Source organism: Xiphophorus maculatus, chromosome 9, assembly GCF_002775205.1.
Source record: "Xiphophorus maculatus strain JP 163 A chromosome 9, X_maculatus-5.0-male, whole genome shotgun sequence".
Classification (NCBI taxonomy): domain Eukaryota; kingdom Metazoa; phylum Chordata; class Actinopteri; order Cyprinodontiformes; family Poeciliidae; genus Xiphophorus; species Xiphophorus maculatus.
Genome location: NC_036451.1, coordinates 14772256 through 14989732, shown reverse-complemented (window position 1 = coordinate 14989732; position 217477 = coordinate 14772256). Strand labels below are relative to the sequence as shown.

At 38.7% G+C, this 217477-nt stretch overlaps 12 protein-coding genes across 21 annotated transcripts; 6 read left to right on the top strand and 6 right to left on the bottom strand.

Annotated features, from left to right (window-relative positions):
- Positions 1-4533: 4533 nt before the first annotated feature.
- On the bottom strand, positions 4534-12469 carry LOC102218443 (retinal homeobox protein Rx1). The gene is made up of 4 exons (XM_005800524.2): positions 12232-12469; positions 10582-10903; positions 7047-7300; positions 4534-5390 (listed from the first exon to the last, which is right to left on the bottom strand). Exons 2-4 carry the CDS (start codon positions 10880-10882, stop codon positions 4911-4913), a joined length of 1035 nt encoding a protein of 344 aa, XP_005800581.1. The 5' UTR covers positions 10883-10903; positions 12232-12469; the 3' UTR covers positions 4534-4910.
- A 9979-nt stretch (positions 12470-22448) lies between these two features.
- matk (megakaryocyte-associated tyrosine kinase) lies at positions 22449-36838 on the bottom strand. Its single transcript, XM_023339073.1, has 12 exons — positions 36466-36838; positions 34034-34147; positions 33798-33913; positions 31456-31675; positions 29629-29722; positions 29442-29507; positions 27739-27838; positions 26521-26605; positions 25872-25945; positions 25566-25761; positions 25059-25145; positions 22449-24497 (listed from the first exon to the last, which is right to left on the bottom strand). The coding sequence occupies exons 2-12, from the start codon at positions 34145-34147 to the stop codon at positions 24270-24272; spliced, it is 1380 nt and encodes a 459-aa protein (XP_023194841.1). The 5' UTR covers positions 36466-36838; the 3' UTR covers positions 22449-24269.
- Positions 36839-36993: 155 nt separating this feature from the next.
- Positions 36994-59488, bottom strand: LOC102218183 (zinc finger RNA-binding protein-like). Of its 3 annotated transcripts, none has more exons than XM_014469331.2 (19): positions 59379-59488; positions 55216-55462; positions 54877-54997; positions 54412-54645; positions 53536-53861; positions 53177-53365; positions 52784-53024; positions 52374-52546; positions 50791-50910; positions 49150-49295; positions 48669-48804; positions 47438-47640; positions 46494-46662; positions 44906-45080; positions 41363-41451; positions 40792-40887; positions 40515-40626; positions 40285-40382; positions 36994-38511 (listed from the first exon to the last, which is right to left on the bottom strand). In XM_014469331.2, exons 1-19 carry the CDS (start codon positions 59429-59431, stop codon positions 38347-38349), a joined length of 3093 nt encoding a protein of 1030 aa, XP_014324817.1. In that variant the 5' UTR covers positions 59432-59488; the 3' UTR covers positions 36994-38346. The 3 variants fall into 3 exon arrangements, with proteins under 3 accessions (XP_014324817.1, XP_023195491.1, XP_023195492.1); XM_023339723.1 differs by having other exon boundaries at positions 54877-54994; XM_023339724.1 differs by having other exon boundaries at positions 55231-55462.
- A 957-nt stretch (positions 59489-60445) lies between these two features.
- On the top strand, positions 60446-74050 carry LOC102217762 (caytaxin). 4 transcript variants are annotated; one of them, XM_023340154.1, is made up of 13 exons: positions 60446-61073; positions 62995-63094; positions 66129-66187; positions 66278-66526; positions 67451-67624; positions 67721-67823; positions 67911-68042; positions 68404-68490; positions 69529-69627; positions 69818-69853; positions 70062-70130; positions 70255-70313; positions 71629-74050. In XM_023340154.1, the coding sequence occupies exons 2-12, from the start codon at positions 63018-63020 to the stop codon at positions 70280-70282; spliced, it is 1113 nt and encodes a 370-aa protein (XP_023195922.1). In that variant the 5' UTR covers positions 60446-61073; positions 62995-63017; the 3' UTR covers positions 70283-70313; positions 71629-74050. The 4 variants fall into 4 exon arrangements, with proteins under 4 accessions (XP_023195922.1, XP_005800578.1, XP_014324823.1 ...); XM_005800521.2 differs by having other exon boundaries at positions 60447-61073; positions 71452-74050; XM_014469337.2 differs by having other exon boundaries at positions 60447-61073; positions 70255-74050.
- Positions 74051-75462: 1412 nt separating this feature from the next.
- Positions 75463-78892, top strand: LOC102217512 (nicotinamide riboside kinase 2). 2 transcript variants are annotated; one of them, XM_005800520.3, is made up of 8 exons: positions 75463-75686; positions 76500-76590; positions 77052-77100; positions 77341-77515; positions 78017-78088; positions 78172-78278; positions 78397-78482; positions 78595-78892. In XM_005800520.3, the coding sequence occupies exons 1-7, from the start codon at positions 75661-75663 to the stop codon at positions 78480-78482; spliced, it is 606 nt and encodes a 201-aa protein (XP_005800577.1). In that variant the 5' UTR covers positions 75463-75660; the 3' UTR covers positions 78595-78892. The 2 variants fall into 2 exon arrangements, with proteins under 2 accessions (XP_005800577.1, XP_023194832.1); XM_023339064.1 differs by lacking the exons at positions 75463-75686; positions 77052-77100.
- Positions 78893-84411: 5519 nt separating this feature from the next.
- Positions 84412-89424, top strand: LOC102227597 (protein-lysine 6-oxidase-like). The gene is made up of 7 exons (XM_014469322.2): positions 84412-85312; positions 85673-85781; positions 86965-87102; positions 87879-88035; positions 88204-88299; positions 88410-88525; positions 88613-89424. Exons 1-7 carry the CDS (start codon positions 84433-84435, stop codon positions 88617-88619), a joined length of 1503 nt encoding a protein of 500 aa, XP_014324808.2. The 5' UTR covers positions 84412-84432; the 3' UTR covers positions 88620-89424.
- Positions 89425-93671: 4247 nt separating this feature from the next.
- mydgf (myeloid derived growth factor) lies at positions 93672-103302 on the top strand. Its single transcript, XM_005800519.3, has 6 exons — positions 93672-93889; positions 95138-95188; positions 95282-95343; positions 96904-96985; positions 99042-99114; positions 101022-103302. Exons 1-6 carry the CDS (start codon positions 93755-93757, stop codon positions 101099-101101), a joined length of 483 nt encoding a protein of 160 aa, XP_005800576.1. The 5' UTR covers positions 93672-93754; the 3' UTR covers positions 101102-103302.
- LOC111609747 lies at positions 103093-118273 on the bottom strand. Its single transcript, XM_023339907.1, has 3 exons — positions 116851-118273; positions 108645-109686; positions 103093-103176 (listed from the first exon to the last, which is right to left on the bottom strand). Exons 1-2 carry the CDS (start codon positions 117886-117888, stop codon positions 108802-108804), a joined length of 1923 nt encoding a protein of 640 aa, XP_023195675.1. The 5' UTR covers positions 117889-118273; the 3' UTR covers positions 103093-103176; positions 108645-108801.
- An 11785-nt stretch (positions 118274-130058) lies between these two features.
- Positions 130059-156438, bottom strand: LOC102217010 (tumor necrosis factor alpha-induced protein 8-like protein 1). Its single transcript, XM_005800518.3, has 3 exons — positions 155987-156438; positions 133923-134202; positions 130059-132151 (listed from the first exon to the last, which is right to left on the bottom strand). Exons 2-3 carry the CDS (start codon positions 134192-134194, stop codon positions 131863-131865), a joined length of 561 nt encoding a protein of 186 aa, XP_005800575.1. The 5' UTR covers positions 134195-134202; positions 155987-156438; the 3' UTR covers positions 130059-131862.
- A 753-nt stretch (positions 156439-157191) lies between these two features.
- On the top strand, positions 157192-162892 carry cope (coatomer protein complex subunit epsilon). The gene is made up of 10 exons (XM_005800515.2): positions 157192-157317; positions 157492-157554; positions 157684-157784; positions 158328-158480; positions 158829-158882; positions 159101-159182; positions 159331-159486; positions 161266-161334; positions 162160-162234; positions 162572-162892. The coding sequence occupies exons 1-10, from the start codon at positions 157216-157218 to the stop codon at positions 162623-162625; spliced, it is 909 nt and encodes a 302-aa protein (XP_005800572.1). The 5' UTR covers positions 157192-157215; the 3' UTR covers positions 162626-162892.
- A 1972-nt stretch (positions 162893-164864) lies between these two features.
- On the top strand, positions 164865-196411 carry cers1 (ceramide synthase 1). The gene is made up of 7 exons (XM_005800514.2): positions 164865-166118; positions 185926-186085; positions 189334-189514; positions 189599-189760; positions 189935-190082; positions 190178-190332; positions 191755-196411. The coding sequence occupies exons 1-7, from the start codon at positions 165882-165884 to the stop codon at positions 191795-191797; spliced, it is 1086 nt and encodes a 361-aa protein (XP_005800571.1). The 5' UTR covers positions 164865-165881; the 3' UTR covers positions 191798-196411.
- Positions 196156-206050, bottom strand: ncln (nicalin). Of its 4 annotated transcripts, none has more exons than XM_023339231.1 (15): positions 205779-206050; positions 203638-203828; positions 202923-203067; positions 202729-202823; positions 202081-202161; positions 201822-201925; positions 201613-201701; positions 201258-201397; positions 200746-200972; positions 199555-199642; positions 199428-199466; positions 199142-199305; positions 198347-198400; positions 197945-198023; positions 196156-197549 (listed from the first exon to the last, which is right to left on the bottom strand). In XM_023339231.1, exons 1-15 carry the CDS (start codon positions 205951-205953, stop codon positions 197487-197489), a joined length of 1734 nt encoding a protein of 577 aa, XP_023194999.1. In that variant the 5' UTR covers positions 205954-206050; the 3' UTR covers positions 196156-197486. The 4 variants fall into 4 exon arrangements, with proteins under 4 accessions (XP_023194999.1, XP_023195000.1, XP_005800570.1 ...); XM_023339232.1 differs by having other exon boundaries at positions 199142-199302; XM_005800513.3 differs by having other exon boundaries at positions 200794-200972.
- Positions 206051-217477: the final 11427 nt, after the last annotated feature.

The window sequence follows — 217477 nt, the reverse complement described above, 5'->3', positions numbered from 1 at the left end:
GCCCTGGTTATTGTCCCAAAGCAGTCCTGGCTGGGTAATGCCAGGCAGACCAATATTTAGTAAGTTTCCGCCTGGACCCGGGTTGACTCAGCCCGGCCTGGGTACTAATCCCGTAGCTCTCAGAAGACCCCACTCTGAACTCATCCTGCAGCACAGGAAAATGCTCTAATTGGGGGATTTTCTACATCATTAACCCTGATGAGCACCCTCCCCTCTTCTCTCTTCCTCTTTTCTGTGTGTGTTTTTCTTACCGTCCCACACTTAATCTCCATCTTAAGGTTTTCTCTTTTTCCTTTCTCCCACTCTGAATCCCTTCCATTTTTTGGTTTACTTTTATTGTCTCCCATGAAAAATACAGATTTTTTTCCTCTCTGTTCTCTCTCATATGTAAATTTGAAGTAATATATATGTAATAACTTGTGAAATAAAAGAGGGGTGATACAGTGCCTTGGTAAGAGATTCTCCCACCTGAGCAGAGGATTTCTGCAGCTCCTCCAAACATTCAATCAACCTCTTCGCTGCTTAATTGATTGATGCACACTTTAGCACAGTTTAGGTGGATGGCCATGTCTTGGTAGGTTTGCAGCTGAGCCATATTTTTTCCGTTTTGAACAATGCTCTGTGAGACATTCAGAGATTGAGATACAGTATTATTCTGCAGACTAACTCTGTTTTAAATCTCTCCACTACTTGATCCCTGACAAAGCTGCTCTGTTGACTCTGCTTCCTGATTAGCTTCTGGAGGCATTTGGTCACACTGAATTTTAATTATGAACATTTGGTCATCGATGCAAGTATATATTTCCTTTTTTTTTACTTATAAAACTACTAAAACCATTTATTTTGAATACGCAATTGTTTGTTCATTGGTGAAAATTAACACAAACTAGTATTTGTGTCATAGGGTTAAGACCGCTCTAAAATATGCAGAAGTTTCTGCAGAAAGGTTTAAAGGGTGTGAATACTTTTGTAAGAAACTTTGAGTCTTTTTAGTTTTACCTTCACTATCCAGTAAATTATATCCAAATGATTCCTGCAGCTAGCAGATTTCTTGTTTTGATGTTTTCATTTAATTTCTTTTCTCCAATAATAAACTGATTAAACTGTTGTGGATCACTCTGAACCAAATATGACTTTGCAATCAAAACAGCATCTCTCTTTGTTTCTAACTTTAATATAATTAAATGTTAGAAAATGAGACGTCAGCTTCATAATAAATAGTGACCAGGCTGATGTCTTTGTTAGGAACTAGAAGACTATAATATGTCGGCCATGTGGAACTAAGAGCTGGAGCTTTTCAGAACTGTTTTTAATACTTTCAGGAAAATTACAACATTAAGCCACATGAAAAACGCAGCTTCTTCAAAACGCCAGGCTCTGCATGACCTCTTTGGCAGTCAGAGGTCGACAGCACACAAACATTGCAGTAGGCTCCATCTAATCACTTTACAACATGTCAAAAATCATGCAGATATTTCACCCGCTGGTTCATCCATATGTTGCTCAAAGTTAGGGTCTATTCAGAAACTCCATCTGTTTTGGAAAGTGACTCACACTTTGCAGAACGCCAATGAGCGCAGCGCCACCGGTCCCCTCTGTGAACATGTGCAGCAGCGGCTTGGCCTGCTGGCAGACCTGCCTGCCTGGGGGCAATTAAAGAGCCCGGGCCCTGTGGTCAGTGGCCCCCCCTGGGGTGCCCTGATTGATTGGAGTCTCATCTTCCTAACAGGCTGGCCCCCTGCCACAAAACCACGGAACAGCACTGAGCTAAGGGAGGGGCGAGGGAATAAAAGGGCCTTTACATGACAGAAAGAGACGAGAAACACGAGCGTTTAGCTGAAAAGAAAGAATGTATGTCAGATGATAACGATTATACTGTAGTAATCTTGGATTGCTCTTAAGTCCCAGCAAGGTGTGTGGGAAGGAGTAGTGAGAGGTCAGCATGAAAGCTCTTCAGTGAGAAAGTGCAGATAAGCATTTCTATCAAACTATATTTTTATTGTTCTTACAAGAATGTGAACAATGATGATCCAGACATAATTAACAAGGATTAAAACAATATAACTATGACTACGACAATACCATTCACAACTTCACATAGAACCCCTTCTCCCCCCACAAAAACAAAACTAAAAACAACTCTAGTGCAATTTTTTAGCACTATCTACACTTTGGCTTGTTCTTGGTCCAAAAATCACGTTTTTGTTGCATCCTAAGGAAACATTTTGATGTGCAAAGGTAGTCCTCAGTTTCCGTAAAAACGTCACTAACCAAATTACACCAAAAACAAAATTACATGAGAACTAACAGCGAGCAGCGGATTCAAAACTATTTTCCCTGTTTGAGCAGTATGAGAAGTAAATTGAACCAAAAATACCTCAGGATTTGAGTTTTTTGCTGTTTGCATTTATATTAAAATAAAACATTACAAGACAGAATGCAATGACAGAACAATAAAGGGGGATTTGAGATTGCACTGCAAAAATAATGGTTTTGATCTCCCTCTTTTTCCATTATCAAGTTGAAACATTGTTCTACCTGTACATGTTCAAGTTTTGGGATGCAGAAACATCTCCTAATCAAAGCTGATTTTTCCTATTTCATATTGATTTGTACAACTGACCTTCTCTACCTTGAAGATAATTAGAGCTCAGTGCTGCAACAGATGGTAAAAGACTGATTCTGTGTCCCTAATGACTGCAGCTACAATCTATGTTCCTTGTCGTTTGATCATCAGGGGGAAAAAAGAAACTTCCATAACAAAATGGGCCTATTTAGTCCAGCCTGAGACCGTTTCTCCCCCTTCAGTTTCAGACAAAGAGGATACACTTGGATCAATTGTGCCAAACAAAGACCAAACTATGCGGGGTGACGCATCACACAGGACTCTTTCTGCTGCGCTGCACGTACACTCAGCCAACCAGCACTGAGTTGCCAACAGGTTTTCTCCTCTAACTGCCACTCAAGCAAGAAAAGCAACCAAAACAAGAGTAATTTTGCTGGTTTTGTATCTGGTTCAACCCTCTATTTCATATTTAAAGCAGAATGTCAGAAAATAATCAGGATAAGTTTTGGTACAATATTAACTCTGTGTCAAAAAGGTAACAAGACTTCTTTCTTCAGGACCAAATTAGTCTTATCTCCAGTTTTCAGCCTCACATTGAAGAAAATCTCCAGGTTTACAGAGCTATGAATGTCCTCTGTTGACCTCTTTCTCCAATGACTTTGAAGTATCTGAGCTATGATCTCTAACCTGAAACACCAACCAAATGCTAAGCCTTACAAAATTATTCACCCCAGATTTGCCAGCGGAATCACAAATTTCAGTGTATTTTACTGGGGTTTTATGTGAAAGAAAACACAAAGCAGAGTGTAATTATGAAGCGGAAGGAAAATGATACGACTTTTTAAAATTTGTACAATGAAACGAGAGAAGTGTCGCGTAAATTTTTTCTACTAATATACTTTGGGACTCATGGTGGTGTAATGAGCAGAGCAAACATGTATAAGAAGATGTTCTGTTCAGACCAAAACTGAAATCTTTGGCCTAGATGCAAAATATCATGTGAGCTAAAAGCTAACATTGCACATTACCCAGAACACACCGTCGCATGGTGAAACGTGATGGATGATGAGAGTTGAGGAAAATGGATGGAGCTAAATACAGTCGAATCCATAAAGAAAACTTGTTAGGGCTGCAAAAGACCAAGAGGGCGGAGGTTCATCTTCCAACATGACAACTCTAAACATTTGGACCAGAGATACAATGGAATGGTTCAGATAAAACACTATTCAACACTATTCTAGTGTTAAAATGGCCCAGTCAAAGCCCACACCTAAATCCCATTCAAAATATGTAGCAAGACTTGACAGCCTTTCTGACTGAGCTTGAGCTTTTATGTAAAAAAAGAAAGGGCAAAAATTTCAGTCTGCAGATGTGCAAAACCAGTAAAGATTGACTTCAAAACACTTGGAGCTGCACTAGTTCTGACATAAAGAGGGTGAATTAATTATAAACTGTGCTGAAATAAGCTTTTTACAAAAATCTGTTATTTACAGAGCAATTCAGGAATGAGACAAATTCCCTAAAAACATCAGATATTTGAATACTTAATTTTTTTAGAGAACTGAAATCTCATTTTTAAATCTAGGTGAATGTATGTAATTTGTAAAGTGAGATGTCTGACTAATTTTGTGCATATTATGTTAAGGTTATAATTATTCCATGTTTTGTTTGCATATTTTTTTACTTTATCATTTGGACCCCAGAAAGATTAAGACAATTAGTTGCCAGGAAGATTTGTTTTGGTGGAAACTAATAGGGAACGCAAATGCTTCTCCTTTTGTGTGTGTGTGTGTGTGTGTGTCAAAAATCTTTAAAACCCCTTGGCATTGTTTTCCACTTCACCATTATTCACTGCTTTGTATTGTCTCATCACATAAAATCCCAACATAAAATGCTGAAATTTATGGCTACGACGTGACAAAATCTAAAAAAGTTCAAGAGGTGTAGATACTTTTGTAAGACACCCAAGTATGTTCATAAAATGTGAGAATTAATTTGTCTGTGAGTTTTTAAAAAGCATGTTTAATTAAAAACAGTGAATTACAGTAGTTTCTTGGGTGCAAGTTATGATGACCATAGTTGGTTTTTCTGAATTTGTTGCACCCAAGGCACCAAACATCAACAGGTAGAAGAGATAACCAATAGTGTGATTGGTTATCTCACACATGGTTTCACTTTTAAGTCTTGGAGATGAGAAAAAAGTTAAAAAGAAAAGAAAGTACCAAAAATGTTCTTCAGTTTTCACAGCTCAGTCTCACTTCCATTTTGTGGCCGAGCAGGCATGACAGGAGTTTTCATTGTCTGTTTTGTGCCAGGATTGTCCCTCACATGGACTGTCAGTTAGTCACATGGGCTGCCAGGTCTTGTCCATGGACTGGATGTGTTCCTTGGCTTTCATTCTCAGAGCGGCAATGCTCGAGCTGCGCTGGTCCACGTCTTCCAGGGGGAATTTATCGGAGTACGGGGCTGGACACTGGTAAGGTGGGGGAGCCATGCTCTGCATCCCCTGCCCCGACGGAGGATGGGGGTGAACGTGCGGGTGAGGAGCATGGGGGGCGCTGTTGAGGAATCCATGGCTGGGATAACTGGGCTGGAGGGCCTGAGCTGGACCCATGAAGCCTGGGATACACTGGACGGGTGTGGCGCTGGACAGGGGAGACGTCAGCCAGGGATCCAACGGGAGGGAGTTGGTTATTTGACCCATGCTGGTGTGAACCGGAGGCGGGCGATTGAAGGACAGCATGGGGGAGTCATGAAGCTTCATGGTGCTGGCATCCATTTTTTCCTGCCGACGCCATTTAGCTCTGCGGTTCTGAAACCAGACCTAGAAAAGACACAGTTGTTTACATTCAAAACAGTACTACAGTTAATTATTGTTAAAATTACTCCGGTTCATTGGGAAGACATAATTTGCTTGCCGGAACCATTTCCTTACACTTCAAGACCTCAGTTCCACTTTTCACATTTTGCATATCTTACATATCTTGTCAATTAATATAAATCAGTGCATATTTCATTAGAGGTCTTTTAATCCATATGTGGATTATGTGAACTCCTCCAGTAAAAAGTGGTACAGTTTTATAACTTAATTAAGACTCACTTCAACCTTCTTCTCTGCCGTTTAGCTTTATTTAATAGCTCAGTTTCCATTCAACTTATCCATGGACTTTTCAAGTAGAAACAGATCTTCAATTCCCAACTTATTTTAGTAACTGGGTTTTCTATAGAGCATTTGCTGATGTGTAGGTACATTAAGACATGAGTTAAGATGGGAGTTCATCTAATGCACTATACGTATGTTTATTCCTTCATGTAATCATATTTGTATTCATTAAAATAAAAATATGAATAGATTGCCTTACACTATGCAAATACATAAACCTTTTACATAGTTTATATACACAGCTTTTTAATCAAATGATATTGTTTGGCTGGATTACTGACAGCTGCAATGCACAACAAAAAACCTATCTTTTTCTTTTTGATTTATTTTTATGCAATTCACAAGTCTTGAATCATGAATTTGCATTTGCAATTTATATCTCTGACTGACTATTGTAAATAATTATTCTGCTTCCCTGTGGTGTTGGAATGAGATTATTCCTGTTTGGATTGCTCCATTTAATCTTACACCTCTTTGTTTTTCTTTTAAATGTCTTAAATCAGTTAACATTAACGCTGGCATTATCAGTCAATGAAGTCAGCACAGTATCTCTCTGGATACTTGGAACTTCTTTGGGCTCCTTCTAATCTTTTTACACCAAGCTGTTCAAGTAGATACTGGAAAGCAATAGGCGAAAGGCCAAGAGCTTTGGCTTGAAGCTGGAACAAGCCACGTAAGTCAGGTTATTTAAGGTGATGGGGCAAGTGAGGAAATGTTTACAGTAACAGCAACAACGCTGTTTGGCTTTGTGCTGTAAATTTCAGCAGAAGGGGAAGAAAACTTTTACAAAAAGAGGTTGTAGATCTGTAAATAAGCATTGATAGTGGTTGTTTGCGCATTGATCGCACCCCGGATAAGCACCTAAATTAGCACCCCAAAATCAGCTTCTTTTGAAACACTAATTTAGAGTTTAATGTGCAACCAAACTGACTCCAGGGATTATGATCGTTGACAAAAGCACAAAATAAAACAGGAGAACCACTTTTGTGGAAAAACCTGATCAAGGCTCAAAACTGCAGCTTCCAGGAAAAGAGTAGTCACAAACAGAGTCCTCTGATCGACTCCATTTATGAGATTAGAGAGGCTAAAATGTAAACAATACATCCTGATAGATAAACAGTCTCCTGACAGGAGCTCCTTTCACATCCTATGTTACAATATTAACTTTAAAAGTTAAGATTCTCAGAGAAAAGAAGAAAAAAGCTTTTGACGCAAGAGTCCAGTGAGGACATCTCGAAGGCTTCTTGGTGGACAGTATGTGAAAGCTCAGATCTGTGTGTCTGTGCCCACTCTAGTGACACTTGCAGCCCGCCTCACCTGGACTCGTACTTCAGGGAGGTTCACCTTCATGGCCAACTCCTCCCTGCTATAGACGTCTGGGTAGTGGGACTTCTCGAAGGCGCGCTCCAGCTCGTGCAGCTGGTAGGTGGTGAAGGTGGTGCGGTTGCGTCTGTGCTTCTTCTTGGGTTGATCATCCTTGCATGACTCAGGTGACTTTCCTTCATCGCTCTCCACATTTTTCCTGAGCTCACCCAGCTCTTCGTCACTCTTGTTTGTGTACAAACCAGCATCTACCCAGGTGAGAAGAAAGAAGAATTGAGACATTTTCTTGGCTTTGTACATTAAATGATTTTTGTGGACATCAGACAAAGAGAGAAAGAGAAACAAGCCTTGTTCTCAAATAGAAGTTGTAACATCCACTTTCCAGCACAGCAGACATTTGCCTGACAAGTTCAACAATACTAGGTCAGTGAAGGTAGATCAGTGAAGCAAGTAATGGCTTGAACATCAATGGACTTTAAAAGCATTTCTAATCGGATTTTTAAAAGTTGATCCCTGCTTTACATTCACTAGAGGTAAAATTAAGTCAAAAGTTTTAGAGATGCTTTACCTGCATTCCTGGTCCATCTCACCTGAACCAAATGATTGGTTAATGACTAGGCCTTTGCAGAACTTGTTGACATGGCAACAAAATAATTGAGCCTTTTGATTCAGGTACATGGAGCAGGGATGCATCCAAAAGATGCAGGACTGGAGTTACAGACCCGTTCTTTACCCCTTTGTTTCATTCATACATAATTATTTATTATGCCGCTGTGGATTAAAAATAAACTGGGCATTATATTGACAGGTGACATCAGGCACTACAAGGCTTTCACTGTAATCCTTCCTCCAAGGTGGGATCATTCTTAACCTTCCTCTCTGCTCTTCTTCCTCGCCTTCACAGGTGTACATCACCTTCAACAATAAACAACATGGGAAACAGTGAAGTCCACAGTGGGGGGCTGCTGGGTGAATTAGATTAACAAGTAAGTAATTCAATTAAAGAAAATACAGAGACCCTGATCCCCCAATCAGATCAGTTGGTCTTGTGAAGCAGCGACCAATGAGGAGCTGATGTTTGCCAGGACTGGACCCGGTTCAAGGGCTGTACAGCACTCAGCTCAGGTTGGATAAGATGCCAATCACTGAAAGAAGGTTAATTTGACTTGCTTGCATAAGAAGTTTAGGTTTAGTGTCACAGCAGAGAATAGTAGCATTTTGGTAGCATCTGCTCCAGGAGGTAAATGATTTGCTCAAGGAAGGAGACATTTAAAAGTAGCAAGCTACACAAGAAGCTGTCACTCATTAAAATATTTACTTTTCAGTCTAAAGTTCATATTGGCAATATAATATAATCATCCATCTTCCAATACACTTGTCCCTAGCGGGATCGCAAGGGGTGCTGATGCTTATCTGCAGAGGTCGATGGGCGAGAGGCGGGGTCAACCTGGACAGGTCACCAGTTCATTGCAGGGCAACACAGAGACAAACAGGACAAACGACCATGCACACACACCCACAAGGACAATTAAGAGAAACGAGTCGTGTTTTTGGACTGCAGAATAAAGCCGGAGTACCAGGAGAGAACCCAGACATGCACAAGGAGAACATGCAAACTCCATGTAGCAAAAAAGACCCCAGGCTAGGATTCAAACCCAAAACCTTCTTGCTGCAGGGCAACAGTGCTACCAGCTGCGCCACTGTGGAGTCATAATATAATAAATATAATGTAATATAAAATAAGCGATGGGTAGCCATTGGACATGTCTTATCTGCTTTACATTATAGTACAAATCATTTAACTTGATAACTGTCTTTACCAGCTCCTGAATAATTTTTTTAGATTCTTAAATACTTACAAATTTACTGAAATGATCCAGTAAAACAAAAAAAGTGGATAAAAGGTAACTGTTTACCTCCAGAAATAAATCCGTAAAACGGAAAGGAGTGGCAGTTTCATGTGATAATTTTGAGCTTATGTTTATTTTCTCACATTTTCAGGGACCAAGTGGTGTTATAAAAATGTTGACTGGAGTTGTTTCATGTAGAATACAAGTTGCTACAATTAGGAAGTAAGCTTTGTAGCAAGATGCCATATTATGGTCTTAGCTTTAATAAAACAACAGACTGTTTCCGAGTCCTACTGCCGCGTTATTTTATGTTAATGGGACGTATTGATGAGGATAAAAGACAGGTCGGCATGGTCTCTGCTCTGACAAGCAGGAGCAGCAGCAGAAGCAAAGCAGGCTTGGAGGGGTTAATTTATCCACCTCTCATTAAGGAGCCATGACAAAGGCTAGGCACTGACAAAGGCAGAGGTCAGGTCTGGTTCAGTGACCAGCTCTTGGCCTGTCAGCCCATCACAGCTACTGGTCTGAAGCCTCCCCACTGGTTCTCAGCCAGGACAACATCTCCACACTGAGAGCAGGGGCCGAAGTGACACCAAACAGGAAAAAAAAAAAAAATCAAGCAGAGCTTATTCAGGAGGATCTGGACCAACTTCACAGAAAACACAGACATAAAGGGAGTGATGTCACTCCTGCTGATGCATGTCAGTTAGACAAAAATAAAGCAATTAATAATCTCTCTTATCAAGAGCGCTCTGTCTCATCGTCATGCAGATTTTTTTTTTTTTTGCATGCTTGTTTCTGCCACCAACCACCTGCCTGATCCTGCATGTGAAAAAAGCTTCAGATTAAAACGAGGAAAATTTGATTCTGCGGCCGAACGATGACAATAACACCCGAATGAACTACTGTACAATCTAATCTGCGGAGAAGAGAAGATTAGGGGGGAATTCCACAAGGAGATGGAGATGGGATTGGTCTTGGGGACATAAACCCGCTCTACACCATCTTGTGTTGTGATTTATCTGCTCGGTCCAGTCAAAGCAACAGGATCTACAGAACAACAGCATGTAGCTCTCTGATTTGGAATCAGCATGAGCTAAAATAGAAATTTTAATTGGATGCCTGACGGGATTAGTCTTTTGTCAGGTTTCTTCAATGAATAAACATTATTGTGCTGTTTGCATTAGCTTCAATATGAGTCCATTTCATTTTTCACAGTAATGTCCTCACATTTTGTTAAATCAGTGAAATATTTGAAATGGTAACACTACCCAGTTTATTCATTCCAACCATGAAACACTAAGCTTGTATTATAATGTAAAACTCAACAGTCAAATAGTTTGAAAGATTGCTCAGTTTGGAAAGATCTTCCTATTGCTCCAGTGTTGAAAATCTTTTTTGTTAATTGATTGAATTTTGACTGAATTTTGTTAACTGCTGAAAATCAATTATACTGTTTTTTTTTTCAACAAAATCTTCCCTTAAAATCTAAAAAAATCCTCTCAGATTAATCTTCACACCAAGCCAACTTGAGAATCGATATAAAAAAACACCTAAAGAGTGTTTGCAATAAATAAATAAATAAAAATGTGATGATATTTATAAACAAGCCTTGGGCCCAAAGCAATTGATTCACACTGGTTTAAATCTAAAGAAAGTGTTCATCTGTTTTCACTCACCCTGGTACTGCTGCTGCTGTTGTGAGCTGCTGTTTCTCAGGTGTCCGCTGTAGGACGGGTGGGACAAGGACTCCTGCTGCTTCACGTGATCTCCCAGGCCATCTATGCCCATCTTCTGGGGCCCCATGGGCCCGGCAGGACTTAGCAAGGGGTCCTGGTCTTTATTGAAGCCCAGGATGACATCGATGCTGTGGACGCGGCCCCCGACTGCGGCGCCCCCGCCTTTCCCCATTTCGTGGAAGTTGCTGGGCGAGAGGCAGCTGTCGTCCACCATGCTCATGGTGTCCAGTGATAAATGCATCTGAACGTCAGGGGGAGTCACCTGGACGGAGGGGAGAGGTGAGGGTGAGGAACCAGAGGAGGTCAGAGGCGACCCAACATGTTCATAAGGGTCTCTGGATGGATTTTGCTCAGATTGGGCCTGCATTCACAATAGACTCCAGACCGGGGTCCAGTTGACTAAATACAAGTTGGGCAATACATGGATTCCATGTGAGAATCCATGTATTCTCACATGGATTTTTTCAGTCAAAACCCATGTGTGTTCAACCTTTTACTCAAAACTATTCACATTTAGGGCCAGTTTTCTACTAATATGGGTCCCATATGCAAATGTTTGCCAAGAAATCTCCAGATCACACTTAATGGCTCTTTTTCAGCTACAATATATAAACCTGAATCTTGCCTTCAGAGGTTTATATTACTACTGAAACTGATTGAATATAACATTGTTATATTCAATGTTATTGAATATAACATTTTATATTTTCAATCTTTTTCTGAATCAACTTGGAGTCATGTACAAAGGCTAAAAAGTAACACAATGACCGGTTAAGTTATAAATAACTAGAAACAAAATAGTTTGTTAGGCATACATTAAAATCAGTGTGTCACTTATAAATACAGTATTTAGTAATTTCATTCTGTATTTCTATCTGTTGGTCTTGCATAGTTAGTGGGCCGGCATGTTGCAGCTCTGGTGAAGAGGATCACCAGTCACTTTTAGAACAAGCCAGAGTTACAGTTATTATTGTTTTTTTATTGATGCATTGCTGTAAATGAAGCATTACATTAGTTTATCAATTCTGGTAACTTCACATAATTCAAAAATAAAATGAGACCAAATTTTTATTTATGGGTCTTGTTTAAGATATTTTAAGTAATATAACTGCTAAGGTATTGGCACACTTACATACATCCAATTATGTTTTAATTCTGTTTTAATTAAGTCATTTTTCAAAGACATTTTTCAAATAAAGTTACTACTAAATTCCTTTATTTTGAAACTTTAATTAATTGACAGTCATGCAGTTGTGATCATGAGTATTAGTTGATAAAAACCTTCTCCCATCTAATCAAAGATCCAGCTTTTATATGTTTTCAAAAAGCAAAACAAACATGTTCATTTCATATCACATGAAGTCTTTAAATGGTATAAATGACTCATTTTGTTTGTTTTTATATTCTTCTCTGCATAACTACCATAGACGGGTAAAACTTAAGACGCAAAAATGCCAAAGAGTCAGAAATGTCAGTAGTGAAAGCAAGAAAGCCTAAATGTTTTTTAAAATTAGTTGGTCAGTAAATTTAACCCAGATGTGTTTAGTATGTTTTAAACTTATAAGCTGTAAAGATACATCTAATAGTTACCTGTTGGGAGGAAAAACGATGAATTGCTGGAGCTGCTGATGCCGGGCTCCACCTGCTCCTCTGAGTCTCCAACTTTTTGCTTTTCCCAGATCAGTTTTTTCGCTCCTCCTGCGGTTTCTCTCAGTCCAGCCTGGTCTCTGCTGTGCATTCCTCGATGTATTTCCCCCAGTGAGCCATAAATGGTCCAGACAGGAACTCTACTGAAAAGGGCCACCCTATAGAGCCGCTCAGTTTAGCAGCATCCACTCTGGCTCGGAGAGCAGAGTGGCAGAGGAGTGAGACCGGGAGGGAGAGGTGGACAGAGCTGAGGAGGCGTAGGAGGTGAAGCCAAAGGATTAGGACAGCTTGTTTATTGCAATCCTTCCTCTTTAAGAGTGATTGGCAGCCATTTTCTGCTCAACTAACTGCTTTAAATGTCCTTTAGAGTCAAATGAAAGACTTTTGCTGATGTAATTTTGGTTGTTTCAGAAGAAAATAATTATTAAGTTTTCACTAAGCACAGTCACCCTTTTTGCGCCGAGATGAAGAAAGGAAAAGCCACAGATCCAAAGACATAAATGTGTATTATTAATGAAAGTTTAAAATCTTAACAAGGATAGTAAAAGGATAATGTTTATAACTGCATGTAATTCCTCTTGTTTCACGTTATATCTGATAAAAAGGTAAACAAAGGCGCAACAAAAATTGTGCTGATTGTTCAATTTAGCAAGATGTTAAAGTAAAATTTAAATTAAATTAAATTAATTAGGAAGTTTATGAACATGCTGTCTACAATTAATGAGAACCCTGAAAAAGATGGGTAAAAATTCAGCATTAAAACCATCAAGCTGAAAATCTTTGGGGAAAAAAAGAAGTTAATTTTATCATAAGATGTTTAGTAAAAATATTCCACAACAAGAAACATTTTTCTAGACAAACTAATTGTTGCCCCTTGAACAACGTCTATAAAAACATTGTTATTGAAGCATTTTTAAAAGTATGTTATGCTTTGTGAGTTTCATGAAGAATGTTTAATTAGTAGTTAATGACTTCTTGTTTCTCTGGCTTATAAATTTAGAAGGAATCCATGATCTGCTCCTCAAAATGGAAAGGACAAGAAAACATGCCATTAAGTAAGTCATGTACAGTATGTGTGTTGACCTTTGCTCCTACATTTGCCCATATTTACAGTCAGGGTAATGATAAAAAGAGATAAAAACAACTTGAACTCTGACAAATTATGTTGGACAAAGACGTAAGTTTATCCTGTCACCATTTAGCAGGACTGAAGGGGGAAAATCTCCAGAGTTCACTGTTGGACAACTGCAAGTATTATTTTATTTTATTTATTATTTGTGCTACTGCAAATTCAATTCCAAACCCTTTCATGCATCATGAATTATGATCCTTTGTGTCAGGATTTTTTCCACAGAGTTTTTGAATTTCTTAAGGCATAAAAAAGGTCGGGAAAATAATTTGTAAAAAAAAGAAAAAAAAAGAAATTCTAGATTTATTTCTAGGTAATCAGTTGTAATTTTCTCCAAAGGCAAAATTGTTATTTGGAAAATACATCAGTAGTGTTGTTCTTTAGGGGTTACTTGATGGCACAATTTTTTTTTTTTTACCTGCAAGCGTCCTCTACAGTAGAAGGATGGACTGTTTGGGTTGGTTGGCATGTTTTCTTGTCTGTCTGCCGTGTTGGATTTAGCAAAAGATTTCTTGCAATTGCAATGAATGGCCAGTAGTAGATAGTGTATTGTATAATGCACTAGTGTCCACTTCAGTGGTCTGTTTGCATTTATAATATAATATAAAAATCTACAAGAAACACAAGAAAATGGCTTTTAGATAGCTGTCCACTGTAGTGACCGCTACTCATGAAAGGGTCAAAGCTTCTTAAACATTTTTAAAAAGTGCAAATGATTTTTTTTGTCAAAGTGGATGAACATATAGGTGTTGTAATAATTTAATTTGTTAAATGAAGCAAGTGACAACCAATGTGTGCTTTAATTTATTTAGTTTTTGAAATATTATTACATGAGACAGTTTCACAGCCTCTAAAACTGATGAAACTTTTAAGAGATGACCCCTGCATCACTCTTTACAATGTTATCTGTCTGTCCAGCCACAGAGTTTCACTGCTTATGTTAAGCAATGAAACAGTCATGTTTTTGCACTGTGGGGGGAAGCCGGAGTACCCAGGGAGAGAACCAGTACATGCATGGGAAGAACATGCAAACTCTTTTCCTAAGAGGGAACCCAAACCCTAATGCTCTAATCCAGTGTTCCACTGTGCAGCCCTGAAGCTTTATTGTTAATTATTTTTATTGTGAAGGTTTAATTCATTCCAACCAGGTGGTTCTGACAGAGGAGAGTATTTTGTTTTGTACTTGTAGGGTGTCTGATTTGTAGCGTTCTTCGTGGACTCTCTCTTCCACTGTAGATCGCAGTGTGGATGTGAGGATCAGCTGTCATCTGAATAACGCTGACAACAAACTTTAGTAAAGATATTTACTAAAAAATAATTACGCCCTTCCATATGTGGGTCAATGGAGATCCTGCAGGTGTAGTGCCTGGGGAATAAATTGATTGCACAAGCAGGTTGTTATTGAGTCAATGGAAAGGTGTTGACTTCCAGATGGCATGAGGTTAAACAGCTTATGGGCTGGAAGAGAGTGATCTCTCATGAGAGCGAGCGATTCCTCGTTGCATCTCTCCTTTGAAATAGCCTCCAAGTTGTTATGTAGATCCGGATGACTCTAGATATACTTTAAAGTTGACCTCACTTGTCAGCAGCATAGGAGACCCACAGGAATGGAGAAACACAGGTTGATGTAAAAATAGATACACAGAACATGACATAGTTACCATGAAAAAGGGAAGTTATCCAAAATAAATACGTTGTATGTCTGATTTTGCCTCCAGATCAGTTTGTCTCCTCATAAATTCATACTCTCATTTTTCACTCATTCATTTCCAGTTATCTTCCAGCCTATCTTCATCTCCGTACCAGAAAATCAGCAGCCAAAGCTGAGGAGCAACTTCCGGTCCTAGAAGTGAACTGGAGAAAAATCATCCTTCACTTCTGTGTTCATTAACATGCAAACATGTCCAGACACTCACGCAGCACATTTCTGCACATAAGCAGAGGCAATACATGCAAACACAAGGTGCATGCAGAAGCTAAAGGAGTTTTCTGTAAAGTTTTCGGTCCACTGTTCAACTTAACTATGACACTACGAATCAACCAGACCTGGCATTTTAATTTGGTTTTTGTTTAAGAAAAATACCAGCTGTAAAATGTTAAACAAAATGCCCTGAAGTCCAGCATCCAACAATTTGTGCACACCTGCAAAACTATGAAGAGAAGCACCAAGAAATTTTTTATTTGTGTCTATATCTATGTATTTCTTACACATATCCACAGTTTACGTCATGCATGCAGATCAGCTGATCTGTACATATAATTGCTGTCATAACTCTGAATAGGTGGGAACGTTTCCAGTGAATTAGAACAAAAATAGCTCCCAGTTGAGCGTTACCATACTGTCACTCTGGATCCACACCTCTGACCTTTTCAAATGTTTGTCAGGCTGATGAGAAATCATTTTGGATAGACATCATACGTATAAAAAAAATTCACACACTGCACAAAGTTTGGTGAATTGCTTACTGTGAAGCTACTGTGAGGAATAAAAACACCCGTGGAGCTGGAAAGAAGGGAGAGTCTCAGACCTCCTTAGTCCTCTCTGCAGGATGCTTTAGCAGGTCAACTCTAAATTGCCCCCCCGGCACGGATAACATACCTAAAATCTCTCACCCAAACAGTGCTGGAGCTTTGTGGTTAATTTTAGCCTGCAGATTTTGATAAAGAGGAGGAGACCTGTGTGTTTTTGAGAAGCTCACGCAAAGAAAAACTAAAACAGGTACAAGGAAACTACTGCAAACAAGCTCCAAAATCAAACGTTTGATCATTGTTGAAGCCATTGAATTATTGAAATACATCATATTCATACACTAATGCTGTCAATTTATAACTTAAGGTTAATTTAAAATGTGTTTTTTATATATATTGTGAGGGGAAGTTGTTGCAGCAAAAGAGCAAGGATTGAAACGGTGACATTACACTGCTTATTATATGCCTGAAAATTCTCTTTGAAATTTGCCAAGTGAATATAAGAATAAACGTATATGAAGATGTTTCCCATTTAAATTTCTCATTTACTGAAAAATTCCTCTCATTTTTCAACAAGCCTGTGGAGCACCATGATGCTCACCGCTCATATTTTTCTTGAAAACATTTTTGTCCTTCCAAGGTTTCCCAGTTATCTTAATTGAGCATAAATTGGTTAAGAAGGAGCAGTGTAGTTGTCAAGCTGCTTAGTTTTATCAGATGACAAAGTTAAGTCCTGCTGATCCTATTAGAGGTAAAAGCAGCTAACGTGTAAATGCGCAGTGTCAGCTTAGTGGGGAGGGAGCAGAGTAAGTTCATGTGACCGTGAGATGTCTGTCATTGTCTTACACACACACGCACACACACACACCCCCCCACACACACAGCTCTGTATTGATTGGCTCTTAGATTCAGTTTTCCACAAACCGTTTAGGATGCTTTACATGGTGACATTATGCTTGGAAGTCAGCCTCGTTTAAACTCGTTCCTGCATATCTATCAAATAAACTGTTATTAGTATCAACATGTTCATATCTAAACATTAAGAAACAACTTTTCCTATATTTTTCCATATCTTCTTCAGTTGCATCGTCTGTTGTGTCTGAAATGCTGCCAGCTGGAACCTCTCAGAAGGCTTTGCTCTGTTTTGCCTCATTTCTGATCAAACTACTTCACAATTTGATTTTCATTCCTGAGATTCTCCTTCCCCAAAGGGAAAGCACGAGAACAGAATGAGAATGACTCAAAAATGTCCATGTTGCAAGCAAATATACATATATATAAAGTTCAGTTTATCAAGAAATACTTGTTTTTATTCAGAATAACCTCTTGATTGCTTTTAGTTAGAGTTTTCAACCCCATCACAGTAATAAATATATATATATATACATATTTTTTAAATATGGTTAAGTCCTAAATTATTCGTGCCTCTGGCATTTTTAGATTGAAAATGATTGTTATTTGCGATGGTTGAGGGTGTAGATTTAAGGTCCCGAGACAATTAGTCTTTGCTAATGATTCCATGTTTCCATTTGTATTTTGATCATTTCAGGTGATGAACTCAGAGGTTTTGCAGTTGGAAGGTCTCCTTATCATCACTCTAATCCTCAGTTTCCTCAAGTGGGGACTCTGGCTGAGCCACTCAAAAAACTGATCTTACTTCCAGTCAGGAGAAAATGGTAAAAGTAAAGTATTACTTTAAAGAAATCTTCTTTTCTTCCGGAAAATGTTCTCAGTATTATTCTTCCGTTATCTCACTTTAAACTTCAGTTCAGTTAAAATAATCTGCTAACTTTAGATTTTCTAGAGAAATTAAACTGCAGTTTTGTCCGTCTGTGGAGAGAGAGGGAGTGAGTCAAAGTATTATTTTAAGACTTGAGGTCATTTATTTGAAAATGTTTTCAGAGCATTTATGTATAAAACCCCTCAGGAATTAATTTCACTTGGATTTCACTACTGCCTGATATGTGCAACTCTCCTTCTACTCATGTCTGATTTACTTTATGGAAATCATGTTTGTCTCACACAGTTTGGAGCAATTTTATATGTACTTTAGAATGTAAAAAATGAAAAGATTATGACCACAGAAAACTGGTTTTTTTAGTTCGCTTAGTTCCTGTTGGCTTCATTCTCGGGTCACATTTATTATTTAAATATGATTACTAAATTAGGACACCTGTCACATGTTTTCTTCTTCTTCTCTTGTGTCTTCTTTTCTGGTCGAGAACCAGCTCACTGAAACGCTGAGATGTTCAAAAATGGTTGGCTTCTTCAAATCATAATTAAAACTATAAAATTATTGATAAATTTCATGTAAGACTAAAGGTCGATTAGTTTATTTGAGGCGATAGATTAGCAATTTACTGCTTCTTTAGTCAAAGCCAAAAGTTTAATGTCGTCCTTTGGGTGTTTTCAAGTCTTTTTAATGTGTTTCTTCTGGCTTTTTAAAACACTTTGAATTTCATTGAAATGTATTTGCATTCTCAGAAAAAACTAAGTCATGAAAAATCTTTCCATAAAAATTTTGTTTGCGATTTAAACTTGCTTCTCTCAATGTAGAACTACTCAATTATCTGTAACCACGGAGCTTTTAAACTGTCCTGGAATCGAAGCACATCCACTACAGCCTCCATTATTTTGATAATTAAGACAATCAGCACCTTTGTCAAACAAGCGCCTCCACTGTCAGATAGGACCCAAGAAACAGACAGCAGCTCTTAAGCTAATTTTGATAATTGAATTACACCTACCTATCAGCAGGTAAACCTTCACACTAAACTGCGGGAGCATATGTAGTCTCATTTGTTGTGTAAACTGATATTATCGCTGTCACGCAGAAAAGGGCCGGCTCCCTTTTATATCACTAAAAGTTCATTTCTTTCAGAACAAATCTGCCATTTTTGACTCGGATAATTTTACTTCTTGTTTGGCAAACAATAAAACGGTAACCTTTGATTTCTTTTACTTTTCGACTTTTTTAAGTACTCTTTATTCTTCCATTACTTCAAGGCTTCTAAAATGGTGTCTGTTCTTTACTTGCATAGCATTTTCTGATTGCTCTAAAACCCCTGATAGCATTCATTAAAGTTGTCCTGCTTTAACCAACTGAATGAGAATCAATGAGAGCAAATGGACAAAATACAGCACCATGTTTAAAGACTGCAATAACATCTAGTGCTTTTTGCGTTTCCATCTTGAAAATATTTAAAACACACATCAAAACTTTGTACCAGAGAACTAAAAAAACAGCCTATTTTTGTTATTTCAAGTGGAGATATTCTGCTATGGATCTGTTTTGGCAAAGAAACTTCGACATCCTTCCAAAGTCATAGCGTAAAGTTATAAGTCTGACTTTGAACTCTGCTGGATTTTACCTACTTACATGCTGTAGGTTTGCATTATGTGCTACACAAAGCTCTTTGCTCATGTGGTTACATCATAGTCACATCACTATGATAGTGATGTAAGTCTATGCAGACTTTGAACCCAGTACCTTTTGTGGGGAAGCAACGGTGATACCACCACTGGCCTACGGTGATGCTAACAAAGCTAAAACAGGAAATGTGAAATCTGATCTAATGTCAGACAGGAAGGAAAAAAGGTCTTATCTTTTTAAATATGTAAATTTCTATTTTGTATAGCAGGAAACTGCCAATAAATTCACATTTATACATTTAGCTTAAAAAAAACTGTGATTTTTTTCCCCCCTACAACCAATAAACCCATAAAAGTAAAAAGATAAACTATTAAAGTGAAAAGTGTATGTAAACTTCTGACAACTGCTGTGTATGTTTAGATTTTTTTTAAATGCAGAAATTATTTCAATCACTGAGAATTAACAGTCATCACGTTTATTTTTATTTTTCTGAATATCTACAAATGCGAATAAAACAAACAGAAATGTAAATTGCTTTTAAGATACTCCCAGTGGGGCTTTAGGTTTGCAAGCCCATTAAGAAATGGATGGGTATTATAACCAATATTTTCTAATCCATGTAACACTCAAGTACACAAAAACATCTGGTTATGCACTGTTGGGATTTTTGCTTTTAACGGGCTAAATCCTTCTGTAAAGAGAAACATCACCATCCCGAGGAGTTGATACCTGGAAGATGCCGCCTTCTAGGAAGAGCATCTTGGTTCTGATGCTTAAATTGGCTCAGACAACTAGTTTCTGACCCGATCTGAACCCACCAAAATCTACTTAAACCATACCAAGATAAACCCTTTAGGTTAGGCCAAACCATTCATTTACACACTGCTGCACACGCAGCCAGGTGCAGCAACAGTAGAGCTCGACTTGGACTTTATACACAGAGTAACGTGAGATAATTTGAGACATTTTTGCTTCAGAAACAGAGTTTGCATGTTTGCTGTTTTGACTCTGCATCACTAATTGAATTGAACTCAGTTTAGATTTCAACTTGCATATTTTGTTTTAGACCAGCTTGGAGCCACAACACACAGACAGAAGTTAAGAAAAACTAAAATCCTGCATGTTTTGCAGACAAAGCCAGAAATCACACAGTGACAGCTTGTTTATCAGGGTCTTCCATCCACTCTCTAGGATCAGGTGAAAGCAACAGGTGATCAGTCATTGTCTGCTCAGACCTGCTGCTGCTGCTTCAGCAGATTAACTGTTTTCTAAGTCTTTGTAGAAAGCGCAACTTAAGGACTTAGAGCCTCCGAGAAAAGCATCTCAGCACACTCCTCGACATATGGGTGAAGGCTTTGTGTCCCATTATCCATCTACACCAGGACACAGCCCGGAGCGAAGAAACGTCCGGCGATATTTCGACCCCAGAAGCTTGCACCATCGGGTTTTTTTTTCCATCTTTATTATTATTTATTTGATTTCTTATAAATCCCTGAGCAGAAAATTGCTGCTCATCCCATTAGAGGCTTTAGAAAAAACACACAGCAGATTGAACAAATCGTGAAGGACCCCCGCTCTCACCATATGATAACAAGAGCTAGAGGATCAAGCTGCAATTTGTGCTCCGTCCTCTGGGATACTGATAAACACCAGGCTTACGCAGACTTATGTCAAATGACATCTTTAATTTGGTCTTGTGACATGACAACAATCACACAAAGAAGGCTTTATTCTGTGGTGAGATTTAAAGTGGAAATATTTTAGCATTACTGGGAAAATTAACATCTTGCTCTATGTTTTTCTTAAATAATGAAAAAAAAGCATACAAGACATATGTGGCCTGCAATACACGAAACGTGCGGATCATTAAAAATGTTCCCCCTAAGATTAGTGAAGCAGAAAAATATTGAGTATCTACAAAAGCCAAAGACGTCCCTGGAGGACAGTGGATAACACAAATCTCTGTTCTAATCTCAATATTTAAAGAGGGGACAGAAAGCAGGAATAAATGTTCATTTCCTTTTGATTTAGTCTCATGATAGAAATTACATTTGAACGAATTGAATCAAAGTGCCCCATGTATCTGATGGCTCTGGTGGATGAAAATCAGTCATTTAATTTAAAATAAATACACATAAATTCATAGGAGGAACCAGGAATAACTGTGCTTGTGAAGAAAAATTATGCTCTATTCCAGGAAAAGTTTACACACAGTCTGATAAATTTCTGTGGAAAATCAACATCTCAAAATAATCTTTGCTGACTACGTTCCCTCTAATAATCATTTCATGCTCATATTGTTAAAACTAAACCTTTGTTTTCCTTCCATGTAACGAACTAAACTCGTCTCATGATGTTGGTCTACTGTCTGTGATTGTACGTCAGCTTAACCCATAGAAAGCCAGCCAAGCTTAAATGGTGGCTTTTTCAAAAACTACAGCCGGTTCTCTTGTGCTTGTCCTGTAAATATGTGTTCTAGATTGAGCGTGTTGTTTCATTGGTCTCATATCTTACCTGAAACCTAAGTGTTTTTCCGTCCTTATCATGAAGCTTACAGTGAAAAATGACTGTATTGGCTGCAGCAGCTTGGTCCTGCATCAACTGTAAAGACAAGGACTTTCCAATCAACATTATCAAGAGCCTGTTGTAGTTCCCTTGATCATATTTTGGGGTTATTGGAGACTTCTTTTAGCATCTTGCAGTCTGCTTTCCGTGTGAATTTGGACAGTCACTCCTGTCCTAAATGTCCTCCACTTGTACACAATGTTCAGCACAGTGAAACCGTTAAAGATCTCTGTAAGACTCTTTTCAGACTCAAAAGCTGCTGCAATCTAATTTCTGAAGATCTTTCTGTCTCATCATAGCATTCCCTCTCAATTCGACAGTAAGGAGTACGACAAACTAAATGTTAAAAGGTTTGAAGAAGGTTAAACATCCCTCAAAATGCTGAGTAGTTATGCACTGATCATGTGGATCTAATGTGACACATCCCAGAACATCACAGGTGTGTAAATTAGAAAGGTAACAACCACAATGCTAAATACAATACTGATTAAATGCTGTACTGTTCAAACGTAAGCAATGCATTGATTTTATTCAGTTTTAGATGGGTAGCTGCTTTATATTGGCAAAAATGCTGATTCCTAAAAGACCAGAATTAGCATCAAAGCCAAAAACATCTGGATTTGAGAACCTCAGTTGTTCAGTTTTTACATTTCATTTGGGTTCCCTTACCAGTGAATAAGGCGACAACAGACAAGAGAGGTGAACAAGGATCTGGCAAGGAGGAAATGAAACTGACTGGCTTTTAAAGTACTGGGAATTTGGACTGGTTAGCAGAAAACACTGAAGCTGGGAGAGAATAGAGGAGCTGAAGGGAAACACTGAAATGAACACAGAGGTGATCTAAATGACACAAAACAACACACACACACAAAGAATCCAAATATAAAACCAAAAAATAAAAACACATGTGTATCATGAAGGTTTCCTTATGAACGCTGATCCTTTCTGCTTTCATTTTGTTTTTTATTTATTTAGCATTTTATTCCCTCCAGTGCTGCAATCATTTAAGTTCAGGCACAAATAAGATTCAGATTTATCAACATTTGAACCTAACATATTACATTCTTTAATTTATGGCAATAAAATCATAACAGTGTAAATAAATCGAGACAGCAGCAGGATTTGGTTGCATTTATACACAAACTATTTACATGTGGTCACTAAACAGTAGCAAAAGCAAAATGCTTCAGATAAAACAGGAGCACTGACACTGAGGCGTTGTGTGATCATTTTTGTCGTTGCAGTTTTTGTGGATCTACGTTGTTTTGTCAAGAGGAATCTGAGCTGCACCAAGACGTTCGAGAAGAGGTTTGAACAGCCTTAGACTGACTGCTGTTCTCCTTGAAGATATGGTGTGTAGCTGTGGCTCTAAAAGACCGCCTCATTAGGAAATACTGGGTTTCAAACCTGGAGATGACCTTTTATTTTAAATTACAAATGCACAGAGTAATTCATACACATCATTCCAGCTACCGGATCTCTGTCATTTGCCTGATCTTCTCAGACAGAGTGAGATATGGCAGTGAATTAAAACCCTGCAGCGTTTTATTCAGCAACTGAACAAGGAATAAGTTCAGCTTGGACTGAAAATAAGGCACTAGAGATTATTAGTGAGTTATAAGGAGTAAGGTTGCTTGGTGTAGTAATTATTTTGAAGTGTTTGGACCATTTGCTTTGTGTTGTCTTGTGTTACATTTTTGTGTTGCTGGAAATTAATAAAATGTTATAATAAAATATTTGCACCTTTGACAAAAATGTGGCTGTTAAATAAGAAGATTTGTGCTCATTGATGAAGGTAATGAAAATATTTTATGAATTGTCTTTTGGTTTGTTTGGTTTTAGTGAGATATTAATACTAAATTATCAGACATGTATGCAATTACTACACTGGCTTGTCACTAATTCATTATCTGTTCAATCATACTTGATTACATCCACTTCTCCATTGACTGCAGGTGGAAATTAGCATTTTTTGCTATAATTTGGTCCCATGCATCTCTCACATTAAAAGGCAAATAAAATGTATTTTTTTATCAGTGTAAATAAATAAACAATATAAAGCAGCATAAAACTTTTTTTTTTGTTAATTTTATGACCTACACTTTGGTCAAAAGCTGCTGTTTAAAATCTGCTTCATAAATAAAGAACAATCTATTTTCATTTACTAAGCGAGAAGTTTTTAACTTCTTTTAGTGAGAATCTATACCGAAGCTTTTGAGACGACTCCGTTTAGACCAAACGGTGTCGACCTCAAACACAGGTGACACCAATAAATATTTCCTGTATACGACCATGAATTCATCAAAACCGTGTAGGTTCGCTCCTCCTCATCATCGCTTTGACATTTTACCAATCCATAAATTAAATTAGTTTAAGGGTCTTTATCCCAAGTGTCTTCACCAAACGAGAGCTGGTTCTGTACAGCTGCTGGGTACAGACTTAAACTCAGCTCCTCAGTCCAGTCTTGGCAGATTCTTGACACCCGGCTGCAGAGCTTGGGCTCATTTTGCTCAGTTCCTGTTCAAGTTTTTCTCTCAGTTTGGGGAAGCCAGGTCTTTTCCGTGGCTCCTGCTCCCAGCAGAGCTTCATTATGGCGTAAACACCAGGATGACAGTCCTCTGGAGCCTCCATGCGATAACCTGCTTCCACGTTTTCCTTCACTTCTTTCAGAGACTAAAACACAGAAAACAAAGAGGATCGATTGAATCAACAACAATTTAACTTATGCAGAATAAAGCGGAGACAATTCTTGCTGCCGTAAGTGAGACAGAGTTCATGAATGCTAGTGGCAACTTTCTTGAATTGTTTATTAAGCTTAAAACAACGACTGTAATTTATGATTATGTCATTAAGAAAGAAAAAAAAATGGACTAAAAATACTTCAGGCAGCTGAAGAGCAGTTTTCCTCAGCTGGAGACAATACGATTTTGTAATTCCACCACATTCTTCACTTAAAATATTCAGAAAGACATCATGATGCTTGTTCTGCTGTCTGAACTATTTTAGATTTTTACTAAATTTATCTAAACCGACAGCTATTTGCTGAAATCGTTAAATGACTTTTTTACATAAACAGTTGTTGATTAAATGTTGATTACAAATTAGTAATCAACATTTATTGGCATGAAAACAAATGAGTGACAACAGCTAATGTGCTCTGCGGTACTGTGCTGAAGGACTTCCCTGTGAAATCACAAACATTCACAAACATCGCTACAGAGAGTTGCTACGTACCATCTTAGGGTAGGGCTGGCGGCCGTAAGAGAAGATCTCCCACAGGAGAACGCCGTAACTCCAAACATCTGACTTCGTGGAGAACTTCTGCAGAAACAACAGATAAAAATTGAGGACAGGTTTGACAGGAAATTAAATGATGATTTCAGTTAATCAAAATATAAATGAAGAAAAAAACTAAGGAGTAAATTTCACACAAAATGTTGTTCCTCTTAATTATGACTTATGACCCAGTAAAAGTGCGTGGAGGTATTTATGGTCTGCCCCTCTCTGCTGGAATTCCCCGTTTTCTAGTTGTGATATTTTAAGACTAAAACATGTGAGAGTAAGGTCTGCAGTTATTGATTAATGACAATATATTGATCAGAGAACAACACACAGAGAATGTTTCAAATTACTGTCTTCTCTTTATGCACTGACTGAGTAAACAGGCCTTCAGGCATCAGATAAATCGAGCTGAACAGTAAAACGAGGAGATTGTTCTTTTTGATAACAGAGTTCATATACCTCTTTCTTCAGAGCTTCAGGAGCCGTCCATTTGACAGGCAGCTTGGCTTTGTCCGTCTCTTTGGAGTCCACCTTAGCCAGGCCGAAGTCGCTGACCTTCGCCACGCTGTCGTCAGAGATCAGGACGTTTCGCGCTGCCAGATCTCTGTGTACAAGTTTCTTTGACTCCAGGTACTCCATCCCTTCACACACATCACTGACCACAGATCGTGCAAAGAAAAACACAACGTGGAGGAAATAACCATCTGCTTAAAAAGTCTCCTCTCAACAGAAATGACAAAACGAGATCAGTTTGACGAGACTCACAGGGAAAAGCGCAGCAGCTGAGGGGAGCCAACGACTGATCGTCCTCTGCTCCTGAGAAAATTCACAAGGTTTCCCTGCGACATGCAAACACATCATAAACCTCAAGTTTAAAGGTAAACACAAACCTTTAAGAATAACATGTCAATAATTAAAGAGAAAATAAGACTAACAGACGGGTTTGAACTGGACAGCGCCCTCAACTGGCAGGAAAAAAAAATGCAATTATTTTGATAAATGCCTTTATCATAAAAGGGAAAACTATTTTAGCAAATACAAAATGCACAAAAATAGTAAAAAAAATTATATTAATCAAGAAGAAGTTTATTGATAAATAATTATTTATTTCTTTTTTTTTTTTTTACAAGTAGTTTACTTACATAATAAAAATAAATCAGCAGAACATGTCGCTTCTGTACTGTTATAACCACCTTTTATATGTGGTAATGCAGTCATGATGAGATTAAATTTAATATTTACCAGAATAATATTTTATTTCATGATTTATTATAATTAATACTCATTCATACCACTGGCACAATTAGGTTTAAATCTCACACAAAGGCGCCAGTCGCTCAAAAAAAAAGGAATAATCTTAATCCACCGGGGGAATGAATAATTTTTGGGGTTTAACTGTGTTCGTTAAGCTTACCTTGGTCATGAGCTCAGTGACGATCTGGAGCCCCTTGTGAAGGATGACTCCCAGCAGCCGCACCAGGTTCTTATGCTGCAGCTTCCTGCAACAAGGAAACCACACAGAGAGAAGTGAAACCAACTTCAATCCTGAACCAAACTGCATGGATGCACAATTAAAGTCAGACATTATATACATCTATCATCTGTATTTATCTCATGTTAATACAAACTTTTCTAAGGATAATGCAGCTAGTGACTTCTGTGATTTTTTTTTTAAAACAAGAAGTGGCTGCGAAACCTTGACTCTATTTTAGATTTTCTCTCATCCACTCAGGTTAAAAAAAATAAACCCCAGTAATTTTTGGCAAACAGTTTTTCAGGGACGTCCAGCTGGAACAGCTGTGTGTTTCAAGGTTTCGTCCATCTGAATCAAATCTTCCTCAGCAGAAAGGAAATCGGTAATAAACCAAATTCAACCAGAGCTCAAGCTAATCATAAACTGACATATTCTGGGACACCAGTGTCCCTGTGTGCAGTGAAGGAAGCTTAACATCACCACCAAGTGAGACCAAGACACAGATCCATGGTCAACACCTTCAAATCTGCAGCTCACCACCAAACTCCTTTTGGTTTGTAAGAGCCAAACTTGGACTATCAAGTAGGAACACTGTAACATCCATGCAGCACCGGTGGTGGCACCATCATGCTGAGGTGTTGCTGCCATTTGTACTGGTGCATTCCACAATGTGAATAGGATAATAGAGGAGAGTTAGGTATAAATTCTTCAATTCAAATTAACAACTTGGACACAAATGAGCCGAAATGTGCTTCAAAACTGGACGTGAATGGATAAAATAGGTTGATTTTGTATATATTTATATGTTTGGCAAATGTTTGTTGAAGGTTACTAAAAGCATGTGGTTTAGGAGCAAATTCCTCATGGACATTTAAGCAAATATTTGTCTATAATATATTAGACTAGATTATAACAGATTAGAGAAAATCTTCTACCACAAATTGAAAATTGCACCCAAAGTTTTGGTGTTTGTTTTCTACCAGTGGGAGAATAATTCAGCTAAATCATTAAAAGCCAGGAAATACCACAACATTTTTGACCATGATGAGTGTATGTAAAATTCTCCAGAACTTTGTGTGCTTTTTGCAGTAAACAAGTGATAGATAACAACTGATGGCGTTCCAAGGTAAGTCAAACAGTAAACGCTTGAGGACTTACGTCATTACAGCCGTTTCCTGCATGAAGGCCTGAGCTGTGACATCACATTTTATGGTCTTCACAGCCACCATCTGGCCCATGTACTCCCCCCGATAAACAGCTGAGGGTTGGAAATTACACAGAGATAATATCTATTAAGACATTTTGTTTTAATCTGACTTCCTCTGGTCTCTAAATGTTCTCGATTAAATATATGTATATATATAAGTATATGAAAATATATATATACACATATTTTTTTTAATTAAAAAGTTAAAACTGTGGCATTGAAAAACATATTTTAAACTGTATTGGATGAAAAGCAAATGGTTTAAAAGATAAAGTGTAAATGCTTTTGTGAACACCATGTTGAGTTAAAACCAGACATTTAACTACAGACTATGTTTAAGTTTGGATCATCAAAAATATTTATATTTGCTAAATTGCCAGATTATTCACTTGCATTTGTTTAAGCTGATTTTTCATTATTTCCTTGAGTATAATGGAAATGGGGAAGCTGGGATGATGATATCATGGCTGCCGATTATTTCACAACATTTGATGGAATTTACAACTATATATGCATTTAAGGAAACACCTCAAACACACTGACTCCTTGGGTGACGTCATGGAAAAATCAGCCAACATTTCAACGGGACAATTTTCTGTGGTTTAGGAGCAAATTGCTCATGGATATTTCAGCAAATTTTTGTCTATAATAAACTTTCCCTCTTGGTGGATTAGAGAAAATCTACCACAGTTCATGGTAGCGCAAGTTCGTCTCTGGATACAGTTCCAGATTCCAGGAGAGAAGAACTCGTATGTCAAAAAGGCTGATTACAATTTCCACAAAATGCACACAGAGACAAAGACATGCCCTGTGGTCTGAGTAAACTAACATGATAAGTGTTTGGACACTTATCATTTTGTGATAAGTGTCCAAATGACCCAATGACTGACAGTCATTCTCCCAATGACCGTCGGTACATTGGGAGAAAAGAAGAAGCTTGCTTGTACGGAGGTGGTACCATCATGTTGTGGGAATGTTTTGATAATGGAGCAAAGTTTTCTGAGAAGCTTGAAGAAAGATGCACAACTTTTTGGAGTCTAAAGTCAGCTTTAAAGTCAATTCTACCAATTACATATGAGATATGTGAGTAGAGTTGAAAATGTCAACATTTGGAGATTAAAAGTAATTTTTTTTTGTCCTAACTGAAATATTCTGGGACACCAGTGTCCCTGTGTGCAGTGAAGGAAGCTTAACATCACCACCAAGTAAGACCAAGACACAGATCCATGGTCAACACCTTCAAATCTGCAGCTCACCACCAAACTCCTTTTGGTTTGTAGGAGCCAAACTTGGACTATCAAGTAGGAACATCCATGCAGCACCGGTGGTGGCACCATCATTAGAAAAGTAAAAGTTAAAATGTTTTACACAGTGTATATATAAATATCTGATTTTGGCTGTATGTATTTTAAAGTAAGGCAATGTCTAAATTCTTTTTGGAGGTGTGATAGAAAACTTTTAAGACACAAATCTATAAATAACATATTTACCAAGGACTTTACTATAATGCGTGAGGCTTGTTTCATGTCAGGCAGTTTCAGTAATACTTCTTAACCAGAGATACCATAAAAAGATTACATATTTCCCGTTGTCATTTCCTAAGTCCTCCTCGCACCCTGCAGGTTTTGTCATCCTGTAAAGAAACAAAACTCACCACCAAATTCTCCTTCTCCAATGTTTTCTCCCAGAATGAGCTTCGTAATGTCCAACAGCCACCCAGCTAGAAAAAACAAACATTATAACAACTGCAAAGCATAAACATTTGCGACATCTTGATTTGAAGTGCACAATGTTGTGTTTTTGTACAAAAATATGAAGGCACAACTTGACTCTGAGCTTACTTTTAGACAGCTCCTGCTCAGCTGACTTGGCTCCTTGTTTCTTCCTGGGCGTCACCAGAGTCGTGACGAGGGAGCCTTTGTTTTTTGAGTAAAACTGCATTAAAGGAAACCAAATTAGTCACCGATGGTGAATATGTGTAGTCTATTTCCATGGAGCTGGTTGGGGTGAATTCACATGCGTTACCACAGTTCACCTGAATATTACTAAAAAAAAAAAAAAAAATTGTCTGGCAATAGGTGTGACTCTCTGGGTTAGTTCAGTAGCCGTATCTTCCCCCCCTCTGTTTCCTCAGCAGGGGTGAGTTACAGAGTGACTCAGCCCACTGATAAGGACGTTGCAGTGTGACTCTCCACACAGCCACAGACATGATAAACCATAAAAGGGTAAAACGGAATGAGGATTTATGCTATGACCCAATATTTGGTAAGTTAGTCCATTCCAACTGTCATGAATTCATCCTCCTCATATCAATATGTTATTCAGTTAAATGGACGATAATTTACGACAATGTCTTTAGTGTAGACATTTTAATGCAGAAAACAGAGGTTTAGTGAAACATCTTATGGTTAAACTGGGATAAAATATTTCTTTCCCAAAGATACTAATTGAATCCACCGAAGTATCAGCTTGTCTGTAATACATCTTTCAGTGTCATTTTTCATTTTTATTTTTTATTTAAAAAGAAAGACTTCGATTTGTAAACCACAGACCTGTTTTCGAAAAAGGTTCCTGAAAGAAGCAGTTTGGTTTTGTTTTTCTGTTTTGCACTGTCAAAAGGTCATGACCGGACTTCATCAAAGATCAGAAATTACACACGGTGAGGATGTGACACCTTATAAAAATAACATTCTTAATGCATGGTGACAAAGTGAGTATTTGTGTTTACAGCTAGTGAAAAACCTAAAATCAATTCTTCAAAAAGTTCAAAAATACACAAAACACAAAAATGTTATATTCTAGCTTTCACCAACCATGGGGTGACTGCTGGCTTCACAACCTCTAACACAAAGGTCATTGTTAAAGAAACTGGCTGTCAACAAGGTCCTGTATGCAAGCATGTTAGTGGAAAGTTGAGTGGAAGGAAAAGGTTTGGCAGATTAGAGTATGCAAGCGACAGGTTTAACCAAAACCTGAAGTGGACTGTGAAGCAAATGCATTCAGGAGAAGATGACTCACGAGCATGGATTGATCAACCACAAGTAAACCAGGCTGCAACTTTACATGTTCTTATGTAATTTCATTTTTGTCGACTTTTAGCTCTTCAGAGGACACTTTATTTCTTTCATCACATCTCAAATGAGATCCTGCAGCAAAATTTTTGAACCACTTTCTTACACCAAAGACCAACCACACTCCACTAACGCTTTAATTCAAGCTAAATGAGTTCCAACCAAATATCGACCAGAAAAACACTTTTCATTAGAATATTTATGTACAGAAAAATCCTTCTAACTGATCTTTTGTATTAAAAATTTTTTCTGAGAATTCAAACTAACAAAAATCTGCAATACGGCCACTGAGTGTGATGAATGGATATGCTTCACTTTTTTACTGAAATAAATGAAACTATGGCATTGAATTACTGTAAACTAGTGAAAACATGACTTGGATCACTTTAAATTGAATCTAAGAATTCATCTTAATAAATCATCATACTTGAATCATCTTAAAGTTAAATAATTACATTTCTGAAGAATCGTTTAAAGATAGATGCAGCATTTAACCTAAACTTCATGTCTCACTCGAATTCCTCTAATATTTGGTTTTAATACCGAGCCTAATCCAATCTCTGAAGGTGACTGATCAGTGCGGAGTGTTTCACTTACTTCGATCATATCGATGAGGTTGTAGAAGTACTGCTGGTTGTCGATGGTCAGCTTGTTGTCTTGGTAAATCACTCGGTAATGGAAAACCTCTTTCGAGAAGCTGACACACAGGACGTAGTCGCCCGGGTGGCGTATGCTCTCACGCACCAGGAAGAGGCCATCCTGAGGCGGCTGCAGCTTTCCCACCGCAGTCGGTCCGGAGATCTTCCCGTGAAACCAGCTGAGGACAAGCAAGAGGGCTGAAACTAATGACTGTAATCGATTATTCTAGCGATCAATTTCCTGATTAATTGGGTGAAAAAAAATTGGCACATTTTGCAGCACTTTTTTACCCATTATTTGAACTACACTAGTAATGCAAATAAGCAAAAAATTCAATTATTTGTTTGAATAAGAAAGCAAGATTTTGTCAAAAATGCAATAACAATGAACATTTGATAATTTGTGGCAAAGATGAATCTGCAGCTAAAAAAACACTTTCAGCTAATCTGTTGATTATTTCTTTCATCTTATATGCAAAATGTGTATTTTTTGTTCACTTTTGAACAAAAACAAGATGCACAGCACAAAGTGAGATGAGAGGGAATCAGAAACAGCCTGGCTGTGCAGCCCTAATACACCAGAACAGCAAAAATAGACCTTTCACTTCCTCTGCATGGTCTGTGCATTGTGCATACGACATGCCAAATCTTAAAAAGCAGCACCTCAAAACCTCTTGCGTAAATACAGTGATAAGGAGGTTGATGTAATATTCACCTTATTCTTTGATATTAACATCAAACCAGTGCCTTCGTCTCTCAAGGACTTGCAGATAAAAGTGAAGAAAGACCGATTCTGTACACCAACATATCTATCTGCCTTCTCACCTTGGCTGCTACAGACATCCTTGATTTTCAGTACTTTAAAATTACTGAGAGCACATTAGTCATGTAGTTGGTTATTTTTTCATGACAATTTTCTGTCGTAATTTGTGGATGTACAAGACTGGCCTGGAACGCCATGAATTAATTATTACTGATCTAAAAGGGACTTTGTTGTTTCTGAAAGCATTTTAGATGGCAACGTTTCTTCTTCAGTGGTGTAATGTAGCACAAGCAGAGAGGCGATGTTTGAATCAGCCCTGGATTTTAGTTTACAAACAAAAAGAGCACACCTGCCAGATTTTTGGTGGTCTCCCTAAATTTAGATTCTTCAGCCACAATCATCTCCACTCCTTTTCTGTTGGTAACTTATAGAAAATAATCCACGGAAAAATCCATCTTTAGCATCCACTGGTTGAAGCCAGAGGCTAAGCTTTTTCTCGATAAAGGTCGAGCCACAACCAGAGAAACTAACATGGACTTTCATAAATGACTAAACTTCAAAAGGTCACATTCTTAAAAAAGAAACTTGGCTAAATTACTAACCAGGTAATTCAAAAACACAGCCACCAAAACAAACCGCTTCGCTGCAGCTTTCACACAATACAAACGCAATACAAACACACTCCGACACACAGCAGCACCACCTGCAATGAGACTGGATGACCATGAGAAAAATATTTGGTATTGGAACAACTGATTTTGTTTTACCACACTTGACATATTTAATCCGGTTCCCAATCCATCAGGTTTGTGTAGCTTTCCCAGTGTTAGACTTTAAATAATAAACCAATCTGACTCAATTGCAACAACACTTTATAGTTGATTTCCCTTCCCCTCTACAAGTCGGTGAGGGTGATATTCTGTGGCTGTGAAAAAGAGATGATTCTTTGAAAAACACATTGCAGTTTTATGCACTTTTATAAAGAAAGTAACAGCTTTATTTTGAAGCTGTTGTTTGTAAGTGTAAATGAAACTCTGAGGACAAACTGAGAGTTGTGTTTGTGACTCTGCTCAAGTAACTCCAACAAGAAAAAGAAAGAGAACGCATTGAGGGAATATTACCAATTTTGTAATTTTGTTTTAAATTGTGTCTATTTGTGTATTCACTTTACTGAAACAAAGATCAACGTCCCAGTTAAAAACTAGACTAAAAGAAAAAGCTGAGTTGGTCTGTGGTCTACCTTTCTGCAGGTACGACACTGATGACTCACTTGTAAAGAACATCATTTTAAAAATAAATTGAGCTCTTATTTTAAACATTTATGTCCCACAAAAACAGGAAGTTTGAGAACTTAATCTTGTAGTTGGTGTTTGCTTGCATCTCGAGGATCAGCCCACACAATGTGGTCACCAGATAAGCTTCAAAGACAAGATGACAGAACCTGCTGCAGTTGCAGAGCACAAGGGTCTGACTTGAGACTTGACTGAATGATCAGTAAAATGATTTCGTGAGAATCGGAGGAGGATGATAAGACTTACGGCATGAGGCTGAGGCCGGGGTCGACTCGCAGCGCCTCTCTCTCACGCACATTGCTGGAGTTTATGAGCCCCTCCTCTGCTGTGGTGTTGTGTCTGGCAGCGTAAAAACCTTTCCTCTGAACGACAAGCAAAGTTTTCTCATTAAGTAAAGAATGTGTTAGTCGTTTCAATCCAACATCTTATTGGTTTTACAGATTCTGTGAACTTTTAAACAAAGATTTTTGGTGAGGTAGTACCGTGCTTGTATCAACTATAGTGAGAATGTCTCCTTTGTGGTAGAGCAGCTCTCCAGGTTTAGCTTTCCTGCTGTCACACTTGGCTACACACTGAGTACCAGGAGCCCAGTTCATCTGCCGGGGGAGAGAAGAGATAATAATAGCAACATCAGCCGCATCTTCACTCAGGCTTCTTCCATACAGCCTACTGAGCAGAGCATAACAATTATTAAAACCCCAAATGATGATGCCAATGCTTTCAGAGCTTTTGGTAGGTTAATATGAAACAATGAAGTTACTTTGATAACTGTGGATGTCTGTAAAGCTGCCTGTCAAACAAACTACTTCCTTGTTTGACATCATGGAATTTTTTTTAAAAATCAGCTGATATACCACAATTGTGTTACCCCACATGTCTGGCATCCAAGTCCAGATGCCTGGAAGTGGCACGTTCATCTGTTCAAACAGTTCAGATCAGTTTATTCATGTGTCAAAGGGCATAAAAGAAACATAAAACTAAGAGACATGCAATTGAAGTAAAGGAGAGGGACAACACAGTGTGCCAAAACAGCATCAAATATAACTCCATACAGGACAGGAAGAGTGCCAGCAGTGCACATCATCATCATCTTGTTCAACTCCTAAGATCTTGTTGCTTGTATATATTACTCTGCTAAGTACATTTTTTGACCTAATGTTGAGAAACCAACAGAGAAGGAAAAGATCAGCACAGATAAAAATTGACTTATCAAATCTGAAACTTTGAAAGTTTTCTTAGACAAAACAGTCACTGCTGGTCCTTTATTTGCAAGTTCTCTGACAGAAATAGTTCAAGATGTTTGTAATTTTCTGTCTGGCCTTGAATTATTGTCGTTTTCTTGTTGTGTTTTTTTTTTTTACAGCAGGAGGGACTGGTACACTTCACAGGTTCCATCTTGAGGAAAATTAGTCTCCAACTACATGCAGCCATTTTCTTGCATTTATGTCACTTCAGTATCAAAAATAAAAGTGGACCCAAGCTTATTTTATAGTTTAGTTGAAGTAAATGAATAGAAACTTTTTGTAAAAGACTGTCAATGTAAAACATGTTGAGTAACGCTCACATCCTTTCAATCTATCCGACCGTCTTCTGTGATAAACAGAACCTCACAATTCTCATAAAAACAGTTTGATATACTGTGAATTTAGCTGAATAAACTGAATTGGAGCCATGCTTGTATTATGATTCCACTAAGAATAAATCACATGCAGTTAATACATTGAAAAATGAGTTTGCTGAGTTGGGAAAAACATTCAGAGTGAATTTTAAAGCTTATGTTTTTAGGAAACAAGTTGACAAAACTGCAAATCTGTTCTATTTTACGCAATGAAACTGTGAAAAAACATATTTTTAAAAGTGGTTATAGAGTCATTACACTATTATTTAAACACTATATATATATCTTTGTGTGTATAGTTTTGTTGACTGCCCCTCAGACTCAAAACCAGAGCATGAATTGTTACATCGCCACCAATATAAAACCTTGTGACTTTGGCAGTCAATAAAAAGCTGAGGTCTGATATTTAAACTATTTTTACTCGTAAACAGAAACCTTCTGGTATATTGAGACCTTTTGACCACATCCTTTTATGGTTTGTAGCAAAGACAACTGACTATACCTTGAATATTTCCCTTCTGTTAAATGATATCGTTTTAAAAGCAGAGTGCATAGAGAGTTATTTGTTTCTATACTTACTGAAGTTTTGGATCCAGCAAAAATTACCCCCATGACTCATCCAGGTTACAAAATACTCCAGAAGAATCAAGAGCAACATTTCATTTTCCTGAGTTAAAGTCATTGTTTATGATTTAGTGATAAAAAAAGAGACACTGGAAGAATGGAGATTTCGTTGGATAGCTTCAAGGTGAAAAGAACCCGTTCATATTTGTTGAAAAACATCTTCATGATCTCCATGATTTGCTGGAAAATAACCTGTGCACTAAAATGGAAGCAGTGGAGCTTTTTGGAAAGTGTGCGACCTTCTGCATCTGGTTTAAACAGAACACAGCTTTTACTAAAGGATCTGTTGTGTTTTGTCGAGGAGCAAGTTGACATTATTCTCCCTCACAGCAGAAAATCCTGACGGACAATGTCCCGCCATACTTAAACTCAACATACAATCCCACCCTTTAAATGGCTCAGAGCAGAGAAGAAGGGTTTGGAGTGGCCTACTCAAAGTATGGACTTACAATCCAATTTAGATGAGATAGTGTGGTAAATTCATGCATAAATAATAATTATAATAAAATAATAATAATAATAAACAATAAATCTTTCAGAAGACACTGTTTACACATCATTTGAGTTGCTTTGCCCCATTAGGACTTGACGGTTTGTAACGTCCCTGCAAACACATTAACTTTCCCAAGTCTTAAATGGGAACTAATGAGATGATTAAAGAACTGAACCCACCTTGGATGAGGATTTTGATGACTTTGTTCAGAAATCCTGCGGAAAACAGGAGCGACAAACTCTAAAGGTAATCCCGTAATGATGCAGCTGGAGGTGTCGGACAGAGACTGAGCATGGAGACGCTGACGGCTCGCTCCGTCCGCTCGGTATAAATATTTCAGTACCTGCAGCTCTCTGAAAACACCGACAGCCGCTTTCAGGACAGCCGGAGATCAGAGAAAACAAACAAAAACACGCCAGACTTTAAATCCTCAGCAGAAAGAGCCCGATTTCCCTCCTAAATCCAGGTCCAGTCAGCTCGCACGGCGCTGACATCGCAGCTGGATCCATCTGTGTTGCAGCCCGTCATCCTGGACGTCTACTAGTGCGGGCCACTTCCTCAACACTGGGAAAAACGTGCCGCTAATTCAGAAAAGGCGGCGCAAGAAGTGACGCACTCTGCAACTTCTACGCCTGCTTTTCGCACAACTGTTTTCCTCCTTTATTTAATCTTCCCTGTCCAGAAATAATAAAAACAGGAGACGGAAAGTCTGAAGAGTGTTTTATTACCTCCTCTTAATTTTACGCATCACTACAAATACATTCAAATAATAGGACAGCGACGTTCACACTTCCCGTTTAAACAATACAAAAACAGACTGCGACGTCCTTTGTAAATAAAATAAGCAGGACTCATATATGAGGCTCTTTGTAAATAAACACCAAACTAAAACATATCAAGTAACTCTCTCGTATCGGTTTTTATGTTGTGCAACCGTCCCTTCCTGTACCATTTACCGAGACAACACTAACCACGTAGAACAACTTATAAATGTTCCCCCTACTCAGTCTTTTGCAATACACATGACGCAGGCACAAGGAAGAAAGTCAAGGGACTGTAACCTTTTGATCCGTACAGCAGATTTTCAGTCATATTTGTCTGACTAAAGATCCTCCCCTCCCCTAAACCTTCTTTGGAAGAAAAACAGGATTTCTAGGCATAATATCTAAAAAGATAGAACTATGGCTGCATACATTGTCATCTCTTAAGTGCTTTGTTTCCTCTGAATAAAACTGTGCAAGGAAAGACCTCCATCTGCAGAGACAAACATATTTTCAAGTGAACCCCTAAAGACAAAACCTCAGAGGTTAGTTCCTGTCTATGTAGGTTTCATAACTTAAATTAGTTTTGACTTGTTTTGTAGGTTTCATAAAGGGGGTTGAGCTCAACCCTAAAGTCTCATAATGTGTAAATAAAACCAGAGGAGCTTTAACTGGTGCAAAAGTAACCTGAATATTTATACACCCTTTTTTCGCTATTTTATATCTGTAGGCACCGGAAAACATCACAGTATTTTATGTGGCTCTTACTCCTCCAACGTTGAAAAGCTTCCTATATTTCATAACGAAGTATTTTTAAGCAGCAAAGTTAATTCAGTGAGATCGGGAGTGAGAGTGAGCTGGCCTGAAGAACAGCAGAGGTAAGCACTACAAATAAAACTTGAGGTGAAGGTGTCTTAGTGTACTTGAGACTTTAAGGAGACAGGAAATAAAAGTGGTGATTGCTTAAGATAAAAACAGAGGGTTCGGTTTAATAGTGTGACTCAAAACCGAATTGGAATGATGCATCTTTAACATAATTATTATTATTAGTTTTAAATAAACTGAAATAACTGCAGCTTCAAAATAAACTGCATTAAATCTGGTCTTCAACCATCAGCCCAAAACCTTCTCCAAATACATAATTCCTCTTGATTTAACGGTAGACATGTAACATGTAGAGTCATAGGTTATATTTATACGTGTACATCTGTGGGTTAAAGTTTTTTCTGAGATTAAAAAAAAAAAGTGACATTCTACCAGTCTCTAAACTAGCAAACACCTCTGTTGTGGGGGCAGAGGTCAAGCTTCTTCCTTTTTGTCTTTTTTGCCCTCTCCCTCTCCTTCCCCCGTGTCGCTGACATCCCGTCGGCGTTTGCGGTTGCGTGCGTTGGCCTTAGACGCTGGAAGCGACTCCATGCCCAAAACCTTGTGGATCTGACGGAAAGCAAGAAGCCGCAAAGCATGCTGGGACCAAAAAAAAAAAAAAAAACACGAAAGGTCAGAATGTGGAGATTTATGGGTTGCATCTAACACTTTGTAGCATTCAGTTCAATTACAGTGACTTTCAAAAGCATTCACACCCTGTGGGGCTTATTTTAAACCTAATGGGTTTAAAATAACCTGCATTAGAACCAAAAACTTCAATAGATTTTTGAGACTTTACAGGACATAAAAGATAAACAAAATAGTGCATCTATGTAGAGTGGAAAGAAAAAGATGAGTGGTATTCAACATGTATGCACAAATAAAACCCTGAAATGTGTGATGTGTATTTATGTTTAGCCCCCTCCATTTGATACCTCTAAATAAAATCCAACCAACCATCTTTAGAAGTCCACAAATTAGTACAACATTACATAAAGGAGTCCATCTGTGAAGACGAAGGAACACAGCACACAGTTTAAAGTAGCTTAAGAATATCCTTAGCTGTAAATATCTCACAGTGTTGTTCTGAAAATGAAACTAACATTCGTAAACATGGCCATCAACGTGTAGAACGGGCTTACAGCGGCACAATCTAAACATTGAAAGTTTTTAGATTGTTCTTCATTTAATGAATGTGTGTTTGCAGACATTGTGCTTTATATAAAACTGATTGGCTCACATCACGAGTTGTTTAATATTTCTATGAATATAAACAATACTTAAGTATTTTAAAATCATTGGGGAACAGAATGGAGCTACTGGTTAGGGGATGTATAAGCCTACCATGCATCAGTTCATACCTGCTGATTTGTAGGGCTATTTATTTATTAATGTACAGTACTTGGGATTATTAAAATACATTTTCCTAAGTGGATAGGGCACCAAAACTGGCTCCAACCCCAGGGCCCAAATCCTTTAAACCCGACCCTGCCGCCCACTTAAACTGACAGGCAAGGCAGGAGGGTAATAATCAAAGAAGCAGCCAAGAGCTCCATGGAAACTCTAGAGGAGCTGCAGAGATAAACCATTCAGGCTGGAGAATCTGTCGACAGAACAACTATTAGTGATGTACTCTACAAATCTTTATTATAGAAGAGTGGCAAGAAGCCTTTCCTGTCTGGTTTGCAGTTCGCCATGAGCCACGTAGGAGACAGGGAACCGGTGAAAAAAGGAGTTCTAGTCACATGAGACCGAATTCAACATTTTTCCTTGCATGTAAAAACCTGTGCAATGGAAAACTAACACTGAACATCTCACATCTAACTGAACATAGCACCCTCATGGTAACACGTGGTAGTAACACCGTCATGAGGTGGCTTTTCTACAGCGAGATGGAAAAAAAAACTGTCAAGTTTGCAAATGACTTTAGACCAGGGCACCGGACTTTCAGTAGATCAATAACAAAATAATGTTATCTATATTGTTGGCTTAGAATTAATCTCAATCCTAAACCCACTAAAGAAATCTGTATTAAAAACTGTTTTGTCAAAAAGGTAGAGACAAAAAAAATTATCAACCTGCAGATGTGAAAAGTTGTTAGACAAATATCCAAAAACATTTGTGTTGCGAAGAATTAACTCAAAGAAAGGCTGAATACAAAATACACACCACACTTTTCAAATTTTGTTTGTAAAATACAAAACTATACATTATTCCATTTCACAATTATTAATTACTTAATTTGTGTCATTCTATCATATAAAATCCCATTGAGCTGCACTGAAATTTGGAGTTTTTAAAATGACAAACAGCATGAAAAATTGACATGACATCAATGCTTTCGCAGGGCGCTGTAAAGCTGCAGGTAAGTACCTGTGTGCTGGCTGTTATGTCCTCCCGGGCTTGAAGCTTCATGCTCTCCAACACATCTGTTGGCTCCTTCTCACAGGGATCCATCAGGCCAGGGCCGTCTGTATGACGAGAGAGAACGGTAACGAACAGAACCACTTTGCAGCCAAGTTCAGTTGTATTTGCTGCGTCACTGTGGAGCAAAAACAGTTCCCATAATAAAGTTATTTATTATGGTTGTGCTAATTTGTGACCTGGAAGCAGGATGCCTGTGGAGATGCACTCCAGGACCCGCCGCATGGCCTCCCCGGGGCTGAGCGGGCCTGAAGCGCTGCTGATCACCTTCTCCACCAGCAGCTCCATTGCCTGACAGGAGAAAGGTGAGCAAACTCTAGCTTATGTTTGCACAGTCTTTCTAAAACCACCAAATCTGAACCTTTTCATGTTTGGTTGAAACCTCCACAGCTATTATTTCTGCAATGATGATATTCATTTCAATTTATAACTACCAGAGAACTGAACAGCACTTACCCAGCTGGGCAGCTTCCCCCAGGTAGGAACACGCTGACATAAATCTCTCAGCACCCGAATGACGATCACACAGGACTGCAATCCATTTGCACGAGCCTTTAGAGAAGAAAAAGAGACAGCCTCGTCAAAAGGGAGCATTTATTTCTGAGAATATGGACTTCTGTTGCGTCAACACTACAATGTAAGCACACAGAATATTACATAAATTTTATTTACTTTGAACAAATTGAATAAAAAAAACAAAACAAGAATGCATATGCAAATGTACATACCTGTAGACGTACACAAGAATATAAAACAATGTTTTCAACATAATAATCAGCCATTTGGGTACATAGCCTCGACAATAAAACATACTGCATTCGATCTTACATAGAAAACAATTTTATCCTATATTTAAACCATATAATATTATAACATATATTCTACTGTTTATATATATCCTTCTTCCTCCATGTAACTATTGCACTGTAAAACTTATCTGAATCATGGAAACATTTCTTACAGTACATCTAAGAATAAAAGAGCGTATTTGTAACATCAACAAAAGGATTTCCCCCCTAGATTTTACCTGAAACCATTTGGCATGTCGGAGGGAAGCCAGGTTATCCAAACATTTCTTCATGTTTAAAACATCAGGAGGATCCTTCTCTGACATATCTGTTGAAAATAAAAAGCAGTTTTACTCGACATCTTGCAAAATTCACATCATGACAGCAGCGTATAGCTCAAGTTGTTACTACGTTTGGTCGAGAATAGGAATATCTCTTGTAGTTCATGCAAGTATGACATTAATAATAAAAAAAAACATTAGATTCAGCAGTCAGGTAATCTGTTTAGTCAGTATTCAAGAGGATACAAAACAGGAATCAATAAAAGGAGAAACAAAACCAGTCTGGAAGACAGTTTCTAAATAAGACAAGTAGTAAGAAAAAAATACAAATGAGTATTCAAGAATGAAAACCGAAACAAGACATTCCACATTTAGAGAAAAGAGGCCATGTTTGAGTCCAATCTCCACCTTTTACACAAGTACAGTTAGGGTTGCTCTCTCAAAAATAGACACAATTTATGAAACAAAATACATTTCCTTCAAAAGTTTCTGTTGATGTCCACCAGCTTGAAAACCAAAGCAAACGGTGTTATTAATTGTATTATTTGTGACATTCAATGATGATAAATAAAACTGTCTGCACTGACAAAAAAAGGAAAGAAATTAGACATAAAGGACATTTTCTATTTTCCAACATGAGCACTGATCAGCCACAACTTTTAAAACAAATACAGTTACTAGGAGCAACCAGGATTATTTAAAAGTAAAGACAAGGTTCTGTTAAAAAAGCTCTGGTCTTGACATTCACGTAGCACTCAACCACCTTTCTCTCTATCACATCATAGTGTGCAACTGTATCAATAAAACTAGAAAGACCAAAAGGGTACAGGTCCTGCTCTGTATTTCCCCCACCCAAAGGAATCAAAGGATCAGCTGCTTTCCTGGTGCAGGACTCCAGGAAAGCCCCAGAGTTCCCTTTCAGTCAATTCACTCGGTACAATACATAGAGTATGTGATATCACACACTGTGTGACATCCCAACCTCTAGGTATTGTACCTCGTTCCTTTCCTTCAGGGAACAGTAGTTATATGATTACATTACGTTTTGTTTTAAAGGCTGGAAGGAACATAAAACAATAACAGGAGTTTGCTTTATGGCCGATCAGTGCATTTCCTTCTGCTTTCTCTTTTAGCCTGATATCAAGATATTATATTTTTGTAGTTTTTACCCAGAAAAATAAAAATTGAGTCATTATTCTCCCAAATTTAAACTCGCATCTACTTGCTCCTCAAATAGAACAATGATAATTTATGTAAAATGTCTCCACGCTGTTGAAACCAAGTTTATTCTCATTTATGTAATTTTTCATTCTGAGCATGGTAGACTTCTTGTTTTTGTTTCTCTTCCCAACAAGCCCGCAAACTATAGAAGAACAAAAATCTACTTTGAAACAACAAATGTGAACACGATGGTATCTCTCTAGAGAACAAAACTCAAACATGTAGAGTCCGCCTTGCACCCTTCTGCAAACGTATTTTAACAAATCAAAACAACCGGATAAAAATAAGACTGATGAAAAATATAACAGGTGTAATGATAAAATTAGCAAGCACTACAGAAATAACCTAAAACCTGTTAGAGAAAAACATGGTTCAACAGTGTAGACTGTCAATGCAGCTGGTCATCTAAATGTGAAGCTTTTATTTGTAAAAGCAAATGTGGTTAGTGATGTCTTCACTAGTCAGCCATGGGGTTTCCACATTTCCACATTAAAGAGAACTATAGACATTAGTTGTCTTACATGGGAAAACAAAAAAGAAATTCAGTTTTGAAGTCTACACTATAATACCACTTAGAATCAAAAATCCACATTCATTATAATTTTCAAAGGTTTAATTTAGGAGCGGTTCTGATGCTCTGATGTCAGTGAACATGAAGATTTTATTATTCTTTAAAAAAAATGTCCTAAAAATGGGTCAACTTGATTTATCAACATTTCTTCTCAGTGGTATGTGCATGAGTGTCGTCTTCACATGACTCTGGCCTGCTAGGGACTGCTGATACAGAATGAAAGCACTGATCAACAAAGCCAAACAAAATACAAGACCGACTGAAAACATCTGCACCATGTTTTCAAAAATTATTAAAAAAATAAATAATAACAATAATAAAACACAATATACTGAAATAATTACAGTAACTAAAGCAGGAAAAGCAGTGATTGCATCACAATGATTCTGGTCTTTTTCTCTTCACTGTTAATGGGACCAATCATAATGTTATGGTTTATTTAAATTCCTCTAATAAAAGGTGGGATCAAATTCCAGAGAAAGCAGAACTTCCTCAGACTGCAAGAGCAGAGTGTCTCTCTGCCCACATATTCCTTTTTTTTCAGCTCTTTATTGGTTTCTAACATATTATTTTTGTTCGTTTACAAGGCAGAGTTTTCCATTTTGAAAGTCATAGAGTGGAAACTAAAAGAGAGCCACTTACAACTGGTGTTAAGCTGATACTTTTTTTCCAATTATAGCTGGATTTCTAAGAGGCTAGTGGCAGGTATGTCAAGCAGCAGACTGCAGGCCAGTGCACCCAGTCAGTTGTGCAGCTGACTGGGTGCACAACTGACCCAGTCAGCTGCACTGGGTCAGCTGGCTGGGCTGACTGGGTTATTTTTTAAATAAATGTCTAGGATATTTATTCAATTTCAATTTGTTGTTGTTGAATACAACAACAAATTGTTGTAGAGAAATATTTGCTGTTCTTTCTGTTTCAAATTGTTAAGCGTCAATTGTATGGCATGCTTTAGGTTGTAGAGCAGTATTTTGAAATATATACACTTTGCTAACAAGCAGTAGTGGTAGGAAAGCAGACTCAACCAACATGAACACAACAAGTCTTTTCAGTGTTTGTTTTGGTGTCCTCCCATCTGCCTCTTCAAAAAGATGTAAGCCTAAAGGGAAACTGTCAGAACAACAGAGTCATTTTCAATTATTAAAATCAGATCATTGTGGTGCAGGTAAAAAACACTCCAGTACCGCAACATACTGTAGATAATGCCTCAAGATGATGCAGGAATGACAGACTTACCATTTACTTCAATGTAAATCTTCTACATATGAATGGTGGTGTTTATAAACAGAAAGTCTACTGGAAAGATGTTCATCCCTGGGCATTATCAGAACAATGACTGTCGTCTAAGATAAGGTTCTGGAAATTCTGCATGAGCATGCGTTCATAAAATAAAGACACACCCTGTTGGCACAGAAAGGTCGGAGAGCCCGGCTTTTGATTCCCATTAGAAAATAAATGGTCGACTAGTGTAGCTGCAAAAAAATGGGCAGATAAAAAAGTGGGACAAATAAAAAGGTGATTAAATTGTTAAAGGTTAAAAGAAATCTTAAATTTCGGCTTTGTAAAAATCCCAACATTACTTAATTCTGTGGATTACATTTAAATCCCTAGACGGAGGAGTAAAAGGGAAAATATGGGTATATTAGGTGTATTACAGATGTGTACTACACATTTGGTTACTTGGTACTGAAAGCTTTGGCTTCTCTAACCTTTCTCGGCCGCTTTTCCTTCTGCCTGCTTGTCCTTCTCAGCAGCAGTGTCCTCCCTCATCAGCGGCGAGGTGAGAGAAATGGTCACCTGCATTTTGGGCTCCTGGCTTGAACATATCACGATGTTCGCCTCGTCGGGATGAGCCTGCACCTCATACTGATCTTCAGAAAATGTCTGCCGGTTAAAAGGACACTTGGATTACTCACTACAGAGGAGGAAGGGTGTACGGATAAAAGTAGCCTTGTTTGGTTAAGTTATGAGGCAATACTGCTCTGTTTGTAGCCTCTGTTAAAGGCCATTGGGATTGAGTCTCCTCATTAAGAAATATAAGGGTCACTATGAGTGATTTCTCTGATGGGTCATGAAAAATGTATTTAAAGACGTAAAATTTAGAAAATAAACTGGGAGGATAATACAATAAGTCTCATCTCACTCTGTAGGATTCAGGTGTCATAACCAGGCAGTAAATCTAAAGATCAGTGGAAAGCTCCTTGAATAAAACATTCATACTGCCACAGCAGGAGGGAAAATAGTAAGCATCACATGATAATGTTGTATAAAGTTGTCTCGTTGCCGCACACAAAAAAGCACATTTGGGTTAAATATAACAAAACAGATGTGGAAGTATTTCTCCCAAAGCTTGAGTCCCCAGATGATGTCACATGAAGAGAGTCTAGACTAAAAGCAATGAACTGAAAACAGACCGAGTGTCACTTTAAGGTTTTGCGGTACAACGCTATTCTAGCGGATACCAATTAAAGTGTAGAAACAGAATAAAAGCCAGGAGCCAACTAAGACTTTCCTTGAATGTTTTTATGTTTTGTTATTACAATTCACCAACAAAAGCCAATCTTCTTCTAGAGTCTCTAACAGATTTGCACATCAACAGATTAAAATTCATGTCTATTTTTCTTTGCAAAACACCAGATTGGAAGGAGGTCCTCTGTGACCAATTTTCAAGCTTTGACACAACTTCTCAATTGGATTTTGGTCTGAACTTAGACGAGGCCATTATAAAATTAATGTGCTTTGCTCTAAATTATGCCATTGCAGCTATAAATATAATATGGAAAACATGAAATAAGGAAAAACGAAGCACTGTAAATGCTACTGTCCACTGTATTGAGGCAAAGTTTTGACTGACTGAACTTTTAGGTAATATTTCAAAGGCGTGTACCATTTTTGAGGATAAACTGTTCTTATTTATGTCTGAGCCAACTTGAAAAATTGACTTTAATACTTTTCCTAAGGTAATATATACAGCGATGATATTTGTGAAGTCAAATTTTAAAGATGCCGTTCCTCTCCCATGGCACAAACATCAGGAGAGGAAGCCTCTGGTTCTCATTTTACCTGTTTCACAACTACCTCTCTTCCAGCCAAGTAAATGACAAGACATAATGTTGCTTCCTCTTTAAGTAATGAACTAATGACACAACTTTAAAACTGCCTTTGAATAATATCCTTATTGTTCCTTTTTTAATCTCTCAAGATCATATCTAAGAGGAAGTACCTCACCCAAAAAGCCCAGAAAATACATATTTGGAATATAAAACCCATCTTTCAAATGATTAACTGAGCGCTTACCAATAGTTCCTTTGGCAGCTGCTTGGCGATGCTCTTCAGTAATGACACGGTGGGTTTCTTAGCTGTTAGTAGTATGAGCTCCACATTCCTGTCCCCGCGAAGCAGCAAGCCTTTGGCTAGGATCCCCACTCTCATCACACCTTTTAACAGCCGGGCCGGGTTCTCAGCGCTGACAAGAACAACGGCACATAAAGGTTCAAGGCTCAACTTGAAATATATTTCCAAATGTCCACAGACTCAAAATAGGGCACTAAAATTAAAGAAGCAAATTAAATATTGTCAGCTTGTTGGACTTTTAAATATGACGTGCTGACTTTATCTATGAATGGGGACGTGAACTCTCCAGTTACAGCAATCATGACTTGGGCTACCTTCTTTAACCACAGGTGTTGCTGAAACTGTGGTGCCCAATACACCACAGGAAGTGTATCTAGATACTGTGACCTCTCCCCTCTCAGTTCACTGCTACTAACGATACACAATAAGCAATAGCCAGACACACAGAGCGATGTTACCTCTGCTCTATTAAAAGTAGACCAACATCTTGTAACGTCTTGATGTAAAACATGTTGTCTCTAAAAGCAAATAGGATTTATAGCAATTTATCAAATCTTTTCTTGCTTTTGAAAAATAGAAAGCTTGTATGGGTTTTCTGTATTTTTCTCTGAAATGATAGTGATACATTGTCACAAACGATATGACTCTATTTGTCAAAAAGGTTAAAATCTAAAATCAAAGTTTCACTCATTCGAACAATTTTAGGATTTATCAATTATTTTTCATATTTTCTAGGTTTAATTTTAACATTTTGATATCCAATGCAGCACATTCCAGGGTTGTGCTGCATTCCATGACAGTATATCTAAGTATGAGAACGTCTATGTTAGAAAACCTACTATCACTTTAGACATTGTCATTTTACTCAAAACACTGCGATAACTTGCCTTGTAACCTCTCCCTCAGCAACAGTAGAGGGGATTGCTGGTTCCTCCTTGTCGAGCAGAGAATCTGACACCAGTTTCAGAGCTCTTTCAGAATGAGAGACGATCCTCTGAACAGCTTGAAGCTCCTCTTCCACCGGGTAAATAGTCGAATGCTTGGCCATGATGTGACGATCATCAGCAGAGTCAGGGCGCCGGACACAATTCTTAAAGCAGAGACACACTCATGGTGAATGCTAATATTCCTTAAATCGCCCATTAACAAACAACTCCTTGCTGTCCCAAAGTGCTGTACATACAGTAAAATCAAATAGCATTAGAGTGAAATAAACATGGCACATAAGTATTATTAAAATGTGCATAAATATATATTTTTTAGGAGCAGCACCAAACTAAATATTCTCTTATTTTAATTTAGTGGTAGTAAATTAAACGGTGAATCTCAGTGGTCTGACTGGAGCATGATGGTGCTACATGCCAGAAAGCTACATTAAGATATATTATGCTCCTGCTTTCTCTTTCAAGTCAACGGGCAAGTTGATGCATTTTGCATGTTTTATTATGCCAGAGCTATTTTACATACACTTCCAACAGTGGGTAAAAGTTTGAGTTTAGCAGACTAAAGAACAGCATTAACTCCATTGAAAATATGTTTTAATCATGGTAATATTCTCAGTTTTGTTTTCATTTAAGCTTAGGATTTATTTCCATTTATGATATTTTTTTTTTGGTTTTTAGGACAAAGTGGAGAAGCAATTTTTTTATTTACAGAACGAGGCAGATTTGAATTTCATCCACAAGAGAATGAAAAGTAATATCCTGCTTATATAAGACTAAATTAAAAAAAAAAAAAGATGAAACACACAAACAGGGCCCAACATAGAACCCTGAGGGATGCCATATTGAATTGCTGCAGAATAATACTGTCCAAGGCTGACATAGAAAGCCCACAGGATAAGAGAAGTACAATTTAAGAGCAGTGTCTGCACACAGTTCAAGATATGGTGGAGGCACTGATGGTGGACAGGTCTAAAACTGATAAGGCAGCATTATCCTCAGGGTCAGCAGGTCGAAGTAAATCATTAAAATCTTTAATCTCTTGCTTCAATGATGACAGTGCTATGAAGAGTGATAAAATTAATTATTAAAGTCTAATCTCATTAAACGTAAGATAAGTGTTCAATTTTTCTTTACCAATCCACCATACACACCAAATGAAGAACAAGATGCTCACCAGTAGAGGGGGCACTGGCATGCCAGGGCGACTCATTAGAGGCGGAGGAGGTGGAGGAGGCATCCTGCGCCTCTGCTCCCCCCAGTACATCTGCTCCTCCTCCATCCTTCTCCAGTACATGTCCTCCTCATACCGTCTGTATGAAAGAGGGACAATTTACTCATGTAAAAAAAGTCAACTTTAAAAAATATTCTTTGTTGTAAAATATTTTGTTCTGAACTACTCTCTAGAAAACGAGTAAAAAATGTTTTGATAAACAAGGAAAACCATGTGAGTGAGAGGCATCACACGCAGTCTGTTCATGTGAGTCTTACTGTCAAGTGGTCAACTTCACCCACTTCCCTTTTACTGCCGTTACCAACGTGGATACAAGTTACTCATCCTGACTTTTTTAGTCACTTCTGTAGCAACAATAACATCTTTCAAAACTGACGTCAAAATGGGAAGAAGTTTAGGCCTGTGACAAAGAGTCAAGCCTGACCTCATCTCCATGTGCCAGCGCTGCTCATCCTCTCTCTGTCTCTTCAGCACAGCCTTCTGCTTCTGCTTCTTCAGCTTGCTCTCTTGAAGCTTTCTGGCCCGATTGCTCGGCTTGATCTCCACAGGCAGCTCTGGGTTCACTTTTTTCTGCAGAAAAACAGAAGTTGGCAAAGCAAATGAAGACAGATACAGGTTTTTCTATTGCCAAATCTCATATTTAAATTTACAGAGCACAATTGTTATATTAGGTTGATAATGTTTATGTTACATTACCCCCAAAACTTCTTCCTCATTTCTTCTTTAATCTGACTTGAGAATTAAGTTGCTTTCTTTCATTTGAAGAGTGCAGAAGGTTGGAGCAACAGCTTCTTATTCCCTCTGCTTTATTTATGTGATGGTGGAGACGTTTCAGGATGATTATCATTATTTTTCACATTAAGATCTCGGCCACATTTACATTTTACGATTCTAGACTCATTTCTTTCCCTTCAGTTTATTATGACATTTGAGTACAAAAACCTAACATAGTTACATATTTTTAAATGTTCATCTCAATAAATCTTGAAACTGTACTGAGGCTGGCTTTCACTTAGGCAACCAGTTGTTTAAACTACAATTTTGCAATAAGTAACCTCTATTATACAAAAATCCACCACAATAATAATTTCTAGAATGCTAAACCTAGATCAAGAATCTTGGGTCCAGTTTACAAAATAGAAGTGAAATGTACTACAGGCCAAAAAAGCTCTAAAATGTGCCTTTGAAAACTGTGTAAAACGTCTGTAAATTTGACATTTTCTTCTCCAGGTTATTAATATACTTACACAGTCTTCTTCATGTTTTTAACAACACAAGCAGAGTGTCACAGATGAAACGACACTGATAATTAAGTAGAGCTCAGAGCTAAAGATTAACGTCAGTTACATCAAACCGTATAAACAATAAAGTCTTTATTAATTTAACTCTGGTACCTGTCGCTATTAGAAACTTTTCCTAACTTTAGCTAAAGCTTAGTTAGGAAATAAATTGGCAAAACATGAACACACAGTCAAGACCAACTGCCAATAACTGAACAACAAAATTGCGCCTCACTTGTAAGTTGTACCTTTTTTAATAATGAAGCAGAGTGAATGTGAAACAGGAAGCTTTTAAAAGAGATGTTCAGTTATCAGCAAACCTAATACTGTCAATCTGAAAAAACGATTCTAATTAAACATCTCGCAAAAAAATAAGCTGCAGAAACCACCTTGAACCAAGAACCACAGTTAAAACTAAGATTTACAATCTTAGTTTGAACTAAGATGCTTTCTGAAAGTAAAGTGGGCAACTTAAGAGGAAGTAGAAACACAAGCAGCTCAGGAGTTTTAAATTATGACTTGATCACACAAAACACTAAACCAAATCATGCAGACATCCAGGCATTTTGTGGGAGCCACCAATCATCTACAACTCTTTGAGGAAACTTGGGTAACATAAGTTAAAAGTATTTCTTAAATGTATTTCTTTCAACTCAGTTAAACTATCTGTACACTGTTTTTCACCAAAAAAAATTTATATTTTCAGTTATAGCATTGTAGTACAGATGTATGTGAAAGGGTAAATCAAGCAGGAAGCAGCTTAACCGCATTACAAGGTGTCTTACTTTGTATTGCAGCCTGTGCCTTCGTCCCTTTAGGTGCATGTCTTTAGCATTGGGGTCATTGAAGCTGCACTCACAGAGTTTACAGTGAAATCGAATCACCTTTCCATCCTCGTTGCGTACCTGAAAGCACAAGACTCCAGTGAACAACATAAATAAATCATATTTTAATTATTTAGTTTAAAGCATATTTCAAAAACTATTTGGCCTTAGGAGGTGTTAATGGTTTAAAAGAACAGCAGCACATAGTAAACTACCCCAAATTTTAGTTTGGAAACAAAGCACTTTGTAGAACAACAACAGCCTGAAGTATTTATCATAGTTGAGATCTCATCAGTCCCTTACATCATTCTGAAAGAATGTTGGTCCTTTTTCTTTTTTTTTTGAACAAGACATTGTTCATGTGCAGCTCTGTCACAGCATTGCAACACATTCCTTCCCAGTTTTTTCACCCAATATGCATGGCCATGAAGTGAAGGTCAAAACAGGTAAAGACATTCATAATAAAATGTTGTAAATTATGTGTGAAGCTTCATATGTTGTGACATTTTTAGCAACCATCAGAGGTTTGTTTTTTCCACTTGTAATGAAGTCGATACCCACAAGATCCTAAAAATACATATATGACTGATTCTGCAAACATTCTGCAGTAATTAAAGTAATCCTACATATAAGAATTACTTTGAATAAATATCTGCTTTCTTCACTAACACAGAAACTCAAGCAAAACCCTCTAAACTCCTCTCCATTTTTTCAAATATAATTTCAAAATGTAATAACAAGCCTCGTCTATTGTTTATATTTCTCTATAATATAAATTTTTGTAGTGCAGATTTACTTGAAAAATTGATGCAAGACTGCTTCAATATAAAATTTTTGTTACAATGTACATCAGTTTTGCAAAGATGTATATAAAGCCTTAAAATAATTTTAGATTCTATTGCAATAACTTAACGATACCAAAAAATAAAGCAACTCAATCTTATGTTGGGGAACGATTGTTTTTGATGAAGCTTAGATCATATGAATATTAACATTCCAATCAATTTCTGTACAGCAAATGTTACTTACCCATTTTTTACTTTAGACTTTTCTAGTTTTCTGGGGTACAAATATGACATAACATACAGGCCCCTTTCTTTTAGCTACTCTTCAAAATGGAGGAGCATGTACATATAAGGAAGACATGCACTAATCTTAATAAACTGGGGAATTACAGCTCAGATACACAGACAGAACAATAACTAAATAGTTTTAAATGACTGGAACTGGGACAAACAAGAATGGAGTGGTATTCTATACAGCCACCAAACACATACTGATGGCATAGGAAGTAAAAAATCATCTCAACAGTTTACTGTTAGTACCAATTGTTCAAACTATTTTAAATTTTCTGAAGACATATTTACAAGGGATTCCAATAATGTGGGGAGCAGCTTAATTTAGTATGTAAGCTCAATTAGATCAAACATTTTACTTTATTATTATTTCACAATGAGACATCAGCAATGGTTGTCAAAACCACCAGGAGTCAAACATAGCAAAGTGCTCTTATGGGGATGTGATCATTAATATTTTCCTCTTACCTCCTCCACATAGTCATGTCCCACAGGCTGGATGTCTCCCTGGCCTCCAGCCTGGTCAGATCGCTCATCTTCAGTCTGTGGCTCCATCTTCTGGACTGACAGCTGAACTGGCTCCTCCTTAGTCACCACAGTCATCACAGGTGCTGCTGCAGGAGAGCTGGCCGGCTTGTTGGCTGTGAAGAAAAGCCAATATTTTAAAGAGCTCAATGAAAGACACTGTATGACTACATATTATATTAATAATAACAAAGTGGGTGAGCTCATTATTCACAAAATCTTGTGTGTCTGCAACACTACAGCAAACAATTTTAAAAACCTGTGAAAATGATGTAGAGAAAAGCAGAATATGCAACAGTGTGTAATGATGAGATAAACAGGTTTATATTATCATTGATTTAAATCAAACTTACAAGTCAGCGTTATTTTGGTGGGAGCTGGTTTCTTGATTGGTGGGGCTGTTTTGGCCGTGGTGGTCACAGCCAACTGTTTGGGTGTTACAACCGGGGTTGAAACAGTCGAAACCAAGGCAGACACAGAGGTTGATGCTGCAGGTTTCCCACTTGTGGAGTTTGTTGTAACTGGGGCAGAATTCACCAACACTGGTTCAGTGGAGGGAATAGGTTTGCCAAGCTTGGTGTGAAGTTTTACCACCTTTGCATGAATGACAAAGAAACAGAGGAATATTTGAAAATGTCAATTTGAAAGACCTAAACTGACACAAACCACAAGAGGACACATGGCAGCTTCCAGCACCCTCAGCACTCTGAGGGTGCTGGAGAAGACTACAGATAAACATAACTAACCTTCTGGTGTTTGGCTCCCCGGATATGGGCGGCATAAGCATCAACCCCAGTACACGATACATCACACAGTTCACAACGTAACTGGGTCTGGACTCCTCTGGGTCCATTGGTGGTCCCAGTCTGCCCCCCTGCCTTCAGGGCTGCTTCCTTTTTTTTATGTTTCTGACCCTCGTTGTGTTCCCGGTACGTCTAAAAGTGGAAACAAAAAAAGAGAGGAAAAAAGCATCACTCCAATCAGATAAAAAGCTGTCATATTTGTATTCTAGCTTTGATAAGCAGCAATCTGCAGCACAATAAACAGTTAAAATCTCAAACATTTCACTACAAAACTAATTTTTACATATTTCATCTCTGCTTACCTGAGGGCCTGCACAGCTGATCTTGCAAATGTCACAGTAATGAAGCTGAGACTGCTTAGGGGGCCCTTTGGGCCGTTGCAGCTTGTTCTGGAGGAAGGCCGGCTTTTTGTAGGAGTTGACGGTCGGAGTCGTCACCATGTTGCTCCCTGAGGTACTCCAAGAGGAACTTGTCAACTGTTTTGGTGGCTGCTGAATGGAGGGCTGGGGTTGTTGCGGCTGCTGCGGTGGAGGCTGGGGTTGGGACAGAGTTTGTTGAGCTGGCTGGTAATAGGAGGGGGTGGATGCAGAGGTGTAGCCAATAGAATCGTAACTGGAGTAGCTGATGCCTAAGGGGGAGAGGATAAAGAAGACACTGAGGACTTATGAAGAAATGAAAGCAAACAGAATGTGGGTCATCATAAACAATTAGCTGTTACAAAAAGGAAAACAAGACAAGATGTCCTTTAATTTCAGCAACAGACAGCTTTAAGGTATCTACAACAAACATGTAGTAGGAAAATTAGCTTCCTCTTTTAACTTCTGATGAGTTTGTATTTGGGTGGGCTTTGAAGAATATCAACAATACGGAAATTTTTCTTATTATATCTTCAACTATTCTGCAGTCAGTGCAGATTCAGCATCAGTTTTCACTGCAGCTGTATTAAATTACAGATGAATTCACTCTTCCTTTTGAACTGACTGTATTTCAAGAATAGATGTAGCTCTTTTTATCTTTTTTTGAGTGGATTATAAAATCACTGAACAGATTGCAACATTGTAATAGTTTGCTCATTTCAATGCATTATTAAATAAATATCGGTTTTTGGTAAATAAAAAGAAATCTGAATCTTCAGTGTAAAAATTGACAAAAAGAAAGTTTCATCTGTTTTCTCTCACCTGAGTAGGAGGTAGCGGAAACGGTGGAGCTGAATGAGGAGCCCGGTGTGTATGATGAAATGGGTGTTGGAGGCTGTTGGACGCTAGTGGACACTGGGTAGATGTTGTAGGTGGTTGACACAGCACTGGAGGGGACCAGAGGTTTGAGGGCAGTCACCTGTCTCTGGGGCAGAGGAGGCTGGCTGTACGCAGTGGAGGGAGCTGGGCTGTAGGCGCTCTTCACTCCTACAGAGACTGAAACAAAGCAACAAGATGAAGAAAGAGCCAGTGTGAAAGAAGGGTTGGGTCATGCAGGAAGCCCAATTTCAAAGAGTTGCTGATCTGTGAGTTATTAAGAGAAATAATTGTCTAAGTCAATAAAAATCAGATTATTTCATTCTTATAAAATAATCTGACAAAATGAAAAACGTCTGATCAACATTAAAATATATAAAACATAATATGAGAAAAACAAATGTTTCTTACCAGTCTGGTAATAGTTATCTGTGGGCGTCCTCTGAGCTGATGCTACACTCGTTTGGTAATACTGTTTGTTGTCATAAGTCGTAACTGCAGCAGGACGCACGTAGCTGTAGTTTTCCTGCTGCTGTTAAAATAATTTAAGGAACACTATAAAACGCATAGAATTTGTGTCCATTTTTAATGAAACACAAAACATTCAGGATGAAAGTTACAGCATATCGTGTTAAAAAGCTTTAAATTACATTATGTGCAACAAAAGAAGTAGAGCTAGCTAAAGAAAATTGTAACATGTAATTCAAAAGAGAGGAGCAAAAATGATAATAGAAGCGAAGGGAAACTGACCATGTCTGAGTATACCTGGTACGTCTGTGGGGTAGTGGTGGGCTGTGGAGGATCGGGCTGCCTGTAGGTGTAGTCTGGAGGTGCCTGGTGGCTCTGGTAGGCGGGGTAGGGGGAAGAGGCCACAGGCCTGGCTGCCTGGACAGGAGCTGGGGAGTAGGAGGCAGTCACTGCATGGGCCACTGCTGGAGCCTGCTGGACACTGTAGCTAGCTGTAGAGGGATGGGAGTAAGCCGTGGGAGGCTGGGTACTAAATAAAGGAAGAAAAAAGCAAAGAACTGGGTCAACTTTAACAGCAGCACAATAGTTAGTAATTGGCTAATAGTTAAGCTTTTTTCACAAAATAAGATCATATGACATGCTGCTTCTAAATATTGTGTACCCTAGATCAAGTATGGGTACATGATCTCTGATCCTGGTTCAAAATGGGTCACAAATACAACTAAAAATTTCAATCAACCACTTCAAAAGTTATTCCTACATTTGAAGGGATCATTTTATGAACCTCCAATCATCTCCATTAGTTTTTTGACAGCTTGACTACACATTAAAAATTAACAGACTCCAACTTTGTAGATAGTTCTAAGGCCATTGTCTTTAATTTTCATCATAAGTTTGCAGTAAGACACAATAAGAAATACTCCTTTGACATAATACATTGCTATTTGGTTTTTTTTTTTAAAAATCAGAACCCTTTTTTATTTTTGCTGGATGACAAAATCAAAAATCTCAATGTCCAGTTATGCGTTTAGTGTCCAGGTGAATCCAACTGTCTACCTTGATCATTTACCTGTTTCACAATGAGATACCATCAAATCTCCTTGTTTTCTTCAGTCAGTCAAAAGACCAACAGCACATTAAACATATTAAAGTTCATCAATAATGTTCTTATCTAATCCAAACTGATAACTTATCTATAAATCTCATTTTTGCTTTCTTTCATTTCAATATTAATAACTGTTTTGTGTCCAGCTTCCATGCAGGCCCTAACCCTCTTTCCCAAAACAGTTTTGTAATTTTTTCACAAAGACAAGCCTCAAGCCATAAATCATCTTGCAGCTACCTTGATGGAGCCAGTTTTCCTGTAAATCCTTCAGGCTGCGGCAGCGCAGTAAATCTTGACTTTAAAGTCAGACTTTATCAGTGCATCCAGACACATGCAGGAATTTGTTTTGGACCAGGGTGCTTTCATTTTATAAACATAACATGTGTAGTATTGATTTTATATAAAGACTGTAACTTGGTCCAGTAGTGTAACTTTTTCTGTGGACATGTAAATGTTTATTTCAACTACATGACTTCCTACATTTTCTGAAGTATATTTTTGCACAAGAATATAACCTTACATAGAATATCCTTGTTACTATAAATTTGAACTTTATGAAAATATCCAGTTAATAAAGCTTCCCATGTACCTTTGAGGAATGTGATAGTAAAGTAAACAAATATCTGTCTAAAAGTGGAATAATAAATTTAGAAAAGACATCTGCGAGGTTGAATATGTGGCCATGTCAACAGGGATGGGCAATATCACATTATATTATATTACACATATTGTATCATAAATGGTTCTCTCTCTAAAATAGAACTAGGCAATATGGACACACAAAAAGAAAAAAAGCACAATATTTTTACTGCTTTAAGCAGTTTTGAGTTTCAATAAAACTGGTAAAACTAATTTTAATAAAAATGAATAAGTAAAGCTATTTATTTGTGTAAACCTCATAAACTAAACACACAATTACCTAAAGTGGTAATTGTTATGGATAACAACAAAGTAAAAAAATAACAATTACTCAACTAACAATATACTGATGAACTAAACCCGTTTGCAATAGGGTAAATATGTTTAGTACAAACATAAAGTAATAACATTCAAGTTTTCATAACAAGTTTCAAGCTCGTCTGGGAAAAACTCTTAAAGAAGGGTGACTACTACAAGACATGCCTGATAGGCCACATGTATTGTCTGATTAAATTTTACAGAGCACCTTTACGGCTGCACTTGACATTCTCTGTTCCTTCATAAAATATTTTAATTTCACTGCCCTACTGTAAATTATAAACACAATTACCTAAATCAAAACATAAATCATTGAAATAGTTGTTGTTATTCTTCCACTGTTGGTTCACATATAAAAAACGAATTAAAAGTTTGAAAATATGATTGAACATTGTTATTATTGTGTAGTGTTTAGCAGGTGTAGTGCAGTATTGTGAAGCCTTTTCTGTCATTTTATTCTTAGAGCAATATTTATGCTTAGTTTGTATGCATTGATGAATTTGCATCCAAAACAACTGTGATTAATTCTTACATTTTTATTCTCATATTTGCAATTAAGTATCAGCATAAATATTGATAAAAATTATAGGTTTATTTTTGCTTTACCATAATATGAATCTAAGCAAAACTGTATCACAATAGCCACTGCCATATAAAGACTTGCGATATTGCAACTGCAGACGGCTGCCTGAATGCAATATGTGGTAGATTTTTATACTTCAATTGCTCTGCATTTACACTTGGCATCCAAATAGTTTACTAAGGTATATTTTAACAATAAAGATACTAAAGCTAACAGAGAGTGGTGGGGACATAATGATAATGGAAAACAGAAAGAGGAATGAGGGAAATGTGTGTTAAACGCAACCATATCATCAGAATGCTCCACAATGATATTCCTATTGCTTGAACTAGTATACACTCATTGAACTAGTCCAGACAACAAGACCACATACTACAACTGTGACAAGTTTATAGTTACACATAAAATGATTCATACCCATGAAAGGCTTTTGGCCTAAAGTAATTTAATTTTACCAACACGTTATCTCTGACTGAAAATAATATTACTACTTCAGAGTGGCACAGCCAGAGTCTTTAAAGACTTGGAGCTTAACCACATAAGCTTCATAATCAAAATACCAGTACAAACATGCAAAAAGCTGGTCAGCAATTATAAGGTTTGATTACTGTAAAGATCTTCCCTCTAATTATTGAGAAACATATTTTCAAAGTACCAGTTTTTATTGAAATGTCTGATACATGTTTAAAGATATTTTTAATAATTTTACAGGGTTTGTTGTTATAGTTTGAGAACGTCTTTGTTGAATCAAAAAATATTTTAAATGTAAATATGCCAGGATTATGTATCGTTACTGAGGGAACAGTACAAATCAAATAACATTTGACCGTACTTTAAAACGGTAAGGAAAATACATTTTTCACAATGGTTGGATTTTCTTTTAAATGAAACTGTCCAAAAAACTAAAACAAAACACACATTCTAAAATAGTATTATGCATTATAGATCTAGGCTACTTTTTTCACCCCCAGTAAATTAAAATGTATAGACAAATAAAGCAGCCAAAGGTTTTTTTCGGGGGGAGGGAGGTATGTTTTACTGGTATATGATAGGAGTTTAACATACTCTTTTACATAAATGTATGTAAAGAAACGTCTTGTGTTAAGTTAATCATGGGGTAGTGCAAACTCTAATGATGCACAGACAGTGCTATAAAGCTATTCCTGTTTGCCAAAATTTGTTGGCTGGACTCCAGGCCAGAACAGGAAACCTTCGCAGCACACTGACCGCAGAATAATTATAATTCAATTTATAAGAATACCTGTCAGGTTTACAGGAGATTTATTAATGACTCAAGTTTACAAAAAGTCAGACCTGGCGGTTGTGTCTCTAATTAGCTGGTTTTCTGCCTGCCCACAAGAATCCAGCTAATTCTGTTCATGCCAAAAACTTTGACTGCTGAGAGAGCTCGGCATTACTGGAGCAGTGTGAGCCTCCATAATCCCAAACACCGGCCAAAAATCTTACCTGCCGCCGCAACCGACTCCATTGTCGAGCCGCACAAAGCCTGCTATGCCTGTCTGTCCCTGTTATGTCACATTTCGGCATGAAACAAAACAGCCGGAAAGCCTAAGGCTCCTTCTCCACAGAGGATGTCCGCAATGTGGGGTTCATCTAATGTCAAGCTGCACGTCGGTTAAACGCTGGCCTGCCAATTCGGTTAGCTAACCCTAGCTAACCGTTACCGAACCAGAGGGTCGAGGAGCCCTCTGACGACCCTGTCTCCTCCGATTATCCTCCAGAAACAGGTAACCTTGACTTAACTCGAACAATGACAACAACGCATGTGGTGTGAAATACCTGTACTGCGGACTGGCACCATGTGTGAACCCGAAATAGTTGCTTGCAGCCATTTTAGCCGAGCTCCCCGGTACAGTACAGTACCACAGACTGGGACAAACAGCAGCGACGCGAAGGAACTCAACATCAAGATAGTTCCCCACCCTCTCTGCTCCTGCGAGAATGACGCTCAAATAGGACCTAAAAATAGATTTATCTCTGACATGTGCACGGTAAACACATTACAGAGACATAAATACGGATAACTTAAAGAAAAAAATAATTAGCAAGTGGTTTTAAAAGATTATTTTCGACGTTTAAGTGCTCTTCCACTGGTAATTGAGCAAAGACGGAAGTACTTGGAAGTGCACTTGCCCCAGTTGGTAAATCTGAACGGAATAAATACGGTAAATTGTTTTGGTTTATTATTATTTATTTATTTATTTTTTATTTATTCATACAAGTAGTATTCTTAGAATACGAATGAGCTAAAAATAAAAATCAGTTTCATGTTCATTATTTTGTTTTTTTTTAGCATTTATATTCTGCATTCTTTCATAGAAAATGCTTAATAATAATAATAATAATAATAATAATAATAATAATAATAATAATAGTTGTTGTTGTTTTTGTCACTATTTGACATATAACATGTCATGTCAATCCACAAAGACGAAAAGGGAAGCTATGTATTATGATTACGAATATCATAATCATAATAATTGTTATTATTTGACATATGACATGTCATGTCAATCCACAAAGATAAAAGGTAAAAAGCACTGCTAATCATTATGACTATGGTTATGATTATTTGGTAATAACATGTCATCAGAGATGTTTTGTTCATTTCAATTTACTATGAAACAGCATATAATGAAAAAAGGGAAGACACTACCTCTTCTACATTTTTTCCCAAATTCAAAATGGAAAAGTCACTATGCGGGACAACTGGAGCTGTGAGATGATTGGCTGGCTGAAAGTGAGGTAATGTACTGCATACTTCATGTTATATGAAGAACCGTGGTGTGCCGTGTGAAAGAGATTGGGGCAAGGAGACAGGAAGGGAGGGGAAAGGGTTTGGGTAGCGAGAGAGAGAGATGCTGTTGCCAGGGAACAGCAGCCACATAGAGGACGACAGAAAACAACTGCAGGATTATCCAGCAGAGTAAAGGATACGGAGACCAAAGCTCATTTCCCCCAAGTTACTGTAGGAACAATTACACTGGTGCCGTGGAGGATTTTATTTAAAGGGAAACGATTTGGAACTGATAAAAATTGTGAGGTTGTACATGAATACACATGAGGACAAAAATGGAAGCTAGAGAGAACGACCATGGTGCCAGAGCAGATGCATTCCCATTAAAGGAATTTTGTGTCTTGGTGGGTTGAGAAGCGGGCTGTGGGCTCATTCGTCACGGCCAATCTCTCTCCAACAAAGGTGGCCGGAGCAGGAGGAGAGGAGGGGTGATCCACAACAGAGGTCTCCCCTGTCTTCAGACACCTGCTGCCTGCTAATTGCTGACACTTAGGACACTGTAGGACTGTGTCTACTTTGCATGAGTGTATATGCATATAAATTAATGAAAGACAGACTGACCCATGCTTCTCAGTTGATATGGGAGATTCTTGCCTGAAATCCTTGCATCTGTGACCAAGGAGGAAAAAGACACTCAGACATAGACCTGAGGGAGATTTGGATCTCTCACCGTTCATGTGAGTAAACACATTACTCAAATACACACGCTTTATTTAACATTTTTAAATTCTGCTTGCTGCACAGGTCAGACTTCTGGTACTGATAATACAGATAGTAGATTGTTTTATTAATATCTAAAATTATTTAAATATTTATTTTCATGGGATGTTCGGTTTGGGGTGACCTACAAAGGGAGTGGAGCCATTTTATTGTAAAGTTGATGCATAGCAACTATGATTGTATTGAATTTTGATGAAAGAAATGACTGAAGTGTTGCATCTTTAACTAACACATACATTTTGTGCATAATTGTACAAGCAAACATTTTTTTCATTGTCTTAAGATCAACATCAATTTATATTCACTGTGTTTCTTAAATAGTCAATATGATTAAATATTATATCTATGTTACTTCCAAATGTGATTTAATGGTGCATCCTATAATTTTGCTTCATTCTTCATGATTATAGATCTGTGGAGATCCAGATTACCTTTATTCACAAGTACTGGTGCCAAAAACACCATGATCATATTCATATTAAAAATGCATATCCAACCTTACTGTGTATTTTTGAGAAGTGTCTTTGTTATGTTTTTTTTAATGTATATTGGTGTTGTGGGTTTTTTTTTTTTTTACACATTTAAAGGGATGCCGATCTCTCTTGTAGATTGAATCCTATATGTTGCAATTTCCTTGACTAACATTAGTGTAATGAACCATTGAGGGGAATGCACTCATCTGCTCTGGTCAGCTCATGGTACAGTTCCTACATCTGCTTTATGTCTTTGCTAAACTTCACGACACTCAAGCTCTCTGTTCCTAAATATTACCTTGACTGAGGATTTTAAAATGATCTGCCGAACTGCAGAAACTCCTCAGAAATAATGGATTTAAAATCAAGAGAACATAATATTATTTAGCTCCAGTGCACCCAGAAAATGCGTTAAAAGGTCATTAGTAAGCAGTGCTTTAAAAACTATCCAGTGATGTATGTTTTACATTAAATTAAACTGACCTGACAATAAATAAACTGTGGAAAAGAAAGTGTGCATTTATTGCTGGATTTTACAGAACACCACAACGAAGGGAAATAAAATAACTAATTCAGCCTTTTTTATAATTGGGTTGATGAGATGACAAGAGGTGCAAGAATGAAACTGGTATTAGTAAACACTACAGCAGATGAGTCACTTTTGATGGATTTTGACACAGAGTCAGGAGCATTTGATTTTTCATTCCAATCTGTGGCAATATTTCTCTGTGTTTAATTGTTGCAACATTTTCCCCAAATCCATTAACACAAGGTTAGATAACTTCCACCAGGTATACAGACTGGTTTTGCATAGAAGTCTGGTGTGTCACTTTCATATTTCTTGATATCATTGTTGGATTTAATAAATTCAAAGCAGTAGAAGACTTATTGTTGTCATCGCCTATTGTGCAGTCAGTTATCAGTCTCCGTATTTCCCCTTGTATTTCATCAGAATGTCACATATTTTTTTAGTGGACGGATGAATGAATGTTATTTCTGTAGTATAAAGCCTCCAGTGTTAATGGAGATCAAAAGGTAGAAGTGTGGAAGGATTAGGGAGCGAAGAAGGAGGATTAAGCCAGAACATGGTGCTCCACACTGGCCTCTTAAATTCCACATTGAAGGAAATTTGTCCGTAATGTTTGACTTTGAGGGGAGCTGAGCCCAGAAAACGGGCTCTTTCTCAGTCTGTCACATGGGTCTCACATGCGCTTCTGTGGGCAAGGGTTTGAAAACCATGTGATCTGTAATGGTTTCAGTCTTTAAATTGTACTGAAAGAGAGTTAATTATTTGATCAAAATCCCTCCTTTAGGACAAGATGTTACTCTAGCCTAGCAGTAATTTTTATCTTAACATGAAACATAAATGTTGTTGATTAATAGACATTTTTCCACACTTGTCCAGATCCGTGTTCTTCCCTCTGAGGGATGGGCACAACGGAAGCAACTCTACGAATGGAGCACATGGAAGTAAAAGACGAGTGGCAGGATGAAGACTTCCCCAGGTTAGATCCTTGTACCTACTATTTAGTATTATTTCATAAAACTTATACTGATGTGAGAAATATGCACAAAGATTTACATTGACAGATTCAAGCTATGTAACAATATTTTATTTCAAGATGAACATGTCTGGACAATATGTAAATATCTATCATAATTTTTGCAAGCATACTCTTTTTAAAAAAAGAAAAAAAATTTACTTTGCTTGTGTAGATTTAGCTGTCTTGTGTCCAGTTATATTTAGTGATCCATAAGTGACTTGAAATGGGGTTCAAATCCCTCTAACTGCTTCCCTCACATTTTCACATGTTGAAACTACAAACTTTAATGTATTTTATTGCCATTTTATGAGACAAAGCAATGCAACTCAATTTTGAGGTAAAAACCTTTTTCCAAATACAAATTTAAAATGTGTGGCATGCATTTGTATTTAAACCCCCTTTCCCTGATACCGTTATACAAAATAACCAAATGCTCTGCCAAGTTATTCAACTCATAAATTGAGTCTACATGTAATTTAACCTCAGTTTGAACACTGCTGCTCTGTGAAGGCTCTACAGTTTTGTGGGAGAACATTAGAAAACAAACAGCATCATAAACACAGCAGAGAGTTTAGAAATAAAACTTTAGACAACAGTAAATCAATTAGAGTATAAAACAATATTTGAAGCTTTGAACATCTTCCAAAACATCCATAAAACGGGAAAGGTATGGCAAAACTGCAACCTTACCAAGACAAAGTCATCCACCTGAACTAAAAAGCTGGGCTTGGAGAACTTGAATGAGACAAGCTGCAAGACTCCCTTGGTAACTCTGGAGGAGCTGTGGAGAAGTACTGCTCAATAGCTGGGAGAATCTATTGGTCTTGCACTCTACAAATCTGTCTTACAGTAGATGAATAGGAAGGGAGAAAGGTGGAGGGAATTATTTCAAGGGAAAAAAGGAAATAAGAGTAGAAAATAGTGAAAGTGCAGTTTTCTTTATGGGATGTTACAAAGGAGTGTATAAAGCAAAGATATACAGTTATATCCTCAAGACATAAATGATCCAACAGCAAAGAGTCTTTTGTAATTTCCTGCTAGCTACAATAACATAAAAGTAGAAAAGAAATGGTTAGTCGTTGTGTGCAGGCTGGAATGCGGAGCTTGTTGGGAGAAAATGAAGTAGCAAGATTTCTGTGGTGGAAATCAATCCTGGGCTTCCTACTCCTCCCTCCTTCCTTATTCCTCATCAAATAGGAAGGCAGGAAGCAGGGGAGCAGGTGCAGCTCCGTCTGTAAATGGTCTGAGCCTACGTCATGTGATGCATCAGCAGTGAATGATCAACAACACCACCCTAGGAAAATGGTTGCAGCTTTTGGCCAGAGATACAGGCATTGACAGCAGTTAGATAGCACAGATAGATGCTCTGCTTTAATATTTTTTTTCCCCACAAGCTGGTCGGAAGGGGAATGAGCAAGCGAACCTAATATAGATGTTTGTGAGGTCAAAAAGCTTAACTGAATCAGCTCTGACAAAAGCTGCATCGTTCTCTCTCCTGCAGGTAAGCTTCATTTGTTATTTGAGTTCATATACTGGTGATGATGCAGCCACGAAGATGAAGAAAAGATAAGATTGTTCCTCTTGTTAAAAATTATAAAATATCCTGGAGTGAGCCCTCATTTGTGCAGAAAGGCTTTATTTTGGACAAAGGAGGCATTGCACCAGTAATCGCTGCATGAGTCCTCAGGGAGTATGGAGTCAGCCTCAAGCCTGCTTCTCTGAACTGCAGTCTGTGTGTTTTGGGCTTGTGGGAACCACATGCAGTCACACAATGTACATAAGAACTGTTTTTTTATGACAGTGCACTAAAATCAAATCTGTAGAACAGCCCAGCAGGTATTATAAAAACACATTTTTATGCTGCCCCTTGCAAAACAAAACTTTTTCACGTGTTGTCATGTTATAGCCATAAAGCCTAATTTTTATTTTTATTGAGATCTGAAATAACTGACCAACACAAGGTAGTATGTAATTGTGAAAATGAAGGAAGAATATATGTGGTTTTCAAAAGTATTTGCAAATAAAAATATGATGAATGTGAAGTTTATTTGTTTTCTGCCCTTCTGAGTCAAAAGCTTCAAAGAGGAACCTGCTTGTATTGCATTACACCTACAAGTTATGTCCACTAACTTAATACATCTACACTCTAACATTTTTTTCCATTCTTTATAAAATTCCTCAGATTGTATGGTAAAGTATCCATCAACAGCAAGTCTTACCACAGGTTCCTAATTGAATTTAGCTCTGGCTACATATTGCTGATGTTCTGCTGGAGGAACAGATGCATTTATGGTGTGATTAAATCACAAATTATTTGAGTTCTGAATTAATTTGGTTAAATTAGATTGTGTTTTGGGTTACCCCCCTAAAAGTGGCTGAATACAAAGGCAGGCAACATTTTTCGAACATTTATTTGTTGATAAAGTATTAAGACAGCCATGGATCCATTAACATTTGATTTGCAGCGTTATGCGCTACTTTGCTTTCATCTGTTGTATAAAAATCCCAATGGTATGCATAAAAGCTTGTGGTTTTAGTTTGACAAAATATGAGAAAGTACTTTTCCAAAACAGGAAAAGTTTGCATTATTTTGCTTGTTTAATACCAACGGTAGGCATGTGCAACAAAAAGAAGCAGATTTTAAAATGAGGTGCTTCTCTGTTTTTACAGTAAATATCTTGAAGGGAAATAAAGATGGGCCCTTTTTGTATGCAAAGATATTTTTTTCATCTTCCCTTTCTTATCTTCTTTACCTCTACTCCCTCTCTTTTGTCCTCTGAAGTCCATGGCAGCTCTGTAATCTTCTAGTCTCCAAAGCAAGACTTTAATAAGCACTTTTGCCCGTCTGCTTACTCCTCTTTTCCCAGATTAGCAGCAAGATCCCCACTTTGACTAGTTCATTAAACATCACTTTAAGCACAACAGTTCCTGCTATAATGAGTCCTGTTATATAACACTGGTGTGCCAAACTTAATAAGGCCTGTTTTCCCTCCAGGCCTCTTCCAGAGTACGAAGATATGGACCCCTCCTGTGGACTCACAGACAACAGAGTCTGTAAGTACAGAACTATCACTGGCTAATATTGATGTAATACTGCTTGAATCTGTCATAAAAGGAGTCTTGCTTTTTAATTTATTGCTGAAGCTCCTCCTAATTCCTTACACATGAGCCCACCTGGAGGAGGAGGTGGCGTGGGTTCGTCTCACCGAAAACGCCGCACCCTGGTGGCCCCTGAGATGAATCTGTCTTTGGATCAAAGTGAAGGTTCTCTGCTATCAGATGATTTCCTGGACACCCCAGATGACCTGGACATCAATGTCGATGACATTGATACGCCAGATGAAACAGATTCACTGGAGTTCATTACCAACGGCAATGACCTTGAGTGGGAAGGTAGGTAGTAAATTTATACAGTTTTTAATCAGAAAAAGAAAGGTCAATGATTTAGAAAACAAAGCTACATCTTTTCAGAAAATTATCTCCATATTGTGAGCTACGTTTTGCAACCAATTGCTCTAAAAACTAAATCCTTTCAAAGTGAACAAATGAAAGGCATCTTGTTATATCAGCTGACTTCTTGATCAAAAACCCTGGACCTACCATTCTGGAGTCAGATATGATTAATAAAGAGGCTCTAAATCTTTGTCTAAATTGATATGCTACAAATTTAAAGCCGCTACCCACACCTTTCAGCAAAAGCACACCTAGAGAACATGTTATAGTGAGTTTTTAAAAAATTATTCAATCTACAACTACACTCCTAAAAATTACCTTCCATGTACATATTCTTCTGGTGACTGCGCAAACACAAGGCAACTAAGCAAATTTTATTTTGAGTCCATCTATTTGTACTTTTCATGTTTTTCCTCTTTATTTCCATGATTTTAGTCTAATTTTATGTCCATGGCAAAATCTGCCATCAGCAATTGTGTTTATTAATGGAAGCTGATCATCTCAGGTTCTGTATTTCATCAACCCAAATGCATACAAATTTTTTCAGAACATTTGTAAGCTTTCTGAAAAGCTTAGTTTTTGTTGAAATCCTGCACAAAAAATCTCCACATAACTACCCCATTGTGTTTTGGTTGTCACTGTTCATTCTGTTAGAATGAAAAAAAAAAGACAAATTCTTTAAGGCTTCTACATGTGCTCACTTTTTGTGCTCATGTGAATTTAAAGTAAATATCCTTTTGTTTTAAGAGCTGGGTCATCCTAAATTGTCTGGTATCCAAAGAGCCAAATAAAAGGGACATAATGCTTCAGATTTCTACTTTGGCCAAAGCAATTCACTCAAACCCCAGACTGTCTCCTGTCCAGATGACACGCCGGTGGCTTCAGCCAAGGCGGGTCCGGGTGGAGGCTCCGGAGCGCCGGCTGAGGATGGGAATGCAAACAATGGGCGACTGTGGAGAACTGTGATTATCGGAGAACAGGAGCACCGTATCGATATGCAGATCATCAAACCGTACCTCCGGGTCATCACACACGGAGGTCAGTGTCAGCTGGACAATGTTTGGACATTTGATTTAAAGATATTATGTCTACTTCAGAAAACTCAGAAGATTTATTCTTTGCTTCTCTCATCAGGTTATTATGGAGAAGGCCTCAATGCCATCATTGTGTTCTCTGCTTGTTACCTGCCTGACAGCAGCTGTCCAGACTACCACTATATCATGGAAAACCTCTTTCTGTACGTTTGTTCGTTAGATCAGATCAGATTTTTTTAATATTGTAAATTTGTAAGCATAAAGTAAATTCTCACCCCTTCCACCTGCAGATATGTGGTCAGCAGTCTTGAGATGCTGGTGGCCGAAGACTACTTGATCATTTACATGAATGGAGCCACCCCTCGGAGTAAGATGCCTGGAATCAGCTGGCTGAAAAAATGCTACCAAATGATTGACAGAAGGTAAGTAAATGAGAAATATAGTAAAAAGACTAACACTCTGTAGTGACTCGGATTTTTAATTCTTATTCTGAAAGCTGCATTAGGGATGCTCTGCTCTTTAAAACCAATGATTTTTTCCCCCAAGGTCAGAGAGAAATGTGTGATGCTGATAATGACACATTTGACAGAGAGCAATAGAAGCTGTCATGCTGTCCATCAATAAGCTGAAGGTGACTCACAGCTGCATTTAGAACAGGAAGGGGTTGGAAAACCAGTTATTAGCGTTCAGTGTCTTCTGTGTCTACTAGTTTTGGTTGAATGTTCACTTCTATTTGGAAAACACAACCTTTAATTCACTCTGTTTTAATTTTTACAATGGCAGGTTGAGGAAGAACCTCAAGTCTCTGGTCATCGCTCATCCTACATGGTTTATACGCACAGTTTTGGCGATATCCAGGCCTTTCATCAGGTAACAGCAACAAGGCAATCTCTGAATACCTCCATCCTGAAAGACAACAATGGGCTTATTTATATCATCAGTGCTCAATCGAAGGATTATTTGAGGTTCAGAAAATCCTGCAGTGTCTCCCTTTGCTAGGGGTGTCATTTTTCACCCTGCAGCTTTAAGCATTCAGTATTTGTGTGTTTGGAAGCTTGCAAACTTCAGGCTGCTCGGTGGATAGGACATCCTCCTGTGGATGACATCCTCCAGGTTGAGGTGTTGCCACACCTCATCCTCTATCTAATGTGTTGATGTTCTTCTCTATACCTACTGGCAGGTCTAGCACATGCTGCTCTGGGCGAGTTTCTTCTTTTTCATTTAGTATTTCAAAAATAGAAAATAAACCCCAAACGAAATTTTGACCAGTCTAAGTATTGATTTTGAACTATAGATTATCAAATACTTGTTCTCCATCTTGATTATGTTAAACAAATTAACATCACATAGGATACAGGTTGCTGGATCCTCTTTGGAAACCTTCAGTGCATGTCAGGCTATTTCGACCTCCATATTTTTTCCATTTTCTTTTTTAAGACCCCAGTACAAGCACCTGTAATTTATTGTTCGGCCAAAAATGTTGAGCATATTATACAGGGGTGCTTTATGGTTTGATGTGGACATAAAATATGTTTTTGATGTTGTTCTGCATCAATTGAGATTCATTTACACAAGCTGATGAATATGTGGATTTATCTTAAATACTAGAAGGTTAGGTTCAGGTTGTTATAAGGGAGAAGCATCAACTAGTCAGCAAATTCACACACTAACTTTAAGTGTCAGTGTGTGGATTCGATTTAGTTTCAATCAAAGCTTGATTGAAACTAAGTCGAGCTTTAATTCTGATTTAATTCTGATTTAGTTCTGAAGCTAGACCAAATTAAAACCAACTTAGGGACTATCAGGATAAATAAAAGTGATCCAATACAAAAACACAAGTGGTAAGTAATGTGTCATATTGCTGTTATTTGCTGTAACTCTTCTGTTTCCTTCTGTCACTTTCCGCAGTGTGAAGTTTATGAATAAGATCCAGTACGTCCACAATTTGGATGAACTTGCAGAGATTGTTCCCATGGAGCACGTCCATGTTCCCGAGTGTGTGATGCAGTAAGTACATATGACCACTAGATGGAGGTGAAGGAAAACAAACAGCAGTCACTGCAGCTGTAAAATAATGATTAATGTAAATGTACAATACCTAAAAGAAACTCCCCGCTGATCTGTTTAAATAATAGGTTTAATAGGCTTACTCCTATTCTTAGATTTAAAGGTTGTAACTGTGCTCTACTTGTTTCAGATATGATGAAGAAAGGATTAAAGCCCGAAGGGAAAGGTAAAAATGCAGATTTATTTTATGTGATTTAAATAACAACACAATAACCCTCATGCATGATAATCAAACTTGATAGCATTCAAACCTTTGCTTAAGGGTTTTACTTTAATGTATCTGTTGCATACAATTGTCTCTGGATTCTTACAAAAGTGGGCACCATGAGAAATGCTTATAAAAGCTGTTTCTATGTGTTCGTGTGGACGAGCAGGATGGAGCAGGAGCGGCGACAGCAAGAGCAGCAGTCAGTCCCACAGGGGCCAATTAAAAACTCTGTGAGGTACAGGACCATAAGCTTCTGAATCCTGGCATATGTTACAATGTGGATACACATCTGGCTCAGGTTTATGGTGCATTGCCCTGCTTTTAGAAGTTCTCACTGTCTTTGTTTTTCTATTTTTCAGGCCAAAATCAATGATTGTGGAGCAATGATTATGAGAAGGACAAGACCTTGAATGTGCAGGTAAAGTGAGGCCCATGTTGTTTTTTCTATTTTAGTCACAAGATGACCCTGTTCTGTAATGAGTTTATCACATACATTTCCACTCAAATATTAAACTCCAGCCTGCGGATTGCACTTTACAGCTACGCACTACAGCAACCTGTATGTATGTATGTATACCTTCAAGGTATGCATACCTTGAAGGTATACATAGTGGTAGCAATGTTATGCTGTGGGGATAATTTTCCTTAGCAGGGATGGTGTTCATGGATCAATGCTAATATAACACACCACAGGAGCATTTCACTGGCTCAGACTGGCTTCAGACAGTTTGAACTGGTTTTAACCAGCAGCCTGAGAGATAGACTGTAAACAAAACAGCAAGATGCAACTTTCAAAATGTCATACAAAGACGAATGAGTAGTGTCAAAATGTTGCCAAAGAAAATGATTCATTTTCAAACAAAATCTACTATTCTATGCAGAGACTGGTGAACAGTAAGCTGTAACAGAATGAAACAAATCATGCACAATTCTTCAGCCCTGTCTCCACCAATAAAAAAATTATTGGGATAGTTTTAAAGCTTCAACTAGCTGTTATTTTACCTCAAACAATAAGTGATCTTTGATCCCGAGAACTGTGACAGCCAGTAATGCAACCAACAAAGAGCCACTGCTGTCCTAAACACAGTAATAGCCTGAGCCATTATGTTTTATTGTTCCCTGTTTCTTTAAATGTTGCAAAGCTTTGAAAATGAAAAGCCTTCCCCACCCAACAAATCCACAGACCTCAGCACTGCATAAAAACACACAAAAGCCCAAGCATTACCATTGTTACCACCATGACAGCATATTTTTGCTGTTGGAGAGTCCTGCACAGGCTTCAGCAAAAATGTCCTGTTTATTATGGAGAACCAATATTGACATAAAAATCCACTTTAACTTCATACCAGGATATGTAAGGCTTGCAATTACTCCCTCATCTGTATTTTGTCATTTGTACAGTCAGACTTGTTTTGTTATTTTTTTTATAAAGATGAAATAAATAGATTAATGGAGTCAATTATTGCTTATTTCTTGCATGGAAAGGATCACGCAGATTTTGCATACATCTTTAAAATCTGTGTTTTACTTTCCAACATTTGTTTGTGTGCATACAGGGGGTGACAGAGAGAGATGTCTAGCAAGTTGACACTTCCTCCCTTATTTTATGCATAACCAGCTGATTTCTCATGTTGTTCCCCAGTCAAAAGGAGAACAACTCTGTCATATGATTTTCAAAGTGGGATACTTTCCGGGTTGAAAATGTAAAACAACAAGTGGCTGTTCTGTTACAGAAGCTGTTTTCATTGGAAGTTGTCGCTGCCTGTTGCAGGACCTGATTTGGGATTCATATTGAATTATTGGACCATGATGAAGCATTTAATTGACTTTGTTATTTTTTCAGTGATGTAATTTATGTTAAGAAAGATGATCACTCTCTCTGACTTAATAATAAAGCATAAATCAGAGTAACTGAAAAAATGCACTTTTTAAAGCTCAAAATGTAGAGTGCTTCTACAACTTCAGTGGCAAAATTTGAACATTTTTAAGATGCAATGTGTTGGGAAGAAAGATTTTATGTGAGAGCACCACTAAAACAAACTGCTCTCTCTTGCTGCAGGTTTTTGAAGATATAATTGTGTCATATGTAGCAAAGTGAAAGATGCCTTCATCTCTCTTTCTTTTTACCTCGTAGCTGCTGTATCTTTAAGGCCTTTCCAAGCTCTGTCTTAATTGTTCTGGTATTTTTAAAAATCCAAATACACTAACATTTCTTTATGTCAGTCTTTTCTCTTTCTGGCCTCAGTTGCTATGTGAACTATTACTTGTAGTGTATTGTGTACTATGATGTGCCTGCATTGTACTGATAACTACACATCAGCATTTTCTAATCTAGAAAATCCACATTTGAAAAAGATCTATAAGACAAATTAACAGTACCATAGTTAGTTTGTAGGTGAGAGCAAACTGCAGACAGCAGACAGGGCAAACCTTGAAGTAAAATTTTCACTTTGCTTCCTTCCACATTCATGTTTTTATAGACTGAACAGATACTAACAAAATACATGCACAGATTCCACTTTAGATTGGACATGGGAAATAAAATACATCAAATTTCTTTCTAATGCATTTCTTTTAAGATGCCAGTTTTCTGCTTAGACTTAAAAACACTATGTTGCAAAAAGTATTTGCTCACCTCCGTTTGCAGACATTTGAAATTGTCTTCCTATTCCTAATCCATGGGGTTTAAAATGATTTCAGAGCACCCTTTGCATCTGTAGCAGCTTCAGATCATCTGGGAAGACTTTACACAAGGTTTAGATATGATTTTAAGGTATTTTAGACCATTCTTCCCATATTGCATTGCTGAAGTCAAACACTACTTTTGGAGAATACCTGGCTTAATTTATATCAGAGCTGTTCTGCTGGGTTGAGTGGATTCATAACTCCAAAGCACAGGTCTTCACTGCTCTAGAGTCTGGTGTTGGCTTGCTTCACACCACCACTACTGAGGTTTTTCATCATCTTTGGTTCTGTAACACATGGGTGCAGCTGATTGTTCATGGAGACCCACTTCACAAAGCTCTCTAAATGAGGTTTTTGAGCTAATCTTTAGGCCACATGATATTTGGAGGTCTGTAGTGACTGTCTCTGCAGAAACTATGACCTTCAGCGTCTGCTATCCCCTCTCTTTGATTACAAGACTTGCCACATCATGGCCATTTTTGTATAACACCAATAACAGCTGACTGATGAGTATTTAGTAGAGAGAAAATATCACACTCGGATTGACTGTACACCTTGAAGCGACCTATTCTTTCACAAATGTTGAAAGAAGCAGTCTGCAGGCCTGGGTCCGGGATTGTGTTCACCTGTGGCTGTAAAAGTGGCTGAATCACCCAACTGCAAGGATTTGATGGGGTGAGCAAACTCTATTTGCAATATTTTGTATTTGTATTTAATCTTAGATAAGTAAGACTTATTCAGCTTGGATTTTGCCCATTTGGAGAGTATCAACTTCAACTTGTTTTAATTAAAAGCAGAGATAATGAAACAAGATTAAACAATTAGAAAATCCATTTTATTGTTATGTTTCCTGTGTTCACAGTCTCTTTAAATAGGGGATGAGAACATTGCAACCACATGCCTGGCAACGTTTGTGTTTTTGATGTTGATTTGCACTACTGCGTTTGGTTCCTTACAGAATGTTACTGTTTTATGTTCAATGTCTGTTTTTTAATCGCGTTGTAAACATAACCCATGTATTTAGGCATGTTGCATAAAGTAAACAGTTTTTAAAAAATTCAGTTCACATTCTGTTAACTTTTTTAACCAGGAATTCTGCATAAAGGGTTAACTTTTTCTATGTATCATGTTTTCACATTGTTTCCAAATAGGCTGGTTTTGTGGCTGAACAGAGTGCCTGTTGAACTCGAATGAAATCTAAATAGATACCAGAATGTAAGGTGAAGCATTTTGAATTTTCTTTTTTATTTATGATGTACCAATGCCATGAGAAATGCTGTCATAAACCTGCCCTATAGTTCTTCTGAAATAAAAATCCTAATTTTCACTGTAAAAGCACAAAACAAACACATGTCTATCATTTTACTGTAAATTGTTTGCTCAGATTAAAATGATCATGTGAACTCTCACTTGTCATGGTCTAAAACTGGCTGTAAATATGGCAAAAATAAAAATAAATCCTTCAAGGTTCTGGCTTGTTTTTGTTTGTAAAATGCTCTCATCCGTTTGACCTGTTGGACCGTAAAACGTGCTCCTGTGTCAACTGTAAACCGCTGTGTTATGAAAACAGCTACTGGGATTTATATCTGAACAACGGGCTTAGAGAATGAAGGTGGGCAAATTTTCCTTACAGAGGACATAGTGTGTGCTTGTGTTGTAAAGTACCTCAAAATCAATAACCTTTCACCATTTCAACTGGTGAGAGTGTAACCTGCATGTCTGTACTGGACTGTGTGACGGTGGAGATAAGACAAACGTGAAGTGTCTTATCTTGGTCTGGAGGAGTTTTGTAACGGCATCAGATGTAGAGATTTGTCACAATTCACTACAGCCCTCCCTGGGATATTAATCTAGAAGAATCAATCTCCAGACAAGTATTCAAAGTCCAGACACGTAGAGACATTGGTAAGCACAGGGCAACGTTTTATGATTGTACATCGAATTAAATTTCATTTAAATCAGTTACTTTCCTGCATGTAACCCGACTTTACAGAAATGAACATTTTATTTATTTTGATTTAAATAAAACATTTATGGCAGAGAGAAAATCATTTGGCAGGCAGCATATTATTGCCCTAATTCCCATTTGAATCACTGACATGTGGCCCAATTACTGGGTTTCCATTTAACTTGCTGTAAAAATAAAAAAGCTCACTGTCCTCAAATACCTGACACACATGTGAGATAATTGTGTCACAAGAACTGACACTCACAAAGTAATGCAATATTAAATGCATTTTTTCTTGATGTGCATATATAATTTATATATATATATATATATATATATATATATATATATATATATATTTGAATTTATTAATTTTTGAATATTAAAAACAGGCAAATCAGACTACTATATACGTAAACAATTCCATTAGGTTTTGGGTGTTTGATTTTGGTAATTCTAACTGATTTAAACACAGAAGAGAGAGAAAAAAGTTTTTATTCGTGTATGTAAACTTTTGGTTTCAGCTGTATCTATTTTGGTGGTGTGGTAAGCTTTTGCTTCTAATATACATATTTCCAAGGCCAAGTTTGTTTAGCTAGCTGCCATTTACTGTAATGTGACCTTAACTGTGAGCACATCAGCAGACATCTCCCTAAAAATGACACATCACACAGTTGTTATTTTAGTGCATCCATTCGACACCATCAATGGTAGTTTTCCACAGCTGTAGCCCAAGAAGGAGGATTAACTGCTGAATGGAAGAGTACGGACCGCAGCAGGTGTGGGGAAAATATGTAAATATTTGGTGGTTCTCGCGCGCTGATTGGCTGTCGTTGAGTGACTGCGTGGGATCTGATTGGCTGGCTTGAGGAGGCACGTAGCGCGAGGGGAAAGTATGCAGTGGCACGCTGTAGCACGAGAACGCCCCGTCCGTGCGTAAGCTGTGACGCAATAGGAGGCAGGCTGGATATAAAGTGAAATGCCTCGAGGTGCAATTCAGTAAAGAGACAAGAGGAGAGAACAGCACCAGGACTACAACTTTAAATACTTTTAAAAACTTTATATCTATTGGAGTTTCGTCCAGATTTGGTCTTTCAAATCTTTATATCAACTGTCGAAAGAAGAAGAAAAGATGAAATACATTATAGGAATTGGCGGGTAGGTGTCCTTTACTTTACAAATAAGGAGTTGTTTTTTTTTTTATTATAAGCTCACTGTCCTCACATTATTTGTAATTCCTGCTGTAAAAGTTGCAGAAAAGTTCAAACTTGCTTGTAGTAATGCTGAAACAAGCCATTCGGTGCTTTTGTTTTTATTTAAAGGAACATATGGAGTTATTGAAAATCAACAAGAACAACTGTTTGTATATTTTTAACATTTAATCTATCTCTAATTAAGGCTTTTGTAAGTTTGTGGTTGATGTCATCTTAATGTCCACATGTTTTATCAGCCGCCCGCCGGAAAACAAATAAAGTCACATCCGGTTTGGTTTGTTGTCATAAGTCGAGCGGGACTTTTGAAAATTCACCGCGTGATTTTCTTCAAAAAGTGGAGGGAGATCTATCTATTTCACCTACAACCTCTACATTATTTAACTTTATTGTGTTTATTAGTTACTTTTTATTTAGGCTTTCTAGTCAGGAAGTTGTAGGTTTTTATTGCATTATAGAAAAAACTTTTTGTTTGATTTTTACATAAATGGAACATTGTCATTTTTATTTTGAGTTCTTTACTGAGAAATGTTTTTTTATATATAATTGTAACTCCTAAGCTTGAACCTATATTAATTAGCAGAATTAACAAATATTTTAGAAAAATTTACCTTTTTGAGATTGAAACCTAAAATAGAGTCTAAACAACTCACACACACAACATAACTTATTTATCAGCTATTTCAAACACTTGTAACCACAATCTGACCTTTAGAAGTGAAGCAATACTCATTTTGTGTAATTCTCTTTGTTTTTACAGGGTTACTAATGGTGGTAAAACCACTCTGACTACTAAACTGATCCAGACTTTGCCCAACTGCTGTGTTGTGCACCAGGATGACTTTTTCAAGGTGAGTCTCAACAAGTGAATGGTTAAGTTTATTGTGATAATTTGGCTTCTTTTCCATTCATTGCTACTGCCTGAGCTTTGTCTGTAATCAGAGTTGGATGTCTGACCTTTGAAAGTCTTCCCTTCCCCCCATTTCCTTCATTCCCATGCAATTCCTTTTCTATGTTGATCACATTTTCTTTGTTTTTAAGTTTCCTATTATTTGCTTTTATTCTTAGCCTCTTCTAATCATCTAACTTGAAACTAAATATAAAACTTTCCTTCTTTTTATCTGTCCTCCACAATGTTATATTTGCATACTAACTCTTGCTTAGTTTTATGCATGTCATCTGCTTCGTGCCTTCTGTTTCTGCCTTTTCTTCCTCACTCGTTTAGCCTAACCTTTGTGGCATGTGAGTGAGATCTGCAAGTGTTCAGAGCCGTGAGGTTCCAGCAATGTTTTATTGGTGACTGTTATTTCAGAAACCCGATCAAATAGAAGTCGGGGAGGACGGCTTTAGGCAGTGGGATGGTAAGACTTCACTGAAGACTGCCAGTGGCTCATATTTGACCTGATATCTAATGTAGTAGACCCCATCCTCCGCAGTTGCATCAGTTAGAGCTAAAACATTCATTTGTAGTAACATCCAAGCAGCAAACACATTCATAAATCATTACAGCTGTTGTTGGGATTTTTTTTCTAACCTTCTCTCATTGTTTCTATTATTTTCTTTCTTTCTTTCTTTCTCTCTGCCTGTCTCGTGCTCCACAGTGATCACAGCTATGGACATGGAAGCCATGACCAACACAATAAAAGGCTGGATCGAGAACCCTACAAAGTTCGCCCGCTCCCACGGCGTCGCCCTGGCTCCTGTTCCTGACGTAACCAACCCTGATGAACAGATCCACATCCTGATTGTTGAAGGCTTCCTGCTCTACAACTACCCGTAGGTTGATTGATTGTTTATTTTTGCATGGCTGACTGTTTATTTGAATCGAGTTAGGGATGTACATCTAGTTTGTTCTTGCTGTGAATGCAGCCATCTTGGCTAGGTTCCAGCTTCTATGATGCAGACTAAAAGAATTGCCAGAGATTGAGCCATCTTGGTTCTCTGAAACCCCAAAGATTCATGATTGCAGATGTTGTAAGGGCGTCGTTAGTTCTGTTGGGTCACGTGCTAATTTTGCATGCTCCCATTGGCTCATGCTCACTAGCAAGCAGATTTGAGTTTGGTCTGCAGGTAGAGATAAGGTTTTCAGCAGAAGGAGGCTCTGAGTGGTCGTTTGCAGTCACAGCAGGGTGGTGGGTACTCGGTGTGCTGGTGATGAGTGTCAAGCACGCTGCAGAGACATAGATAAAGGACAGCATGAACAGTTGTATAACTCTGCTCTTTTACATGGAGGATGTTATGTGACGAGTGGTCAACACCTTTGCTTCTCCCCTTTAGGCCCCTGCTGGATGTTTTCAACAAGTGCTATTACATCGCAATCCCCTATGAGGAGTGCAAAAGAAGGAGAAGGTGAGCTAATTTTGTGCTCTCACAGTGTTCTGCATTAATCTTATTAACTTATTAACTTACTTTATTTATTATTATGATTTTAGTACCAGACAGTACACCGTCCCTGATCCTCCTGGCCTGTTTGACGGTCATGTGTGGCCCATGTACCTGAAGCACAGAAAGCAGATGGAGGACCTCAGTTTGAATATTGGTACGATGCGATCACTGTCCATATTTGTAAAGCAAATCTCATTGTAGTGTTCCACCTGTCTGTGATTGGAGTTTTTATCAGTTTTTGATGTAAAAATATGTTTTGTGTTTTGTTGCAGAGTACCTTGATGGTTTGAAATCCAAAGAAGAAATCTACGACCAGGTGTATGAGGACATTCAGAACAACCTGCTCAATCGTTTATAGGTAAGAAGGAAGGACTTGACATTGTAATGGAAAATTTATTTAAATATTTATAACATCTTGCATGTAAAATGTGAGACCTTTTCCAACATGCATTTTATTTTTTGTTTTGCAGCAGGAGGACTTCTTCACACCTGTACAGATTTTGTAAATAGCCAGTGATTCTTTTTTTATAATGTGTAATTTTATTTTATTTTTTTTTACGTGTTAACTTATGTTAACTTTTTTTTGCCATGTTAACTTATGATGTTTTTACCTACTTCTCATGAACAAAATGTTTTTGTTTCATTAAAAGTTGACTGGTCGTCATTATTTTTGTCATGCAGTTGACCATTGTTGGACTACTGGTCTCTACCAGTGTCTCCTTCCAATAAACTCACGAGTTTCTGTTAAATACAGATCATCAAAACCTCTTTTTTGTTGTGTCTGTTTTACTATCAACATTTCTACCACTTGAATTAGGGTAGAAAAATAAGTTTTAGTTTTCTGTAATTGTATAAATGGTGGTATTTCTGAGATCAAAATTGATGCGAAAAACTTCCCCATAACTGCTGATTTTCTTTTTGTTTGCCATTAATAAGTCATACTGATTAACTGTCTTTGTAACATGAAGTGCAATACATTCCTCTATATACCTAAAACTCACTTTGGAAATGTTTTTGATACTAAGATTAAAAAATGGGAAATAAACACTCAAAGTGAGATTTATGGAGTAACTCTATTTTAGAATTGATGTCAGCTTTTTTTAAGTCTACAAAACATTAATGATTTAATAAGTGTGGGAATTATATTTTCTCAGAGCCAAATTAGTTTGAAAGTTGTTTTTTTTTTTTAATGAAATGAAATCATTTGAAAAGTTCATTTGCTTTTTTTCTTGTCTGGCAGAAACAAATCTGAAAGGTTGTAAATACCTTTCATGCTAAAATTACAGTAAGTTAGTGGAAACAAATCAAATTATGCACGTTGGTCCTGAAAATGCATAAAATAAAGTGGAAAAACAGTTTTATAGAATGTAATGAGACTGAAAGATGGTTACAGGAGCTGCTGAATGAGAAAGTTGGCTTCTGTGAATTTTATTAAGCTACTATCTTGATGAACCTGCAAAATTTGGTTGGTGTATAATTTAATTTCCCGGACACCTCTACAACACAATCTAGGCGAAGTCACTTAACTGAGACCCTTGGCATCTATTTTAGAAACAGGAAGCACTCAGTCAAATCACTACTGTATGTCTGTCCTCGTGGGTGTTTCCAGATGTACAACCCCAAAATAACTGTCCTCACTCATCTCAAGTAGATGCTGGAGTAGGTCACAGACTACCCAAAAGATTTAGGCTATTAGCACAAGATTATACTTAATTACGGCTCATGGTTCTCTAAGCACGTGCTGCCGGTATCTGCTATATATGTTTCTGCACTACATGTATAAATAGATCAGGATAATTTCACATTTCCCTAAAGAGAACATTAAGACCAAGTGTAGGATGTCAGGTAAGTGTTAAATTTAAGCTTCCTCTCTCCAAAGTAGGTGGAAGTTCAATGACTGAGATCATTTTTTCCCCTCTCCGTTAACGTTTTCAGTTTGCTTTAGTGATTGAAAATAGCTTGATAAAGTCTCCCAGCAGGTATTTCTCTCTCTGACCGCTTCTCCTGATGAATCTGAAAGAATCTGTTGTGACTCAAGGATTCTGGCCATTTGTTGTCACCTTTTTGCAACAGCAGCCATTCTGACATCAGCTGTAGGTATATGTGATCCGTCATGTGGGTGTCATATGGATGCTGGGTGGAAAGGTGATTATTGTAACATCCTAACAGGTGGTGGCACACAAAACCCTTTGGCTTGGACTCACCGTGCTAAAAGTGACACCAGCATGGATGATGCCTGCCAGGACAAACACAAATAAAGACGTAATAGAGCATCATATTTCTGCGGTACACTGTTGGAATATATTCCATCCCCATCAGAAGCAGCCCAGTGTGAAAAGGTAGCTCCATTATCCCAAACTGAGTAAAGAGCAGCCTCGGTGCAGAAAGTTCCCTGCAAAAACATGAGCTGATTTCATCTTTCCTCCAGCATAAGACAGAAGCCCTTTCACTATTTCTACCCAAGAGCAAACCACAACTCTGAGGACAGCTATTTCTGCTTTATTGCTGGTACTCGGTGTCCTCAATTACACATGTTGAACTACTTCCTGTTTTTGTGGGCGTTACACGCCTTTTTTGGAACAGAGTGCTGTGCTGGGTGGTTTTACACCACACTGCATCACAATGAGACAATGTGCATAACGTGCTGTACGCCAGGTGGGGAGGAACACTGGAAACAAGCTTGATTAGAACAAAAGGTCCAACTGTTTTTCTGTCTGCAGTAAACAGTTTTGTGTACTTTGTGTATTTGGTCCAAAATGATACAGATTCAGAATATGATTGTGTGGATTGTTTGGTGCATAAAAAGTGTCTCTCTTAGTGGGTAATTAATGAGATATAAATGAAAGTGACAGACTGTAGTAATAGTAATAATCTGCTCACAGTCTCAACTGAGCCTCTGCCCCGTAATTATGTCCCACCGCAGGCACACATGCACAATGCTTTCCTTCTGTTTGTCACATTCATGCATGTATACATATATATTTAGGCCGTTTAGAGTAAAGGAAGTCTGCTTTTAGTTCTTTGATTGCAGAGTGTGCTACTGTCTTTTTTCACTGTTCCCTCCGACTGTGGCTACCTGTTTGTCTGCATGTCTCGGCAGCCAGCATGACTAAGGACAAAATAGAAGGAAACAAAGGCAGAGGTGAAAGATTCTCACGTTCCTTCAGCGTAGAAACTGTTTATTACCACAATCTGGCAGCAATTAGAGCTGGTGGTTTGTTTTTGTTTTTGTTCTTTTCTTTTTTCTTTTTTTTTTGCTTTATGTAGGGCTCATTCAAAGAGAAAAGATCTGAAATATGAGTTAAGTAAAGTAGGATCTGAAACTGTTCTCAATCAATCAATCAATCAAATTTTATTTGTATAGCACATTTTAGCATCAAGGCATTTCAAAGTGCTTTACATCATATCAAACACAGAAACACAATGCAACATAGAATCAACAATCAAAACACAACATTCAGAAACAAGTCAGGTTCCATCAATAAATTTGTAATTGATTACGTTTCAAATACAATCCTAAACAGGTGGGTTTTTAGTCGAGTTTGAATCCATAAAAGATTTACCTGTTACACTCCTACTGTGTTAAATGGAACAAAATACCTATTGTTGTTTTTATTCCCACTCACGCTCACAATCACGCAGTTTAAAACGATGTGGACAGCATTTCAACGGGCTTCTGGCACAAGGCTCCGTACATCTCTTTCACGGAATTTCGAGCAGGGACTCCGCCGTCCCTCACGGATTTTTGTGCAATTCTATGGTACCTGTTAGTGTCTAGAATTTACAGGGTTTGTGTTACGTTCAGTGACCCTCAGTCACTCGCTCAAACAAGTGGTTAATGTTTTTGCAAAGTTTTTTAACACCAAACAGTAGGGGTTATTTATAACAGATAATTTCATGAAACATTGCACAACTACCCAAAAAGCAGTTCTTTCTGGTATTTTCATGTTGTTCTTTTAAAGTCACCAACTCAGAGTTTTTGCAGCTCACACTGTTATATTGAACACAGAACATTGTAAGGACATTTTACACAATGCGAAGTTTGTGTGTGATCTAGATGCCAGTGTTTGGATAAGCATGTGTGACTGTTGAAGAAGAAACCTTCAACAGTCACCCATAATTGTTGAAGACCAAGGGAGAACATAATGGAGAACAATGCATTAAAAACGCTTGTAAACCTCAATGAATTGAAACAGTGTGTTCAAATGGAATAACTTGGCCAAGATCTCCTCTTAGCCTCTTAGAAAGAGACCAAGAAAGTTTTACAAGAAACAATTATTTGAAATTATAGTATTGCTGGGAATTTATAGGGCGTTTGGCAAATAAAATGCATCAGCTTACTTATTTGGACCAAGATTAAGCAAGAATCCAATCCTTTGGTTAAATCCTGGTCACATTTCTAGAGACGGGATACGTTAAGGAAAAATAATTTAATCCACAGTTGGTTCAGTCACACTCAAATGTTGCTGACAGCAACATCATTTTCAGGTCCCTGAGTTTGTAAGAGCTGGAAAATTGGCATTATGAATTGCAAACAGTGTCACATATCTGTGTAGATTTTAAAGAGCGGTCTGTTGCTTAACAGTCTAGGATGCCAGCTAAATTAAACTCCACTGTTACTCGTGAGAGGGCTGTAAATAAACCTGACCTTAAAGTAACCTCTACATGAAAAGAGACCTAATTATGTAACATTCATCAAGGAAAAGTTATTGGATGGTTTATGGTTTAAATTTATTCTTAGTAATTCACTAATATTGTATATTAAACATTTTTTGCCTCATCATTGTTTTGAAACAGTGAAAAGGCCTCATATCTGATGAAGACCTCAAGAAACCTTGACTCGCACTATTACAAAGGAAATGCCAGTCTTTTTGTGGGGACTCAGCGCCCCCATCTGGCAGAAAGGTAAATTAGAACTGTGATCACCGGACACTAATTTTTAATTTTAATACGCTAAAGTAGGTTAAAAAAAAACTAACCTTAATTCAATTTTTGGTTTTTGGGCTGTCTGAGCTTAAGTTGTGTTGTTTTAGCTGACACTGACTTTATTGATTTTAACATTTTATGCTGAATTCACATCCCTGTGTTTTTCCCCATATAAACATAACGTTGCAGATAAAAAGGCATTGGAAGAAATATGATACGTAATGTTTTCCCAATTAAAAATCTGAAAAGAGAGCACCTGTAAACGGCAATTTCCAAGTATTGTCACAAATACTGAAATGTATTTAGATCTGAACTTTAATTAGGACATTATGGTTTCATCTAAAGTCCTGATTTTAGATTTTATTCCAGAATTGCACTTTACTGAGATTCATCAAGACTCCAATCTACTCTCTCTATACGGTTTCGCTGAACCTACTAAAGGAACCGCATAATGTTGTCACCACCATGTTTCATGTGTCCTGAGTTAGATTTATTTCAAGTTTTGTATGTTGGCCAAAAAAAATTCATTTTGTCGAATGTGACTAAACTACCTTCTTCCACATGTTTACTCGTTCCCCTAAACAACCTGTGGTCCTTTAAGGGAATTTCTTCTTCTGAGTTTTCCTTAAAAAAAATACAACTTTTCCCCCTTCAACACATTTTTTCACTTGAGTTTTTGATCCCAAAATGAATGTGAACCTCTAACGGGTCTCTGGCTGATTCTCTCATGTTTTCTCTGTTCACTGTGTTAGTTTAGGTTGACACCAATGTCTTGGTTTAAAATTGCACCAAACTCTTCCATTTTATACCACTAGTTTAACCTGTCTAATGTGTTCCTTGGTCTTTATTATATTTTTTGTTCTTTAATGTTAAAACAAACAAATGAACAAAACACTGGCCTTACAGAAAAAATATATTTGCTAACTAGATGATTTCTGAAAAGAACAAGTTTAGGAGTATCAGTACAAAGGGGTCTTACTAAAATGCATGCCACACTTTTTTAGCTTTTTTTATTTTTAAATTGTGCCTCTTTTTCACTTCTTCACTGACACACACTTTAAAAACGACTCTGACCAAGAAGATTTGAACTAATATGTTATTAGTACAATTCCGCTTACATTAATTGTACATTAATTAGTTCACTTAATGTAATTACTTTAATAACTTTCAGGATTTTATTTATTTAAATCTAAAATAAAACTGTTTGCCCACATGGGTGAGACTTCCCCCACGCGCTCCCCTCTTGCCAGTGATGCTGTGCGCAAGTGCGTGACGACGTCAAGTGGATTTGAAACCTCTCCTCCTGGTCTAACTCAAGTATCCCTCCACACTCATTCAGTTGTAGGAGTTTTCAGGGAGAGAGACTAAAATCTCAGTAAGCCATGGAGAAGATCTGGTTTCTTCTTACATGCCTTCTCGTTGTCCTGGTGCGTTTAGGCACCGGTCAGGACCATTTACGCGCGCCTGTTGGCCCCTGGAGACAGCACATTCAGTGGGAGAATAACGGTCAGGTGTACAGTTTGCTCAGCACTGGGACTCGGTATCGCTTGCCGTCCCAGAACAGGAGACGCACCCAGATGTTACTAACAACAAAAAACTATTTAAACCAAGTCAACCTTCCTGTTGCGCTCATGAGAGCCACCAGAACCAGGTCTATGAGCCGCCAAGACTCGGATCACTCTGAGCAAAATGACCAAATAGACACGTCGCTTCTTGGAGCAGATGTGCAGTACCTCCTGTCCGCGGATCGGACCGGCACACAGAGTCAGTCCAATGTGGCTGTGGAATATCACTCAAGCCAGGCTCCAGCTAATAGTAGCGCTGCTGTTTTCATCCAGGAGTTTTCCGGCAGCGGAATCCCCAGAGGAGGCCGGGGTACTGCTGCGGAGGACAGCGGTGCGCAACAGACAACTACGCCACCAGCAAGAGTGCAGGATTTGACGCACAGCCAAGTCGATAGAAGCTCCCCGGAGGGCTCGGATTCAGTCCACAACCTGGCTAGTGACGGTCGAGTCACCCAGCAGACCAGAACGCAATCCCTGACCAGAGTCATTCCAGAGGTGGATGATTCCAGCAACGCTGTTGAGACTCAGTTCCCTCCTAGGAGTCCAGATACAACAGGTGCAGGTGATCCTCGGGATCCACACAGCATCCACCACAGGAACTCGGTTTTCTATAATGTTTACCCAGCAGACCGCAGGAACAGGCAGAATGCGCGCAACCCACCGGGCACCGGCCACGGCACCAGGTTCTTCCACAACGGTGAGACGAACAACAGACCGGATAGTAATTAGTTTATTTGTCTGACATCAACCGTAAACCATGATCCAGAGCCGGTCAAAAGCTTTATGGGGCCCCAAGCAGCATCTTCTAAAACCACCAGGCCTCACAGTTCAATGCTTTAATATAATCTAAACGTGTCTGCATCATACATCTAGCATTGTTACTATGTTCACAGCTGAAAAATAAATGGGTTATTCAGTCTTCTGGTTTTCAGTCACCATCCATCACACCAGCTGGTTGGGTCTGATATCCTGTTTGCAACTATGCGTTAAATCACAAGACCAGCCATACAAAATTACCTATTTTATCTTTGAGTAACTTATATTTTATTATTGGCAGGTCTCCCAGACCTAATCCCTGACCCGTACTACATCCAAGCAGCCTTGTACATCCAGAGAGTACAGATGTATGCACTTCGCTGTGCAGCTGAAGAGAACTGCCTTTCCAGGTATCGTTATGTTCAACAACAAAAATTCACCATTTTTGTTGTTCTCAGGATCATATATAGTTTGTTTTTTTTGCATGTAATCATGTTGCAACCACAAACATTTAGATATTTTATTGGGATTTATGTGGGAGATAACCTATGCCCTACATAGGTAGGGCATAGCTGAGCTGTGAAGCATTCTTTTCTAGATGTCTTGCAAAGGAAAATCTAAAAATGTGGCATGCATGGCAGTAACATACAGTGATTTAAAAAAACTACACCATTGTTGCTCTGGCTGAAGATTTTGGGTCACTGTTCTCTTGGAAACTGAACCTCTAACATCTTCACAGCATGATGCTGCCACCACCATGCTTTACAGTGGGGATGATTTATGCAGATGTATCTGATCAGACCTTTTTCCTTCACAACATGTTATGGAAAATGGCAAACAGGACTTTTCATGGCTTTCTTTCAACACTGTCTTTCTTCACTTATGGTCATCAGATTAAAAGGGTTTGAATACAAATGTTTGCAGGTTTTTATTGTAAAAAAAAAAATTAAAGCATGTCATTATCCTTCAACCTCACAATTATAATCTATTTTGTGTTAGTCAAGCACAATCCCATAAAACACATGGTTATATGTAGTTGTAACATGCCAATATGTGTAAAGGTTCAAGCTGTAGGAACACGTTCTCAATGCAATGTGTATCAAGCTGCTCACACGGACTTGTTCAACAAATGGGATTAAATTGGAGTTAATATGTTTGAATTTGTCCATTTGATTGGCTGCCATTTGAAGAATTAATGAAGACAGTTATTAGGACTTAGGCTGCAACATGAGGATAGTTGGCTGTCCTCATGCTTGTTGGCTACTTGGATGTAGCAGCTCAGTGGCAGAGCGGCTGGGCACAAACCTGGCCACTGCTCAGGATTTCTCTCCTCTGATCTGCGGAGGATCTAAGGAGCCGCGCTGCCAAGGAAAACAAACCCTGAAATGAAAGGCAAAGGATTTCAGAGCTGAAAATATAAGCCACCAATTCATGACTCAAACCCATCACTGCAGTAAATCTGCTGTGCAGGGCAATCTGAGGGAATTTAAAGTGCAGTGAAGTGTATGTCAGGTGGACGGCATTATGTAAAGATGAGGTCATTCAATCCTGCATGTGCTCTAAGTAGCTGTCTTGGATTTCCTTTCTCTGCAGGTCTGCATATCGTCCGAGTGTGAGTGACCTGGAGTACAGAGTCTTGCTGCGCTTCCCACAGAGAGTGAAGAACCAGGGAACTGCAGACTTCCTCCCAATCAAACCCAGACATGAGTGGGAATGGCACAGCTGTCACCAGTGAGTTCCCTCATAAAAACATCTAACCTCAGCTCATAAAGGTAAAGAGCAGGAAATCAACCCATCCAAATCAGTCAAAGCAGATGTCTGGACACAGATTCTCAAGTGGACAAATGATTGTTTTCAATTTCCTCAATTTTTTTGTAAATAATTTTCTGTTTAGTCTGTTTAGTCTGTTTTGAAATCAAAAAGGTAAAAATAAAAAATATATATTTAAGAAAATCTGCTAATCATTTAGTGCACCAAATCTTAAACATCCACTTAGAAAGAGTGCCAGTAATAATAACACATGCACACATATAAGCAACTCAAGTTTTGTTTGCTTTGTCCTAGAATACAAAATGTCCAATTAAGTTCTGTTCAATGTGATTGGGAAGTGGGACAACCAATGAGGAAAGACAGACTGTCTTTCCCACACTCTTGTCAATGACTTTTCAATTTTGGTCTAATCTGACCAGAGAGCTTTTTGTGTCTGTTAAACGCTTCTGGCCAACTGTTTAAAGCTAGGAATATTAGGTTTGAAGTGTGCATGTAGACATCCCGTTTGTGTATGTTTTTAATGACTGAATGATTTTTTGATCTGAGTATCAAACAATAAATGATTTAGAAAAGTCTGGCTTCTTGAAGGAAAAACAAAGTGATTAGGGATGGCTCAAGACTTTTGCACAGTACAGTACTGTGCGACGACTCACAGAAACCTTAGTTTCCACAGCGTGTTCAGCTCAAAGCGGTCCCGCTTTCTGAGTGTGTTTGTTTGCGTGTCCAACTCTCTGCAGACATTACCACAGCATGGAGGCCTTCAGTAACTATGACCTTCTGGACGTTGCCACTGGACAGAAGGTTGCTGAGGGACACAAAGCCAGCTTCTGTCTGGAGGACACCTCATGTGACCCGGGAGTACGGCGACGCTTTGCTTGCACTGCTCACACACAGGTTAGTCTGCACTAATGTACTTTTTTTCATCTCTACTTTATAATTTCATCTTATTGTTGGTTTTAGATGATTTACTGGTGTTTAAATTCCACTTCCTGAACATATAAAATGTATTAACCCAGCATTTAAGCAGAAAACATGAGTAAAATGAGCTTGGTTTGTTTCAAGGGGCTTGGTCCTGGATGCTATGATACATATCATGCTAACATTGACTGCCAGTGGATCGATATCACGGATGTGTCACCTGGAAATTACGTTCTCAAGGTAGAACTGCAGATCAAAACAACTACTTCCACATTTCATTGATTTACCTCCTTTGTAGATTTTAATTTAACCAGAATCTATCTTGTACGTTACCGTTTTCTGTTTGCCAGGTGACGGTGAACCCCTCCCAGCTTGTCCAGGAGTCTGACTTCTCCAACAACGAGGTCAGGTGTGACATCAGATACACGGGAAGCTACGTCCAGGCAAGAAACTGCAGGATTGTTGTGTAAGTCTGATGCGTAGCGCCTGTTTGTTCCAATGTGACTCAAGCAGAGACAACTTAAAGTTAATCAGTGTTGTCCCTGTTTTCCAGGAGCTGACCTGCAGAAGACACAGACATGTGCTTAATAACCTTTAGTTGTTCTTAAAGTAAAGCTGCTACTGTTTTGATGCTGTTTCATTGTTTGCTACTCTGTAGTCTTTGTATTTATGATACACTTCCTACCACACATATTGGCAACCCTGTTAAAAAGTGTCAAGACTGAAAAATAAGTCTTTTATTGCAGTAGTGTGACCTCACACTGAGAACTTTAGTAAAAATCATCCTTTAATTTGAGAACATTTATTCAATTTCCTCTCTCCCCTTTAGTTCCAGTAAGTGCTGAAGATCTCATTTACCTTCCTTTACATCAGTTACAAGTGAAGACACCCCCTACATACTCTGATCACTGGAAATCAATAAGTTAATCAATTTAAAATGCTATATATTACATTTATTTTACAGGAATGGCTTGGTATAACAATAAGTGAGGCACTGGTACATTTTTCAAACAATAATTAGCTAATTTTAGTTAATTGGTAATCCCGCCCCCTTCTTAAAAAGTGTTCTGATTTATCCTCATTTTGCTGCAGTAACAAAAGAAGAATGTATTTAAACATGTTTTATGAATCCATACCAGACTTATTCATATGTGTGAAAGAGGCTTTAAATGATGTGTTGTACCTAATGATAGATAAGCCTAATATAGTGTTATTTATACGAACAGATATCATTAGTATATATAAGCAATGCAAGACAGAAGTTAACTAATGCCTTACATGCAAGAAAATGTGTTTTCTAGATTTACATAAGTGTCAACTATGAAGTAAAAGGCCAATTATGTCTTATTTCTGTATTTCAAGTTGTGCGACTTTTTTTCTTCTGTCTATTTTAATGTATTTTATTGCAATGTTTACTTTTTTATGTTTTGGTTTGACGTTGTTTGGCACTTTGATTTTCACTCGAGTTTTAAAAAGGGCTTTATAAATAAAGTTGAATTGAGTTTTAATAGACATTGCCCAGTCTTTTCCACTGTGAGATTGAGCTGATAGAACAATCTTTTGAATTCATTTTCTGTCTTACACTAGACGTTTAAACACAGGGGAGCCATTCATGACCAATTTTGACGTGGAATTATACCTGCTGATGAAAACATGCAATCACCAAAAACTGAGGAGCATTTTAATGTTGGGTGGTTCATTGCTTGACTTCTCTGAGAAATGGCTGCAATTATTGCACTTTGCATGTTCGTGTCTGGGAAATAGCAGGAAAATAAACACCGCATCACACCAGGTGCCTGTTTGTGTGTATTTGTTGTGCTGCGTTGCAGCGGGTGACTGATTGGGAAAACATTCATCTGGCAATAGCTCCATGTCAGTCTCCTGGGAATGTCTCGGTTTATTTGCACTTTGTCACCAGGTTTTGGTGGCACACTGTTTAGAAGCTGGCATGTCAAACGGTATAAATAATAAATGAAGTTTTTGTTTTTGTTGAACATTGCTCCCTTTTTGCCTCTTTTTAATTTTTGTCATCCAAAAAAATATATACCCCAGACTTAAATACACAGAGATTGTTTTTAATGCTTTTATATCCTGCCACAAGCCACATTTCCTCTATAAGTAGATATGCTTTTAGACTCTAAATACACATTCATTGCAGCAAGATTTATATTTCAGCAGTGTTCAAAATCTTGATTAATATAAAGTCATTTAAAAGTAGCTCAGGATGTTTATGCAAGAAACATGCAAGCGGTTTAAAAGTGAGTTCATGGAGTTTTTCATTCAAAGGTATTTTTGGCTCACTTTTCTAAGGTGCTTTGCTGTTTTTCTTTTAAACATATGATCACTTTTAATTGAAACCCATTTCATTCATTCTCTTACCCAAACATTGCCTCTATGTGGAGCTCACGCCTTCTTTGGCCCCGAAGAGCCGAGCCACTGCAGTGGGTCTGAGTGTGATGGAGTGTCTCCAGGTGCTGTTTACTCAGGGCAGGGTGGCATGCCGAGCCTGCAGGCCGTGCTGCAGGCCGATCCTGTGAGAGATGGCAAGGAGAAGAGAAATTCCACAGATCCGGCGACGGCCAGGAAAGCCCGTCTGCAAACTGCTGACCTCAGTGTCTCCTCAACTCTGTCATTCTTATCGTGGGCTGACCGTCTGCATGGCTGCGCCCAGAGGACCTACTGTCTGAGACTGCCAGTCAGCATGTCAGAGATACAGGGCAGACTGCAGGGATGCTGAAGAGATGCCAGTTTGTTTCTTAAACAAACCAAAAAGAGGACCTGAATTAAGAAAAGCTTATTTCTAATGCATCTTATAAGTTTGCTCTTCACAAGAGACCAATTCTAAGTTTGTTAGTGGAGATAGCAAAGGTGGATATTCACAGCTGACTGGCAGTTTCATGACAAAAAGTTGGGTGTAGTACCAAGAAAACAAAACTAAAATACCAGTGAAGGATTTGATTCATCCTCTTGATGTCACTAGTCAGATAATTTATAAGAAATCATGAATGAAGTAATAATGATACTGAGATAAATGAGCAAAAGATGCTCTGGTTTTCTTCTTGCCACTCTTCCATAAAGACCAGATTAATGGAGCGCACAACTAAAGTTATCCAATCAAAAGATTTGTTCATTGTTGTTCCAGGTCTCTCTTAGGCTGCTCCTCATTAATGCTTGGTTTGCACAAATCTTCAGCTTTCATGGACATTCTTGCCTTACTATATTCATAGATGTGCTCTGTGAGATGTTGAGTAGAAAAGTATTATTTAGTACTGTTCAGTAACTTCACTCTGCTTTAAAATTCTCAAAAACTTCTTTGCTTACATGTCTGCGGTGCTTCCTGGTCTTCATGATGGTGTTTGTACAGAGACGATCTCTAACAAATCTCTGAGGTAGAGCAGAACATTTGGATTACAACTTTGATGAGTTTTGAAAACAGTTTCATTAGATTTTTAAGGGTGTCATTGTTAAAAGGATGAAATACAAGTGCATGGTATTACAGTATTTACAGATTTTTATTTGTGGAAAGGTTTAAAGTTTTTTTTCTTCCACTTCCTATGCTCTACCTTGTAAAGGTCAAAACCGTGTGAATGCTTTTGCAAGACTTTGAAAAAGTGAGCATCTTAGAAATATCAGAAGACATTTAAGTATATATAAAAACTGGATTTAACAAAATTCAATGAATAGAGATTTTAAAAAAAGAGGGAAGAGATCACATAATAAAAAACTTTTCTCTAAACTTATCAGTTCAAATGCAGCTGATTAAAACAATTTAAAATACAAACTTAACATGCCACTGAGGCACAGAAATGTGTTGGGCTTTAGTGCTGCCCACTGTGTGTCGAGTCCGAAGCACTGAGTTCGCATCATTAGTGAAATAATTTGGCGCCTTCTTGATGCTGACGTTCTGTTTCTCTGTCTGTGGCTCGTGTTTACCTTCCAGGGAATTGTTTGTTGGCACCAAGGAGTGAAAGCTATTTGTGCAAGTAGAGGGGAAATTAAACGAGGAAATCATTTCCCCCCGTCTGACACAGTCTTGTGTCTGATGTAGAGTGGATAATATTTGCCCGGAAGAACAAGTAGTACCTTATGTGAGTTTGACCAGTCGCACATCATTGCATCTAACAGGAGATTTCCCTGTCTGATGATGGCAGTGTTTTGAATTATTCAGCTGCTGTATAAATATCAAAGCACATAGCTGGCTAACTCTAACTGAGTGAATGCATCCTGTTTCTAAAATTTCGTGCGCTGACTAGTTTAACTTGGCAGAAACGTTTTTCGGCTGAGGAAGAGGAGATGTCAGGCAGTGTGCACAGAAGGCAGATTTGGGTGAAAAGGTTGACAAGCTGAAACTCTCTAGTTGTTTTGTGTTTAAATATTTGGTCCAAATGCTTACAATGTTTGTGGACTTTGCATGTGAGTGCCAGACAATGTTAGGATGTCTCCTCTCGAAGGAAACATGTTCACCCGTGGATGTTTAATGGCTCCAGAGACATAAAGCACACATAAGAGAAGACATGCAGAAGCAGACCTCAGGAAAATGGTCTCCTGTGAAACACAATCACATCAGTTACAGCATTTGTGACATGTTGCATGTTTTTGGCTTTAAGCGCTTGTCTGTCACCAATTTGTGAGGTAAGGGCATTTATAATTGAGTATACCCTGGAAAAAAATGGTGACAGACACAGAAGGAAAAAAAAATAAACTCAGAGACAGATTAATATAAAAATTAAATGGAAATAGATGTATAGTATTATCAATAAAATAAAATAATATTTGGAGACAGAAAGTCTAAAGGTATCATAATGAAGGAGTCTGCATCAACAAATTCCTATAATAAAGGAATTAATATCTCCTACTCAGTTGCACATTTCTTTGAATCGGAGTTTGCTATTACCTCCACTGTATTTTTTATGTTGTAAATTTGCCATTTCTGTACATTATTTTTTTATTTTTATATCTATGCCTCTATGCATGCTTCCATTTTGCCTGTCACTTTGCTGCTTTTCTATTCTACTCTGTTCTATTGTATATTTTGAAAATAATTGTAAAATAAAACTGAATCATATGAATACTTTGTGACTGACATAAAAATCTTTTTAGATAAATAAAAAAATACATATATTTAACATAAATATTAGAAATAAAAAAGGCAACAACAAAAAGAAAAGCAAACCACAAAAATCCTTGCAAAAATATTCAAGAAAAAAAGTAAACTTATTTCTGTATTTATTTGTAAAATGAAAATAAATTTAATATTAATTAATAACCTACCTTAACATTACCTAAGTACCAAAAAAACGTTGCCAGTAAACACAGATAACATAATAAGTATTATAAAATATAATATACGTATATTACAACTTTTAAAACAGGTGACTAACTATTAAATGGACATTGTATTAGTTGAAAAAGAGCGTCGCCGTGTGGTGACAAACAGGCCGCAGTGAGTGTGTCCATTTCTAATGGAACGAAGTTCCAAAATATGTTAAATAAAATTTAAACTAAGTGCTTTTTTTTTTTTTAAATTGTTTTTAAATATATTTTTTAGTGTTTCCCTTCAGGTGTTTGGTGTTGCTGGCAGTGGTTCGCGGCGTGACGACGGCTCTGACGTCATTAACAGTCGACGGGACATACTCTTATTTGGATTGACTGGTCGGAGTGTAACACCAGACATCAAAGAAGACCGAGCGAGAAAATGCAGCTCTTCGGTAAAATGTCTCTTCTGCTTCTGGGGATTTCAGTGTCCCTGTGTGTCTCGGCTGAGCAGACAAAGGTAGTGGAGTTCAACGTCAAGCCGGGAGGAGTTGTTCATACTTTCTCTGAGAGAATCGTAAGTTGCTTTTCTTGTTTTCGTCGATTGAGCCCTCGTTTAAATTGAGTTGCTATGGATACAAAAGCCTGCCATTATTTTTAACCCGAGCGTTCCTTTATTCCTCATCTTTACAGGAAGTCATATTCACTATGTAGGTCTGTGCAGTTTACCGACATTGTTGTCGATTTAAAACTGTAAAGAATTAAAAAAAATAACATAACCCATTTTTAGCTTTAAAATATACATGCTGAATATGTCAAGTTTGGCATTTTTAACGACAAAAGCGGAAAGACTACATTCCATCGGTCAGTTGTAGTCGCTGAGTGATGACGACACAGCCTGTGAAACGCTGACACGTCTATGCTCATCTGCCACAAGGGCTTCATTGATTGGATAAGATTTTTTATTTTTTTTAATAGCGCTGAACTGGTTTTCATGAGAATAAGCCTAAAATTGTTGAATGTTTGATGTACAAGCATCAAAGAGTATTACATGGAATACCTAATAAAACATTTACATTTCTGTTTATAATTTTGCAAGTAAAATGGTTATTCATGTTGATTATTTGAAGCAATTTCCTCATATTTGGAAAAAGCTTCATCCTGGCAGTTACAGCTCAATTGACACGAAGGAGATTATTTAATACTTTGTTTGTGTGCTTTTCCAATGAATTTCCGGTCAAACATTACATTACGAAATGTTTGATGGGGTGATTTTTATTGCAAACATTTTCATTTCAAGAACCAGTATTTTAAAAGACTCTTCCTTTCCCCATTCCTTTTCAGGTTTCCATGTAATCCTAAAGTGATCTTGATCAGAAAAGTTCTTTGGGCTTTCAAAAAGTATTTTAAGAAATATATTCAGACTTTTCAGCCTTAGAGGACTTATAAATAATTCAGAAGGAGAAAACATTTTAAACTCATAGAATGAACCCCTGGTGTTTCTTCACATAACAATGAACTTGGACATTGTTACTAACACCCTGTAATAAAGTTACAAATGCTTCCCATTTATTTAGGTTATCTCTCAAAAACACCAAAGTCTGAACCGTTCGAGTGTCAGCAAATAATATCAGAGACTCTGTGACTCTTTTTAAACACGGCTTTCATTTAATATTAATCTGGTTTGAATTACTTTTTTATGTTCTCAGTCAGTTGATAAATCTCATTCATTCGTTGTTAAATAAAAATAAATAAATGTATTATTAAATGAAGTTGTTCAGACTTTGTACTAATTGGCACTAAACCTCTTGCTGTCTTGTTTCAGAGCGAGTATGAATGCATCTTCACCTATGCTTCACAAGGAGGAACTAATGAGGTATGCGTTGTCTCAATCACTCGGACCCTAAAGTTTTATTGAATATTAATCCCAGCTGGCATGACAGTGAAATATTGTTCTGCTTTAAAACAGCAATGGCTGATGAGTGTGGGCCTGAGCGAAGATGACCAGCTGTTTTCTTGCTCTGTGTGGAGGTGAGACGGGCACAACTTGCAGACACTTCATCGATTTGCATTCAAAACATGTCTTCCCCTGAAACGAATGCTTTAGGTCCGTCCCGATAAGGAAGGCTCGTTCCCTTAATGTGACTGTGTGAACAGATGTGTGTCCTCCTCTCAATATGAGTAATACCTGCCCACTCACCATACCAAACTGTCTGTGGTGGTTCCTCCTCTTCACTTGGCCGACCCCGTCCTCATCATGTCCCATCTGCGGCTCCTCTGAGTCACCTGATTGATTTATTTTTGTAGTCAGTTGTGACAGTTGCAGGAAAGAAAATCAACTAAAACCTCTAACAATGTCTTTTTGTTAGATTTAAATGTGTAAGATGATGAGAAAAGTTTTAATATCACACAAAGATAACCTGGAAATATAGAAAAGCTTTAAATGGTTATCGTTAATGATTTATTAAGAAAAAACCTAATAACTGGTTGTGCACCTCCCTGCAGCAGCAACTGTCGTCAAGCAATACCCGGCAATTTTTCATTATTTGTTATATTTCGGCAACATAGGAGAAAATAGCTTGGGTATAACCCGTCTGACAACGTGAAGTATGCTGAAATATCATGTGAAAACAACTCATCATCGCGTAATAACTTCAAGAATAGATGAGAAACAAAAAGTCTGTTCATCTGTCTGTCTGGAAAGGGTTCAAAAGCCACTCCTAAAGCTTTCAGATCCACAGTCAGAGCCATTACTCACAAATGGAGAAAAGCTGCAGCTGTGGGGAATCTTACCAAGATTGACCAATCTTCCAAAAATTCTCCTAGAGTGCATTGACGACCCGTCCCAGAGGTCACTAAAGGAACCCAGAACATCTGAAGCCCTGGAGGTCGCTTTAGTTAAAGTGATGATTCAAGAATAAGAAACAAAATGTCAAAAAAAAAGAATTGGATTCCTTTAGGTTTCTTGTAAAAAAAGATCCAGAGTGTCAGAAACACACCGTCACATGACGCTTTGCTGCAGCAGTGGCCGACATTCAGTTTGACATTACGGATGTAAAGTGTTTTTCCAATGAAAATCTTGAAATCTTTGGAAATTTTGATTGACACTCTTCTCGTCTAACCTTCCAAATATATTGCTATGAAAAAATCTTAAAAATGGCAAGGCTGTACAGTATGACAAATGTCAAATTAGCAATGGGGGGGAAAAAACTGGTGTAATGCAGCAAGTCTCATATGAACGGCTCAAAACAAAATGAAAGGTACTGGAGTGGCCTAGTCAAAGTATGGACTTCACTGGCATTGAGATGCTGTACATTACCAATGTGGTTAGAATCAAACATTTCTGTGAAGAACAGAGGGTCAAAGCTCCTCCACAGTCAAACAAGAGTAACTCTGTTAAATCGGTTTACTGCTGTTTGACTGTATTTTTGTTACCTTTGATATAAAATGATGTTTGATCTGAAACATTAGAGTATGGTGGAAAGTAAAAAAAAAAAGAAGAAAGGGATCTGTCAGGGAGCAGTGAATACTGAAGAGACTGTGTGTTGGGATCATTATTGTTTAAACATTTCTGTTTTTAATTTCTTTCAGGCCTCAGGGAAAATCATACCTGTTTTTCACCCAGTTCAAAGCTGAGCTGAAAGGAGCCAAAATTGAATATGCCAACGCTTTTGTAAGTATGAAACCAGGCTGTTAATTTCTTTCTTGCTTTTGTGGCTTTGTTTACATGAACCGATATTGTCAGCTGATTTTGTCCCAAGGCGCGACGGCCACCTCACCGGCTGAATACTGATGAGAGCCAAACGATAAGTTGATCAAGAATCAATAGTGGCATTAAGCCGCATGAAACTGGGGCATAAAAACCCCCTCCTGCATGATTTTATAGGACTGACCTATGTTTGCCTTTAACTCTGCATCCTTTAGAGATAAAAATTGTATTTCTTGACAACCCGCTGCCACAAACCCTCTCAAGCCGAGGCAAACTAACGAACAGCATTAAAGAATTGCTGCTTGATGTTTCCATTCTGCCTCATACTCGCTGTCAGTAGAGAGATAAAAGCTTTTCATTACTCAGTATCTGCACAAATGTCAGAAAATCAAGGCGAATTCCTGTTGAACGTCTTTTTGCACAGCCGGCAAATAATGAACATTTCAGCATCAACACACATGTCAAACTCAAGGCTACTTTCATGTTCTGCAGCTTCATGTTTCTTCTTCTAAGCAACACATTTGGTATCGGATGAGGGAGGGAATACAGATGTCACCATTGATGCTTTGATCTCGTTTTCTGTGACAAAATAGACATTTAATGGCAGAATTTGTCAACAAAACCATGACTTTCCTAGATCAGCATGAAATCATCTAACGTATAGCATTAGTGAAGGGATTTATTGTACATCTGAGTCACAAAGGCAGTCTTAATATTCATCCACCTCATCTCAATCTGTATGGAAAATCCTTTTATCATGTTCCAGCTCTGGATAAATGTCTAAGGTTGTTATTTGTTATCTAGTTGAAATAACTGGGATTTCTTTTTTAAAAGGTGCTTTATTATTGATTTATTCAGCATTTAATGGCATCTGTTCTTTTTTAAAATTTCCACATCATAACTTTATTTCTGAATTAAGCACCCAGACCGACTGAGAATATGCAGATAAATTCTCATAAAAAACATTTCACTGCCCTCTGAAGCTTCTAAGATCAGGATTTTCCACTGTACCTGTGGTTCTTAACCTGGTCCTGGTTTAGATCACCAACACTGTCATAAACTTTCCAAAAATCTGGAAAAGTTCAGGAAAGTATTGGGACATATCTGCTTGGAAGTCCTCCAAAGTCTCCACTAAGAAACTTCTTAAAGTAGGCAACAACAAAAAAAGAAGGGAAGTCAATATCAGTTCTTCAGCTTCATTTGGTAAATACCTTTTAGTCAGAGTGTAGGTTTGAATGCTAACATAGCATTTTCACACTATTAAGTTATTAGTAGTATTTCTTTTTTTTTAAATTGTGGCTAAATTGCAGGGGAATTTTTGGATTAATCTCATGTTTTTATCCGACTACCAGAATCTCTGCCAACAATCTAATCTTGTCACCTGATTTTAATTAGTTTTCTAAATGTCTTTCTTCCTCTCATCCATTAAACCCATTATGAGCTCCACACCTCTGCATGTTTACAGCTTTCATCCTCTAACGATGGCCTCCCAACTTTTTACAACTTAATGCAAGTCAGAAAGACAGATTTTTATTAGTTTTTGGAGTCCGCCTTGGAGTTCTATCTCTGCACGTAATGTTTTCAGTGGAAGGTTAATGTCTGGACGGTCACTTCGCAGCGGTCTGCCGTATCTGATGCGGTCGTGGTCTGCGAGGCGATGCGAGGCACACCTTGACACGCCTCCTTTCCCCCAGCAAGGACATTCCTGACACTCGCGTCATTAGAAAGAGAGAGAGAGAGAACATGTTTCCTCCTCCTGCTCTGGCTGTGTGCCCTGCACGGAAAAGACAAACAGAGAAAATAACTTCAGAGTGAGGGGACTGAAACAACATTGCAAACACAAATGCATCTCTTTGACCTTGATGCTGAATCGGAGTTCTTTCCTCTGTTTTTTTTTCTTTTTCTTCCTTCCTGTGCAAATGACATTGTTCTTTGTGCCGCCGCCTGTTATCTGTTTTTTTTTAATCTCTTGTTTTTGTTTTCCACCGTCTCCTCCTCGTCGTTGCGGATGCGTCTCCAGTCAGAAACAGCAGTGACAGGCCAGCGTGACGTACCTCTGAAGCCAGACGAATTTACCGTAGGAGAATCAACAGGTGAGGAATTGATTGTGTCTCAAAGTGTTCAATCAACTCCCTCTGCCTGTCACATCAGTCTCTTTCTCTGCCTCCACACACACACACACCCAGCCCTCCCATTATCACGTTGCAAGCTCCCTGCAGATTCCCCTGCGAAGCGTGCGCTCCAGCTGTGAGTGGGTTTTCACAGTTGTCCCCGTAGCATTATTTGTTGTTCTTCAGCTCCTGCAGAAATCCCCAACAGGGGCTTCAGTTCCAGCCTGTGATTAGCAGGATTTGACTAGTCACCCCGACTGGCAATTTACTTCAGCTGTCATTTTCAGCAGATTAGACGCTAAAGTACAGAGGCTTACAGGCTTCGAACTCAGCGCCGATGACAGACTTAAGGATAATCCCATCACTGAGAAACAGTGGGAGCGATGAATTCTAGGCATAGATTGCTTATCAGCGTGTAGTACAGTATGTAAAGGGCTTTTTAATTACTACAGCCTTAAAGCTCCTGCTGCAACACATGAAGGCATGTTCAGGTTTCGGTAACCCAAACAGAGACACCTGTTGGAGAAAATAGTAACTACATGTAAAGATACACTGAAAGTATTGACTTATTTTAAACCTGTACGAACCATTTATTGTTTTCTTTCAGCTTTAAAATATTTATGTTTTTATTTTCTGGTTTTCATCAGCACAAATCTCTTTTCTTACACTGAATAATTTGTCCAAAACCAGACATTTTGCCTCAGTTGTTGGCCCTTAATTGTCTGTGTGACTCATTTATTTCTGCACTCTGAGTTTTCATTCTCCACCTAGTGGCAGCTGTAATTATAATGCTCTTTTGTTAGGAAATTTTTTTTCCTGAAAGCTAGTAATTTAATAATTTAGTTAACTGGTTCATTTTGGAGTGTATTCTATATTAATAGAGGCCATCTTTTTACCGTGAGAAAAGATTTTGCAGCAGAATAACAAAACAAAAAATATACAAATAAATTATAGAAAGCAAAAAGGAACCTTAATTTATACAAATTGTTCTAACCTTAACATACAGCCATGATCTAATCACAATTTGTGTTTGAAAATGTATCACAATAATACGTATTGCCGAGCTTTACAGTTATCATGATTATAAATATTGTTAAAATGTGTTGAAATTATTGCTACAATGGTGTTATTAACCTCATTGTGTTGGGTTATGTAAACATTGATATTACTAAGACAAAACGACTTAACAGAATATTTTCTTTGCATCATTCTGTTTATGACTATACTCTTTGCCTTCAAATTAAGACTTTATCACTGAGATTACCTGTATTCATAGATACAAAATAATATAGACACTGGAAAATGTTTACACTTTTTTATTTATGAAAAGGTAAGAAGAAATAATATTTCCATCAAATCAGTTTTCTTGCAGTATCCAAAAATGTCTGCTCATCCAAATGATATATGATGATATGTTAGTGCTTTGGTATTTATATTTTTTGTCATAAATATGTTTGCAAGATGACAGTTGCATCATGGGAGATTAAAAAGCAGATACAAATAAAAGTCAGGTCTTCAAAAAAATACTTAAGATTTCTTGCAAAAAAGAAAAAATCGAGTTGTTAGATAAAAACCACCTCTAAATATTAAACAGCAGAAATAAAGCAAAAAAAATAAATAAATCATAAGACGGATAAGAAGATAAAAACCAAGTTTGTACATTATCACAGACCTAATCTTGGTCTCATTTTTAAAATTTTATGTCTCACATTTCTCTCTGCAAAAACATTTCTCTTCTGAACCTCATCAGAGGTTTGATGTCTGACATTTAGCTGACTGTGGGAGTCACAGCTAAAGCAGATATTATTATATATACACCTACATAAATCTAATGTTAAGTGATCGTACACAGACTCCAGCAGTAATCCACTCTCCTTTCTTAATTCCAGTGACCCAAAGAGATGGAAAGTTCAGCGCTCAGCTTTCCAAGCTGACCGTCATTGGACGGACGAGACATGACGAGCTGTGATTGGACAGAAGTCTCGCTCTGCTGTGACCAATCACAGCACCGCGGTGAACTGTGCTTCTGCTCGTTAGTATCAGTGGATTTTTTCCTGAGAAACGACCAAAACTGAAGCAGGATGAAGCTAATCTTGGTTTGAGGGGACATGGTGAACCAGTTGTAGTACATATCCAGCCTTTTTCACTCATTTTTGGATTTGTTCTACAAAAGATGAAGGAACCTACTAATTATCCAGACTTTTCAGGATCAAAATGGGCCATAAGGTTACGTGCTTCTGTAGTTGTTTCTTAGTTTGTAATATAAAGAGATGCTGGTTTGATCCAGTGGGTGTGGGAATGCATATTTTGGTGTTGGGATGGGGTCTGTCCAGCTTAGATACATTTTAGATTAGCAGGAGATTTATGCATCTTGTGTAATCCTGAGAGGAGAGTGAGTAATCCCTGGTATTGTGAAGCAGCACACATCCAAACAAGTAGAAATTGCTCTGTCTCGCTGCGTTCTGCAATGCTGTTGAAAGAAGCACCTCAGTGTCTCCGTTTATCTACATCTGCTGCAGATAACTCAAAGCATCGCGTCTGATCCCTCCAAACATCAGACAGGTTTTTTTTGTTTCCTGCCGTTTCTCTCTGGTGAAACTATACTACTTCCAAAAATACGTCACAAAAAAGAATCAAAATGCAATAGATTTTTTTTTATTAGGTTATGCAAACTATTGACCTGTTTGAGTTTATATATGAAATTTGCTGTATGATGAGATTAGTAATAATGCTATACATTAAAACAAAATTATATGACATGACCTAATTGCTTAAACAGAAAATAATTTATCCTCACTGCTCTGACATGTATGACATCTTGATAGAATCAGTTATAATAATGTTTTTTAAGAAGTATAATGGCACATTCTTGTAGTTTTGAAACCAGAACTTTTTAAATCTTCAGCCAGCCCATCCCTAGTAAGATGTAGCGTCCTGAAAGGTCTGTAGGAAAAATATTTGATTTACTCTCTATTCCACTGACTAAGTGCTAAAAATTCAAATGTCTCAAAAATAAAAGCTTTTTTTACATAAATATTGAGAAAGGTATCTTTATCGCATCTTTCTTTGTTGTCCAACTCACTGACTGGAAGTAAATTCATTTAAAGATCCAAAAAGGGCCACAATTTCACTACTTTATTAGTAGTGAAATTGTACTGTTATCGGCGTGTAGTACAGTATGTAAGGGGCTTTTTGTACAAACTCTTAGAACTGCTAGTTCTTAAATTTTGGCAAACAAACCCATTTATTTTTACAACAGATGGTGTGACTTTACAAGAATAACATCTGGAAGATATAGAGTATATTTAATGTAGGACTATAGATTTCCAAATGGAGCTGATATCACTTTATTTAAATGCCAGAAGTGTTGAAACAGCCCTTTTCCCACTGAGCTGAATAATAAAGAAACCTCAGCGTTGCTTTAACTTTTCTGGTAGTAATAATCCCCAACCAGATCAAACTTTTGTAGTCGAATGCTATAAAAGCAGTTGGGGGGAGGAGAAAAATCTAGAAATTGAAGTCTGGAACATTAGTGCAGATGTTTAACTCAAAAGTAATAAAATGTAAAGCATGCACAGACATTTGGAGGTTTCTAGATGAGGAATAAAAATGCCAGCACTCTCTCCCTCTCGAACCTCTGGCTTTCATCTCTCGGTGCCACATGTGGGGATCAGTGAGAATATTGCGCAGGTTTCAGAAGTGCTTCATTATCACATGCCCCTCATCTCCTTCTCTCCCCTTCTTCTTCTCTGCTCTCCCCTTTCTCTGTTATGCTTGCGGCCTCTTTATCTTACCGGCATTGATCCAAAGCCTCAAACAGCACAAGTGTCCAAGGATTGAATTCAGATTGGAGGATTTCTCTGATTTGACTCTGCTCTTGGATTAGCTGGGATAGGCGGCATACCTTCGGTGTCTTTCATCTGGTGTCGAGGCGATCCCCCGGAGTGGAGGAAACGCCGGGTCCCTTTGTCGCCATCCAGGCTCTCTTTCTCTCTCAGTGGGGGTCAGCACAGGAAAAGATCACACCTGGACCTCGACCTGGCTCTGAGAAAAAAAACACAACATGCGCTATTAATTTTGTACATGCGTCCTTTCTTTTTCTGCCTGTTGATTGCTGCGAATCATGATGAAACTTGATGGGTGTTTGAATAAAGACACGTTGTCACCTCGGTGGAGATAACTCTTGTGTTTTTGTCGGGTTACATCAGTCGTGGTCTGATTGAAGCTGCCGTAGCCTTGTCAGAAGGGTAAACATGAAAAGAGAGGAGGAATTTGATTGCCTGTGTCGAGGCGTTAAATATTCTGAGCGCTGTCAGGGCCGGGCCTCGGCGAGGATTGCGTTTTTATGTCCCATCTTATCTGCCCAATAGCCGTAATTTTTAGAAGCGCCACTAATGCATTCCTAATTTGGACCAGTTTAGGGAAGCAGCCAGTGTCGGAGCCTCCAAATGAGACTTATGAGACCCTTTCTGCTAGAGTAATGAAAAATTAGCCTTAAAATGTATTCCGTAAGCGTAGTCAATTAACGTATATTGTGCTCAAATAAATGTTTCTCAGAGATAGAGAGCCTCTATTGTTTCCCCGTAATTTCTGTTGGGAGGAAGAGGCTTTGCTGGGAGGATCTATTAAATCCAGAGGCACATATGGGAATGTATGGACTGCTGATCTTTGTGGGCTTACTGAGATAGAAAGTCAGGAGGGATTTATCTATCATTATGTTAAATCCAGAGAAAATCTAGATTGTCTGCAAACCGGTGTCTGCTTGCTTGATGCAAAAACTCTCCATTCAGGAGTGTTTTTAAGCCTGAAAATTGCTGCTTTTCACCTGCTGAAAACTCCCTGGAACAGCGAGGCGTTAATGATTTCCTGACATGCTGTGCAGAACTGACCCACACCTTCGCAGCAAAGCAGAACCTGTGATTTCTGCAGTTTGACGGCCAAATTCTGGCCCGTTTCTGTTGAGCTGTTTGTTCCTTTGAGTTGTAAATCTCTTGCTTCTCAACAGCTCTTTGTTTGCCCATCAGCTCTCTCCGTCTGCAGGGCCCAGAGCTGCCTCGATTCTGTCATCCAGATCCTGAGCACATATCAGCACCTCAGCGTACTGTCTGACACCAGCAGAAAAAGTTCCTTACATCACAGGAAAAACTATCAGGAGGAACATGAAGGATGTTTTGGAGCAGAGGTGTATTACACAGAGCTCCTGCACAGCTTGTTGGAAGTACAAGTTACAAATAAAAGACAAATGTTGTTATTGTTCTAGTTAGATCTTGGCTAAAAGAATGGGCTATGCGAACGCAGACTTTATATATTCCCATGCAAAAGTATTCATACCCCTTCGTGCTACGTTTGTGCACTTGTTTTATTAGGACTTTATGTGGTTGACCAACACAACCACATAAATCTCAAGTGATGCAAATGGTATACATTTGAATGTAGATTGAGTGCAACCGATTGCCTTTACAAGTTCTCCAACTGTGGAGGTCTCAGGTTTTAAGAAACCTCATGACGAGTTTAAAGCATGGTTAGGGTCAATAAAACAATAGCCCATCTAAAGAGTGGGACCTAAAAGAAATCCTGTTTTATGTTTGGCTCAAGCAACGCAAAGGACACAGCAGACATGTGGAGGAAGATGCTGAGGTCAGATGAAGCCAACATTGAACATTTTAGCCTAAATGCAAAATATAATATGTGAAAGGAAAAAAAAACAATTCACTTCACTCTGTGGAAAGCATCCCCACTGTGACCTGGTATCAGATGAACACTGTACTGATGAAACACAATGCTGGGTGCATCACTTCAGCAGGGACATGGAAGCCATGAAGACGGATGGAACTTGAGACGGATCGGTGTTGGTTCCTAAACGCCTTGTGAAAGTCCAGACCTAATTCAACTGAAATCTGAAGGCTTGAAAACTGATGTTTATTGTCTGTATTCACCAACTTTGACCGAGCTAGAGGTGTTTTGCAGAGAAGAATTAGCAACATGCCTGTGACTTGATGTGTAAAACTGGTAGATTCACATCCCCAAAGATTTGCATCTGGGAAGATTGAATATTGATGAAGACTTTGCAAATTTGTATTTTGGAAACCATGTATTATTTTCCTCCCACACAATTATTTGCTAGAATGTGTTCATTTATAAACTGACGTTTGTGGTTATAAGCTGACAAAATGTGAAAAACAGTTTGAATACTTTCCAAAATACTGTATTGTATTTAGTTTTAGAGATTTTCAGGGAACTTTAATCATCCCTGCTTAACATTTATAACAGTATTTGGATCTTTGGAGTGAATTACATGCACAGCTAGTGGTCTTTGATGTGATCTGTTATGTATTTATTCTGTTTGTAGAAGTTAAAAAAAGAGAGAAAAACATCACTTTCAGCGTTTAACAGACTCAGAGCTAGGAGCAAATGGTTTAGATCAAAGCGTATTTATTTGTCTGGATGGCTTAGTAAAAGTCCAGACCAAAGTTCAATTGATAATCTGGCAAGACTTCAGATTTTGGTATCTAGACGTGCAAAGCTGTTAGAGACATGCCTCAAAAGACTGGTAAATTAAAAAAAATTTTAATTTTTCTTTCCACTTTACAATTACATGCTCTCTTGTCTATTACATTAAATCCCCACATAATACATGGAGATCTTTGGTTTTAAAATGACAAAATTCTTCTTCAAAAAGAAGAAAACCTTTTACAAGACACTGTAGCGAGTCACGTATGTCATTAATTTAGCAAATATTAGACTACAATGTTGCAGATTTTAAACTGACAAACTTTATTCAATAAAAATTCATATAACTGGTTTAATTTCATGAGTTGCAGGTTAGTTACTTAATCAACTTTAGATATTGTCTTATAATTACTTAAATCTATTTAAGTCATTCGAATCAGTTTATTTATACAGCACCAATTCACAAAAAATGCCACTTCAATTCACTATATACAGTAGATTCATTATACAGAAACATAGTCAATTCATTTCATTCAAAGTGAGTTACATCCATTCTAAATAAATCCAAGTGTAAAATAATTCACTGATATACAGTTAAAAATAAATCCGTCCAATTTCATATGGCTTAACAAGCATGTGGCGACAGTGGACAGTTAATTGCATCGAGTCATTAGCTTTGCAGCAATCTATCCTACTCTAAACGGTTATTTTTTTTTTTTTGGTAATTCTTTTACAGTGCAGCAGTAATTCAGTCCAGTTGGCCTGATTGCGAATCAGTGATCCTGGTCCCATCTGATGTTAAGGCAATGTCTCCTTCAGTATGCGTGTTTGTGAGAGGCAAAGAAAAACCGCTCATTCTTTTTCCTTCAGAGACTCATGTGGTAATTTGTTCTGTGTTTAATCAAGACTTGTAAAAGAAAGATTTTGCATTCAGGGTGCATGCAGAATTTTAAAGGATTTACATAGAAATCTGAGAAGTCTAATTTACTCGAGTCGGTCTCACATCCTGGTTCTGGAAAATCTGACAGCTAATCCCTATCTGAAAATAGTTTCACATAAAAGCATGGCTCACTCATTCCAGAAACTCTGTTTAAACCCGATAATGCCCATGACTTGTGAAATGTCCCGGGCGTTAGAAGAACTGATACTGATATGGGAATGTGTGTCGCAGTCAGGCAGCATAAATATAATGAGATTAACCGCTGATTTTGATCGTTTCATTGAATTTGTTCACAATGGAATAAATTGCAAACTAGCAGCAGCTTTATTCTGTTCAAAAAGGTCGGCACAAAGAGAAAAGGATCCAATAAAGCAGCATTTATGTCCTAAATGAAACAGCTATCGATTTCCTGTGTTGTATTTATGTAATCAATCTGGCTGGCATTCCTCTCCAACACACCAGCTCCTTATTTCTTTCCTGTTGCATCCCCTTGACATTTAGAGGGGAACAGATGGAGACGGAGGCCAGGTGGGTCGAGCCAGAGGCAGCAAAGGAGATGGGATTTTTGTAACACCGTGGGGCCGGGTGAAGGGTACAACGAATGGCCAGCTGCCCCCTGTCTCCCTTGACATGCACCCCAATGCTGGCCTGAACTTTTCCTCTGTGGCCTTGCCAAGCGTCTCCTTTTATGAGAGCCTTTCTTGCCTCTAGATGCACTACAGATCCCTGACCTTGCCTCTCCTGTGTGCGTTCTCACACCGCCGAGCCAAAGTAGCTTGAGCCGCGCCGACTTCTCATCATAGCATCACGACTCCTGACAGCAATTACCGACCACAGGCGATGCTGATATATAAGAGTGACTATGCTGGGATGCATTGGGGTGAGGTGCAATAAAGTAATCACCTCTATCTTTGTCTCGCCATTCTGAGGTAATTGCAGTTTCCTTCAGATTTCTGGCTAATAATGCCTTCCCCTCTGCCCTTTAGCTGTGCAGTCCGTGGGAGTTTGCAGAGCCGGGGTGCAAATTGAACATCTGCACAAAGGCTCTTGTTACCTGAGCGGTAAGCCGGCCAGATGTCATTACGGCCCCGTGCATGCACCCAGGAGATTTGAGAGCAGGGAGGGAAAAGGGTAGAACCAGCACCGCAAAAACACAAACTCTTACCAAGTATTCCTGGTCTAGTTTCAAGTGCAAATATCTCAGTACGTTTGAAATAAGCCAAAACTAACTTACAAGTAACTTTTTAGCAAGAAACATGAGCTTGTTTTGGGTCAATAATTACTTTAATATAGATTTTTTTTTTTTAAAAAGTGGCTGGTTTCCCATATTTTAACTTATGGGGAAAATGTCTTGTTCCCTCTGTCAAATTATCTCACCTATAGCTTTTTCAACAATATTAAAAATATATATTGCTGACATAAAACAAGCTTCTATTTCTTGCTGAAAAGTTATTTCTAAGTTAATTTTAATTTATTTCAGAAACTAGACCAAAAATACTTTGCAACATTTTGTGTTTTTGCAGTCTAGTTCTGACCTTTTTACTTCATGTTATAAAATCTCTTGGCAGGAAGTAGGAGCTTGTTCCTATTTCCTGCCAAGTATTAAGAACTTCATCAGTTCTTAATGTATTAAGAACTTCATCAGTTCTTAATCAGTTGTTACTTCTAAGTTAGTTTTGTCTTATTTCAAGAGTTCTAGGATGTTTGCACTAAAATCTAGACCAAAAATACTTGATAAGATTTTGTGTTTCTGCAGTCAAGTTCTGCCCTTTGTGCTTCATGTAAACAAATCTCCTGTCAGGAAATAGGAGCTTGTTTTAAGTCAATAATTCCTTAGTTATTGACTGAAAACAAAGCACTAATTAGTGTCCTATATTATATTTTATAATATGGGAAAATTTCTTGTTCAATTGGCAGATTATTTCACTTATAACTAGTCCTTTTTCATCGATATTAAGGTATTATTGACTTAAAACAAGCTCCCATTTCTTGCTGAAAAGTTACTACTAAGTTAGTTTGTCTTTTTTCCAAGTATCCTAAGATATTTGCTCTAGAAACTAGACCACATATACTTGATAAGATTTTGTTTTTGCAGTGATGCACTTGTTCTGGACTTACTCACCCTGAGTTGCGTCTGCATCCCGTTGCCCTGGAAACTTGATCTCGGCTGAAGTTGGCGAGCCGTAAGCTGCCTTAAATCACTTCCCACTCCTGCAGACATGTGGCTGGTGCTGTTTGTGCCTCTGTTCGATCGGCCGCCCCCCTCCTGCTGCATTGTCTCACACGGTGGTTGAGAGCAGCCTTCTTTTCTCAGGGTATGGAGGAGCTTTGCGGGGCTCTTTCACTTTCTTTGTGGGCTCAGAGAGTCTGTGGTGCGGGTACGGTGGGGGCTTGCGGGCCCTGCGGCCCTGTCCTGTGGGTGGTTTGGCTGCGCAGGCGTTCGAGGGTCCCGCTGAGGCCGCTCGCCGCTCTTTGTCGTGCAGGGGCAAACTTTTGGTTTCAAAGTTGGTGGGTGGGCAGCTGGCAGACTGAGGGTGAGATAGCAACGGTGAAAATGGACCAGCAGATGGGAGATCGCTTTGTGGGGTCCGGAGTGACCCGACTTTGGTCTCGATGATGACAGAAGGGCTGAGAGCAGGGGGGGGATAAGACTTTGGAGACAGAGGGGAGGAAGGCTGTGATCCAGGGCTGCTGGGGTAATGGAGGTTCACCGTTAGTGGAGACAGCCCGGGAGTGGGAGGCCGAGCAGGGAGGCTTCTTTTAGGAGACAGAACGTGATCCTGGGTGGTCGGGTTTCTGGGTGGAGGGAGGCTGTTTGTGTTCACCCGAGACAACGTTTTTCTAGGGGATTGCCCACAAGTTAATTGAACAGTCCGACTCCTTTCTGACAGAAAGCCCGCGGTAATGGAGCGCAGCTGCCCGTTCTGCGAAGGCTGACTTCTGCTGTGATCCTCTCTGCTGGCGGTTCTGTAGGAGTCTGCAGTTCCTGGCTGGTTTTCAGTTCCCGGAGCCCTCTGCTGGGCGCTGCGTACCGTCACTTCACTGGAGCTGGAGCCTGAACTGTAGCTGCTGTCGCTGGGAGGCTGAGCTTCTCCTCCAGGCCTCTGCTGCTCCTCATCATCCAGATCAATGGAGGAGGTTAGATAGTCAATCTGCTGCACGACCTAGAAAACACACAGAATGATTTATAAATAAAAACACAAATTATCCGCGACACTCTCCCAGAGGGAATAATTATAATGTGTTGCAAGCAGATTTTGTTGCTGTACTGTAAAGTTCCCAAAGTCGATATGTTTTGAAAAATCAGATAGCATTTATAGCTGGTTTCTATTAAAGAATGGGTAAATTAAATTATAAAATCATGCACATTTTTAAATGTGTGTAGCTGCAGATCGTCCCTTTTGAATTAGAAGAAATTGAAGAAACTTAAGTTCGGGTCATCACATCAAATCACACCGCTTACTGCTATTGGCTTATTTTTGCCATAATTGTTACAAAGAATAAAAACAATTAACATAAAGCAGAAGGACTTTTGTAGTTGTAGGTGGGATATTTTCAGATTTTGTCACATTGCAAGCACATACCTCAGTGGATCTTATCTTATGTGACTAAACACCATAAAGTGTATAAATTGGTGTGTAACTGCAGAGTGAAAGAAAACGGTACTAAAATTGCCCTGCACATAATAGTCAACAAAATGTGGTCATGTTTTGTGTTCAGTACATCCGAGTCAAGACGAAAAGCACCTTATAGCATAATGTAGCCACTACTATGTTTCAACAGAACACAGTTTTGCTACCTAAAAAGTCGAATTTTGTTCCCTTCTGAATGAAAAACCTTCTTCCACATGCTTTCTGTGTTCAATACATGACTTTAGACAAACACTAAGCAGGACTTCTTTCCAGCTATTTGTCAATCCATTATCTGGCCTGAAAGTTCAGATGGACAGTCATGTTTTGGACAGTGATTGCTGAATACAAATTAAGGCCAGGGGTGGACCATTAAAAGTTTTATTAGGTTATCTTGTGGTGTGATAAAAAATAAAAGTGAGGATAAAAACCTATTCATTACTTCTATTTTTAGCTAAGTGTATAACTGTGATCGCATGGCACATCTGTTACAGCCCCATGAATATAAAAACTACTCTTGAAAAACATTCCCATTTCAAATACGCTCCTCGAGGACACCAGTCACATAAAGAATGATTTGTATCACTAAAGTGCACACAGTAACTGCATTTAATCATGTTTCCAAATTTATTGATATTTATTGTATGGAACAAGCAGAGGAGAAAATAATACAAATAATTCTGACAATGCTGCCAGTTTTGGGTTTTTAATTGTGATTTATTGTGACAATGATCATAAAAATGGATGGAGGTTTGCAGTCGTGACATAAAAACATTCAAAGAGTTTTCACACTTTTGCAAGTTATTGTATTATCTTATATTATTATATTGGTTTTATATGCTGCACTGACACTTTTTCCACATATTTCAAGTAGCATCAGTGGGAATATCAAACTTCTCAGTTTTGGGGTTTGGGAACTCTTTTCAGACGCTAGTTGATCTCTCATCAGAAGCCTTTGCATACGTTAAAGCCAAAAATTGCAACAGAAAAAAACTAAAAACTAAATATTTTATTGCAGCTTCATAAACTAAAGATGAAGAGTGGCTTAGCAAATCTGAGGCAAACATATACCTTGCAGGTTCCCGGCTGTACATCATCAGCTCTGTTTTTTTAGCCAGACTGCAGAGGACCAGGAACAGGCTTCTCACTGTGTGCAGCGATTGACCTCAGGAACTTACCAGCTGTTTTTACTAAAACAGAGGGGATCACTGTTAATTGTTCTGGCTCGTCTGACACGTTCATAGATCAACACTGCTGTATCCGTCACGCCACAATTTAAAGTTAACCAAATAAGACCATTTTCAGAGTTGTTTTCAGGAGTAGACACCACATAACTTGGGTCATAAAATCCAAATCTGGACATAAACATTTCACATTTTTAACCTTTTCAGAAAAAGAAAAAGAATACGTTCATCATTCAGCTCTGCATTGTACTGATGGGCCATGTCTTACAGTTTATCTTGAATTTGAATTGTGTTGAGGAGGTGGTGGATGCATAAGGTTTAGTCACAGATTAATCACAACCCCGTATTGGTGCTTTGATTTTTTTTTTTTTTTTTTTTTGCAAAAGCCACTTAGAGGAGTAGTGGGTGAGCAGCTGATTCATGTGGACAGAAAATGGAGATTTTTCTGCCCTCCCTCGTATCAAATAGGTCTATATATTTCTGTGCCTTAAATATAAGGTGGAGGAGTTGCAAAGGTACTGTGATTCAGGAGAACTAATATTTAGGAAGTTAGGAAGAGCTGCTGTATAGAGGAGAAGTAGTAGAAAAATAATAAATAAACATGCTGCTTGGGGGGGGGGTCCCTTAATTACAGGAAGCAGTGAGGCAGATGTTCACATGCCCTGACTGAAAGTCCACCTTTGTTCGGTGTGATTAATGTTTAATACACCTCACTGCTTTTACATCTGAAGATCCATTTTGCTCCCCTAGATAAAAAGCTTTTAAAAAGATTTCAAATCAGGACGTCTGAGCTCAAAGGCTTCAACAATTTAACCTTCAGCTTTCATTACCAAACTGACAGAGGCTTTTATTAATTGATGCAACAATCTGCATTTAAATCTGACTCTGTCTTGCTTCAGTTTGGACCATTTATTTGTTCTTTTCTTGTTAATTGAATGATTCTAGAAGAAAGACACAATAAGGACCCAGAATGAGGGGTAGTACCAGTCAATAAGACGATGGCATTACAATCCCACAGGCGAAATGAACATATAGTCAATGAACAAAAGCTGGTCCTGGTGGGCAGAGAAAGTTCATCCCACGACGGCCCGAAACTGAAAACAGCAAGCAGCATTTGTTCAGCAGATCTCAGTGATCTGGTTTAAGTGTGCAGAGTTAAAGAATCGCTTAGGTGCTGAGATGCCAGTCTGGGTTAAGATTTTAAAACAAACACAGATGGCTTCACTTGTACATGTTAGCAGAAGCTGCTGAGGACTGTTGATTGTTGCCTATTTCACTGGGATGACGTTTGCAACAGCCTGAGGGGACAAAATGAAGATCTACTATAAGTTACATTTTAGAAGTCCTAAGAAAAGCTTTTGAGAAAAGTTCACTTTTTCACACCATCTTCTGTTTGCTACAGTTTCAAGCAGCTTCCAGATTTCTAAGAGAGCTTCAAGGTCATTGGTTTAAAAAAAGCACATAATTTCCTCCCTGCAGACTTAAGAGAAATTTAGTGGCTAATTACCCTAATATGCATTTCATTTTACTGTGAATGAATGATTTAATGCACAGAAAAAAATGCAAGAATATATCAATTCCACACAGCATGGCACCAGCCTTGAGTCAAACCTCACTTTCCATTTTTTCTTTACTTAACCAGACATTTAATTGTCATCAGCATAGCAGGGAAATGGAATGTCAAATTATTGACAAAATTAAACCTAATTGGGGAAAATGAAAAGAGAAATTTACGAGAACAAGAATGAACCCCTGAAGTACGCCACAACATTGAGGCACTTAAGGTTATTTAAGATCTAAACCTTCTTTTTGTCAACAAAGTGCTGCTGTCGATAAATCAGTCATGTAAAAGGTAACAGGTCATTTTATTTTGTTTTGTTTTCTACACGGGCCGTAAAAACCTTCAATTTTCCTTTGCTTCAGTCAGTGGGAAAACTGGAAACATGTGCAATTTACACCATTTTAAGTTTAACTTCATCAAATTAATTAAACCCTTCCCTTCTTACAGATAGCACACCATGTATTTAAAATAAAAAAAAAACCGCCTCAAATCAAAACTCACATAGTCAGAGATCAAACTCCGGATCAAACTCTGGACCATTTTCAGAGAATTCATCAGGAGATTTCTTCCAGATTGAGTCAATGTTTGATAACATATAGAAATAATTACAGCCCTGAAGCTTCTTCAAGGTTAAAGAAATAATAAAAGTTACGGCGAACACTTCTGGAGGCCTTCCTCTCGTCTTTATTTTTCACACTGCAAAGACGTTAAAATCAGCCAAGACAGAATGAGAGTACTATTACAGTGGTGTGAAGGCTAAATTTAGTCAGCCCTCCCATCTAATGCTTCTTACCCAGATAGTAAAAAGCCTGCTCCTTAATGTATCAAAAAAAAAAGACACACATGTCCAAATGCAAAATGGGTGCAAAGAATAAGTATATGCTCTGCAAACGTGCACTAATAAAAGCTCAACACAAAGACACACGAACACCCCGATACACAGGCAGCTGTGTGATGACAGAGGCTGGAGAGATTGGAGAAAATTACGCTGGGGAAAATGTTTGACCCAGCTCACCACCTGCTCTGTGTGCACAGATAAATCCTCTGCTCATGCCGGATGAGTTTTGTCCTCTGTGTTCAACAACATCCTTGCTGATGTCAAAGGATGACCTGATTTGTTTGCGTGATTTTTTTTTTCTTTTCTGTTAAAGCTGCGGCAGGTTTTGAGTGAAGCCTTTCATTTTGCTTTGAAGTGGTGCATGTAGGATATGCACATGCAATGACTCTGGGCAGGTACGGCTTGTTAATGTCAGAAATCGGAGGAGATAAAAGGGCTGCTTTTCATCTGCTGCTTTCGAGGACGTTTGTTAAAAAAAACAAAGTCTTTGACCCCTCAGGTCTACACACATGCTCCGCTTTTAGAGCTGAGAGATGTTTATTGTTGAGCTCCGTCATTAAAGTTTCACTCCGCTCTTCGAGCTTGACGCGGTTCTTTCTTCTCTTCAGGCTCTGAGTCATGGTGCAGCTCTTTTCTTTTCTTTTTGTCTTTACACCTGACTGAAACACATCAGCAGACTATCGCCGTCAGACTGACGTTCGATCCAAATTTTCCTCTAATTTGCTTTGAGCAAAGATGCTGATCATGTTGCAACCACACACTCCTATGTATGTTTGGGAATTTTATGCCCAGTGACAACAGAAAATAGTGAAATGGAAGAAAATTGCATGTTTTATTTTTGTAATTAAAAATGTGAATCCCCCTGAGTCAAACTTTGCAGACACTGTTCTGCTGAAAGTCTTTTGGGCTTCGTCTCTTCCAGGTTTGCTCATCCATAGACTGAAATTAATTACAACTTTTCTTTGCCAAATATTTTAAACTTACATTGACAGTTGAGTGCATTTGAACATCAAAGCACGGCCACATATTCCTAATTGAATTTAGTGATTGGGCTTTGACTAGACCACTTAAACCATCCCATTGAGGCTTAGACTTTCAGGACGTTTCCAAGTTTCCTGGAAGAAAACCTCTAACAGGTTTCCTTCCAGGATTGTTTTGCATTTATCTCTATCCATCCTCATTATCACCGTCTCTTCAGCAGGAAGGCATCCCCACATCATGATGCTGCCACCAACATGTTTCACTGTGTTCAGGCTGAAGTGTAAGTGTTGTTTTTTTGCCACATGCCACATGTACAATTTTGCATGCAGAGCTGAAAGTTCAGCTTCCAAGTCTAGTCATTGAGAGCTACCCTCCTGTAACATTATGATGCACGTCTTCTCCAACACACCTGAATCAAATGAATGGCTCCTCATCAGGCCCCTGCAGAGCTGAACGACTGCTGATGAAGGAATTCAGATGTTAGATTCACGTGTTGCAGCAGAAATGTGTCTAAAAGTTGAATTAAGGTGGCTCTAGAGGAGTGGAGTTTCTGACTTAATCCAAACTTTAAATCAGACTTCTAATGACTTTCTAGCAACAATGGTTTTGTTCTTCCCACTCTGCCATAAAGGCACAGTTATTAATTGTCCTCCCCAGATCCTCCCACTGGTTTATCATCTATAGTGATAAATTTCTTATCATTATAAGAATTTTGATGTATTGCTGTTGTGACAAATTACAATTAATGATGTTTAAACCTCCCCATATCTGTCCATATTTTCAGGATTGTTAGTTTTACTAATTTCTCCACTGTTTGTTCAACGAGAGTTTGAGTAAATATCAAAAAAGTTGAAAACATTTGTGCAGTGCAGTGAGACAAATCGGACTTCTTTATGTCTCTGGTGTCCTAAAGAAGCGTATTACAAATGGGAATGCTTTTCAAGAGCAGTATTTGTGTTTGTGGGGCCATGATTGTTGTGTCATGGAGACACGGCCATGCTGTTAAAAGAAGTAGTAAATAGTTCACTTTTATTGCTCTCACAATAGCACCACAAAAAACCTTGATCATTCTCGCATCGTCTTCCTTCCAGCTTACAAGTCGGTGTTGGTCTGTCACATAAAACTCCAATAAAATTAATGTTTTTCAAGATTGTGGTTGTGATGTGAGATAGTAAAAGCAGTGTGATTACTTTTCCATGCCAGTAAATGATCTCTGTCCTTGCCTCACTCCATTTCTTTTTCACATTAGTGCTTACTGCTTAATGCAACAAACATAAATAGCCTGCACTACTTCCACAGTGACTTACTCTCTTTTCATTTGCCACCTCTGTTTATACATGCAGCCTTATCAATCGCTTTTTTCGCCTTTCTTGCTGTATTCTATATAAACTTTCATCACAGGAATATTAATTCTGTCACGGAGAAGTCTTTAAAGTCACAATGATGAAGTTACTACCTCTGGGGCTTGGCTGTGACCTCGCTGATCGGACGCCAAGAGGAAAGATTTGCATGTCACTTTTACTGGACGAGGCACGGATATTCAGACATAAATGGATTATAAAAGAGTGCCGGCCACCGTCCAGCTGTGCCTGGAGCAGCAGCTGTCCATGAGAGGGAAAAGTGGTGGAAAAGAGAGGATGTTAGAGTCAAGGCTTTTTACTAATGTCACCCTGCATCGTCTGAACATCCTCTGAATGCATCTGGCAAATGGGCCATAACTACCATCTCATCCACCTTTATGAAAGCGCACGCCCGACTTGAGCACAAAGTGCCAGACTCTAGAGTGTCTGGGGAATAGAAAGGAGAGCCTGAGAAACAACAACATGTTTTGGGTCCATGCATCCCTGCTGCAGATGCTTTTCTGCTTGTTTAATTCTGCTGAGAAAGTGCATTTGTGGTCTGCCTTGTTATCTCTAAATGCCCTCAAGGTTTTGTTGGGGTTTTTTCTGCAAAAGCTCAAACATTTTCTGCATGAGGAAAACGTCTAAATTAATGAGAGAGGATGCAGTAAGGCCCTGATTTGTTTATGTTCCCACCCTTCAGCCTTGGAAAGAAAAGAGACAAATCTGCAGCTCTCATGGCAAAGTTTCAGACACATGATACATAAATCAACAAACAACTGTGTCTGTGTGTACCTCTTTGATTTCCTGCTGGATGTCCCTGAGGGAAGTGAGGACCTGCTCCAGGTTGTCCACCACCCGTTTGATCTGGTTTCGGACCACCTTTCTGCTGCAACCGGCTCCGTTCCTCTGTGGCTCCTGCTCTCTGTTTGGTCTGTGCGGTACCCACGTCTGGTTCTGACCCAGGATCGCAATCCGCTCCGAGTTCGGCCGGGGCCTTCTGGGGCCTCTCAGGGTGGCGGTGCAGCCCAGGGCTCCAGGAGGGGTCTGGCTGGAGAAGATGAGCCCGTTGAGGGCCGTCAGGTCCCTCTGACTCTGAGAACTCCTGCCGTGTTTGTTGATGCAGCTGAAGCTGGAGCTGAACCCGCGCTCCCTCTCGATCAGCTGCTGAGTGCCTGAGCTCAGCCAGCTGGAGGAGTGGACGTCTCTCTGGCGGTAGGTGGTGTGACTGGTGGAGTCCCACATCTTCCCCTCGCTGTCTTCCATGCACACCACGACAGGCACATTGCAGTCGGGCTTCTCAGCCAGCAGCACAGGTACAGGAGTGGGATGGGGCCCCACCAGAGGCCCGTATTTCCTCACCGAGGGGCTGCTTGTGTATCCCACGTTTTGGCTCTGCGGCGGCGAGGAGCAGCTGTCGGCCAGTCCTTTCTCTGGGCTCAGTTGAGAGTTGGTGCTGGGCTCCACCTCCAGCTCTTTAGTCTTGCTCCACCTGGCAGGACCGTCCTCTCTCTGGTTCCCCACGCTGCCTGGCAGGATGTGATGCCCCCTCAGCACCACTGGCAGCATCCCTATGCCATTACACCGGAGCTCCCCCTTCTTGGCTCGGCTGGAGAAGAAACCGATCCCCTTGGCCCTCTCCAACGGGGTCAGGGTGCTGCGGCCCTCCGAGCTGGACCTGTACGCCCCGTTGAGCCCCAGGTCGCCGCCGCTGCTGCTGCTGTGGTGAGCCTTCAGGCTGTTGCGCAGCCATGGGATGAAGTGGGGGGCATGAGCCTTGAAGCCCCTCTGCTCCCCAGGCGTGGTGGCGGTGGCCCGGCTGTCAGAGAACATGCTGACAGACGGTGACCTTCTTCCATGGATCTCTTCCTGCTTTGGCCATCAGCATCTGCTCTCCCTTTGCTGTTTCCTCAGTTTTCAAAACTTTGTTTCCTCCTGTGCTGTTTTCCCTCCTCAGCTCAAGTCCCACCCTCTGCCTCTGCTCCTGCCAAAGCCTGGTTCTGATTTTATCACCCTGCCTCTTTCTCTCCCCTCCCCTCCGATTCTGCTTCTCCACCCACTCGTCTCGCTCTCCGTTGTGGTGCTCCTGGAGCCCCTCTCCCCCCCTCTCTCTGGGCCTGTCTCAGAGAAACCAGGAGGCCCCCTCTCCCTCTCTCTCTTCGTCTTTCCCCTCCGCCTGCCTGCGTCTCACTGGCTCTGTAGCAGCAGAGGCTTGCTGTCTCTACATCGTTCTCTCTCTCTCTCTCCTCACCCCCTCCCTCACTGCACTGCGCTGCCTCCTATCCTCGCTCTTTCTTCCTCCCACTCCCTTTCTCTCTCTGCCTCCTCCCTCGCCATCCCTGCCTCCTCTCTGTTCTTATCACAGAACCCCTTATCACCCTTTTGCAACTCTCTTTTCTTTCCCTCTCCTCCGTGTCACTGTTGTTTTTTTTGCACTCAGCCCCACCTTCCAATTTACCAGAGAAAGCAGCTGAAGTTCTCTCTGTTCAATCAAGGCGGCAGTATTATTAATCCCCCCACCCTGTTAGAAAGTGCGTAACCATGTGACTCTTCTCATCTGATTACTCCTTTCCCCAGCTCAGCCCATTACAATTAAATACTGCTTACAGAGGGATGGGGGGGGGATAGCAGCAGGAAGGGATGAAGCACATAATTGTGACCTGTAAGATGAGGGATCAGCACCAGCCTGACAGAAGAAGAAGGAACTGCCCCTCCGCAAACAGCAGCCTGCCTGTGGGACGGCTCTCTCCCAGCTTATAATAACTGTCAGCAAATAGTGTCACATTACCTCCCTGTTGTTTTCCCCTGTTTTCCATTTCCAACTTCGATTTGTTCTAATTAAACAGAGGCAGCTGCTATTTACTGGACTCCTGCTCAATATTCTTTTTTTTTTTTTTTTTTGGTTGTCTGAATCAAATTTCTTGTGTCTGACAAGCTCAAATATCCCTCCTGAGGAGCTTTTTCCACTCAGCTGCTGCTGCATTGGTGGGAACCTCCCTCTCTGGCAGCATCTTAAATGAAAAACACCAGCAGAGACACACAAAAGCCCTGACAGTTTGCTGTCACTCAGCACTGAGACGCTCAAAGCATCTGCCATGCTGGTAGTCACACAGCAGTGTGCTGCTGAGGTAGCGCCCTGTTAAAATGTGACTTCATCTCCTGACATGCAACACATAGGAATACTGTACATACTCTGTGTAATCTGTCTGCATGTTGACAGATTGCTGTCAGTCTGTAGTGACCATTACGATGGATTAAGAAAAAAAAAAAAGCATTAAAAAGTGAAAGCAATGGAGCAGCTGCTGTTAATCCTTCTGAACTCTTCCACGGCACACGGCCAAAATACTGTGGCTGGTCTGGCATGGATGTCAACAGACTATGCTAATCCCTCCTTCTACCTACAATATTCCACCTTCTGTTAGTTGAATGTAGTTTTCTTGTGTTGTTACTTGTTACAAGCAAATTTTATAAACGTAAATATAAGTTATATATTGTAGCTTTCGCGAATCTCTAGGTCATGAGGTACATGATGCTCCCTGCTTTCAGTAAAAAAAAAACAATTCCAGCTTAGAATTGCAAAATATCACAGTCATATAAAGGTGGTATTATAGATAAATATTATGATAGTAAAATTAAATCATTTCTTTTTTTTAAACACCTTATGTGACCGGTAGCATCTTGTACGTCTACAGCAGGAAACTCCATCAGGCTGAATCGTATAGGCATGCAAAAGGTGTTTTTATGGAAATATATGGAATGTATTAATCAACAATTCCTGCATTTCAAACAGCCCTATGCGATTTTACTGCTGCATACACTGATTACAATGACGATATATTCATGATACATTGTGTGCCAGTGTGAAGAAAACAAGTGGGCATTCAAATGAAAACAAAGATGCATAATAACTTGTGGAAAAACTTACTTTGATACGAAATGAAAAGCTGAATAAAATAACTTCTGGATCCTGTTTTAAACAAGCTGCCCATACTTATAGTTCACCAGCAATAAAATAAAATGTTTTACAGTATCTTTTGCTGGTTTTATTTTAATTAACAATTTAACTCAATAAAATCTCCCCTTAAACAAAGCAGTTTTCAACAGCTGTTAATTTGCTAAGTATTTCCAAGTAGAGCTAGAACTGCTCTGGGTTTTCTCAATGTATTTAATTTATGTTTGTTCTCCCAACGTATTTACATGAATCTCGTACAGCTGCGGAAAAAACCCTGGAGCATATATGCAGAGCCCAGCAAAGTTTCCAGATAATTTGGTTATGAAAAATGTATGGAAGGGGCCATGAAGAACACCAGGCCAGATTTTATTTTTAAGTACCAGCTATCTATCTGACCAGTTCCTGCAAACCAACTCCATCATCAGCCAAGATAAAAAGCTAACTATGAGCATGGAACATTTTGGGAAAGGCAGAATCCATTTAAGTCACGAATTCAAGTTCTTCTTTGATTATGTAATGGGTGTTTAAAATATATAACAGTGGATTTGTGTCTCATCTGTACAGGCGCTTTGCCGGCTTATCGTCGTATAATTGTAGTAACAGCTGCAGAATACAGCTTTACAAGTTGCTGAACGTCCTTGTCGCTGTTTGTTTAGTCTCTCGTTTGCATCCACCACAGCTCACGGACTTCAGAGTTGCATTAAAAGTCACACATGTAAGGCTGAAACCCTTGCAGTCGCCTGACTGGTGAAAATGCTTCAGGATCCGCATAGTTATCCAAAGTGACCCAATATGATTTTAACATTGTAACTATGGTTCAGGTTTTAGCCGGTTTTGGTGTTTTATTTTTTCCAAAGTGAGATGATCAAATGCAGTGTATATACCTTAAAAAACACAATTCATTTCAATTCAGCTTATAGTACCACTTTAGAACCTTTATGCACTTAACAAAAAAGTCAGTTGAATTCAATCATACAGATTTAAAGTTAAGTACAATCTAGTTGATCCTAGTTATCAAACAATGCAGTCAAGTCAAGTTTATTATTAAAATTAGCCAACAAAGCCCTCCTTATAATGAAGCCCTGCAGATTGCATCAAGTAGTTGACTTGCAGCCTTCACTCTTTCTAGACTGGAATGTTGTAACAGTAGGCAGTCGCTTGAGTTGTTGACTTTAGAGCAATCATTCATACTGAGCATGAATGTAGCAACAGTGGAGAGAAAAACTTCCCTTTAGCGAGGAGAAAACACCAGCAGAAGTAAGTGAGTAGAGTTTTTATAAAGCACTTTTCACAAACACTCAAGTCACAAACCGCAGTACAGCTGTACAGTTATTCTATACAAAACATAAAAACAACAACAAAAAAACAAAAAACAAAAGCAGTATAATGATGACATAAAAATCTGGGAGAACAAAACAGGGTTCAGTCTTCAAAAACCTCCAGTGAGTCAGCAAAACAAAGCTGCAGTTAGTAAACTGTTCCATAGTTTTGAAGCCACAGACCAAAAGGCCTTGCACCCTGCAGTTTTTAAATAAGGAAGAACCAGAAAATTCTGGGCTTGGGATTGAAGGCCACGAGCAGTAGAGTGTTTTGTTAAAACCCGACAGAAATAATCAGGAGCCTGGCCATTCGTAGCCCTGTAGGTGGCAACAGGAAATCCACTGGGAGCCAGAGTAGAAAGTACAGGACCAGGGTGGTGTGAGTGTATTTGTGTTTGCTGCTTTCCGAATAGATTTCAGACGTAAGACCGATCACCTGTCTAGACTGGTACAAGCAGCATTATAGTAATCTAAGCACAATGACACAAAACCATGAATAATTTCCTCTAGATCAGCTTTGGAAACCATGTCTCTAAGCCTGTCACAATAAACCATAAAAATCAATTAATCGCGTGATATATTAAAAGAAACTCAATAATTTGATTTAATTTGCTTGATTTATCTTTTTCTATTTTTTCTCTCTTTTTACCAAAAACTGAATAATAAAAGTCTTCAGTCTGGCGTTTTGGTCTTAACTATCCCTTTTTTTGAATGATAATTTTGTTTACAGAAACTTCATAATTTATTTTTTTTTGTTGTTTTCTTTATTTATCTCAGATATTCCAATTGGTTTATGGATCCAGTGTTTAAATGTTCATTAGAATTTGAAACCTATTGAACTTTAAGAAAGTGTTCTTGCATTTTTATGCCATTATTACTATGATATTACTTGAAAATGTTCTCATTTTATCTCATTTTATGTTCTCATTTTCAAGTAATATGAAACAATGATATCGTTTGTCACAATAAGTTCTGGGACAATTTATTGTCCAGCAAAATTTGTTATTGTGACAGGCCTACATGTCTCGCATTTTGGAAAATAAAGTATGAGTCAAAGCCTAATGAGAACTCAAATGTAACTTCTAGAGGGTTTTTTTTCCCCATTGAAACTGTTTACTGGACAAAAAGAGGCAACTGGTTTTAGGATGCAGGTAACTGGGAGCTAATATTAAAAAAATAAGTCTTTGTCTTATTATTGCCCCAGTAGAATGACACCCTGGGCAGCAAGCCACACCATCTATTTTCAACACCTGCCACTTAGAAACAGCAGGTGTTTACCGTCACTTAAAAAAATACTAAACTGAAAACTGGTTGTTTTATTTGCATACATAATGAATTTAGCTTATATATGTAAGCATTAAGCTAATAACCCCAGTGCTTCATGATTCCAGAAACTGAGTTCTTTTCAGTCTCTCTCTGGCTTAGTTATTTTATTTTTCCTTTGATGAATTAATAGTGTCCAAATTAATATAAAAGAAGATGAAAGGAGCCCATGATGTCTGAAAAAAATGTCTCTTTACATTTGGTGTTTTGAAAGGCTTTTAAATATCTGAGCTGAATTGTTACTCACTGAGTCAACGGAGAAAAGCTTCTGTTTCTAAGGCTAAAAAAACCACCAAAAGAAAATGCAACCCCTAAATGTTGGCAGCCAGCAGCAGTGATTGGGATCCAAGCAGATTTTAGACATTTGACTCATCAACCACTTAAAAGCATAACACAGGTAAAAGTTGTTTTCTTGTTTGCAATTCAAATGTGGCAACAACTGAAATTCAAATCTTGTACCTTTGCACACTTGGTGAAAATTGCCTTTTAACTACGCTGCAACAGAAAGTTTGTTTGCAACGAACCTCACTGGCTGAGGCTCTGATTCCCAACACACACCTGATTATTTCTACGCAGCTTAATATCAGTTTACATCTGTCAAATTAGCTGTTACATACATTGTTTGACTCATTATTTTTGTTGAAGTCTCAGCTTGAGTTTGAGAGTTCAATTCTAGTTAATCTTAAGTCGCAAAATAAAACCCTTCAAACTTGATGTGAACTTGGATAATGGATCAGTGAACACCTCTGCTCATTTGCTGTATTTAGAGTTAGTGACCTGTCCTGGACCTTTATGCTGCTTTTGTGTTTGAATCTCTGAATATGATTTAAACAATATGGCATCCAACATTTATATAATATGTAGCATCTGGGCTGATAAATTTTGCTTCCAGTTAAAGCCTTTATTTGGTACAGACTCAATCCAGGTTTTTTTAATGTGTTTCACAATCAAAACTGATTTGATTGATTTGAAGCTCTCGGCTCTCCTTATTAAGACCACTTTTTGGTCTCTGGGATCTTGAGGATGCTTCAAATGCAAATGTGGAAGCCTTTCTGGTTTGTTTTTTATTAATAACATATATTTCCACCTGTTGCTTTCATGACCATCCCCTGGTATGACATCTGGACCAGGACGTCTTCTCAGAATCTACGGGATTTCCTTTTAAATATGGTAGGTTCCTGCATCTCCACCATCAGTTTCAGCCTTTCAGGCTTGCTGAACCACTATCAGTAAATTAATTTTATTTTCAGCAGCATGAAAAGATGTAGGTGAGAAAGATGCAGTGCATTACTAACTACTGCTGTGCAACAATTTGAAACTGGGCCAGTGCTTTATGCACACATTTTTCACTGACCACTGTGAGCTGATCTCACCAAGGTTTTAAAAACCCGGCAAACAAGAAGCAACACTTGTACAATTATATTATAAACCACTAGAAGGTGTTCACCTTCTAACAACTGCTAAGTTGTTTCTTACTGTGAAACCACTTAGCAGGACTTCTCTTTGAGTGCAAGACGAATACATTTAAACGGCAACAGGAAGGACTTTGAACTTCCTGCGGTTTCAGCACCCAGGCTACAGTTGAAACCATATGTTTGTAGATACACCTCAAAACAAAGCCTACGGTCTTGTGAAAAGGCTGGTTTACACTGGTAATAGAGTCATGATTCACAGTGAAACAAATCCTGTATCAACACGGGCCGAAAGGCCACTCAATGAAGAAGACGTCACTACTCCATAAGTAACCTAAAAAGTCAGATTACAGTTGAAAAAAACACAGAAAGATAAAGTTTCTTATTTGGAGACATGTCTTGTTGTCTGGTAAAACTGCAATTAAAGTGTTGAGCCATAAGGTGTCTGTGTGCATGGGCGTGTGCGTGTGAAGATAACAACCTACACACCTGACTTAGGTACTCCATGTTCTGTACAGAGAAATGGGCTAAAATAAAAACAAACTACTGTGAGAATGAAGCTGGTGGAAGCAAACAGCAACTGTTCGACCCAGGTCACATGGTTTAAAAATGAAACCTGTAATATACTATAGAAATGCATATAGGGGTGCTGTGGTGGCGCAGGGGCAAAGCATGACCCACGTTGAGGCCTTAGTCCTTGTAGCGGTGGTCGTAGGTTCGATTCCCGGCCTGGCGACGTTTGCCGCATGTCTTCCCCCTCTCTGATTACCCTGTTTCCTGTCAAACTACTTTCAAATAAAGGCCACTAGAGCCAACAAAACCTTTAAAAATAGAAAAAAAAAAAAAGAAATGCATATAAACTGGTAAATTGAGAAACAAAATATTAATAATAATAATAATAATAAATGACCAAATTAGAAAAGATGTAATCTGATTTAATATCAGCGTAAAAAGGTTGTGTCTCTTTAGTGCAGCTTGTGTGAGCTTCTGGTTTCAACTGTACGTGCATTTTGGAGGGGTGTGTGCTACTTTCTACCTGGAACCCCAATTCAAAGGGGAGCACAGAGTAAGGAGCCTGATGACGGCACAATTTACTTACACCCTAATATCTGCAATCTTAACTGGTTGTTTCTGTAATGGTGGTGAAAAGAAGGAACTCATAATAAAGTAGACAGATAAGTAAAAAGCCATATCTGAGAAATCCAGTGTAAAGTTCAAGGCTAAAGAGGAACATGGAGAAAATGCTACAGTTTCATATTTGCAGGGGGGTTTTTTTGTTTTTTGTAGCTCAAACCTTTGTCTGAATAGAATGGCAACATTGAAATTTTGCAGACTTTAAACATAATGATAGCAATGCCACAGGGCTAAAACAGGGCAAATGTGCTTACAACATAAAAAGTTGCCAGAGTAAACATGATTAAATGGATTTATTTTATTTACTTTTCTATAATAGACTAATGGATGTTAGTAACCCTGTGTTTGTGTGTGAGAGAGGGTGTTTAAAGGCGTTGAACTTGTTAAAATTCACAGTTTTCCCCCGATCAGCCACCCACCGTGTACGACGCTTGTAAATGAGATGGCAGCGAAACACACAATAGCAGCTCATTTTAAAGTCAATGTGGAATAAAAAATAAAGTAGCTGTCACAGCTTCTGTCTGTGTCATGCCGACTGGCCTCTCCATTCATTATATTAATAAGCTGAATGCGTGTGTGGGGGGTGGGGGGAGGGGGGAGGGTGTGTGTGTCTGCGTGTGTGCGTGTGTGTGTGTGTGTGTGTGTGTGTGTGTGTGTGTGTGTGTGTGTGTGTGTATCAGGGAGAGAGAATGAAGGACAAAAGCAAAAACAAAGTAAGCTAGTGAATCTTCTCCTTAGACCTCCAGTCTCCCGACTCTGCTTTTCAACCAGGTGGCCTTTTTGTCACCATCATGTGCCGACTGAGAGCGGCTAGAGAACAGACACAGCATATGGTCTCCCTCTAACCTTTTCCACTGCCTCCTGTGGTGCTCCCTTTTCTTGTTTTGAGTGGCTGCAACAAACCGACTGCCCGTCGAGAAGCAGCAGAGCGTGCGCTGGGCCACTCCTCTGCTTACATGTGTTTGCTGAACTTTACTGTCACTGCAGGGACAGTTTTCAGGTTGAATATCTTCCACGGAAACCCTTACATAACTCGGTGGAAAAGTCAGATGTAAAAGAAATGCTTTGAAACCCAAAGCCCCCCCCCCCACTCCCCTGGAGTCTGTCGAAATGTGCTGTGCAAAATGGCTTTTAGTCACAGTGAGGACGCCTCTGGGCACATGGGGACTTTCAATAGCCGCCTGGACGGCAGAACAGCTCACACCAAGGAGGATTATGTGCTCCTATTTAGCTCCGCGTTGACACAAAGTGAATATGAAAAGTTTTTTTGAGGGCATATTGTTCTGTTTTGCGGTATTAAAAATGGAAGCAAGCAGATGCTGGCGTCCCTCAAGTGTCCAGCTCGCTGCTGGTGATAATCCTGAGGGGTTCAGGTGCAGGAGTCTGTGAATGCAGTCGCGCGTGTGTGCGGCTGTGTCTTTCACATCTTCTCATGTATTTTCTTTTTTTTTTTTTTTTTGAGTTGTTTGCTTTTTGGATTCCCCTCCGCTGTGCTTTTCATCCTTGAACAACACGTCAGTCAGGTGCTCTCTGAGGACTACAGAGCGAGGAAGGAAGAGAGAGGAGTGGGGACAATGGGAAGGAGAAGGAGAGAGAGAGAGACAGACAGACAGAATAAAAAGGGAGGGAGATGGAGTTTTGAAAGACTTCTAACTTCCAAGCTGACTGTCATAGTTGTGCTTGCCAGAGGGGAGAGCACCTTTAAGCATACCGGATGAGTAACGATGTGGAGGGACTACAAAAGCAAAGTAATACATAATAAGCAGCACGGAGTCTGCAGTGCTCTGCCAGCTAACCTACATGAGATTGGTGTGGAGCAGAAATTTTGGAAGCGCTTAAAATGTCAGCAAAGGCCCTCGCCTGAAAAGGGGCTTCGCCTTTATGGCACGCTGTAATGAGATTTAGACGGAGTGCATGCAGTCGTTGGTTCGGGATGATCGCCTTGACACATGGATTTCCATAGAGATGAGGAACAAAAAAACAGACGAGTGATGACTAAATATAAAGCTGCAGCGCGGATACGCAAACACATGTTTCTGTTTGCGAAGCGAAGATCACAGAAACAAGAGGTGGAATCACGTTGCTGTTTCTTCTTTATGCTCTCTACCCTTATTAAGCCCAAGAGCCTTTTTATTATTATTCTGGCCTTGATGCTAAAGGAAAATCTAGAAACACGCTGCTGTTTGAACACAACGTCCCGTGGTTTGCTTTGTTGCACCACCCAGAGTTCAAACATTGGGGTATTTGAGTCCACATTGACATGCAGCCAGACTTCTTTCTTTTGTTGCCAAAACTAACTGTATACTCGCAGGGATGGAGTGTAGAAAAAAAATAGTATAGCTTAGCTTGTCCTTTCCTCACAAATCTGCCCACAGCAGAGAAACTCAAAACATAATTTGTTACTTTTTAGCAGCCAGGAATGATCAGTGAGCAGCTGAGCACAACTTTTTCTTTCGTTAGACTTATAGGTGTCTGCTCTATTGATCATAACATGGTAATCAGTGACCAAGCATGAGCAGGAAGAGTAATGGGGTCATCTGCATGCTCCCTGTTTAAAATGCAGACCAGCTCCTTTGTAGTGACTTTATTTTGTAGAAATGATAATTATGCCTCCAGTGCAGCTGGCCGACTACGACTCTCAACACAATGTATTCATGGTACCTTGCTAAAGCATTTATGTTTTATGTTACAATCTCAATAGATTGCATTTACATTTTATGCAGAAGACTAACACAAAGTAGTGTATAGTGCAAGGGTAAATTTATGTGGATTTTATGGCTTTCAAGATTCTTTACGGACTAATATCTGAAAAGTGTGGCATGCATTCCTAATTTTGCCGCTGGTATTCTTATGCTCTCAATTAAAATCCATTGCAGTAACCTTCAGAAGGCCTTAGAGGTTTGTTTGAGAATATTAGTGAACAAACATCATGGCTACCAAGTAGCTCAGCTGAAGGAGAGTTTTGCAGAAATTAAAAGCAGTTTTAGTTCAGAAAACAATATCTAAGGCACATAGAGAGCCTCATAAAAGTATTCACACCTCTTTTTCACATTTCGTGATGTGGCAACCACAAAAAATGCTGTATTTTATTTGTATGTGATAGATCAAGACAAATTAATGCGAAATAGTGAATAGGACAGAAAATTCTCATTTTCAATTTGGTTAGCAGTCGTAAAAATGGAAGAAGAAAATCGCACAACTGTAACCATAATAAAATGGTAACACTGAGAGCAGCAGAGATCCAAAGCTCAGGTAGAAGAACATGGTATTTATTTTTTTTGTCATGCACTATGCGAATCTCTATGAGAAAGTAGCAAGAAATAAAAACACTCCTGAAAGAAACCTCATGAAGTCAGAAGCCATATAAACAATACAGCTAACATGTTAAAGAAGGTGATTTAATCAGATGAGGCCAAAGTTTTCTGGGTTTTTTTCTCTAAATGCAAAATGCTATGTGGGCTAGAAAACAAACACTTTAGATTAAATAAAAACAATGGCTGGACTGTGAAACACAGTTCTGACATGATCATAATGTGGATGTGCTTTTCTTCAGCACGGACATCCAAGATAAACACAAAGCAATGTTGAAAACAAAATCCAGTTAGAGGCTGCAGAAGATTAGAGCCTGGAGAAGAACTTCGCCCTGCAGCAGGATAATAGGCATAAACACAGTCAGAGCTATAATAGTTCAGATGAAGGCATAATTTTGTGTTAGAATGGCCTAATCAAATCCAGACCTAAATCAAATTGAAAATCTGTGGTAAGACATGAGCATTTATGTTTATGGCCAGTTTCCATCCGATCTGACGGATCTTGAGCAATTTTACAAAGAGAAAAGGGCAAAAATTTACTCTCAAGTGGTTCAAAACTGTTAGACGTGCAAAGGTGGTAAATATAAACATACACCTTGTTTCAGATTTTTTTACTCTATGCATCAATTAACTATTATCACTACTCTGCATTGGTCAACTCTGCAAAGTAGTTGCGTTGATAGACCAACTCACTTTCAGTGGAGTACTTTCATTGTACTCTATTGAAAGTATAATGGAGTTTCTGAGTTTGACATGACTAAACACTCCTGCAAGCCATTGCATCTTTGGCAAGATAGGAAACAATAATAAAAAATAAAAAAGGTAAATTATTATTAAAACTCTTAGCACCCCTGCTGAACACCTTACGCAACTTCCCCCTGGGGAGAAGGAGAAAGAAATATTTCTGATTAATGTTTTTGCTTTATTTAACATCAAGGGAGAAAAGCAGGAAAGACTGTTTAGAAAAAATAAAGATGCTTTTAAGCCCCTCAGTCACAACGTGCTCTGAACTTGCACACACACACAAAAAAAAACCTCATGTTGAGTTAATGAGCACATTAGAGGATAAATGGCCACTTAGTTCTGCAGCAGATTTTCAAGTGTGCTACAGGGAGGACCGTCGGACGCGTTTCAAGGCAAATTATCGTTTCAGTCTAAAACCTTGCAGAGTAGACGGCGCATTAAGAGTGGACGTACATGCACACAGAGGAATTTAATCAAACTGAAGCTGAGCTCAGTGTTTAAATGCCCAAAAACAGAAGCTAAAAAAGTCTTTCTGCATTACTCATTTCCTGCCCTACCTTTGACCGAGGCGTCCGCTTGGGAGAAGCGGAAAAAAGTGACCCCAACTTGAGTTGCTTATCAAGTCAGATGGGTTTGTGTTTTTATTCTCCCTCCCTCCCGAGCAAGAGTGAGGGATTTAGTTGACAAAATTCAGGTCACACACACACAGAGATTAGTCAGACCCGATCCGGGCAGGAAAAACGCAGAACATCCAACACGCTGATGAGATGATGCTGTGTGTGATTAAAGATAAAAAGAGACATTATTCTTTTCCTTCAAAAAGTAATCTGTATTATATTAGTTGCGTAAGGATACAGTACAGAGACACGAAACAATCAGCAAATACAAAAATTCACTGAAGTAAAAAGAAAAACAAGAAAAGAATATTAAACGTGAGCTTTGTAAATATAAATGAGGCAGCCCAAACGGCCTGCGGTGGTTATTTTAAGCTAGCAGATTTAAACTATCCCTGAGATGTGGATGGACTTTTAAAAAATGCCATAAAGAGACAATTAGAGTCAACTCTTTAGGGAGAAGGGATTTACCTCGAAGCCTTCCAAAATGATGTGGTCAAAAGTGGGAGACAGTGTGTAGTAAGTCACGTAAGGTTGAAAAACGGTTCATTAAAATAGGCTTAAATCACAACAGTCAGGTTCTTTGTGTCCCTTATTGTCAATAATCAAGTGCATGCAGTTTAACTGAGTGTTACTCTAAGAAAAGGAAGCATTTGGAGTTTCATCAGTGCTGTTTTCTTTGGCCGGGCTGCTGCAGAAGAAGTTAAAGTTTCAGCAGTCCTATCTGGGAAAGCACAGCACTCATTACACGGCTCAATTTCCAATTCTCTCACAGGTACAAACACACACACACACAGTCGGAATACTAAATGAGGCCGCAGCACAAAACAATCTCCCAGACAGAGGCGCTGATACAAAACAAGGTGGACAAAAAGGAAAGACATCCATTATTATGTGAGCTTAGAGAGGGATAGGCGTAACTATTCATATGCTGCTTAAAGGGGGAAGAAACATGTTGCAGTCCATTAAAGGACTCCTCGCTCTGCGCTAGCAGAGGTGGCTGCCTCCATCACATTAGGGGGGAATGGAGTGGCTGCTCGACAGAGACGAGCTCCAGGCCATTACACCACCCTGGAGCGAGGAGCAGTAATTGCGGCGGGAGAGCACAATCAGGCGCCGTGTTCGTCTCTGTGATAATTTCTGTACCTGGCCCGGTCCTCCAAGCAGCCAGTCTTTCATCTGACTGCTTATGAGGAGTCACTTCAGCTCAGACGAGGCTGGATCTGAATGTCCAGCAGACTAGGGCTGCAACATCTAGGTTTCCCCCGCTGGTCAAACTTTGCAGCTGGTGCCTCACTGGGATTCTCCCCGACCGGATGATTGTGCATCCAGAGAGACGATCTAAACAATCAACAGTGTGCAGCACCAACGCATTCCTTCTTGTTTACAGTTCTTCCTGTGACTCGCATATTTTACATCTGTTGTGATGGCCAGAAACCAGACAATTACAGTTTCCTTTGGAAACAAACGCCTGGCTTCTCCTCTAAAGGTTGGGAAAATGCAGGCTAAGCAGGATTACCCGGCTGCTGAGCATCACATGGCGTCACAACGGCAGATGAGAACACGGTACAGCGCTTGTCCAGAAATGAGTGCAACACTACCCTTACAAGGAAAAACAAAAACAATCATTCCTTTACGTCATTTGTTCCTCTTTAGGTGCATGTCCCTTAACGGCGCCTAGCAGAGGTTAGGCCTGTGCCAATGTTTATGAGTTTTTAATGCAAAAACAAGAAAATAATGTGGGGGCGGTTTACAGGCACAGTTGTCACATATACTAACAAAACTGTAAAGTTTTACATTCATTTATATGTATGTAAAAAAAAAAAAAAAGCACAGAAGCAGTCTTTGGACAAACTTAATGAGGGAATGTCAGTACAGCAACACCTGGAAGCCAACACATGTAGAGTACAAATGTTTATGATTGTCACCTTTACAATAATAATAAAAAAAAAGAAAATCCAACAATAAGCGCTGAGGCAACAGTACGGCGACTGGAGGTCAGAGGTTCCCATCGTCGAGCATCTTGTTGACCCCGTTGCAGATCCTCTGCAGGTGGGTCCGGTAAACCTCGGCGGGCCCGTACAGAGCCGCCAGGAAGTCGCAGTCGGCGAAGTGATTGAAGACATGATTGACCCGCGAGTGGCTCTTGGCGGTCAGGTGGCGGCGGATGGCCTGATGCAGGAGCTCGCGGCACTCGTTCAAGATGCCGCTCATGACGCGGCGGTCGAAGGTGAACTCGATCTGGTGGAAGCTGACGGCGGTCATGGCCAGAGTGTGGACTTTCTTCCTGCGAGGAGGAGAGCGAGTGAGAGGCCGTCAGTTTCTACACCAGAGCAGCACCAAGAGGGGAGTAAAAATAGAAAGTGCTGTCTCGTGATTTTCAGGAGGAAACTTTCACGGCTCCCCCCCTGCACTAGTTACAGCGCTGTCCTGCACAGCCACACTTCTCCACGCTAACACAAGCCCTGTTCTCCAGACTCTGCACTTATGTCAGCTTCACAGTCCTCCGACTTTTACTGTTTTAGTGGAAAATATACAAAGTGATGTAAAAGTCAATTTCATTAAGCTGCTTCCATCAGCACATAAAAAAATGCATCATACTGCAGGTTTTATTTTTCTGAAGAAGAAAAAGGTCCATCCTTGTTACTTCTCAAGAATCTGGCATACATTGTTTACAGTCAGATTCTTGACTCAAACAGCCAAATAAACACAAACCTGAACATTAAACCAGAGCTGAAACCAAAACAGAGAACAGCTCATGTGAATGAGGAACAGGCTGAGGGGGTGAAGGATATTTAAAGGTTTATGTAATCCAAGACACTCAAAAAGAAAGCAAATAAAATGTTTTCGACAAATACGATTTAGCAATGCCTAAACATACTGTATTTGAGGGAACTTCAAACTTGGAACCATGTCACTTTGAGCAGTGGATGTCAGGAATTAGGTGGATAAGGTCCTGTTAACTGGATCTCTCTTGCAACATCACCAGTGCTGAGTAATTCTGTTATTAGCCTCACAAATTACCTACAAGTGTATAATTGATTAGTTTCTATGCTACAAAAGTCAAAACCCTGCAAACTTTCCTCACACAGCAGACACCACTAAAGCCGAGGCTGAAGGAGAAGAAAGCAAGAAAGCAGAGTAAGCTAAAAACCGGAAATATTCTGGAAATAATCTAACACTACCTGCCTTCCCTCTGTGCAGGATACAAGCAAATCATCAAGCTGGATCTACAGCACTGCAGGAAGGTTTGCAGGCCTGCTGTGCTTCCTGCTCAGACCTGATAAAGTCAATATGCTGATAGGCACAATGCTAATATTAACTGTAAATAATGGCATTGTTTTTTAACTAAACGACTTTGTTCCATACTGCAACAGCAGCAAAGATTGAATATTGTGTGGCACTGCTTGTTTGAGAAATAAAGTAAAGACTAAAATGTTTATTTTAAAACAGTTGGCTGGTTTCTAAAGTTTTTTTTTACAGCATATAATATATAGTGCCTAGGAAAAATATTCATAGCCCTTTCCATATTTTGTGATGTTACAAGCACAAAACTCGAGGCGTTTCATCAACATTTCATATGACAGATCGTAGCAAAGCAGCACATAATTGGGAACTGAAAGTAAAATGTTACATAAAAGTTTGACTGATGCAGAGCCTTAAAGGACCCTGTTTGTAAAACACTTCAACACATTCAAGAGTGTGTTCTGATGGAAATGAAACCAAATGTAAACTTTTTGGCCTACATGCAAAACACTGTATATGGCAGGAAACGTATAACCACAGCTACAATGACATGATTTAGGTTGGAGCATATTAACTAAATCGAATTCAAAACATGCTGCAAGAATTGAAAACTGCTTTTAATAGATACTCTCCATCAAATCTGACCGAACTGGAGCTGTTTTGCGATGAAAAATATGAAGATTTAACAATTTCTAAATGTGCAAAGCTGGTGGACATACCCTTAGCCAAATAGAAAATGAAACAATATTTAATTCTATAATGTGATATTTCACATTAAATAAAAGATGGTTTGATGGTTTCTTCCATCTCACCTGAAGTTTTCCACCAGAATCAGCTCCTCGCTGTTGAACTGGTTGTTTCTGTAAAGCACGCCCAGCTTCACCACCATCTTGATTAGGTTTTTGATGATCTTCTGGGACTCTTTGCGGTTGCGCGTGTACTCCTTGGTGACGCGGTACAGCTCGTCCAGCACTTCGCTGCTGGTGTCGTCTATGAAGAGGTTGGCCATGCTCTTGGTGGCCATCTTGCTCATCAGCTTCTTTTGTGCCTGGAGGGCCAGGTTCTTGGTGCTGAAGGAGTCCATGGTCGAGTCTGGGTCAGGATGGAGCAAAGAGAGAACAGCAGCGTGGTTAATGGTTATATCAAACAGGAAATGGATCATCTTACAGGACATGCCTATAAAGACGATGTTTGTTCACTGGTGCTCCGCCGTTAGCCCAAAATTAGAAACTAAAGCAACCTTTCCTTAGACATCCTGTTTGCATTACCTTGGCAGTCTGCAATGCATGAGGTTATTGCAAATAACATTTACATTGATAGTGTTTTAACTGCAGGGCCAAGAACTGTCTTTTTATCAGATAATGAGCCGTGGCAGCTGTTAAATTAGTGCCGGCACCCCTCTTGCTTGGTAGTTGGAGAAGAATGTGTCGTCGTGAGTGTGGGAGTGAAGTCGCTCAAAGCACGACCACGCAAAGCAGCTGGTGTAATCTGGACATCTAGTTAGCCTAAAACCGTCCAGGGAACAAGGCGGACGCGTGTGCATGGAGGTGAGCTGCTGACACACAGAAGCCGTTCGGTCGCCGCATACGGGTGGCTTGACTTTATGTGTGAATCTTTGTGTTTGCGTGCCAAGTGAGGTGACTCAGTGACAGGCTGCACGCATGATAAAAGCCCGTGAATAGTGGGAGGTCACGGGGGCTGCCGGCTTTCACAGCGGGTTTACACATTCCTCTTTTCAAAGGAATAAAATAAAGAGAATCTATTTTCCTCTCTAACCTTTGCGAATCTCCCAGCATCACCTGGGAGTATGTGGGGAAAAAAACAGAAAATGTGTTGTTTTTTTTCTGTAACAGTCCATTAGCAGCACAGGAGAGTGAATGAACAGGTGTACCATGAGCTTAATTTTACACACGCTTGTTTACAGATTTACTATATATAAACAGGATCTACCTGTTTGAAAACAGGAGCTTTAAATTGACATAAAACATTTATTTTCATTTAAACTCTGCAAATGAGTCAAATAAACAGTGGGACATATATAGATTCATGTCACAAATTCTGTTCAAGAATTTATTTTTATGATTATGGCTTACAGCTCATAAGATTTTGTGGTACATAAAACCAATACAAATTATATCATTGTAGAAATGTTATGTCTATGTTATGGTTTACTCGATCAAGTGGAAGATTGCTGACTGGACTCCCTCCACCAGGAGCATAAGCCACAAAACTTTCCCACAATGCTTCATCCAAGAATTTCAAGAGTTTGGGCGAGAATCACAAAGCACAGACTGAGTCACCACACCTGGTAGTATCCAGGGCACGGACTGCTGCATTTTATGTCTTAAGCAACTCTTAAACCAGACACCAGAAGTGTCCCTTCTGGGCTAGGGAGAAAAAAGATTGGACTGCTGCTCAGAGGTTCAAAGTCGTCTTTTCAGATAAAAGGACATTTTGCATTTTATTTAGAAGTTAAGATAACAACACCTGGACTGCCGAGTCACTGGAGTTGAGTGTGAAGCTTCTACAGTCAGTGAGGATTTAAAGAACCACGTTATCTGCTGGTGTTGGTTCGCTATGTTTTAGCAAGTCCAAAGTCAGTGCAGTCCTATACCAGGAAAGTTTTAGAGAACTTCATACTTCCTTCTGTATGGAGTTGGGGATTTGATTTTCTTGCAGGGCTTGGCACCCTCCTGGACTGCCAAAGGTACAAACATGGTTTAACAATCATAGCACTTCTGTTCTTTTTTAGCAGGCAAACTAGAGCATTGTGAAGAAGAAAATGAGAAAGCAACCTAATGTGGACAAGGACGCTGCAATTAAAGCAACCCGAGCCTCCTTAGCACTCCAGCAGAACTAGAGCGATTACAGAGGACACCCGCCAAGTTTTCAGTGGAATCCCAAATTGTTTACAGAAAATTTACCTATTCACAAATATTTTTTGTACAGCATATCTGAAATTTTCAAAAGACAAAGTGCAAGGCCATTGGTTGGCATATGAAAAGCAGCCAATCCAGGAGTGCCATACATTTTCCTTGTCACTGATGGGGTTGTACGTCCAAAAGCCAGGATGAGGAAAAGTTCTTAAGCCTCTGAGACAGTAACCATTGTTTATTAATGCATTTTAAGATATATTCGCTGCTCCAACTATTAAAATAGACAGTTACAGGTGAATAGATTTCAGCTATTTACTGATGAGGCTATTCAGCCTAATAAAAAGTAAACCCAAATACCTGGTTTAAATTTTATTAGGCTGACATTTCCACTAGCTATAAGCTAGCAAAACAGAAACCAGAGCTTTAAATATTCGGACATATATACATTATATGTGTCAGAAACGCATATAATGTATACGAGTTTCAGTTTTTGAATTTAATTACTGAAACAAACTTTTTAATGATAATATAATTTATCAAGACGCAGCTAAAATGGCGAAATTAAACAGCTTATTCCTTATCAGTTTTCTGCTCTTGTCTTTATGGACCTACTATAAATGGGAGGTGTTAGCCCTCTCCTACTGCATTATTACCTCACCACTACTGGGATGATATAGAAAGGATATTTCATCTTTAGCGAACTTCAGCAACTCAGAAACTGAATGCAAATATTCAGCAAATTCAGTCTGCTTGAATGTAGCTTCACACCTACTACTACATTTTGTTGCTACAAGCTTTATTCATGTTCATTTATGGTTGAGTGCATGGCATTAGGAACCAGTTCATAAGAAACATCAGCAATGTGCTGTGGAGTTATTTAAAGGGATGAATCAGATTTTATAAATGAGGTTTCTGTACTTATCAGTGTTGGGTACCTTATCTGTGGCAAACAGAAGTTTTATCAAGGGGAGTTTGGAGAGAGAGATACATTCACATACCAAAGGAAGGCTAACAGTCAGTTTGGGGTTCCTGATAGGGAGGATTTAAGCAAACTCATATATACTAAAAAAAAAAAAGAAAGAGAAAAATATCCAACACTATTATCAGATAAACACTTTCTACTCTATGGTGTGAGAGCATTGTTTAGTTTGTCACAGTTTCCTCAACCTGAACAACATCTGTGTCACTTGGCTGCAGAGGATACTGATTGTATCAGTCTGGCTGATATGATTTACAGAGAGAGAGCTCTGCAAAAAGGAGGGCAGAGATAGAAAGACACTATGCTGCTGAGGAAACTCAAGAGCGAATGCAATCTACCTCGTGGTGCTGATCCGAACAGTGTTACGCTGCCATCACAGCCTGACTGCTAAAGTATTCCTTCCCAGAGTGGAAAGGGACAAGGACACGACCTGACAGTCTATTACGCTGGGATACCAGCGCTTCACTGGGTTTGTATCTTAGCGTTCAGCAGCTCCTCTCAACTTCTGTGCTCTGCTGTTAGACCTTTTTTTATGTATCCTAAAACTTTTTATGATGCATTATAAAACTAGTAACCCTAAATGTATTACAGAAAAATGTAAGATGATATTATGATAATATATTACGCAACTCGAGCCAGCAGTATTATAACCATTTCATAGGAACAAAGGGATAGTTTTTATTTAACATATTTTATTATTGTTACAATATAGAAAAGAAGAGCACAAACTGAACCAAAAAACTTTCAGAATGTACTAAACATCCCAACCCATCAGTTCAAAGATACTAAATATGAAACTAAATTCTTCCCCCTTCAAAAAACAAATAAGTGAATACAAAAAAGAGATAATTAAATAAATGCTTAGGTTTAAGACAAACTAGTATTTTGCACATTTTCAATAGAGGATATATAGTTATCCATTGTTTATGCTGGGCTTCTATCACCAAATTTAGGGCTGAAGTAATATTTTATTTTTTGAAACATGTTCCTATTGCCTGAAGTAATATCCCCAACCAGAATGTGACAGGAAATCTGAAGAGGGAGTTAAAGATGATGCTGATGGTAGAGAAACCGTCCAAACTCAAAGACTTGGAGCTCATCACCAAAAACGAATCATGAAAATAGCAGTGGAAAAATGCCAAACCAGGGTCATCAATTAAAAGAACATTGCTGAAGCAGATACCGGCTATGTCACCGGTTGCTGAGAAGGGTATAAAGAATTGTATGCTTCGGTTTCAGAAAAACAAATCTTCATCCTAAAAGAACTTCTCATCCTGAGCTTTCCTGATGTAAAAATGGCATCTGTCAGTTTTACAGATGTACTTTTGCGTCTGTAAAACTGGCAGACTTGTCGATATGACTGAAGTAACTGGTAAAATTAGCATGCTATGATTTCCCAGAGGAAAAACAGACAAGCTCTTGCAAATAATTTGATGTTATTAAAAGCAAAAAAACAAAGAAAAAACGTTAAAGCTTCACTAAGCACAACCTGAAAATAAAAAGTATTAGTCGAGGGGAAAAGGTTTTTTTTTTTTTCTATTCGATGAACAATCACTTGGCTAAAAATGTGTAAATCTTGGTTTGTAATTGTATCTGAACTTTAAAGTACATCCGTTCCTTTGTTAAATAAACAATGCCTAGCCCAAGAGTGAGGAACTTGGGGAAGTGACGAAACACACACAGAAATAAAGGAAACACTTCTACACCTCAGGGGGAAAAAAGACAAATAAAGCAGACTCGACAGTCAGATCAGATTTCCTTCCTTTCAGAGTCTCAGACATGTGAATTATTGCAAAATGTAACTGCAAAGAAAAATTAAAAAACGAAGAAGCTGCATTTAACTAAGTGTCCCATTGACATCATGATAAAGAGTTAATCTTTATGTCTCAGCATGAAAGGAGCCCTAAAGATTAATTGAGCATATGCCCCAAAGGCCAACTGTCCATCCTCTCGCAGGGCCGTAATTACAAATCCAAAGCAGGAAAAAAGAAAAGAAGGAGCTACGAGATTTCTCTGCTGGGTAAGTTGTGATTTTTATTTATTTTTTTTCCACTGTTGATGGAAGCAGAAAGGAGGCAGTGAATCTCCTGCTGCAGTGTGTGACTTTCATTCCTCTCTTTCCCTCCGTCTGCAATGCCTCTCTAAGCATATCAATAAGACTCCTTGGAGAGCGTCAGCAGGACGCCTCCCAGAGAGGAGACCCACGAGGAGAGGGCGAGCGAAGACGGGGAGATGGGAGAGAAAATAAGAGGGTGGAGGTGTGTTACAAGTCAATACTGATGCGTTGAGAAAACGTAGGCGTCGAACGAGAGCTCGTTTACAGATCGTTCCGAAGCAGGATGTAACGTCGGCCTCGTCTTGAGGCGGCTGCCGGACACGTAGTCGTCTCTGGTTTAGCTGATGAAGAAGGAGCGGCAGCAGATCCCTCATCCACCCCTTCAACATAGTCCTAACTTACTGAGCTGCAGATGTCCTCTGATGCAATGCGTGTGAAATGTAAAACAAAGGAAAAGAGACGTACAATGACTGGGCCAAGAGAAAAAAAAAGATGAGTTTGAAATCTGTTGCTATTTAGGTGATAGATGCTTGGCTGGTCTGGTCAACTCTGAGAGCAGAATCACATTTCATAGGATTCAAGAAAAAAAAAAGTCTGGATTTACACCTCCCTGTTTCTCTCCCTATGATGGAAGTGTATCAGTATTGAGAAGTGCTGATGGATAATAGACCACTTTCTTAGATTGGAGGGAGATTTCATAGTGCTCATTAAATTCCACTCTCGTCAGGGACCTGAGCCATCATAAGCTGTCAGCTGTGTAGCCGGAGAGCTTCAGAAAACAGGGGATGAGGAGGACGGGAGCAGAGGGAGGTGGAGTATTTGCCTGTCAGGGTTTGTGTATACAAACAGTTCAAATATGGAGGCTTGTGTGCAAGTGGAGCCACTCGAGAGAAACACTGAGAGGGCAAGTCAAAGTTTTGCTAACCTTTCTGTTATTATTCATAGTACAGAAGAAAATTCAGTGATCTCCAAAGAAGAAACACACTTTTAACATTCTTGCTCTAAAGAGGAGAATGGAAGAGTTGCGCAAATGCTCAGCCAACCCGAGAGATTTCAGCTTTCAAACGACTTTTACTAAGCTCTAAAATCTTAATTAGCTTCTATGGGCTTTGCCTCGTTCACAGCCATTTCTTTTCGGAAAAAGCCGGGACACATTTAATTTGAAGGTTTATAAAACCAGACTCCTCCAACTTCATCTCAACAATCCGTAATGTGATACCTGAAGCAGCTGCCAAAAGTAAGAAAATGTTGTTGCCCTCTAAAAGCTTGTGAATGATCGGCGGAAAAGCGTGTTTCCATTTAGTTGTTAAAAAAAACAACCTGAAACCCTCTTGTAGGGATTGTGTTATATAAAAAAAGATCCCACTGCAACAAAAAACATCTAGTCATTTATAAAGATATAAGCTAGGGCTGAGACGATTAACCAGATTGATCATGGTGAGTCGATTATTGATATAATCGTCAACTAATTTAGTAAACAATTAATCATTAAACTGGAGTATACAAACTTAAAAAAGGCCATTTGGTGAAATAAACCATGCAGAAATCAAGTCACAACTGTACAAAAAATAGATACATTTTACATTTAAAATAAAAAAGAAAAAACAGTTTTAGCGTCACTCAGTTCAAATTCTTTTTAAAAATAAAAATCTCCTACAGACCACCATTTGTTGTCCAATTATTAATCGGTTAACCCAAAAACTAGTAAAAAGACTAGCTCTGTACTGATGTCAAGTCCAGCAGAAAGCCTCTCACATGTTGGTGTCAGAAGTATTTTTTAGCTGCACATACATCCTTTGCTACAAATGATCAAGCATATATGCTACAGGAATGCTATATTATTGCATTTTAGGCAATAGTATGGTTTTCTTATTTAAAAAATAAGACAATCATATTATTGTTTGTGTGTTTTATGTATTTCTAAGGCTGTATATAAAATACTGAAGTAGTTAAAGGAAAATTTGCAGAAGTGTCAATTTTTCATATCCAATTAATCGATTAACTATAAAAAATAATCAATAAAAGATTACTTAAATAATAATTAGTTGCAGTCCTGAATTTAATTGGTACAAACTCATAAGACCTTGCATTTCTTTTACTACCAGGTTAGAAGAAGAGACTTGTGGAGTATTTATCACCACAATTGCATAGCTTTCTCAACATCAGCAGCAGGTGAGGGTGTATCTGAGTGACACGAAGACATTTGCATGGTCTTTTCACGAGATGAGCAGCAAAGAACAACACTTTTATTCAATAATAACAAAGACTGAAATTCCACATGAAATGCAAGAGAACTGGGCAATGTTAAAATCGCCAATGAATCCTTTGTCCATTTGCTTCGGACATCTGGAAATCATTTATCCAGAGCTGAAAGGGTGAGCGCTGCCTTGAGCCCTGTGTCCTGCCAACAGAGAAGCCTCCTGATATGATCCATGTGTGCGGTTGTTTCTCATCCAGAGGGAACGGGGCTTACTCACCACCAGAACGCTGCCAGGAATAAGCAGGTGTATAAAAACCTCCTCCAAAAGCAGCTTCCTCCAAAACCCACCAGCAAAACCTGCTCATTGTCTACATTTCTGAGCAAAAATGATGCATTGTGTGAAAAGGAAAAAGTTAAAAAGTAGCTAAAAAATATATTACACTGTCATTTATATAACTCCTTGGATGTTATTATTTACCTAGGACTTGGGCTCCTAGTTCATTTTGGGGTCACTTTCCAAAATGCAGGTGAATACGTTGAAACCAACCAATCATGATCAACGCAAACTAAAAATAAAACCATAATGGATCATCACCGATCAGGGTAAGGTCCAGATGTTGATATGCAGCATAAGACATGTCTGTAAATATGATAAAGAAGAATACTGTTGTATTGTGTGTGAGTCATTACACTGTGATGTGATAAAAGGCTTGACATATGTGTGAAATCTTTCTTTAAATAATTTAGAGTATTTCAAAAAGATTGGTAAAAATGTGTGCATGACTTCATTTAGTGTCTCCATTTATGCAGGGGAATGCCTCTATCTGTCCCCATCAACATTTTTATATAATTTCCATTCACTTTTACTTCTTGCTGCATGTTAACAATCTTCCAGAAACCTTCGATCTGCTCCAATAGATTTCCGTTGTTTTATCTGATTCAACCTTTCAGAGTTCTCAATCCTTAAACACAAGGAGGAAGGAAGGAGTGAAGGGATAATGAAATGGGGATTAAAGTCAGAAAACACCAATATTTTTTCATTCATTTCTTTTTTGTACCTGGAAAACGATACAAATTCCATTCTTCTTCAGACTGCATAGATACCCAGCATTTATCACAGATATACACTCAAACAAAATGGGCTGGTTGTGTAGATAAAGTGTAAGAACAAAATGGGAGACCTGATTAATGAAGGGGTAAACTGAACCTGAGTCAAGTCCAATATTCCAGTTAACTCTGCAACAAAACATTAGATCCTTTTTTTGCATTTATTACAGGCAAACCAGAGGATCTTACACACGTGGCCCATTGGGTTATACACTCGCTGGTTAAAATTAATGTCCTCTGAAAATCATATTTTATTCACTAAAGTTGTCCCTTCTGCATGCCACTGCAAAGACCCGTCCCACTCCTGTTGCCCCCAAAGAAAGAAAGCTTAATGCTCCATGTAAACATGGTTTTAGAATAAAATCTGTGTACATGAGTGGCTGCGAAGCATGAAAGTGGTGAGCACCTAATCTTAAATGGTCTGTGAAGTGCAGTGGCTGCAGACAGCAAACCCTGACACGGTGTCTCCACGGTATTTAGAGAGGCAAGACTTTACCAGATCTGAAGCAAAACAAGACGTGACAGGAGAAAGCGCTGCTCAGCAATGTGGCAGAATATACAAGGCATGCTGATCAGCACAAAAACAAATATCTGCACTTACGGCGATGGGCCTGGCTGCAGGGAGCTCGGCACTTCTAATGAGAGCAATTAGACGAGCCGCAAACTCACACGGTCGCCTCAAACCAGCCAACGACGCCTCGCTCAAAAAGAGACAGCGGCTCGGCAGAGGTGACTCATGGAAATGAAGCCAGAACTCACACAATGTGTGATGGATGTCTTGTGACAGTGCATGAGCTCAGGTAATGGAAGCAGAGACTCAGTTGCCCTGCTGCAAGTACAGACAGCCCTGTCAAGTCAGTGTGACAGCCCAACTGAGGGATGGAGCTTAAAACAGACTGCGAAGACAATAAAATAACTTATCTGGCCTTCCTCACAGTGTCTGGGAGAATTTTCAAGCGAGATGAAAAGAAACTGAGATATCCATAATTAATTTGAGGCGTCTGAGTTTCAGAGCAGATAAAGCTGCTGTTTGTATGGGGACACTTTGGATGTCATTTCAATGTATTCATATGGAATCCATGAGCTGTCGCATCCAGCTTTTTCATAAGGTCCTTGAGAGCAATGAAGTGAACGGACACTCAACAAATTATAAAAGGAATGTAGCATTAACCAGTCTAAATAGTTTTAAAATGTACTTATTATCCTCACATGCTGAGAAAATGCTTTAAAAAAATGCTTAAACTAAAATATTCTGACACAGAAACGAACCCATGACCAAGATCTTTATGTGATTTTGAGGTTTTCTTCGGTTATTTTGCCAAACAGCCCAGAGACCAACATCATATAATTTGCAATTACACAGAAAGCCACAGCTTGTGGCATAACATCAATCAGGACTTTAATGATGACGGTTTGAGGCCTTGTTTGTCACATGTTCATCATCACCATCCAGGGCTTATTAAAGGGTGTAGATGAGGGGGATATGCCGTTATTCTCAGAGATTCCCAGAAAAAGTGCAAGGATCCATTAAGAAGTGAATGTAGAACTAATCCCATCACTCGGAGACTAATCCTCTAAATTATAAATTCGCTTAAGCAATAATACATTTTAGCCAAACTTTAAGAACACATTAGGGACCGCACCTAATGCAGGTTTTATCTATATGTGCTTTTCTTTCACTACTCCAAACCCTACTTCATTTATTAGTGTAAGAACAGTTACAAAGAAACACTGAAAGTAGGACAAAGAAACTAAAATCCACACAAACCTCACTTCAAAATTGCAAAAACACAAATCTGAAGGTCTAGGTTCAAGTGCAAATATCTAAATACACATGAAGTAAGACAAACATAACTTACAAGTACCTTTTCAACAAGAAATGGGAGCTTGTTTTAATTCCAGAAATCCTTAAAATTAATGAAAAAGCACTAGTTCTGATGGCAGACTCTTTCACTTAAAAAATGGGAAAAATGTCTTGATCCAGTGGCAGATTATTTTACTTGTGACTAGCACTGGACCATCAATATTAATTACCTACTTAAAACAAGCTCCTATATCTTGCTAAAAAGTTACTTGAAAGTTGGCTTTGTCTTATTTGAAGTGTGCTAAGATATGTGCACTAGAGACCAGACCAAAAATACTTGGTAAGATTTTGTGTTTTTGCACTGAAAAAGTTCAGTTTATATTTGAGTTTGTCCATTTGGCAGACGCTTTTATTCAAAGCAAATTACAAGCCAGGATCTAAAAACATAGTTAATATCAAAGCTAACAATATGATGCTTAGCAGGAAGGCTATGCAGAGGTGTCAGAACCCAACAAGGAAAGTGCACAAAGAAATACTGCAGTAGAGATTGTAGGGAAGTACAGCAAAGAAAATTCTATCTGAAGAACCGGGTCTTTAACTGCTTCTTGACAGTAAACAAGGTCGCCCCTGTTCTGGTGGTGCTTACTAGGTCATTCCACAATCTTGGAATGGCATCTAAAAAAAAAGCCTGGATTGTCTTGAGTGTGGTGTAGTGAACCGACAATGACGAAGCTGAATGACGAGCTGGGCGGCGTGTTGGGTTAGGTGTATCCTGATTTTTCTTCTGTTTAACAATGTGAAGCAGAACAATCGAGCATTAGAGGTTCTAGGACGTTTAAAGGTTAGTTGGTCAATCAATGAGAACCAAGTTTCTACCTCTGGAGTAAGAGGTAGGGATTCAGTTTAGATGAAGATATTGTGACGACAAATCCCAAGACAAGTTGATTTTTTTTGTGCATCCTTATTAATGCATTGACCCAGTTGCATTACATCTTTGAGTGTTTCCATTTTTAACCAGCAATGAAGGTTTTGAATAAAGATGCACCAACCAATGAGTCCAAGACAAGGAATCTGCCAAGTTTCCTTAAACTTCTTCTGATGAGTAATTGGCAGATAAAATATACTATAAAAATGTCCCCCAGTTTTATTCATTAAATGTATCAAAACTAATTACTCCCTCCTCCTCCATCTTGGATCTCAAAATGCATCAAACAGCAGCTTTTGTTTGGATGCACTTTTCATCTATATTCAGTAAGAATGAGATAAATGTTTGGGATTTACAATATAAACCAGATATTGCCTGATTTTTTTGCCTCGCTTTCTGACAGACTAAACCATTGATGCTTTAGGCAAGTAAAGGATTTTTCCATACTTGCTAGATAATGAGAAATAAGATTTTTTTTTTATGTTTTATTCCTTTCCTCAAATCCATAAGTTTACATATATTAAAATTTATTTAATTTTAAATCATTTGAGGAAGTCCAGGAAGCTTTCTAATTATTTCACAATATTTTATTTAAATGGAGACAAATATTATTTATTTTTAAGTGCTGTAGCCCTAGGGAAAAACAGTAAAAGTGCAATGCAAATTGGAATTAGAAGGTAAAACCAAAGAAAAAGGAAATCTGTATCGGTCAACTAAAAGCCTCATTGATGCATCTAACATTTTCTTCCTCTTGAAACTTTTTTCAAACCGTTTTGGTTTATTTCAAATGTTTCCTTTCAGTTTCAGACGCTTGATAAGACAGATTCATCACAACAGCAGTGTTTGATATTTTAGGTAGGCTGTGTAGCATTTGTTTACAAATGGGGAGCATTGAGCAGTCACAGATAAATCCTCTACATCACCTCAACTCTGCTGTCAGAGACGATAAAGCTGAGTAGTGACAGGTGAGAAATGACAGAATGCTGGAAACAGACAGCTTGAGGGATGCCGATAAGAGTCAGCATTAACAGGACGGCAACACAAAAATATAAAAGTGCTTGGGCCACCACAACTTGGGGTAGGGGTGGGAAGCTTCAGCTGGGACTGTGGAACTTCCCATGACAGAATAACAACTGATTGGTTGATGGCAGCAGAAAATGTCACGACTTTCATATTCTTCAGAGATTTAGTAGTCATGTGGACTGGAGCGCTGTGACCCCGGGAGAGACAACGCCATCAGAGCAAATCCTCCCTTCTTTGGATGGAGGAGATCACAGAACCAGAACACGCAACAACAAACAGAAAAGCTTTGTAATCCCCTCACAGTTTCAGTCACTGACATTTCAAAAGCAGTGGTTAACATGGTTGTCTAACTCACGTACGGTCTAACAGGTTAGCAGTTTGAGCCGGGTAGGTGACCTTTACGGTGCGTCTGCCTCCATTTACCCATCGGCATCATTTCTCTCCTGGTGTTAACTGTCGCTGAACCAGCAAATGTCAAACACACACAATGAAAGACTTGGTGGGTAGGTACATAGAAAGAGTTCATATAATTTACCAATATATTTAATCACTTAAACAGGAGCAAGTTATTTGAAAACTTGGTGGAAAAACGTATGTTTACACAACAACATTTTTACAGCAGTAACATAAAGCAGGAGAATCTGAGTTTAGGCTGAGCCTATCAATGTGATTAATGAGTGCTACTTTAAACTGGGAGAAATGTGTACATGACATTTAAACTCATTTAAACAAGCAAAGATGTTTTGTAAGTAGAGATGGAAGAGTACAGCGATGATGTAATAAGAAGAGTACAGCGTTCCGAATATTTTTACCTCCTTACAGATTTTGTTCTGTCCCGTCACACTAATTTTAGCCATTTTAAATAACCATATTAAACTTTAAAAACAGCATTTTGTATTTAATTACTGTAATATCTTTCTCCAATTAACTCAAATTTGAGATCAAATGTATAATTTTATGTCAAATTATCAATGAGTTTTATCAACAAAAAAAGCAACAAAAAAAAACATGTTGATGTTAAAGCAAAAATGTAAATCTGCTGAAGACTATGGCAGCATTCAGTCTACTTTCATTTTAACTTATTTAATCCAGTTAAAAATATGAGCCTACTTGGGGGAAGTCCCTTAAATTCATGATTGTTTTCAGTGGATAGATGATTGGGAAATCCCATCCAACTACTTTGAAATATAACTTCTTCCATGTGGACTCTAAATGGACTAAGCGTTGGGTAGGATGTCGCTCATTCAGAAGCGGAAGTCAGCTCACCATTAATTACAGAACAGAATAATGCACTGGCTAAGATGTCCACATATGAACAGATATCCTGTTTCCAGTCTGGCATAACAGAACCATATTACCTTACAACAATAGCAGTCCTTAAAACAAAGGGTCAGCTCCTTTTCCCAGTGCTGGCACGCAACCTGGCTAGAAGTGATGAATACTTGCTCTTTCAGTTGATTACTTCAGTTAATTACTTGCGTATAGGGTATATGCTTGTTCTTTTATCACCTAAAAATGTGAGTTAAATGACTGCATCCAAAATTACACATATTTAAGCAAATTAGAGGGACTGCTGTCCAAAATAAGCTCCTAAAGTTGTACATCATAAGTAATAAAACTGACTGGACCGATAGCAGTTTTCTGGACGACCACCAGTGTATATATATGTGAAAGATCAAATAAAAAAGTCTGAACTGCTGACTCTTGATTTTGGCAGAAACCAATTCTTTTTAAACTGACACTGCTGGGTTGTTATGAGGTCACAATACACCTTCAATGTTCCAATCTTATTTTATTGAATATTGATCAGTACATGTGAAACAATACAAACTTGTTTTAGCTGAACATGAGATAGTGCTCTCAAATATAAATGAAACGTTTAGAGCATTGCTGTCCAAACTACTAAATTCACTAAACTAGAAAAATCAGTTTCTTTAGTTTTTAATGTTTTACATTACAAAATCACAAGGCTTGAGGTAATTGAAAACTCACCAACAAAGTGTGCAATAAAGTGTGCAGCAGCTTTGTGGGTATTTAAATGTAAATAAGATTGGTGGATAAGATTGGCTTCACATGTAGGCATCAGCCGCTCGCCAATCACTCAAAATTTAGGAAAATGGGGTTGATTGACCAGCTGATCGATCAGTGCGCCCCCACTGATCGATCCTTTTATTGGTGCTCCTTTTATTGGTGGTCAATGATCTTGCATTCTTAATGAAAGATAATTGAAAGCAACAGAATTACCCGTTAAAATCCTTTAAACAGCAATGAATCCAACAAAGTACAAAAAGCCAATTAAAAGATATGATTTAATGGGGAGAAACTCAAGAAGCTAAACAGTAGGGTACAACATAACCAAAAAAACAAGACCAGACCGTAATCTTCCTGCTGTTAAGAAGATGCACCACCACATAAAATGTTTCTACAGCTTTTCCAACAACTGATTCTGCCATAAAAAAATACACCAAGCAAACAAAAACACAGTGTGGTTTAAAAACAAACTGCCAGTGGAAAATGTCATGTAATCAGGCGGGAAACAAGAAGATGCAAGATTTTAAAAATGCAATAGAGGAAGGTTGCTTAAATACGTCTTCACAATTAGGAGATAGCTCCTGAAAGTTGTCTTCTGAGACCAGAGTAGTGCTTCTGAATAGCTTTATTGCATAATAAAAAGTTCATGCTTTACCTGTTAGTGGAAAATTTATGACTTGGTTAATATTTGTAGGTGTCGCTCATCTTGTTTGACTCTTCACACATTCAAGGCAAAATAAAAGCCTTGCAAAACAGAACGCAGATACCAAACGATCAGAAAGCTGCAAGTAAGTTCCAAGTAAGCTATCCAACTCTTATTGGTGGACAATAAGAGTTGTCAACCAACTCTTATTGTCAACATCCCGGGTCTAACAGGCCTGGGATAACGACAATGTCTACACACACTGATAAAATAGAAATATATAAGCTGATGACAGGAAAACAGACAATTTTCAGCTCAATTAGCCCTGACTAGTGACCAGCTCATTGGGAATTTTAAAAAAGGGACTCATTTCTATTCAAGCTAAATGCTACTAATCAGGGTGATTAGTGATGACAACCATTTTTAATATCATGGAGGCGTTTAAAAAGAAGTCTTATGAAGCATAGATGTGCAAGAGGCTATTTAAAAGCAAAATGTATTTTCTTCGGCATATCAAGGTACTCCTTTGGTTCATTCAGGCTGCGAGTGAGCAAGAAAAACTGGGAGAGAGCAAAACTTTCAGCAGACAACAGGAAGGCTTAAAGAAAGAGCATCAAATTGCTGTTTGTGCATTTGAATTTTAACCGCTGTCTGACATGAAACACGCTGCTGGATTTGCAAATACTGGCAGCTTTTGGAAAAACTCAGAGTTAAGATTAGAGTTAGAAATCAAGTCCTCATGGTCAGGTGGTCAGACATGTCCCTCCTACAACACAACAGATTCAGGTCCACAAAATTCTCTAAAAGGTCCTTTTTAGTAAAAGATAAAAACTATTAGACCGGTGCTCTGACTCCCTTTGAATAGCAAAGCTGCATGTACAACAAACAAACATGACAACAGAAACTCCAAATCAAGCTGCAATAAAAAGCAACTTGTTTAATCATGATCAAAGGTATTAGATGTCTGCTCAATTATTTTCCTCTTTCTCCACAGATTCTCTCCCTCCCTTTGGCTTTATAATCTGTTTCCACTTAAAAGACACAATAGAAAATCCTGGTTGTTCTATAAAGTACATCGGCGCTTTGTGTTCTGAGAGGACACGTAACCACTTCAGTGAGCTGCACAACTGGAACCACTTTGCTGTTGGAGATTTGGGATGCAGGATTTCAGGACAAAGCGCATGCTGCAATTTCATCTCTCATCAAGTTTTGCAGTCTCACTCTTCTCCTCTCTTCTCTTGAGATGTTGCGTAACGGAGGCGGTGCTGACTGCTAATGGATACTCGCAGCTCGAAGCATCGCATGTGTTAACAAACCGTCTCCGCCAGGCCTGTGTGTCTGTACTCATCATTGTGTAGCAGGTCTGACTTGTGAGGAGCAACTGCAATGTTGGAACAGAGGCAACACGCTCATGAGTGCATAAAACAACCCTGCTTTGGATCTTTGCATTGTAATTATGGCTCTGTCATTTTTATTTCCTAATGCAGTAACTGTTCGCAGTCAGTTGGCAATCAGTATCTTCTGCTCAAATACTTTGCCCTTCCCTTTAACGGTTTTCTCAGATCTGCCAGAAGCCCGCTGAACAATTAATAATTAACACACGGGCACATAATGGATCTGCTTTTAATAATTCAGCCTGCCAATTTGAACTAAAATAGACTTGAGGCTGAGAGCGGGCTGCCACTGCGCAACAGGTTGGGGAAAAAGATGAGAGACCAGGATAAAAGCTGGACTCAGCACATATAGGAAGAGATAGTGGCTATGAGCTGCTGGCATTAATTTGGGAACATCAGTCAGTGTTAGGCATGTGTAATAAGGCTGAGAATACAGTGGCTGCTGCACAGCCTGAGGCCCAGCACAGTGCTCACTCACAACACTTGTTCATGTATTAAAATGCATAAGTGGATTGTTAATTAATGGGTACAAGCAAGCTCATTTGAAATAAAAGGTAAAAAAAAAAAAAAAAAAAGAACAACAAGGAATCACCAGAGCTGCCCACTCTTAGATAACTTCACTTTAACTGGCATGTCTGTTTTAAATTATATATTATTTACAGTATAATTAGCATCTTAACAGCTCTGCAGATCATGGGAGACATAATCAAGGGGCTAACCAGTGCTTGAGCTATGACTTATGTCAAGGCCTTTGACATTTTAATTAAGGCCACCATAAGAGTGGGACACATTATGACCAATTGTCCTCACCTCAAGCACAGAGAGCATAATTTTCTAACTTGGCGCCTAATAGGCTGACAAATACAAGTGTGCTCGGGTTTGCAGGAGCAGCACAGAAAGCGATCAGGGAAAATTGAGAAGGACACTGTGAGTCAACAGATGACTCAAGTGGAATCTAAACTGAGTCCGGTTTTATTAGCAGACTCCATCAGCGGTTCAATTATTTCAAACAATGTCACGGTGTTAGCCCGTCGGGCCGCGGCGTGCTTTCAGATCAGCTGAGGCGCCAAAAACTCAAGAGTGTTTCATGTTTCCAGGGGCCACCACTGCTTCCAGTTGAACTTTATTGGCTTGTAAAAGAAGGTCAAACACCTTTCTGGTTGTGGTAATGAGTTACCATGGATTCTCCTCAGCAGGAACGACAACGTCTCCAGGATTACTGTGGAGGTTTTCGAGCTTTGCTCTTAATAACAAAGCACAGGGAGTGCTGCACAACGTGACAGTATTGTCCCATTTTGAAAAACATAAATGCTCAGAGGGGGATCTACTCGGGACACAGTTACACTGCAATATACATAGATGAGGCTTACAAGCCTCTGCTTAATCCTGCTGTGCAAGTATTGTTGCTTTATTTATCGTCTTTCTCAGTCATGCCGCGCTGAAACAGTGACGGAGCAGTTGTGAGGGACAAAGCTTTCATTAATTAGGAAAAAGCAAGCAGTCATTAAAACCAGCTCTGGCTGAAATCTACTGTAAATAGATTTTAAATCTGATGCTTTTCTGCCTACAGAGTCATCAGACTAAGAAGCTTTTTTCCCCATTAGAAAGCATTTGAATTGTTTCAGATCTATGTTATTAGCCATCTTTTGTAGTCCTAGTTGGAATATTTGAATGAGTGCAAAAGAGCACTGAGATTTTGTTTTGCCATCTAAAAACTTATGCAATATTAGAGCTAGGACCTGAAATCTATGACTTCTGCTATTTATAAAATGTATTTCCTCTTCTAAAAAAAATTTAAGTGGCATGCTTTCAAATCATTTATCTTCCTTGCAAACAACATCCCACTAATTTCAGCTGGAAACACTTTAAATGTCAAATACATCTTAAGACACTGAACTACTAAAAACTGCTTAAATTTTTTTCTTATATTTCACAGTTTACATAGAATCACAATTTAAGTTTCCGATGTCATGTTTTCTTGCCTAAAGCTCATAATATCACCCACTCTACCGGAAACAATTTTTACCAAGCAAATTATTCCTGCTGACACGTCTTTAGCACAACACTAACAATTTATGCATCAAAAGGTTGAAAGAAATTTGTCCTGTCTCAAATTATTTGACCTTAATGAATTTGAACTGTGTTTAAGAGCAAAGAAGAGTCATGTCCACTTCTAATAAAACGCATTTAAAAAAATCTGAGCACTTTCAATAACTACAAAACCGATTATTGTCTTTCATTTTAGCTGTTATGGATGAGAACCTCCTCTTAACTCGACAATATTTTTCAGAAAACAAAACCTTGAAATAAACCCTTTTTGTTCACACAAATAATGCTTCAAAAATAACTTTAAATATCACTGTGGAGTTACAGTACATACCTTACAGTCTTCATTTTTCTCTCAATGTAATTTGATACTGATGCCAAGAAGGCATTAAACATACCTCGTTTCAGAATTTGAATATAAAGTTTCAATAAATCACAACCTGTGTTTTAAATCTGTAGATTGTGAACTAGAAATTGTCAAATCAAATGCATCCTATAGTTCTTAAAATTAAATTGTAAATGTTGCATTAAAATAAACACTTTGGTGTTGTTAGTGCCATTTGGCCATATTTTCTTACAATCCCCAATCTCTACAGACTGAACATCACTAAAAGTGCTTGTGTTGCCCTCCAACAAAATGGCGCCCTTGATGTGAAACTATATCGCCGATATCAAAAACCACCACTGCTACTATGTGACAGTAAAAATCCCTTAACCATACCAACAACATAAAGGTTAAACATTTACAGGGATTCGTTGAGTTTCATCAGTGCAACAAAACCAGACTAGACTATAAGGTTTCCAATCTCAACTTCTGTTTTTTTTCTCTTTCATGCTTAAGACTTTACTTGTATCTGATTTCTGTGACAAGTTCATAGCATTGACAATGCATTCACCCTGGAAATGTAATATTCCTTTAGTTTCTATCATTTTATTGTCTTCACATCTTAGAAAACACTGTAGACGTCTCTACAGTATCAAGTAGAGATTGACTAATCAGGCTATTTCTATTCCTATTTCTGACCGTCACTGAGGTTTGACCTGATAGTTATTTTTTTCTGAAGACTGCACCACAGAGAAAAGGAAATGAAATATGTGCTGCAGGTTCTTTGATAGAGGCAACAGATTTGAATCTCAAAGAAATGAAGAAATTAAAAGATTATCCCCATTCATACATCAAAGCACGTGTCTCTAACCTTTATCTCATTTTTATTAAACTAAAAAGAGACTTCAAAGTGCATACCCGTGATGTCTTGCATCTACAGACTGCGAGTGGTGGGAGTTTATTTGTACCAATAATAATCCAATTGATTTAGACGACCTCAAACGAGATGATACTTGCATTGGAAACGTTTTATTCTTCACATCTGTGAATTACGTCTGTTCCTATTAAATAAACCTAAAAAACACAAAATATCTCCTATTATATATAACAATACTCCAATTGCTCTCATCTTCTCTCTCAGCTCTGCCGACTGACAGCTGCGGCTGCCAGACACAAAGGAAGCCCTGGCAACTGAAATACAGAGTAGGCTGAAAAACGCCAAATCATTTTCACCACCGACACAGCTAATGCACGGAGCGAGTCCAACTCCAGGGTCCAAATCCCAGGTTGTAATTCATTTGACATGTCTGTCTGGGCTGTGCATGATAATGTGAACTGCTACCTGCCAGAGCCCTGCCTGCACAGAGGGGCCATTCATATGCACACAGGCCTTGTTTTGTTGAGGAAAGCCTTTTACAATGTAAACAGTAATGTGTTACAAAACATATCACTGTTTGCCAACCATATGTCTTGCCCCCATCTGCAGCATTGGTTGGAGTAAAACTTTGGATTAGCCCCCAAAAGCATAAGGATTACTTTGGTGGGGATGAAACGTTTCGTAATCTGCCGTTGGTTGGACGGGTCTCGATGAAATCGCTACAAATGAAATCACTTTACAGTAGTAAGCTGTCATATTAAAACCACAACATGCAATGTGTTTTATTGCGCGTTTATGTAGCAGACCAACACAGAGTAGTGCATAATTGTGAAGTGAAAGGAAAATGATGCATGCAATCTGAAAAGTGTGGTGTGTGCATTCACATTCCGCCTAATGTACACTGTAGACTTTCACTGGAGTTGTAGCTGCACATGTTTTGGGGTGCGTCTCCACCAGCCTTGCACATGCAAGACATTTTTGCCTGTTTTTCATTCCACAGTAGCATTGCCCTATGTTTGCTTGGTCAAATCAACTTTGATCAACATTTTTGTGCTATAAAAAAGCCTGACCTCAGCGCAATGCTGCCACCTCCATGTTTCACTGTGGGCTAAAGAATTAGCTAAAAAGTTTAATTTTGTTCTCGTCCTTAAAGACAGAACCATGTACATGTTACTTTCAAGAAGACACATTTGCCAGCTGTGCTTCTTATTTGCTGCCACTTTGAGCTTTTTCTACTTAAAGGCCATTAAAAGGTGCATAAACTGAATGTAAATATTGAATTTCTAATTTTTTGATATTTAAAATCTTATCCTGTAATAATGCTGACATATACAAAGGAAAAAGTAAATATTGAAATCATATCTTTATGGATTTACTCAGTTTATTATTAAATTCCCAAACGTAATTTGGTCATTTAATAATAATAATAATAATAATAATAATAATAATGCTACATTCCAGGTATCTGGGAAATCAGAACTAACTGGGTTGAACTTCAAACGAAAGGTAACAGCTTTAGAAGTTAAGAAGTTGGGATTTCAATATGGCAGTGCCGCCCATACATATGGTTTGCAGTATGTCTAATAAACATGATAAGATCTCGTTTCTATAGGAAGACAACTTTTAATTTGTTCAGTTTAGAGTTGCAGGCACTACTAATTGATTTTAGATCCACTGATGTATGTATGTCTTGCAAAACATGTTTCCACCACATCTTACCACCATTAATGTAAGGAATGACCATACTGGAAATGCAATGTCGGCCTTTTTAAGTGATAACAAAAATTCCTTCCCAGTTCTGAGTACAACAGGACTGCAATATAAGAACATACCCACTTTGTAAAAATATTAAACGCACTGCTCACTTTTAGGAAGAAATTATAGAGTTTAATGCTCAACTTTCAAGTTAACAGTGTTTTTTTTTTTTTAATTATTATTATTACTATCTAGAACAGATACGTACCGGAGAAGAAATATTAAAAGGACAAATATTTTTGGCACATTTGTAACCCCATGTGAATAATGTAAGTTGCATATTTAATAGGTTCAAATGCTTTCAAAGGCACTGCAGTTTTATGACCCAGAAACTCAAAGTTTGGCAGCTTTTTGTTGCTGATTAGTTGGTTGTAAGACAAAGATTCTGAGTCTAAGGGACTCGGGTAAAACATGGAGCTGACTTTCAACATGAATTACTGACATTTACCACACAGCAGTGCAGCTTTCATCAGAAGCCAAGTAAACGGAGCAAACATGATGGTCCACACACTCCCACCCAAGACAGCTGCGGGCTGTCTTTATCAACATGATGTCTGAATCCAAGTGTTGACCGTTACTTCCTGCAAACATGGCGTTCGTCACGTTCAAACAGCCTTCAACCACGCTGATAAACTAGATTTCGCTCACTAACGACTGAACTCCTCCTTTATATCGAAGCCGCATTTACACAACTCTTGTGTCGTTAGGGGCCAGGCCTGTGATGACAGAAGTTTTACGGGTAATGTTGCTGCTGCTGCTGCTGCTTGGTGGGAAATGTTTCATTAAAAACCCGCGGAGCGTTAAGATCACAGCGGGGCCGCCAGACAGCACTCACCTTCGGTCAGACGCGGGAGTTGACAAGCTTTAATCTCAACAGAGTCGCTCAGCTCTTCATCCTTGTCGCTTCACAACATGCTTCTAATATTTTTGTTGGATGCCTGCTATAAAAAAACAAAAAACAACGTCCAATTCTCACTACCCTTTTGCTGTTCTGTAACCGTAAAGCCACCAGGCGCAGATTTGTGAATTATTAAAATAGTGTTTTCTTCCCTCGCAGTCTGTGAGATCAGTTACAAGTTTGCTGCTGTTCGTGTAATCGGAGTCCGTCTCCTCTTCGTAAAAAAAAAAAAAGTTTCAAACTTGAGGGGGGACTTGGTTACTCAGCAGATTGATGTCGGATTGGGCCAATAGACGAGCTACCAGAGGAGTGGGCAAACCCAGTAAGGCCAAAAAAGAAAAAGACCATTTAAAATCAGCGTCCGCCCACCTCCTTCCCATTAGCGTTTCCAGTAATTATGCTTGTCCAGGTCCCAGTCCCACGGCTCCAAATTTCCCAGAGGAAATGGTACTGAGGGAACAATGAACAGGAACTGTGGGGAGCAGCCGTTCTCTCATCACTAAATTTATGGCTCGTTAAGTTTTATGGCACACTTTGACATAATAAGTTAAATCAACATTTGCGATTTTCATTCACAATGTCTAATGAGAACGTGCTTGTCAACTGAGACGGATGTAGAAAAAAAGTCATGAGCGGATGTTTGCAAGACAGAGGATTATTTTCCCATCACATTAAAGAGGTTGAGGAAATACCCAATGTTTGTTATCCTCGTTTAACCCCTTTTTTTCCACATGCCTTACAAACTTGCATACCATTTAGTTTCATCTTAAACACGTAAGACACTCGTTTAAAACAGAAACACTAGAACATGAAGAGCATAAATCACACTGAACCACCACAGCAAGTTTGGGAAATGTAAGAGCTCGAGCGTCCTCTGGTGGTATAATTTATACAGCTAAATAGGCTATAACATGGCTATATTAATTATAATAACCTATGGTTGAGGAGCTTAATTTGGGGGTATTTAGAGAGTTAGAGAGATTTGCTAACATGAATTAACCATTTTAGGTAATAACACTGGTCAAAACACACATTTTGGAAAAGGAAGGGATGTTTTAAGCGAGAATTCTGTGTTTATTTTCTGAAAAATACATTTCCCAGAATCCTCGGTCGAACGCAGGAAGAGACGTGTTTTTGCGACGTGTCAGGAAGTTTCAGTAGTCAACATGGCGGCTCAGCAGGGAGACGTTGATGAGCTATTCGATGTAAAAAATGCTTATTATATCGGCAGTTATCAACAATGTATTAACGAGGCGCAGAAGGTGAAGGTATGTGCTTAATTTTGACACTTAAAATATTCACATCTGTTGCTTTATTATGTGCTCGTTTTCGTTTGGCTAACAGCAGCTATGCTAATAAACGAACTAATATTGGTATTTATGATTTCTCCAAACATTTTGCCTGAATGACTTTGCCACTTTAATCTCCAATTTTTTTTTAAGCCGTCATCACCCGAGAAGGAGATTGAAAGAGACATGTTTTTGTACAGAGCGTACATCGCTCAGGTAAGAAGTGACAGGTAGAAATCTGCTACTAATTGGTTTTTTTAGCCATTCATAGACTCATCGTGAGTTTATTCTTGTGAAAATAAGCCTTATCCACACCCTGAACTGTGAGTTTCTGTGTATTCCCAGAGGAAGTATGGTGTTGTTCTGGACGACATCAAGGCCAACTCTTCAGCTGAGCTCCAAGCCGTAAGGATGTTTGCAGAGTTTCTGTCCAATGAGAGTAAAAGGTAAAATCGTCCTCAGTTGACGATTGCTTGTCTCTCAAAAAGCACTAGCATCACTAATACTTTTTGAGAAAATATACAGAAATATTGCTTTCTGCATATTTAAATGTATTTAGCTTTATTACCCCTCCTTTGTTCTGAAATAAGTTAAACTAGTATTTTTTTGTTAGTGCAAGATAACACTTTTGCTCTGAACTTTCCATGCACCATATGTTTGCAGTGTGTCTGGTAATATTACAAATTGAATTTGATACTATTAATGTACCACAAATTCCTATTAATTACTAGATTTTTCCACGTTTCTAATGTATTTTATCTCTCTATTGAGCTTTCTCTCATAAGCGATCAAACTTAACCTATTATACATTTGACTTAGTTTTTGCAAAATTTTCTATTCAAGTTGACTTTACAAATGCACTTTAAGCATAATAAATTATGGTGATTGTTAGCTTTAGCTTAATACCCAGTTTGATGCTAACAGATGCAAAAAACAAAACCAAAACCAAAGATTTCCATCAAAACTTTCTCTTCTTTGCTTTTGCTCAGGGATGCTATTGTTACTGATTTGGACAAGAAGATGGCGAAGAGTGTGGATGCTGCCAACACCACCTTCCTGCTCATGGCTGCCTCCATCTATTACCATGAGACGAACACGGACGCTGCGCTCAGAACTCTGCACCAAGGAGAAAGTCTGGAGTGGTGAGGGCAAATTAAAAGACTTTACTTGTTGTACAGTTTCAACATTTCTAAATAACAATTGATCTCCACAGAAAATATCAAGCAGTACCAGTTTGGCTTTAGTATTGTCCACAAAGATTATTGAGTTTCTCTCTATAAGGCCACTCTATGGATTTGTGTAATAAGATTTGCTGCAAATGCATGCCAGTTTCTTGTTGGCATTTAGGTTATTATGATAAATATAAATGCTGTATGTGAAAATCTACTTTAGCATCAGTGCGTCTTTTTGTTTTGTGCACCGAAGTGTGTTTACATTGTTCTTTTTTATGAAATGGATCAAACTGAACCTAAATTTGAATTTATTTGCAGCATGGCCATGACCATTCAGGTGCTTCTCAGTCTGGACCGTGTTGACCTGGCAAGGTTCGTAGTTGTAGTTTGACATCCTGTAAACTTAAAGAAATATAAACAAAAGGTCTTGCAATGAAGTTGAAGATGAACTTTGTTTTGATGACTTGAAAGAATAGCTATTTAAAAAAGAAAGATAATCTTGTATTTTAATTTTAAATCTCAGTTTCTAGCAGCTATTGGTAATTATTGGTTGTGAATATTCTCTAATCTCAATGAACGTTCCTCAACAGGAAGGAACTGAAGAAGATGCAGGAGCAGGATGAGGACGCCACACTAACCCAGCTGGCCACAGCCTGGGTTAACATTGCCGTGGTGAGAAAAAAAACACCAGTTAATTTTATAACATCAGCAGCATAGGCAACATTCATATTTGCAAACATTTAAAGTCTTCTTTAATGAGCTGCCAACTTTAATGTTGTGTCTGATTAAGTGTTTGGCAAACACTTGCTTGTTATTTCAGGGTGGAGAGAAGCTTCAGGACGCCTATTACATCTTCCAAGAGATGTCTGATAAGTACTCGTCTACGCTGTTGCTGCTCAACGGCCAGGCTGCCTGCTACATGGCTCAGAACAAGTGGGAGGAGGCAGAAGGAGTGCTGCAGGAGGCTCTCGATAAGGTCAGACAGCAGTTTTTTTCTGCTAGTCAAACTGATTGTTTATGTACTGAACATTGTTGTGTGAAAATGAGAAAAAATTCAGTGAAAGCCTGCTGAAGCAGAAGGTGTCATCGGCTGCTCTTTGCTAAAATTGTTGATATTTTTCTTTGATCTGTTTTATAATTGTATTTTCTTTTGTGGAAAGGATCGGATCTAATTTTGAATTGTGTAGCCTTTTGGAGATTTTACCAAAAAATGTTTCTGAAGAAAGGAGCAATCACACTTTTACTTCTTAAATTGAAACAATATTTTTTAGTTATATCTGTCTCATTCTTTTCAAGGTAGATAACTTTACTTTTTAAGCTTATGTAAAGATCTCTTACAGGATTTTTGCAAGATCTTAAAATTATATAATTTTTTATTTTGAATGATTGCAATTAGGTAGGTCTTAAATTGTGCATTTGTTCACACATTTGTTCTATAATTTGTATGTATCTTTTAGTGCTGATTGGGTTAATAGATTAGGAATTTGGGTGTTATTACTTGCCTATTATAACTATTTGATACCTAACTATCTGAAAGTTGCTGGATTGTAGCACTCGCGGCCTGAACTCGGTGTTAGGTGTTGAAGTTAGGTAATTCACATAAGTCCAAAAGTTAGATGAAGGTCTTTTAAAGTGTCTCAAATTTAACCCACTCAAACTTCCAGAAACATGTTTCCATTTGTTAGATTTTAAAATGTCACATTGTGTTTCTTTTACTTAGAAAATCTAATGTAAAAATAGAAATGTTGTACTTAAGCTCAAAGTGCTGGCATCCTGAACAGAGTGTAATTTTCTCTTGACACTGTGAGGAGATGAAGTGTACCTAAATTTAAAAGCTATCCATGCATCAGATTGTGTGTATGTTTCCAGTGAGGCTGCAGAGGCAGCAGTTTTACCTCCAGGTATTGTTTTAATGACAGGGTCTGTAATACTGTGCAATAATCCAGCAGGCTTTGGTTGCTTTAAATGACCTCTACAGACAAAATATAACATGCAAATTATTGTGATCCCATAGACTTGTCAGTTAACTTGATAAGTAGTGTGCTTGGATAGAATAGCACTTGGTGTTTGGGACAGTTACAGAACGTGTTTCTCTAAGCAGCCTCTATAATGACAACTGTGTTGTGGCTGCTTTCTGAGTGTCTGTACAAATCTAAAGTAAACATTAAATAACCGTTATCAGTCAGATTTGTTAGCTTTTTCCTATTGCTGTGCATTTTTTGTCATCTACCAGCAGATGGCAGCAAATACATTTATTTTAAACAATCCTGCAAAAAAAAAAAAAAAGGTTACTCTATATGGTACAGTAATTTAAGACTTTTTCTTACTTTATCTGTAAAAGTGTTAGGTCTTACCAAAAATCTGTTTCATAATTTTAAGCTGAAGCACCTGTCCACTTTTAATATCATTACCTGAGCAGCTTAATTGCAGGGCTTCATGTTTACCAGTCAGCCTCGCATTTTTCGCGTTTCAACGATGTGAAAAGGTTAAATTTTTACCGAGTGACAGTTTTTTATTGATGTTATCTCTCACCTAACAGGCAGAACTTAACAAGGGTGTGATATGACTTTCAGCCCTTGTGTTTTGCATGGCTGAAAAAGACAACATTTTATAGTTTACTGATTCATTCAGAGATGTTTTGTGTGCCACTTCCAGTTGTGTGTGGACTGGAAGTGTTTTTTCGCATGTAAAAATGCATAATTTTTATGTATTTGGGTTTGATAACTCACTTTGTATTTTATTTTATCCCTATTAGGACAGCAGTCATCCTGAGACGCTGATCAACCTCATAGTGCTGACGCAGCACCTGGGAAAACCTCCTGAGGTGAGACCAAAGTTCGTAGAGGTCTCTGCAATGACAGCCATCAGCTGGATAACTATCCTTGGGACAAATCTATAAAGAACACACAGACATGTCTGTTCTGTGACCCTAAATGAAACATGCACATTTAAGCAATGTTCTGTTTGCTTTGATTAAATCAGTACATTGCTTACTGCTAACATCTTGTACCAATCACTTAGGCATATCTGCTGTTCAGTGGTGTGAGAGTAGAGTTCATAAGATAAAAGGGAGAATAATCTGACTTGCTTTTGCTGGACGTGATTGCAGTGTACTAGAATGGTGGCCATTATCACGGAGACATCATTAACATGTCTGCAGTTGCGATAACAACTGATAATTACACCTCCCTCAAGGTTAACTTGGAGACAATTTCTTAGCAAATTGGAAGGAAAAGGGAAAGGTAATTAGAGAATAATCTTTAAAAAAATGTTAAGTCTACTGATCATTAAGGTTTTGATGTTAAAATAGTTGGTTTGGTGACACAGACCCCAAGCAATTATCAGATATACAGCTTGCATTAGTTTTAGGACACAGTTTGTCTTAAAGAATTGCAAGAAGCAACTACTATGCTGCAAAATATTAATTTTATTCAGATTATTATTTGTGTTAGGTTTAGAGTCTAAATTTGACAAAATTCTGTTCAGTGGGCAGTGTCAGCAGCAGAGCCTCTTCTACTTGAGACTTGTAGAAGAGCAGAAGCATGCATGCAAATGTCTCTTTGGCTAGAAGTAATAATTTGTTTAAAGCTCCTCCTGGTTAATAATCCTTTGTACTGACACCAAGCATAATGTGTTTGTGTTTTCTCAGGTCACCAATCGGTATCTCTCCCAGCTGAAAGATGCACACAAAGCTCACCCTTTCCTCAAAGATTATTTTGCCAAGGTAACAGCTGGATTATATGCTTAGAGAAAGATACTTATCCACTTATACTCTAAGTAAGAATCTCTGCCATGCTTTCTCAACTTCCCTGTTTTGTAATGGTTACAGAACTGTTTGTAGTGCTAAGCTGGCAGCAAGTATCCTTGGATCTAAGCCGAGCAGGGCATTAGACCTTCACCCTTTGCTGTCACTTTGTGTTGCAATCACACTAGAGTTCAAACGTACATAAACATGCTTAAAATGGGTTTACAACCTGACTGATACAGACTCGCCAGTTTATTAACTAGAATTTGGTGTTTCTGATTTCTAACTATTTTGTTTTGTTTTGTTTTTTTTGCAGGAGAATGAGTTTGACAGACTAGCAATGCAGTACGCCCCCACCGTTACAGCATAGACCTTCTGTTTTCCTACAAAACTCCCTCAACAGTGGACTTTAGGAAAATGACCATGAAGATAACCCTGTTTCTCCCTGTCATATGTTTTTTTTAATGTTTTTTTTTTTCTTTAAAACCTTGGCTGTATTTAAACTGCACTAGAAATTCATATATATATATCTGCCTTTCTTCTCAAGCCCTACAAATTTACATTTATTTTAGGGACAGCCGCATTTGCTATACAAGCATTCCTTTGAAATGTTAATAAATGATTGGAAAAACACTGAGCGGTTGTGTTAATATGGGTAAAAATCTACTTAAATAAATTAACTTTGAAATATTTAATTTGTCATTTTGGATGTACAGATAGAGCTTGTTGAATCCAAAGATGAATGAACATTCTTTTAAGGAATGTGTATTCTAAGAGTTTTTGTTTTATTTTAATTATGATCTGCTGCAAATAAAGACACAATTAAGTTTCTTAGAAGATGAGGATATAACCATGAATAAATAACAGCTACTGGAAATGTAGCTCTCAGTGCTTCGTTGGGTTCTCCTTACATCAGTTACTTCAGATTATCTGCATTGTTGGGTCTAGTGTCTCACCTTCAGTCAGGTTTGTTGGCACAGTGATACCAGGGTTATTAAAGCGAGTATTTAAAACTGTGGACAGGTGTAAAGTCCTGCAATATAATTTGATAATCTCTTTTAAGCTAATTTTTAGAGTGCTTTCATGTGTCCAGCTATTCAGATGCACTGAGTGGATTTGATAAAACACAGTGGATCACCAGCAGATAACATGGGTCATCAAATCTGTGGAAACTTAAAACTTTGCTTCCAGCAGCTTTGATCCTGTTCCTCTCCACTCTTCCCTCACATTCTTGGATCTTGACTCTCAAATTAAATCCAAAATACACAAGACAAAAGTAAAAGGTAATTTTATTTATAAAGCACATTTTCAGCAACAAGGCAATACAAAGTGCTCTATACAAATTAAAAGGAAATACAAACAAAATAACAAACCAAAGGAAAGGGAAAAGAAAAATAATCTAATGTTGATCTATCCAAAGTATATACACTAGATACTCCTATTCAGGGTTGGTAGATACGTATTAAGTAAGTATCCTCTGGACTTTCTAAGTATGCTCTAAATTTGTAAAAGTAATGAATAGTCCACAGTTTCTAAGTAATAAAAACTAAATGTTCCTGTTCTGCAAGATTTTTTTCTTTGGATTCTAAGTTTGTTCTAATTCCTTTTCTGGGCTGCAATAATAGGAGTCTCTCTGCATAATAATCTAAAAATTAATCTAAGAAGTATAATATTGGTCTAAATAGTGAGTACTATACAGTTTTAAAAAAAATTAAGCTAACGAGTCACTTATAAACTTGGGTCTCTGGATTCCAATTTTGTTCTAATTTCTTTTCTGGGTTAAAAGTGAGTACTCCACAGTTTCTAATAAAATTAAATAAAAAGAGGAAAAGACACTTTAGGGCATAGCAACATAGCAACATTTAAACAAAACAAAGTACAAAATAAAGACATGAGTGAAGGCGGTGACATTACCAAGGCAATGTCAGTGATTGAACAGAAATAAAAGCTTCATTTATAATTTGTGTCTAATGAATCCATATATTATGAGTTTCATTGTGTAATTAAATTATCATATTTGCTGTACCTGTATATCAGCGGTGTCCAAACTTTTTGCCATAATGGCCAAAATCCTGAAGTTGAAACCACAAGGGGCCAGATAAAATGTATATTTTATAGCTTTTTAAAAAGAGACTTTGTCACTTTTTTCATTTGTATCTGCTCAGTAAACATATATATATATATTTTTTTTAATTTAAATCAACAAAATAGATTTTTGTAGAAAATGCTCAGTAAATCATTGAAGAGGCAAAAAAAAAAAAGTCTTGTAAGATAAGGCAAACCCACAGTTTCTACATGTTTGGGTTTGGTTTATTTTTCTTATTTGTGCTGCAAGATTTGCTTTTGACTAATAGCAGATCAATAACTGTGACTCAAGTTACTCAAAGATTAATATAAATGCAAAACAAAAACCTAATAAATGAGAATATATATATATATATATATATATATATATATATATATATATATATATATATAAAGATTATGTTATTTATCTGTAAATAAAATGTTGCCCTAAAAGGTGAAAAAGTGTCTGTCTGCCTTAACCTTGCAGGTCAGGGGTCCGCCCAACGTCCTGCAGAGGACCGCAAATGGCCCCCGGGCCACACTTTGGACACCTCTGTAGTAAGTGGCGCTGTACGGGTTTCTCTGCGCTGTCACTTTAAACCATCCTTTCGGTTCCTCGGTGGTCTAAGTAGAGAGTTCATAAAGAAGATAGCGGGCCAGTAATACGTCACGCCCTTACGCTAGTTTTTTTTTTTTTTTTTTTTTTGTCATAAACGCAGCTGAGCCATAAACGCAGACTGTCCTCCTTTCTTTGAACGCACCAGTTGATCTCCGCTGTGGACCTGAGAGCGCCTCGTCAAAAAAACGCAGCGTCGGACACGTTGACCAGCGCCGCAGAAAGAGAAGGAGAAGAAGAAGAAGAAGAAGAAGAAGAAGAAACGACGCATGCCTTCATATACCGGGTTATATGTCAGTCTGATTCTATTTTCGCCGGAATAACTTGTCCGTGCCTCCGAGCGGCCGCGCTCCCTCATGAAGCGGCTCAGGATCGTCATATAAGGCGGATAGCGGTCCGAGATGAGAGCGCGTCTCTGACAGCGGCAACAATAGTCTGGCCGGGCTGCGTGTTCCCGTGTCTGCGCTCGGTTTAAAGGTTAACTCATTAACGGTCCCGCTAACAGCGGGGAAGCTGCTCCCTCCACTGCGCTGTCCGTTTGATTTATTGTAAGCTAGGCGGCTAACCTGCCGCAGATGAGCAGTGTGCGTAGCGGAATGATGAGCGGGATGAACCACCAATTTGCCGCAGATGGGTCAGATTAACTCCAAGAAACCCTTCCTGTAATTTGACGTGGATTTTAATTTCTATTTAAAATTGAATCACCGCCTTTGGTTTGATCTGGCCCCGAAGATTTTTCCCCCATACAAGAGCAAAGAATGGGCCCATGTCTTAATTTGGGAGACAAAAAATTAGGCGCCTAAAGAGGGGATAAGCCTGTTAGATAAGCTTGCTCTGGGTGCTTTATTGAGCCAACGAGCCTGGTGAGCGGTCAGTCTGGACTCCCTCTGCTCCTCTGCTGGAGGCACCTCTCCCGGTTTTTACCCTCTCTGTCGTCACAGCGATGGGCAGCGCTGGGCCGGTGGAAGTCGAGCCCATGCCGGGCTACTGGGAGCTCATCACCAGAGGCTCCAGCGCCATGCTGGGCGCATGGAGGGACTGTAGCCACTGCGGGCTGGAGTTCTCCAAACGGACCCTCTTGGATAACGCATACATCACCTGGACCGAAATCGCCCTCTTTTTCTTTTGCGCCTTTTTGTGGACGATAATCAGGAAGAGACTGACAGAAAGTCTGTTTAAGGTAGGTGAAAACCTCCCTCACCCTAAATATATATATACACACACCCACACACACCCCTACTCATTGCTCCTTCCTCCTAAGGCGCATTGCTTCCAAGATGCCAAGAAAAACACGAGCGAGAGGAGGCAGTGCTTGTAGGACAGCTAGGACATATGTTCACACACACACAGCCGGAAAGACAGAGCTTACCCTCTCCCCAGACAGCTTAACCATAATGTCAGAAAATATTAACCTGACTCACACAGACGTTCAAATAGCACAGCTGCTGCATTCACAGTCTGCTCTTACTCTCTAGTTTGGGTACTGTGAGTCATTCAAGATGGTCGGTTCAAGCTGGGCAAGGAAGTGTGTGCCCACGTGTAGCTGCGATGCACATGCTCTGGTCATGCATGTGAGAGAAAAAGGCCTCACACTTGTTAACTGTGGGGCCACCCACGGCAGGAAACGCTGGCCATATTTACTCCTGTGCTGCACAAATGTGAATCATATTGAAGTTGTAAGGCTTTATGTGCGCCGTGCAATGACGTTCACAAATGTTCATACTTAATTTCCCCATTTTGTCATGCTGCAACAAAGTGTTTTATGTGTCTAAATAGTGAATAATTGTGAAATGATGTGAAAATAATATGTATATATACAAAAATATATTTATTTATTTCAGGGTAAGTAATGTGGAACAACATTTTGCTGCAGTTATAAGTGCAATCCATATTCCTCTTGGAAAAATAGCTTTAGCTCTGTCACAATGGCTGGAAAGCATCTGTGAATAGAAGTTTTCAAGTCTTTTGAGTTGAATCTGGGTCTGGGCTTGACTGACCCAGTTGAGGTCAAGAACAGTTTGTTTGATTCAAGTTCTTCATAATATTTTAGGCGTGTCCTTTTCACACCTGATTCACCTGACTTCATTATGTGTTGATAGCAAGTGTTCATGATGAGATCAGTTTAAAATGTCAGAAACAGAGACTGATTTTGAAGTGTGACTTCTTGTCACCTATATTTAGTTTTGAATTGGTACAGCACTTTTTGTGGTCATTTGTTGGAGGTAAATCAGTCACCAGAAAATTAGCTACTGCAGCAATCAAAGTATCCCTGCATACTATAAAAAGATCAAACACCGTCTTTAGAGAAATCACATGGTGCGGCTGGAAAACTATGGCGTGCTTGGAGATATGCGCTTACAGAACTGCAACAACTCTAAAAGCAGCAATCTCACCCCATTTTGTCTAGCAGACACTCAAGCTGTCCTCTGACAGAACTGGACCTCTGCCCAGATCTTCTATATTCTCCTCCTCACCCATCCAAGACCCCGGGACCCTCCCTCCTCTTTCTGCTGTTAGTTTATGCCAAGCAAGGTTCCTCTCTGCACAGAAATCCTGGATGTGGCACCTTATTCTGAGATACAGATGGTAGAGAGCATCATGCAGGATCTCAGGGCAAATCCAGACTGAAAAAACTCTGAATGAGGCCTGCTTTATCTTTTACAGTATATAATCATGCCTTACCATCACCCTTATGATATTATCAGACTGATTGGTAATTAGTGCCTAAACCTCCTGTTATTGAGTTCATGTCAAATCCAACTGGAGAGGGCGAATGTTAGGGATGAGGCGGGTGGTTTCAGAGTAGGTCAGCCATGCAGAGCTAATTCAGTTACAGTATTATAGTTATACATTATAAAACCAAAGTGAGTTGTCAGGGAAGCAGAAGTAGATTGTTTGTGTTCTTATTTCTTCTGAACACATCCCACTAGCCTGAAACAAAACCAGATTGTTTCTCATTAAAGAGACTGACAAATAAACATGTTTAATAGCTGCCTTCTAAAGATTGATGGTGTGGTTTTTACTGTATTGACATGTGCGGTTGCTCTGGTTTCTTTAATGGAATAAAGCGAGTGCGGTTAATTACATCATAGATAATTAGGTATGCACATCGTTAGAGCTTATAAGAACCTATAGTTGCTGACTGATAACTTGGACATTAGTTGGCAAAGTTCTTTCGATGTTTTAAGACCTTGAAACTTCATCTGCAAACATTTATTAGCTGATTCACAGAAAATTCTGTTAGACTTTTTGTCAAAACCGAACCTGCTGTACCTTCTGCACTAGTATGAACTGAATTTTAAAGAATAGGGAACGCTATTAAAATATCAACGGTAATTACAGAGCGCTCAACATTTATTGCCACTCTAAGTTGATGACCGTTTGTGGAAACGTTTCATCAGTAATAGATGACTTCCAGCGTCCCTGCAGTAAATTTCTGATGTGATGTGTTCATTTCTCTTAGTCATTCTTCAAAATGGGAAAAATAAGGGAACCTGCTAAGTAAGGTAAATGTGTGTTGGGGTCAGAAACATATGAATGTTATTTGTTGATAATTGATCAGTTTAATAACACAAAAGTATTTAACATTTTAAAGCAACATTTTAATTTTATTTTATACTGAGTTACAAAAAAAATACAGCTTGACTGCAACTCGTTAAAATGGGAAAGACAAGAGAACATGCCATTCAATTGAGGAAGATTTATGTTAACTGGAAAACCTGCTTCTATCTAATTTATTTACACCTAACAAAATGACAAACAGAAAAACATAACAATAACTTAAACATAGCATGTTTAACTTATTGACTCAATAAGTCAAACATGACAACAAGAAAATAGCTTGAAGTCAAATCAGTACATAAAACGTTTTAGTATTAGCACAACGTTCAGGAGGAGAACGGCAGATGTCACGGTCGGACAGCAGGGAAGCTGGGGGTTGTCCCATCAGACGGTCATTTCCACAAGAAAAACCCAGTAAAAGAGCAAGCAGGGTCAGTGCGTCCCTGCCGGACTGCGCACAAAGTAAAAAGCTTGCCTGATCCAATCGACTCTATCTCTTGAAACTGTGTTTAAACAGCTGTAATTGTAAACAGTGTGAGTCTATCCTACAACAACAAAGTCTTTTTACAAGTTGTGAGTAACTTTAGAGGGTGTTGCATGTTTTCAAATTTAAAGACCAATTCATCAGATAAAAAGTATTCATAAAGATACCGTAAGTCAGCTTTAATGTCATAATTTCAGAGGTTGTTGCTCCACAGAGTCTGTCCGCCAAGCGGCAATAAAAACTTTATTCGTTTCATGGTCAGTTGCTTACAGGACTCTGAGTTTGGTTTGATGAGTTGACTAACTTAAGATGCACATCATGTACTGTAATCATCACTCTCCCCTGCTCAGGAAGTGCTTCTGTTTTTTTCAGCGGGTTACCGACTCGCCTTAATTTTTCTCTCAGTCTGGAGTCTGACACAACAGTTAATAGAGACATGTCAGAGCAAAAAATCTTGACTTGTTTGTAATGGAAGTACACATAGAAAACTAAATCGTTGGGCTTTTTTGATGGAGGATTTTAAGATAACTCAAGTGGCAAAGCTTTGACCCAAACATGGATGCGATAATCCATTAAATTAGGGACTTCCATTTGTTGCCATCGTTTCACATGTGACCGAGTTGATCTGTTGAGTCTGCTGGGGAGCAGCTCGTTGGGGGTTGTTATCGCTCTGTCTCCCACAAAGGTGTTTCACATTTGCTTTGATGCGTGGCTGCATGAGGCACGGCAGCACACATCCAGGTCGAATTAACTTCTTTTACAAGCCACTGTTATGTAAGATAACCATGCATCCTCAACATGCTCTTCCTCGTCAGCTGGCAGCACTGTAACACTGGCAGTTCAAAGAAAAAATAAATGTGACTTTTAAGATAAGAGCTGAAAAGCTGTTCAGAGGAACTAGCATGTAAATGTTACACTTAAGAGTTCCCAGCTACGACTCCTTCCTCATTTTCTTTTTAGCTCTGCTCTGCACAGCTAAAATTTTGAGACAGCTCACGCAGCTTTTGATGTGTTCAAATTTGCTTGCATGATTTGACCGATGGTGTAACATTTGCATCTGTGTGTACAGATGCAGGATGGTTTCAGATGCACAAAATGCTCATCGTATCTGCATGCTATTTCTTGTTCTAGAGAGTGTAGAAGCAGTTCGTAAGAAGCCGCGTGTTGCTTCAACAGGAAGTATAAACGTTCATTAAAAAAAATAAAAATAGAGAAGAAAATACAGTAGAGTTCAGAGAAGAGGAGGGGAATAGTCTGGGGGATTAAATGAACAAATGAAGAGGAGTTAGAAAGAGCACGGAAGAGTAGAAGTGAGCTTGAAGGGCCTCGCTGGCTGACTCAGCTCCAGCAGCCAATCATTAACATAATTGCATATTCACCCATACACATCCATATGCAGTTTGAAAGGACATATGCTCTTTGACGTCTGCTCACTTTCTAAATGTTTGCGTCCTGCATCACTCTGCTTGTGTTTTGTGTGCTCTGCAGTCACGCTGTGTCAGTGGCAGCAGTTTGCAACCATTCTCATAAGTGCCTCTCCGAGCGGTAATTTTGCAGCTTCAGCTTTGTCGCAGAGCTTATCCTCCTGCACCGAGCTGGATGGCGAATGGGGCCGGCTCTCTGTTGTTCTCCTAGTTCGGAAAGCATCCTCTGGGTCCATGGCGTTCCCAACCACAGATCCCAGATTCATTTTCCATTAGGTTGTTGCACATTAGAGCCACAGGCAGAAACCTGATTCTGGGGATTGTGGTGAGCAGGGAGTGATATCCATTCTTCCAAAAGTGCCCACACACATAAAGCTTGCTTGTAGTTTTGACACTGATTGCAAGCAATAGTGAGTTTTTATTACATTAGTTTGTTGTCAGCTCTCTTCTTCTGTGGCCCAGCTATCTAATTTCTTGCTGCATCATATACGTTATGAGCAGCACTTAGGCCGTCACCTGACATGCAATATATTTCCACCTTGGCTTTCGATTTGTAGTTCATACACAGAACTTATGGCTTCACTAAACTGTCCTGCACTTCATAGGCTTGCTGAAGTTAATGTAGCTTGTCACTATAATAAATGATCTGGAGCAATCCTAGATATTGATCAACCTCAGTGTCAAAACCACTGACAGGTGAGCCGATTTACATTGATTAATTCTAGAAAGTTCTCATGAGATATCTTGGCTTCCATCTATATGCCATGTTGACACATATCAGTCACCTGGAAATGACCGCAGACTGAAGACGTGGATGCATGCAAAGAGTAAAATTACACAGCGCAATAAAGAGAATTTTTCTCCTTACAAAGTTCCTTCATTGTGCTTTTTTAGTCACATATAAAGCATCAAAGATAATGAGGAGTTTTTATACATGTAGGCGAAAAAGCAGAGTCTGAGTTGACCCGGTTTTGTGTGAAAATCCCTACGCCAGGGTTCTGCTGCCTGCAGCTCCAGAGTGCAAGTGGAAGACGATGAAAAATCAACTACTGCATTTAAATATAGATATGTTAACAATGGCCTTCAGATTTTGCATTTGCTAAAACAAGCTATTTTTCTTGTTGTTAGGTTACAAGTTAGGTGTTTTATATCAACACCGAGTGGAATATTTGCTAACATCTTATATTAGTATTCATTTTCATACCTAGAAATAGAAATGAAATGTTGACTCCTTAACAATTGCAACACATTTAATATAGTAGAAAATTACCATGTGAAGCTGTCAGAAAAAAAAACAAAACCTGAAAAGTTATACTGAGGGTAAAAATAGCTAATTGAACTGTAAAGGTTGCGGGCCACTAATGTCTGGTTGTTGCCCCCTTAACGACAACACACACTATGAAGGATTTTCTGATACCTGAAAATGAGTGTTTCACATTGCTGTGAAGGAAATTTGACCCACTCATCTTTGCAGAATCGTTTTAATTCATCCACATCGAAGAGTTTTTGAGGATGAATGATCCTTTCAGGGTCAAACCACAACAGGTGAACGTCTTTTCCCAATTCTTTGGATCTTTTTTCTACGCTGCGTGAAAAGATGATGGCCGACTGAAGGCTGCTGATAAACTGACCTTTTTGTTCAAGTTTATAAAGCCAGTTTTAAAAGTGTTGTTTTTTGAGCTTTGTTTCATAATTGAAAGCCCACTCTGCTCCCACTCACCTCCTACCTGCTGATAAACACAAACTCCAGCCACATGTGAACTCAGCAGAGCTGAAGTGGCTTAAATGAATAAACAGACTTTTTAAAAATGGCCGCTGTTTTTTCCTTTCGCGGGTTAAAAGTACTGCTATGAATTGTTTTTCTAGTTTTTCAGTAAGATGTGATGTTGGACTCTTAACAACTTGTCACCCAGGTTTATATAACACATTGTTTGTTGCTTCACTGTGGGAATTGAAAAAATGACATCCATAAAAGCAGTCATTTTGAGTCTGGACAACCACACTTAGGAACTTTGATGAGAACTTTGTTAATTAGCATCATAGATGACCTTATTCCTCTGCCATAGATTGACCACAGCCTGGAGCTTTGTTCACAGATTGTAATGTGATGTTCTTGGTTAATAATTTAACAGAGAGTAGTCCTGCATTCCTTAAATTATAGTTGCAACAGGGATGTTTATACATTGCAATGCATGGGGATGAATCAGCTCTGTTTGCAGACGGTCAGACTTTCCTCTGGTCAGCAGGAATCTGACATGAAGCTCTGAGTCTGCGGTCTCCCTCCCAGTCTTTTTTCTTCTCTTCTGTTCCTTCTTGCTCCTTTGTTTGTTTCTCTCTATCCACCCTCAGCGGACAGCCTTTGACTGGGCCAGAACGCACTCTAACTGTGAGCGCCCAGCTTGGTGGATGAATCTCCTCTATCAAGGACACATTTTATCATCAAGTGAGAACTGAGTGGTCAGAGGTAGCTGAAGTTCACTCTCTTTCTGGAAGGAAAACATCGTGTTTTATGGCTTGCGTACCATAATTGTGTGGATTTGTTGTTCTTGCACTGTAGTTATGGGTAAGATCTAAAGAGCCTTTTATTCCCTGGAAGCAATTAGATGAGTTTCCCACTTCACAGATGGGCTTTCTCTTTCTCTGTGAAAGAAATTGCAACACTTGTATGGAATCCCTCTCATGCAGAGTGCAGTGTCTGGACAGCCGGCTTTCATCTCTGTCCTTTTCTGAATATACAAATCATTGCACCTCCCCTCCCTCCTTGCTCATGTGTCTTGTCCTCCCTGTCTGTCCCCATCCTCTGTGCAGTTTGGGGTTTGCATAACCGCAAAGCTTAGTTAGTGCAAATCGAGTGGTTGAGAATGAGACCATTTGATTAATTTCTTCATGTCAGAAAGTCTTCAAACTAGTTAGAAAACCTTTGAAAGGTTTATTTCGAAGGTCAAAAGAATAAAGTTCCATACAAGATTTGTAATGTTTCCAGTTACATTTAAGCTGAAAATGATTCATGCTGCTGCAAGATTTAGATGTAGTTAGCTTTTTTTCCAGTCATAATTCAGTTTGTAAAAGATCCAACTGCAGAGATAAATTAACTTATAAAATTCTCACAAGGGGGCCAGGGCATAGGAAACTGGACTTATATTATTATTAAAACCTAAACAGGCGGCTTTATGAATTATGTAAGATTTGAGAGCAATATGTTTTATTTAGTGGTAGGGTTGGGCTATAATTCTAGTTTATCAATTAATCAAATTTTCTGTTTTTGAAGATTTAATTTTTGGAAAATCTGGATTTTCTTTTCACTAATGCACACCTCTGGTTTCCATACTTCAAGTGATGCTAGCCAAGAACTACAATCTTTTTTAACAAACGTCTTTAATAGCTTCTTTCTTTTCCGACTTTGAATTTCAGGTCAACTCACAAAAGAAATTATTGAAATAAAGATAATTTTTAAAGATATGTCATTTGTACGTTTTTTTAGTCGATTAAAATTATAAATTGGATTTTGTTTAAAACAAAATTTGAGATTTTATTTTTAACCCAAATTGCTAAGTACCATTTAGGGGTCTCAAAGTAAGAGGACCTGGATTGGATTAAAAAATAATTGTGAAAAATAATAGAAATTTCCTTCTTCTTCACAGTTATGCGCTACTTTGTGTTAGTCTTTCACATAATACCCCAACAAAATAAATGTTTTGGCTCAAATGTGGCAGCATGTGAAAAATGTCAAGTGGTATAAACAACAGTACACACACCTGCTCTCCTGAACCATAACATACACACTTTGAAACCTCAACACACACCGGTGAAAAATGCTGCAGTTAGGAGATAAATAGTTGGTCCGGATGTTTTTTTTCTCATCAGTTTAAATCGACCTGGCTCTCACAGTTACTCTCACCCGCTCTAGTGTCAGCCCTCGTTCTCGCCGTGTTGCAATAAGTGTGGCTACTGTATTATGAATGACAACCATATGTCTTCCAGCTGTCAGCTTGAACCGTGAGCCAAGTAGGTCTGCGTGCAAATTCAGAACCGCCTGACGCACACATGCAACATGACACATCCAGTTTGCATAAAATCCTTGCACTTTAAGGTGCCGACATGGTTTTAAGGTTAATTTAATTTGAAGGCGGTGATGTCGCGTTCTCTGCAGAGCTGCAAATAAACTTGTCCTCAAAAAGAAGCTTGACCCGCCTGACTAGCTTCAGCTGCATTATCGCTTTGGTTAGTTCTGGTTTGTGACCTGACATTGACACAAACACAGTTAACTGAGGCCATTAGACAAATAAAAGCCAAGCAAGCAAATTTAAATCATTTCTAATTTGCAAAGTAAGAAAGAAATCAGGCCTTTTGGGACATGTTTGCTTTACTTTGTTTGTGCTGCTGTGGAAATCATAAATATTTTCACACACAAAAAATCCTTTCTTAATAAGGAAACTTTTTTTTTTTAACAATAGCTTTTATTGATCATAGTTTTTCTAAACCTGACTGCATACCAACTTCCAAATAGTTTTCTCTTCACAGATTGCTGCATTTCACCACATGATAACAGAGGGAGTTTATTACAAGAAAGCACGAGTGTGCAGCTGTACACAGCAGTGGTGACAAAGTGAAAGCAGCTCTTTTAAAATATAACAGAGTGCAGACATTTTTGTTTTATCACCTAATTCATAGGACATTGTAGCAGAAAACCTGTCACTGAACTCATTACTTCACATCTCCATGATTTAGAGATGAGAGTGAGACGGGCTCTCACATTCCTGCTTCCTAAAAAGGCTGAAATGGTGTTGAAGGGAACAACATTTCGCCATTTTTAAGTGCAAGTTTCCTCTTACGACGCACAGTCACACACACATGAGAAATCACAAAATAAATTAAATAAATAAACATGAAAATGCCTCTGTTGACTGACATATTTTATTTTCATCATGACTGCTTGCCTATCATACATCTGTACTTTGAATTTGATGGCAGAATAATCTTTTACCATTCTGAAAGACTCATCTTTTCTGATTATTGCACGACTTTGTATATGTGACGGTCGAAGTTAGTGATGGTTTGAAAAGTAGGATGTGGTTTTATTGAAATTGATCAATGAAATACATTTAATTTTTTATGCTTACACATCAAGACATTTTGTTTTCATTAGCTTTTCATACATCACGCTAATGCTGATGCGCTCAGTAGATGTTGTAATTCAGGAGTGTTATTTAAAGCTGTTGTAAAATGAGGTTGCTATGAACAGGAAATTTCAAATCTGTGATATTACATCAGACGAATCAACTTTACAAATAATTTGTCCCCAATGTGACTTAATATTGTGGATTTTCTTGCTGCTGAGCCTGTGTGCGGTTTCTCTGATTCTCTTGACATCAATTTGATAAACAAACGAGGCGTTAATGTCTCCTCAGGGATTCACTGATGTGCTGGACCTCCCCCAAGCAGGTGTATTATTTTGTTTTTGACAAATTGTCATGTATGAAGTGTGAAGCGTGAGAGGGCTTTTCAGAGTCTTAGGGCCACAGTTATGGACCAGGAACTGAAACTGCTGGTCTAAATCTTAAGCAAAAAGAAAAAAATAGCTGAAACAGTTACTTCAAACAAATTCAGAAATGCAAAGTCACTTCATGTTGTTATACTGGGAGCCTGGCGGGGAGTTAATATTAATTTTTCACTCTGCAGAAATAGACAAAGGCGTTTCCTGTACTGCAGCTCTAGTCCGCCAGCATCACCTGTCAGTCAGATTTCGGTGCTCCTGCACACATGTGCATATAGTGGTGAATCATCAGCACTCACTCAGACCCGTTCTAATTTAGTGCCTCATCTAATCACAGGCTTTTAATCAAATTAAATCCAAATGTTCAGCAACTGGTGTGAACTATACGGGGGGACTGAGTTTTCCATCTGCCAGCCACAATCTATTCCCTTCTTTTTGGAAAGTCAAAGATCATCACATGCTGCGGCATCCTGTTTCTCCTCAGAAGTAACTGATTTGTTCTTCAGCAATATCCACCTTAATTATTGGCTTGCATAATTAAAAGCCTTAAAATAATTTATTGCAACAGAAAATCTCACACTGAATGTTTTTTTTTATTACATTATTTGGTGGGAAAAATCCCACATAATCACAAAAAATATTTAGAAAAATCAGTTGTTGGACAATTATCTACAACTCCTGATTTTATTATCTATAAAATGCATGTAGATAATATATTTTTTATCTATATATGTATCTTTTTTTAGCTTGAACAATGATCTTACATGCTTTTAATTAATAATCCATGTCTTCCTTTTTCCATGATGCAAATATGTTGACAAAAGATCTACTTCTCTTCAGAACAGAACAAAGTAGAGAAAATTTATTTCATGTACGGAAGACATGATTTATCCTTTTATCTAAATTAATAACACACATTACAGAAATTATTTTTAAGCCTTTGGTACGAAGTTGTGAAATGCTGATAATGGAGGTGGACAGTGGACATTGATAAGGACATTTTGATCACTTTTCTTTGACCAACAGGCCTCATTTAACCTCTATTTCAACCTATTGGTGCTCTGTAGCATACTGAATACTCTTGACTCAACACAATGAGGCTCAAAATGTTGAAGTCTGGAGCTCTTGACTGCAGAACTGATTTCTCTTGAATTTACTCAGATCCCGAGGGCTATTGATGGCTTCAGAAATGTTTGTAGAATCGCTCCAAATGCTTATTTTTATGCTGCTCTACAAATGAAGGTGAATGACACATCTCAATTTCATATTTTGATAGGGCGTCTCAATACTTCTGGCAATGTAATGTATGTCAAATTTAGTTCTTCGAGCTAAAAATGACAGAATCGAAACAGAAAAGATGCTAAGTGCTTCAAAGCATTCGTCTTCTCTGTTTCTGTGTGAACATACCTGCAAACGTTCCTGTCAGTGGGATAAATTATTGATCGCGTCTCTGTTTATCCTCCGTGTCACTTACATTTCCTTTTCAGTCTGCGTGGAGGGCTGATTCATCTGAGACCCTTAAGGAACCTATCCCTCATTTTTTGTTTTATTTACAGACATACAAATAAACAGCTGACTCATTTCCCAGCATGCAATCCACCAAGTATGTAGGCAGGAAGGGGAAATAAGGAGGCCAGTAAAAGCTGGCGTGATTCAACATTCGTGAGCTGGAAGCGTTTTTGTTTTCAGTGGGTCAGCAAAGATGTGGCGAGACATGCAGCGGAGAAAACCCCTCTGGGGGAAATGGTCTTAAGGTGGCATGCTGTGTAATCTGAGGATTTGTTCCACAGCTACAAAATAAAGCAGCTTCCCTCCCACAACCAGGCTGCTTTTATTGTTGCTGTTTCTCGTTAGAAACCTTTCCTGTTCCTTCTAATTAAAGCAAAAATAAGCCGGGCGCAGATAGATAGCGTGACGACAGCTGATCCGCAATAACTCCTTGGAGGAAACGGATTAAAGATAAACGTTGGGAACAGCACACAAAAACACTGGCAAAACATAAACATAATAACATTCGGAAAAGCTGAAAAAATAAAAGAAGAGACCCGACAAAACACGAAAAAGCCCAACAATATAAAAACAGCATGATTTAGTGGGAAATGTAAACAAGAAGACACCTTGCAAGTGATTGGTTGTATGATAGAGAAAAAAATAAAGTAAACTTGACATGGTGAAACAAATGACAGAAATTTAAAGCATAGAAGAAAAGCAAAGCCCAATATCCCATTTTTACAAACAACTTCAAGCAGAAATGCCAACGTTAAAACCCTCAATCTTTATCTTCAGTGGCAGCTGTCCGCTCTCCACCTTGTTAAGAACAAGACAGGAGGGCGAATGACATCATTCTCTTTTTATAGAGGCCGATAATCCACACTGTAAAGTAAAAAACAAATGTATTAAAACGGATTATCGGGTGGCTGATAATATTTGAAGACAAACAGTGGATTTGAAGCGTCAAGATGTTCTAGAAGGCACTTCAGATTGGATTGTTATAATTGTTAATCACAGATGAATGGGCTATTTTTACCCACACATGTATATATAGTCTAAAACTGGTCATCTGTTGGATTAGCCCTGGCAAATCCTATTTACCCTAAAACCAGAGGGCATCTGTGACAGGTTTGGGTTTAAAGGTACTCCAAGATAACCAGAGTGACGTCGTCAGGCGGCCAGAACGAGATCGAAGCTAGAACGAGCCAAAATAAATGAAAGAAGGCGAATGAGAGCAGGCCTGATTTAACAGATCCACACATGAGCCAGCATCCTGACTCACTGGCCCAATTTATCTTCTTATGCAACAGGCCAACAAGGCAGAGTCCATTCACCTCTCGTCCTCTTTCGTCGCCTGCTTCTAGGAAGTGAACGTGGAGATCTTCTGGAAAAGACTAGCAGTCGAGTCAGAATAGAAAGGAGAATAGAAACGTCTGGAATGAGAGGAAGATGATGCTTTTACTCAGACTGATGTCTCACATAGGGCAGCAGCTAATGATTATTTTAGTAATCGATTAATCTATTGGCTATTCTGACGATTAATCGGATAAAGAATTGGAACATTCTGCAGATTTTTTTTTAAACCACATAAGTCCCCCTTATACAATATTAGAAATACATTAAAAGATGCAAATTGTGCCTCAAGTCTAATAAGCTAGCAATAAGATTTAGCGAAAGCATAATCATTTATAGGAAAAGATGCGCAGCTAAAAAAACTTCTAACGTCAACATGTGAAAAGTTTAGCCCTTTCTGCTTGACATAACACCAGCAAACATAAGCCTGATCTGTTGATTGTTTTTGTATTTACCGATAAATAACAGATAACAAAAGATACTTGATAGGATATTTGAGCCGGGTGAAGTTAAAACTTTGTCACTTGAGGAGTTCTGGGTAGAACATATCAGGATTTATTTATTTATTTTTTTAAATTCAAAATGTTTATATATTTTTTGTGCAGTTTTAACTTGATTACTGCTCTGAGTATTTTCTTTCAGCAAACGATTTCAGTTAAGAATTAATCGCTTGCTAAATTGATTCATTACGATTAATCATATTAACCATTTCATGCAATCAGCTTCTGTAGCTTCTTCATAAGTTACCCACTTTTTCTTTTTTTTTTTTTTCTCCTTCCCCGATTTCCAGTTCAGAGTCTCTTTGGCAGGGAGGCAGGAAGGACAGTGAAATGAGAGGCAGCGATGCCTCAGGCGAGGGGACGAGTTGAGCCAGAGTCGCTCTGTCAGGGGGGGAAGAGGAGCCAGGGCGATCTGTTGAAAGACTGTGGGTCCAGCCTGAGTGTAGTTCAAGACCTTATCAGTCAACTGACAGATGATGAGGGATGACTGTCCTTGACCCACTATATCTCTACTTGGGGGGCTGACATAGAAAACTGATGGATTATGGACAATGAAATCGGAGGGTTGGCTCGATATAGAGAGAAACAAAACTTAACTTTTGGCCAAATGGTAAATAATCAATCAATCTACATTTCAGACCAAGCTTTGGATCATAATCCATGTCATTTCTAAGGTTGGTAAAGTTAAAGAAAAGTATGTTAACAGATAGGGTTATGATAGGGTTATATTATGATATCTCCAGAAAATATTGTATAATAAAAATGGGTATTGTATTTGGGAACTTACACCGCTGTGACCCTGTGAGGATCCTATATGTTGGGATGGATGGATGGATGGATGGATGGATGGATGGATTGTATTTCAAATTGCAGCTGAGGAAAGCTCCTTTCTGTCAGTGCTCACAAATATGTTTCCATCTTATTTTATTTGCCACAGAGATGCATCAATAAGGCCTTTTCCTATCCTAAAACAAATGCCAAATTTCTTTACAGATTTTAACTTTTATTCTATTCTTCTTGGTTTTGCTGCATTTTTCAGTACCTGACCCAGTTGTTGCAGACAAAATTGGCAGATTTTTATCTGTCGTTGAGTCATTTTTGCTTCTTTAATTTTCTAGCACATATTGCGCATAAAGTTGTCTGTAAATAGACCCTTGAAAAGCAATGTCATGGTACATCGACAGAGGCTTTGTGAAAGTTGGAAGCATACACCGAAGTATTCTAGGTCGCTTTTCTCCAGGGGTTGCTTTTGAAAACATGACAAAAGTTTCTAACAAATACATTTAAAGCAATGGTACTGTGCAGAGGCAGATGGATGGACTGAAGCTTTCTCTGAACTCCATTTTTTTTATAAGCACATTTGAAAGACTAACAATATAGACAAACCTTCAGTTAAAGAAATAAACACTGTCTGTAAAAGCATCAAAATCATGTCCAAACAATCTGTAATGACATGACTAATTTCCATAAACCACTCCATGTATCTATTATTCAAAGCACACCTTGTGATCACAGCAGTGATGCTTTGTTGTGCAATTTGCTTACCTTTGGACAGCACATACCCCGCATGTCTCCTCTTCTCTTTGTCTGTCTGTGGTGTGCTGTTATTATGCTGGTAACAATTTTCTTTAACATCTTAAAACATGCTTTTGAAGATGCATCCTCTTATAACCAGGTCATTTCAATATTATGGGGGTGGATTGTTATTTTAAGGTGCTACTTACTCAACACACTGCTTTAATTCTCGAGGACCCAAGTGTCATGTTATCCTATTTCTGATATTGCGAGATGATATATTTTTTTTATCATGCAAGTAGTCATACTGGCAGTATTATTGATGGTTTGATTAACCACAGCTCTACCAGACAGCAGTCACTTTCTGCTTCTCGCTTACAGAAATCTTCTTTGGAGTTTTTGCAACCAAAGCCAACCAAGAACAGAAGATCTGGTGATAAATATTAACTTCAATTTAGGAGTTGAGAACTAACTTAATCTGTAACTGTATGGAGATTTTGACATTTTGATGGTTTCTCCACACACCCTCCAAATATTGACCATTAAAACGTCAAATGTCCAGTGACATGATGGTTTTATTGGTGTAGGTTCTCAGTCACCATTAGCTATGTTTCCATCCAATTGAGCAAACTTTTACAACCTTTCAAACTTATTAGATGTGTTTCCATCTACTAGAATTAAATCAATTAACTGCATAATAAATTGTCTTTTTTCTCTCTCTTTCTACCAAAAACTGGATGACAGAAGTCTTCAGTCTGGTGCTTTGGTCTCAATCGGCCCTTTTTTTGAAGCCCAGTTTTGTTTATAGAGACTTTATAATTCTTTTTGTTTGCTATTTTGGTTGATTTGTTTATTTATTTTGAGTATTCAAAATATCCTCCAGTTCCAGTGTTAAATGCTCATTAGAATTGAAAGTTTTTTGAATGTGTTCTTGCATTATAATGCTATTACCATTATATCAGTTGAAAATTATCTCAAGACAACCATCGTTAATCGTAGTAACTACTGGAACAATTTATTGTCCAGGAAAATTTGTTATTGTGACAGGCCTAATTGTGCATCCCTAGTAACTTCACTACTCTGCAGGTCGAGTCATCAGCGTCACACTTTAGTCTGTTGACCACAAACCGCCTGAATATCAACAATTCATGAGGTTAAAAGTCCTTTCATTGCATAAGCATCTTTTTTTAGGTGTGAGCAATGTTGCCTTCCATCTAAAAAAAAGGCAGAAATACAGTAGAGAAATGAAAGACGTTTACAGAAAGGCATCTTTCTATTCTTAAAAAATTATCAAACAGGCTAACCAAGCCTGACTTTGACTGTTTATTAAGGCCACATACAGGATGTATGGGCTAAAAAAGTCACATTTTCGACATATTTCTCTGAACTAAATAAAGACAAGGCCTCACTGACCTTAAATAGCCATAAAGAAACCTCCAGGGACGTCCTGTCATCACAAGGAACTCCACTTTTCAACAAAGCCTGAACATCAGACGTTATTTTGAGAGACCTTCAAGGTGACTCACGATGTGACGAATCTCATAAAATGTGTTATGGTTACTTGAGTGTTTTGTCGTTCGTTTGTGGCGTTAACGTCGGCAAGCAGCTGCAGTTAATAACACAGGAGAAGAACAGTGATTTTGTGCTGCTGAGGAGACAACGCAGTCGGTGTGATGTGTGGCTTTGGCGGCTTTAGCAAGAGCATGAAGTGCAGAGTCACTGTTGGCTTCAACCAGCTTCAGCTTCTAGTGCATTTCAGCCTTTGCGAGTGCTTTGTGTTGAGGGGTGGGGGTGATGTGCTAAAGGACTGCAGGGGGCTGCACTGTGTGCTGACAGCTGGCTTCTATAAATAAATGTCACAGGCAGGGGAGGAGGACGGGTGAGTGGGACGCAGTGGTGGATGGACAGCGGGAATGAGGAAGAAGTGAGGAGGGGGGGAGACAGATCGGTGGGACTGATGCAGATGCACAGGGAGACTTTAAAGAATGCGGCGGAGTGTCCTGTGCAGCACTTTGCTCGGGTCAGGACCTAACGGACACTTAACACACGCCACCTGTGGCTGAGCCAATCAGCTGTCCTGGTTGTGGTCATGTGACCCCTGACTTTGTACATGTGTCCTGGCTAATGAGTCTGTTGCCGTTACATTTTTATCTCACATCTGTCCAGCCCCAGTCAGCTTCCTTTCCCTGTTGTGTCTCGGGTCTCTGGTGTGACTCACGGACTCCATCACTTAGTGAAAACAGCAGGAAAAACAGGCGTAAAGAATAAACAAAGGAAGGCAGGAAATTAAGACGCAAGACGAAGATGAAACTGGCTGTTCTGTTTCGTATCACGCAATCAGGAAAAGCAGAAACTGAATAATGTCCTGACTCTAAGCAGGAGTAACGCTCTCTTCATGAATTTGTCATGCAGGCCGTCATTGAGCCCAGTCCCATCAGGTTGAGTGGGCTGTATCACTGACACAGGCTACTTTCACTTTGCTGCCTCCAGTTACACTCTTTGGCTTTCTATAGCACTGTGTATGTGTGTGTAATTTTGTTTACAAGGGGGGAGGGGGAAGGGTTTGGTTTCCGGTCTTGGCACAGCTATCAAGCACTGAAAAACAGCCCATCTGAGTCCCTGCCATGCTCATATACCTGTTGTGTATCTGCTTCACCTCCTTTGTGTCTCGTTTACACTGTGTGATTACGTCCAAATGTTTCCGTAGTTTAGTTTCTTTAAATGGGTCATTTTATCTCGGAGGATTGTTGCAACATAGAAGCTGCAGAATTAAAAAAATAAAAGGAGTGATGAAGCAGGAAGACAGAGGAAGGCTTAGGATGAAGATCACATGACCCTCCCACCTGTGGCTGAATCTTTGCACAATAATAGACTGTGTTGGTGCTACAAAACTTTGCTTCGACTTCTGCTTTCTGCTGCACGCAGAAAAAAAAAACTATAAGCAGGCTGTCACATCGTGCTGCTTCTTTTGCGCATGAACAGACATGCGACACTAACAAACGTGACACATTTATAAAGATAACAAATGTGTAAATGTGATGCAGTCAAACACTTTGAAAGCTTAAATACTAGAATCCTTAATTTTATTTTTTTACTTTTCTGAAAATATTTTCAAACTATTACACAATGATAAGAGACACGAAAAAAGGCGAGACATAGCATCGCTGTTCACCCGGAAAACAGTTTAATCTCTTCTGCCATCATGTGTTGGGGTAGCAGCATCAAAGACAAAAAAAAACACCAACCGGGTAAAGAGTGCTGGTTCTGTTCTGGAGACTGCTCTCAACGACCCAGAGATAACGGTGCAAAGAAGGATTCCTCATAAAATCGAGAAAATTACGACCGGCCCTGTTGTATAAAACTCTTGTATGACAACAGAGTGATTTCAGTCGGAAGCTTTTTCAGATTCGCTGTAATACAGACTGCTACAGGAGATCCTTCCTGCCAACAGTCATCAGCTAAAATAGCTCTTAGAAGAAACTTAATATGAGTTACAACATCATTTAATTTGATTTAGGGATCAGTAAAATACTTTTGAATTCAATTGAAAACTTGTTCTGCTATATCTAGTCAGTTTTGATGTGCTAAGAAAATATAACTACTTACATTTGAAATATTTTTAACTATATTTATTTTATTTACACAATGTTGCCCAAACTGAGTGATGCTTGGTTGGATTTCTCTTTGCTAAATAGCACGTCTAGTTGTGGTTTGGAGAAATCTAGGCACTACTTCCTGGTTTAAAACCCCAGCCTGAGCTGCACGAGCTGCGGAAAGGAACGTAACACTTCAATTTCTTAGCTGCTGCACTGCAACTATTGATATTTATGAAAGAAATAGATGTTATTTTAGATTACAAACAACTCTTGTTTAAATATTACATTTAGCTTTGTGAAGAAAAAGTTTTAAAAAAGCAAAACGATTTGTGTGGCATTACTGGTCTTTCATTAATAGCAAATGGTTTTTCTCTTTCTATATTCAGCACCTTTTAGTCTGTAGATATCTTTTTGTTAAAAACAGACTAAAGTCATCCCTCATCTGAGTCATTGGGTGCTCAGCTTCATGTTTTTAATCGTCAAACTATATCAAATTTCACTTATCAAAGAAAGCATCAGAATAGCTGATCAAAGTTAGGTTGGTAGCTCAACATGTGTTGTTTGGTTGGCATGCTCTCTCATCTTCCCCATTTTGAAGACTGGCTAGAAGAAATAAGGGAAACAGAAAATTGTGGATAATTGATCAAAGGTTTCTAGACACTCTCATGAACTTGAAGTTAAAACAATTAAATAAAAAACAAAACTGTGAAATAATTTCATCCATCCATCCATTGTCTGCAGCTTATCCAAGATCAGGTTGTCAGGGCAACAGGTCCATCCACCTCCGGTAGAAGATGATTTCTGCTGCTTGTGTCCAGAAAATAAATGTTTAAGAAAACTGTTCTTTTGAATAACAACTAAAGCTTTTAGACACTTTTTTTACTCTTTGGATACCAAAAATATGTTGTAAATAAAGCTTTTTACATCTGTGGTTAAAACACCTTACAACCAGACGTTTTCTTTGAACGTCTAAAAAACAAAATTATTAGCTACTTGGTTTGCTTAGTCACCATGGCAACTACAATTAGCCAAGAGAATCTGGCAGTGCTTCATTTATTCAAACACCTTAGCAACAGCTGTTGTTTTAAGAGGAACTTTGACTTTTAAAATGGGAATCTCAGTTTTCAGATCTTTCTGAATTGACTCTTCAAAAAATCAAACTTCAGGACACAGATAGAAGGAGCCAAAACTGCAGATCTTACTGGAGTTAATCCAGCGGTGCAGCAGTAAAGCATAGATTTATGAAGATGTGGATGAATAGGTTTTATTTGCTGAGGTGCTGATTCAGCTTTCTGAGGCCTGCAGTGCGTTTGAAATTTATTTCAGTAAGCTGAGTCATGGCTTTTTAAAAAAATTTTTTATCACGTTCACTTAAATTAGGATCGGTCAAATTATGGTAACACCTCTAAAAGTACGACAAGATTGAAATATTTATGGCATGATTTTGAACTTTCATCTGGCTGATTTTTCTTTTACACATTTTTTTTCTACCTTATGAGAAAAGGAGTGTGATTTTCTTCTGACTGCCTGTAGAAGTAGTGTGACTTATTACTGATTTCTCTCCTGCAGCCTCTTGCACAGTGGTGCAGGCTGATGCCCAAAGATGCTGCCAAGATGCCAGAGAGTGCGTGGAAGCTGGTCTTCTACACCATGTCATGGTCCTACAGCACCTACCTGCTCTTCTTCTCCTCCTACTCCTTCTTCAACAACCCACCATCCGTCTTCTCCAGTAAGACACACAACCGTGGAGACCTTATGTTACTTATAGGTCATTTAATCTGGGTCTGTGTGGGTTTTTTTTCCTTAAAATTAAAGTCAGTGAAGGTAATCCAGTCAGTAAAAGTCAGCCAGATAAACGGATAAATGCTGACTTAAGGAGAGGTTTCCTTCCTAGATTTTCAGGGCAGAGAAAGAGTGAAGGTCAATGGTGACCAAAGTGCAGTCTGGGGGCCGTTTGTGGCTCTTGAAATAATTTTGTGTGGTCTCTGTCACCAGTTCAAGAATGGTGATAATTTGGGCATTTTTTTGTAATTGTTTTGTACTTAAAACTTTAAGTGCAATGCAGAGAATTTTTTTTTTTTTGCTTGTATTTCTTAGTAAGGTGGGCCACAAACATTCAGCCATTTTTTACACACAGGAACACACACATCCATTGCACTTGGCTTGGCTAAACACAGCAAAGGTTTTAAAAGAAAATTCTCATTTTTGCTGGAAGTGAACATTTAAGAGACCAAGAAAAAAAGTTAAATAACTGCAAACATTAAGGTGAATGTCATACTGTTTCCTTCACTAAAATATTAGTTTTTTAATTTATTGTCATGCAGGAAAAGGATAAAATATTCACAATGATATTATTTATCTATTTTTAATTGGAGAGAAAAGGCTCATTTTCGCCCCTCTGGGATTCTGACCATTGGTGCAAAAGGTTTGGACGCCCCTAGCTGCGGTTATTTTATCAGAAGGTAAAATAAGGCCCTATAGCTGCTCTATAGAGACTCTGCAGGAGGTAAAATTCCCCTCAGTACTTACATGGGCAGATATATGTATCCATCCATCCATCCATCCATTTTCTGTTCACCCTTTGTCCCTAATGGGGTGGGGAGGGTTGCTGGTGCCTGTCTCCAGAGTTTGAAGACTTGCACATTTTTTGAGCCTGCGGGAAACCTTTTTGCTTTTAAGGTATGACCTATTTTAATGCTTCAGAGTCTGTCCATTAATAACAGAATATGTTTATTTAACATATTTTACTACTATAGAACACATTAGGTTTCATACAACATTTATAACAAGAGATCTTTATGATTGTACCCTAATGGAAACCAGAATCATTACAGTTTTCAGTGTGTTGCTAATGGAAGATGGAAGTGCTCCCAGACTTTGCGTATATTCCACTCATGTCTTTTACTGTCCCTCGACCTCCTCCATCAGACACTGAGGTGTCAGCGCTCCTGGAGAGGATGAGGAGGAAGAGGCGAGCGGGGCTCACGAGGGCTATCGGACAGCATCAGCTTCGTCTTTGATCGCCACGTCACGGCTAATAGCCGTCAGTGTGTGATGTGTGGAGCAGGGGAGTAACAGGGCCTGACTTTTAGAGAGGGAGAGGAGGAATCAAGCTGAGAGGGAAGCTGTAGAGAGGGATGATAAGATAATCTGAAAAACAGCACCATAGTCGGCAAAACCTTGCAAAAACACTCACATTGTTTAAGGCTACAACCACAAACTTCTGCCTTTTTTATTGGGAGAGGCCGATAAAAAGCCGCACATTGTCATGAAGACAATTTTTACCGTTTTACAGATAAAAACTGAAAAGTGTGGCATGCATTTCCTTTGGGAATTACCAGAGTTTTAATTAGATTAGTTTGATAGCGTCTGTGAGCAGCAATTTTCAGCATTTTAAATTGAATGTAGGTCTGGACTTTGACTGGGCCATTCTTGATTTAAACTAACCCTCTGATTTATCTAATAGTGTTTTAATATTTATGCTCTCTTATCTGTGAAAGGTGCTGTATAAATAAAAAATAGTGTGTATAAAATGTAAAAATAAACTTCCGTTTCACACTTCCAAATTAGTTTTTGCTGGATTTGACCAATGAAAACTGTGACGGAAAAATGTAAACAAATAAATAAATTGAGTGCTGTGAATACTTTTGCAAGGTGCTGCATATTTATCCTGAATAAAAAGGTGGAAAAACCTAAAGTTTTAAGTAGGAAGAAATGCCTCTGCTTCCCATTCCTCACCTTGGCAGCTTTTCTCCTGGGATCCATTTTTCGAGCCTCTTCTCAATGTTTAATGGTGGAAGCTTTGATCGATAAACATTACACAACGCCTGAATGAAACCCCATCCATGTGGAGACAAACCTCACTCAAACATCGGAGGAGAGAGTTTCCGTCCAACATCTGATAGGCTTCAGAGACTCGAGCCAGTCTTAGCCTGCATTCAGGCGGGTTTTCATCAGAAATGTTCCCTAATGCTGCTGGACACCTGATCCCTCCTCCTTCTGTACCGCGCTAACCACCACAGCTTCTCCTCCAGGATCTCTGCTGTATTTACCATGCTATGCCTCTGACTTGTGCTTACAGGGATGCATGAGCATGATGAAGACACGACAAACTGTCCACGCCTTGGAGACTCTTTTACATCTGGAGGAATTTAAATGATGGAAAATTTTCCTGCTATATTTGTAACAAAGTTTAAGCAGAAACTAAAGTAAAGAGGGAATATTTATTTAGTTCTAATTTCAGGATTTGAACCCAGGACTTTCTTGTTGAAATGCACCAGTGCTGCCAAATGCACCACCATGTGGACCGTGTTCATTATTTATTGCAGTTTAGTTTAGATTATTAAGAATAAAAATAAAAAGGCATCAGCAATCCATGTACTTGGAGTCATGCAGCACGAAGATTAAACAATAATAATTCATAAAAATAAAATTATATATATATATATATATATATATATATATATATAATTTAACATACTGCAACAATCGCTTTGTTACATTAAGTTAAAAATAATTCAATTCATATAAAAGATTACTAAATGTATGCAGATTTCTTTGTCGAATTTGTAATTTTCTATAGTGGTCCGCAGATGTTTTCGAAATCATTTGATCTGTTTTTACTTGTGTGCTTGTTACGCAGCATTATGAACTCTGCAAAACATGTTTATGTATCTTTACCTTTTGATATCATGACAAAAATCAGCATAAAGTGCATAAAATTGGATTTTTTTTTTACTATAGGACACGATGTTTGCTCTGTGTTGAAGCATGCATTGGGTTGTGTCATCCTGCTCCCACCTACAGGCCGAGAATCATTGATTGTATTTATAAATGATCTAAATAAACTATTAAAGATGGTTTGCGACCTACTTTGTAAAACATTTCGGTCAAGGCTTCTTGTGTATCTCTGGCTGCTGCAGTCATCACAGCCTTTGTAGCCCAGCATCTTCCCCTGATCTCCTTCTGCTCCCTCAGACTGGAAGAGTGGTATGACAGTGCCTACAGACATCGCCATAGCCTACCTGATCCAGGGCAGCTTCTACGGCCACTCCATCTACGCCACCGTCAACATGGACACATGGAGGAAGGACTCTGCCGTCATGGTGGTGCATCACATCATCACCCTGGCTCTCATTAGCTTCTCCTACGCCTTCAGGTACTAGAACAGGGGAAAGGTGTGGAGAGCGTTGCACCCGACCGTGTTCTGAAAGTGAATCTCGCTTTGATTTCTCCCTCTCAGGTACCACAACGTGGGCATCCTGGTGTTGTTCCTGCACGACATCAACGACGTTCTGCTGGAGTTCACCAAGCTAAACGTCTACCTGAAGGCCAGAGGAGGCGGCTACCACCTGCTCAACGACGTTCTGTCCAACATGGGCTCCGTCAGCTTCAGCGTCACTTGGTAAGCTTTAAATCTTCAACTTGCTTTCTGGTTTCTCCCCCTCCGCTGCTTGGCTGTCTCACTGAAATGATTTGAAGTTTTGACAGCTCTGTCATTATGCTGTCTGGTGTCTTATTCATCCACAGAGTCCCTAAATATCTGCTGTCTGTTTTGTTCCCGCCTCGTTTTTCTCAGGTTCTGGTTCCGACTCTATTGGTTCCCTCTTAAAGTACTGTACGCCTCATGTGTGTCCAGCATCCAGTCGGTCAATAACATCCCCTTCTACTTCTTCTTCAACGCCCTGCTCTTCGCCCTGCTGCTCATGAATATCTACTGGTTCCTGGTGAGCGCACTTTGAAACCGAGTTTTTAAGCGCCTCCAGTTCACACTCTCATTCTGACCGCTTTGCTTGGTGCGTTTCTCCTCTGCTCTCTGCAGTTTATTGTGATTTTCGTGGTGAAGCTGCTGAAGGTGAAGGAGGTGAACGACGTCAGGGAGTACGAAGACGAGGACGCCAGGAAGGCAGCAGAGGAGCTGCTAAAAGACGCAGAAAACAATGATGATGATGCTGGACATCACAACTCAGCCCAGAGGTGAGCTGCGCCACTCCCATTTCAAAATAAACTTTTCATTTGAATATAAGACACGGAGCGCTTCAACTTATGCATGATGAAGCCTGAGGTTTTATCAAGCACAGAACATCGGCGGGGGGTTAGCTATGTGCTGGCAGCAGAGGTGGTAGTTTATCCATGAAGTGTCCACCACATGCATGGGCTTGAATTGCTTATCAGAAAATGCAAAGCAGGTCTGATCCTGCTGTTCTCCTCCCAAGCGGGCAGCCTCTTCTTGCCCACACCTGCCTGGCAGGGCTCCATTTAATTTCATGTAACACTCTTGGCACCGGCGTCCATCTCTGCTCTGGCTGAAGACCAAAGGAACCTTAAGGAGAAACTAAAATTAGCAATACACAAAATGCATGCTAGTAAACACAGCACCATGATCAAACTTGAAGCTCAAGTAATTAGTAGGCATTGAATAAGGCTTTCAGCTGCTGGGAAGCACCCCCCCCCCCCACATTATATTATATTATATTATATTATATTATATTATATTATATTATATTATATTATATTATATTATATTATGAGACTGAGGCAAGTTGTAACTTTTTCAGGCTGTTCAATTGAAAAATATATTCGTAAAGCTGCCAAAGAAAATCTGGGTTAAATTAGGGGAAGAGTGTCAGTGTTACGGACATCTGGTGGACTAAGTCCAGAGTGTGTAACCTGTGACCTCTGATGCTCTAATACCAAGTGTTGAATAGTCAAAACACAGAAAGGAGTAGTTTGAGTTTGTTTTTCTAATCAAAAATATGGAAATGACTTAAAGCTTTCTGTAGGCAAGCTTTGATCAGAGCACCACTCTGTAGTTTCTAAGGCGTCGTGTCACAAATGTCGTGGTGAGGCTTTTATATTTTTTATTCTGTAACTTTTGATACTTTATAGAAAACCGTGACATAAACACATTGTAATTAGTATGACATTTTGCAATCGTGAGCTTTAAGCAACAAACTGCTGACAGAAACCAAAGGGTATCTGTTTTGATCTTTAACCTCGGCACTGACAGCCACATGCATCTCTATCAGAGCAGCCTTTGACCTCTGCAGACTTAAACACCCTGCAAACCTGAAGTCTCCTCTTCACCCAGTCCATCTCACTGCTCAGGGCAGTTTCAGGAAAATCCTGAATAATGTATTGCAAGATAATCTAACGGTTTGGTTTTGGCCTACCTGTCCTCTTGGAGGCTGGTGCTGAACAAGCTAATCTTGCACAGATGGGGGTCTGAAACAGCCCAAGACCATACTGAGATGTGATTACGCCCTTATCTGAGCGGCCTTGAACACGTTCTGATATCCTCTGAACCAAATGTTGCACATCTGCTCATCAGCCCTCCTGCCGTGTGCACTCCTTCTTATCCCCGCACTCTGCTGTGTGTGTGTGCCTTTCTTCCCGCAGGAAGTACGTACAGAACGGAGTTACCAAGGACAAGCATCTATAACAGGCTCTCCGGTGCCCCCTCCTGGCTCTGGACTGCACCTGCAGGCCCTCCTCGGACAGCAGAGGTTCAAAACGTGACCGGACGGGAAAGAGCATCACAACCACAAAACAAAAGAAAGAAACAAGAAGTAGAGAAGGGAAAGTTAGGATACAATCAGTTTATATTTTGTATTTGTTTTAGAGCATTTTGTTTTCAGTTTTATTTTATTAGAGCACTGTGAATGTCATTTCAGCTGACTTCCTCTCTTGCTGTTGTTGGATTAACATTTGATAGATCTAGACCTTCTTGAGGGAGGGATGATGATAGGAGCCAGTTTAGATCTGTTCTCATGTCTTCGAATAACCTGTAGGAACCAAGGGAACAAGCAAGAGGTTGGGGTAATTTGTTTAGTCGTTCTTCCCTCTCCACTTCTTTAACTTCCATCCATCCGCTCCGACTTATTGTATGAGAAGAAATGAGGGATTATCGCTGCTAATCCTTCATCTGCTTCCCAGTTTCCTACATCCATTCATTTAAACTGAGAGGCCAGAGGAAGCGTTTGCATGTTTTAGGACGCCAAGATCCCACAACTTTTAAAGTAACAGGAATAATTTATTTCATGAGACTTCTGACCCACATGAACTTTGAATATTCCCTTGGATTCCTCTCCAGAACGCGCTCCTTTTCCTTTTTTTGTGCTGTTTTGTCTCTGTATAGGCTACATAGCATCTGTTGCTGCACTGACATGAAGGCGTACAAGCTCACTGCTGGTTTAATGATGGCAAACAGCTAGAATTGATTGACTAGGTCTTTATCGCAATTTGATTTGCTTACGAAAGAGATTTCTAATATTGTTAAATGATATTCAATGTGTTCAGGTGACGGACGGTGGTGGAAAATCAAAAACAATGTATGCACTCGCTCTACTATTCAGGAATGCATGAAGTCAGAATGATTTTTGGAAATGTGTGACGTATTTTTCACAAATCTTTTAGGTATATCACCGATAACTAAAACTGCTCCTAGAAGTGACTGAAGTCCTAACATACAAGTCAGTATTTTACACATTCTCCCAGCGGCACCTAAACTCATCTTCTAGACAAATGTGATCAAACTATACACTGGAGAAAATAAGCATTGTCAGTGTCCTCAGTAAATGTATTTCTAATGGTGTTGTTAGCATGTAATTCACATCGGATTTCAGTAACAACCCAACTAATACACACTTACAGAGAAATAAACATGTTAATCTGCTAATTAGGTTATGTGTGATAAAGTGGAGAGACACAAGAAGAAAAAGAAGTGTAAAAATGCTGAAATCTGTTAGTATTTAGACAATCTGTTGCTCGAGGTTTAGTCGTAATTTATGGCCTCTAAAAATGTTTCAAATGTTTGTTGAAAGGTCTCTGCAGTCTTTTTACAGCAAATTATACGGATGACATTTGTTATAAACAAGAGAGAATATCTCACCAGAACCTTGAGGATTTTAACTAGTTTGAACGAATGGATCAAAACCATGTAGTTTCTCCATACAGGAGACTCTGTGAAGGTGTCCCACCAAAACAGACTTTTCTATTTCCTATTTATTATCTGCGTCATTCCACTAAATTGATTTTATTCCCTTACATGTTACTACCAACATCTGGGCTGAGTCACATTAAAAATATATGCGCCGTAATAACGTTGCTGCGTTCAATGCTTATTTTTCCAGTCGTATAAGATGCACATCTAGAAACCAGAAGTAATTAGAATTTAAACGTTTTTCAAAACTTGAACCATAAATTGAAAACCAAAGACTAAGAGGAATCATTTTCTGAGGTGCCTGCTGGTTTACTGCATGCCTGTAGAAGAAAAATAAGGAATGTTTCCACTTTGTCTACCTTCTCGATCAAATTCCAGCTCTTGTTTGGAGGAACAGCATGCTTGTGCTGCTTGAGCAGGCCGCAGATGTTGATAATCCGTCGGCGGGGGACGCGGGTGTCTGTTCTCTTTCGTTTCTGTCTTCCATCATCCTCAAACCAGTGTTTCAGGAAAATTGAAGCTTATCTTGAAATTTTACTTTAAATTATGATTATTGTTGCTGTAGTTAACTTGATGTTTGTATTTTTTTTTTCTTCGTTGAATTGCTGCTGTTTTTATCTCTGAGAGCACTGTTTGTATTCCAGATGGGGTTTTTTTTGTTTCGTTTTGTTTTCTGCTGATGTCGGTGACAGTCATGTGATCAGGGGACCATCACTCACCTCTATCTGGACCAACATCTGGATTCAGCCTCTGATCCGTTCCTGTTGATCATTCTCTTATTACTGTAGTACATCTGTGTTGTAAACAACACGGTCCGCCCGTTGCTCACCTTCCTTCTCAGCTCTGATACTCTAATCTGTTTCTCTTTTAATGACAGCAGTAATCCCAGAGTGAGTCACAAACCCTGAAATCTGTGATCTGGATTGTCTCACTACATCAGAGGGCTGCGAAGAGATGAGCAAACAACAAACTTTCTCTAGAAGAGGCCACTACCTGTCTAGATGGTTTCTGTCCTTATTGCACCTCAGGGTTTGTTGGCTTTTGTGGACATTTTTCATCAAAGAGCTTTTTGAAAATCTTTACCCTTTTGGAGGTTTTGAGATGCTGACATTGGCAGCGCCTGCTAAATATGTGCAAAAAAGCCTTGAAATAAAGGAATAGTTCATTGTAATCGCATATTTATTCAGATGGGAAAAAACCCATGTGTAGAAATAATTGTACCAGAAACTGTGGATCTAAATTTTTTTCTAGATCTGTTGGTGAACCACTCCCGTATATCAGATTTTTAGTGAAAATCTTATATTTTAAAGATCTCATGCTGTATGCGCTCCAACAGTCCACTGGGCTTTTTAGAAGAGAAACAGACTCAAAGCATCACAGGTCCTCCACCGTGCTTTACAGTGGAAATCAGAGGCTGTTTCACAATTTCACTTTGTTTTAAGCCAGACCAATGTGGAGTTTTCTGACCAAAATGCAGGTTAGCAAACTATAAGTTGACACAATATCCTATTTATCCCCCAAGAAAACTGCATAAAAAATTTATTTAATTTATTTCTAAGAGAAATTGGAGGATCAATACAACAGGTACCAGTGGGTTTGTTCAAAAATAATTAAGTTTTTTTTTCCCTGACTGAATATTTTCAGTGTGATATGTAATATCATATTACATTATTTTAAGGCTTTTTACACGTCTTTACAAGGGGTGCCTAAAACTGTGGCCCGCACTATAAATGATTATTAAAAATACAGCCAAGAATTGAGATTCCCATGATCCTAAACAAAGAAAACGACTAAAAACAAGATGATTCACGAGTGCAGCTCACGTTTACAGATTGAACATTTGACAGTCTGAATTCGACACCTAATGTCAAACGAATAAAAGATGATCTTGGGGTTTATTGTAATAACAAACCAAACACATGTTTATGTCCACAGGAGATGTGGTGGATTTTTCCCAAAACATCAGGATCGGACAGAAATGTTCAAATGCGCTCAAACAAAACCACGTTGTGAATGACGTAGCATCTGCAGATCTAATCTCATATAACAGTGAACGCTGCATTAATATGATTTAAGAAGTGGCATTCTTTTGTTTTAAGTTGAGCTCTGCAGGAATATGTTGGTAGGGAAAATCTTTTGTGAAGACATTACGAGCTGAAATAATTTACCAATGATGAAATCGAGGCTCAGTCCAAATTTTACCATTAAATATGAAATTTTGCACAGAAACTGTGATATTGAGGATGGAAAGTGAGTCAGCTCCACCAGTGCTTCAATTGTGCCAAAACATGTCCACTGAAACAATAAAGGGAAGTGTGGGAGTTGGTGATTGAAGCTGAGGAGCTGGTTGAGCGTCGGGCACAGAAGCCCGGTGGATATTTCCTGCACATCGCATTATCATTTAAAATTGCATTGTTTCTATCGCTTATTAGTAGATTAAAACAAAGAAAAAGGGAGCAATTGAGACTTTTTACCATAACTGAAGGATCATTGACTAAATCAGGCATTGAAATGCATTTTACTGATTTTTTTTGGACCACTGGTGAACACTGTAAACTATAAAAATTACAAAAAAATGATTTCCCTCAACTTTTTTTCCAGTCTGAATTCGACCACTTTTTGAAACACTTGATAAGAGATCTGTATTTGCTCTTTTGTAATACAGTTTTAATACCATTCAGCCAATGTTTCATTTTGTTCTCATGAAATAAACAATGTCAGTAAACAAAAAGACAAGTCCCATTTGTCATTTATTTTTAAAATCACAATTTTTCATTGCAAAGATCCAAGTGCCACCGATGACGTGAAACAGGCTGCAGAGGAAAATTCATTTCAGTGCGCAGACAAAAACAAAGCACTCCAATAAATTAGATTTTATTTGTACCAGTTTTTCCATCTGTCGGTAAATAAGATGTTCTGTAATTGTTACCATGGGTCATGCAGTAAAGTATAAGAATACAAGAAAATAGAGCAGATAAACACCATAGAGAGAACCATTTAGGACATTTCTGCCTCATTTATCTGGTTTCTAACCATTTTTAAGAAGTCCAGTGTTTTAAATACCCTCCAGATTTGAAATAAAGTTGTTGCTCAGAGAAAAAAAAAAAAAAAAAAGAGTCAAAAATCAAATCATTTTCTGCCGGGAAATGTGATTTGGGCATTCTCTGATATAAGAAAACGTGATTTTTCCGATACTTGCCATCACATGATTGAACAATCTCTTTTAATCAAAGGAGGAAAATATTCAAAAATCAAAAATAAATCATAGAAAGTCACACAGCAACATGAAACAAAGTAGAAAAAAAGTAATTAATGGCAGAATAAAGAAGAAGAAATGCACAAACAGTTTATTTGGGGAAACTTGCACAAATCATCAGGTGGCAAGAAAAAAAAAGATCTAAAAACATCTTCACATTTCACAGATCGTCTTTCCTGTAAACAGTGTTTCTAAGGAGTTTTTTGTTTGTTTTCAAAGCGTTGATATTCACCTACTCAAATTTCTGAATGTGTTCTTGATTAACTTTGATCGCTCTTCTTGTTCAAATTCAGCTCCCTTTCCAGCAGAACTAAGCTGTCAAATATCCAGCGTTGAAATGAGAAGTGACTGACTGCCACCAGCTAAAAATAAAGGTTAAATTGGCACAAAAACTTTGAAGGCAATTTATTTCATGTTGAATATTATTGATTTGAGACATTAAATGCTTGGTAATTGACCCTCTGTTTTGGGGGAATTTTTGAAGCATAAAGAACAATAGTTATGCATTTTGCAGGACATCTCATAAGCACGTGAGATGGACATTGAAAGAAACTAGAAAACTTTGCATCTTTCCTTCGACGGGCCTGTGATCACAGAAACTCCAGACTTGACTCAGTTTCTAGCTGCCTAATACGAAACATCAGTCCGGCTCAAAGAGAGACGGGGAAATAAACAAGGATCAGCACATAAAAACATAACCAAACTGTTAACATCTCAAAACACAACTCCTGAATATCGAGGTCCATGAGACCAGGAAAAGGTTGGCAGCAAGACAGGATCTGACATCATAGTTTGTGCATCCGGGCAAAGGAAATGGAAGTGACTTTTCTGGTCCTGATCAGAACAGCAGTTCGGTCCAGCTTCTGGTTCTTATTGGCTAGAGTGTCTGGATTTGAGGAAGGAGGTACAGGGAGGTCTTGAAAACAGGAAACCTCAGTGGACCTTGACTTTGGGCTGGGTGATTCTCCGGACAACGCTGTAAAGGAGTCCAAAGTTCTGCGGAAAGAGAAAGGAGACACAATTAATCTCTGACTTACAAACGGCACGTTCTGTTACTGTTCACAGCAGAAACCAGATAATTCACAAACTACAAAAAACTTTTTCCCCTCACTGACATTAAACACCAATAAGTAAAATATACAATAAATAAAACTCCACTATTGCTATTTTGTTCTATTTTCGATTCATGATGGTCCATCTGTTATTTAATTAAACATCTTCTTTAATAGTACAAAATAATAATAAATAACTGAAGACCTACATTTTAATAAGCAGCTCTAAAAGTAAAAGCTGAATTTTTTTTTTTTTTTCCCACTAAACCGATGCTCCACATATTTCTCAATGGCGGTCCCTAAGGAGATACAAGCCACTGCGACAACATAGTGACTTACCTGGATAGCCAGATACATCATCCCTAAGTAGGCTGCAATGCAGAGAGCCAGCAGCAGGTCAAAAATAGCTGGCTTCACTCTGAGAGAAAAGGAGGGAAAATGGCAAAAACTGAGAAGACCATCAGCAGTTCTGACATCTCAAGGCAGTTCATCTCAAAACGATCTGAATGGAATATTTATTAAACTAAAACTGCAGAGCCTGTTATAATTAGCTGGAAGCTGCAGAGTTTGTACAACTTTACAATAAGGTTGATCTGTTAAAAACAACATAGAAGGAGCATAAATCCTTCTTCTACCAATGTATTCAATCACATGGTGAATATGGAGGTAGGAGCAGATCTGCTGACAAAAACACTGTGGCTTTAGACGAACTGAAGCATCTCAGAGGTGATGATGCCGTACCTGTAAGCATTCATAGTCTGCTTCAGCTGATCGTAGAAAACAAACTCTGGATCCCTGAAAAGGAGAAAAGTGAAACTTTTATTTTAAGATCATATTTAGAGTAAGCAGATCACCAACAGGTCTGACAGTGGTATGTTCCAGCAGCTTGAAGAAACCTGATCCCTATTACTACTGGTGTAATAAAGAAAGTGGTTCATTTACTGTGTGTGTAGTTTAATTTGGCTTCCATATATCAGATAAACATTTTCCAGGCTGATTTGTCGCTCCTTTATGTTAATTATACAACAAAAACGATCAATTTGAATTCATGGCAGTCTGAAAAAGACAGGGCACAAAAACAAAGGATGGAAGGAAGGGTAAATGAAAGAAGGACAGATGAAAACAAGAAAGGAAAGGATGGAAGGACAGCAGAAAGAAAAGAAATAAGGATAAAAGAAAAGGAGAGATAGAAGGAAATAAAGACTTCAAGATGGAAAGAAGGGAATGAAGGAGTGAAAACAGAAGGATTAAAAAAGGGGGGCAATGACAGAAAATGGGAAGGAAAGAATCATCAGAAATGCTGAAAGGATAAAAGGATGAACATACAGCATTCGAAGTACAAAATAGAGGAAAAAAGTACAACATTTACACAATCAAAAGTCTGGAATCACAAATATTTTTCTAGACTCTTATTTTCTTTGTCCATACTTCTCCACAACTGGAAACCAAAGTCAAATTTCAGACGGTAGGTGCCGTGTTTAACAGACAGCGTCACCATGTTCATCTGTACTTCAGTGTTCCTTGTTCCACCTTCACCTTTTGTCAGCTTTGACGTAGTGCCTTTTGACGTCCTTGAGGTAACGGCTGAGGTGATACTCCAGCGTGGAGACAATGCTGCTGTCTTTGTCCACCAGCTGAGCGGCTCGCGGCTGAGCTGTAAGCCAGTCCACCACGGCGGACAGATGCTCCTCCTGCACCTGCTGACGTGGGACACCAAGTGCATCACTACAGGAAAGGCGACAGCTGGACAGAGTCCATTCAGTGTCTCAAATTATACACAGAAGGTTAAACTTGTTTTCTAGTTGACTCAGTAGCTACACACCATTTGTTCTGTGAAAATCTGGAGATCTCCAGAAGCTCCCTTTGCAGAAGAGAAACGGACAGAATGCATTACATGCAGAAAATAAGCAGAACAAACTATAATTAAATTATTCACTGTCGATTTTTACCTTTTCTGTGAGGTTGTAGATGACCCTCGCCAGGGACTCTGCTACCACCTTGGCGTTCCTGCTGAGCTTGCTGACATCTACATGAGGTCTGTAAGAAGAAACGGGTTTTTATTACCATCGAGGGCCAACAGGGCCACAATTCAACATACATGGTTGTTTCTGAGTGGAGCTGAAAAATAAGTCCAATTGTATTCATCACAATCAAAAAGACCTGAAACATCTGGTAAGTTGTTATATTTTAAGCAAATGATATATTTAGTCAAATGGACGGTCCTTGGTACACACACCCGATCCAAATTTTTGCAGCTTTTGGTGGCTGAGAGGTTTAAAGTCAAGAAGAGTGATAGAAAAATGGTGATGATGGAGAGGACAGAATCAATGAAAAAAAATGTGAACTAATCACAACTAATATCACAGTTTGAATCAGAAATATCGCAGCCTAACTTCCATGTTTTATAAATCAGCTTCTCCATGGTGCCAAAACCAAAAGGCAAATCTGTGCAGCCACTCTGTGCTGCTTCACAGGTGAAAAAAAAATGTTTAGTGATGTGACATGTTTTAAATCAAGGCGGTCCCTGTGTTTACTGGAATATAAATGTTGAGAATCTACCGAGAGATGAGGAAAGAAATACAGAAAAGGAGCAAGGAGATTTTAAGGAACCGTTACAGTGCGGGGCTAGAAATAAGCTTGCTTATCTCCTCGCTGATGGCTAAAAGAATAAAGTTACATAAATAAAAAGAACATTTGGAACATTGCACCTCATCCAAGCCAGGTTTTAGAAAAAAAACAAAAAACTTCTATGGACTGAAACACTGAGCCAGCAGACTGAGTGGCTCACAAATGAAGGAACTGGATATTTCTGCCAAATAACGGCAATAAACTTTCTTCTTTGGGTGGATTTCTTGTTTTAAATGTGTACCTTAAAATGCTTGGAGGAAGAACAGACCCTTTAGCAGTTTATTATGATTATTACTGGACAAAATATTTAAAAAGTACCCTTCCTTTAACAACTAAAAACTATGCCCCCAGAAATGCTCAAATTTGTATCAGTCAGACCTATCTTGCTGCAACAAAGATGAAACGTCATTTTAAAGCGGCATGCAGACGATGGAAGAAAGTCCGAAACTGGGAGCTGCAACGCAAGACTCTTTCTTTTAGGGAATTCATGTAACTTGCAGTAATGAACCCACCCAGCAGGGGGCTCTCCCGCTCCATGGCGAGAGGAGGGGGACACTGACCGCACGTCCATGATGCTGGAGCGCTGAGCCGAGCGGTGTGAGGGCAGATGGGACAGAGTGAAGGCCGGCAGCCGGCGGATCCCGAAGCGCTCGTGCTCCCAGGCCAGCATGTCGTCAGCCAGGTTGATTTTCTTGTGAACCATGGAGAACTTTACTTCAGGGTGTTGACTTGCAACCACCTGGGGGAGGAGAAGAAGCAAAAATACAAACTGAAACCAAATCTATGTCGCCTGTTAAAAGTAGTGAAAGGCATCCTGTGCTTTGTTAGAAGAAAGGACTTTAGGTAAAATGAATAAACTCTTGACACTGATACAGTATCAAATAAGAGTGTTTTTTGTAAACGTGAGAACTGAACATGTCTCTGCAAGTCGCTGCAGCACAGGAAGCTGCTTATTTTATCACGGGTTTTTTTTTTTAGATGGTAAATGTGGTTATTCTGACAAGATGGATACTTGAACTCTTACAGTCTCCAGTTCTTTGAGCAGAAAGTACTGAGGGGTTCCCTCTTTTGGAGGTTTGGACACATGAAGGTAGAGCGAGTCACTGTTCCCCAGAGTGTCCAGACACAACACAAACGCTACGTTGTCCTGCAGCAAACTGGAGTCTGAAGATGGCAATCAAAAAAAAAAGAGAGAAAAAGTCAAATGCGTGAATAAGAGGGACTAACTAGTAATACATTTGTAAATACATGCAGTCTATCTCAATGAATTAGTTTCAAAGATTTGCAAACAGATGTGCCTATTAAGTCAAATCCAAATGGAGAAACTTGTTCTGAAAAGGAGTTCCCCAAGTGTGAGTGTTTGGACAACTAAACATCACCTGTGTGGTCCAGGTTGTCCTCTAGCCAACGCTTAGTACCCTGGTAGTTAAACTTCCCTCCACCAGACACAAAGAAGAGCAGGTTGTACCTAAAAACACAGTCAGTTATACAAGATCAGCATATCTGCAAAGCGTCACTGAGAAGAAGCACAGAGCCTCTAGCTCTGATCATATCTGATCAAAATCATCTTAATGCCGGTTTGACTCACGCAGCGTGCGTCCTCTTGTAGGTGTAGAGCTTGGAGAAGAGACGAGCTAGCTCCAGCAACATGGACACTCCACTGCCGTTTGAGTCTGCGCCATATGACAGCCACTACAATAAAAGATCAGGGTTTAGTTTGCTGGCCTTTTGTTGCGAAATGATGTTGTTGCGAAACATTTAGGGAGACATTTGTGCTGCTGGGTTTTGCTGAATGTACTAAAATTACAATAGACCATGAAGTAAGAAAATAGAGAAGGTCAACATACTGGAGCAACACCAAAAGTATCATAATGAGCCACCACTACGATGGTGGGAAGGTCCTCTCCTCCAACTCCAGTCAGACGGCCCTAGAAACGCAGAAAGCAGAGACTGGTTAGACCACAGATATTTTGTTGGAAAAACAAAGTAAACAAAACACCTGCACCCTCAGTGACTGGCTATGGTTTGAACTAACTACAACCTTTATTCAAAGCTGTTAAAACCGTAAAGCAGGAATGGTTCTTAATTGCGCCAAACTCAAACTCGTACATTAGACTGCCTGACTGGATGGCAGGATTTATCACCACAGAGAAAACATCTGCACATAGAGTCCAGTGGTTTACTTTAACACCCCTAAATGCATTACTTTGTGTTCGATCTGATGATGTAAACCTGATGATGTAAAGCTGATCGGCCATGGAAACCTGTTCCCTAAAGCTCTCTCTACTCCACTCTTCATCGAACCTCAAACACTTTTTCTAATTATACTTGAATTCTGTACAAAAACTGTTCTCACTATCGCCCAACATATAAGTATTGTCATTTAATCTCATACTTCTGAATGCAGCTGACAAAATTGCCCAAAACAAATATATTTAAAAACTGCAGAACAGGCATTTTTACTTGATTTATGCTTTCATGTTTCTGGGTCTCACCTCCAAACTGGTGATGGCCCAGTCACTGACGGCTTTGCTCTGAGCTCCACTGGTCACCATTTGAAAGCCATTTGCTGTGGCTGTGTGCAGCAGCACTACAGTAAAACAGAAAAGTTGAACAAATGAGTCAATATCTAATCAAACCATGTTGAAAACAGAAGCTATAGTCTCCTCTGCTCATCGGGTGTCTCTACCTTCAGCTGCAGATAAGGAGCCCTGAGAGGACGAGGAAGTGAGGGTCTGGGTGTAGATGGACAGCAGCTCATCGTCCTCCTCAGCAAAGTAGACGGGGACAATGGTTTCCATGGCCAGCATCTCTGGCTCCAGCTCCATGAACTGCTACAGTGGGCAAACAGTAAACAATTGCAGGCGTTATAAGATCAGACAGCTGCCTTGAGAAAGATGCCGACAGCAAAAATAAAACAAAACAAAAAATAGCTGGCAAGGAAAATCTAATCTCAATTTTCCCTGAAAGATGAGTTAGAAAAAAATCTTCAAAAAATGACTAAAGAAAAATGACTGCAATTATTTTTTTCCCCCAAGCAATAGACCAATAAAATAGTTTATTCATAATTTATACTTCACATTCTAGAAGATGCCTACTCATGTTGTGGGAGATATAATTAGTTAGGGGGTGAAAGAAATGCTTTTGATTTTCAAATATAATCTCTTTTAAGAGTTTAGAAACACAACAAATGGTTGGCTTTGTCACGCTTTCCACATTTCAAATTTTAACTTGCTTCTGACTCATTTTACAAAAGACGGATTGGAAACCATCAAGAGATCAGATGGAGCATTGTGTACCCAGAAATGACTTTTGAAGCCTCTTAAGATATATTAGTTAGATAAACAGATTAGAGAAAATGAATATTTTAAAAAACAACATAGCATAATGAGCCGCATCAATACCTGCACTATGTCCTGTGGTATGGCAGACATGTTCTTGGGCAGGATGATGACCACGGCCCCTGCCGACTGGCGCAGGGCTTTCTGGTACTTGTCGTAGGAGAAATCTGCCAAACGCATGATGACACAGCGACGACTTAGTACCTCTGCCTCCACAGTACGCGCCTCTGTATTCAGGATGGCATTCCTGGTACCTAAAGGAAAAGGACAAGCTGATAAACTCTGACAGAAGCAACAATCATTCATTAGTCGTGTTTGTCAAATAGGAACTGACAAAAAAAAAACAACAACACAGCTTTGAATAAAACTGTTGTTTTCATCATGTTTTATCTTCTTACTCATTTAAATGATTTGAATGACTTTTACCACCATTTTCTCAGTGTTTCTGAGCTTATGTGAATGCAAATGACAGTCATAGTTTGTTTCATAGAAGCCTATCAAATGGGATTCACAGTGAGAGAGGCTGCAGCGGCCGTCAGTGTAGCAGAGGATGCTGCGCTTAGCACAAGTTAAACACTAATCATTAATCTGAAGTCATTCAAAGCACAGCAATCAGGAAAAAAAAATTGTTCTACCTGCATATGATTAACTGGGATCACATCAGCCAAACTACAAATGCGTAGGTGAATTTTTGAGTCAGATACACATTTAAAAACCAATTATAACGCTGTAAGCAATCATAAGACATGGTCACAACATTATAGCAACTTCCTTCTCCTGTCTAACCTCTTGGAGAACCTATTGAGGCCGATAGCTTCAGCTCACTGCGATAGCTTTTCAAGGTTACTCAAGGCATTGATTTTATTCACTTTATTGCAGTATCAAGGCTGGACTCAATATCAGCTGGTTGTGCCTGTCCTTACTTGACTGATTGCATTGGGGACGGAGACAAAAGAAAAAGCTGAGTGACTGGGACACCCATATTGTGCTGTCCTTGAGAAAAAATGGTCTGTTCTGACCATGTTGAAAAGATTTTGTCCTAAATCCTATCAGACTGTTGAAACATGCAGAAAGCGCTGCTATTATGTTGATTAATGTACTCAGCAAGTCTGTTAAAACCTCACATTTCTATTGTGAAATAATTTAATTTTCTGTATTGTTTAATATATCCGACTTATTTCATATTTGTTACTTTTTTTGTTTCTTGTTTCAACTGTTCTGACATTTTTGTATGTCTTTATGTAGGTTTATGCAACATAATTTCTTTCTGCATTCTATCTTTGAGGTGCTGTTAAATTACAATAAAGTACACTTTCAATATTGTCCTGTCCTTGTGAAAAAGTTTATATAAACCTAACCTAGGCGGCACGTCTGGTGGTATGCAAATAATCACATCCAATTTAGAAATATTCAATTAAATTTAGTTTGTTTTAAATAGCAAAAAATCACAACACCTCAAGACACTTTACAGGACAAAAAGGTTTGATTAAAATCACAAACTTTAAAACATACTAGTCCAAACTGATTTGAGTCAGACCAGTTCAGTTCACTAAAAACCAATCAAATACAAGTAAGATTCAAATCACATTGTTGCTAACAATCTTTGTGAAAAAAAAGAGGCAAGACAGCAAATTCTATCTTATATATTTTCTTAATTTCTGTCCTTTTTAAGCATATTCTCTATATTCAAAACGCAGGGTGAAAGCCACATGCATAGTTAGTGACGAAAATCTGAGCACAGCAGAGCAACATGTTCTGCTAAAATTTGGGAATTTTAATAGAAGATAAAGCAGAAAATAATATCTGAACCCTGAAATAAAAGTGAATTCTTGTAAATAAACCTTTAATTGGCTGTTAGGGTTACATCTCACTCTCTTCCTTTAGGCAGAATAAGCTTTTTAATGACAGAGAGTGGAAAGTCCTCAGCATGTGCGTTAGTATTAATATCTCATATTTTAAATGAACGTAGCTAATTAATAATTAACACCATGAGTAGTACAATGGGAGAGAGAAGGAGGTTCTGTCACACACTGCCTTAACGGGAAGCTAGGCTACATTAGCAGCTAGTTAGCTGCCAATGAAACCTGACATTAAAGGTGTCTGAAACTGACGGAACACTTCAGCTGAATGACTAGTTGTAACCTGTTAACAAACAAGTAGGTCCGTTTGGTTTAAATAAGGCAGGAGAAGAGCGGCAGGCTCACCGTACGGCTGTCCCTGGAGGTCGTACTGCTGCATGCGGTACACCGTGAACTCATGAGCCGCCTCGGCCGGGAGCGGAGACACCAGAATCAGCACCGCGGGGATAAACACTATAAAGGTTAGGGGAAACGAAGATTTGAACATGTTGTCAAACACTTCACTGGCTTCTTCGAACATTTTGGCGATTGTACTCGGGGTTCAGTAGACGACTAAATGTTCAGCTGTCACCGCTCTCAGCCACTGACGGTTACTAGCAGCGAATTTTGATCAGGCACCAAACACGACGACCCATTCCACTGTGAAAAATACACAGACAATTTAAAAAGAAAAAAAAATCACTGTTGGTACTTTACAGGGAAAAAGAAGACAAAATGCATAGCAAACTTTGAAAATTAATTATTATTTACAATATTATCTGTAAAAGATTAAAAACTTATTTGATCATTGGGTTCTTCAGGGATCTTAAAGGGCAACTATACTTAAAAAGTAGTAAATTATCTAATGACACTAGATGGCGCAAGGCACCATAACATCAACCAACCCCTGTTTTTGGATAAAAAATTATGTTTAACCTCGTTATTACCATGCTGTCAGCCCATACAAAATTTGGCATGTGGTTTTTGGTTTGCCTTTTAGGAAGGATTTTCGTCAAAAAACAGCTGCTGTGTAAAACTGCCTTCTACTGAAAGTTCAAACTGCCATTAAAAATTGAAGTTTTTTTGACAATTCTAAATACATAAAAATCCCAATTATTCCAGATGTCTTTTATCTTATTCTAGTCTTATAAAAGTAAAATGTCACCACTAGCTTCCCAAATAACAGTGTTGATATAATGTTCGAAAAATATGACTAGAAATCAATTTATTTGTTTTATTGAAATAGGCAAATGTTCATCTTATTCATATACCAAAAGTTTTAGGATACATTATTTGAAAAAAAAAAAAAAATGTTTTATCTAACCAACTATGTAACTACCCAACCAATCATCCAAGCCTCTAAACCAGCTAACCAACCAACAACAGCTACAACAGCTTACCTCCTAAGGTACAAATATCTTCTCATGCTATTTAAAATTTTTTTTTATTTTCTCCAAGATGTTACAGCCGTATCCAAGAGGACTGTTTCCAAACTTGATTTGTGTCTAAAAAGTAACACATAGTTGGACTTCCTGATCATAATCGACCTTTCAGTGAGAGACTGAGTGAGTAGTGCAAATTATTTCCCAAGGTACCATTTTAAAAGATGAGTTCTCCAGCATCCTTTTTCAGAGCAGAGCAGATTTATTTACATAACCAGCTGCTTCATAATACTGTAGCCTAGCTTTCCTTATGGGGCCCAAAACATGGACCCCATAAGAAAAAATGCTACATCTGAGTTAGTTGTTAGGTTTAGGACTAAGGTGTTGATTTGCAGTCTTACATTAGATTTAGAGTACAGATGGGGGTTAGGCCCTAGAAATTAATGAAAAATATATGGAATGCAATCTAACGTCCCTGTGAAAATAGAGAGACGTACAATGTGTGTGTCTGTCGGGGTGTGTGGGGGTGTATGTGCATGTGTACATAAATGTAAGCCTGTCTGCACATTTTGATCATTTGTGGATTTGAGAAAAATCTGCAGTAAATTCACACTTTTGCAATACATTAATGATTTTATCAAACATTGACTATCAGGCAGTTCTGTAAGAAGAAAAGAACAAATGTAAACCAATAAACAAGTAAAATTAATCTTACAAAATATGACTGTATGTAAAATCTCCATCATAACTGTATAACACCTGCATTAAAAATTTAAACTTTGGTTTAGCTGTGCTAATGTAAAAAACTAAATATTTTAGGATATAAAAAAACGGAATAGAGAAGAGCTGCAAACAATTTTCTCTCTTGTCTCCCCTCCATCTTGTTCTCCCTCCTGAGGCTGCTCTGCTAAGTGGGAGATTAATGCTGATATGGTGTCCTGACATCCCACTTAATGGACCTTGGCGTGATTATTTCCTGTACTACAAGTAATCCGTACCCGGGCTGGTGAGAAGACTGCAAGAGGCAAACAAAGCACAAAGCCAATTGAGGGTGGATGTTGAATTAAAATGATGGAGAAATGATTATCTGGAGATCCACTGACATGAGCCACTGTTCGCTTGAAGGAAAACAAGCTAGCTGAAGACAAATGCAGAAAGGGACATTTGTTCAGAGGCGAAAAAATGTCCCTGTGTGGTTGGTGCGTGAGCAGCCAAATCACATGAGTTGAATTCCTTAAAATTCATAACATCCTGTCATCACATGACCATTTGGACTTGGTGGCTCAGCAGAAGTACATGAGGCTGCATTTTCCACCTGCTGTCACCTTGTGTTGTTCTTTTTTTCCCCCTCATACCTTGCAAAGGTGAACAAATAGGCACAGAACATCTATGCATCAGCTTCTCAGTGTCCTAATTTCTTCACGGCATTCCTGGGAATGTCCTGAATCAGAGCTGCCTCAGGTCCTGTAACACTTTCTCTCTCCGCTGGCACACAAAGGATGCAGTCAGTGCATGTTGGGTTAAGTGCCATGGATTAATGAGAGATTATATACCTGTCCACAAACCACCCACTCGCCTTCTGGTTTGTTGCCCATTTTCATTCTCAGAGGATGCTGTCATTTTCTCACCCCCGCTCAAACACTGGCCTCACTGACTCGCTTCAGGGTGAGAATCACGCAATACCAAAAATACACTGAGAGTGAACGCAGCATGACCTGAGTCCTTCATTCAAACATCACAATTAATGCAGGGCACGTTTATTGTACGGCACTGTCACTGAAGTAAGGGGGAAAACAGTTTTTGAAAAAGCTACATTTATATACTTATTTATTTATTTCAAACAGAATAAAAGATAAAAACTGATCAAATAAGACAAATAGTCATGACATGCAATGTTACACAATCAAAAAGGAGCAGACAGAAGATAATAGATCTTGTGATTTTTTTTAATAACATACACTACAGACCAAAAGTTTGGACACACCTTTTAATTCAATTAGTTTCCTTTATTTTCCTGACTATTGACATTGTAGATTCACACTGAAGGCATCAAAACTATGAGTAACACATGTGGAAATATGCACTAAACAAAAAAGTGTAAAACAACTGAAAATACCCCTTATATTCTAGTTTCTTCAAAGTAGCAACCTTTTGCTGTGATTACTGCTTTGCACACACTCTGCATTTTCTTGATGAGCTTCAAGAGGTCGTCACCTGAAATGGTTTTCACTTCATATGTGTTGCCCTGTCAGGTTAATAAGTGGGATTTCTTGCCTTATAAATAGTCCTGAAAATAAAGAAAACCCTTTGAATTAGAAAGGTGTGTCCAAACTTTTGGTCTGTACTGTACATTCTGTATCTCTTATCAGCATAGAGATAAGAGATACAGAAGATTGTTAAAATTTAAGAAACAGTAAAATAGAAATTCAAAATAAAATAAGTAAACACCATGCTAGATCTAAAATGATTAAAAGCTTTGGCCTTTTTGAGAAATTTGCAGCACATGTTGATGTTTTCTTCCTGATTTCTGGGAGCCAACTGATTTTGCACATCTCAGCATTTCTTTTTTAAAGAGCTGAGGACGATAAAAACTATATACTGTTTCCCCTTGTTAAATTCGGGTCCTGAGAACACCTGAGGGGAATAGGTAATTCATACCTGACAAGCAGCTTTGAGAAATATTTAAGGCCAAAACCCTTTAGTGCTTTTTAGAACAATAGTAGGATTTTAACATCTATTCTTTTACAAGAAGAATCTCAATAATTTAAAAACTCTGCAGTATTTTTTTCTGCAGTTTTTTGAGCATTTCAAGGAAATCGAGAAGCTTGTCGCCATCATGTTACAGGAGTAGCATTGCTCTACAAAAAGAATATCTGGTGATGGAATCCTTATTGCTAGACCAACTTTATTAAATCACGGCTATAAATACCATCAAAGTAGATTAAAAAATATTAATCTTAAACTTCCAGCCTTTTGGATGATTTGTTTGGGTGTGGAGTGTGAAAGTTAAATCAGATGGAAACATTTTATTTTGGTTGGCACCCATTAATCACCAACAATGCAGTATTAACCTTCTGTAAATTACCCATATAGTGAAAACTGAAGCAGTCCTATATCATTATAGATATTTCTTTCTCCAAAAATTAGATTTTAATGTGGTGAAATACAGAAGCTCTTGCACTTAGAATCAATCTAAAATTATCTAAATTGAGCTCAGGTCCCTGAAGTGTAGAGATTAATTCAGTGTAAGTTGTCTTGCAGCCAAAAACTGTTAATTAAAAACGGGTTTTATAAATTATTTTAGTGAAATGGTAATTTTCTCTGCAGAATCAGATCTGTTTCAATAGCACGGAATCTGACCTATCTAGTATTAAGACTTTCAGGAACAATATGTAAAAATGTTTTTGTTAAAAATGTGATAGTTGCTAAGAGAACAAGGATCTACAAACAAGAAACCAACCAACAAACAAACAAAACAAAAACATACGTCATGTTAAGGTAATTTTCCTAGATAAAAAAAAAGACAACAAAAATTACTAGGGAAATAATCACTACTAAAGAGAACTGGCACAAAAATTACATAAATAACTAACAGGAAGAGGGGGAAAAAATCTGTCAAAAATGTAATACAGATAATTCAAATTTATTTAGTTGATTTATGTAGTTATTAAAAATGGAATTTAGCTCAGAAAAATCACCAAAGTATTTAGAGGCACAATCTCAGTACAATTTAACCAAAACACTAAGAGCTCCCCTGATATGGTCACAACTTCTAAAATAGACAGTTGCGACACATTTCTCTGCGCTAAATGAAGATAAGGTCTAACCAATGAGAAATACACATAAAAAAACCACACAAGGTTAGAACATACAGAGAGAGCTTTTTGCATCCTGTTTTCTAAACTCCCCCTACTATCCTTCATCTTCTGCATGGGGACAAAATAAATGTGGGTCTTCATCCAATCAGATTGGCTAAATGAAATAGACCTCTGTATCATATCTTATTTACACCCCAGGGAAAAAGGAAGTCAGAGATTGCTCATTACAAGTTCAAAGATACTCTTGAAATGTTTTGGTTCCATTTCATTTATGTGAATTGTCATGGGTAAAACTAAATGTTGCACCAGGGATTTTGTAAAAAAACAAAACAAAAAAAAAAGATTCTCCACTGAGTACATGCTCTCAGATTAAAGGTTACCTATTTATTTATTTATTTTTGAAAAGACTGGTTTTGTTTCCGACGTGCTGTTATTGAATATCTAATGATGACATTTTCCAGTGATGTCTGCCAGTGTGAAGAACACTGTGCTTATTCTTTGGATTCTTAGGTCACCCTAAAACCGAGCTGTTCTTTTTAGCAACGTGTGACCTCAGTTCATATCTTCAAGTATGACACATGACCATCATCTTCTTTTCTTCACCTCTTAATTCAACATGATTTGTGGCCGCAGGCTCAGAGGAGGCAACATCCCTCCGTCCCCCCTGTCCACACACCACGGCTTCTTCATGTACAGGACAATTGATTTAGCAGTCATTTTCGTTTGGGCTCGTGGAAATAAGACTAAGGAAAAGCGAGAATGCAACGTGTGACGGCTGATTTGCAGCCTCTGAGACGACGAGCCTCTTCGGTTGCGTGGGGCAACAGTCAGATAATGGATGACGAGGCCTCTTGGAGCCAGACGTTCCATTAGATTTTGTTAATGCAGTCAGAGGAGGCTGGCGTGGCTCATCCGCCTTCATATCCACTTTCAGAGACGCTCACTCATTCAGGCCACTGGACCTGGCCTGTCTCTCTCTCCTTATTGCCTCCTTTATGCTTCCCCTTGAGTCCTATAGTGTACGTCTTAGTGTTTCTTCTTTCCTGTTCGCTTTTTCGCTCTTTTTTTTTGCTGCTTCTGTCTTTACTACTTTCACTATTTCCAATAAATCTCAGAAGAAATGGATCAGACCCCATTTTCTGTGGTTTTGTTACAACATCAGCAGAAATTGCACAAGTGCTAAGTACATATTGTCATATTGTCTTTGAATTACTGCGGCGACAGCAGATTTGCACTTTTGTAACCCAGGATTCTTAGAAGCATGGTTTTAAACTTAGATTTTTCAGATGCAATAGATGCATGTGAGTTTAGCACATGCGACAGAGAAGGAACTCCAGAGTTGAGAAAGAGCCGCATGTGTCATGTCCGTCTTTCAGGATTCTCTGAACTGTACATTTAGTGGGTGTGAACGAGCAAAATTCATGAATGGAGACACATGCTTGTGTGTTTACATGAACTGTATGTGGCAATCACTTAATGCATAATGCTGGGAACTTAAACATGCTGATGGGAAAAGTATATACTGTATATGGTTTCATCACTTCTCTGTATTTACCAACATGATCTCACTGGTGCTGCTGCGAAAAAAGGGAAGACGATGCCAATTGCGGTAACATATCACACACACTACACGCTGAAATGCGCTCCACTGCTGTGTAAATCTGAGGACATGCCAAAAAGAAACACACCTTAGTGGATTTCCACTCTGAAAAGCATTTCTCAAACTTTTTGTGAGAAGTCATTGCAACATGACACAACTGATTGTCAACGATTCTCCTGTTGTTTTTCCTCTTCATTTTACACTTTTTGATTCTGGGCTGTTTAAAATATTAAAACAGAAAGAAAAAAAATGCTTTACTTTACTCAGGCCAGGTGAGTCTCAGTCATTATTTTCTTTGTTTTAACGAGGAAATGTGTGAAGTACATTATATTATATTATATCTGCCTTTCCCACGCTTTGCAATATATTCACAGTCCTCTTGCATTTTATGAAATTTTGTCACATCACAGCCACAAATCTCTGTAGTGTATTTTGATGGTATTTTATGTGACAGATTTGCAGCACATAAGTAAAGTGAAAGGAAAATTATGCACTGTTTATGTAAAAATCTATATTTAGTTCCCTTCAATCTCATACTAATAAAATTCTGTGCAACAATTTCCTTTGTGAAGTCATCAAATTGGTAATTGAAGTCCATCTGTGTGAAATTTGATCTTAATTTGTTAGAAAACATTAGAGAACAATAAAGCATCATAAAGACCAAATAACATGACAGGAAGGACAAAGCAGACCAATATCCCAGTCTTTGAACATCATTTACACATTTCTCAGTCTGTCATCTATGTAAGGAAAGAGGATAACACAACTGGAAGCCTAGCAAATAGGCTGTCCATAAAAATCTGACAGGCTGCACAAGTACACTGAGGAACAGTGAAGACTCTGGTGCCTCCAGGTAACTCTGGAGGAGCTGCAAAAATTCACAGCTGGGAGAAACAGCCTCCTATTAGTTAATTTCTTTTTATTTATGGAAGAATTGCACATCTGTTTGGAGACATTTTCTCATGTGAGTGTATAAAGTTGGGGGGCCAGCAGCAGCTTATTTGGATTTAAAGTGACAAGAGGCCCTAAAATGGCTCATTCTGAAAGTAGATCAAAATAAGCAGAATTAACCAGACTAAAATTTTATTATCTAAGAGGGACTTTGTGAAAAAATGTAATGAACATGTTCAGTATAGACCAGAGACTTAGCCTGCTCAAGGAAGCATAATAGGTGTCCTTTGAGCAATTTGGCAAAGAATAGACAAGATGCCAATGTTTTCTTTCTTGGTGACTTACTAAGGAAGGCTATGTGTTTGGTACAAGCTTCCTTTCCTCTATTTATGTATTTACATAGGTGTAAATTTATTCTCAGTTTCCCCCATCACTTCAGAAACTGATGTTTACACTTACAGTCAGTGCTGCCGTTAACCTTCCTCTCATCGCTTCATCAAGGCCTCAAGATTTTTCATCCCAACCAGGGAGACCCTCATTTACATTTTTTTTCTGCCAGTCGGAGTAAGCCAGTCGCTCTTCGGCTATGAGACCCTGCTCATATTTTCTCCACAATGGATGCCTGTGCACGCCGAGCTCCCTCTGACCTTCTCCCTCACCCAGCTGAGAGTAAGCTGGCCTCTCAGCCAGCTTAATAAGAACAAAAACAAATTGCGCCAGGTTGGAAGTATGCGGCGTGGGTCGGGGCTGTTAATGTAATGAACTTGGCTTCTTGGAAGTACGAGGCAATTAAACTCCCACGATGCCTCCCTCAGGGCCCAGACGGTCAGACTGAAAGGGCGGGGTCAGGGTGTTAGAGGGACCCATCGGTGGGAGAAAGAGGGAGCTTGGAAGAAAGAACTGGAACATTGAGAAGGCCAGGAAGAGTAGGAAGTGTGTTGAGTGGGTTTGTGCTTAAACGGCAATCAGTCATGAGGCCGCCTCATCCAGAGGTCACATCAGGACAGCAGGAGCAGTGTCCTCCCATCACTCACACTCCTGCTGTTTATTTTGGTCATTTGTTGGCATGATTGGACTGATTGCAGAGCTGTTTTCAGAAAGGCTTTGGTTCATTCAGAGGGTGGGTGTCAGTGAAGGGACGTGTTTTCACGAATCTGGAGCTCAACACTTGGTTCTCTCGGCAAACAGAAACACGTTAGTGAATAGTAAAAGATAAACATGTCACTAACTGAGCACTTTTTTATTCATTAAAAGGAATGTTTTAATGGACATTCGGGTGAAAAATATCAGCTGCTGAACAAACCTCGCTCCAAGAAACGAGCTAAAGTAATTGAGAAAATAAACTCAAAAACACTGAACCGCTTAATATTAAAACCCTTGGAATAATGTATGCTACATAAATGTACTAAAACACACAGCGTAACTGATTCTACATTACAAGTAATTAAAAGTTATCATCTCAAAATCCTCTAAATTTATTCCAATTTACCCTCACATCAAGAAACGCATAACTCTGTATTTGGCATCTGATTAAAATGATGGCAACAAAGAAAAGGTTTTCTAGTTTGAATAAAAGACAAACTTTTTTCTGTACTGTGGGACATAAAATGTTTCACACAATTCCCTGATTTTTAGTCAAATTCAATTTTTAAACTGTAAGATTTGAATTTTGTGTTTTGGTTTATTGTCCATTTGGTCAAGCCACTTGTGCCCAACCTTACTTTTCCTGGTTGATGCTTTGAGATGTTGCTTCACTTTTTCCTCATTATATTCTTTCCTTTTTTCAGATACATTTACTTGAGTAATCCTTTGGGGAAAAAATACTTTTAGGAATAGTTTTACTTTCCACTTTTACTTGGCAAATATTATTATGAAGTATCGCTACTTTTACTTGAGCAAAATTTCTGGATATGATACCTACTCTGAACTTCACTACATGAAGAGCAAACATGCTAACATAAGTTTTATTTTAAGAACATTAATTTGCTTCTCGTGCTTAAAATCTGTTCTGCTGTGTTTTTTTTTATTTGTGTAAGTTTTTCATTTTAGTTTTTAAAATACCAACATTTGCACATAACTTGCTTGTTTGATAATATTAATAATAACAATAATTGTAATAATATACTGTACAAGATTATAACAGAAAATACTGTTTTGTTATTCAAAATAGAAATATCAGACTCATAATCCAGTGGATGGTTACTTTTTACTATCAGGGTACGTTTGCTGAAGTAAAAATACTCCTACTTGAGTACAATTTTTGGGTACTCTATCCACCTCTGCATCCAGGTTTCTAAATAAGTCAAATGTTGCAGATTAATCTGTCAGACATTTTAACCAAGTTATCATTTGGGATTCTCTAAAGCCATTTTATTGAGACTGAATTTATTTTCTTACTTTTCTTTCTTAGCCAAGCTAAGCAGAGAAAATTTGAAACGTTAATTTGCTTCAATCGGGAAGGCCTGATCCACTGGATTTCATTACATCCAGTGTGCAAATGGGTGTGTCGCTGCAGCTGAGGCAACAGCTGTGGGTTTTGTTGTCCTCCAGCCAGCCTGCAGTGGAGAATTAAGATCTGAGCATCCCATTACTCACGATATTGCTGTAACCAAAAGTTATTCTGAATCATTTTCTCCTTTGCTCCTGGGTTCATTGTTTGGTTATGAGTCCAGAAATTGGCTCGAGTCTGAGAGCGTGAGGGAGGAAGGCAAAACTGAAACTCTAGTCAAGCTCCAGGAAGTAATTTGGGCCGAGCGCACAGAGGTTTCCGTCTGCTTCTGTTTGCGTTCATGCTGAGATTTCTGAGATATGAGACTTTTTCACCACATGGTTCACACTTTATTTCTTTTAGTGGATATCTCAGTACTGACCCACAGTTTATCGATTTGGCTGCTACCATGATATCAGTGGGGGCCTTTCGTCCAAACTCCCCGTCACAAACACAAAACATCTGTGCCGCTGCCTCTCATAAAGCCAGCTGACCACCACGGTGAGAAACAGCACTCAGAGTAGCAGAGAGGCTTTTTGGTTTGAAGGAGCTCAAAATCTTCTGGCTTTGAAGCTACCAGGAAGCCATTCTCTCACTCAGTACACATAACACCGGGGCCTTAGCCAGGACTCAAATCCATCCACTTACTTGCTTACAGCACACAGGAAATGAAGAAAACGTGATGAAACGAGTGAGGAAAGACAGTGAGTAAAGTGCAAATGGGACAAAAAGGGAGTGCCATCTCAGAGTATGATTCTGACTTTTTCTGCCTGGTTCTGGGTTATTATCACAGTGTAGATACAATGTGGTAGTTTCCCCTGGTGTCTGAACTCAAAGCAAAGTGTTTTGTTCATTACACAATGTAAAAGTGAAAATCCTGAAGCAGTGGTGGTTCTTGCATGAATGGCACCCCGGGCAAGCCTCTTCTTGTGCTGCGCTCTCAGCCAATCAAAATGCAGGAAGTAGTCTGAGATCCTGGGCCAGGATAAAGGGCAGCCCAGTTTCCCACCAAGCAGGTGGAAAATTCTTAGTGAGTTTTTACACTGATTGCTTCTTTAATGCGGTCTGAATCAACTGATGAGTTTATTAACTTGCAACCTTTTGTATTGGTTTTTTGTCAAACAGAGAATGATTAAAATTGTCAAAACAAACCTGAGACTAACATTCAGTTTGTGGATTGGTCAGATGTGTCTGGGGTAAGAGCACCAAATGTAAGTACAGGAAGTAGATGCTGTGTTCTGAGCAAGTAAAGAATTTAATCACATCATTTGTTTGTTTCTGGATTCTATTTCAGGCAAACGTATCTAAGAAGAAGTGATTTTAAGAAGATGCATGTCTTGAAAGTATCACAGGGTTTTATACTTTAGGAAGCGATAAGCAGCCAATAAGTATTAGTTTGTTTTCTCTATTGTATCTCACAATGCAATGCACAGGAAGGCATCTGGCTTATGCTTGCTGCACACACATGGTAGCTGCACTGGATCAAGTTCATGCTCCCAGTATAAATAATCCACTCCTTAAAACACCCTTAGACTCCCTAGTCTCATCAGCAAGCAGGGACTCCACCTCCACAGTGTCGGCATGTTAATAACATTTGTTCAGGAATCACTTCACAGATAAGTTACAGTTGTTTCTTGTGAATTTATGTCCCCTTTCCTAATGTCACCCTGGGCAACTCCCCAATGAATTCAAATCAATACCACTACTTACTTCAATGAAGCAGACTTTGGTGATATCCCCTTCCTGAAACCTGTGAACAAATTGTTAAGAGATTAAGTTCTTCCCCAGATCTACAAGAAACTTGAAAACTTATCACAGACGTGATGTGTTGTCTCTACTTAAATTACTGATTTATCAGACTACTTTAGCCAAATTGCTAAATTTGG

Bases quoted from the DNA above. Each gene is read 5' to 3' on its own strand.
- LOC102218183 (XM_014469331.2), bottom strand. From the start codon at position 59,431: ATGGCTGCAAGCAACTATTTCGGGTTCACACATGGTGCCAGTCCGCAG. The intron at 55,463-59,378 runs GTATTTCACACC...TCCTTTATTTAG, and splicing joins GGTGCCAGTCCGCAGTACAG to TACCCAGCCTCCCACGGCTT. The intron at 46,663-47,437 runs GCAAGTTATCGC...TGTTCTTGTCAG, and splicing joins GCTGAGGGAGAGGTTACAAG to CGCTGAGAACCCGGCCCGGC.
- matk (XM_023339073.1), bottom strand. From the start codon at position 34,147: ATGAACTGGGCTCCTGGTACTCAGTGTGTAGCCAAGTGTGACAGCAGG. The intron at 27,839-29,441 runs GTGAGTTTTGTT...TCCAACCCTCAG, and splicing joins TGGAGAAGGAGAATTTGGTG to CTGTTTATCGGGGGGAGTAC. The intron at 24,498-25,058 runs GTACGTAGCAAC...TCTGTGTTTTAG, and splicing joins GCCAGCCCTACCCTAAGATG to TCTCTGAAAGAAGTGAAGGA.
- ncln (XM_023339231.1), bottom strand. From the start codon at position 205,953: ATGTTCGAAGAAGCCAGTGAAGTGTTTGACAACATGTTCAAATCTTCG. The intron at 201,702-201,821 runs GTGAGTCAAACC...CTGTGTTTTTAG, and splicing joins TACAAGAGGACGCACGCTGC to GTACAACCTGCTCTTCTTTG. The intron at 199,306-199,427 runs GTGTGTAGCTAC...GTCCCACGTCAG, and splicing joins AGATTTTCACAGAACAAATG to CAGGTGCAGGAGGAGCATCT.
- cope (XM_005800515.2), top strand. From the start codon at position 157,216: ATGGCGGCTCAGCAGGGAGACGTTGATGAGCTATTCGATGTAAAAAAT. The intron at 157,318-157,491 runs GTATGTGCTTAA...TTTTTTTTTAAG, and splicing joins ACGAGGCGCAGAAGGTGAAG to CCGTCATCACCCGAGAAGGA. The intron at 159,183-159,330 runs GTGAGAAAAAAA...TTGTTATTTCAG, and splicing joins CCTGGGTTAACATTGCCGTG to GGTGGAGAGAAGCTTCAGGA.
- LOC102217010 (XM_005800518.3), bottom strand. From the start codon at position 134,194: ATGGACTCCTTCAGCACCAAGAACCTGGCCCTCCAGGCACAAAAGAAG. The intron at 132,152-133,922 runs GTGAGATGGAAG...TCCTCCTCGCAG, and splicing joins ATTCTGGTGGAAAACTTCAG to GAAGAAAGTCCACACTCTGG.
- LOC102217762 (XM_023340154.1), top strand. From the start codon at position 63,018: ATGGGCACAACGGAAGCAACTCTACGAATGGAGCACATGGAAGTAAAA. The intron at 67,625-67,720 runs GTCAGTGTCAGC...TTCTCTCATCAG, and splicing joins CCGGGTCATCACACACGGAG to GTTATTATGGAGAAGGCCTC. The intron at 69,854-70,061 runs GTAAAAATGCAG...GTGGACGAGCAG, and splicing joins ATTAAAGCCCGAAGGGAAAG to GATGGAGCAGGAGCGGCGAC.
- LOC102218443 (XM_005800524.2), bottom strand. From the start codon at position 10,882: ATGCATTTATCACTGGACACCATGAGCATGGTGGACGACAGCTGCCTC. The intron at 7,301-10,581 runs GTGAGTGAAAAC...TCACCTGGGTAG, and splicing joins ACAGCAGCAGCAGTACCAGG to ATGCTGGTTTGTACACAAAC. The intron at 5,391-7,046 runs GTGAGGCGGGCT...TGTCTTTTCTAG, and splicing joins TCCCTGAAGTACGAGTCCAG to GTCTGGTTTCAGAACCGCAG.
- LOC111609747 (XM_023339907.1), bottom strand. From the start codon at position 117,888: ATGTTCTCTGACAGCCGGGCCACCGCCACCACGCCTGGGGAGCAGAGG. The intron at 109,687-116,850 runs GTACACACAGAC...TGTGTTTTCTAG, and splicing joins TCCAGCAGGAAATCAAAGAG to GTCGTGCAGCAGATTGACTA.
- LOC102217512 (XM_005800520.3), top strand. From the start codon at position 75,661: ATGAAATACATTATAGGAATTGGCGG. The intron at 75,687-76,499 runs GTAGGTGTCCTT...TTGTTTTTACAG, and splicing joins TACATTATAGGAATTGGCGG to GGTTACTAATGGTGGTAAAA. The intron at 77,516-78,016 runs GTAGGTTGATTG...TCTCCCCTTTAG, and splicing joins TTCCTGCTCTACAACTACCC to GCCCCTGCTGGATGTTTTCA.
- LOC102227597 (XM_014469322.2), top strand. From the start codon at position 84,433: ATGGAGAAGATCTGGTTTCTTCTTACATGCCTTCTCGTTGTCCTGGTG. The intron at 87,103-87,878 runs GTGAGTTCCCTC...AACTCTCTGCAG, and splicing joins GAATGGCACAGCTGTCACCA to ACATTACCACAGCATGGAGG. The intron at 88,036-88,203 runs GTTAGTCTGCAC...GTTTGTTTCAAG, and splicing joins CTTGCACTGCTCACACACAG to GGGCTTGGTCCTGGATGCTA.
- mydgf (XM_005800519.3), top strand. From the start codon at position 93,755: ATGCAGCTCTTCGGTAAAATGTCTCTTCTGCTTCTGGGGATTTCAGTG. The intron at 95,344-96,903 runs GTGAGACGGGCA...AATTTCTTTCAG, and splicing joins TTTTCTTGCTCTGTGTGGAG to GCCTCAGGGAAAATCATACC. The intron at 99,115-101,021 runs GTGAGGAATTGA...TCTTAATTCCAG, and splicing joins TACCGTAGGAGAATCAACAG to TGACCCAAAGAGATGGAAAG.
- cers1 (XM_005800514.2), top strand. From the start codon at position 165,882: ATGGGCAGCGCTGGGCCGGTGGAAGTCGAGCCCATGCCGGGCTACTGG. The intron at 166,119-185,925 runs GTAGGTGAAAAC...TCTCTCCTGCAG, and splicing joins TGACAGAAAGTCTGTTTAAG to CCTCTTGCACAGTGGTGCAG. The intron at 190,083-190,177 runs GTGAGCGCACTT...TGCTCTCTGCAG, and splicing joins TGAATATCTACTGGTTCCTG to TTTATTGTGATTTTCGTGGT.